Source organism: Bos mutus, chromosome 10 (genome assembly GCF_027580195.1).
Source record: "Bos mutus isolate GX-2022 chromosome 10, NWIPB_WYAK_1.1, whole genome shotgun sequence".
Lineage (NCBI taxonomy): Eukaryota > Metazoa > Chordata > Mammalia > Artiodactyla > Bovidae > Bos > Bos mutus.
The window spans coordinates 87,168,346-87,456,703 of record NC_091626.1 but is presented as its reverse complement, the minus strand read 5'-3'; positions in this window follow the sequence as shown (position 1 = coordinate 87,456,703).

Here is a 288,358-nt window from a genome sequence, read left to right as displayed (position 1 = left end):
ATTTCTAAAAGTAAAATGAGTGAATATTTAATGCCTTTAGCTAACTAAATGAAGATGTCTTCATTTTCTTTGTGAATGCATTTATTCCATTTATTTTTTTACGTTTTTAAAAGATATTGTGCTAAACATCCTTGCATGCAAATATATGTATTATTTTCCAATTGTATCTTTAAGTGAAGTTTTGGGAGATTGAATTGTGAATTTATATGAAGGGATTTGCTAATAGAGATCTGGCCTTAAGCAATTGTGGGAATTGGTTAAGCAGTTTCTATGAGGCCATTGTCTGCATGTCCGATGCTGAAGCTTGAAGTCTGAGGGCAGATAGTCAAGAAGAGAAAATGTATATAAAGAAGCTGAGGAGAGTGAGAACAAGCTGGATCCCACAAGCTCAGGGATATATTTATCCTAGTGAGTCTGTTTCTCTCATTGAATCCTAACTGATGCACAGAAAAAGACCAGTAAAAAACAGAAATACAAGTAACATGATGAAAAAGATAACATTTATAATATCCAGCCATCTTTCTAAGTGTTTAATACATAATAAAATATTCAATCCCCTTAATGCTCTATAACTACTGATATTCTCCTTGTTATCCAAAAGAATAACTGAGGGAAATTTCCTGGTGGTCCAGTGGTTAACATTCTGCACTTTTATTGCCAAGGGAGCAGGTTCAATCCCTGTTCGGGAAACTAAATGACTATAGCATAGTCAAGAGAAATTCAGTACTACTAAATGATATTTATATAAAATGCTTGTGTCCTAGAAAAATTTGAAAAAACTAAACAGCGGTACCTTTATTTTTTGCTGTTTTTGTTTTGTTATTTGTTGTTGATACTTCCTATTATCAAAACTTGACCCCAGGAGAACATCTGCTGCTAGGCAATCATGATGTAGGATCAGAAGGAGGAGTTTGGACAGGCTCACAGTCCTTTTGAATTTGCCATTTCTAGTGTGACTCGACTTTCATGAGCTACCTTCTCCTTATTGTTAAAATACTGAGTGATTTAAGATACTGGCTCCACTTGTGTTCATTGTATAATGTGATACATTTGAGTTTGACTTTAAATTCTTGAAGTTCTGCTTTATTGACTATGCCAAAGCCTATGACTGTGTGGATCACAATAAACTGTGGAAAATTCTGAAAGAGAATGGGATACCAGACCACCTGACCTGCCTCTTGAGAAACCTATATGCAGGTCAGGAAGCAATAGTTAGAACTGGACGTGGAACAACAGACTGGTTCCAAATAGGAAAAGGAGTACATCAAGGCTGTATATTGTCACCCTGCTTATTTAACTTATATGCAGGGTAAATCATGAGAAATTCTGGGCTGGATGAAGCACAATCTGGAATCAAGATTGCCGGGATAAATATCAATAACCTCAGATATACAGATGACACCGCCCTTATGGCAGAAAGGGAAGAAGAACTAAAGAGCCTCTGGATGAAAGTGCAAGAGGAGAGTGAAAAAGTTGGCTTAAAGCTCAACATTCAGAAAAGTAAGAATTCGGCCCCATTCGGCCCCATCACTTCATAGCAAATAGATGGGGAAACAGTGGAAACAGTGCCTGACTTTATTTTGGGGGGCTCCAAAATCACTGCAGATGGTGATTGCAGCCATGAAATTAAAATATGCTTATCCCTTGAAAGGAAAGTTATGACCAACCTGTAAACACAGAGACATTACTTTGCCAACAAAGGTCCGTCTAGTCAATGATATGGTTTTTCCAGTGGTCATATATGGATGTGAGAGTTGGACTATAAAGAAAGGTGAGTGCTGAAAAACTGATGCTTTTGAACTGTGGTGCTGGAGAAGACTCTTGAGAGTCTCTTGGGCTGCAAGGAGATCCAACCAGTCCATCCTAAAGGAGATCAGTCGTGGGTGTTCGTTGGAAGGACTGATGTTGAAGCTGAAACTCCAATACTTTGGCCACCTGATGCGAAGATCTGACTCATTTGAAAAGACCCTGATGCTGGGAAAGATTGAGGGCAGGAGGAGAAGGGGATGACAGAGGATGGAATGGTTGGATGGCATCACTGACTCAATGGACATGAGTTTGGATAAACTCTAGGAGTTGGTGATGGACAGGGAGGCCTGGCGTGCTGTGGTTCATGGGGTCGAAAAGAGTTGGACACGACTGAGTGACTGAACTGATAAAGCTGATATATCCATCCATATGCATGTTTTTGTGTGGACATAGTTTCTAACTCATTTGGATATATACACAGGAGTGTGATTGCTGGACCGTACAGGGGGTCCATGTTTAGTTTTATAAGAAACTGTCCTACTGTCTCCCAAAATGACTACTCGGTAACATTTTCACCAGCAATGAATGAGAATTCCTGTTGCTCTACATCCTCTTCCAGCATTTGGTGTTGTCACTATTCTGGACTTCAGTAATAGAATGGACAACACTGAGAGTAAAACCTACACCCAACTATGGACTCTGGGCGATTATGATGTATCAGAGATTATCTGCTGTAAAAATGTACACTCCGGTGGGAAATGGATGCTGACTGTGCTTGGAGGCAGAGTTTATACAAGAAATCTTTGTACTTTCTGTTTCATTTTGCTATGACCCTAAAACTAAAATAAAGTATACTAAAAATGAGAGGAAAACACAGGGACAGACTCAGAGACATAGAGCTAAGAAAAAAAGTTGCATGAAAACAGATGAGAAAGATAGCATGTATATGCATATTAGTACTGTACATGCATACACATATATGTATGTGTGTGTGTGTGTGTACTTTATTCATTTTAAAGTAGTCAGGCCACTTTATCCTTCACAGGGTTTCTGACAGTCAGCTCTGCTTTGATTTATTTTGGCCCTGGAAACTAAATTTTTATCACTGTTTATTCTTTTACTTCATTGTAGGAAATTTGTCCTAAGATAAAACCATGCAGATTAAGGAAACCCCAACCCATTTTCATTGTGTTATATCTTAGAGCTACTGTTTGTTGATCCTGGTTCAACGTTAAGAGAGAAAAATAAATTGAGAAAGGAACAATATTGAAAGAGGGGAAGGAAATGGGAAAGAGGAAAAAATTAAGGAGTAAAATGGGAGTGAGTTGGGGCAAAGAGTGACGACGAAATTTTTTTGAAAGAACCAGAAATAAGCTATTTTTTTACAGGATTGCTCTGTTCTCACACTTTTGACTATCACAACCACCTCCATTTTTTCCTCAATGTCTCCTGTAAAACTCACTGATAACTTTTTTTTCTTTAAACCTACCCCTATAAAACCTGAATCAATTTTTCCCCCTTTGATATAGCCCTTATTAATAAAACTCCTCCCTATTGCAATAATCTTCATATAACTCTTTCCTCAGTGGGGTATATTTTGTCTTCAACAAATTGGGGTAAATTTTGTGTCCACTGTGTCCATGACCCCCAGTGGCTGTAACACACACAACCGCATGGATACCCTTTCACTATATTGTAAAGTGAAAAGAAGTGCTGGGGACATTTAGTTTTGAATCACAAATGTATATTTCTCAGATAATAGTAGATAAATATTAAACTGAAAGCAATAAAAACTCAAATCATGCAAGATATGATTTATAAATATGCAAACCATAAACAACTTGTATTAGCAATATAAACATTGGAATATCCTTACTTCAGTGTTCATCATGGTCCTTGACAATGCTGACCTTATCCAAACTATGTGTTCTGGAAAGTGGGGCAGATCTAGAAATCCTCCAGCTTTTCGTGGCTAATAAACAGACTGTTTTGCAGTAGTCAAGATATGGAAGTAACCTAAGTGTCCATGGACAGTGGAATGAATAAAGAAGAGGTAGTGCATATATACAATGTAATATTAATCAGTCATTAAAAAGAATGAAATAACGTTGTTTTTTTTTTCCAGCAACATGGACTGATCTAGAGATTGTCATACTGAGTGAAATAAGTCAGATGGAGAAGGAGAAATACCATATGACACCCCGTATATGGGGAATCTAAAAAGAACTGATACAAATGGACTTACAAAATAGAAAGAGACTCATAGAGAACAAACTTACAGTCGTTGGGGGGAAGAATGAGGGGCAGGGATAGTTAGAGAGTTTGAGATGGACATGTATACGTCGTTATGTTTAAAATGAATAACCAGCAGTGACCTACTATATAGCACGTGGAACTCTGCTCAGTGTTATGTGGCAGCCTGGACAGGAGGGGAATTTAGGGGAGAATGAACGCATGTATGTATATGTATATATGGCTGAGTCCCTTTGTTCAGCTGAAACTATCACAACATTATTTATCGGTTATATCCCAATACAAAATAAAAAGCTAAAAAATACAGAACTGCTCTGTTCTCACATATGTGACTATCAGAACCACCTCCATTTTTCCCTCAATGACTCCTATAAAACTCACTGATGACTTTTTTTTTTAACCCGCCCCTATAAAACCTGAATCAATTTTATCTTCCCTTTGAGATAGCCCTTATTAATAAAACTCCTCCTTATTGCAATAATCTTCATATAATCATTTCCTCAGTTTGGGGAAAATTTTGTCAACACTCTCACAATTATCTCTTAGCTCAGTACTTTCTGGAACTCCTTACCATGACTTATTAATGTGTACCATTTATCCCCATGTACTGCTTCATACATTATTCTTTCTTTGGGGAGGGGGAGTTTCTTCCATTTATTTGGGTTTAACTTATATATTGTTGCATTATGCATTTTCTCATGCCTTGTACCTCAATAAAATCCAGCTTCCTTTTTCAGGACTAATACTACCTTAGCTGGGCATGGAAGAATTGATGCTTTTGAACTGCGGTGTTGGAGAAGACTCTTGAGAGTCCCTTGGACTGCAAGGAGATCCAACCAGTTCATCCTAAAGGAAATGAGTCCTGAATATTCATTGGAAGGGTTGATGCTGAATCTGAAGCTCCAATACTTTGGCCACCTGATGTGAAAAACTGACTCATTGGAAAAGACCCTGATGCTGGGAGGGATTGGAGGCAGGAGGAGAAGGGGACGACAGAGGATGAGATGGTTGGATGACATCACTGACTCAATGGACATGAGTTTGAGTAAACTCTGGAAGTTGTTGATGGACAGGGAGGCATGGTGTACTGCAGTCCATGGGGTCGCAAAGAGTTGGACACGACTGAGGAACTGAACTGAACTACCTTGTATAGTTTAAAACTATCATAATGCCCCAAACATAGGTACTTATTAAAGGTTTTACTAAATATAAACCCATGTGTGTATACATCTATGAATGCAATAAAGCAACCCAAGTGGTTGCCATGAAACTTTTGGTAATAAGACATGCACTGCTTACAGGAGTTTTCAAGTCTCCTTTGGGAGTGCTAGTTAACTACAGAAAAACTTATTATCCCCCCCAATTCTCTTATTGATGAATTTTAATTAAAAGTGTTTTGATGTGCTCTGTAATTCCTTTAGTAGTCATGATAGGTACATTCCCATCTCCCAACTAAATTGACAAGAAGCGACAGAATACAGTCCGAAATTATACGCCCTCCTCATGCACTGGCTATATGTTGTCACATAATGAACCAATACAAAATTAATGGCTTAAAATAATAATATTTATTCAGCTCAGGCATCTTCTTATCAGATATGAACTCAACCATTTATCTACTGTTAGCTATGAGTCATCTCAATATCTCTGCTCACTGGGCAGGCTTGGCCGGTCAGTTCTGGCCTCTGCTGGGCCTCAGTCAGATGCCCGATGATCGTCTTTTTGCCATCGTAGCACACCTGGTGACTAGGCCCACCTATCTTACATCCTTCAGGAGGCTGCTTTCGTCTTGTATTCACAGCGTGGCAGGAACACAAGAGGGAAACCGGAAGCATGTAGATTTCCTGAGACCGAGGCTTGGAAACGGCACACACCTGCATGCCATTGACCAAGTCTTGAGGCCGGCCCAAAGTCAAGGGTAGGAAAGAAGAACCATCTTTTGGTGGAAAGAGCTGCAAACTAAGCAGGGTATTCATCCAGGGAGGAGTGAAGCATCGGAACTATTTCTACAATCAGTCTGTAACACATCATTTGTATAAATTTTGCTCTCCCTTTGGAATAAGTAAATAAAATATCCGTCTTAGGGAAGTTGTTTAACCCAAAAGATATTTAAGACAACCAGGGAGACAGAGAAATGAAGAAGAAAGCGAACACTAACATTTTTGATTGCCAGTTTTGTATGAGGCACAGTGTGTGCTCAGCACATTAATTTGGCTATAAGACACTCACTATAAAGCCCCCCAAAGGAAGATATCATCCCCATTACTTTTAAATGAAGAAATTGAAGTAAGAGAGCTTTAACTAAATTCTCAATGTCATATTACACATAAGTGGCTAAACCACGATTCCAATCTCGTTCCAAAATGCATGTTCTTTAGTTAACCATAACTACCATTGAAGTGCTGCTTATCTTTCCGGCTGATTATTTAACTCTTCAACAGTACAATAAGCCTTAGAAGTTAGAGACCTTAAAAAAAAAAAAAAAAAAAAAAAAAAAGATCGTTTTGGCTAAGATCAAGTGTAGACTGTTCTTATCAGTTTAATATCTTTCAATCAACTATTAGAGACCTTGCATCCTTTCAATCAACTATTACTTCTAGTAGAATGATACTTTTGGTTTACAAGTTTCAATATGTTCAAATGTCTTATTATTAAGAGGAAAAAAAAATCTCAGTTTCTTGGACTTTATCTAAACAGAAGATCACAGTCTGTGTCAATAGTACTAAAAAAAAAAAAAAATGAAGTTTTCTTGGAATCAACAAGGACACAAAAATATTTTTTCTTGTGATTACAGTTTCAAAGCCCATTAATGCTCCTGTAAGTTCCATGAATAAAAAGCAAAGACAGTAGCCAGGAGGGATAGGGGAGGGCAGACTTTCACATTAATAACATACCGTAATAAGATAGTGGGTAAAAAATAAGTTTCCATCTAGTAATCCTATCCACAAAAGGCAGATCTTTTAAGTGTGGTCCCCAGGAGGATGTGGTAGCTATGGGGAATCTTTGCTATGCCTGCTTTTCCCCCTTTTGTTCAGGAGGCAGAAACCAATCTCCCTAACATGAACCCTTTAAATATGAAATGATCACCAGAGGCCAATTGAAACAACAGTCAATTGACTCAAATTATGTCTTCTTCCCTTAGATAAGAGACTTAAATTATAAATCCTTCCAGATTAGAAAGTGTGAAATAAATTGAAATGCAATTAAGTGTCAGAATTAATGACATTTCCAAGTTATTTCTTACAGAGTCTCTTGAAGTGCAATGGGGTCTGGGAACTTTGTAATTTATCTTAATCAAGCTTATCTCAAATTTTATTTAAAAAATAAATAAAAAGGTAGATCTTAAGATCCACTCCTCATTGTCTACCTGAAAATGCAGGCTTTCTTTTTTTTTCTTTTCTGCTTTGTTTTTTTTTTTCCACCCACTCCACAGCATTTGATTCAGCAGTAGGCAGTCTGGACAGCATGACTTGTTTCAAATCAAGTCAGCTGTATCTTTCTTGGTTATTATTATGTAAAGTTTATTGAAACATAATTATGTTGAGCTTAGTTTTATGCTGGAAATTGTACAAAGATGATAATCTTGTGAAGATAATCACCTCCAAGAGCTGAGGAACGGCTGCAGTGGGTAAATTCAATCTGAATGACTATCAGCATGGTCTGTTTGGCCAGCACATTTTTCATTAGATAAGCCTTCAAGTGGCTAAATGACCTGTTTAATCCAAAGGGTGGGACTGTGGTAGGACCTAGTGAGGCAAATTATACATTTATTCCCACTGTGAATAGGAATTTGTCAGGTTAATCATTCCTTAACATATATGGATACTGAATAAATAAACTAATTTCCCTACCACTTAAGAAAGCATCAGCGCTAATGATAGGCATAATGGGCCAACATCTTAGACAAATCATAAGCTCTATTCCTTTTATGAAATTTTGATCTTGACAGGACATACACTGAGACAAATGGAACTTCAATATGTAGATGTCAAAAGCTTTGTGGAATAGAATAAGTAATTACAAAAGGAAGAAATGCCGATGAATGTCCAACTCTAATAATCACTGTCATTACCATAATGACCAAAAAAACCCCAAAAATTGAAAAAAAAAAAAAGGCAGTAAAAAGAGAAGATACTCATATCCGCAAATTTCAATTAAATTCCAATGAAATTAAACTTTAATGAACTTATTTCTTTGAGGAGGACCTAAATGACTATGTGGTTTGAGTTTTACTTATTGCAAATTAAAGGACCTCTGATTCAAAGTCTACTTAATAGGGATCTAATTATCAAAAATACTAGAAAGAAAGGTCATAAAAAAAGGAAAGAGTTTAATTTAGGGCAGGAAGCAAAGAATGTAGACCTCAAGGTCTAAACTCGAGACAATTCTTGTATTTCCAGGCAAACATTAGGCAAGAGTTATTTTGAGATAAAAGCTATGACTTTCTATGAACTAATGTCATGTCACTCTCTGTGTAAATCCACCAAATTAATGTCATAATAAAGCTGTATAACCACAAAGGAATACATAAATAAACACTATCACTCAGAAATGCACTTCCCTACACATTAGTCAAGATCAAATCTTGTGGTTGGAAAGATCAGTTATTTTCCATGTTATAAAAACTTGGATTACATTTTTTTTTAAGCATACTATTAGGAAATGTCTGAGTGGGTCTGTCTGGCTTGTTGATCATATATTAAACCATCCTGACTGCCTTGTATGCATTGTCTAGACTACATTATAAATTCCCCAAGAGCCGGGACAGTATATCATTGCAAGCTGAAATTCTAGGGCCTCCTGCAAATATTTAAGGAAAAGAGTCTTTCTTAATTACAAACTAAGCAACTGTCCCATTGGCATATCTCATTTCATGCGTTCCCCCTCCTGAAGCCCCCGTCCCCTTTATTGCCCCTGTCATATGTTCTCATGTAGGAGATGCATAAGCAAGTTTTACGTGGCCCAAGTCTGTCTGGTGCATTAATGATCTAGTCTTGCCATTACAGAAAATCAGAAAGAAAAGAAGTGACATTGAAACCTTTATATTATGTCTTCAGCTAATATTTATTAAAACTTTATGTTGATAAAGCCTAGTGATATCCAAATAGGACATATAATTTAGTTAGTAGCTTTTAACCAATTTTCAATTGCTTTTTTTTTTTTTTTTGTATTTGGGGTTATGTAGACGAAAAGTATATTATTTCAAAACAAATATAAAAACATTAAAAATAAAGCAGCCTTGCTATGTTGCAGATGTATATTTGATAGTTGTATAATATTACCTCACTTAATTAAATTAAGGAAAAATAATATGATTATTTTCTATTCAGATGAATTCTGTATGTGTGTGTGCCTATGTGGTGGTGGTGGGTTACACTCCAGTTTCTAAATATAATAGGCCATAAATGAGGATATCTATAGATCTAAATCCATTCTAACAACAACCAGAGTTACACTCCAATATACTATCATCAGTCAATTCAAAATTAGAGGACTTACTGCCGATCAAATTCATCTTATTCTGTTCAATATAGCACAGTTCTGATCTAATCTATGATCACTGTTGATTGATTACTGTGGTCAATCAGCTGTTAAGATTTTGCAGATTCATCCATTTCCGCATCTTCTTTGTAGCCAGCTCTTAGTTTGTTGCAATCAATTTTGCCTGGCACTTACCTCTGAACATGTTTTGCCTCTACATGTTTTGTGTTTATTCTCTTATAATTGCTGTCTTCTTCAAGACAATGTTCTCTCCTTGGGGGCTTCCCTGGTGACTCAGGCAGTAAGGAATCTGCCTGTAATGCAGGAGACCCAGGTTTGATCCCTGGGTGGGAAGATCCCCTGGAGGAGGGCATGGCAACCCACTGCAGTACTCTTACCTGGAGAATTCCATGCACAGAGAAGCATAGAAGGCTCCAGTCCATAGGATCGCAAAGCTCCAACATGACTGAAGTGACAGCACTGACATACTGATTGATTATATCCTTTGCAGCCAAAGATGGAAAAGCTCTATACAGTCAGATAAGAAAAAAAAAAAAAAAAACTGGGAGCTGAATGTGGCTCAGATCATGAACTTCCCTTTGCAAAATTCAGACTTAAATTGAATAAAGTAGGGAAAACCACTAAACCATTAGTGTATGACCTAAATCAAATCCCTTACAATGTTTCAGTGGAAAGGACACATAGTTTCAAGGGATTAGATCTGATAGACTGAGTGCCTGAAGAACTACAGGCAGAGCTTCATGACTTTGTATAGGAGGCAGTGATGTGATCAAGACCATCCCCAAGAAAAAGAAATGCAAAAAGACAATAAGATTGTCTGAGGAGGCCTTACAAAGAGCTGAGAAAAGAAGAGACACTAAAGGCAAAGGAGAAAAGGAAAGATATGTCCATTTGAATGCAGACTTCCAAAGAACAGCAAGGAAACATAAGAAAGCCTTCCTCAGTGATCAATGCAAAGAAATAGAGGAAAACAATACAATGGGAAAGACTAGAGATCTCTTCAAGAAAATTAGAGATGCCAAGGGAACATTTCATGCAAAGATGGGCTCAATAAAGGACATAAATGGATAAATGGTATGGACCTGACAGAAGCAGAAGATATTAAGAACAAGTGGTTAGAATACACAGAACTGTACAAAAATGATCTTCATGATCCAGACAATCATGATGGTGTGGTCACTCCCATAGAGCCAGACATCCTGGAATGTGAAGTCAACTGGGCCTTAGGAAGCATCACTATGAACAAAGCTAGTGGAGGTGATGGAATTCCAGCTGAACTATATCAAATCCTAGAAGATGATGCTGTGGAAGTGCTGCACACAATATGCCAGCAAATTTGGAAAACTCAGCAGTGGCCACAGGACTGGAAAAGGTCAGTTTTCATTCAAATCCCAAAGAAATTTCTATTTTGGGGGGATTTCATTTCTTTTGAAATTTCATTTCTTCTGGGATTTCATTTTGTAATGAAAAGAAATTTCATTTCTTTGGGGATTTCATTTCTTTTGAAATTGCATTTGGCATTTAATTCAATGCCAAAGAATGTTCAAACTACACACAATTGCACTCATCTCACAGGCTAGCAAAGTAGTGCTCAAAATTGTCCAAGACTGGCTTCAACTGTAGGTGAACTGAGAACTTCCAGATGTTTAAGCTGGATTTAGAAAAAGCAGAGGAACCAGAGATCAAATTGCCAACATCTGCTGGATCATTGAAAAAACAAGAGAGTTCCAGGAAAACATCTACTTCTGTTATATTGTCTATGGCAAAGCCTTTGACTGTGTGGATCACAATAAACTGTGGAAAATTCTTAAAGAGATAAGAATACCAGACCACCTTACTTGCTTCCTAATAAATCTGTATGCAGGTCAATAAGCAACAGCTAGAACCAGACATGGAACAACATCGTTCCATGTTGGGAATGGTCCAGACATTTCCCAACTGGTTCCAAATTGGGAAAGGAGTACATCAAGGCTGTATATTGTCACCCTGCTTATTTAACTTATATGCAGAGTACATCATGCTAAATGGCAAGCCGGATGAAGCACAAGCTTGAATCAAGATTGCCCGGAGAAATATCAGTAACCTCAGATATGCAGATGACACCCTTATGGCAGAAAGCAAAGAAGAACTAAAGAGACTCTTGTTTAAAGTGAAAGAGGAGAGTGAAAAAGTTGGCTTAAAGCTCAACTGTCAAAAAACTAGGATCATGGTATCCAGCCCCATCACTTCATGGCAAATAGATGGAGAAACAATGGAAACAGTGACAGACTTTATAATTTTGGGCTCCAAAATCACTGCAGATTGTGACTGCAGCCATAAAATTATTTCTCTCCTTGGGAGAAAAGCTATAAATAATCTAGACAGCATATTAAAAAGCAGAAACATTACTTTTCCAACAAAGGTCTGTCTAGTCAAAGCTATGGTTTTTCCAGTAGTCATGTATCTATGTGAGAGTTGGACCTCAAATAAAGCTGAGTGCAGAAGAATTGATGCTTTTGAACTGTAGTGTATTTGGAGAAAACTTGAGAGTCCCTTGGACTATAAGGAGATACAACCAGTCAATCATAAAGGAAATCAGTCCTGAATATTCATTGGAAGGACTGATGCTGAAGCTGAAGCTCCAACACTTTGGCTAATGGATGGGAAGAAATGACTCACTGGAAAAGACCCTGATGTTGAGAAAGATTGAAGAGAGGAGAAGGGGATGACAGAGGATGAGATGGTTTGATGGCATCACTGACTTGATGGACATGAGTTTGACCAAGCTCCGGGAGTCGGTGATGGACAGCAAAGCCTGGCATGCTGCAGTCCATGGGATCTCAAAGAGTCAGACATAACTGAATGACTGAATGACTGAACTGAACCAAAATGATTGAGGACTGAGATTGAAGACTGAGACTAAGGATTTAATCCTTAAGGATTAAGGATTGACATTAAGCATTAAGGATGGATTGAGATTTGTTTTAGGTTGTGTTTCCCTGGAAACAGACCCTAAGACAGGAATTTGACTTTGAGGTGGTACGCAGAACCGCCAGTAGAGGGATGGTAAAGCGAGATTGGTATACCTGATTGACTTTGCTGTACACCTGAGAACTAGCGCAACATTGTAACTGCACGAAAAGCTTTAAACAGAAGAAACAAAATTATAAAAGGTGGAGTGAAAAGTAAGATAGGGAAAGGATGGAAACTGATAAAGGATACACCCCTGAATCTTTCTGTAGAGCGAGCAGTATAGAAAACACCTCATAGTAGCTATGGAAAGAGAAAGTAGACTATGCTTTTTTTTTTTTTTTTTATTTTATTACTTTACAATATTGTATTGGTTTTGCCATACATCAACATGAATATGCCATGGGTGTACACGTGCTCCCCATCCTGAACCCCCCTCCCTCCTCCCTCCCTGTACCATCCCTCTGGGTCACCCCAGTGCACCAGCCCCAAGCATCCTGTATCCTGCATCAAACCTGGACTGGCAATTCATTTCTTATATGATATTAAACATGTTTCAATGCCATTCTCCCAAATCATCCCCCCCTCTCCCTCTCCCACAGAGTCCAAAAGACTGTTCTATTTAGAAAGATGGTAACGGTAACCCTGTATGCGAGAGAGCAATAGAGTTTATTTTTTTAAAGTTCATCCAGCATTTTCTCAGGCCTGCTCCTAGAAAGTGGGGGGGGGGGGAACTTCTGATGCCCCTTGCCTGCTGTCTGTGGCCTGGATGGAAGAAAGCCACCACACAGCACCATGCAGAGCTGTACAAGCTCTGACAGGAGACTGCAGTGGGCAAGGTTTCCACGAATGAGAGAAAGACATGTCCACAGTAGTGTCTGCTCTGCTTTTATTTTTGCTCACAATTGTCTGTTCAATAGCATGCCTAACACAGTGCCAGGCATAGTGAGCAGGAAACGAATACCTAATTAACTCAAATTGTAATCTTTATGTAAAAGCAGCTTAGAAGACAGTAGAGCAAATAATCCTCTTGGCTTACCAGAATGAAACAGACTTATTACATGGGCTATGACCATTAGTAGACACATTTCTTGTCTTTGAAATAGTTAATGTTCATAAATTTCCCTCCTATTAAGAAGATAAGCATTTCCCAAGATGGACGGGATCAAGGTTGCTTTTTTTTTTTTCTTTCTTTCTTCAATAATTTTCTTTCTTTTTTCATTCATTTTTGTGCTGGGTCTTCATGCTTCACGGGCTGTTCTCGAGTCGTGGCGAGCAAGGGCTACACTCTAGTTGCAGTGCGTGGGCCTTTCGTTGTTGTGGCTTCTTTTCTTGTGGAGCACAGGATCTAGGGTGTGTGTACTCAGCGGTGGTGGCTCCTGGACTCTAGAGCACAGGCTCAGTAATTGTGGGTCACATGCTTAGTTGCTTTGCCACTGTGGGATCTTCCCAGACCAGGGATCGAACCCATGCCTCCTGCGCTAGCAGGAGAATCTTTACCACTGAGCCACCAGGGAAGCCCTCAAGGTTTGTTTTTAAGCATAGAGCTTGTTAATAACATAAATATTTTACTTAATATATCTCTTTCAACCTCAAGCATTATCGCTTTTAATCATCCCTGTCTTTGCCTCCAGCATGCTGCAGCCCGTGGGGCTGCCAAGGGGAGCACAACTGAATGAGTGAACAGAGTGACTTGCTGAAATGTGGTTGTTGGCAAAGAAGTATAGTGATAAAATGTCAGTTTCGCACAGGTAAAAACTGTGTCTTGTTCCTCTTACAGCTTTGATGTCTCGAACACACTAGGTGTTCAAAAATGTGCTTTAACCTAAGTTGCTAGATGTGGCTAATTCTATATTTTTGGCTTAAATTGGATCCAGTTAAGTAGAAATTATGTGTATGAGTCAAAGACTCCCAGAAAAAAAAGATATAATGGAGGTACTCATATTTCTTTTTCCACTCATCACTCTGTGATTGATTTCATCAAAGTGCCATCTACATCCTCCCACCCAAATACTCATAGAACTTTGCTTTTGGAATACATGTATCTAACTGAGCTTCTTATTTCTTAAAAAAAAAAAAAAAAAAAAAAAAAAACCCTCTGTTTCTTACCAAATAAAAGAAGGGCTTCTGGGAGAATACAAAATTAATATAAAACTTTAAAGTTCTGAGTCCTCTGTCATCTGGGCAGGGCAGCTGACCCAATCCAACCAGGGAAGTCCACTCTGCTGCCTCTGGTCCGGGACTGGCTCAAGTTGTATCCCATTAGGGTCTGCGGGGCAGGCGAGGACATGCGCTTTGTGGCATCTGGTTCTGTCTTTGACACACTCTTCACTATTTCGTGGTTGTATGATTGTCACTTAGTCTCCTGATTCCTAAGCATCACCTTCGTATCTGTAAAAGACACCTTAATATCCATCTTACAGCGCTGCTCTGAGAAAAGTGGGAAGATGCACACACATTCACAGAGCATCAGAATTGTTTCTGGTATGTAAGAGAGACCTGATACACATTAACATCTCCCTTCTTTTCGCTTCCTGAGGGTGTGACTGTATTTCCAAATAAGCTTGCCCCTATCCTAAAGCCTATTCCTGTTGACTCCAGTGCTAAAGAATCCACCTGCCAGAGCAGGAGATGCGGGTTCCATCCCTGGGTCGGGAAGATCCCCTGGAGGAGGAAATGGCAGCTCACTCCAGTATTCTTGCCTGGGAAATTCCATGGACAGAGGAGCCTGGTGGGCTACAGCCTACGGAATCCTAAAAGAGTCAGACACGGCTTTGCCACTACATCAACAACAACTATTATAAAGCCTATTCCTATTTGCTGACTCCTGCAGTTTCACCTCAAACCCTCCAATAGCGGTCCTTTCTACCATGACTCATCCACCTATACCTCATCTCAGCTTCTGTAGGACATGTCTGCAAAGCTGCTGCCTGTCTGACCTCACAGGAGCCTCCAGAGGAGGTGTCCTTCTTCCTCCTTCACTTTTCACACGAGCAGGCATCGTGAATCCACCCATTGCTTAGGAGTGGACTCACCTTGGTTTCATTGACCTTGCATATCCATGTCACCTGTAGTTCACTCATGGCCATGCTTTATTTTCTTTTTAAATGCCCGGTCCCATATCATATCATACAATCTATAGAAAAATGTTCTTTAGGATGTTTATGGCAAAGATTTCTGACTACTGGTAAGCACTTGATCTATCTTTTATCTTATACTCGATTAGCTGTTTCATCTCTCTTTATGTCCATGTAAAATCAGAAATCAACCTTCTTTCTGTGAATCTCACTGCAATAACTTCCTACTCAGTCATCTTTGGGTCTCACACACTTTACTCAAGATTTGAGATATTTGGGGGATTACCATCTGCCTTGCTCCACTTTAAGCTTCTTAATTGGCCGGGTTATCCACCTTTCTGCTTCCAGGAAAAAAAAATTCTTGAATCTTCTTATGCAGATCAGCTCAGTTCACATCATTCTTGACCTGGGGCCTTATTTGCATACGTAAGATTCAGTAAAGTCAACGTGAAGTTTGCTCGGTTTAGTCCAACTCTGTGACCCCATGGACTGTAGTCCATTGAATTCTCCAGGCCAGAATACTGGAGTGTGTCGTCTTTCCCTTCTCTAGGGGATCTTTCCAACCCAGGGATCGCACCCAGGTCTCTTGCATTGCAGACAGATTCTTTACCAGCTGAGCTAAAGGGAAGCCCATTAAATTTATTAAGGAGTTCTAAAAAACCATGGACCACTTTCTCCAACTTGAGAAGTGAATGCAGTTTTATGGATTAAAGCTTGTATATGTTACTGGTCCTTTTTAAGTAAAATGATTTAAGAAGTATTAATTTTGCAAATTTTTTTAAAACACAGGAATACAGGCACACCCTGTTACATTCCTCTTCTAAGGGCCATATGAGAGTCTCTGAAGCTTAATTTCTTTCTTTCTTTCTTTCTTTTTTTTTTCATGATAAGCCTTTTTGTTCAAGACCCACCTACTTTGAGGATCTGAAATTTCCCACTAGGCCTTAGTCTTTTCCAACAGTCTTTGAAAATAAGCATAAGTTAATAGTATATTCATTTTACCTTAATTTTTAATTGATAAACATGTGTGGAAAAAAGAGACAACTATGGTCAATATTGTTTCTAAATTATTATTATTAATATCTTGTGAAACATTGCCTTAGACCTTCATTCAATGACTTCAGCATCATCAATTATGATAAAAAGATTTAAAATGGGTTCTATCTCCTTGGCCAGCTCCTTGGAAATGTCCCTAAACTCCTAAAGTCCTTCAATGTCCTTTGAACTCCTTATTGATGTACATATTTAAAATAACAGCCTACCCACTGCTGCTCACTGTAAGAACTTTGTAAGTGCTTTCTTGTAGGAGCAAAAGCATTTAAGAATCCGTTCTTGGCATTTTAGCAGACCTGACCTTGCTCTTGCAATTTCAAGCTCCTTTACTATGAGCTCCAAAGTTTGTGGATAAAATAAAGTCTCCTGATGAACAGGATAGCATAGCTGTCCCTGAGAGTCAACTTAAAATTTTAACTGATGTATTTCAGCGGTCTTGTCCTTTTACAGAAGAGTATTAATACTCAGTCACTCAACTCCCAACTAAATGCCTCTGATTTCACATTCATGATTACTCTGCCAAACTGTTGGCTTACCTAGACTTCTAAAATCAAAACAGATACTGCTTCTTTTTAACACCTAGCATAGGGTTCACTTGGGTCTTCCTGCTGGCTCAGATATCCTGGGTTTGATTCTGGACTGGGAAGGTCCCCTGGAGAAGGGAATGGCAACCCACACCAGTGTTCTTGCCTGGAGAATCCCATGGAGAGAGGAGCCTGGCGGGCTACAGTCCACGGGGTCACAAACAGCAGGACAGGACTGAACAACTAACACACTTTCACAGGGCTCATTAGAGAGCCTGTTGTAATCAACACTACACTGGGAATCAAACATCGCTTTGTTCTACTAATTTCTCCTTGGAGAATTTAAGCTGATGCTTCCATTTTTAATTAGGTAAAATGTAAACAACAATATTAACTTTGCAAACTTAAACTAATTGCTATGAGAATCAAATTAAATAATTTATAAAGACAATTTTAAAAATCAATGATCTAATCTGGCATGGAGACTCTTTTTTCTTTTTTTCTTATTATTTTCAAATAGTTGATACCAGAGATTATTAAAAATTGAATAAAAGAAAAAGATGCATTTAAAAAAATAAGTGTCTAATTGTATTTGTTCCCTGTTCTTCAGTCACATTATTCTCCTATCCAATATGTACTGGTTGGGGTTCTCCAAAAAACAGAACCTATAGGACATATGGATAAATAAATAACAGGTAGATAGATAGAAAGGAGACACAGGAGATGCAGGTTTGATCCCTGGGTTGGGAAGATTCCCTGGAGGAGGGCATGGCAACCCATTCCAGTATTCTTGCCTGGAGAATCCCATGGACAGAGGAGCCTGGAAGGCTGCAGTCCATAGTGGGGCACATGACTGAAGTCACTTACACAGCATAGACAGATAGATAGATTGAGATAGGGAGATAGATACAGAGCACTAATGAGGAAGATTTACTTTAAAGAATTTGCCTCACATGATTATAAGGACTAGCAGGTCTGAAATCTGCCAGGCAGGCCAAAGGAGTGCTGGAAACCCCTGTAAGAGTTAGTATTGTAGTTGGAGGTGATCTGGAGGCAGGTTTTTTTCCCCCCCCTTTTAAGAGAACCTCAGTTTTTTCCTTTAAGTATTTCAACTGATTGCATAAGACCCACCCACATTATGAAGAGTAATCTGCTTTACTCCGTTTACTGAGTTAAATGTTAATCATATATAAGAAAAATATCTTCTTAGCAGCTGGTATTTGACCAAACAAATGGGTATTAGAGATTACTCAAGTTAGCATAAAATTTTCAGACCATAGGACACTTTTTAAAACAAACAAAATTTTAGAATAGTTTTAGATTTACCAAATATTGTAAAGATGGCACGGAGAATTCCTATAATTTTATATTCAGAATCTTAAATTTGTATGGTACATTCATCACAGTTTACAAACCAGTATTGACACATTATTGTTAAATAAAGGCCATACTTTATTCAGATTCCATTAGTTTGTGTATGTCCCTTTGCTCTTCTAAAATCCCACCCAGGATGACCCCTTGTATTTAGTCATCAATCTCCTTCAGCTCCTTTTGGCCGTGACAGTTTCTCAGACTTTCCTTGCTTTGCTAATATTGACAGTTTGAGAAGAACAGTTTTGGTATTGTTTTTTTTGGGGGGGGAATAAAACCAAGATATAAAGTGTTATTCGCATCATGTTATATCAAGGGTACATGTTTATCAAGTGACTTATCCCTGCTGATCTTATGTGCTATCTGACTGAGGTAATGTATGACTTTTAATTTTTTTAAAGTCCTTGGAGAGTTAGTCTATAAGTATAAATGTTAATATATGGCATATATGTGCTTTTATATATGCACTTACATATGCATTATGTGCATAATAGGTTTATATTTGTGTATATATTGTATTTTGCTTACTGTATAATGGAGACCATGCTATGAAGTCAAATAGAGAGAAGGAACTTGTCATTCTCAAAAGTTGCATAATACTCTGTTGTACAGATGGACTATTTTTTTTTTCCTTAGCTTTCCCCTATTGAAAGATATTTATCTTATTTTCACTTTTTAACTTTTACAAACTTTACTACATTGAATATCTTTGTCCTGAGCTCATGGTGGAGAAAATTCAATAGATGAATACTGAGAAATGGAATTCTACCAAAAATGTGTGTATTTTTTATATGACAGATATGGAAAAACTGAGCTCTTTAAAGGTTATAACAATTTATATTCACTGTGCCTCTTTTTCATACATTTGCCCACACAGTATATCAAACTTTGTTATATTTTCCAATGTGATAAGTAAAAATATATTTAATCATAGTTTAAAGTTGCTCTTATTACTAGCAAGCATCTTTTCATGGGTTTGAAAGACATCTGCTTTCCTCTACTAAGAGATGTCCTGGTCTTTCGGCCATTTTTCAGTTGAATTGTTGATAATCTTTTCACTAATTGAACACAGAAAATCAGCACATTATAACATAACTTGCAAACCTTCCTCAGTGTGTCGATGTCTTACTTTTTAATGTCTGTTTTTAAAGGCTATGCAGATTTTTTTAAGCATTTGAAATTTGCAAATGGTTTCTGTCTTTTGCATTACTTTGAATGATCTTTGAATGTTTTCTCTTAGAATTTTATGAATTTATTTTATGTGTTATAACCTCAGTATGACGAGAATTTATTTTGGAGTAAGGAACGGGGTTGGGGTTTGTTTTCTATCAGAGACGGTTGCAGTCCTGTTGTCCCTTTATTGACTACTCCGTCACTTCCTGCTGATGCGCGAGGTCAAGTTTATCATATTGTTTCTAATTCTTCATTCTGTTTCATAGTGTTTCTAACATCCTTTTTTTTTTTTTGGTGGGATCTTGGTCCTGACCTCAGGCTGTGAGAGCACCAGGGAATCCCCATGTACCATGCAGTTTTAATTGCTACAAGTACAGAATGTATTTCGGCACCTGGTAGAACCACTTCTGTACATTAAAAAAAAAAAAAAAATGCTTTTGGTGCTCCAGAAAACATTAATATGTTTGTTTTCATCGTCTTGAAACAATGCATGAGTATCAGATATTTATTCTTTTTGGCGTTGCTGTTTTAAAAAAATATTTATTTATTTTAATTGGAGAGTAATTACAATATTGCAATGATTTTTTTGCAAAATCATGAAAAAATAACTTCATTTCATGAGATTTGAACACTAAGTCAAAGCCAGAATTTGTTTCCACAGGGCTTTGCTTCAACTTTAGTTAAAATAATAACAGCTTTTGTTTTGGGTTGTGGGGAAAGGGGTATGGAAAAATCAAGGAATTATTTAACCATTCTATTTAATTGAACTGAGTACAGAGAATCTTTAGGTGTTTAGTATAAAAGTTAATTTGCTAATCATGGAAGCAAAGGGCTTTGATAAAAGCTAAAAAGCTTCTTAAAGAATAGAATCTTTAAGTTTTCTTTTAACTGAAATATTAATTTAAATTTATGTTGTTCAGTTGTCTATATTATATTAATTTAAATAACTTACCCCAAAACATAAAGTATCCTGGCTGTTAAAGTGTCGTCTAAAAAAAACAAATTCAGCTGTGTAATATGTAGGTATTGAAAAAATCTTGGGTTCTTTTTTTTTTTTCAGTCTTCTTCCTGAATAAGAATCATTTCTACCCTCTTTAAAACAGAGGTTTGGATGATTCATTTGAAACCTTCTTGATGAGACTCTCTGGATGAATGGCTAGAATCTATATATATTTTTAAAAAGCATCCAGCTGATTTTTGTGGTGAAAATTTAGGGAATAATGCTCTAGAGATGTCTAATCAGGAAAGCAAAAAATGTTTGGTCAATTCTTTATTCAGCATTTACGGTCACAAGGGGATTAGGGTATGGTGTTTTTTTTATCATCTTTATTTATTTTGAGGATGGTACATAGAAGCTTTATTTTGTTAAAATTATAATGAGGAGATTTGGGTATCAGACAGGCATATCAATCTCGAGGCCTAGGAATTTATATTAGCAATGAAAATAGCAAACATTTCTTGAATTTATGTGAAAAGCCAGATTTACATGTTTACATTACTGATTTTCTGTTTTATTTCAAACTTTAAGATAAAGAAAATGATGCAAGTTGACTGAGAACATATAACTGGTGTTAAAAGGTAGACTGAGGCATATCAAAAGTTTTAAGAAGTTATTTGAGCAAAAATTAATTTGAATGGGACATGAGCTGCTGCATACTAAACTGCTTCAGTCGTGTCCAACTCTCGGCGACCCTATGGACTGGAGCCCACCAGGCTCCTCTGAATGGGGCAGGAAGTGCTTAACGGTGCTCCAGTGGTGGGAACTGGGGGAGACTTTTACAGAGAAAACAAAGAAGCGGAACAAAGAAATTATTTGGTTGGCTATCACTTACGCAGTTGTCTTTTTGGGAAAGCCTTGTTATCTGTCATTGATTTTTCCTGCTAGGTTTTAATTTCTTAACCTTGAAGCATATACAAGGGCTTCCCAGCTGACACTAATGATAAAGAGCCCACCTGCCAATGCAGGAGACAGAAGAGATGCGGGTTGCCTCCCTGGATAGGGAAGATCCCCTGGAGGAGGCTTGGGCAACCCACTCCAGGACTCTTGCCTGGAGAACCCCATGGACAGAGGAGCTACAGTCCATAGGGTCACAAAGAGACTCGACTGAAGTGACTTAACCCGCATGCATATGGGTTTTGATTTGTTCACACGGCTACTGAGACATTAGAACCAGCTCCGTCTGATAATGTTTACTTAATGTAACATTAGTAAGAGACTGCACTGGCTTTTGAAACCAAAGAGTTGAACTCCAAGACTCACAGTCTTAACTATGTACAGTTATGTATTAAATCCAGCTCCAAGGAAACAATATCAGCTGGGGGCATGTGAGGAACGTATTTTTCTGTTCAGGTTGATACTGACACTCTGCTTTTCGTTGTTGCTGTCCTCAGGTGCATGTCTAAGGAAGTGATGGAGCGATGTTGATGCATACAGCTTTATTTACAGATTGTCGTCGTTTAGTCCCTCGGTTGCGTCTGACTCTTGTGATCCCATGAATTGCAGCCTGCCAGGCTCCTCTGTTCATGGGACTTGCCAGGCAAGGACACTGGAGTGGTTGCCATTTCCTTCTCTAGAGGATCTTCCTGACCCAAGGATCAAACTCATATGTCCTTGATTGCAGGCAGATTCTTTACCCTGAGCCACCAGGGAAGCCCTTGTTATATAGATACTTAAGGCAAAAACAGAAAGAATGTTATGCTAGATTATCCAGCAAATTGCATTTATATGGTTTTTATCAGAGATGGTACTAATGGAGGGAAATATATATTACATATATAAAATACATATATATATATAAAGATGGCAAAATCATTCATCTGATACAGCAATCAGAAATCTCTCCTATCATTTTTCTAGTGTTAAGCTATTTAACTCATATGTTTTTCAACTTGTGGAAAGAAATTATGTGGATAGAATTTTTGAGCTTTTCCTTCTGAGTATGCTAGATGCAATGATCTTTCGTTTCCTGGGCACTATAAATAGAAGGATGAAATGATCACACACATATGCCCAAAATTGGCCACTGATTTCACCAAAAATGCAGTGAATTTAACTTTCTTTTCATCACAGAAATACGACTATTGTAGCATTTCTCTTCCTGCTTAAAAATATATAAAATAATTTCTAAATGATGCAATTTTTTTTTTTTTTACATAAAATTGGAACTTTTCTTTGTTGCTCTGTTGGTTGACTATCCTAGGAACAAGCAGTTGCCTGTAAAGGTAAAAGCTTATCTGCAGTAGACAGAACACACAGATGCTGTGATTCTTTACAAAATGTCTCAGACTTCCTGCATCACAGTCGGAAACCATTCATGTTGGCTTTATAAAAATATTGTAAATGGCTAGAACTTGATTCTGTTTTTAGGATCCCAATTATTCTTGAATAACAGCTGGACAAGCTGTTAAATAAGTAAATTAATCCTTTGAGCTTTTGGTAAAAGTTCAAGATCCCATAGGCAGCATGGAATATCCACAGTTCTGCTCATTGCTGTAGCATCCGTGTGCTCTGGTCCATCTTAAACAATGTTGGAAATGTGGTTATGGCCCAAATTGGCTTTATGTCTTTTTCCTTTCAGCATCTATGTAAAATGAGACCCTTATTTAGCAGATATCTTCTTGTATTCTGTGTTTTAGTTCAAGAAAAATAAAGGGCTTATCTATCATTAGAACTTCAGGGTATTGAGGGCAGATGAAAGGCCAACTGGCTCCAGCTTTACCACATGCATCATTAAAACACATGCCAACTGGGGAGGTTTTTCCAGCAATTGCCTACCGCTGGTGCACATACTGATCTGATATCTTAGAGACCTTCATGGCTGAGACTGCCAAAGCCTTCCCCAGATGTATGCAACTTACACCAACAATTACATCACCCGCCACTGAAGGGCAGCCACCCCTTTGATGAGACACAGACTACCGTACTTTTAATGGGGCACAGCAAGAATAGGGAATAGGTATGGTTTTCAGTCTGAGAGTGCAGGAAATTAACTCACGTTTAGAATAAATTTAGGCAACGAAATGAAATTATTAGACTCTGGGAGAAAGATACACACACACACACACACACACACATATGGTGTTGTTTTCTAGATCTTAAAAGCATTCATTGTTTAAAAAATAATAATTATTATTAAAAATAATTTAAGAGTGAGGAAAGCATTGTAACTTTCACATAAGAATGGATTCAGAGAGTAAAGAGAATGAGAGTGGAAGGAAGGAGGCCCGGAATTTTATCTCATATATTTGTTTATTCAACAGTACTTGTTGATTACCTCCCACAAGCAGAGTAATAAACTTGTCCTGGCACCACAGGGAGGCAAAGATGAGAACTATCCAGATAATCCATCACAAAGTTGAAGATGAGTTCAGGAGGAAACACAAGAACTCTAGTTTTGTAATCACAAATAACTTCCCTGAAGCTATGTTCCACCTTATTTATAAGTGAATCACCTTAGCTTTCAAGCTAGCTGATAAGAAGTGTGCACTTTTTAAAAAAAATGTAATGCTTTTACAGAAATATACTTCTGCTTCTGAGGAGTGCCCAGTCATGTCCGACTTTGCAGCCCCATGGACTGTTGTCCGCCAGGATCCTCTGTCCATGGAATTCGTCCAGCCAAGAATACTGGACTGGGTTGCCATTTCTTACTCCATTTACAGCAGTATACAAGATTTTATTATTTTTATTGTTATTAGTATTATTACCATTAAAAAACACAGTAATTTGTGATCTTTAAGTAAATGCTATTCCCTGCCTTGAAACTGGTGAGTATAATTCTTTTCTGTTCTCATACAGTGAGAAAAAAAATTTGCATTTAGTCTTTGAGTAAGTTTTTTAACCGCTTTGCACCTTATTCTTCTCGTTTTCAAAGCAAAGAAAAAGGAAAATCTTTTTCTGTGAGTCAGGAAGTGCAACTTGACCTCCATCCATGGTCCGCATGAAGGGACATAGTCTCATCATCGTTATCAGGATTTATCCTCAGCTTTATCCTTCTGCTTGCTTTCAGCCAAGATATGATGGCTAACTTATGGAATGACTTTTTATTTGTCCCAAAACACCCTGCAGTGCATAATTCTTTAGGTAGAAGCCATCCAGTTACATGTGTCTGAGGCCGTTTCCCAGCTTTCTAAGTGGCTGGCATAATAATACGCGTTGCCGTGCTGTCGTTGTTCAGTTGCTAAGTCATGTCTGACTCTTTGCAATCCCAGACTACAGCGGGCCAGGCTCCTCTGTCCATGGGGCCGAGAAGAGTCAGACACAACTTAGCTACTGGGTGACACGGCAACCTGTGTCGTTATTATGCTGACCACTTAGAAAATCGAGAAACAAATATAACACCACTGGGGACACATATTCTATAATACAGTCAGTGGGAAGGATATATTTAGAGTTTATAGCTAAGAAATGAAAGTTGGTGTGTTTAGAGTGATTTCTCGAGATTTTACAGCTGCAGGTAAATCCTTACATTAAAAAGAAGACTGGTGTTCAATTTGTACCTCATTCCTCTGGGGTCTGTCACAGGTGCTCACCACGTTTCCTCAGAAGAAAGAAGGCTAGACCATTGTGATTTTTGGCTAAAGGGAATACATAATAATTCTGAATAACAGAATTTTGAAAAGCTCACAAGCATGATGATACATCTCACACATACAAAAGGACTTTTCATTTAATAACACTTTTCTGAAAGATACAACTTCTTTTTATGTCTCAGTTTTTGAAGAGTGTGAATTTCTAAATAATTACCATTAGAATGACTCAGAAATAAACAAAAGTCAACTTTGAAAGTTATTTTTACTTGATCTGAACAGCTTCTCTACATTTTGGATGGTCTTTCCTTGTTGAACATCATGTTTTACTACTTATGATTTTATTTTCCCATTCCTTATCAAGTAACATATGCAGCGTTCTTAGGACATCATTGTTGGGTTGTTAAAACATCATTGATTTTTAGCATTAATGAAGCTCTTCCAGCTGTGACAACTGCCTTTGAAATATTCTTTGAAATTTGTTCCTTTCATCACAAAGGACAAATTTTTCCCACAATTACTGAAATTATTTACCTTTCTCTGTTTTTCCTATTGATCTGTGAGAAGAAAATGATTCTATGCAAATTTTATTCCTTCGTATATGTTCTAATTTCTTTTAACTTTCACTTTTGAGTGTGAGTTTATTTTTAAACTAACGTAAAATAAAATAAAAATAAAGTTATCCTGGCTGTTGGGTAAGGCTAGATCCAGACGGAGGAGAATCCAAACGTGGGACATTTTCGTTCAGGAAATAGTCAATTGCCCTGTTCATCATTCCTGTCTTTACTATTCTGTGCCTCCGAGGCCTAACAATTAATTTTGAAGAGATGTTGAAATTTCACATAATTGTGGTTTCATTGTCCATCAGTCTTTCCTTTCTCTCTGTCCAGGGACCATTGCACATTCTCCCTTTCATCATCTTCTGCAGTGACCCAGGACCAAATGACTGATGATATTTTGTGAGCTGGTCCCTGCATTTCTGGAGCCACTAAATACTCCATTCAAATGGAAGACACTTGCTCCATTTTTTGTCTTCATTGTGCTGATGTGGGAGCCCTCTAAGTGTATCTTTTGAATAGTTTAGCGTCCTCAGGAGTATGCCGAATTTCTGTAATGTTTCATATGTCATCCGCTCCTTTGTCACACACATGGCTCCAATTTTAGTACTTTATTTCTAGTTGGCCCAACAATTTAGTTTATTTTTCCCTGATTGTATCAATTTATTTTAAGTCTCCTATTTCTGTGTTTGGATTACTACCCCTGTCATTCCCACACCCTTTGGTTTATAATTTTGTTTTTCTATCAAAATATTTGATCTGATTCCTCCCTGTTCTTTTTATCCTCATCTGGGTTTCATCTTAGTATTTCTTTCTTTCTTTCTTTCTTTTTTTTTTTTTTTTTTACCCTACAAAGTATTTTCAATGCTCCATAAACATCAACTGGCTCTTTTTGAACTAGCCATTTTGAAGCAGCCTTTCAGATTTTCACATTACAGTAACTCCTTGTAAAAATTCATAGTCCTTGTAACTTAGGCTTGGACTGAAAAGGACTCTGGTCAGTTTAAATTAGAGTCAGTCTCCAGTAACAACCACTCTTACATTCTGTCATACTAAAGGATAATCTTCCCTACATGGACAGAGTCTCAGGATGCTCACAAAAATTTTTTTTAAAAAAGGAGGAAAATTAGGCAAGAGGGAGAACATAGAGACCAAGAGCAGTCTGATCTCTTGTGAATAATTTTTAGACTCTCTCATTTGGAATATTGATATTCTGATTGATTGAATATAATTAATATGAATAATAATAGTCTTTCATTTCAGATCAGTTTAGTCACTCAGTCGTGTCTGACTCTTTGTGACCCCATGAACCGCAGCACAACAGGCCTCCCTGTCCAACACCAACTCCCGGAGTTTACTCAAACTCATGTCTGCTAAGTTGGTGATGCCGTCTAACCTTCTCATTCTCTGTTTTCCCCTTCTCCTCCTGCCTTCGATCTTTCCCAGCATCAGGGTCTTTTCTAAGGAGTCAGTTCTTTGCATCAGGTGGCCAAAGTACTGGAGCTTCGGTTCAGCATCACTCCTTCTGGTGAATATTCAGGACTGATTTCTTTAGGATGGACTGCAGTCCTGGCAGTCCAAGGGACTCTCAAGAGTCTTCTCCAACACCACAGTTCAAAAGCATCAATTCTTCGGTGCTCAGCTTTCTTTATAGTCCAACTCTCACATCCGTACATGACTACTGGAAAAACCATAGCTTCAACTAGACGGACCTTTGTTGGCAAAGTATGTTTCTGCTTTTTAATATGCTGTTTAGGTTGGTCATAATTTTTCTTCCAAGGAGCAAGTGTCTTTTAATTTCATGGCTTCAGCCACCATCTGCAGAGATTTTGGAGCCCAAAAAAATAAAGACTGTGATTGTTTCCATTGTTTCCCCATTTATTTGCCATGTAGTGATGGGACCAGGTGCCATGATCTTAGTTTTCTGAATGCTGAGTTTTAAGCCAACTTTTTCACAAATATTCTCTAGCTGCTGACAGTGATTTTACTTATTTATCATTTATCACGTGTAGGTGTTAGCTTGGAAACTGTCAGCATATGGACAGAAGAGGATCAAATGACAAATGAAAATTATTTACTGTGTTCCATCTTTCATTTCCATCACTGATTCTATTCACCTAGAGCCTTTATGAACATAAGCTGTTTTTATACACTTCTAAAATACTCTGATCTTAATTTTATGTCAAACCTGTTTAGCAAATGTCTTTATTCTTATATGTGTTATACCATAGGCTCTTGACATTAAATCATTCTCCCATTTTGGAACACGTATAGCAATAATATATTTAAATGCAATTCAGATTACAAAAATGCATTGTCTGGCTGTCTGTCTTTCTCTCTCTCACCCACACAGAGACATAGAGGAAAACTAGCTACTCAGTTTTAAGCAAAGTCAAAAGTTCTGATGTATAAAATTCACTCATTTAGCCTCACTATAAAAAAAAAAAAATCCAACATTCTTTCGAGGTTTAGGATCAGATTCTATGCTATATGTTAGTGATATCCCAGATAATAAAATGATTAGTTCTTGTCAATAATGGACTTTCAGTCTAACTTGGGAGACATCCTGGTACATTATCTGCTTGTGTGTCTTACAGCTAAAGTATCAGAAAAGGTCAAGTGTCCTAAGAGCAGAGAATAGAAAATGACACATTCTCTGGGGAGAATTCAAGTAAAGAATAAACAAAGATGTGCAACTTTGTGAAGAACTTGGGTATAGACTCAAATTGACGTGGGTTTCAGTACAATATTTTCAATATAACATTTGCACAACCTTAAACAAAATATCTCATTCTCTACTCTAATTTTCTCCTCTGAAAAGTGTAATAATTACCTCTAAGGAGTTGCTATGAAGTTTAACTGATATGACAGAGAGAAAATGTCTAAGAAAGTTTTGGAACCTAGTATCTTTTTCTCTCTTTCTATTTTTTTTCTACCTTTATACCATCTTCCGATTTCTCTCTTTCTCTTTTCTGTAAAATGATTAGGAGGTGAAAAAGCACACCATGATGGCATAATATTTTACTCATGGCTTGAATAGGAGAGAGGGATTCCAGTTTCATCTGCACACAAAGATAGCAGTTTGGGCAAGACCTTGTGTAAATCTCACTGATCACATTAGAAATTTGGGACTTCTGAATTGAGACTACCTATAACCACTCAGGTTATGGTCTACTACATAAGCATGCTTTTACTATTTCAGGGAAATTCTTGCCAGGGAGAAGGAGCTACAAGTAACTTTATTATTTGCTTCAGAAACCTCCTAAAAATCTATTTATTTGAACAACTTTCATCTGTCAAAGTAGATGGCACTTTCTCAAACCACTTGACTCATAGAGCTGTTTATACTTCTAAAACTCACTTTAAGACATTTGTCTCCTGTATCTTTCAGTTGTAGACTATAAGATCATGAACTTTGGTTGATGCCAATAGGATCCCTGCCCTGGATTATTCAACTAAAGCGCCCCTCAAGTTTATATACATTCTGTCTTTGACCTTCCACTTTGGAGATGCTACTAAAATTGTCAAAATCCTGACCTTTCTCACTGCAGTAAGCAAGAAATTTAGCTTGCCTTATTAAGAAATTAATTTAATGATTTTTTTCTTTCCTAGCAATTGGCAATCAGCAGATCTTAACTACTTTTAAAGTTGTTTAGTTTTATATTTGCATGGTTTCATGAAACTTGAATCATTAAGAGTGCAAATTTGAGAGCAAGAGGTTAATAAACCAAAAAAAGAGAGAAAAATTAGGACAAAGCTTATTGAAAGCATATGGGTAAAGGCCAATAAACTGAACTAACATAGTGGTAAGGTGAGTCACTGACTCAGTGGACATGAGTTTGAGTGAACTCTGGGAGTTGGTGATGGACAGGGAGGTCTGGCATGCTGCAATTCATAGGGTTGCCAAGAGTCGGGCACGACTGAGCAACTGAACTGAACTGAACTGAATGCAACTGCAAAGATGTGATCAAATTAGAGTGATATGTCTGATAGAAGGTCAGTAGGACTTTGCAAGGGATAAGACTTAAAAGTAAGGAATAAGTAGGGACTTTCCTGGTGATCCAGTGGTTAAGAATGTGCCTTCCAATGCAGGAGACAGGGATTCCATCCCTGGGCAGGGATCTAAGGTTTCACAAGGCTCCAGGCAACTATGCCTGTGTGCCACGACTAGGGAAGCCCTCGGGTCCCTACAAACACCCAGCACAGCCAAAATCAGATACATAAATGAATGGAAGGAATAAGTAGTATTACAGGACTGCAAAGTTTCGAATCTTTGAGACTTGGTGAATCAGTGAACTCACTAACTACAATAGAGAATAAAGATGTAAGATTCATTGGGTGGGGCAGAGTGGGTGATGAGATTGATATTTAATTGCCAAATCTAAAAAAAAAAAAAAATGTATAGCAGTGGATTTCAACTGAGAACACTCACCCCCACCTTCATTCCTAAAACAGGGACACTTGGTAATATTTTGGGACATTTTGGTTGTTGTAACTCAAGATGTCATGGCGTCTTGTGTGTCAAAGCCAGGAAGGTTACTCAACAGCCCATAACGCACGTGAGTGTCCCCACACAACAAACATTGTCCTATGTAAAACGTCAGTAGGTGACTTCCCCGCTGGTCCAGCAGTTGACTTCACCTTCCAATGCAGGGGGTTTAGGTTCCATTCCTGGTTGGGAAGCTAAGATCTCATATATCTCCAACACAAAAAGAACCAAAACAGAAAACAGAAACAATATTGTAACAAATTCAGTAAGACTTTAAAAGTGGTCCACATTTAAAAAAATAAAAAAGAAAGAAAGAAAACTGTCAAGAGCATCACGGTTGAGAAAACTTGATCCAGAGGCACAAATAGATAACAAAAATGATTTGTTAAAACACTGATTGAATTAATGACCTCCATACCTAAAGGTCCATCCAAAGCAATTTATTATAACCAATAGAAAAGCGGTGTCAAAAGCAAGAATGTTTCCAAGGACAACAGAGCAGGTCGTCTGCTCTATTTGAACCTCTCCTGCTCTGCTTCACTCTGGCCCTGGCCCTCAGTGCTCCTGTCACGTGGGTGACCTGCTTCTCTGAAAACATAGGCTGAAATCCAGCCCATCTTCCCAGACCCGTACACAAGGCCACGTGATTCAAGGGACTGCCCACACTCCTTGCGCCGCTGTACTCAGTTCTGTCTGACTCTTTGTGACCCCACAGACTATAGTCCGCCAGGCTCCTCTGTCTGTGGAATTTTCTAGGCAAGAATTCTGGAGCAGGTTGCCATTTCCTACTCCAGGGGGTCTTCCTGACCTAGGGATGGAACCCGAGTCTTGCGTCTCCTGCATTTGCAGGTGGGTTCTTTACCATTTGCACCACCCGGGAAACCCCTCACTGAGCTCAGGTGTGCCCAGACATGAAGCAGCAGTTCTCATAACGCTTTATTTAAGATCCCAGTTCAAGTCCTCGTTCAAGATATAACCATTAGTACTTCAATCTAGTCTATGAAGTTTTCAATTTCTTATGTAAGGCACAATTATAACTTAATTCTTTGCCCCTTCATCTTCAGAAAGTGAAAGTTGCTCAGTCATGTCCAACTCTTCAGGACCCCATGGACTATTCAGTTGAGTTCAGTTGCTCAGTTATGTCCGACTCTTTGTGAACCCATGAATCGCAGCACGCCAGGCCTCCCTGTCCATCATCAACTCTCGGAGTTTACTCAAACTCATGTCCATTGAGTCGGTGATGCCATCCAGCCATCTCATCCTCTGTCGTCCCCTTCTCCTCCTGCCTCCAATCCCTCCCAGCATCAGGGTCTTTTCCAATGAGTCAACTCTTCCTATGAGGTGGCCAAAGTATTGAAATTTCAGCATTAGCATCAGTCCTTCCATGAACACCCAGGACTGATTTCCTTTAGAATGGACTGGTTGGGTCTCCTTGCAGTCCAAGGGACTCTCAAGAGTCTTCTCCAACACCACAGTTCAAAAGCATCAATTCTTCGGTGCTCAGCTTTCTTCACAGTCCAACTCTCACATCCATATATGACCACTGGAAAAACCATAGCTTTGACTGGATGGACCTTTGTTGGCAAAGTAATGTCTCTGCTTTTCAATATGCTATCTATGTTGGTCATAACTTTTGTTCCAAAGAGTAAGCGTCTCTTAATTTCATGGCTGCAATCACCATCTGCAGTGATTTTGGAGCCAAAAAAAACACAAAGTCTGCCACTGTTTCCACTGTTTCCTCATCTGTTTGCCATGAAGTGATGGGACCAGATGCCATGATGCCAGATGCCATGATCTTCGTTTTCTGAATGTTGAGCTTTAAGCCAACTTTTTCACTCTCCACTTTCACTTTCATCAAGAGGATTTTTTAGTTCCTCCTCACTTTCTGCCATAAGGGTGGTGTCATCTGCATATCTGAGGTTATCGATATTTCTCCCGGCAGTCTTGATTCCAGCTTGTGCTTCTTCCAGCCCAGCGTTTCTCATAATGTACTCTGCATATAAGTTAAATAAGCAGGGTGACAATATACAGCCTTGACATATTCCTTTTCCTATTTGGAAAAGTGGGCTCACTTTTGCATGTCCAGTTCTAACTGTTGCTTCCTGACCTGTATATAGCTTTCTCAAGAGGCAGGTCAGGTGGTCTGGTATTCCCATCTCTTCAAGAATTTTCCACAGTTTATTGTGAGCCACACAGTCAAAGGCTTTGGCATAGTCAATAAAGCAGAAATAGATGTTTTTCTGGAACTCTCTTGCTTTCTCATGATCCAGCTGATGTTGGCAATTTGATTCCTGGTTCCTCTGCTTTATCTAAAACCATCTTGAACATCTGGAAGTTCAAGATTCACATATTTCTGAAGCCTGGCTCAGAGAATTTTGAGCATTACTTTACTAGCGTGTGAGATGAGTGCAATTGTGCAGTAGTTTGAACATTCTTTGGCATTGCCTTTCTTTGAGATTAGAATGAAAACTGACCTTTTCCAGTCCTGTGGCCACTGCTGAGGTTTCCAAATTTGCTGGCATATTGAGTGCAGCACTTTCACAGCATCATCTTCCAGGATTTGAAATAGCTCAACTGGAATTCATCACCTCCACTAGCTTTGTTCGTAGTGATGCTTTATAAGGCCCACTTGGCTTCACATTCCAGGATGTCTGGGCTCTAGGTGAGTGATCACACCATCGTGATTATCTGGGTCATGAAGATCTTTTTTGTACAGTTCTTCTGTGTATTCTTGCCACCTCTTCTTAATATCTTCTGCTTCTGTTAGGTCCATATCATTTCTGTCCTTTATTGAGCCCATCTTTGCATGAAATGTTCCTTGGTATCTCTAATTTTCTTGAAGAGATCTTTAGTCTTTCCCATTCTGTTGTTTTCCTCTATTTCTTTGCATTGATCACTGAGGAAGGCTTTCTTATCTCTCCTTGCTATTCTTTGGAACTCTGCATTCAGATGCTTATCTCTGTCCTTTTCTCCTTTGCTTTTCACTTCTCTTATTTTCACAGTTATTTGTAAGGCCTCCCCAGACAGCCATTTTGCTTTTTTACATTTCTTTTCCATGGGGATGGTCTTGATCCCTGTCTCCTGTACAATGTCATGAACCTCCGTCCATAGTTCATTAGGCACTCTATCAGATCTAGTCTTTTAAATCCATTTCTGACTTCCACTGTATAATCATAAGGGATTTGATTTAGGTCATACATGAATGGTCTAGTGGTTTTCCCTACTTTCTTCAATTTGAGTCTGAATTTGGCAATAAGGAGTTCATGATCTGAGCCACAGTCAGCTCCTAGTCTTGCTTTTGTGGACTGTATAGAGCTTCTTCATCTTTGGCTGCAAAGAATATAATCAATCTGATTTCAGTGTTGACCATCTGGTGATGTCCATGTGTAGAGTCTTTCCTTGTGTTGTTGGAAGAGGGTGTTTGCTATGACCAGTGCGTTCTCTTGGCAAAACTCTATTAGCCTTTGCCCTGCTTATTCTCCAGGCCAAAATACTGAAGTGGGTAGCCTTGCCCTTCTCAGGGGATTTTCCCAACCCATGGATACAATCCAGGTCTCCTGCAGGGCAAGCAGAGTCTTTACCAACTGAGCTATCAGGGAAGCCCTAACAGGGAGTTTGCTTCTGCACACAGATTGGATATGCAACAAATTGAAGTGGAATTGAAAGACTCTTCCCCAGATTGATAGCTGAGTAAAGCTGTATTATTCACTGCATGTCTACATAAGTTATATTAATACTAAATTTGATTTTTAAAAAACAAATAAGAACGTCACTTTACCACAGATATTAAAAAAGTTTGATGTTTTAATTAATTAGAGAACAAAGTAGATGTCATAACTGTTTCAAAGAAGTCTATATATATGTATGTATGTATATATACATTTGTATGGAGAAAAGACTGTTGAAATTAATGTAAAAATAGATGAACACTGACTTTTCCCAGGGAGAAGAGGAAGGAAAGGCAACCAGCTTCCACTGGACAGAAAACATTTGCAAGTCTATAGTCAAGGATTGCATTGCTTTGCTCTCTGTCAGCCACAACTTTCAGAGATGTAAAATAGCTCCCAAAATCTAGTCCAACTACCCTTAAGTGTTTACTCCAGACAATACACTGATGTCCCTTGAAATACATATTCCCTTGCAGTTATAATAGTCCACTCCAATTACGGTCTAAACCTTTTAGATAAAAAGGCAGTGTTTCAGAGAGAATAAAAATTAAGTCTATTCCAATCTACTGCGTGTTTTCATCTAACTTTCCCTTTTAATTCCGTGCAATCTTGTCCAGTAGAATGACTTTAAAATCCGTAAAATGCCACTTCAAGATGTGACTTTTATGTAATCGATTATGCAATCTTGTGGTATTTAAAAAATATCACTATCAAGGGATGTGATTTCTTTTTATTTGGCAAATTATGTTGCAGTACATCAAAAGTAGATTGCTGTTCATTTCTTCAGGAAGTGTTTTCTCAGAAAAAAATGCATTGAATATGAAAATATTATTAGAATATATATATATACGTTTGTACTAGTGTGACTGTCAATGCTTACCTATACTTTCCATTATATAAACAATGATTTTAAAACAAGGAAAAATATTAGTGAATTAAACTTCAAAAGTATTTACAACGAAAGCTGTTTTTTATGAAGTTTCTTAAGCAATCCTAAAGTTCTGCATTAGGCTCCATCATATTTCCCTTCTAAATGTTCCCAATTATTCTTTGGCCTGACAGTTTCATCTATAGCCGACATTAATTTCTAACGTCTCAGACTGTGTCAGACAAAGCTCAGATCCTACTGTTTATTTCAATGGTAATTTCCTCCAGATTTTGTGTTCTAAGCCAGAGACCACACAAAAACTTTACTTAAGATTTTTTTCAAAGCTTCTGGTTCTTGCAAATTTCAGTTTTAAAAATTCCTTCCCAAGGTTGGTATTATATCTTCCCACACAGTAATCCTCCTTTTACCTTCTTACATTATGTTTTCTTCTTGAGGATAAACCAAAAGCACTGGAAAGATTACATTTAGACTTTAAAAATGTCTCTCCTTTACTTCAGGAGGTGCCAAAACCTTTTAGGTGATTACACTAGTTTCTGATCAAAGATCCTACTATAAGTAAGTTTTAAGATAATGAAAATAATAAGGATTAAAAGAGACCGTGACTGCAGCAAAATTACCTAAAATTCACCAATGACAGAAAGATTTCACAAAGATAATGATAAATGGTCATGATAATAATAAAAGTTAAATTTATTAGACACTTCTTATATACCAGAAACTTCTCTAAGTGTTTCATATACATTGTCTTATTAAATCTTCATTCAACAAGAAATATTTTTAAAATATTAACCTCTGCTTCTTTTTACCCATTACTTATTCAGTTATGTAATTGTGAGGGCAACCCATACTTTCCTTCTTCTGGGTAGAAAAGTAGCAACAGACATGCAAGACAGAAAATGTAATGCTTTATCATTGTGTTTCAGACACTTAAATTCTTGATACAGATTTTGCATCAATGAAAGGATCTTTAGAGAAATGTTTCTTTCTCCTTAAAATCAAAATCCAGAGACTAAAATGACTGAAGGCATAAAATTTATGCCATAAATAATAGACATCAAAGAATGCCTAATGAGTAACAGCCAGTCTTCCTACATGCTCAGAGAGAGAGATGAAGTCTACCACACATTAATGAGATGATCTTATTCAGGCCATTGCAATAGGGAATCTTATACATGAGGAGTATCCTTAAAAAGTAGACTTCCCTTGTGGCTCAGGAGGTAAAGTATCTGCCTACAATGTGGGAGACTCGGGTTTGATCCCTGGGTTGGGAAGATTCCCCTGGAGTAGGAAATAGCAACCCATTCCAGTATTCCTGCCTAAAAGATTCCTTTTAAAAAGGAAGCTTGGAGTTTTTTAAAGGCAGGTAAATAAGGGAGTCATTGGGAAAGCTAGAGGTGATTTCTCCTGGGAAATGAGAGAATATGGGCTCCCTAGATGTAGTGGTAAAGAATACACCTCCCAAACAGGTGACATGAAAGATACAGGCTCAGTCCCTGGGTTGGGATGATGCCCTAGAGTAGGAAATAGCAAACCACTCCAGTATTCCTGCCTAGAAAAGTCCATGGACAGAAGAGACTGGGGGATGGGGGTGGGGGCTACGGTTCAGGGGTTGCAAAGACTGGGATATGAAAGAGCAAACATACACACACACACATGAGAGAGAACATAGTGGCCCTTTGCTATTATGCTTTATTCTGAAAGAGGGACTGATGGAGGGATTTTCCTAACTTAAGTGCTTCCCCACAGTACAGTTAAACATTATACCACATGAGAAAAATATCTCACGGGCTGGGATTGAGATATAGAGTCAGAGATACACGCAAAAGAATGAAAGGCTGGGTGGGCTTTGCAAAGGCACCTCTCACCTTGATCTCACACACAACCTCAGGAGCCATTAGATTGGAGTTCACATTTGAAATCTGGGCAGGATAGGAGACAGATGTTATGATGATCTGTGTGGGAGAGAGGTGGATCATTGCTGAGTGTGGTCCGGGAGAATAACAGGTTACCATTTACCCTCTTGCTTCCGCTCTTCCCTTTCCACTCAGCTCAGTTCAGTCACTCAGTCGTGTCCGACTCTTTGTGACCCCATGAATCACAGCATGCCAGGCCTCCCTGTCCATCACCAACTCCCGGAGTTCACCCAGACTCATGTCCATCAAGTCAGTGATGCCATCCAGCCATCTCATCCTCTGTCATCCCCTTTTCCTCCTGCCCCCAATCCCTCCCAGCATCAGAGTCTTTTCCAATGAGTCAACTCTTCACATGAGGTGGCCAAAGTACTAGAGTTTCAGCTTTAGCATCATTCCTTCCAAAGAATACCCAGGGCTGATCTCCTTCAGAATTGACTAGGTGGATCTCCTCGCAGTCCAAGGGACTCTCAAGAGTCTTCTCCAACACCACAGTTCAAAAGCATCAATTCTTTGGCGCTCAGCTTTCTTCACAGTCTAACTCTCACATCCATACATGACCACTGGAAAAACCATAGCCTTGACTAGACAGACCTTTGTTGGCAAGGCAATGTCTCTGCTTTTCAATATGCTATCTAGGTTGGTCATCACTTTTCTTCCAAGGAGTAAGTGTCTTTTAATTCCATGGCTTCAGTCACCATCTGCAGTGTATTTGGAGCCCCCAAAAATAAAGTCTGACACTGTTTCCCCATCTATTTCCCATGAAGTGATGGGACCAGATGCCATGATCTTAGTTTTCTGAATGTTGAGCTTTAAACCAACTTTTTCACTCTCCACTTTCACTTTCATCAAGAGGCTTTTTAGTTCCTCTTCACTTTCTTCCATAAGGGTGGTGTCATCTGCATATCTGAGGTTATTGATATTTCTCCCGGCAATCTTGACTCCAGCTTGTGCTTCTTCCAGCCCAGCATTTCTCATGATGTACTCTGCATATAAGTTAAATAAGCAGGGTGACAATATACAGCCTTGACATACTCCTTTTCCTATTTGGAACCAGTCTGTTGTTCCATGGCCAGTTTTAACTGCTGCTTCCTGACCTGAATATAGGTTTTTCAAGAGGCAGGTCAGGTGGTCTGGTATTCCCATCTCTTCAAGAATTTTCCACAGTTTATTGTGATCCACACAGGCAAAGGCTTTGGCACAGTCAATAAAGCAGAAATAAATGTTTTTCTGGAACTCTCTTGATGATCCAGCAGATGTTGGCAATTTGATCTCTTTGTTCCTCTCACCAACCTCCAATCCCTGCAGGGCTCATCATCAGAATGAATGGACAAGAGACACAGTGTGTCTGATGAGAAAGACCAGACATAAAGTCAGTAGCATTATCACTCCAAAGAGGTGTATAGGAGCATGCAATTTCCTAGCAAACATTAGCTAGGAATCTGCTCTCAGGTCAATAATTCACACTAAACAGACATTCCCCCAAAAATGACATACAGATGGCTAATAAACACATGAAAAGATGCTCAACATCACTCATTATTAGAGAAATGCAAATCAAAACCACAATGAGATATCACCTTACACTGGTCAGAAAGGTCATCATCAAAAAGTCTGCAAACAATAAATGCTGGAAAGGGTGTGGAGAAAAGGGAATTCTCTTGCACTGTTGGTGGGAATGTAAATTGATGCAGTCACTATGGAAGACTGTATGGAGATTTCTTTAAAATCTAGGAATAAAACCACCATATGACCCAGCAATCCCACTCCCAGGCATATACCCTGAGGAAACCAAAACTGAAAGAGACACATGTATCCCATTGTTCACTGCAGTGCTATTTACAATAGCTAGAACATGGAAGCAACCTAGATGCCTATCAACAGATGAATGGATAAAGGAGTTGTGGTATATATACACAATGGAATATTACTCAGCCATAAAAGGAATACAGTTGAGTCAGTTCCGATGAGGTGGATGAACTTAGAACCTATTATACAGAGTGAAATGAGTCAGAAAGACAAATATGGCATTCTAATGCATATATACAGAAGCTAAAGAAATGGTACTGAAGAGTTTACTTACAGGGCAACAATGGAGAAATGGACATAGAGACTAGACTTACGGACATGGGGAGAGGGGAAAAGAAGGTGAGATGTATGGAAATGGTAACATGGAAACTTACATTACCATATGTAATGGTAATTACGTATGGAATTTGCTCTGTGGCTCAGGAAACTCAAACATGGGCTTTGTATCAATCTAGAGGAGAAGACTCTTGAGAGTCCCTTGGACTGCAAGGAAATCCAGCCAGTCCATTCTGAAGGAGATCAGCCCTGGGTGTTCTTTGGAAGGAATGATGCTAAAGCTGAAACTCCAATACTTTGGCCGCCTCATGTGAAGAGTTGACTCATTGGAAAAGACTCTGATGCTGGGAGGGATTGGGGGCAGGAGGAAAAGGGGATGACAGAGGATGAGATGGCTGGATGGCATCACCAAATCAATGGATGTGAGTTTGAGTGAACTCCGGGAGTTGATGATGGACAGGGAGGCCTGGCGTGCTGAGATTCATGGGGTCCCAGAGTCGGACACGACTGAGTGGCTGAACTGAACTGAACTGAGAGGGGTGGGATGGGGTGGAAGATGGGAGGGAGGTTCAAAAGGGAGGGTGTATATGTGTACCCATTGTTGATTCATGTTGAGGTTTGACAGAAAACAACAAAATTCTGTAAAGCAATGATCCTTCAATAAAAAAATAATAATTCACACGGGGCATCTTGTATCTTCCTTGTTGAGGTTTATAGGGCTCTTTCAGGCTACTAGCTTTCTCTGGGCTCTTTGTCGAACTTCTCAAGGAATATAGGAATGGCATTCATCTTTATATGTCAGTATATCATTTTAATATTCAGTATATATTTTAACACAAAACTCAGAAGATTTGTGACAATGTTGATGATTCACCTATGGTTTCTCAGCCTCCAAATTACTTCAACTTTGATCAGGATAATTCTTTGTCCTTTCATTCATTGTTAAGATATTTCAAAATATCTTTGAACTTTACTGATAGATTACAGCAGTACTTCTCCCCTTCTTCTGAAGTGTAGGTTGTGACAATCAAAAATAACTTCTCCGATGGGCCACCTGGAACTGGAAAAACATCAACTATTTTGGCAGCAGCTAGGGAACTCTTCAGGCCTGAACTTTTTCGATTAAGAGTTCTTGAGTTAAATGCATCTGATGAACGTGGAATACAAGTAGTTAGAAAGTTAAGAATTTTGCCCAATGCAACAGTTAACTCAGAATTGCTAAAACTATGTTCAGTATGTATTTCATAAACAATTTATAATAAAAATAACCAAAGCACCTTAAAAAAAATAAATAAATAACTTCTCCAGCCATTGCAAAATGTCCCCTGGAAAATAAAGTCCCTCTCAATTGGGTGAAAGCCACTGGTTTAAGCTATGGATTGCTCTTGGAAGTGAATCTACTTGGCATAGAAGTAGGCATGTGATACTGTTCTAGCCAATAAGAACAAGTTTTCTGAGGGACTTCTTTTCATCTTAGTTTGCTCAGGCTGTCCTAAAATTTACCATAGTCTGGGTGGCTTAAAGAATAGAATTTTTTTTTTTAATCCATTTGGTTCCTGGTGAGAACTGTCCCTGACTCTCATATAGCTACATTCACATGTGTCTGCAGATGATGCAGACTGAATAATGAGGGAGTTAGAGAGAGAAGAAGTCTCTTTTTCTTCCTCATCTTACAAATACTATCAGATTAGGGCTCCAAACTTATTAACCATAATTCATTCCTAAAGATTCTGTCTTCAGAGGGAGTCACATTGGAGATTATGGCTACAACATATGAATTTGGGTGGAGTGCAATTCAGTCACAGCACCTTCTGAGAAGGTGTTTTTGTTTTTGTTTTTTTCCCCTACTCTTACAAAGGATCGTGAGCAATGTGTCCTGTTCCTTACTTCTACCTTTTAAAATGGTCACTTGAGGAGTAGATGCATTGATCTACCTCTTACGCCATCTTTAGGAAAACGCTAATCCACTGTACTGGAGAGTAGGAACAATTTTTTAATTTCCCCACTTCAATAGATTTGTTTCAACCCATTACCTCTTATATCCTCCTCAAGCTTCAGTTATAATCTGTTCTGGCTCTCTGATCAATAATTAAGTCCATAAACTCCCAGTGTACTTTATTGGACAAAAATTAAATCATCACAGCAGAGTCTGGGCATCCCTCAAATACTTGTTCTAGGATTATCTCCAGGAAACTCAATTTATGTCCCCCTAGCCTGCATTTGGAAATAGAAAGAACTCGTCAGTATTTATCTCATAGTAAGGAGAGGAGGAGATTTTTACTGAGAAGGAGTGAAAAGGCAAACCTGTGTATTGCACAGGCTCAAAAAGATAACCTTTTTCAAGACTCGACATGCCTTACTGTGTCATAAAAGAGGGAGAACGAAAGGGAACTTGAAGGAGGCAGTGGAGGCAATTTAGAAGCTCCAGATTTTCTATATGGAAAGAGAGTAGGGGAAAAGGTTTGCTAGGATGGATGTCAAGAAAAAGTACAGAATTCATCCTGAAACTGTACTGCTCAGCCTCATGCCTGAGGGAGGCACAGGGAAGGATAAACCTAGGCAACCCTACAAAAAGGCCCAGAAGTCAAGCTGGAGAGAAAGCCCAACTCTAGCACAGCAACTGAAGGAGAGTTTTATCAACCTAACAATTTAGCAAGGAAGTCTCACTGCCTAGGATTCAAGACCTTGCAGGCACCCTTGTCTTATTACCACCAAAGATGATCCAGAATGGCCATAGGATCAAAAGGCCTCTGTAAATCTTTATATATTTGTGTCAAGTTGGTCCAGATTTGTGAACTACTAAGTGTGGAGAATTTATGTCAAAAGATTACAAAATCCTAAAGGAAAGAATTATTTTATTTTTGTGTCCCCTATACTAAGTAGAGTAAACGAACAACTAAACCTTTCTGAAGGAAAAAAGAAGAAATTATACAAATGTATGAGTCAGTCTCAGTTGAATTATGGACAAGAGCAAAACACTCAAGGTAACGGAGTAACTAGCATGTGGACATTTGGAAGAATGAGGATTTAAGTTCCGCCAAGGACCATACTTGTCTTGACCAACACTGTATCCCATGTGGTATGAGCAGTGCCTGGCTAGAATATAGCTGTCACTTTATAGACAGTTGTTAAAAAGAATTAAAGTGACTTTTTTCCTTTAACTTGTGGTTGCTAAATGTGAGATGTTTTTATTTATTTTTAACTTTTCTCAAGTTTTCAAACTTTCTTTCATAATTTATTTAGCTAGATCTGCCCATAGACTTCTGTTTTGTCTTTTTTCTTTAACTCATTCTCCTTATTTGCCAGTCAAAAAAGTTATCTGAAAATCTTCTGTAATGAAAACTCCATGCATTCAGAAGAAATGAAGGCAAAGCCCTCAGAGGACCTGGATTCTAGATCAAAGGCAAATTTAAAAAAAAAAACAAACAAAAAACGCCTGTTCCAAAACTGAACCCTAAAGTAAAACATATAACTCTCTGCCTGCTTTAGTTGGTGAAGTGGGCAGATGATCAATATGAGGGATTGTTGAGAGCAAGACATTCATTTCAGTGCTGATCAATACCAGACCTGCCTCAAGGGAGAGAGAGCCCACTGAAGCTATGCCACCTGCTCCTAAAAGCACTTCAAAAGGAAAGGAGGAGGGAAGTACTTTTTTCACACAACATAAAGCTGATTTATGAAAAGGTAAATATATATATATGTATAAATTGATAAAAAGAGACATGACAATATTTCCCCCTAAGTATCTTGACTGATAAAACTCACGACATTTTGTCTAGAGGTTTTCTAGCAAGTTTCATACATGAAAGACAAAGTAGAAAATATTGTCTTTAATTTAATTTATAAAAGTTAAAAAAATGTTATTTAGACAGTTTAAAGCTCTGAAAAACGATCACATATAATAATACCATATGCCTGTTCAACCTTTACAGTAGTGAACAATTTGCTACATATTACCATGATTTGATTCTTGAGAACTTTTCCAGGAAAATTTGTTGAGCATGATCAGACAAGAACTGTTATTCCTATTTGACAGATAAGGGAAATGAAACTCATAGAAGTTAGGTGATTTAAAAGAAATTGCAGTGCTAAAATTTTAGAAGTTAAGACAAGAAAAGCAATGTTTTCTGACAATATTAGATAAGAGGAAAAGTTTCAACTCAGTGATGTCAATTTCAACCAAATAAGAAAACTGGAAAAACAAAGCAAGTGAAATACACAGCATGTTTAAGGAAAAAGAAATAATAAAGATAAAGCAGAAATCAATGAAATGGGATACAATAAATAAGAATAAATGTAACAAAAACTGAATCCTTGAGGAGATCACTAGAACTGATAAGCTTCTAGTCAAAATCATCAGAAAAACAGGAGAGAAGACATAAAGAGAAGACATCACTACAGACTCTACAGATAATAAAAGAATAGTGCGTAATTCTTACAAACAACATTACATCAATATATTTTACAAGTTAGATTAAATGGGAAAATTCCTCTTAACACAGAAATTACTAAAGCTTACTCAAGAACTAGATAACTTAAATCCGCTATATATGAAATGATATTTGTGGTCTAAAACTTTCCCACAAAGAAAATTCTAGGTGCAGATAGTTTCACTGTGAATTCTATGAAACATGTAGTTGATAAATAACACAAATTCTATGTAAATTTGTTCCCAAAAAATGAAGAGGGAGAAATATTTCTGAGTTTATTCTATAATACTATTATTACCAGCAACATTCATGAATACAGATTAAAAAATATTTGGATATAAAATTCAAACATGACTAAGTGGAGCTTATCCAAGAAATGCAAGATTTGATTTCCTTTTATGAAATCAATTAATATAACTCACCATATTAACAACTAAAAAAGAAAAAAAATGATAACTTCAATAGACACAATAAACGCATTTGACAAAAGTCAAAATTTATTCATCAAAAAATCTGTCAGTAAAGAGAAACAGAAGAAATCTTGAATATGACAGAAAGAATTTACTAAAATCTGCAGCAAGTATGATACTTGCTGGTGAAAGACTGAATATTTTTCCCCTATTATCAGAAACAAAAAAAGTATGTCCACTCACTACTTCTATTCAACATTGTAATGTAACTTCTTGACAGTGAAATCAGGCAAAATATAGACATAAAAATATCCAGATTTGAAAGGAAGAGATTAAAACCATTTATCTCAGATAATGTGATTATCTATTAGGTAATCTGATGGAATGCACAAAAAAGCGAGAACTAATAGAACTAATGATTGAGTTTAATAAGGTGGCATGGTGTGAAGAAATAGATTGAGGCACAGTAAGTCTATTCCAGCAGGATACTTGGCCAAGTGTTAACTCCTGCTAGGATAGTTAGCTGTCAGAGGTTCAGTTTCCCTTACTTTTGTTATGCCCAGGAAGTCACAAGCAAGTAAACACATCCTGTTTCATCTTCCACGTTTGAGTTGCTCCGAGGTGCAGCTGAACTGGAACAAGGTGATCCTTTGTCTTCTTGTTTCAGTTCTAATATTATAACCTACTCTCTTTTTCATGGTATATTTAGGGCCACATTTTTCACTCTGTGTGTGTGTGTGTTGATGGAGACTTGGCTGTTTAAAATGGCTCTCGGTAATACTGATGAGTTTTAATGTAGTGTCGCTAAGCACGGGAAAGCTGTGACATCCCCTGGGGGAGAAAGTACAGTCTGAGAGAAGCTTCACTATGATATGAGTCATTGCACTATTGGCCATGAGTTCAATGTTAATGAATCAACAATGTATTTCTAATAACATGCCTTTCATCAGAAATACACAGAAAACAAAGTTATGTACTGATTGGTTGATTAAAATGTAACTACATGCTTGTAGTAATCAAACCTTTTTTTTTCCCTAGAGTAATTGTGCGTGTGTGTGTGCTCACTTGCTAAGTCGTGTCTGACGCTTTTGCAAACCTGTGGACTGTAGCCTACCAGCCTCCTCTGTCCACAGAATTATCCGAGCAAGAACACTGAAGTGAGTTGCCATCTCCTCCTCTAGGGGATCTTCCGGATCCAGGGACTGAACTCATAGCTGTTCTGCAGGCAGATTCTTTACCACTGAGCCACTTAGGAAGCACTCACTAATTCAGTATTTGTGATGACTTTATAGAACACAGCTACCAAGCATGATTGACAATGTCTGATAAACGATTTGTATCTAGCTTACTGAAAATTAAGAAACTCAAAACTCAACAGTAAATAAAAAGCCATTAAAATGACCAAATTATTTGAGCAGATATAGGGACAAAAAAGATACATGGATAGCAAATAAGCATATGTAAACATTGTCAACACTGTTAGACATTCAGATCAAATCAGTCGCTCAGTCGTGTCCGACTCTTTGCAACCCCATGAATCGCAGCACGCCAGGCCTCCCTGTCCATCACCAACTCCCAGAGTTCACTCAGGCTCACGTCCATCGAATCAGTGATGTCATCCAGCCATCTCATCCTCTGTCGTCCCCTTCTCCTCTTGCCCCCAATCCTTCCCAGCATCAGAGTCTTTTCCAAGGAGTCAACTCTTCACATGCGGTGCCCAAAGCACTGGAGTTTCAGCTTTAGCATCATTCCTTCCAAAGACATCCCAGGGCTGATCTCCTTCAGAATGGACTGGTTGGATCTCCTTGCAGTCCAAGGGACTCTCAAGAGTCTTCTCCAACACCACAGTTCAAAAGCATCAATTCTTCGGCGCTCAGCTTTCTTCACAGTCCAACTCTCACATCCATACATGACCACAGGAAAAACCATAGCCTTGACTAGACGAACCTTTGTTGGCAAACTAATGTCTCTGCTTTTGAATATGCTATCTAGGTTGGTCATAACTTTCCTTCCAAGGAGTAAGCGTCTTTTAATTTCATGGCTGCAGTCACCATCTGCAGTGATTTTGGAGCCCAGAAAAATAAAGTCTGACACTGTTTCCACAGTTTCCCCATCTACTTCCAGGAAGTGGTGGGACCGGATGCCATGATCTTTGTTTTCTGAATGTTGAGCTTTAAGCCAACTTTTTCACTCTCCACTTTTACTTTCATCAAGAGGCTTTTCAGTTCCTCTTCACTTTCTGCCATAAGGGTGGTGTCATCTGCATATCTGAGGTTATTGATATTTCTCCTGGCAATCTTGATTCCAGTTTGTGTTTCTTCCAGTCCAGCGTTTCTCATGTTGTACTTTGCATATAAGTTAAATAAGCAGGGTGACAATATACAGCCTTGACGAACTCCTTTTCCTATTCGGAACCAGCCTGTTCTTCCATGTCCAGTTCTAACTGTTGCTTCCTGACCTGCATACAAATTTCTCCAGAGGCAGATCAGGTGGTCTGGTATTCCCATCTCTTTCAGAATTTTCCACAGTTTATTGTGATCCACACAGTCAAAGGCTTTGGCATAGTCAATAAAGCAGAAATAGATGTTTTTCTGGAACTCTCTTGATTTTTCTATGATCCAGGGGATGTTGGCAATTTGATCTCTGGTTCCTCTGCCTTTTCTAAAACCAGCTTGAACATCAGGAAGTTCACAGTTCACATATTGCTGAAGCCTGGCTTGGAGAATTTTGAGCATTACTTTACTAGCGTGTGAGATGAGTGTAATTGTGCAGTAATTTGAACATTCTTTGGCACTGCCTTTCTTTGGGGTTGGGATGAAAACGGACCTTTTCCAGTCCTGTGGCCACTGCTGAGTTTTCCAAATTTGCTGGCATATTGAGTGTAGCACTTTCACAGCATCATCTTCCAGGATTTGAAATAGCTCAACTGGAATTCCAGCACCTCCACTAGCTTTGTTCATAGTGATGCTTTCTAAGGCCCACTTGACTCCACATTCCACGATGTCTGGCTCTAGGTCAGTGATCACACCATCATGATTATCTGGGTGGTGAAGATCTTTTTTGTACAGTTCTTTTGTGTATTCTTGCCATCTCTTCTTAATACCTTCTGCTTCTGTTAGGTCCATACCATTTCTGTCCTTTATCGAGCTCATCTTTGCATGAAATGTTCCTTTGGTATCTCTGATTTTCTTGAAGAGATCTTTAGTCTTTCCCATTCTGTTGTTTTCCTCTATCTGTTTGCATTGATCACTGAAGAAGGCTTTCTTATCTCTTCTAGCTATTCTTTGGAACTCTGCATTCAGATGTTTATATCTTTCCTTTTCTCCTTTGCTTTTCACTTCTCTTCTTTTCACAGCTGTTTGTAAGGCCTCCCCAGACAGCCATTTTGCTTTTTTGCATTTCTTTTCCATGGGGATGGTCTTGATCCCTGTCTCCTGTACAATGTCAAGAACCTCCAACCATAGTTCATCAGGCACTGTATCTATCAGATCTAGGCCCTTAAATCTATTTCTCACTTCCACTGTATAATCATAAGGGATTTGATTTAGGTCATACCTGAATGGTCTAGTGGTTTTCCCTAATTTCTTCAATTTGAATCTGAATTTGGCAATAAGGAGTTCATGATCTGAGCCACAGTCAGCTCCTGGTCTTGTTTTTGCTGACTGTACAGAGCTTCTCCATCTTTGGCTGCAAAGAATATAATCAATCTGATTTCGGTGTTGACCATCTGGTGATGTCCCTTTATAGAGTCTTCTCTTGTGTTGTTGGAAGAGGGTGTTTGTTATGACCAGTGCATTTTCTTGGCAAAACTCTATCAGTCTTTGCCCTGCTTCATTCTGTATTCCAAGGCCAAATTTGCCTGTTACTCCAGGTGTTTCTTGACTTCCTACTTTTGCATTCCAGTCCCCTATAATGAAAAGGACATCTTTTTTGGGTGTTAGTTCTAAAAGGTCTTGTAGGTCTTCATAGAACCATTCAACTTCAGCTTCTTCAACGTTACTGGTTGGGGCATAGACTTGGATTACTGTGATGTTGAATGGTTTGCCTTGGAAACAAACAGAGATCATTCTGTCATTTTTTAGATTGCATCCAAGTACTGCATTTTGGACTCTTTTGTTGACCATGATGGTCACTCCATTTCTTCTGAGGGATTCCTGCCCGCAGTAATAGATATAATGGTCATCTGAGTTAAATTCCCCCATTCCAGTCCATTTCAGTTCGCTGATTCCTAGAATGTCAACATTCACTCTTGCCATCTCTTGTTTGACCACTTCCAATTTGCCTTGATTCATGGACCTGACATTCCAGGTTCCTGTGTTAGTCATTAGGGAAATGGAAATAGATCCACAATACAATACTAAAGCATTCCTATTAGGAGGGCTAAAACTATGGAGAGACGGGAATCCTCAGACACTAGTAGTGGGAATGTAAAACAGTACAAGTTGGAAAATAGTTTAACATTTTTGAAAGTTAAGCATACACCCATCATATGATCCAGGTTTTCCACTCCAATGTATTTTTCCAAATGCAAAGAAAACATATGTAATACCAAGGACTTGCACATGAATGGTTTTATTTGTATTAACCCCCAAGTAGAAATAATCTAAAAGTCCATCAACAGATGAATAAACAAAGTGTGGAATATCCCCAAATGGAATATCATTTAGTAATAAAAATGAGTGAAGTACTGATACACAGTATAGCATTAATGAAACTCATAGTAATAATGTAGAGAGAAAATAAGTCAGATTAAAAAAAGAGAGAACAGGGCTACCCAGGTGGCTCAGAGGCAAATCTGCCTGACAGTGAAGGAGACATGGGTTCGATCCCTGGTCCAGGAAGATCCCACATGCTGCAGAGAGACTAAGTCCTTGAGCCACAACTATCGAGTCTGCACTCAAGTTTCGGGGAGCTGAAACTACTGAGCATCATGCAGCAAGTCTGAAGCCCTTACATCAGAGCCGACACTCTGCAATGAGAGAAGCCACTGCAGTGATAAGCCTGAGCACTGCGGCAGAGAGCAGTCCCCGCTCACGGCAACTAAAGAAAGCCCAGGTGCAGAACGGAGACCCGGAGCAGCCACAAATGTAAACAAATAAAATCGCTAAAAACAGTGCACACTCTGTGGTCCTATTTATATAAAACTCTAAAAAACACAACTTAATCTATTGTTGTAGAGAAAGCATCAGTGGTTACCCAAGAACTGGAAAGGAGGATAAGGAAAAGGAAGAAGGGAAGGCGATAGGAAAGATTACAAAGCGGCAGTGGGAGACTTTTAGAGTGGTGGATAAGTTTATTATCTTGATTATAGTGATGGTGTGAGCAGCATATACTGCTGTCAAAAGTTATCAAAAGGTATGGCAAAACCAATACAATATTGTAAAGTAAAAAATAAATAAATAAAGTGTACCACAAAAAAAAGTTATGTGTAAATTTTAAATATTTAGTTATATTAATTATAACTTAATAAAAGTATATATTTTTTAAAAGCTAATAAACCCTGAATTGATAATTTTAATCCCTAGTTTAATGCTTTCCTACTGCATCATGTAAAGTAGCAAGATATAAATATAAAAGACATATATATATATATGATGAATAGCTATGGTCCTCCTGTGTTGCAGGCACTTTCTTTACAGTTTGAGCCACTAGGGAAGCCCCTGGTTTGGGAAGATCCCCTGGAGAAGGGAATGACAAGGCACTTCAGTATTCTTTCCTGGAGAATTCCACAGACAGAGGAGCCTGGTGGGCTACAGTCCATGCGGTCGCAGAGAATCGGACATGACTGAGTGACTAACGCTTTCACTTTCTTTTTTTCATATGCATATATTTGCTAAATAACCACACATTATAGCTTTTATTCATCACATTAAAACATATTAGCTACTGGTAACAGATGATTTATGCATCATTTGTCTGGAAGCAGAGGTAATGTTGTGTAGTGAAAATAACATTTATAGAGCAACTATTATAAGCCAGTGACAATGTTAAGTTTGTTGAGAAATGTTACTTAGTTTCATCCTTACAAAATCCTTTAAAATGTAGAAGACTTTCTCATGTCATAACATAAAATTAAGCTGGAGAAGTTAAATAGCTTTCTCAGTGTCACATTTTCAGAGGCTGACCTAAAATTCAACCCCAAGTTTTTATGCCTCCAGAGTTTCATGATACATATTATTTTGTATTGTATTTATTATATATGTTAAGATATTGTAAATGTCATGTTCTTGTGCTCATACCTCTGAAATGATAGCTGTCAGAAACCTTCAAGGTAAACTCTCCTGTGTCATGATTCTGTATGTGTCTCATTCAGCCTTCCTATAACAATTCATGTAGCTTCCCAGGTGGCGCTAGTGGTAAAGAACCCACCTTCCAGAGCAGGAGACATAAGCGAATCAGGTTTCATCCCTGAGTATGGAACATCCTCTGGAAAAGGAAATGGCAACCCACTCCAGTATTCTTGCTCGGAAAATCCCATGGACAGAGGAGACTGGCAGGCTATAGTCCATAGGGTCACAAAGAGTTGGACACGACTGAAGGGACTTATCACACACACATAACAATTAGTATTACCCCATCCTATAACAGTATAATAAGAACAATGTTTATGTAATAAATTCATAGCAACACATATTTCTGCAATACAAAATATATGTCAAAGAAAACATGCATGTTCCATAGTTACATACCAAACTCCAGCTGTCTGCATCAGTGAAGAATATGCTTGCACTCCAATTGTTAAAATTAATTATTTGTTTATGTAAGACATTCTGCCTTCATTAATGCACATGATTAAATAGAAATGCTTCATAACACAATAATTATTAACCTCACTTCACTAAAAGGAGTCTCACATTCAGTCAAGTGCTTTATAAGTACAATCACAAAAAAGGCAAAAAATCTTTCTTAAACTAATCCAAGGCTTGCTTGAAGAAAGGAAAATATAAATTCCATTGATGTGTTGGCTCATTGTTCTTAACACGGGCTTCAGTCATTGCACCATCTTCAATTATAAAAGTATATGTATATATATATACACACACACATATATATACACATATATATACATATCCACATATGTCTGCATATGCATATGAAAGCCAAACAGCATCAGATATGAATTTAAAATGGAGTAAGATTTTCACCTGTGGGGCTCAGGTCATGTGTCCAATATTGCCATTCTCTGTGGAGAAAAGGTCAACTCACTGACTAGAAATGCAAAGGTAGTCTCCTCCAACAATCCAGACTAATCCACCTTAACTGAAATGTTACAAGGTGTTAATATCTGACTGAACTAATCGATTCCGAGGAAAACGTCTCAATCTTCCCAGTAGGCTGATATACAAGTAGTTAAATTAGATTTGGCATTTCGATTGAAAAGTGTTTCTGTAAACATCGGAATGCACCACAAGGAATTATTTTATTTTTTATTTATTTTTTATTTATTACATAGCAATTATTTTATTTCCAATAGAGATAGTTTAAAACTTTGTTGTTAAAGATACCAAAAGAATTGAGGATATCATCTGGGACTAACATGTACTAACTTTGGGGGATTAATAAACCATGTCTTCATATTGTGTACCCCAAAAGCTATGCTGAGCCAATAAAAAGGTGATGTTCTTCTGTTGTACTAAAAGTGCTGTTTATACCATCATGTTCATCTGAGAACACGGTTATAGCTCAGTCACTTAGTTGTTTTTTACCACTCTTTGTGATTCCATGGACCGTAGCCCGCCAGGCTCCTTTGTCCATGGGGCTATCCTGGCAAGAATACTGGAATGAGTTACCATTTCTGACCCCAGGGGAGTTCTTGACCAAGAGACTGAACCCATATCTCTTGCATTGGCAGGCAGATTCTTCACCACTGAGGCACCTGGGAAGTCCAGCCATATGTATATGGCATATAATGAATATGAAATATATTTTCCACCAAAGAAATTCATAGGATGAAAAATGGAGAGATGTTTGCCAGTTATAAGTTAAGATAGAGTTATGATTTTTCAATGTACTCTCTTTAACCTATTGTTAGATTAGGAAAATCCTTCCAATAGACTGTGAAACTAAATAAAAAATATCAGTCCTTCATGCTGTTCTTACCAGTTTGTGACAATTCCACGGACTTTGTGTTTTTACAAATAAATAGGAACTACTTCTTGATAACCAATTAAGTAAATTATTACACATTATTAAAATTTGGAATTCATGAGTTCAGAGCTCATTGAGGACAATAAATATTTTGCTAAAAAGTCTGTGTCACACAAAGATGCAAAGTTCTGTGAGTTCTCTCCCCAGGCTTGAACACAGAGGGTTTTCCAGAAATAAAACTGTTGTCTTGAGTTGCACATTTTTAATTGCTGTTCTTCTTTTCAGTAATTACTTATTACAATTAAGTAGTTTGCTGCAGAGTCTATATTGAGTACTGCTGCACTTCTCTCGAACTAGAGTTTGTTCAGTTCAGTCACTCAGCCATGTCTGACTCTTTGCAACCCCATGGACTGCAGCACACCAGGCTTTCCTGTCCATCCCAAATCCTGGAGCTTACTCAAACTCAGGTCCATTGAGTCAGTGATGCCATCCAACCATCTCATCCTCTGCCATCCCCTTCTCTTCCTGCCTCTAATCTTTCCAGCATCAGGGTCATTTCCAATGAGTCAGTTCTTGCCATCGGGTGGCCAAAGTATTGGAGTTTCAGCTTCAGAATCAGCCCTTCCAATGAATGTTCAGAGCTGATTTCCTTTAGGATTGACTGATTGAAAGGTCCTTGCAGTCCAAGGGACTCTCAAGAGTTTTCTCCAACACCACAGTTCAAAAGCATAGAATCTTTAGCGCTCAGCTTTCTTTATAGTCCAACTTTTACCATACACGACTACTGGAAAAACCAGAGCTTTGACTAGATGGACCTTTGTCAGCAAAGTAATGTCTTTATTTTTTTAATGTGCTGTCTAGGTTGGTCACAGCTTTTCTTCCAAGGAGCAAGCATCTTTTAATTTTGTGGCTGTAGTCACCATCTGCAGTGATTTTGGAGCCCAGGAAAATAAAGTCTCTCAGTTTCCATTGTTCCCCCATTTATTTGCCATGAAGTGGTGGGACCAGATGCCATGATCTTAGTTTTTAAATGCTGAGTATTAAGCCAGTTTTTTCACTTTCCTTTTTGACTTTCATCAAGAGGCTCTTCAGTTCCTCTTTGCTTTCTACCATAAGGGTGGTGTCATCTGCATTTCTGAGGTTATTGATATTTCTCCCAGAATTCTTTATTCCAGCTTGTGCTTCATCCAGCCCAGCATTTCTCGTGATATACTCTGCACAAAGTTAAATAAGCAGGTTGACAGTATACAGCCTTGATGTATCCTTTCCCAGTTTGGAACCAGTCCACTGTTCCATGTCCAGTTCTAACTGTTGTTTCTTGACCTGCAAACAGATTTCTCAGGAGGTCTGGTGCTTTTCCAAAAAATACATATTAATATGTATTATGTAGATAAATGTGAATAAGGAAATTACAAATAATATTAACTTTATTATATGTGCTTTTTAATTCTGCCTTTTATATGAATTATAATTAAAAAGAAACATTCAATATGAATAACTTGGCCTTTGATTAAGGATGCTCAGTTTCCTATTTTGAGGATCAAAACACTGGGGACAGCAAGGAGAGGGAAAGATGTGAGTAAACACATCTCCACATCAGGGTGATTCCTGGGTGGGGTTTGACTAATGTTAATACGTGTGAGTACAGACTGAGCGTGAATGAATGAACTCCCATTACAAAATAAGGACATGGTCTATATTCTATTCTTTAACATAAAGCACAGCTGTGTTCTATGCAGATGGATTTAGATATTAACTTTTGCTGGCTCCTAAGAACTTAGGCTGGAGAAGGCAATGGCACCCCACTCCAGTACTCTTGCCTGGAAAATCCCATGGATGGAGGAGCCTGGTGGGCTGCAGTCCATGGGGTCGCTAAGAGTCGGACACGACTGAGCGACTTCACTTTCACTTTTCACTTTCATGCATTGGAGAAGGAAATGGCAACCCACTCCAGTGTTCCTGCCTGGAGAATCCCAGGGACGGGGGAGCCTGGTGGGCTGCTGTCTCTGCGGTTGCACAGAGTCGGACACGACTGAAATGACTTAGCAGCAAGAACTTAGGCAAATATTTTGAACTATCTTCATACTGGACTCTTCGTTTTTCAGGCCCTTCACTTCATCTTCTGTAATTCCCATGACATCTTGTACATACAGTAGGGTTCTTGCTTCAGTGTTCACACTGATTTTCAAAGTCTTAATTTTGACAACGCTTGCTCTTCTCATTGTTTTACTTCACAAGCCTCTCGTTAACTGCTTTCTTTTTTTTTTTTTACCTGCTTCCTAAGGAATCATTTGCTGCTCTCAAGCTCTGCAAGACTTGCCTTTAGAGGTCTATGACTTCCCTTTCTCCTTAACAGAACTCCTGGGTATTTGTTACTTTCTCAGTTGCTTCTGCCTATCATGATGACTGTTAGCACAGTGGTATACTAAGTAATGCATTTTAATCTTTTCAAAGCAGAAAGAATCACTGCCTTGCTTGGGGTCTTTGCTAAAACCAGACTGTCCATTGGGCACCCCTGTGACATTTGCCTTCTAGCACCTTCAAGTGATCTAGAACAACAAACTTTTGGGAATAGCTCAGGGAAATTAGTGTTTAACCACATCAGATATGCAGATGCCACCACCCTTATGGCAGAAAGTGAAGAGGAACTGAAAAGCCTCTTGATGAAAGTGAAAGAGGAGAGTGGAAAAGTTGGCTTAAAGCTCAACATTCAGAAAACGAAGATTATGGCATCTGGTCCCATCGCTTCATGGGAAATAGATGGGGAAACAGTGGGAACAGTGGCAGACTTTATTTTTCTGGGCTCCAAAATCACTGCAGATGGTGATTGCAGCCATGAAATTAAAAGACGCTTACTCCTTGGAAGAAAAGTTATGACCAACCTAGACAACATATTGAAAAGCAGAGACATTACTTTGCCAACAAAGGTCCATCTAGTCAAGGCTATGGTTTTTCCTGTAGTCATGTATGGATATGAGAGATGGACTGTGAAGAAAGCTGAGCACCAAAGAATTGATGATTTTGAACTGTGGTGTTGGAGAAGACTCTTGAGAGTCCCTTGGACTGCAAGGAGATCCAACCAGTCCATTCTGAAGGAGATCAGCCCTGGGATTTCTTTGGAAGGAATGATGCTAAAGCTGAAACTCCAGTACTTTGGCCACCTCATGTGAAGAGTTGACTTATTGGAAAAGACCCTGATGCTGGGAGGGATTGGGGACAGGAAGAGAAGGGGACAACAGAGGATGAGATGGCTGGATGGCATCACTGACCCAACGGACGTGAGTCTGAGTGAACTCTGGGAGTTGATGATGGACAGGGAGGCCTGGCGTGCTGCGATTCATGGGGTCGCAAAGAGTCAGACAAGACTGAGTGACTGAACTGAACTGAACCACATCAAATTCATTTTTTATATAGCTGAATGGGTTCTTGGAGTCTAAGTTTTCATATGGCTTTATAACTTTGACTGCCCCTAGTGTCTTAGTGGCTCAGATGGTAAAGAGTCTACCTGCAATACAAGAGACCTGGGTTCATTCCCTGGGTCATGAAGATTCCTGGAGAAAGGAACAGCTACCCACTCCAGTGTTCTTGCCTGAAGAATTCCCTGGACAGAGGATCCTGGTAGGCTTCAATCCATGGGTTGCAAACAGTTGGATGCCACTGAGTGACTATCACTTTCTCAGTGTGTTTGCAATTTTTAAAACATACTGTTTCACAGATGTCAGATGTTTGACTCTAGGGTAAATGCTCTAAATAAGTCCCTCTGCTGATCTCCATCTACCTTAGAAAACCCCACCTTTAAGACAGGTTGCACCATGACTAGAAACCCCAGAATAATGATATTTTAAAATTGTTAAATGCTTTTCAAATAAATGACTGTCACAGTTTTTATCTATACCACATTAATTCAAATTAAATGTATTTATAAAGTAATACTAAATACAGTCACAGAACTCTGGCAGGAAAGTTCTGGAAATTAGTCTTAAAACTGACAAAACTTAAAATCTCAGATGTCAAATTTATATAGGGAAGTTACTGCTTAAAATAAAATATGCAAAGTTCATTAGAGGAATTTGTGCCCCACACAACTTATCAAAATGTGGCCAAACGTATACAGTCATCAGGATCTGGTAATATCAGTTCCTGCTAGATTATTTTCTTTGCTAATAACCTGTCTAATAAATTAGAATGTTAATAATGGTTGCATATTTTGTACCCATTCGTTATCCTTCTCCAGCCTGGGCAGGCACTGCTCAATTAAGCATGGAGATCTCATCAACCTCCAAAGGACTCTGGGTTTGGTCAGGTCCCTGGGGTGTGCTGTGAAATGAGAAATTACGCCTCTCGACATTAAGGTCACAGGAGAGAACAAAAGTCTTTACCAAAGCAGTGGGAAAGAGTCTCCCTAGTGTCAGAAAGCGACAGAGTTAGATATATTTCTAGTTGTTTTTGAATTTCATGGGAAAAATAGGGGGCAGACTAAAATACAGTAACAAAAGTGTTTATAGTTATGAACTTTCATCCTGTCTATAAAGTTGTCTCCAGAAATATTGCATGTTGAATCACGAAGTTTTAAACTGGGACAAAATACTCAGAAGGGACTTTTAATCTTTAACTGGGGAGACACTAGAAACGGGAACAACAGTAACTTTGTTGTTCTCAAGTTGCATTAGGAGCACTAGGAAATAAATTTGGAGCTATTGTATGGATTGTCCTAATAAAATCAGCTGTCTTCTTAATCTGTGACTGTCGCCGGTATAGAGTGCAATATCTTCTCATTTATTCTCTTCATGTCTGAATCTTTTATCAGTGGGAGTGTTTCTTGAAGGCTCTTACCAGTCTAGTCCTTTTTTTATATTCCTGGTCCTTGGCATATGGAATGAAGATCAAATAAAGCCTTCCTAAATAAAACATAAACCAATGAAGCCCTCTGTTTCTCTCTCCCTTCCTGAAACCAGCCATGATTCTATCTACTTTCAATAAGCATATAAAATGCTACCAACTGGATAGGAATTGGGATGGTCAGGATCTCGGAGCCAGCGGGGGGAGCCCCACAAAGCCCAGAAGAGGCTTCTGATGAACAGGGCCAGTTTTGCATCCCTCGTCTCTGATGGGACACTCTGAGTCGCTACCTGCTCTGTGTGCTGTAACAAATGGGAGGCGGGGCTGCCCCTGGGGTCACTGTGTGTGCTCTGCTAGAACAGAAAGGCCAAGAACAGCAAGCCAGCTAGAAAAGTAAAGCTTTCTACCCCCCCACCCCATTCTACCTGCCTTCTACTCCCTCTAATAACTTCTTGGGGAAGAGCAAACCAGGAACCCAGCTGACAAAAAAGAAATTTATTTTGTAAAGTCCTACTCCCAGCATCACAAAGTAGCAATAGAAGAGTGTAGAGTTCAGAATTAATACCTTAATAACCAGTATATGATGGTATATTAGATAACAAAGTCAATTACAAACTCTTTGAAAGCTCAGGCCTTCTCCGGTGCCTATCAAAATGAGTGGAAAATTAAAAGGGCTTAAAATTCTTTGCTGCACTGAAATAATTTCATTTCAAAATTAACTCTAGAACTATTTATTGAAAATAAATATTTATTACAGGCACTATGGGATACTTCAGATAAAAGCATGAATTAAACACCATTTCTCTTCTTAGATCATTTAGAGCCTAATGAGAAAAAAAATATATAGAGAGAGAAAGAGAGATAGATAGAGAGATTGTAAACAAAAGCAGTTGTGGGTCTTCAGTGTGGTATTTGTCCCATGAGAACCAAGTTACTGGGAAGGAGGGAGAAAAGGACACAGTTACTGAAAAGATGGATATTTATTCCATTTAGTCAATGACAAACATCACTCCAGCTATGGCTCTAGGCTTTGGGAATTCAGTGGGGACCTCAATTAACATAATCTCTGCCTTTCCTCTGCCTGTAGACTAGTGAAGGCAAGAGAGAGCAAGGGACAGTTCAGCCTCATGTATCGCAGGATGGGTTTAGCAGATCCGTGTAACTGAGCAGGTAATCTTCAGTGCCTTTTTGCTCCATGTGAAAGAGAGGGCATTCCTAGGCACCATCTATGCTTCTGGCCTAACCTCAAACATAGCATAAAGATGTGCGGTCTCTGCATGTTCCCAAAGCACAGAGAAATTAGATCACTCCAAAGAAGAATACTACTCTGCGATTCAACTGATCCACCAGCGATGTCACCGCCTCCAGACCTGGCCACAAAACCAGGGAAGGGCTGCACAGGTTAAATGGCATGCACTTTTAAAACCACAGCAGCTTTCCTGCCAGCATTGTGTGTGGTGGAGTGGAGGAGTCTGAGCTCTGGATTTAGATAGACCGAGGTCTGAATTGTGAATCTCTCTTTAATAGCTAAAACACTAAAAGGAGTCGTCATTTAAGTTGTCTTAGCCTCACTTTGTGATCAGAAACATGAGAAATGCAGCCCCTACTTTCTGTGTTATTCTGAGAATAAATGAATACTTTTATATTTCCTAATACCCCACCTGGGCTATCATAGATACAAAGGTAAAAAGCTCCACCGTCCAACCCCTTGTATTCTTCAGATTGCTTCACGGTTGAGTTCCACTATCAGGAGAACTCTAAGAATTACACGTGCTTGGACTAGTTAGTGGGCTTTCCAGGTGGAGCTAGTGGTAAAGAACCCACCTGCCAACACAGGAGACATGCAAAGGGTTTGATCCCTGGATCGGGGGGATCCCCTGGAGGAGGGCAAGGCAACCCACTCCAGTGTTCTTGCCTGAAGAATCCCATGGACAGAGGAGCCTGGTGGGCTACAGTCCATGGGATCACAGAGTTAGACACGACTCAGGCGACTTACCACACACAGACTAGTTACTAATCCCGGACACACATTTGAAAATAAATATGTGAACAGAGAAATACAAAATAAAAAGACAGTTCAATAAATGGATGAGTCTATTAATAAGCTGGTGTGTATTTATGAGAAAAAGGCTTACTCACTTTGATTAATACTATGTGAAATTATAAGACCTTAAAACTAAGGCTCCTCCCTCAAAGGTCCGACACAATAGCTATTCCACAAAGTAAAAGTATTCAGACTTTAAAACAGACACTCTGACTGTTTAGAGATCTCTGTAGGGGCCAAAACAGACGCCCATACTCTCACGCAGAGGGAACAGTTCCCAACACTAAAGCAGCCATTATGCGCATTTTCTCAGAGAAGGGAAACAAAGGCCGAATCAAAAAGAAGCATGATGTTAGGGAAGGCTGCTTCTCCAACTCAGGTTGCCTACAATTATAAATAGAGAGACTGGAGCCTCCAGGGGTTACTTTGTTTAACTTTTATTTTTTGAAGAAAGGAATAAAAATGCAATAAACTCTAATAGAAACCATGTTTCTCTTCTGGTTCCAGAAGGCATTACAGTATTATTCATTTTTCTATATGCCTCACTCTATGAAAAGGGAATATGAGTAAGAGAAGGAAAAAAGAAAACAACTATAGATTTGTTTTAACATTTCAGAGCAGAAAATGGTAACAAAGAAATCCCCATTTGAAAAGTGAAATGCATTTTTCTCCCAATGGCTTAGGGAAACCAGATTATTGAACTTTATAGTCATAGAATGCAGTTGGGGAAGAATTAGTTGGTGGAAACTTTTTTTTTTGGTGGAAACTTTTTAACTTGCAAGTAGAAGAGAGTCCTGACCGATACAATATTGTAAAGTAATTAACCTACAATTAAAATAAATAAATTTATATTTAAACAAACAAACAAACAAAAAAAAAACTCCAGTGAATGAGCAGGATCCATGATGTCTTAAAAGAGAGCAACATTGGTCAGCAGTGGAGGTTGGTAGCCTCGGATGAGAACAATATCAGGACCTAAAGAGGAATATTTACATGCATGCAAAGCTTCTGAGATTTGTAAGAAATTAAAAAAAAAAAAAAAACACCTTAATTGGTGAGGCATGTCAATTTTTGGAGGGTTGTTGTTAAGCTGTGCAAGGCTACCCATTAAAATTATGAGATATAATAGTAGGTAGCTGTGTTTTTAGATGTCACCTTCATTCACTGCCCAGTTCTATTTGGCAATGTCAGAATCCACCAAGCTTAAAAGTACATAAGTTCCATTTCATCATATTCTATGTCAAAGGATTAATAGTATTAGCTTAGGTCATCGCGCGTACACGCTCAATCCGTCGTTTGTGCCTGATTCTTTGAGACACTATCAGCTGTAGCCCACCACGCTCCTCTGTCCGTGGAATTTTCCAGGCAAGAATATTGTTGCCAATAAAGTGTTGCCATTTTCTCCTCCAAGGATCCAGGGATCCAGAGACTGATCCCGGGATGGACCTGGCATCTTCTGCGTCTCTCTTGCACTGGCAGGAAAATATGTTTCTACTGAACCACCTGGGCACAATAAAGGACAGAAATAATATGGACCTAATGGAAGCAGAAGACATTAAGAAGAGGTGGCAGGAATACACAGAAGAACTATACAAAAATATCCTCATGACCCAGATAATCACAATGGTGTGATCACTCGCTTAGAGCCAGACATCCTGGAATGTGAAGTCAAGTGGGCCTTAGAAAGTATCACTACGAACAAAGCTAGTGGAGGTAATGGCATTCCAGTTGAGCTATTTCAAATCCTGGAAGATGATGCTGTGAAAGTGCTGCACTCAATGTGCCAGCAAATTTGGAAAACTCAGCAGTGGCCACAGGACTGGAAAAGGTCAGTTTTCATTCCAATCCCAAAGAAAGGCAATGCCAAAGAATGCTCAAACTACCGCACAATTGCACTCATCCCACATGCTAGCAAAGTAAAGCTCAAAGTTTCCAAGTGACACTGCAACAGTAAGTGAACTGTGAACTTCCTGATGTTCAAGCTGGTTTTAGAAAAGGCAGAGGAACCAGAGATCAAACCACCAACATCTGTTGGATCATGGAAAAAGCAAGAGAGTTCCAGAAAAACACCTACTTCTGCTTTATTGACTATGCCAAAGTGTTGGACTGCGGGGGTCACCACAAATTGGAAAATTCTGAAAGAGATGGGAATACCAGACCACCTGACCTGACTCCCAAGAAAACTGTATGCAGGTCGGGAAGCAACAGTTAGAACTGGACATAGAACACAGACTGGTTCCAAATCAGAAGAGGAATACATCAAGGCTGTATATTTTCACCCTGCTTATTTAACTTATATGCAGAGTACATTATGCGAAATGCTGGGCTGGAGGAAGCATAAGCTGGAATCAAGATTGCCAGGAGAATATCAATAACCACAGATATGCAGATGACACCACCCTTAAGGCAAAAAGTGAAGAGGAACTGAAGAGCCTCTTGATGAAAGTAAAAGAGGAGAGTGAAAATTCTGGCTTAAACCTCAACATTCAGAAAACTAACATCATGGCATCCAGTCCCATCACTTTGTGGAAAATAGATGGGGAAACTATGGAAACCATGACAGAATTTATTTTCTTGGGCTCCAAAATCACTGCAGATAGGGACTGCAGCCATGAAATTAAAGATGTTTGCCTCTTGGAAGAAAAACTATGACCAACATAGACAGCATATTAAAAAGCAGAGACATTACTTTGCTGACAAAGGTCCATATAGTCAAGGCTATGGTTTTTCCAGTAGTCATATATAGATGTGAGAGTTGGACTGTGAAGAAGGCTGAGTGCCGAAGAATTGATGCCTTTGAACTGTGGTGTTGGAGAAGACTCTTGAGAGTCTCTTGGACTGCAAGGAGATCCATCCAGTCCATCCTGAAGGAAATCAGTCCTGAATATTCATTGGGAGGACTGATGCTGAAGCTGAAACTCCAATACTTTGGCCACCTGATGTGAAGAAATGACTCATTGGAAAAGACCCTGTTGCTTTGAAAGATTGAAGGCAGGAGGAGAAGGGGACATCAGAGGATGAGGTGGTTGGATGGCATCACCGACTCAATGGACATGAGTTTGAGTAAACTCTGGAAGCTGGTGATGGACAGGGAAGTCTGGCATGCTGCAAGGCGTGCTGCCAGAGATCACAAAGAGTCAGACATGACTGAGTGACTGAAATGAACTGACACCGGGAAGCCCTTATTCTTAGGTCAGTACACCCATTTTCTTTTTCTTAAAGGATAAGTCTAAGAAATTGTTTTGGCTTACGTGGCTTTTTTTTCTGTTTCTTCAGACGTGAAGGGCTGACTGGAGTGTCTGCTGGGAGCTAGATGTCTGTTCCCATCGTATCTTGGAGCCCAAGTCACCTTTGGTGCTATTGAGATTGACTTTCTCCGTAAATAATGAGACCCGTGCATTGTTCTCCTTTTAGATAAACTTGTCTGCGTGGATATCATGCAGACATCTCAAAATCCACATGCTCAAAACTTTAGCCATTCCGTTTCTCTTTTTTCCTGCTCCTACTCTTGCTGTGCTTCCTGTATCAGTCAATATGACCAAGAACCTACAGAACTACCCAAACCGTGAATCTGGAAGTCACTATTCATTCACCTCTCTAAAATCACTCAAGTGTCTGCTTGCATTAGTTTTACCCTCTGGACATAGAACACAGACTGGTTCCAAATCAGAAAAGGAATACGTCAAGGCTGTATATTTTCACCCTGCTTATTTAACTTATATGCAGAGTACATTATGCGAAATGCTGGGCTGGAGGAAGCATAAGCTGGAATCAAGATTGCCAGGAGAATATCAATAACCACAGATACGCAGATGACACCCTCCTGTTATGAAAGGCCCACAACCATCTGAACCTAACTACGTCTCGAAGTCCCCATCCCCAGATGCCATGACATTGGGGTTAGGACTCCAATACATGAGTTGAGGGGGTGACACAGACATTTATTCCATAAAGGACACTAGCCATACGTCAAGCACGAGGCTATAATGTCACATGTATTATCTCATTTGATGTTCACAAGGCGACCACTGAGGTTAAGTATACAGAGATATCCAACAGCATCATGCAACTCTCCCAGGACCCAAGCAGGGCAACAATGGTGATAACATTTTCTCCGATTATTAAACTACTAGTAGGAATGCCCTTTTACTAAGTCCATGCCCTGCAGCCTTGGGTATGCTACAGTTCACAGCATAAATAATTCCCATTCTCTCTATGAGTACAATTGCAATCACATTTGCTCATTTGCAGTTGGCCTGTGCCTCTGTCCTTCCTGCACAGTGCTTCTTGGAGAATTGAATCCTCCAGCTCCTGGTTGTCCCCAGCCTTGCCCACATTATGCAATAGGTTTTGGACTGTCACTTGAGCACACCCGTCTTTCCATCACTATGTGAAAGTGAAAGGCTCTCAGTTGTGTCCAACTCTTTGGGATTCCATGGACTACACAGTCCATGGAATTCTCCAGGCCAGAATACTGGAGTGAGTACCCTATCCTGTCTCCAGGGGATCTTCCCAACCCAGGAATCTAATCAGGGTCTTGTGCATTGCAGGTGGGTTTTTACCAGCTGAGCTACCAGGGAAGCCCCTCCATTACTAAGGTTATTACTTTAATAACTCCATTCCTTCTTCCCTTTTCTGATATATTTAAGGAGTGCATTCTCCTTTCCATAGTCTCTTCCTTCTGCTTTATCTCTTGTTACCGGCAGCCCTACCACAAATACACTGATGGTAGACTGAATTATGGTCCTCAAAGATGTCCACATCCTGATCCTTGGAAATGGGGTATATGCAATCTTCTCTGGGGAAAGGGATTTTGCAGATGTGACCAAGGATCTTGAGAAGGGGATATTAATATGGATTATCCAGAAGGGGGTGATGTATACACAAGGGTCCTGGTTGGAGGCAGGAGCATCAGAATCAGAAGTAGGATGTATGATGCCAGAAGTAAGATGTTGGAGTGATGAGAAGAAGGAGCCACAAGCCAAGAAATTCAAGCAGCTTCTAGCACCTGGAAATAGAAGGAAATGCACTTCTCCCCTTAGAGCCTCTAAAAGGAGCCAGACCTACTGACACCGTGATGTTAGCCCTGTGAGACTGCTTTTGGACTTCTGACCCCTAGAACTACAACATAATAAATCTGTGCTCTCTTAAGCCACTAAGTTTGTGATAATTTGTTACAGCAGTGATAGGAAACTAATATACTTTTTCTCCACAGACTCTTCTGAAATATCTTCTAGTTAGTAAGTCTCAGTTCCTCCTATACAGTCCTTCTTGCATGAGTGAATCCTCTAGTCTCTGGTTGTCCCCAGTCTTGCCCAGATTGTATTACAGGTTCTGAAATATACCACTTTAGCCCCCCCTGCTTAAGTAAAGGAGAGTTTTGCTTAAGAATTCAACATGTTCTGAATGCTTAAAAATATCATTTATAAGTGAAATAGGACTAAATTAAAAAATACAGTTGGGCTGGAAAGATAAATGACTTAACCACCTTTTGTCTAAATGACTCTCATATGTTGTTTCAACTCACATTCAGCCAGTGAAATGGATCCTCAGATAAAATATATGACTATTTTTTCACCAAAGTCTCCCAAATGTCTAGCATGTGATACCAGACATGTAGCACATCAGGAATATCAATTTGTTGAATGGTTTTATGTAATATTTTGAAATAAAGATCTTATTTCCATTTAAGACTCTAAAATCTAAGTAAGGAAATGTGCCACTTGTTCTCAGTAGTCAGTTCTGTGATGCGTCTTACTTGATTTTAGAATTTCAGCCACTCTGACTACCAAATTCAGGAAGCAGTTAGCTAACTATACCAAAGTGGAGGTTATAGGTCTGTACCATGCAACTCATGTAGAACCACAGAAAAAAATCTTCTCAACACAAATTAGTTGGATTTGAAGTTTTAACGTTATTTTTATTAAAGGATTGTATCTAATGAGTTGAAGCACGACCGATGTTTTATCAATCAGAAGGGATTGCAGTTGGAAATCTAAATTAACTGGATCATGTTTCTGATTTACATCGATGATATTTTGGAGGTCCTTACAGACTAGTATCAGTGGATTATCCAGCTACTTGCCCTTAATCTGTCTCTGAATACCAAATATTTATAAAAATATAATAATAATCCTCACATATGAGCCAGGAAAAGAAAGGCTTCATCAGGAAGCACTTAGCGTTATTTCACGTGCTGAAGAAATAAAACGACTTTCTTTTTATCCATTCAAAGCTCTTTGAATTTAATTCAAAATGTCCACTTCTACACCAGCATTCTTCTACTCTTCAGGTTTGAAAATTTGTTATTACCTGAAAAGGAAAGAAAAAGGAAAAACCTTTGTTCTGAGAGCTACAAGATAGGGTTTCCAGTATTGCTTTGGTAAGTAACTTGTTCATTTGTGGCAAGATACAGAGAGAAACAGGAGATGAGTGTCAATGTGCGTGGGTGCTAGCCTAACCTTTGTCACCAAATTTCATAATCTTTAGGTCAAATCTTTATGGCTAAGAAAAGTATTCCTGGAATCCAATGGAATCATGTTCATTTCAATTTCAGGATAGCCTGCTTAATAGTTGAGTAGATTTGGATAAATCATTTAACCTGTCTAAGCCTCAAATTTTATTTATAAATCAAATTAAAGTAAAGGTAATGATGGAACGTGTTTATCCATGCATTGAAATATTGACTGAGTCCTCATTATGTCTTTTAAACACTGTGTTAGGCTCTTCAATTAGAGGAAGGACTATTATTTGGTCTCCTGGGATTAACATAGAAATTAATGAGAAAATTCTTGGGGTGTCTTAACACAATTCTTGGAATCTAGTGGGGGTATTTTAGCTGCTACATCATATTTGACTCTTGCAACTTCATGGACTGTAGCCCTCCAGGCTCCTCTGCCCATGGGATCTTTCCCAGGCAAGAATACTGGGGTGGGTTGCCATGTCCTTCTCCAGGGGACCTTCTCAGCCCAGAGACCCAACCCGGGTCTCCAGCATTGCAAGCAGATTGTTTTATCACTGAACCACAAGGGAAGCCCGCCTGGAATCTAGTAGGCCCTTAATAAGTATTAACTATTAGGAGTAGCTGACTTAGCAAGACAAAATAGGGACACTTCTAAGAATTCATCTCTTCTGTATGAGTGTCTTTCTCAGGTCTGATGAATGACGAGACGAGGATGGTTGTGAAAACATTTTAGAAGAGGAAGTGTTAGGTAAAGGCAAAAAAATCGCTCCAACTTGTCCATCACAAACAGAAAGCCCCCGGACTCAGTCTTCATATCTGGCATCCCCTTGGCAGCCAGGGAACAAGGCGCGGTTTCAGCTTATATGCAGGCTTCTGCTCTGAGCCGTACCAGCTCTAACACATTGTAAAAGCGGTAAGCTCACTCTCCCTTGAGGACGTGCATCTTGCCTCATGTGAAGATTCTGTTGGCTTTCTAAAGAAATGGCTGCAGCGTTGGACTGATGCTAGAAATGGGCCCTTGTGTCTGGCATCGCACTAAGTAATTTTGTGAGAAACTATATGGGATCCTGAACTTCTGACATTTTAGAGCCTGGAGCAGAAATGAAGCCAGCAAACCAATGTAACTGAAAATAGATGAAATGTTCTTACATATGAACAAATGACTTGAAGAGCTGGGTAATCCACTGGGGGAAAAGCTTAGTAACATGAAATTGGGTTGGGTCTTAAGTGATTGTATCTTAGGAATCTGGATCAGGGAAAGAATTCACCATCCTAATCCTTTAACTCTAGGGCATAAGCCATGATAGTGTGTTGGTTGCACAAAATTCAAACTAAGGAAAGAAGGTTTTAGAGAGTCAGAAAAAAAATAAAGAATCCGTATTCACTAGTGTGTGCGTTGATACCATGTATAAAATAGATGCTTGTGTGCTCAGTCATGCCCAGCTCTTTGTGACTCCATGGACTGCAGCCCGCCAGACTCCTCTGTCCGTGGAATTTCCCAGGCAAGAATACTGGGGCAAGTTGCCATTTCCTTCTCCATAGGATCCTTCTGACCCAGGGATCGAACCTGTGTCTCTTGCATCTCCTGCATTGGCAGGAGGACTCTTTACCAGATAAGCCACCAGGGAAGACCTTAAATAGATAATAGATAACTAATGAGAACCTAACTGAGAACTCTACTTAATGTGCTGTGGTAACCTGACTGGGAAGGAAGTCCAGCAGGAGAGGATATATGTATATGCATGCTTGATTTATTTCGCTGCACAGTACATACTAACACAGCATTGTAAAACAACTATAAAAATTAATGAAAAAAAAAAAAAAAAGAATCTGAGTTCATAGCAACATGTCCCTCTATTTTGATTTCTTTCCTGTTTCTTATCTTTCCTCCAAAGGCCAATCACCACATATATTGTTTTAGATCTTTCTCTTGTCACATTATAAACTCTTCTACATTATAAACTCAAATATGCTCCATAAAGTTTATTTTCCCCTGCTTAAGAAATCCTCTCTCTCTATTCTAAACTGTCAAGTTTAAACTCTGTTCCTTTTGTGTGAGTTGAGGTCAAGAATGCTTTTAGGAAACAGAGTGATTTGGCATCAGCTGATGTAGTTGTGTCTAGTTGCTAAATCTGTTTTTTTTTTTTTTTCTGATTTTTACTCACCCTTGGGGAGGGATTAATTGGCCTTGATAGCAGCACACATAAAGAACTACATTAAGACCAGGGACTTGGTTCTAGTCCTAAGCCTTGCCAAGCTGTCTTCTGCCCTGTAGCAGGAATTTCCTTCTATCTAATCTCCTCTACTCTGTTTCACTTTCCCTCTTCCTGTCTTTTGGCTTCCAGTTATTCACATTGAAGCCCCAAGCAATGTTACACAACAGATTCCATTTAACATTTTATAAACACTTTCCCATCAAGATTGTTTTCTCTGTGAAAGCATCCAGGAGAGAAGTGAAGCAGTCAAATGTCACATCATTTGTCCGCTGTGAAGTGACACTCAGTATTAAGTTTGACTTGAGAACACTGAAAATTGAATTTAATTTTTAAATTTTATCTAAGTAATTTTCAATCATTACTATCAATCAACCAGACTCACTCCAAATGCCGGCTTCATTCGGTTTTTCCAAGATACTCTGCTGTTGCCTTTTGTAAGGATCCAGGGACCAGTAAGAGAAGACACTGGACCGGCTGAAGACTTTTGAAGGAGGAATACAGTTACTACCGCAGAATAAATGAGATTATAATCATGATATTGAACTATAATAGAGCAGTATTCCAAATAGAAATTAGCAAACCACAAATGTGCAATTAGAGCCCAATAAATCACACTAAGAAGACTGTCAATATAGTGAGGTGTACCCAGTCATCACAATTAACGCCTGTGTCCTGTATTGGCGAAGGCAAGCTGTTTTCATGTTAAAGTCATTAGGGATGAGATCGTTTCTGCAGTTGAATTGTTACAAGCAGTTAAGTGTCTAATAGAGATGCTGCGCTTTGAACAAGAACCATTGCTTTTAAATTCCACAAACTACAGGAGTTGCTAAACCATTTTAAAGAAAGAAAAAAAAAGTAAGAGCCACTATTTTATTTAGAATACAGCATCTTTGTAAGAGCATATAAATAAAACAAAAATGTATGGTTCAGAAGAGAACAGATTTTTTTTCTTAATGCTTAATTTCCCAGAGCTAGAGATATCAAAGTCAAATATAAAAAAGAATGTATGATTTTCCAATGAATTTCAAAAAAAAAACAACCTCAAACTGAGGAGGTGGATTTTCCTTCCCAGGATTCTAGAATTATCAACTGAGAACTGAAAAATGGGTGATTTGAACTGGAAATAGTTCAGGTAGGAATTTGGAAATTTGAGCTGTAATATAGAATTTGCTAAAAATGGTCTGCTTGCTCATTGTAGCTTTCAGTTCAGTTCAGTGCTCAGTCGTGTCCGACTCTTTGCGACCCCATGGACTGCAGCACGCCAGGCCTCCCTGTCCATCATCAACTCCCGAATTTACTCACTCATGTCCATCGAGTCGGTGATGCTATGCAACCATCTCATCCTCTACTATCCCCTTCTTCTCCTGGCTTCAATCTTTCCCAGCATCAGGGTCTTTTCCAATGAGTTAGTTCTTCACATCAGGTGGCCAGAGTATTGGAGTTTCAGATTCAGCATCAGTCTTTCCAATGAATATTCAGGACTGATTTCCTTTAGGACAGACTAGTTGGATCTCCTTGCAGTCCAAGGGACTCTCAGGAGTCTTTTCCAACACCACAGTTGAAAAGCATCAGTTCTTCTGCCCTCAGCTTTTTTTTTTTTAATTTTATTTAATTTTATTTTTAAACTTTACACTATTGTATTGGTTTTGTCAAATATCAGCTTTTTTATAGTCCAACTTTCACATCCATACATGACTACTGGAAAAACCACAGCTCTAACTAGATGGACCTTTGTTGGCAAAGTAATCTCTCTGCTTTTTAATATGCTGTCTAGGTTGGTGATAGCTTTTCTTCCAAGGAGCAAGCATCTTTTAATTTCATGGCTGCAGTCACCATCTACAGTGTTTTGAAACCCAAGAAAATAAAGTCTCTCACTGTTTCCACTGTTTCCCCATCTGTTTGCCATGAAGTGATGGGACCGGATGCCATGATGTTAGTATTTTGAATGTTGAGTTTTAAGCCAACTTTTTCACTCTCCTCTTTCACTTTCATCAAGAGGCTTTTCAGTTCTTTTTTGCTTTCTGCCATAGGGGCAGTATCATCTGCATATCTGAAGTTATTGATATTTCTCCCGGCAACCTTGATTCCAGTTTGTGCTTCATCCAGCCTGGAATTTCACATTGCATATAAGTTAAATAAGCAGAGTGACACTATACAGTCTTGATGTACTCCTTTCCCAATTTGAAACCAGTCTGTTGTTCCATGTCTGTGTTTAGTATGTTTTTTAAGAGTTCAAGAGTCCCAGGGAGTTGATCTTTTTTAAATATTTAGAAGCCTCAACCTAGAATATTGCTTTAAAATTCAAGTCTTTCCATTTAGTAGGGCTTCTGATATGCAGGAAGGAATTGAAATGGATCAGAAGCATGTCAAAACTTGCCTACTATTTGGATATTACTTCTATACTCTTGTCCATCCAAAATCTTTTTAGTTTTTCTTTTACCTTCTTTTTACAAATAATCCATTCTTTTGTATATACTGTAGCCAGTCTCTGATGATAGCTTACTATGGTCATCAGCACTTCATAAACAATTCTCTTTAACGTCCAAACTGTTGGAAGTATCATGACAGTGCTCAATAGTAACACAAAGAGGAATACAGGCTACTGTTGGATAATGATGAGCGAAGTGTTTGTTGAATAGGAGTTGAGAGAAGTAAAACGAAGCCACCAAACTTCTTTAAGCAATGGAATGTGATTTTTTCCATAAATATTTAGCTTCTTGTTTTATTTGCCAGCTACTTTAAGTTAGATTTAGAGATTTTCCTGAAAAATGTTATGTAGAATTAGAATAAAATCATCCATCCTTGTAGTCCTCATAAAATGAGACATTACCCACATCATCTCAATTCTTACAAAACACCCTCAAGGTATAGACGGACTGTACAGTATCCATATAAGCTCATATATCCATATGTAAGTCAAAGTTTCAATTATTTGTTGAGCCAAAATTATCTTTGGAAATCATTCTAGTGCAAATTTGCTGTTGTCCTTAGAATAGGTGCCAAAGAGATTAAGATACCAGCTCAAATATATAGAATTTAGTAGTAAAGCTACTATAATATAATAGATTTTTGGCATCCTTCCTAAGTACCCGTGAGAATGCCTAATAAATTCAACAGAACTCTCATTTGATATTGCAACAGATGAAACTCTATTGATTGTCATTTATTTTGAAGCCATTTATGTCTGCAACTGTATATATGTAGTTTGAAGAAAAAATATCTTAAGTGCACAAAACTGAAATGGAAATGAGACCTTTGGACCAAAATCCCTCAACTTCTTGTTTATTTTGTCAGCTGAAAATTACAAATACCAAGAATATTGGGTTTTGTGCTGTTGCAATGGTAGGATTTAAAAACACCAAGTCTAATGTTTTAGATTAAATAAGACTTTTGTTAAGCACAGAATGCCAAATATCATAACTCTTAAATGTTTGTGGACTTAAATACATTTTTAAAAAGAAACATAAAATGATGACAAATAATTTGAAAATTTGAAAAATTTATTTAAACCTCTAAGCTCCCTTCCAACTCTGCTGCTGCTGCTAAGTCGCTTTAGTCGTGTCCAACTCTGTGCGACCCCATAGACGGCAGTCCACCAGGCTCCCCGATCCCTGGGATTCTCCAGGCAAGAACACCGGAGTGGGTTGCCATTTCCTTCTCCAATGCGTGAAAGTGAAAAGTGAAAGGGAAGTTGCTCAGTCATGTCCGACTCCCAGCAACCTCATGGACTGCAGCCTACCAGGCTCCCCCCGTCCATGGGATTTTCCAAGCAAGAGTACTGGAGTGGGGTGCCATTGCCTTCTCTGCCCTTCCAACTCTAGCACTTCATAATTCTATAATATTCATTGTAGTTTAATTAAACAGATTATTAAATATAAATCCTACAGAGACATGTATATGCAGACATCTAAGCAACTTCAAACATGTATGTGTGTGTGTGTGTGTGTGCGCACTCAATTGTGTCTGACTCTTTGCAACTCCAAAGACTGTAGCCCACAAGGCTGATCTGTCCACGGAATTCCCCAGGCAAGAATACTGGAGTGAGTTGCTATTTCCTTCTCCAGGGGATCTTCCCAATCTAGGTATCAAACTTACATCTCCTTCATTGGCAGGTAAATTCTTTACCACTGAGCCAGAGGGGAAGCCTAACATCAAAAAACCATAATGTCAATTAAGTCAGCATCTTAGTATCTATGTATAATATGTAAAGTATAATGCTGCTTACTATAGATTATTACAATACACATAATGTCTATGGCATATTAACCCAATCATAAAAATGTGTGTGCATGGAAGTTGAATTAAACACTGTGAGAGGGCTGCTTTGCAGATGAAAACAATCAAACATAGAGAATTTTGTATGGGCTATTCCTAGGTGGAGTTATGTTTTAATTTATTCTTCAGTTCAGTTCAGTTCAGTCACTCATTCCTGTCTGACTCTTTGTGATCTCATGAACTGCAGCACACCAGGCATCCCTGTCCATCACCAACTCCTGGAGTTCACTCAAACTCATGTCCATCGAGTCGGTGATGCCATCCAGCCATCTCATCCTCTATCATCCCCTTTTCCTCCTGCCCCAATCCCTCCCAGCATCAGAGTCTTTTCCAATGAGTCAACCCTTCACGTGAGGTGGCCAAAGTACTGGAGTTTCAGCTTTAGCATCATTCCTTCCAAAGAACACCCAGGACTGATCTCCTTTAGAATGGACTGGTTGGATCTCCTTGCAGTCCAAGGGACTCTCAAGAGTCTTCTCCAACATCACAGTTCAAAAGCATCAATTCTTCGGTGCTCAGCTTTCTTCACAGTACAACTCTTACATCCATACACGACCACTGGAAAAACCATAGCCTTGACTAGACAGACCTTTGTTGGCAAAGTAATGTCTCTGCTTTTGAATATGCTATCTAGGTTGGTAATAACTTTTCTTCCAAGGAGTAAGCGTCTTTTAATTTCATGGCTGCAGTCACCATCTGCAGTGATTTTGGAGCCCCAAAAAATAAAGTCTGACACTGTCTCCACTGTTTCCCCATCTATTTGCCATGAAGTGATGGGACCAGATGCCATGATCTTCGTTTTCTGAATGTTGAGCTTTAACCCAACTTTTTCACTCTCACTTTCACTTTCATCAAGAGGCTTTTTAGTTCCTCTTCACTTTCTGCCGTAAGGGTGGTGTCATCTGCATCTTATATTGATACTTTCCAATATTTGATAAAAGACCTTTGAGGACCATGTATTCTTTTTATTATCAGCAACAAATAAAGTAAACCTGAATTTGAGAAGACTTTGGAGAATCCCTTGGACTGCAAGGAGATCCAAGCAGTCCATCCTAAAGGAGATCAATCCTGGGTGTTCATTGGTAGGACTGATGTTGAAGCTGAAACTCCAATACTTTGGCCACCTGATGTGAAGAGCTGACTCATTTGAAAAGACCCTGAAGCTGGGAAAGATTGAGGGCAGGAGGAGAAGGGGATGACAGAGGATGAGATGGTTGAATAGCATCACCGACACAATGGACATGGATCTGGGTGGACTCTGAGAGTTGGTGATAGACAGGGAGGCCTGGCGTGCTACAGTTCATGGGGTCGCAAAGAGTTGTACATGACTGAGCGACTGAACTGAATTTGAAAAAAAAAAAAGAAAAATTCAGGGAGGTTTACTTCTAATAGGATGAGTCTCCTAGAACTACTTCAAGAAGGAAGCCTGCAGAGGATTCAGTGGATATCAAAGAAAGAATAACATTTGTAATTAGAACTTTCCTTGTTGATGTTGCAGTTTCAGAGTTGGATGATAATCAAAAATAACAAATCTTTAGGAATTTCCAGAAATCTCTCATTCAGAGCAGCAAGGCAGAGAACTTTCACCTCTTAAATATTCGCTCTGCCTTTTTTCCCCTAAAAACAGTCTTGAATAATTTATACTTGGCTACTGCTTTCCTTAAACATTTGGTTGTTCAGAAGACCAAAATAATTTGTTATCTTCACAAATGTTAGAACACTTGCTAATGGTTGCAGTAAAGATAAGAAAGGTTTCAGGTTGTAGGTACATCCACTCCTTCCTCCTCACAAGAAAGAAGCACAAACACAAGTGAGTCGACAATATACAGGTAGGTTTCTATCCACCACATCCTTTTTATTGGTTGAATAAGACTCCAATGGGTCTTACTGACTCATTGAATAAGACTTCCTGAGTTGGGAAGATCCCCTGGAGGAGGGAAAGGCTACCCACTGTATAGTCCATGGGGTCACAAAGAGTCGGACACGACAGAGCAACTTTCACTTCACTTCTTCCAATGGGTGCAAGTAGATTATCTTGCTAGAAATTCCTAGTTTCAATTTCCATGACACTACCAGCTGCCTAGCCTTCCCTGGTGGCTCAGACGGTAAAGCATCTGCCTACAATGCGGGAGACCTGGGTTTGATCCCTGGGTTGGGAAGTTCCCCTGGAGAAGGAAATGGCAACCCACTCCAGTATTCTTGCCTGGAAAATCCCATGGACGGAGGAGATTGGTTGGCTACTGTCCATGAGGTCACAAAGAGTCAGACATGACTGAGCGACTTCACTATCACTATCACCAGCTGACTACTTAAAGCTGCAATGCTCAGTGTCTAGGTACCTGGCAGTACATCCATGCAGACTCTCTGTTAGGCTCCACTCTCTTAAGCCAAGGATATATGAAGATGGTGCCAAGTCTGCTCTCTTTAACATAGGCCCTGGTGCTCAGGACGCACTCATCCTTGCCATGATCTTAGTTGCTGTTTAAAGTTGGCCCAGTGCAGGAGTCTTGATGCTCAATTAATACAAGGCCCATGCCCACAGTCTTCTGCCTTTATGATTCTCAGGCAGAGGCAGAGCCAGGTAGTCCACTGTGTGTAACAAACTTTGGGTGACTCATATCAAGTTCTCCATGTGGTCCCTGAAGCCCCACTCATAAGCAGTTAAACAAGGATGAACTCTCTTTTGCTCAAGAATGAAGAAAGGATCCAACACTCCTACAATGGGCTGCAAAGCGTGTTTCCCTTGATTTCTCATCCTCAGTCCTCTAACATTCTCTAGAGTGCTGTTGTTGTTCCGCTGCTAGAAAGTGAAAGTGAAAGTGAAGCCGCTCAGTCGTGTCTGACTCTTTGCGACCCCATGGACTATAGCCTACCAGGTTCCTCCGTCCATGGGATTTTCCAGGCAAGAATACTGAAGTGGGTTGCCATTTCCTTCTCCGGGGATCTTCCCAACCCAGGGATGGAACCCAGGTCTCCTGAATTGTTCAGTTCAGTTCAGTCCAGTCACTCAGTCATGTCTGACTCTTTGAGACCCCATGGACTGCTGCACACTAGGCCTCCCTGTCCATCACCAACTCCTGGAGTTTACCCAAACTCATGTCCATTGAGTCGGTGATGCCATCCAACCATCTCATCTTCTGTCATCCCCTTCTCCTCCCACCCTCAATCTTTCCCAGCATCAGGGTCTTTCCAAATGAGTCAACTCTTCGCATGAGGTGGCCAAAGTATTGGAGCTTAGGCTCAGCATCAGTCCTTCCAATGACTATTCAGGGTTTATTTTCTTTACTATTGGCTACACAAAGTTCAAAGAACCAGATTTTGCTCATCATCTTGGTAAACCCTCCTCAAGTAAGCTGGTGTCTCACCTAGGGAGGTAAGGTATTTAGCACAAATGTTTTACTTTTGTCCTTTGGGGCCTCAGCCAAAGAAACAAAGAATCCATTTTAGCTTCCTATTAAATGCATTACTTGAAAAAAGGAAAATAAATGCTCCTTAGACTCAGTACTCTATCTCTTATTCAGGTCAATTTGGTATGCACATTAGAGACAACTGTGGTACGATACTTGGTTACGCCCTAACTTAACACCAGAATTCTCTAAAAGGAAGGCTCTTTCCTGAAAGAATCTGGGGCCATGCAAGGCAAGGAGTTTCTATAGACCTATTTCTGAAGGTTCATTCCATGGTCTCTTTAAGTTCACAGGGACTGAATTTCCAGCCATGGATGAATCACTGTGATTTTGACACCCTGAAAAAATAGCATTGGTATTTATTTAAAGAACAGCCTATCTTTAAATGTATATAATTTTATCTTGGGCAGATGCCCATGTAAAAATCTTTTAATGGTCACTATTTTTGAGAATGTTGGTTTAGCTTGAGAAAAATATTCCTGCAAAGAAAAATATTCAACTTTGCTAATCTATAACTTCTGGGGCCTCTTATACTAGAAAAGATTAAATAGCAGTGTCACTAAACATGTTAATTCAGAACAGATTAAAAATAAAAATACAAATGGTTTAAAATAAGGGCATAATATTGGATAACTCCATGATTATAGTGATATCATTACATGTATTTATGGTCAAATAAATATGGTCTAATTATTGTGACTTCATCTTCTCTTGGCACAGGATAATTTCTGTCAACTCACTAAAAATCTGATAACTACATGAAGGAAAGTAACAGCTGAGAAGGCTAAACAGAGAAGTAATGTTAGGCAGTGATGCTTGAAGTTAAATCCTGTAATTATTTGCCCTGCAACCTCTGGCAATGCTTAGGACTCACTGATATATTCCAGTATGAGTCAATATGGTTCCTACCAACAGTTATAGATGAACTGATGGTGGATCAGCTTCAAGGCAAGGAAAAGGGAGAGGTTCCATAAGACATCACTCTAAAAGTGAGAGTCCTTGGGGACTTCCCAAGTGGTCTAGTGAGTAAGACTCTACGCTCCCAGGGCAGGGGACATGGGTTCAATTCCTGGTCAGGGAACCAAGATCCTACATACTGCACAATGCAGTCAAAAAAATAAAATAAGAAAAAAATTAGAAAAAAAAAAAGGTTCTTTACGAAGGATCAATTATGCAAACTATGGTGTCCTATGTTAGGGAGGTAGTGATAGAGGGATGATAGACAATGTATTCCCGGTATTAAGATAATATATATACCATTTATTGAGGGGATACAGAGATGCACAAGTTCAGTTCAGTTCAGTTTAGTTGCTCAGTCATGTCCGACTCTTTGTGACCCCATGAATTGCAGCACACCAGGCCTCCCTATCCATCACCAACTCCCGGAGTTCACTCAAGCAAATGTCCATCAAGTCGGTGATGCCATCCAGACATCTCATCCTCTGTCGTCCCCTTCTCCTCCTGCCCCCAATCCTTTGCAGCATCAGAGTTTTTTCCAATGAGCCAACTCTTTGCATGAGGTGGCCAAAGTTTTGGAGTTTCAGCTTTAGCATCAGTCCTTCCAATGAACACCCAGGACTGATCTCCTTTAGAATGGACTGCTTGGATCTCCTTGCAGTCCAAGGGACTCTCAAGAGTCTTCTCCAGCACCACAGTTCAAAAGCATCAATTCTTCGGTGCTCAGCTTTCTTCACAGTCCAACTTTCACATCCGTACATGACTACTGGAAAAACCATACCCTTGACTAGCCGGACCTTTGTTGGCAAAGTAGTTTCTGCTTTTCCATATGCTATCTAGGTTGGTCATAACTTTCCTTCCAAGGAGTAAGTGTCTCTTAATTTCATGGCTGCAATCACCATCTACAGTGATTTTGAAGCCCAAAAAAACAAAGTCTGACACTGTTTCCACTGTTTCCCCATCTATTTGCCATGAAGTGATGGGACCAGATGCCATGATCTTAGTTTTCTGAATGATGAGTTTTAAACCAACTTTTTCACTCTCCTCTTTCACTTTCATCAAGAGGCTTTTTAGTTCCTCTTCACTTTCTGCCATAAGGGTGGTGTCATCTGCATATCTGAGGTTATTGATATTTCTCCCAGCAATCTTGATTCCAGCTTGTGCGTCTTCCAGCCCAGCGTTTCTCATGATGTACTCCGCATTTAAATTAAATAAGCAGGGTGACAATATACAACCTTGACGTACTCCTTTTCCTATATGGAACCAGTCTGTTGTTCCATGTCCAGTTATAACTATTGCTTCCTGACCTGCATATAGGTTTCTCAAGAGGCAGGTCAGGTGGTCTGGTAGTCCCATCTTTTTCAGATTTTTCCACAGTTTATTGTGATCCACAAAGTCAAAGGCTTTGGCATAGTCAATAAAGCAGAAATAGATGTTTTCTGGAACTCTCTTGATTTTTTTTATGATCCAGCAGATATTGGCAATTTGATTTCTGGTTCCTCTGCTTTTTCTAAAACCAGCTTGAACATCTGGAAGTTCATGGTTCATGTATTGTTGAAGCCTGGCTTGGAGAATTTTGAGCATTATGTTACTAGCATGTGAGATGAGTGACATTGTGCAGTAGTTTGAGCATTCTTTGGCATTGCCTTTCTTTGGGATTGGAGTGAAAACTGACCTTTTCCAGTCCTGTGGCCACTGCTGAGTTTTCCAAATTTGCTGGCATATTGAGTGCAGCACTTTCACAGCATTAGCTTTCAGGATTTGAAATAGCTCCACTGGAATTCCATCACCTCCACTAGCTTCGTTCATAGTGATATTTTCTAAGGCCCACTTGACTTCACATTCCAGAATGTCTGGCTCTAGGTCAGTGATCACACCATCGTGATTATCTGGGTTGTGAAGATCTTTTTTGTACAGTTCTTTGTATTCTTGCCACCTCTTCTTAATATCTTCTGCTTCTGTTAGGTCCATACCATTCCTGTCATTTATTGAGCCCATCTTTGCATGAAATGTTTCCTTGGTATCTCTAATTTTCTTGAAGAGATCTCTAGTCTTTCCCATTCTGTTGTTTTCCTCTATTTCTTTGCATTGATCCCTGAGGAAGGCTTTCTTATCTCTTCTAGCTATTCTTTGGAACTCTGCATTCAGATGCTTATATCTTTCCTTTTCTCTTTTGCTTTTTGCTTCTCTTCTTTTCACAACTATTTTTAAGGCCTCCCCATACAGCCATTTTGCTTTTTTGCATTTCTTTTCCATAAGGATGGTCTTGATCCCTGTCTCCTGTACAATGCCATGAACCTCATTCCATAGTTCATCAGGCACTCTATCTATCAGATCTAGTCCCTTAAATCTATTTCTCACTTCCACTGTATAATCATAAGTAATTTGATTTAGGTCATAGCTGAATGGTCTAGTGGTTTTCCCTACTTTCTTCAATTTGAGTCTGAATTTGGCAATAAGGAGTTCATGATCTGAGCCACAGTCAGCTCCCGGTCTTGTTTTTGTTGACTGTATCTCCATCTTTGGCTGCAAATAATATAATCAATCTGATTTTGGTGTTGCCCACCTGGTGATGTCCATGTGTAGTCTCTTGTGTTGTTGGAAGAGGGTGTTTGCTATGACCAGTGTGTTCTCTTGGCAAAACTCTATTAGTCTTTGCCCTACTTCATTCCATATTCCAAGGCCAAATTTGCCTGTTACCCCAAGTGTTTCTTGACTTGCTACTTCTGCATTCCAGTCCCCTATAATGAAAAGGACATCTTTTTTGGGTGTTAGTTCTAAAAGGTCTTGCAGGTTGTCATAGAACCGTTCAACTTCAGCTTCTTCAGCATTACTTGTCAGGGCATAGACTTGGATAACAGTGATATTGAATGGTTTGCCTTGGAAACGAACAGAGATCATTGTGTCATTTTTGAGATTGCATCCAAATACTGCATTTCGGACTCTTTTGTTGACCATGATGGCTACTCCATTTCTTCTAAGAGATTCCTGCCCACAGTAGTAGATATAATGGTCATCTGAGCTAAATTCCCCCATTCCAGTCCATTTTAGTTCGCTGATTCCTAGAATGTTGACGTTCACTCTTGCCATCTCCTGTTTGACCACTTCCAATTTGCCTTGCTTCATGGACCTGACATTCCAGGTTCCTGTGCAATATTGCTCTTTACAGCATTGGACCTTGCATATCACCAATCACATCCACAGCTGGGTATTGTTTTGCTTTGGCTCCATCCCTTCATTCTTTCTTGAATTATTTCTCCACTGATCTCCAGTAGCATATTGGGCACCTACTGACCTGGGGAGTTTCTCTTTCAGTGTCCTATCATTTTGCCTTTTCATACTGTTCATGGGGTTCTCAAGGCAAGAATACTGAAGTGGTTTGCCATTCCCTTCTCCAGTGGACCACATTCTGTCAGACCTCTCCACCATGACCTGCCCATCTTGGGTGGCCCCACATGGCATGGCTTAGTTTCATTGAGTTAGACAAGGCTGTGGTCCGTGTGATTAGATTGACTAGTTTTCTGTGATTATGGTTTGTGTGTCTGCCCTCTGATGCCTCCCACAACGCCTACCGTCTTACTTGGGTTTCTCTTACCTTGGACATGGGGTATCTTTTAACGCTGCTCCAGCAAAGAGCAGGCACTGCTCCTTACCTTGGACGAGGGGTATCTCTCCACAGCCGCCCCTCTTGACCTTGAACATGGAGTAGCTCCTTTCGGCCCTCCTGCGCCCGCGCAGTCACTGCTTAAAATGCACAAAAATAACCTCAAATAATAAACAAGCTGCTAGAGGGTAACCTGTAGCCAAATCTGAGGCTGGAATTGTTAATTCTTTTAGGATTATAGACAGATTTTAAGCCCCCATTTCAGAGTCTCAGCGAAATTAGAGTACTGGCTACCGGTGAATATAGTTATGTGACAGTTCTAAGCCGATCAATGTCCATGTGATTGGGCGTATAAGGACTTCTCCTAACCAGGCAGCATTTCATAAGAGACTTCTTTACTTAGTATATCAAACTAAGATGCAAAGATTTAAAAGACTATCCATTTGATTAGTTAATTCCAGGTCAAGAAACTCTATTTCACCAAATAAGAAATGGTGTGCTTAGTACAAAAATTCATTTATTTTTCTTAAAAGAGAATTAAATGCACATAATGCACACACAGATTTGACCTTCAACCAATCTATATAATGAATTTCTAGTTTCTGGGCAGGCCACTTAACCTCTCAATCTCTATTTATTTATCACTAAAATGGGCAGTTATAAGGATTTATATGACACTTTAAAAGTACTTATTGCTTAACCAGTGGAAAACAACCTAGTATTTGTTGATCAAAGTGAAAATAGAATGGCAAATTTGTATTTTATCCCAAATTTAAAACATATACTTATTTAGTCATTCGTAAATATTCATCAAGGCTGGTTATTGCTAGATACTCTTTTAGGTTTTAGGGATTTGGAGATGATAAACTGACATAGTCCTCACGGGGCTTATATATACTAGTTGGGAAAAATATAACATCAACAAATAAGCAATAGCATGATATAGATAAGAAAACAACAAATTTACAATGGCTAAACCTGGTATAAATAATTATGAGCATATCATTCTATAACTATTCTATAGTATAATATTGATTGGAAGTTCTTCTTCATTAAAATGTTGAAAAATCCTTAGTCAAGGGTATGTTGGGAATTCTAGGTTAGGCTATGGTGTTTCAGGCCAAGATTTTCTTCTTTCACTGGACTTGCTCTCCACCCGCACGCTTCAATTTCATGCTGTGTCCTAGTCGTCATTTCCGGTTATCAGAGCTAAAAGGCTAATTACACTGGCCTTCACTTGTTTGAATGGCAACCCACTCCAGTGTTCTTGCCTGAAGAATCCCAGGGACAGAGGAGCCTGGTGGGCTACCGTCTCTGGGGTCACACAGAGTCGGACACAACTGAAGCAACTTAGCAGCAGCAGCCACTCGTTTGAAGTTCAGACTTCAGCATAAAAGACATAGTTTCCAGATATCATAGATTATGTCACTATCCTCCCACTAGCCTACCTTTTTATGTCCTCAAGTCCTCGTGGCAGAATCTGGGGTGGCCGCTGCTCCTCTCCGACAAAAGTTTCCTTTAAACGTCTTTGAAAACCACGATGAGAGGGGGCAATTTCATACTCCTCCTTGTATTCACAAAGCAAACTAATGTTTATATTTCCAGCTGAATGTTCATTACTATTTCTCCACCATAACTTGCAAGACTTTTATGCCCTGAGTTGCTTCAAATCCCACCCCAGTAATTCCTAAACTCAGCTATTGCATTTTAAAGCTGCCATTTGAAAACAAAACCTTACCTGTGTAGGCATTTTATATTTAAAAATCACATATTCATGATATGTTAATAGGCATGCATTTCTGTCACATTGAATAATACCCTAATTCTGGCTCCTGGTGTCAGAACATGATATAAATCTATGGTCCAAACAGATATAGAAATACCTGATAACTTCAGCAAAATATTTTGTTAAAACTAGCATCCAATAAAGTATGTCAAAAGAAGAGTAAGTATAACTCAAGAACACCTGTGATAGTTCTCTTTTGACAGGTATGAATCACTACGTAAGCCGAATTAAGAAATGTGGTCACAGTGCCAGTTCCCTTCCTTTGTTGTCTAGTCCATCTCCTGACTTCAGTCTTACCCATCCGTGATAGGTGCTCTATCATACACCATTATTTTTCTTTCTAACAATGTATTAGTCTAACCCTTCATAATGTTGGAGAAAGCTTCACATTGCAGCATATTTAAAATTTTAACGTCTTCGAAGACGAGTGATCCAAGTTAAGATGAAATCACTGAACTGGCTTTGTGACTGTTCCCAGTGACCCGTTCATGAGATTTATAACACGCAGTCAGTGTAATAGTACAGTCATTTGAGCTCTGTGTTTCTACACTTGGAGAACAACACACATAAAGATCAAAAGAAAAGTGTTCCCTAAATTCATGGTTGATGGCTAGAACATATTACGGAAATGCTGAAGTGGAAGGGGAATGATCAGTCTCGGCAATTGAAAGGAAGTGAAGTGATCTGTTCACAGAACTGACTAGCAGGAAAGCCACAGTCTTGCTCACCCATATTGCAGGCTCATTCTGCTCCAGAAGAATAGTTGCCCATACAGGTCACCCAGTTCGTATGAGATCTGTTGCTTGTTGAGTTTATGAAATTGGTCTTTGTGTGTTTACCGTCACTGACTTCTTTTGCTCGATTGATCAGCTCTGCTCTCAGTGAATTCTCCGAGGCCACTCTTCATTAAGAAAAGTCTCCTTGGAAGGCTAGAAATTAACTATTTCCTTCCACCTCTATTTCCACCCCCCTTTTTTTTCCTGTTAAATTAGGCTGGGGTATGTTGGTCCTTATTTGAAATCTCTGTAGCAACTCCCCAACATAAAGGTCAGAGAACATGAACTGGACATTCAAGGCTCTCTAATTTCTAGTTTCATGAAAATATCATTTTCTTCTATTGTCTAAAAAACCTCGTGTTTTCCTGAGCCTAACAGAAAATGTTCATACATTCTGTTTTGTTTCTGGCTCTCCTCTTCTTATTTCCTTCAAGGTCTAGCTCCACACCACCCTCTGGGTCAAGCCTTTCATAAATGGTTATTAGCTTTTCTGTATTTCTGTAGCCCATGCCTATATTACCCAATGTTTTTCAGTTGACTGTGGTCATTAGCCTACTGATTCCTGACCCCACCATGCTGTGAAATCTCCCAGGAGCTTACAAGTTTGTCTTCTGCTTTGATTGCCTGTATTTCATGCAGTGCCTGGTTTTTCCCTGACACTCTCCTCTTAATACTCTCTTTACAAAATTTCTATCACCCAAGAACTACATTAAGTCCTTAGGTATGCAGCCATAGTCATCTATTACACACCACACACACACACACACATGCCCACACGTGCACACAGAGTGGCAGAAAGTTAATGCAATTGGAAAAGAAACTATTTAGAATCTTGAGAAAAATGTCTGCAACTTTTGTTTGCAATACATTTAAAATAAAACCCTATTATACAGAGTGAAGTAAGCCAGAAAGAAAAACACCAATACAGTATACTAACACATATATATGGAATTTAGAAAGATGGTAATGATAACCCTGTATACAAGACAGCAAAAGAGACACAGATGTATAGAACAGTCTTTTGGACTCTGTGGGAGAGGGAGAGGGTGGGATGATTTGGGGGTATGTCATGGAAACATGTATAATATCATATAAGAAACGAACCGCCAGTGCAGGTTCGATACAGGATGCTTGGGGCTGGTGCACTGGGATGACCCAGAGGGATGGTACGGGGAGGGAGATGGGAGGGGGGTTCAGGATGGGGAACACATGTACGCCCTTGGCAGATTCATGTTGATGAATGGCAAAATGGCACACATGTTGATGTGTGGCAAAACCGATACAATATTGTAAAGTAATTAGCTTCCAATAAAATAAATAAATTTAAATTAAAAAAAAAATCATGGGTTTTTAAATCAGGAGGTTGTAAATCAGGAGAAACATTTTTAGAATGTTTTTTTTTTTTTTTACTCAGTTTTTTTTTAAACTCAGTGTGCATGTGTGTGTGTGTGCACGTGTGTGTGTGTGTTTAACAGTTTTATCTGTTTATTTAGTTAGGGCTGTGCTGGGTCTTCGCTGCTGCTTGGGTTCTTCTCCAGTTGCAGCGAGCAGGGCTACTCTTCCTTGCGGTGCTCGGGTATCTCACTGAAGCAACATCTCTTGTTGCAGAGCGCTGGCTCTAGGGCGTGTGGGCCTCAGTAATTGAAGTTCCCAGATTCTACAGTGCAGGCGCAACAGCTGTGGTCCATGGGCTTAGTTACTCCGTGGCATGTGGGATGTTCCTGGATCATGGTCAAACTGGTGTCTCCTTCTTTGGCAGGCTGATTCTTTACCACTGAGCCTCCAGAGAAGCCCCAGAATATGCATTTTCAAAACCAAGTTCAGTGACAGAGTCATAACAGCTTTGGTTTTTATAATGAATATCCCAAAGCATATAGTTAGCTGCTTTGCCCTTAGTGGAAATGCATTGTATCCTTCCATTAATACACACATTACAGCAAAAACATTTGGCAGAATATGGTCCAGCAATAATAATAATTTGCACTTATAGCTCAAAACTAATAGCTCAGAGCACTTCGCAATGTGCTGTTTAATTTCTGCTCATCACCATATGCTACTTACTTCATCTTCATTCATCCTGCAAGGTATGTGAGTATATGACTTTCATTAAAATAATAAAAATAAATGAAATGTTTAATACGAAAAAGAAAACTGAATGGGTTTCTTTATATATATATAACTGTCTAGAGTAACTGGAGAGCTTGTGGCAGGCTGGAAAGCATAAGGAATATTTGCTTGTAATTTCTCTGAGCTCTAAGATCACTTGAAGGTGAGTGGTAAAAGGTTCTTGTGGATGAAATATGAATTTGAGTAACTGACTTTTATCTGGGGTTTGAGAGTCAAGTTGTGATGAACAATTCAGGAGACTTTTATGCTTTTAGATTTTCCTTGGTAATCTTAGCAATTAGCACCCATGGAAGAGAGAAGCAGACTTACTTCTTATAACAACTAGTCTGAAGATGCCCTCTAGAGCAGGGATCCCTAACATCCGGGATCTAATGTCTGATGATCTGAGGAGGAGCTGATGCAATAATGATAGGAATAAAGTCCACGATAAATGCAATGTCCTTGAATCATCCACAAACTATTCCCTCACCCTGATTCGTGGAAAAATAGTCTTGCGTGAAACTGGTCACTGGTGCCAAAAAGTTTGGGGACTTCTGCTCTGAGGGTTAGAAGACATCACTAAATCTCAGTCTTCCTTCGGGGGATCTCTAGCGGGGCAGGTGGTGCCTCAGTCTGTACCTGAGCACTGATTATACCTTCATACAGAAATCCAGGATTTTTGCTATGCTCACCTTCTTTGGTTTTCTTCTCTCAGCATCCTACAGCAAACTTAGTGAAGACAGAGTGAAGATTTTGGTTGTTTGCTAAGATCTGAAAATGACTCATTTAAAATGATTTTGTTCAATTTTCTAGTTGTTTTATGGTGGGAAAGTATTTTAGTTCTTGCTACTCCCTGGCTATAAGTGGAAGTCAATTTCTTTTAATACACATAAATTTATTCAGATGTTCTTTCTTATGTGTTAGGTTTGTCAAACTATGTTTTGCAAGAAGTTTTTTTCATCCAAATTGTCAAGATTATTTTTGTATCATATTTCTTAGCATCCTCTTATTATCTTCTTAACGTAGCTCTTGTGAGTACCCCTTTTTCTTTCCTAATATTTGTCATTTGTACCTTCTCTCTTATTCCTTGATCAGCAGTAGGGTCAGAGTTCTATTAACTTTGGCTCTGATAATCTGGGCCTTCACAGTTATCTTTTCTGTTTCAGAAATACATGCTTTTTGGCTAAACTCAGCTCTGAGGGGCTTCCCTCATAGCTCAGCTGGTAAAGAATCACCTGCAATGCAGGAGACCCCAGTTCGATTCCTGGGTTGGGAAGATCTGCTGGAGAAGGGATAGGTTACCCACTCCAGTATTCTTGGGCTTCCCTGCTGGCTCAGCTGGTAAAGAATCTGCATGCAATGCAGGAGACCTGGGTTTAATCCCTAGTTTGGGAAGATACCCTGGAGAAGGGAACGGCTACCCACTCCAGTATTCTGGCCTGGAGAGTTCCATGGACTGTATAGTCCATGGAGTTGCAAAGAGTGTGATGTGACTGAACAACTTTTATTTTCACTTTGGCTAAATCCAAAGTCAAGGAGGAAGAAATGAAGGAGAGCAATGTGAATGATTGTCCTCTGGTGTCCTGCTTAAATCAAACTGTATTTATCATCTCCACTGGCTCGTATATGTGCACCTCTTGACCACACAGTGGGCACTGCCTTATTTCTCATTTTCCTTACTAACAATTTGAGATTATAGAGGAAAGATACAACTAAACTTGATGGAAGTTATTGTTTAAGGCCGAGAATTCTATGCTGAATCAAAACCCTCCCACACAGGCAAGCTTTCTCGGGCATAAGCACAAGACTGTCATCAATTTTGTCCCCTTCTTTTCATCCTCAACACTCTTCCGCACCCACCCCTGCCTCCCAGTTTTCAAGCCTAAACTTCCAGTGACATTCGACTAGTTTATTATTATCATTATTGTGGTAAGAACACTTAATATGAGATTTACCCTAACAAAATTTTGTGTGCCATACAGTTTCAATAATTATAAGAAAAAATTTGCCTAGCAGATCTCTTGAACTTCTTCATCTTTTGTAATTGGAAATTTTGTACCTGTTGAACAGGAATTCCCCATTTCCTTCACATCTTAGCTCCTGGATGTGGGCTAAGATTCTACAATCATTCTACTCTCTGTTTCATGAGTTTGACTATTTAGAGACCTTATATAAGTGGGATCTTGCAGTATTTGTCCTCATGTAGCTAGCTGTTTTTAGAATAATGACGCGCCCAGTCTCATCAGTGTTGTTGTGCCTGGCAGGATTTTCTTATTTTTAAAGGTTGAATAATATTTTGTTGTATTGTATTATATTCTGTCTCTATGTATGTATGTATTTCCTTATCCACTCATGGTTGGATATTTCTGTTGTATCCGTACTTGCTGCACCCAGCAGGGCTATGTAAAATTGGGAGAAGAATCCTGAGTATTCATTGGCACTTTTATGCAGGACAATCTAGTTCACTACTTCTATTGTTATTTACAGACTGTGGCTACAGAATTCTCTCAACCAAAATGTCCCATCAAGGCTCACTGAGCATTTCCTCAAATGAGGGCTATCTACCTCAGAAATATATTCTACAAATATGAATTTATGAAATTTTGTTGCAAAACATTAGTTTGTATTCTATTCTAAACAAATCGGTTCTGGTTCTGTTTCTTTCTCTCTTCAAATTTCTTGGTATCCCTTCCTCTTATTCATATATATACACACATGCACAAACACACACACAAACTCTTCACACGTGACACATGCATTGATGATATCTTGATGTACATACATTTATCTCAACATCTTTCAATAGAATACATTTGAAAAGATACGCTTTTAATTTTAACAGTGACTTCTTGGCAGAATGGATATGTGGGAGGTGATGAGGGGGAAGTAATCTTATACACTGTTATTTTCTTTAATTCTTTTTCCCCCTGAACTTATAATACTATTTTTTCCACTTAAAATAAACATATTAAAAAACCCATCCCTATTATGTGTTCTTGTTAAACTCTTTTTCTTCTTTCCCTATTGTGAAAGAACGTATTGATAGCTTAATTTTTATATGATCCTATTCCTGAGTTACAGTGCCCTTTGTTAGGAAGGGATTGTTAAGGACTGACTTAAGTTTTTGAGACTCACTGTTAACATTGTCCTTCCTGGAGGAAAAGAAAGAGTTGGTGTTCCAGGTGTTCTTGGAACCAGGGGTGAGGAAGGAAAATAACACTGCCTTGTCTCAGTGGACCTATCACTTTCTGGCCTATATATCCATTGGGAAAATCCCATAGTAATAACACCTATCGACCTGAGGTAGGGACTGTCATAATCCATCCTCATTCTGGTTGGACATTTGAAGAAAAGGTGGTTTAGGGAATAGAGGCATGGTTGTTTTCTTCAGATATTTGATAAAGGTATTAGGCTAGAGAACAAAATGAGGGCTAAGATAAATTAACAAAAAGAGTTTTTTGGGTTTTTTTTGCCCTTATTTAGTATCAAAGTGGAGAAGGCAATGGCACACCACTCCAGTACTCTTGCCTGGAAAATCCCATGGACAGAGGAGCCTGGCAGGCTGCAGTCCATGGGGTCACTAAGGGTCGGACACGACTGAGTGACATCACTTTCACTTTCTATTCCTGAAATTATTTTCCTGACTTGTGTTTTCCAATTGTCTGTACATGTGCTAAGTTGTTTTTTTTTTTTTTTTTTTTGCAATTGTGTGGACTGTAGCCCACCAGGCTGCTCTGTCCAGGCAATTCTCCAAGCAAGATTACTGGAGGGGGTTGCCATGCCCTCCTCTGGGGGGGTCTTCTTAATCCAGCGTTGAACCCACATTTCTTATGTCTTCTGCATTGGCAGGCGGATTCGTTACCACTGGCATCACCTGGACTGCCTGTTCAAGTAATAATTCATTTTGGCTTTTTCTTAATGTAATACACAGTCCTTAATCCACTGGGCTCCTAGTTTACCTCAGGATGAAGTGTTTAAAAATAACCCTATTTGCTTGCAAAAGTCCAGAAATACCAAAACAATCTGTTTCTTCCTGAGCATAAATACGAGTAATAAGTTCCTTTCAACTGGATCAGTCATTGGGTTGAAATATCTATATCTATCTATCTATCTATATATATATTTAAATTGGAGTATAATTGCTTTGCAATGTTTCATTAGCTTCTGTTGTACAACAAAATGATTATATATGTGTGTGTAGAATCATATTTTATATATATACACACATATATACCTGAAGTCCCTCCTTCTGGAGTCTCCCTTCCAGCCCCGTCTTACTCCTCTAGGTCATCACAGAGCACCCAGCTGAGCCCCCTGAGCTGTAAAGTAGCTTCCCGCTAGCTGTCTATTTTACCCATGGTCGTGCATATACGTCAATCCTAATCTCCCAGTTCGTCCCACCTCCCCTTCTCCTGCTGTGTCCATGTGTTACTTCTCCACCTTTGCATCGCTTATCCCTGCCCTGCGAATAGGTTAATCTGTACCATTTTTTTAAAATTTCACATATAGAGTGAAATAAGTCTGAATGAGTAAAACAAATATTGTATATTAATGCATATATGTGGAATATTTATATTTAGCAATCAAATTCCTAGATTTTGATGAACTGGATCAACTGTATGCTTTAAGACCATGAGAAAATAATTATTATATAAGCAATGTCACTGTTACCATAGTAATGAAATAGAAGAAGCTCACTTTATGTTCAGTGTGGAATCTTAAAAGACAATCCAAAATGTCTATACTTAGGAGAAGGGCAGCAACAGCTCCTTTTCTGGTCTTTGGATTTCAATTATTTTGACACTATTTGTTTTAAGCAAATTTCTCTAAGCTCAAAAAAAAAAGATATGCAGAAACAATACTTTGTAATAATAATTTTTAAATTTCCCATATAACTGTTATCTTTTAAGTCTATCCCACACTATGTTGGAAATCATGGATGAAAAATATAAGACATAATGCCCCAAATCAAGAAAATGGTTGTCTAACTGGTGGGATTCCTATGCAATTATATGTATGTCTGTGTGTTAGTCACTCAGATGTGTCCAACTCTTTGCAACCCCGTGGACTATGGCTCACCAGGCTCCTTTTTCTATGGTGTTATCCAGGCAAGAATACTGGAGTCTGTTGCTCTTCCCAATCCAGAGCATCTTCCCAATCCAGGAATAGAACCCAATTATATGTAGTATACATACAATTAGTTAAAAAAAAAAACTCAATATTAAGTTGAATGAAACTCTAAATTATGTGATGCATATAAATGAGCTGCAAAGAAACAGGGATTTGAGTAGTATGGAATACTTTGGAAAGCTTTAGTTGAAACTGTGAGGAGTTTTGATAAGGTGTTATGGTTATTTAATTCTTTGGAGACACAAATTCAGTTCAGTTCAGTCATTTAGTCATATCCAACTCTTTGTGACCCCCATGGACTGCAGCATGCCGGGCCTCGTTATCCATCACCAACTCCTGAAGTTTACTCAAACTCATGGCCGTTGAGTTAGAGACATGCATTAAATACTTCATTACGATCTACATATTCAGTAGGTGGGTTTCCCAGGTGGCCAAGTGGTAAAGAATCCGCTTGCAATGCAGGAGACTCAAGAGACACAGGCTTGATCCCTGGGTCAGGAAGATTCCCTTGGAGAAGAAAATGGCAACACACTCCAGTTTTCTAGTCTGGGAAATCCCATGGACAAAGGAACCTGGCAGGTTACAGTCCATGGGGTCGCAAAGAGTTGGACACAACTAGAGCATGGACAGAATTATATATTCAGTAGGTACTTTGGGGAATACAAAGATGAATAAAACAGACTTTTTCCATTTGCATGCTTTTCAGTTTAGTGGGACATGTAGATGTATAGGTAATTACAGAATGATAATGCCATGAGTAGTACAACATCAAGAGAACCAGGAGACTGGGGAAGTGAAGTATTTAATTCCCACCAGAGGATAAAAGAACATTTATTGGAGAAACATATATGAATTTGTTATTGAGATATTGATAGGAGTTCAATAGCAAGAATTAATGAAAGGTAGGAAGGAAGAATGGAGAAGAAAATTGCAACCCACTCCAGTATTCCTGCCTGGAGAATCCCATGGACAGAGGAGCCTGGTAGGTTCCCAGTCCATGGGATCGCAAGAGTCGGGCATGACTTAGCGGCTTAGGACACAACCACCACCACCACCACCAGGAAGGAAGAAGATATGATATTTTTGTTGTGTTCATAACCATAATTAAAATAGTCGATTTCCATGTCCATTGCCCTTTAACTTTGTAATTCTTTTCCACTCTGGCTCTGATATCAGCAAATGACTTTTTAAGGCTAATGAGATATTAGGAAATTTGGTGGAAGTAGAGATTTATAAAAAGCATGCCAGTCTCAAAACTACTGCATGTTCATCTTTATCCCAATACAGTCACTTAAATCAGATTGATAGAAAGCCCACAACATTTTATAATGGATCTGTCTAGAGTAAAGAGCCTAAATTAAACTCAGAGGAACAGACAGATAATTTTTTTCTCTTTTTTTTTAATTTAAATTTATGTATTTTAATTAAGGCCTCTGGGAACACAACTTTATAAAGGCAGGAAATGGGCTAAGAAAATTTCTCAGAAGGCACAGTTTCCAATTCTTTCCTGATGCTACTGCTGCTAAGTTACATCAGTCGTGTCCGACTCTGTGCCACCCCATAGATGGCAGCCCATCAGTCTCCCCCATCCCTGGGATTCTCCAGGCAAGAACACTGGAATGGGTTGCCATTTCCTTCTCCAATGCATGAAAGTGAAAAGTGAAAGTGAAATCGCTTAGTCGTGTCTGACTCCTAGCGACCCCATGGACTGCGGCCCACCAGGCTCCTCTGTCCATGGGATCTTCCAGGCAAGAGTTCTGGAGTGGGGTGCCACTGCCTTCTCCGAGTTCTTTCTTAAGTAGTTCACAGAAGCTCAGGCTAAGATGGCAGACCTCAGCCAGTGAAGGAACGGGTCTGTCCTTGGAATTGATGGACTTGGCAACTTGAGCTTCACTGTCTCCAGTTAGCTACGGACAAGTGACTGCTTCATGTTTGTTACTCTGTTTCTGTCCATGGTAGTGACTCTTACGGATGTCTTGCCTCTGTCTCACCATTATAGATGGGTAGGGAAAGCATAACTTGGTTCATACTGTGTTACATAGAGTTAGTTCATATACCAAAAGGAGCCAAATTTGAGGAGCTTTGTGTTGACCTGAACTTTGCCACTGATGCTGTGAATAGATGAGACTCTTAGGTGTCTTCGAAGTTAGTGAATATATTGTGCATGTGGTGGGCAAAGAGGGAGGGTTGTTGCAGATTGATTGCATCGATGACCCTAATTATTTTTCTCCTTGTACCTATGTCTGCTGGGGGCTTCCCCAATGGCTCAGCAGTAAAGAATCCACCTGCAGTGCAGGATCCAAAAGCGATGTGGGTTCAATCCCTGGATCAGAAAGATCCCCCAGAGGAGGGCATGACAACCCACTCAAGTATTCTTGCCTGGAGAATCCCATGGACAGAGGAGCCTGGGGGGCTACAGTCCATGAGGTGGCAAAGAGTTGGACATGACTGAAGCGACTTAGCACCCAGGCACCCACAATGCAAAAGAAAGCAAGGGAATACAGCCTGGAGAACATCAGAAATATAAGAGCGGACAAAGGTGAACACAGTAAGAGGATGAAAGAATGAAAAAAAAAGTTGATAAAAGGGAAGAAAAGCTGAAAAGAGTGACAAAGAAGGAAAGAAATGGAAGAAGGAGGAAGTGGGCAGCAGTGTTTCCTGACCCAGAGAAGCTGTTAGTAACTTAAAGACTATTAGTTCTGTTGATTTCTTCAGTTTCAATAAAATGATGGAAACCAAGCTGTAGTTGGTAGCGTTGAAAAATTCATGCTTTTGAGTATTGGAGAAGACTCTTGAGAGTCCCTTGGACTTCAGGGAGATCAAACCAGTCAATCCTACAGGAAAGAGTAGTCTGTTTTGTGTCTGGATAAAGTAGAAAAGAACCTAAAGGTGAGGGAAATTAATCAGAAACACTCACCTCTACCAATATTACTGGACTCAGGTCACACTGGATTTCTGTCTGTCCCCTGAAAGCACCAAGTACATTCCCTGTCTTAGGTCTTGTTCCAATTATCTCCTCTGCCCGGAACAGTCTTTCCCAAGAGTTTTTCTTGCTGATTCTTTCTTATTATTCAAACTTCAGCTCAAATATCACCTGCTCATGAAGACTGCCTCTGTGAATCTTAGCAGGGATGTGAGTCTCTACATGCACACATATAAGTAAGGAGTAACTTCTATTGCACTAATCTCTCAATACCCTAAGGTTTATCACTTGTCTAACTCACTAAAAGTCAGGTGATATGAAAGTGTGTATCTGGTCTCATACGTCACCATATCCTTATTCCTAGCATGGTACCAGGCCCCTTGGAATGATTCAAGGAATACTTGTTACCAGCTCATGTTTATGCTCAGAAAATAGAAGGTTACAGAAGGTCTGATAGGTGGACTAATTCTGAATGAGAAAAAAAAAAAATGCAATATGGCTAAGAGAACAGTTCCTAAAATAAAATAGATGTGAGAAAATTGTCATTGAGGAGGCCAAGAGGGAAGGTCGGGGAGAGTTTGATGGGGTCACCAAGTATTTGTCTAAATCAGCAAGATGTAGAGCCCATAGAAGGACAATAAGCAATGAGGCTGGCTCTGTAGCAACTCTGAGTTTTGAAGGAATATAAGATGTGGCAGAGAATGGCACCCACATCTCCTAGTTTTGAGGCTGCTGGAACATAACCATGCCCTGCTTGAGTCCTTAACACAGTCAAGACTAGTCCCTGGAAAAGATGAAGTAGAGAAGGTTGTGTTTAAAATGAATTAACTGAATTATTACTTCCAGATATAGTGCTGCTTTATTTGTTTATTTTTCTTGGCTTCCTTAAATCCTGGATAAACATGAATTTTTAGGACACGAGCCAGAGGTAAAATGAGCATAGAGATGGCAGTGTGGAGCTCGGCACATCTTGCAGCTCACTAAATAACTGTTCAGTTAGTAGATGGGCCATGGTAGGTCTCATCAGGATCTACCATATATGACTTTCATTGAGTTTTATTTTCTCTCTCATTGAAAATGTTGTTATACCCTTTACTGACATTGTTATCATGCCCTATAACTGTTCTATCCAGCATGATATCACCGGTCACACATGGCTATTAAGTCTCAAAGGAAATGAGTTTAAATGAAATAAAAATTTAAGTGTTCAATGGCTACATGTAGTCTAGTAGCTATAATGGTGGGCAATGTGAATATTAGAAGAGTCCAATCATCCCAGGAAGTTCTGCTAGATAGAATTGCCATAGAACAGATGCAGCCATGGTCTCTTTTCCTAATTCACTCATATTGCATGTGTTTTTGACCTTCAATCCTCCCTATACTATTCCTCTAAGACACTGGAAAATTACATGAAGATGTAATGTTACATGAAGATTACATGTTCAACGATGCTTCACTTAAGTTTCCGGCAAACACACTTGAACATCGGCCACCTTCAGCCCAGGTTTCTCTGATCAGCCTCCTGCCTATTCTGCTTTGCATCCATTTCCTATCAACACAAGTTGCATAAGTCCAGACATATCTTAAGCCTATATCTTAAAGTTATAAAAGTGAGTAGTGACTGAGGATTGCCACCAGAGAAAAATCTTTTTTCTAGTATTTCATTTTAAAGGAAGATGCAGACAAAGTTATATTCCTTAACGAAGGAAGATAAATATGAAAAACCAAGATGCTGGCTTGATTTATCATCTATTACTCTTGATTTTGTACATTTTTTTAATAATCATTTCTTGTCAAGCAAAGATGCACAGAGAGCATGTGTGATAAAGCAACCATATGGGAAAATAGAAATAAGAACAGTTTTGTTACTAAACTGTGCATTAACCTTTTCCTCAATTATCTTCCTCTTTAAAATTTGGGTATTTAGTATTTATTCCTCCTTTATCATTGCAATAACTGTCAGTGCCTATTTATGGCATTTAGGGATCATAATTCAAGCAAAGGTTCTTCTTCTCCAAAGTGCAGCCAACCTTATTTATTCATTAACTCTCTTCTGATTTATTTGTTAAGTTCATTTTTTAATTCTCTAAAATTCAAATATGCATTACACCATGCATATTGAAGGTAAATATGTCAGAGGAATGTAACCTTGCTGTGTTAGTGATGCATGCAGACTAACAATTTTTAAATAAGCAATCTGATAACAGTTTGGCAGTTCAGCAGCTTGGAAAACAAAAACAAAACAGTAAATATACATAGACTTTAAAATCTATTTCTTTTCTTATATTCAGGAGTGAAATGGTGTTAAACCAGATGGTGATAACATTGTGCTTCTCAACTTCTTAGATGACTGTTGTTAAGTTCCAGTAGAAATCAATTGGTTTAGAACTGCAATATTCCCTTTTTAGCAGATATTCAAAATAGTCATGAATGGTATACAAATTTAGAAGCTTCTTACCAAAGACGCATGAGAATAGAATTATGCCACTGCACAAAGTGTAGTGAAATAAAACGGTTTCCTCTTTGAGTCTTGAAATCTGGCAACTTGGCTGTCGTCTTTGTTGTTTGGCAAAACAAAGGTATTGCAAAGGCAGCCTTGTTGCAAAAGTTCCCTAGATAGGATTAAAAGAAATACCAGACTTCTTTGATTTGAATGACCATTAAGAATAAAACAAAAGTGAGATTACATATCTTGCCTGTATTCTATCAGTTTCACAGACATTGCAGGCTGTTTTTACTAATAATTCAGCTGTTTGCAAATATGATGTGTTTGACTTCACATGGGCCACATTTGTAAGCGAAGGAATTTTTACCTTTTTAATAAATGTTTTGGTATTGGAGAGATACAACCTCTATGTGGTTCCCATTAGCAACAAGTTAGCGAGTGGACTTCCCAGGGCCAAGCATACATTGTGGTTATGGCCGTGCTAAGCTGTCTACAACACACACTCAGAACGCCTAGGGTAATTGTGACCTGGGCTAATGAATTGTGGAAAGGTAATTTCCTCTGCCAATTTTCCCCTTTAAACAAATTGCAGCTTCATATTTCAACCAAATGACCTTTCTAAAACTCCACAGTGACTAATTATGAGAATGAGGGGGCACTGACTATTAACAGAAATGAGATTATGTTTTGCCATAACTTTGGGAGGCAATGTAGCCAATGATGTTTATAATCTGGGGTGATTAGAAGAGGGTCTCCTCCAAAGGCTACTGTAGATTGTTCCTGGCGCCATGCAGCTGAGCATAGCCTATTCAATGCCACAAAGTCAGAAGCTTAAAATCCCGTGTCTGGTTTTTATGTGACTAATAATCTTCAATTTAGTACTGTGGGATGGGAGGAGGGAAGCAAAGGGGAGCTGAGAGCACAAGTGATAAGGCAACAGCATGAGAAAATAGAAAGAAGAAAAGGTTAAGAGAGAATAACCAAGAATAACTATTTACTTACTCCCAAAATATTTATTAAGAACCCTCTATGTATGAAGTGGGCTTCCCAGGTGGCTCAGGGGTAAAGAATCTGCCTGATGATGCAAGAGACACAGGTTCAATCTTTCCGGTCAGGAAGAATCCCCTGTAGGAGGAAATGACAACCCGCTCCAGTATTCTTGTGCCCAAAATTCCAGTATTCTTGTGCCCAAAATTCCATGGACAGAAGAGCCTGGTGGGCTGCAGTCCACGGAATCACAAAAAGTCAGATATGACTGAGCAACTGAGAGCATGCACACACACACACACACACACACACACACACACACACACGTGAAGTGCAAAGTTCTGGGTACTGAGAGTATAGAGTGAAAGAGACATGAAAAGTCCCTAGCTTGGTGGTATTTGCAGTCAAGTTGGACAGAGACAGACCAAAAATAAGAAAACAAAAAACCAGTATCAATCCCAATGTGTGATGTGATCTAAAGAAAATGAATGAGGTGATATAGATACAGATGATACTAAAAAATCCTTCAAAAATAATACAATGGCTTTCATAGTGAAGTTGAAGGATGAGAAGGATCCAAGCATTCCAACAGTGTAGCGAAGAGTGAAAGGGAATGGTGTGAGTGGAAGTCTTGAAATATAAAGAAAATTAAGTATGTTACTAGTCCATGATGTGCTAATGGAGCTGAGTTAAAACAAGAGCAGAGTGGAAAGACAAGGTGCTGAAGGTATGTGTCAGATCCTATGCTTGCACTTGATTCTGAGCAATAATATGTCTTTAGGGTTTTGAGTATGTGAAGTGCTTGATTTATAATTTATGGGGACTGAATGGATTGGACCTAGACAAAATTGGAAGAGGAGGCATCAGCAAGACGCTTGCAGCAGTGCAGCGAAGGACGGTGATGGTCGTGGAGCTGCAGCATGAAAGAGACACGGAAAGGCCTGACAAATATTTACAGTCAAACTATATTGGATTTCCTGCAGGACTGGATATGGGTTTAGAGCAATTTAGGACACTTCCCAGGTTTCTGACTTGAGCAACTTGGTTGATCAATTTAAATATGTCAAGTAGGTTAACATAGGTTCTAGAGCTTTTTTCTAGGGATCAATGTTAGTATATTAGTCAGAGTTCTCCAGAGATAAAGAATTAAAAGGAGAGAGAAAAAGATGGATGAGGGAGAGAGGTATTCAGTATAGGAAATTGGCTCCTGTGGTTATGGAGGCTGACCAGTCTTAAGGCCTGCAGTCCACAGATTGGAGAACTGGGAGACTGGTGTTTGGTTTCAGTCCCAATTTAAAAGCCTGAGAACCACAAGAGTCAGGGACGTATTTCAAACCAAAAGCCAGCAAGCTCAGAACCCAAGAAGAACTGATGCTTCACTTTGAGACTGAAGGCAGGAAATAGGTGATATCCCAACTCAAAGGTAATCAGGCAGAAGGAACTGTTTTCCACTCTGCCTTTTGATCCATAGAGACCTTCAACAGATAAGATGAGACACACTGGAGGGAGCAATCTGTTTTGTTTATTCTACCAATTCCAATAATTGGGAGACTCATCCAGAAATGCCCCGATAGACACAGCTAGAGCTATATTTGATCAAATGGTTGGGCAATCAGTGGCCCAATAACACTGACACATAAAATTAACCATCACAGCTAAAAATATAAGCTTGAGGGTTAGAAGTATAGAGGCAGGATTTAAGCCATGGAATGGATGAGCTCAGTTAAGAAATGATGCGGGGGTTCAGGATGGGGGACACATATACATCCATGGCAGATTCATGTCATTGTATGGCAAAAGCCACTATAATATCGTAAAGCAATTAGCCTCCAATTAAAATACATTAATTAATTTTAAGAAAAGAAATAATACACACAGAGAGCAGAGGGCATAAGACTAGTCCCAAAGGAACTGCATATTTTAAAGTGTGTCCGAAGCAGGAGTTGGAGGAGACCAACAGGAAATGTTGTGGTTCAAGGAAAACATAAATAATGAGTACTAGGGAAGTCTATATCCTACTGAATGAAATTCAAAGTTTTGAGCTTTTCTTTTTTCAGATGATCTATGATTTGAATCTTCTCTTTCTTTTCCATTCCTCTTTTTGCTCTCCCAAGAACCTTTTTCACACTTGGGAGTACATTCTCAACCCTCATTCTACTACTCTTAAGGTCACCACTGTGAGGTTTTGTTTGTTTTAAATTATGTCCTGGCATCTTTTTTTTAATATAAATTTATTTATTTTAATTGGAGGTTAATTACTTTACAATATTGTATTGGTTTTGCCATACATCTTATCCCTACTAGAACTCCAGCTTCTTGAGTATCCATATTACTATTTTTTTTAATTCCCCTCAGGACTGTCAGAACACCTATATCCTCCATGTGCTGTCACTGTGATGGCTTCAGTCAATGGGCATCCTCTTCTAAAATGTTTCTTGTGCTAAGAGTTCAGGAAAACTGAAAGGATCCCTTCCCAGACACCCTCTAGCTGGTTCCGCACATGAGCCAGATTTGTGCCTGGTAGAAGGAGAGAGTTGGGAGGTATCAGTGGAGTTCAGGTTGTCTTCCTGTTACTTTTTCATCTGATAAGGAGAACTGTGATGTTGAAAACAATTTCAGTGTTTGGATAGGCATTCCAATGTCTAGACACTGGCTCTGTGATTATGAGTCAGGACAAGCTTCCTGACCTCCAGAGTCTGACCATGTAACTATAGTGCTGTGTCCTTCATGTGATTTCAGTGGTGTCTGTCTGCCTGCTCAGATGGACAAACCAAATCCCTATATTAAGTCAGTTTCTGCTCAAAATACTCAGAGACACTTCTGTTCCACACATTGGACTCTAAGGAATGTATTGTGAGAGAAGGGAAGCCTGGCGTGGTGCAGTCCATGGGGTCTCAAAGAGTTGGACACAGCTTGCTCACTGAACACCACCATATTGTAAGGATTCAATTATAGGATGCTCTACAATTCAAAGATAAGAAATGGAGTATAACTAATGATGCTAAGTTAAGACTGAGACAGAGGCAAAGCAGCAAAAGGGACTAGCACTTTAATAACAGCTTATCTGTGGAGTATACACTGGGTACATACTGGGAGGCACAACAGATACATCCAAAGGGAGCTAAGGTTCTAGGCAAAAGAGCAGGGAGGCTGATGGTCTCGGGAAAAGGGGACAGAAAGACTTATATCAACACACAAATACAAGGAGCTAAAATGGTTTGTATGTTTTTCTTACACAACAAAAGTCTAAAAGTCAGACATCCCAACCTTGGCTTAGTGGCCAAACTTTCCATATTTTGCTTAGCCTTTTGGAGTGATATTCATCTTCATGGTTATAAGGCAACTCCAGTAAATTCAAGCATCATACCTGCAAAGAACAAAAAAGGAAGAAAGACTGACATTTCCCCTATGATGCTGCTTTATACCAAGAATATGTATTTCCTTTCTCTTCCATAGCCCACTGCCTGCTTTCCCATGCCAAACTCAAGAAGACTGAAGATGCAAGTGTCTATTCTTACCCGGAGTGGAAATTTGGTGCTATAGATCGAATCATGTTTCCTGAAAGATTCATATGTGGAGTCCTAACTCTCAGAATGTGATTTTATTTGAAAATAGCATTGTTACAGATATAATTAGTAAGTTAGGAAGAGTCACATGCAGACAAGTTGGGCTCTTACCACAATATATCTGCTGTCCTTACTAGAAAACAAAACCAAACAAACAAGCAAACAAAAATGTGAAAATTGAGAGATGTTGCTGTAAATCAGAGCACTAATGATATCCAGGAGGCCTAGGAGAGATCCTTCCTCACTGCCCTTGGAGGGAGTATTATAGCCCTCCTAATACCTTGATTTTTAGTAAAACTTTAGTAACATCTCCTCTTAGATAATTGGGCTTCCCTGGTGGCTCACCAGTAAAGAACCTGCCTGCCAATGCAGGAGACCTAGGTTCTATCCCTGGGTCAGGAAGATCTGGAGAAGGAAATTACAACCCACTCCAGTATTCTTGCCTGGAAAATCCCATGGACAGAGGAGCCTGGCAGGTTATAGTCCATGGGGTCGCAAGAATCTGACATGACTTAGTGACTAAACCACCAACAACAACTTAGATAATAGATCCGTAATTAGCAAGACCTTTAAAGAATTTTGAAATTTAAAGCAGTGTCATTATAAACCTGGAAACATGTATTAGTAATTTTCCATGGATTTATTTTTAAAGATTTTCACTTCCAATTATTCTTACGTACAATGGTGATTGTACTTTATGTAACTGTTCTGATGCATGTTAATTACCATTGAGAATGAGGCCTAGATGATATTTTCTTCATCGCCTTTGTGCCATCAACATACATAGAGGAAGAAGACTTTATTACAGTGAAAAAGTTGGAAAGTTCAAGAAGCATTCATACAAGGCTTTTCCGAAAGGTGTAACTGTTGAAACTATAAATTCAATTATGTGATCAATCCTGATTATACTCATTTAATTTTAGGATCACCTCTTATTTTTCATTTCTGAAAGAGAAATTGGAAGAGACACATAATTGATTAAGTAAAAATTGATTAATTAGGGCCATCATATCATTGTTGAAAATTGTGTGATAAGATACATCAGGCTTCATGCCACTTTTGCGAAAATCTAGCCAATATAATTATTGGTAGTTAGTGTGAGGAAGGAAAAGACAATGGCACCCCAGTCCAGTACTCTTGCCTGGAAAATCCCATGGACGAAGGAGCCTGGTGGGCTGCAGTCCATGGGGTCGCAAAGAATTGGACACACCTGAGGGACTTCACTTTCACTTTTCACTTTCATACGTTGGAGGAGGAAATGGCAACCCACTCCAGTGTTCTTGCCCGGAGAATCCCAGGGATGGGGGAGCCTGGTGGGCTGCTGTCTATGGGGTTGCACAGAGTCGGATACGACTGAAGTGACTTAGCAGCAGCAGCAGCAGCAGTGTGAGTAAAATACTTAATTTCACCCAAGGAATTTATTATAATAGAGTTTTTATTGACTTAAAAATGAATAGCATGTTCCTAAGATCCACTCAAGAAACAAAACTTACATGAACATTTTATTCATGAAATTAAAAAAAAAAAAAAAAAACAGCAGAAATATACTATTAGAAATATGCTAATGCATCAGAATGGAAAAGTTCTAGAAGATCAATGCCAAAACCAAAACTCTGTGGCAGCACAAATGTTAAGTAAATTCAGTATAAAGTAAAAACAGCCAAAACTAGATTTAAAGTAGCTGCAGATTGCCATTAGCCTGTCTCACTTTCCTGTCCTTTAAATGAGAAGAATATTATTATAATCAGTCTTTTTGTAGCTATTGAGGTCACTTTTGCTTTTTGTTTTCTTAAGCTAAAAGTCTTGATGGGCACAATAATGAAAAAAAAAAAATAGTATGAAAGAAGACCAAACTCTCTTGAAGCTAATTTCAGCTCTATAGGTTTTTTTTAACCTTCTACAGAGACACACTGGTGACTGCAGCTGCTAATAGATGATCGAACAAGCTAGGATGGTTATTTTTATTTTTTTTAATATAAATTTATTTATTTTAATTGGAGGTTAATTACTTTACAATATTGTATTGGTTTTGCCATACATCAACATGAATCCGCCATGGGTGTACACGTGTTCCCCATCCTGAACCCCCTCCCTCCTCCCTCCTCCCTCCCTGTACCATCCCTCTGGGTCATCCCAGTGCACCAGCCCCAAGCATTCTGTATCATGCATTGAACCTGGACAGGATGTTTAATTCACACCCATGGCCCTAGCATTTCCCTGTAAGTTAGAAAGAATTGTGGCTCCCAAGTGATTCTCTTGCAAGTGACCTATGAAGGTCTTTTCTACTAGAGAAAGAAGCAAACTCATTCTTTCCAGATCAGATGTTGGATCCTGTGATATACAACACTAATTTCAAGTCAACTTCTTTAAACACCTAGCATTTAAAATAGAACCAGAAGGTGAATGAGAGGCCTTAGCCCCACTTAAAAGAGATCTCTCAGAAAATAGACACTTTTGTCCAAACCACAATAGACTTGACATCGACAGCAAACAATATAACAAAGCACAGTGTGGTTGAAATAAAACAATTTAGGAATCAATTTGCTGCATCTATCTGCTTGCATTTAACCGTTTTGTTGTTGTTGTTTTGTACAAAATGCATTTCCCCATGTATGGGTAAAAAAGACTAAGCTATAAATAGTAAAAAAGGCAGTTCAACCTTTGTAACTAAATTGCTGAATAATGAAATCTTGGAAATTTAAAGGAGCCTCACAAATCTTTGAGTGCTTGTGCATGGATTTGCTAGAACTCCTTGAAAACTCACCATTTTGAAAAGTAGCCCATTGAACTTCGGAGCAACCATTACTGCAGTTAATTTTTTTCCAATCAGTTTGGTTCAGTTCTGCTGTTTAATCTTGCCCGACTCTTTGCGACCCCACAGACTGCAGCACACCAGGCCTCCCTGTCCACCACCAACTCCCTGAGTTTACTCGAACTCATGTCCATTGAGTCACTCAAAGTGTCCACTTATATCTTCCTTCTACATATTTAATTTCAAACTGTTTGCATTTGTATGAGAAATAGAATATTTCCTACCATATCAGTAAATAAGGCTGTCGCAGACATCATTGATTGCAGCCTTCCAAAGTGAGCTGGTGACACAGAGGGGATTCAGGAAGGAAAGAATACCTACCATCTGACAGCCGTGGGCAACAGCCACTCCCTGTGGTAAAAGTGAGTGAAGTCGCTCAGTTGTGTCCGACTCTTTGGGACCCCATGGACTGTAGCCTAACAGGCTTCTCTGCCCATGGGATTTTCCAGGCAAGAGTTCCAGAGTGGGTTGCCATTTCCTTCTCAAGGGGATCTTCCTGACCCAGGGATCGAGCCCAGCTCTCCCGCATTGCCAGCAGATGCTTTACCCTCTGAGCTGCCAGGGAAGCCTGTGGTGAGCCCTCAGGAAACTGAGGATGTGAAGACAGAGGGAACCGGCTCTGATAGCTGAGGTGCATGTCAAGGGAATGATTTCAGTGAGCCCAGACTCGAGCATCTTCCCATCCATAGAAAAGTGCTAAATCATTAACTTTTGACATCAGGTTTTCCTTTAATTAACAACAATATTTTGGTGTTCAGACTACCTTCCCTTTCTGAAAAGACTCCTATATAACCTGGATTCCTTCCTTGACTTCCCAGAGCAGTTCTCTCAGAAGTACTTGAGGTGTTGCCTCCTGAGCTCTAAGTCCTGAAAATTCCCACCTAATACAACATAATTCTTGACTTTTACGTTATGAGTATTTTTTTAAGTTGACACATATAAACCTAATTCCTCATAAAGAATCTTCCAGTATATGAATCTTAAGTAACCCTTTTACAAGTGAACTATTGAATAATTCCAAGAGCCTTCTTCGTCTTTAATTTCTGACCTTTTACCATACCTCCGTTTGTCAACCTCCTTCTGGAAGCATGATCTGTCAGCTGGGCTCCAGATATGGAGTGATGTCTTCTCGGTTGTGGATAAGATGCTTTGATGAATGCATCCGAGGTTCACATCGACTTCCGTGGTGACTCCACCACCGTGCTGACTCACATTAGTCTTAGAGCTGGTGAAAATGCCTCTCACACTTTAACCCATGCTGCTGTTCAGGCTTGTGTCTCCCTTACTCTTTTGAACCATCTGCTTTCTGACCCAAGCACAGAATATCGCATTTATATTTCTTAAATGTCATCTTCCTAGACTCCATCCACTGTTTCAGCTTGTCAAGATGCTTTTGAATCCTGATTCTGTCATCCCGTGTATTAGTTATCTCTCTGAGCTTGTTGTCAGCCCCAGACTTGATAACAGGCCTTCTTTGTCCTCATCCAATTCAATGATAAACTTGCTAAGGGGACCAAGCCAAGGCAAGAGTCACGCTGGCAAGCCTCCAAGTTGCGGATGCTCTGTGGATCTGAATTCATCCAACCCTTTGAATATCCACTCAGCCACATTAAAATTCCATCCATGACTCTCTCTGATATGTGAAGATATTGTGACTCTGGCTCTGCCTTCTTCCTTGACATTATCTGATCCTTCAGTCTCGGCGCTCATTGCATTCCAGCCAGACTAGCCATCTTTCTGTCTCTTATTGGTCCTGAGCTCCCCTTCCATCTCAGAACTTCTGTAATTTTTATTCCCTTTACCTGAATTACTCTTCTCTTAGATATTTGCATGACTGGCTCCTTATTATTCAGGTCTTAGCTCAAAAACCGCCACCTGGAGCTGTGTTTCTCAACCATTGACATTTCAAGCTGAATAGTTTTTGTCAGAGGGGACCATTTCCCTCAGTAATGTTTTGTGATTTTTAGTGTACAAGTCTTGCAATTCTTCTATTAAATATATTCCTGAATATGTTACTATTTAATGATATTTTGAGGGGAATTATTTCCTTTTAAACAATCTTAAAGCATCAATGTTTTAAATAATGTTTTTTAAACATATATATTTCTTAGTGAACATTTTTAATACTGATTGCTAATTACATAAAATCAGATGTCGATCTGCTTAAAGAACTATTCTATAAAATTCAATCCATCTATTGTGTGCCTAGTGTTGGATGTAAGGCTATGTTAGGCATTTCATCTGGCTATTATGTTAAATGCAAATAAATACTCTCATTTTCCTTAAGTAAATTTAGGTATATTCTGTTTCTACAAATATAATTCCTAAAATAGAGATCCCACAAAATGACCTTTCATAATTCCATTCACTCATATCCTAATAATACACTTGAATTCAAGTTAAAATGCAGGACCTCTTACCTTTATACAGAATCAAATCTTATTCTTCACCATTTGAGCCACCAGGGAAACCCATATGTATTGTATATGTGTGCATATATATACAGATAAATAATGCAGAGTAATATAGAAGAATATACTAGAATGAAGGAGTCACACAGCAGAGGATTTAATTCTGTGATCCCTTTTTTATTTTGTAACTTCCTAGTTTACAGACTATCAATGGTTGACCATTGCTTATAAATCTATAGTCCTTATCTTGTAGTAGATGTCCTTTGCTCTCTAGAGACATAGAAGAAGGGAAACTGACATTTATCAACTCACTACTACGTGCCGGGAACTTTAATGCATTATACCACATGTAATCCTACAAATCTGACAAAACAGGTGTTTTAAACAATTTAAATAACGTGCTCAAAGTCATATAATGAATAAAAAGTGAAAGTGAAGTCACTGAGTCGTGTCCAACTCTTAGCGACCTCATGGACTGCAGCCCACCAGGCTTCTCTGTCCATGGGATTTTCCAGGCAAGAGTACTGGAGTGGGGTGCCGTCACCTTCTCCATGAATAAATGATAAAGCCAAATTTCAAAATCAGATCTCTTCCTACATATCAGCCTAGAAAAATACATGGAGAACAAGAACAGCAATAAGCTATTCAAGTTCCCATTGCTTACAAGGATTAGTAAAGTGGGCTGACCACAGAATAAACAGTCTTTTAGGAAATCTTGCCTTAGGAATCTGATATTAGCTTCCATCAGTAACACACTGCCATGGAGTAGCCAGAGTCAAGAACAGAGATCAGGGGCTACAGCCATGTCCATATCCTGCATAAAAATTAAACATTTACCGATTCAATGCATTCTTAGTTTGGTATAATTCTTAATGGCCATAAATTCCTGCCATCTTTGCACTGTGACTGTGACATTCTTAGAAACAAAACAAAAAAAACCAAAACAAAACAATACAAAAAATCAGGTGGTAATGGGAACCTCCAATTTACAGCCAGTGGGTCAGAAGAAATAATCTGGACTTGCTACTGGCCTCCGTAGTGGAGGCAGTCTTGTGGAACTGACACTTGACCCATGGGATCTGAGTCTAATTCCAGGTAGATAGTGTCAGAATTGAGTTAAATTGTAGGACACTCAGCTGGAGTCACAGAATTGCCTTATATATGGAAAAACCAACACATTTGGAATAAGTCGTGAAATATGGTCTAAGAGTACAGGAGACAAACAAGAGTATTTTTTTTTCTTGGACAGTCATTGATGAACATGATTATAAACTGTTTTAAAATGGTTCTAGCTAACTGCATATTTTGGGCTTCCTGGAGGCACTAGTGGTAAAGAATCTGCCTGCCAATACAGGAAACGCAAGAGATGTGGGTTTGATACCTGGGTTGGGAAGATCCCTTGGAGAAGGAAATGGCAACCCACTCCAGTATCCTTGCTTATAAAATTCCATGGGCAGACTAGCCTGGGGGGCTACAGTCCACGGGGCCACACTAATCTAGTATTGATATATTCTCTTAATATAGCATAAGAAAAACCCACATTATATGTATGAACCCTGTTTGTATATCCGTTGTCTGAAAATTTCCACAAGGAATGTAGCTCAGGGTACACATTCATTTCCCACAATGTGGTACTATGTCATAGGAGTTGAATCTCTTCCAAATTTCATAAATTGAGTGTGGAAAAGTCAATAACTGGACTTGGAGTGAGAAGATCTGAGTTCTGTTCCTGGGTCTATAGCACAAGAGCAATATGGTCTGGTCAAATCATTTAGTCTCCAGGTGCTACATTATGGTAGTTTAAAATGATAAAAGCCATGTGCCTTGCAGAGGACATTTTATGATCTGGTAGCATTCACAGTCAGGTATACCAAAGCCAGAGGACAGAGGCTTCAATAATATGTGATGTGGGTGCAAAGTATTATTATATCAGTTAAGGAATGAGTTATAGGTGTTTTGTAACATAAATTTCCATCCCTAATCTGCTTAGGTGAGCATTCAAATATGTGTTTGATTAGAGTACTTCCTCAATGTTGAAATTACCTGGAAAGGAACGGAGCTCTTGTTCTCAGAAGACGATGGTCTTTATAGTATCTTGCATTTGTTGTTGTTGTTCCATTGCTAAGTCGTGTCCAGCTCTTGGCGACCCCGTGGATTGCAGTCCCCCCAGGTTTCCCTGTCCTTAACTATCTCCCAGAGTTTGCTCAAGTTCATGTCCATTGAGTCAGTCCCAGCATCAGGGTAAGATTTTCCAATGAATTGGTTCTTCATATCAGGTGGCCAAAGTTTTGGAGCTTCAGCATCAGCCCTTCCACTGAATCTTCAGGGTTGATTTCCTTTAGCATTGACTGGTTTCATCTCCTTACAGTCGCATACATACTAGAACCTGGAATATCCTACTCCAGACCTGGTTTGCCACATGGAATGACTATGTGTCTAAAGTTTCTTATAATTGTTTTATTGTGTTTCATTTCTCAAGCTGAGATATGTAACTTAAATTATGTTACTTGCCTTATTCCTCATTTGAAACAATTAAACCACATCAGTCAGGCACTCAGCAGGGCTCCAGCAAAGCCAGGATAGCTACCACTCAGGGCAAGCCAGCTGAAGGCTGCAAAGAATCATGATCAAATCAGTACAGTCACATCATAGGCAAAAAGGTGATCCAATTATGAAATAATCCTCCACCCATGAGGGTGAGGGAAATAAGGTCATTTAAAAGCTGAAATAGTTAAAAATCATAGCATTCTTAATTTCTTTATTTGTGAGATGAAGGGGACAGAATCCTTGTAGGTTTGAAAACATCAAGATGATTTGAATTCTGAAAGAAGGCTGTACTTCACATCACTAGTGACAAACTGAAAATAATATTATTACCTGTAAAGCGTGCCAAAGCAGGAAATGCATAAGGATTCAAACTGAATTTAGTTAACAATCTTGATAGCAGTGTCATAAATTAACTAGGACAGCCTGGGCAAGGTAAACTTTTGAAGGTGAAGTGGATGCTATTTAATGTGACATTAAGTTGTTTAAGGGTAGGAGGAGGCACAGGGTGAATGGGTGTTGACGGTGGGTTTGGGCAGGCTGCCATGGTGGACAAGATCCAGCCCGGAGGCGACTGGGGAAAGTACAGAACTACACACGTTGTGGTTTTGTCCACAGGTGTCCCTGATCAGTGGTAACCTCAGAATTTGCATAAGGCTTTGTATTAGAATATATTACACTGAAATGTATATACTTTTTGTATTTAAATTTTAATAAGGAAATTAATCACAACTATTATAAAAAGACCTAAAGAACTAACATGTCTCTCGCTCATACACACACACACACACACACACACATGTTTGATGATTTTAGAGAGAAACTAACACACAAACATATAAGAATTTTTTTTAACATATAAGAATTAAATCAAGCCCACATTTTCTTCCAAGAAAGGGCTTCCCCCCAATAAGCCAGACTGTGCATAGTAAGTCGAATGCACTATATGATTTTTATTCAAATACTGGCACAATTCACAAATTGCACAAAACACGGTCAAATAAGCCATTTGGACATCTGTTTTGAGATTTGAATCAGTTTACTCAAGGTTTACACAAGCCATTTATTATCTGTTTTCTTAGGAGATGAGGGTTATTTAAGAGATGGAGCTCACCAGTCCAGACGAGATCCTTGCATGGCATATTTGGATTCTGTAGGGAATTATCACAATTGTATTTCAGACTTAAGAGAAGTACATCATCTAGCAGTCCACAGTCTCCTACACTTGCTCTAATATTTTAATTACCTGTATCTTAATATGCTAGACCTATGTATACAGAGGCTTTCAAAAAAGAATTCTCCTTTGACTCAAGGTGTTCATCAGCCATCTGGAACTGCCTCCCGAGCTTCATCCATTATGCAAATAAGGTTTAGTATTCGTCATGTTCCATCTACTGCCACGAGTGCATTAATGTTGGATGTTCCAGCACAAGCCCTGAGAAGACACTGCCTTTTCATCCGTCATCGGCTCGGGCTCACACCTCATTACTTTTAACGGCTCTGTGGCACTTAAGGTCACTGAGCTCCTAACTGCTGCCGCCTAGGGTGCTTACAGTAAAAGCACCTTTGTTTGTTTAAGTGAAGCAGATTCTCCGTTTCATTCTTTTCTTCCTCTTCTTTTATTTTAATTTTTTGTTGTTGTTATTGTGGGATTACCATCACTTGGGAAAAGATAAGGACTGTTTGAAGAAGCAGAGGCTGTCCTCAGAAGTTTAGGTAAACAAAACTATTTCTGGGAAGAGTTTAAGGAAAAAAAAATCCATTGAAGTGTGTGTGTGTCTCTCTCCTTTCTGTTTCTATATATGTATATATATGCATATACATATATATACACACTACATATACATATATATACATATATGCATACATATATATACACATGTGTATATGACTTTTATTGCATTCTTTCTTTAAATTCTTTTTATTTCTTTAAAATAATTATGTTAAAGATAATTATTAAACATGTATTTCTTTACAATAATTTTCCTTTTAGCATACTGTAGCATGCTTAAGCATTCTTGGGTCAAAACTCGTTTTCATTCCTGGCTCTTTCACTTGCTAGCTGTGTGAGTTTAAGCAAGTTACTTAATTTCTCTGTGCCTCAGTTGTTTTCATCTGCAAAATGGGAATACTGAGATAAATTATTTCATAAGTTCATAGTGAGAATTAAGTCAATTAATATTAAGTGCTTAGAAACTCTGGCACCTGCTATGTACCAAACAAGAGGTCATTAGGTCAAACTGCATTGACCACAATGTACAGATTTAGATATAACTTTAAGAACATGATTATGAGTAAATGTTCAAACTAAATTTTTTTTATGAGTTTCATTTTATTTATTTATTTTTAAACTTTACAATATTGTATTCGTTCTGCCACACATCAAAATGAATCCACCACAGGCACACACGTGCTCCCCATCCTGAGCCCTCTTCCCCCGCCTCCCCACACCATCCCCCCAGGTCGTCCCAGTGCACCAGCCCCAAGCATCCAGCATCGTGCATCGAACCTGGACTGGTGACCCATTTCACACATGATATTACACATGCTTCCATGCCATTCTCCCAAATCATCCCACCCTCTCCCACTCCCACAGAGTCCAAAAGACTGTTCTATACATCGATGTCTCTTTTGTTGTCTCGTAAACAGGGTTATCGTTATCATCTTTCTAAATTCCATATATATGCGTTAGTATACTGTACTGGTGTTTTTCTTTCTGGCTTACTTCACTCTGTATAATCAGCTCCAGTTTCATCCACCTCATTTGAACTGATTCAAATGTATTCTTTTTAATGGCTGAGCAATACTCCACTGTGTATATGTACCACAGCTTTCTTATCCATTCATCTGCTGATGGACATCTAGGTTGCTTCCATGTCCTGGCTATTATAAACAGTGCTGTGATGAACATTGGGGTACACGTGTCTCTTTCCCTTCTGGTTTCCTCAGTGTGTATGCCCAGCAGTGGGATTACTGGATCATAAGACAGTTCTATTTCCAGTTTTTTAAGATTTCTCCACATTGTTCTCCATAGTGGCTGTACTAGTTTGCATTCCCACCAACAGTGTAAGAGGGTTCCCTTTTCTCCACACCCTCTCCAGCATTTATTGCTTGTAGACTTGGATCGCAGCCATTCTGACTGGCGTGAAATGGTACCTCATAGTGGTTTTGATTTGCATTTCTCTGATAATGAGTGATGTTGAGCATCTTTTCATGTGTTTGTTAGCCATCTGTATGTCTTCTTTGGAGAAATGTCTATTTAGTTCTTTGGCCCATTTATTTTTCTGGAATTGAGCTGTAGGAGTTGCTTGTATATTTTTGAGATAAGTTGTTTGTCAGTTGCTTCATTTGCTATTATTTTCTCCCATTCTGAAGGCTGTCTTTTCACCTTGCTTATAGTTTCCTTTGTTGTGCAGAAGCTTTTAAGTTTAATTAGGTCCCATTTGTTTATTTTTGCTTTTATTTCCGATATTCTAGGAGGTGGGTCATAGAGGATCCTGCTGTGATGTATGTCGGAGAGTGTTTTGCCTATGTTCTCCTCTAGGAGTTTTATAGTTTCTGGTCTTACGTTTAGATCTTTAATCCATTTTGAGTTTATTTTTGTGTATGGTGTTAGAAAGTGTTCTAGTTTCATTCTTTTACAAGTGGTTGACCAGTTTTCCCAGCATCACTTGTTAAAGAGATTGTCTTTAATCCATTGTATATTCTTGCCTCTTTTGTCAAAGATAAGGTGTCCATATGTGTGTGGATTTATCTCCGGGCTTTCTATTTTGTTCCATTGATCTATATTTCTGTCTTTGTGCCAGTACCATACTGTCTTGATGACTGTGACTTTGTAGTAGAGCCTGAAGTCAGGCAGGTTGATTCCTCCAGTTCCATTTTTCTTTCTCAAGATTGCTTTGGCTATTCGAGGTTTTTTGTATTTCCATACAAATTGTGAAATTATTTGTTCTAGCTCTGTGAAGAATACCATTGGTAGCTTGATAGGGATTGCATTGAATCTATAAATTTCTTTGGGTAGTATACTCATTTTCACTATATTGATTCTTCCAATCCATGAACATGGTATATTTCTCCATCTATTAGTGTCCTCTTTGATTTCTTTCACCAGTGTTTTATAGTTTTATATACATAGGTCTTTAGTTTCTTTAGGTAGATATATTCCTAAGTATTTTATTCTTTCCATTGCAATGGTGAATGGAATTGTTTCCTTAATTTCTGTATTTTCTCATTATTAGTGTATAGGAATGCAAGGGATTTATGTGTGTTGATTTTATATCCTGCAACTTTACTATATTCATTGATTAATTCTAGTAATTTTCTGGTGGAGTCTTTAGGTAGAGGATCATGTCATCTGCAAACAGTGAGAGTTTTACTTCTTCTTTTCCAGTTTAGATTCCTTTTATTTCTTTTTCTGCTCTGATTGCTGTGGTCCAAACTCCAAAACTATGTTGAATAGTAGTGGTGAGAGTGGGCACCCTTGTCTTGTTCCTGACTTTAGGGGAAATGCTTTCAATTTTTCATCATTGAGGATAATGTTTGCTGTGAGTTTGTCATATATAGCTTTTATTATATTGAGGTATGTTCCTTCTATTCCTGCTTTCTGGAGAGTTTTTATCATAAATGGATGTTGAATTTTGTCAAAGGCTTTCTCTGCATCTATTGAGATAATCATATGGTTTTTATTTTTCAATTTGTGAATGTGGTGTATTACATTGATTGATTTGCAGATATTGAAGAATCCTTGCAAACCTGGGATAAAGCCCACTTGGTCATGGTGTATGATCTTTTTAATGTGTTGTTGGATTCTGATTGCTTGAATTTTGTTAAGGATTTTTTCATCATTGTTCATCAGTGATATTGGCCTGTAGTTTTCTTTTTTTGTGGCATCGTTGTCAGGTTTTGGTATTAGGGTGATGGTGGCCTCATAGAATGAGTTTGAAAGTTTACCTTCCTCTGCAATTTTCTGGAAGAGTTTGAGTAGGATAGGTGTTAGCTCTTCTCTAAATTTTTGGTAGAATTCACCTGTGAAGCCGTCTGGACCTGGGCTTTTGTTTGCTGGAAGATTTCTGATTACAGTTTCAGTTTCCGTGCTTGTGATGGGTCTGTTAAGATTTTCTATTTCTTCCTGGTCCAGTTTTGGAAAGTTGTACTTTTCTAAGAATTTGTCCATTTCTTCCATTTTTTCCATTTTATTGGCATGTAATTGCTGATAGTAGCCAGTATCTTCAATAAGAATCTCAGGCCATGATCATGAGAGTCTGCCCCAACACATGCCTCTCTCTGGAACTAGAAAGTAGAGTCAAAATTGCAATGAAAGGCCTTGCCTAGGATTCAAGCCAATGAAAAGAAAAATCCCCTTTCTACCAACAGAGTGTGATGGAGAAAGGGCAAGCTATGAGTACTCTGGAAGCCTTGAATCCACTGTTCTCGAAGCAAGCCTATTTTCCCTATTTTGTGACCCAACGACTTTCCTTTAGCTTAAACTTGTTTAAAAGGACATGTTGTCATTGCCACCAAAACAGTTCTTTACTAACACCACAAGTCAAAATTGTGAAAATAGACACTCTTCAGGGACCAGGGCCCACTGTTAACCTATCTTTACAAATAATTTCAGTGAGTATTTGTACATCAGAAAACATAAAAAATTTGTGTTGTTTACTTTAGGTGGAGGCATTTGAAGTGAGTTGTCATTTTGTTTGCTTGTTTATTTGAATTTTCTTTCCTTTCCTTTTGGCCTATATAAACATAGAGTATTTATATACTGGAAACACATCATCACTGAAATATATTTATTTAGCATGAGAGAAGTAAGAACTGAGCTGACATATTCAGTATTCTTATCATGAGTTTTGTATCTTGTGAGACATGTTGGGTGAAGAATCAGCCTCTAGTGAACTAATTAACCATCTTTTTGGTAAGTCTAGCTGGCCCCTGTGCCTGGTAACTCTCTTTCTCATTGCTAGAGACCAGCTGTGCTGATTTTCTGAAGTTAGAAATTCAAATAATGTCATGCTATGCTAAGTCACTTCAGTCGTGTTCGACTCTGTGCGACCCCATAGATGGCAGCCCACCAGGCTTCCCCGTCCCTGGGATTCTCCAGGCAAGAACACTGGAGTGGGTTGCCATTTCCTTCTCCAATGCATGAAAGTGAAAAGTGAAAGTGAAGTCGCTCAGTCGTCTCCGACTCTTAGCGACCCTATGGACCAGAGCCTACCAGGCTCATCCATCCATGGGATTTTCCAGGCAAGAGTACTGGAGTGGGGTGCCACATATATACACTCTAAACCTACCTCTATGCAAACATATTTGTTTTCTGAAAAACTTTATTTTTAATCAGTTTTCTCAAAGAGTGGCCTTGGACCACCTGTATCACAATTACTGCAGTATTTGTTAAAAATAGGTTACTAGATCCAACATTAGACATTGGTGAATCAGAATATTTATTGTTGGTGTACTGGGATGATTATTTCTAGGTAGCTTAGAAATAAAATAATCATTACATCTTCCACATTTTATAAACCAAAGGTCTAGTGTAACAAAAACTTACTTTCTTCATAAGGATATACCCTGAATTAAAGTTTATTTAAATTAATGCTCAAGAGTAAACATTATTAATCATTAAAAGCAAATATATTCATATTCATGTGCTACTGGTGTTTCTCAACTGAAATCAAATATCATTTCATGTCCAGACTGACAGAAAAAATTAAAAATGAAAATGTATGTCCATAAAGGGAGAACAACCATTTTTATTTTCAAAGAGTTACATCTTATAGAAAAATATACTGATAGGTTTTAGTAGTCAAGGAAAGTAATAGAGTAAAACAGTGATTTTTCTGCCTTCAAGTAGAAGAATGAAACATATCTAAAAACAGCAGGAGATTGAATTACAGGTAGAACTAAAAGAAAATGGGCCCTGGGATAAAATTCTAGTAAATTAGTGAATGTAATGCTACTGAATTTGAAAACTAACTTTCATTACAATATATGGTGATTATAATCCATGCCCTTAGTTCGTGTGTTACAAGATCCATGGTATCAATTTTCTGAGTCATTTTTATGTCATTCCCCAAAACTGCAGGCTGTGTCCAAATGCACAGAGAGGATTGGCAACACAGCTGTGTCCAAGAATGGATTCAATGATAAACCATATTGGAAAACAATTTATACAGTATAAGGTATTTTTCAAATATTATACAATATTATTTGTTATTGCATTCTCTTAATAGGCCTAAAGCAGATCTGCACCTTATGAAACACTGAAACGAACATATTTTATTTTGCTTGTTTCTTGTCTGCACTATGTAGGATATTAGTTCCCTGACCAGGGATCAAATCTGTGCCCCTGCAGTGGAAGTGTGGAGTCTTAACCACCGGACCACCATGCATTCATGCTCAGCTTGCATCAGTCATGTCCAACTCTGCACGACCCCATGGACTCTACCCACTAGGCTCCTCAGTCCATAGGATTCTCCAGGCCATCTTTCAGACCCAGGGGTCAAACCCATGAGCCCTACATCTGCATTACAAACAGATTCTTTACCGCTGAGCAAGGTGGCAACCCACTGGGCAGTCAGGGAAGTCCAACTAAGAACTTATAAAATATGTATCATTAAGATTTACTATAGGAAAATTTGAAAGTGACTGAGGCCCTGCAGGGCTCCTAGGCACAAATGCCTTTCTGTCTCCCATTTCTTCCTGGCAAGACTCCAGCCATTATGACCCTCCTTGAGTTCCAAAGGGTGGTTTCCAGAGTTGCTAATCAAGAGAGAAGCAGCCAAGATATCACCAGAGGCAAGATTAAAGGGATCAGAGAAGTTCACCAAGATTGTGCTGTGTTTAGTTGCTCAGTCTACTCTTTGCAACTTCACGGACTATAGCTGACCAGGCTCCAGGCAAGAATAGTAGAGTGGGTTGTCATGCCTTCCACCAGGGAATCTTCCTAACCCAGGGAACAAACCCAGGTGTTCTGCATTGAAGGCAGATACCTTGCCATCTGAGCCACCAGGGAAGCCCCACCAAGATTCAGTCATTCAGTCATATCCAACTCTTTGCAACCTAGTGGACTGCAGTATGCCAGGCCTCCCTATCCATCACCAAATACCAGAGCTTGCTAAAACTCAGATCCATTGAGTCAGAGATGCCATCCAACCATCTCATCGTCTGTCATCCCCTTCTCCTCCTGACTTCAATCTTTCCCAGCATCAGGGTCTTTTCCAGTGAGGCAGTTCTTCACATCAGGTGGCCAAAGTATTGGAGTTTCAGCATAAACATCAGTCCTTCCAATGAATATTCAAGACAGATTTCTTTAGGATGCACTGGTTGGATCTTCTTGCAGTCCAAAGAACTCTCAAGACTCTTCTCTAACACCACAGTTCAAAAGCATCAATTCTTCAGTGCTCAGCATTCATTAAGGTCCAATTCTCACATCAGCTTTCTTTAAGGTTCAACACTCACATCCATACATGACTACTGGAAAAACCATAGCTTTGACTAAATGGACCTTTGATGGCAAATTAATATCTCTGCTTTTTAATATTCTGTCTAGATTGGTCATAACTTTTCTTCTAAGGAGCAAGCATTTTTTTAAATTTCATGGCTGCAGTCACCTTCTGCAGTGATTATGGAACCCAGGAAAGTAAAGTCTGCCACTGTTTCCATTGTTTCCCCATCTTTGTTACATGAAGTGATGGAACCAGATACCATGATCTTAGTTTTCTGAATGTTGAGATTTAAGCTGACTTTTTCACTCTCCTCTTTCACTTTCATCAAGAGGTTCTTTAGTTCTTCTTCACTTTCTGCCATAAGGGTGGTGTCATCTGCATATCTGAGGTTATTGATATTTCTCCCAGAAATCTTGATTCCAGCTTGTGCTTCATTCAGCTCAGTGTTTCTTATGATGTACTCTGCATATGAGTTAAATAAGCAGGGTCACAATATACAGACTTGATGTACTAATTTTCCTATTTGGAACCAGTCTGTTGTTCCCTATCCAGTTTCAACTGTGGCTTCCTGACCTGCATACAAATTTCACAAGAGGCAGGTCAGGTGGTCTGGTATTCCCATCTCTTTCAGAATTTTCCATAGTTTTTTGTGATCCACACAGTCAAAGGATTTGGCATAGTCAATAAAGCAGAAATAGATGTTTTTCTGAAACTCTCTTGCTTTTTTGATGATCCAGCGGATGTTGGCAATTTGATCTCTGGTTCTTCTGCCTTTTCAAAAACCAGCTTGAACATCTGGAATTTCACATTTCACATATTGTTGAAGCCTGGCTTGGAGAATTTTGAGCATTACTTTGTTAGTGTGTGAAATGAGTGCAATTGTGCTGTAGTTTGAACATTCTTTGGCATTGCCTTTTTTGGGATTGGAATGAAAACTGACCTTTCCAGTCCCGTGGCCACTGTTGAGTATTCCAAAGTTGCTGGCATATTGAGTGCAGCACTTTCACAGCATCATCTTTTAGGTTTTGAAATAGCTCAACTGGAATTTCATCACCTCCACTACCTTTGTTTGTAGTAATGCTTACTAAGGCCCACTTGACTTCACATTCCAGGATGTCTGGCTCTAGGTGAATGATCACACCATCGTGATTATCTGGGTCATGAAGATCTTTTTTGTACAGTTCTGTTTGTTCTTGCCACCTATTCTTAATATCTTCTGCTTCTCCATACCATTTCTGTCCTTTAATGAACACATCTTTGCATGAAATGTTCTCTTGGTATCTCTAATTTTCTTGAAGAGATCTTAGTCTTTCCCATTCTATTGTTTTCCTCTATTTCTTTGCACTGATCACTGAGGAAGGCTTTCTTATCTCTCCTTGCTATTCTTTGGAACTCTGCATTCAGATGCTTGTATCCTTCCCTTTCTCCTTTGCTTTTCACTTCTCTTCTATTCACAGCTATTTGTAAGGCCTCCTCAGAGAGTCATTTGCTTTTTTGTGTTTCTTTTTTCTTGGAGATGGTCTTGATTCCTGTCTCCTGTACAATGTCATGGACCTCCTTCCATACTTCATCAGTCACTCCGTCTATCAGAGCTAGTCCCTTAAATCTACTTCTCACTTCCACTGTATAATCATAAGGGATTTGATTTAGGTCATACCTGAATGGTCTAGTTGTTTTCCCTACTTTCTTCAATTTAAGTCTGAATTTGGTAATAAGGAGTTCATGATCCGAGCCACAGTCAGCTCCCAGTCTTATTTTTGTTGGCTGTATAGAGATTCTTCATCTTTGGCTGCAAAGAATATAATCAATCTGATTTTGGTGTTGACCATCTGTTGAGGTCCATGTGTAGAGTCTTCTCTTGTGTTGTTGGAAGAGGGTGTTTGCTATGACCAGTGCATTCTTTTGGCAAGACTCTATTAGCCTTGCCCTGCTTCATGCTATACTCCAAGGCCAAATTTGCCTGTTACTCCAGGTGTTTCTTGACTTACTACTTTTGCATTCCAGTCCCCTATAATGAAAAGGACATCTTTTTTGGGTGTTAGTCCTAAAAGGTCTTGTGAGTCTTCATAGAACCATTCAACTTCAGCTTCCTCAGCATTACTGGTCAGAGCATAGACTTGGATTACAGTGATATTGAATGGTTTGCCTTGGATACGAACAGAGATCATTTTGTCATTTTTAAGATTGCATCCAAGTACTGCATTTTGGACTCTACTGTTGACTATGATGGCCACTCCATTTCTTCTAAGGGATTCTTGAACCCAGTAGTAGATATAATGGTCATCTGAGTTAAATTCACCCATTCCAGTCCATCTTAGTTCACTGATTCCTAGAATGTCGGCGTTCACTCTTGCCATCTCCTGTTTGATCACTTCCAATTTGCCTTGATTCATGGACCTGACATTCCAGGTTCCTATGCAATATTGCTCTTTACAGCATTGGACTTTGCTTCTATCACCAGTCATATACACAACTGGGTATTGTTTTTGCTTTGACTCCATCCCTTCATTCTTTCTGGAGTTACTTCTCTACTGATCTCCAGTATCATATTGGGCACCTACCGACCTTGGGAGTTCATCTTTCAGTGTCCTATCTTTTTGCCTTTTCATACTGTTCATGGGATTCTCAAGACAAGAATACTGAAGTGGTTTGCCATTCCCTTCTCCAGTGGACCACATTTTGTCAGAACCCTCCACCATGACCCATCCGTCTTAGGTGGGTGTGCAGTGCTGGAGTGGCGAGCGGCCGAGAGGAGATACCCCATGTCCAAGGTCAGGAGCAGCGGATGTGTTTTGCTGGAGCAAAGTGAAGAGATACCCCTCGTCCAAGGTAAGAGAAACCCCAGTAAGACAGTAGGCGCTGAGAGAGGGCATCAGAGGGCAGAAAGACTAAAACCACAATCACAGAAAACTAGCCAATCTGATGACATGGACCACAGCCTTGTCTAACTCAATGAAACTAAGCCATGCATGTAGGGCCACCCAAAACAGATGGGTCATGGTGGAGAGCTGCTTCCTCTACCTCTTCAAAGCCCACTTGAACATCTGAGAGTTCTCAGTTCACATATTGCTGAAGCCCAGCTTAAAGGATTTGCAACATGACCTTGCTAGCATGTGAAATTTGTGCTACCTGTCAACTGCAAATTGGAACTTACCAAGAGCTTTGCCAATGCCTGAACAACAAAGGCATTTGCCATCTGCCTCTATGGAAATTGAACCCCATGCTGCCATAGCTGTTGATGTTCAACAATGCCTCAGGGAGTTCAGGGTGGAGTGAGGCACTCTGTGCTCCAGGGAATCTGGTGGGACAGTTCTTTCAGTCCAGTTCAGTCACTCATTCATGTCCGACTCTTTGCAACCCCATGGACTGCAGCACACCAGGCCTCCCTGTCCATCACAACTCCTGGAGTTTACTCAAAATCATTTCCATTGAGTCAGTCATGCCATCCAACCATCTCATCCTCTGTCATCTCCTTCTCCTCCCATCTTCAATCATTCCCAGCATTAGGGTCTTTTTAAATAAGTCAGCTCTTCACATCAGGTGGCCAAATTATTGGAGTTTTAGCTTCAACGTCAGTCCTTCCAAAGAATATTCAGGACTAATTTCTTTTAGGATGGACTGGTTGGATCTCCCTACAGTCCAAGGGACTTGCAAGAGTCTTCTCCAACACTGAGAATTCTTTGGCACTCAGCTTTCTTTATAGTCCAAATCTCACACCCATACATGACTACTGGAAAACCTATTGCTTTGACTAGATGAATCTTTGTTGGCAAAGTAATATCTCTGCTTTTTAATAAGCTGTCTATGTTGACCATAACTTTCCTTCCAAGGAGCAAGCGTCTTTTAACTTCATGGCTGCAGTCACCATCTGCAGTGACTTTGGAGCCCAGAATGAAGTCTGCCACTCTTCCACTGTTTCCCATCTATTTCCCATGAAGTGAGGGGACCGGATGCCATCATCTTCGTTTTCTGAATGTTGAGCTTTAAGCCAACTTTTCCACTCTCCTCTTTCACCTTCATCAAGAGGCTCTTTAGTTCCTCTTCACTTTCTGCCATAAGGGTGGTGTCATCTGCATATCTGAGGTTATTGATATTTCTCCCAGCAATCTTGATTCCAGCTTGTGCTTCTTCCAGCCCAGCGTTTCTCATGATGTACTCTGCATAGAAGTTAAATAAGCAGGGTGACTATATACAGCCTTGATATACTCCTTTCCCAATTTGGAACCAGTCTGTTGTTCCATGTCCAGTTCTAACTGTTGCTTCTTGACCTGCATACACATTTCTCAAGAGGCAGGTCAGGTGGTCTGGTATTCCCATCTCTTCCAGAATTTTCCACAGTTTATTGTGATCCACACAGTCAAAGGCTTTGGCATAGTCAATAAAAACAGGTCTTTAGAGAGTTGGGTATTTTTAGGAACAGATTTTATTATCTCAATTCTTGCATCTCCTCATATCTAAAGAAGCACTACGTGTCTTCATGGTGACATCAGGCCCTCATGACTATCAAAAAACCTTTTCATAAAATGAGTGCTTCATGGTATTGGACTCCCCCCTCACCAGAACCTTATATATTGACCTCCCCCCCTGCCACTTTGGAGCAGTCTCTCAGAGCTATGTGAGATGCTGCCTCTCGGGCTGCAGTCCTCATTTTGCCCCAAATAAAACTTAACTTGCAACACTCAACTTGTACCCCTTTTTTAGTCAACAACCATACTAAACATTCTTTGGCATTGCCCTTCTTTAAGATTGTAATGAAAACTGATCTTTTCCAGTCCTCTGGCCACTGCTGAGTTTTTCAAATTTGCTGACGTATTGAGTGAAACACTTGAACAGCATCATCTTTTAGGATTTGAAATAGCTCAACTGGAATTCCATCACCTCCACTAGTTTTGTTCCTAGTAATGCTTCCTAAGGCCCACTTGACTTCACATCCAGGATGTCTGGCTCTAGATGGGTAAGCACACCATCGTGGTTATCTACATCATTAAAACCTTTACTGAATAGTTCTTTTGTGTCTTCTTGCAATCTCTTTATCTATTCTGCTTCTGTTAGGTCCATGGCATTTCTGTCCTTTGTTGTGTCCATTCTTGCATGATATGCTTCCTTGATATCTTTACTTTTCTTGAAGAGATATCTAGTCTTTCCCATTCTATTGTTTTCCTCTATTTTTGCTTTTTTTTTTTTTAATTGTTCATTTAAGAAAGCCTTCTTATTTCTCCTTGCTAGTCTTTGGAACTTTGAATTCATTTGGGTATATCTTTCCCTTTCTCTTTTTCCTTTGGCTTTTCACATATGGTACTTAGTCATTTAGCTAGTAAACAATGGTGAGCTCTTGCTATGGACCAAGCTATATTAATATTTTGAGAGGTGATTTAGTGGGGAGGCAAAGTAATATATCTATATATTGCAATGAATGTATGCTCTGATGGTGGCAAGAGTAGAAAACTCCGAGCATATGTATGAGGGGTGCAGACCTCAGATTTCCAAGGTGAAGCAAAATTGTTCATAAATGGAAGTTCTGATTATCAAGCTGTTTAAAATGAGAAGTAGTTTACCAGAGTGACTAGAGTTTATAAATCAAAGATTATTGGATGTGGTGTGGTTGGGATGTAGGGTTTGAATAAGGCAGTGTTGAGAGATAAGCCTGAAGGTTGATGTGGTATTTCTGTCCTCAGGAAATTGGAAGACCTTTGAGATCTTTTAAACTGGAGAACTAAACGAGTTAGTGCAGGAGTTCTATCAAAGGCAGACAGTAAATACTTTAGCTTCCTTGGACCATTTGCTTGACTATGTAGCATAAAGGCTACATAGATAAGAGGCCAACACAAAAGATCATAGCTGTGTTGCCATAAAATCTTACTTACCAAAACAAGTAACTGGATGGATTTGGCCCATTGGCTGATGCTCACCAACCACCCATTTTGAAGTCCACAATGGCTGAAGAATTAAAAATGAATTTAAGAGCAACAAGGATGGAAGCAGAAAAAATATAGGATATTATTGCAAAACTGCCAGTAAAAGAGTCATAATTAAGAGAATAGCAGTACATGGAGGAATTAGAGGAAAGTGAATACAGGAAACCTTAGAAATTTAAAGATGTAGCAGTCAGTGATGTGAAGGATGTGTAATGAAGTGATAAATGCAGGTCAAGGATGGCTTGCCCCTGGGAAGGTGATAGGTGCTTAGAACACATAAGAGCTGGAGTAGGGTCGGTGTTGAGTGGAAAAGAAATAATTTCTGTCGTATACAACATGAAATGTAAGAGTTGTGATATCCAAATAGAGAGCAGTAATGTCTGTTAGGCCAGAAACCAAGGACAGAGATCTTGGGAACAGACATCACTTATTGATCTGGCTCCAGAATGCTCCTATCTAGAAACATATTGAGACAAAGGCATGCCTAATGCAAATAAAAAAATTAAATAAAGAAACCACACCACCACCAAATGGTGAAGCCCGTATTCTGTGGCACGCCAATGTGAAGGAGGTATTAAGGAGGTTTCCACAAGAAAATAACTGGAACGTTGGATGACATAGTGTAAAAATACTTCTGCAGTATTGTAGAATAGAGTACTTGAGGACAGTTGTTGTTTTTTTCTTGCCTTGTAAATTTTACAATGCTAAGATGATAAACCCGACACAATACACCAGGAATGTTAAGATGTAATTATTTCCCATGGATTCAATTTGAAAATGCCAGCCTGGTGGCTCTGTAGTTAATAAAAGCAGTGCAGCTATTTCACTGACAGACAGCTTTAGATATTGAGGTAAAAGATTCCAAGCCCGTGGGGAGAATAAATGATGTTCTCTTGCTGATAATGACAATGTCTATTAAAATTGGACATCAATAAACTGAATATTGATTATGTTATTGGATATACTCTTCCTTTTTTCTCTACATGACCAAACACACACACACACACACACACACACACACACACACACATAACTTTCCTAAATAGTTCTTCTGTATGCTAGAATTGCTTGATAACATGTTTAGTGACTGCATGGATTTAGGACATAACAGTGCAAATAAAAGGCCCATTGAAACACAATTATATTAAGCAAATACCAAAAATATGAGTGTTAAATTTATTCCTGTAAAAGTATGCTGTGAAAACGTTTCACCATACAGGTTTAGATTTTATTTTACATAAGCAAAGTAATAACAATTTCCAGGATCATTTCCCCAACCTGTCTATAGTTTAAAATCGCAATTGTATTGCCATTTTATTAAAAGTGTGAATGTTGTGATCCTAAGCCTTTTTCATCTGACTAGTGATTCTTAACGTTATATATCACTTGAAGTATACTTGTTCACAACCTGTGGCAAATATTTTATTTCCTACTTAATAAATTTTCATACATTTACACGAAGTGTATATAAATATCCAAGCAGAAATGTAAAGGGTCAAGGAAATATTTCAGGGTTTATTATAGCAGAGAACAATACACTATATTTACCCTCCATGATCATGATCTCGTATTCTGAAAAGGTGGTATTTATTTTTCACCTCACAGAATACAGTCAACTGACTACTACTCTGTGTACAGTGTAAAATGGCATCTCATGACTTGAAATGAAAATATTTGCATAAATAGAAGTCAGGAATTTGATTGTCAAACGCACTGTTATTTTATTTTGGAAGTTAAGAAAATAATAGAACTGAATAATGACTATTGATGCATTTATCCGAGGATCTAACCCGGTGCGTATTCCCTGGGAATTGACTCACTGAGATGAATTTTATACAGGTCTTATAAAGGCTTGTGAAATCAACTAGGGCATTGTAGATGGGAGATTAGCGTCTCTTGGTGAAGATTTTTTGATTCTGTTAAGTGCAAAGTCAATGAACAGTACCAGAAGAAAGAACCTATCTATAAATCACAGACAATTTGCAATGAATCATAGAAATATTTTACATGATAAATGCAGCTAAAATGTGCCATCAGGGATTTAATTGCAGCAAAGGTTCATGATTGTGCATCTTTGCTTTCTCCTCTAAGCATGCTTTTCTGTGATCTACAAGACTTTATCATTATAGAGTGTATCATTCACTGAATGCTGTACTTCCTGTCATGGATTTCTTTTGTGACTATACAGCTTGGATGGACCAGTCTTCAAGAAATATTTGCAAGTCACATGTAATAATGTGGTAACTCTCATAAATCCATATTAAGAAGGACAAATTGTGTGCCACATTTTTCTATTTATATTTTCCCAGGTTAGTAATCCAATTTTCAACCCTCCTCTAAACCATTCAAGAAAAAATATAACTTAGCTGAGCATTAATAGCTTCAACAGTGTCAGACTTTATTTTTGGGGAGCTCCAAAATCACTGCAGATGGTGAATGCAGCCATGAAATTAAAAGACACTTACTCCTTGGGAGAAAAGTTATGACCAACCTAGATAGCATATTCAAAAGCAGAGACATTACTTTGCCAACTAAGGTCCATCTAGTCAAGGCTATGGTTTTTCCAGTGGTCATGTATGGATGTGAGAGTTGGACTGTGAAGAAGGCTGAGTGCCGAAGAATTGATGCTTTTGAACTGTGGTGTTGGAGAAGACTCTTGTGAGTCCCTTGGACTGCAAGGAGATCCAACCAGTCCATTCTGAAGGAGATGAGCCCTGGGATTTCTTTGGAAGGAATGATGCTAAAGCTGAAACTCCAGTACTTTGGCCACCTCATGCGAAGAGTTGGCTCATTGGAAAAGACTCTGATGCTGGGAGGGATTGGGGGCAGGAGGAGAAGGGGGCGACAGAGGATGAGATGGTTGGATGGCATCACTGACTCTATGGACATGATGAGTTTGAGTGAACTCCGGGAGTTGGTGATGGACAGGGAGGCCTAGTGTGCTGCAATTCATGGGGTTGCAAAGAGTCGAACACGACTGAGCAAATGAACTGAACTGAACTGAATAGCTTCAAATTAGTCAGATATTCAGTAAAAATCTGACCTTTGTTCAAAGATTGAAGGTTGGCCTTCACAATGTTGTCCCAGGTTAGCTAACTAAAACTTGGAAAAATTGATGTGCTCGAGATATGGCCCCTTTAAGAGTTTTATGCAAATGATTTTTCTCAATTGATCTGCTTCAAATTATTTTCTTCTTAATTCTTTCCATACTTAAATTTGACAACAATCCTCATTTAGTAAAATATTTCTCAGAGTACTGAATATGAATTCAGAATGAGAAACAAAAATCTTGAAGTTGAAATAAGTCTTTCAGTGTCATTAACTATCTTCAACAACATGAAATGAATCAAGTTTGCTGCCAAACACTAACTGGTGTCTGTACTTTTCTTTGTCTCTTAAATATAATTCATCTGGCTATTATTTGTAGAAGTGCATTTTGAAATAAGGCATAGAAAATTGAAGTCTTTTAAATTTTCTGCATTTGTTACATGATATCAGAACTAATCTAACTTTATTCATCCTACTGAAATTGAACTGGGTTTTATATTAGTGCTTAAAATGAATTCCAACTTGAAAAATCAATAGGAAACTTGTAAATACTTTTTCTTACCCCAAGTTCTAGATAGCTTTGGAATTCACAATGCATGCACAGGTTGTTTAATACCATTCAAATTTTCTAAAGGATAATTTATTTTCATCTGAACTAAGGGCAAACTGTGTACAAAAGAATTCTGAGATAATCCATGTTCCTCAAAAGAGAAATATGTGACCAAGAAGTCTGTGTTAAAAGAGAAAAGAAAGCAGACGTTAAAAATAGATAAAAATAGAGATTTGAGTTGTTTAGTGATATTATCACTCAGTCCTTCACCTGTGCAAACTTGTGCTAAAATCCTTCCTGGTATTTCTCAACCCTTGGAGCATTCTTCATCAAAATCTAGATTATTTACCCAAATCATGGAAAATACTAGTTAATGCATAACTAGGTACATTTCCTGCCCAGAAATCTTCAAGCAGCAATGGTCTCTATGATTCCAAAGGCTGAAAAAAACATGTAGGGGTGTAATGGAAATAAATATAAAACACCTAAGTATATATACATGTGCATATAGATATATAAAGCTAGATATACATTTTATATTATGTATGTATATACTTACAATGAGAGAGAGAGTGCTATAGCAGTACTTGTTTCAGAGTCCAAATTTATATGTGTCTATTTTCATCTCATATTTCCTGATGTTTTCCAAGTAAATCACTAATTTGAGCATAAATCTGACCATTTACAAATCCAAATACATAATGGTCATCTAAATATGTCCATGACATTTCAAAAATTACCTATATTTTTCACATGCATAATTATAAGCAATTGAAAATATTTTAAATAAGCTTTAAAGATACACCACAAATAAAACACAAGAGATTTAGAGAACTGGAAAGTTTCAATTACAGTGATTTGAAGGATCAGGAATATATCCCATTACTTTTGAATAACAAGATCCAACCAGTCTATTCTGAAGGAGATCAGCCCTGGGATTTCTTTGGAAGGAATGATGCTAAAGCTGAAACTCCAGTACTTTGGCCACCTCATGCGAAGAGTTGACTCATTGGAAAAGACTCTGATGCTGGGAGGGATTGGGGGCAGGAGGAGAAGGGGACGACAGAGGATGAGATGACTGGATGGCATCACTGACTCGATGGACGTGAGTCTCAGTGTGAACTCTGGGAGTTGGTGATGGATAGGGAGACCTGGCGTGCTGCGATTCATGGGGTTGCAAAGAGTCAGACACGACTGAGTGACTGATCTGATCTGATCTGATCTGAATCATGAATGTTTTACTTTATTAGTATGTGTGTGTTTATTTGGCTGCACCGTGCCTTAGCTGCAGTAAGCAGGAACTTCAATATTCATCAGGGTATGTGGGGTCTAGTTCCCAGACAGGGGATCAAGCCCGGCCCCCTGCATTATGACCAAGGAGTCTTAGTCACTAGACCACCAAGGAAGCCCTTAATCATGAATGCTTTAAAACCATTCCATGTGACTGAATAAGTCACCACTACATATGCAATAATAAAATTTTGATTTGTTTTTGCTCATAGTTAGGCCCATGTATCAGTTCTACAAGGTACTGATTTTTTATGTTTATCCTTTACTTATCGTTGGAGGAGATGACCCACTTTAACAAATTAGTTAGTGCCACCGAAGGATTAGACCAGAAGTGTCTGTTATGCTGCAGTGTTAACCAGAAGATAAAGAAAGTGAAAGTGTGGGCAGCCTGTCCCTTCTCCAGCTTATCTTCCCAACCCAGGAATCAAACCAGGGTCTCCTGCACTGCAGGCAGATTATTTGCCAACTGAGTTCTCAGGAAAGCCCAAATAAGAAGATAACTTAGGAAGATGCTGCTAAGTCACTTCGGTCGTGTCCGACTCTGTGTGACCCCATAGACAGCAGCCCACCAGGCTCTGCAGTCCCTGGGATTCTCCAGGCAAGAACACTGGAGTGGGTTGCCATTTCCTTCTACAGTACATGAAAGTGAAAAGTGAAAGTGAAGTCGCTCAGTCGTGTCCGACTCTTAGCGACCCTGTGGACTGCAGCCTACCAGGCTCCTCTGTCCATGGGATTTTCCAGGCAAGAGTACTGGAGTGGGGTGCCATTGCCTTCTCCAACTTAGGAAGATAGGTTATCATTAAACATAAATCAAGTCTTCGATTTCATCATCATCAAGCTCCTTCTTCTTTTTCTTGGTATCACCATTCTCTTTTATTTTCTGCCTTGAGGACAACCAACATTTTTCTCTTCCCTTAATATTACTTTAATATTACCATATGAATATTCCCATTACTTAACTATTCCACGTACTCTCAGGCAATTTGAAGAGTTTTCATAACTGACTCATGAGTTAGGCACTGCTGCTGCTGCTAAGTTGCTTCAGTCGTGTCTGACTCTATGCGACGCATAGACAGCAGCCCATCAGGCTCCCCGTCCCTGGGATTCTCCAGGCAAGAACATTGGAGTGGGTTGCCATTTCCTTCTCCAATGCATGAAAGTGAAAAGTGAAAGTGAAGTCGCTCAGTCGTGTCCAACTCTTTGAGACCCCATGGACTGCAGCCTACCAGGCTCCTCCATCCATGGGATTTTCCAGGCAAGAGTACTGGAGTGGGGTGCCATTGCCTTCTCTGGAGTTAGGCACATTTCCCCCCATTTCAAAGGTAAGAGAATTGAGACAATGCAGTTACTGACCTGTCCAAGGTGGCACAGTACTAAATATCAGAGACTTTGAATCAAAAACAGTTTTTTTGAATGCCTATCCTCACAGATCCAGTCTGGATATTTACTATTAAAAATATGATTTCCTTCCTTTTCCAGCTCTTTCCATGTCATAACCATTCAAAGGAGAACTAATGGGTTAATGGCTGATGATTTCTTCCATAAAAAGACTACAAATGGAATTGTTTATGCTGTGTTTCCTGGTGAATAACTCTGGGGTTATTTATTTCTATGCTTTAGTAACCATCTTCCTGACCCATTCACCCAGCTTTCAGGCTGCTTTCTTGGGAGCTCTCTGACTTTCTAGCACTGGCTTATCCCCAGAGCACAGCTGTCAGGCACAGTATTCCTCGTGGCTGAGATTGATCCCTGAGCTGGCAGAGTGTCACTAAGCAACTTGGTTCTCTTCTCATCTTGCACCAAGCACTTGCAAAGGTGTTACCTGTGTCACCACCAGCCCACGCCCACGGCTACTCCAACTGTCAGCTTCTTGATGGACAAGACTGCAAATTCTTCCCCGTGTAGTTCCCTCAAGAGTTACAGACCCTGGATTGTGATGTATCTACTGAATGGCACTAAAAGGTGCCAGAAAGACAACTATGGAACTAGATTTCCTTCTCAATTTTGTTTTGATGAAACTTTATAAAATTTATCTTGGAAACATCTTTTGTTTTTTGGCTTTTTTTTTTTCCCCACCGCTCCCACGTCAGAACCACATCAGTCTAAAAATGATTTCCATTTCTTTCAGTCTTAAGGTTGAGATTTCAATATAGCCTTCCCATTGTATTTCTTTTTCTTCCCTGCATCATAAGTTTCTTCTATTAAATACTTTCAAATTTTCTTCTATCATTTCTACTTTAAAAAAGAAGCTATTCCACAAACAAATGATGTGATCCCAGGAGCCTGGATAGGTTTGGAGTTATTTTTAATGTTATCAGAAATCTGAATGATTGTGTTGGGACATATTCCCTTTTAGGCCCAAAGCCACAAACTTGTCTTATTTTCCATGTAGAAATGGAACACTGACTCTTTATATTGTCTGTTTATCCCATTGCTGACACCTTCACGGAAATGCCATTCGGCACTTGTCAGGCCCCTGACCACAACAAACTGTGGAAAATTCTTCAAGAGATGGGAGTACCAGAACACCTTACCTGCCTCCTGAGAAACCTGTATGCAGGTCAAGAAGCAACAGTTAGAACTGGACATGGGACAACAGACTGATTCCAAACTGGGAAAGAAGTACATCAAGCCTGTATATTAATACCCTGCTTATTTAACTCATATGCAGAGTACATCATGCAAAATGCTGGGCTGGATAAAGCACAAGATGAAATCAAGATTGCCAGGAGAAATATCAATAACCTCAGATGACACCATCCCTATGGCAGAAAGGGAAGAAGAACTCAACAGCCTTTTAATGAAAGTGAAAAAGGACAGTGAAAAAGAAACTAAGAAACTGAGACAGGCTTTGTTGAGGCCTCTGCGACACAGCAGGGAGAGAAAACAAGGAACAGGTTCCCTTGCAGCTCCCCGAGGGAGATGGGTGGGCTGGCTCTTTATTTGTGGTGAGAGTGAGGGTAGGTCCAGAGGTGGGGTCAGAGGCGTATCTTTGGTGTTTTGCCCACCCTTTGCTGGTATTGAGTGCAGGGTGGATACTCAATCCCCTGGTTTTGCCCTCAACACCATGTTTTTGCTCCTGGCTCTTTGAAAGTGGCAGTTGAGGTTTTTTGTTTTTGGGGGTTTTTGGTCTTTTTGTATCTTGTGCATATGCACAACTATTTTTTTGTCCTTTGTTTCTTTGTATTTTGTTGAGATATTTGAAATGAGGAAGCATTTGTCCGGCAGCAAGCACTTCAGCAAAGGGTCCCAGGTCCCAGCCTGTCTTATATCCACACCACACTGATTCATCCTCCTGGATTTATCTTTCTAAAATAACTGATCATTTTATGACTCTGGCCCCTGTATAAGATCTAATGTTTTTCACACTCTCTAGACACAGGTTACATCGCTTCACTAGTTGGCTGCAAATGTTTTCCTGATAGAGCTAGTAAAACATTCAGTCCTTGTCTTACTACTGTCCTGTCCCCTGAAACCCAGTTAACTGCTCTTTCCAAGTCAGTTTCTCTTCTACAAACAGAGACTCTCCACCAAGCATATCTGGCTCTGACAATCTCTTACCTAAAAAGCCCCGTGATCCCCATAGACAGAAGAGCACTCCTCTAGGCGTTCAGGACGGTGCCGCGGGGATTTCACAGTCCAGCCTACTCTTCACTCCAGTCTCACTCACTGCCTCCCACTGATCCAAGCCGAACCCAGTGAAGTCCCTCAAACTCACTTTCTCTCAGCTTGGAGTCTGTGGTGTCAGGACATATGCTATGTCCACTTTCTCGCACACACACACACACCACTCTTACCTAGAAGACATCCATTCAGCTCAGGCATGGTACACTCCAGTAAGCGTGGCTGTTATTGCAGTTCCTAGAAGTATTCTCGCCTGGAGAATTTCATGGACAGAGGAGCCTGGCAGGCTACAGTCCATGGGATCGCAAAGAGTCGGACACAACTGAGTGACTGACACAACACAAAATGTCTTCAGGGGTGTGTGTGTGTGTGTGCTTCCAGCAGTCATCACACTGGATTATAACTATCTATACTTGTTTCTTCATTAGAACATAAGCTGCGTTAGGGCAGTGCTACACTGAGTTTTTCTCATTATTTACCCAGTGTCTCCAGTGACGTCTAGGATCGCACCAGTTCCCAGTAAACATTAGAGACGTGAGGTAAAAATGAAGCAATGTCTTTAAAAGAAGGAGCAATTCCGTCTGCTCTAATTTTACATCTGTCAGTTTGTTCTTTCCCCCTAAAATCTTACCTGCCAGACTCTGGAAATAAATGTGTTTCCTGCTGAAAGGTTGTTGTTGAATCACGTGAAGACATCGGGATTCTTGGCCCCTGGAGGAGAAGAATTCAGTCCGGGGCCAGAGACAAGGCTTGATCGCTCAGAGCTTTTGTGTAATTATTAAAGTATAAAGAAGATAGAGAAAGCTTCTGACATAGGCATCAGAAGGGGGCAGAAAGAGTACCCGCTTGCTAGTGTTAACAATGAAGTTATATAATCCAAAGAATGTCTGGAGGTTGTAAAAACCTCACCAGACCTACTCCCATAATTTACATTTTAAGATAACAGAACTAGCCAGAAGGTTTACTCCAGAGACTGTCCTCAGGCAGGATACATTATTGTTATATAATCCTAAGGAATGTAGAGAAGGAAAAAAAGTTTGTCCTTTCTTCCTCCTTGAGAATTCCAGACCCCTCTCTCCTTGGGGACCCCTAGACTCCCTATCAACCTGCCTAGGAAATGACTCTCTCACTATCCCCAAACACACTGCACATTTTCTGTGTTTATATGCATGCATTCCCTAGACTTGCCTCCAAAAGGAGAACTCCTGCTCATCCTTTAAGCCTCAGCATGAACATCATCTCCACCATGAAAACTATAGCAGCTCCCTCTTTTGTGCTCCCATAATATTTTGCATGTCTTATGGAGTTTGTGTTTTATTGTACAGATTTACATATGTGTCTCCCTTCTTTGTTCAGCTTTAAAGAATGATGTGTTCACCAAAGAATATTCAATTTCTAACACTGTACTGGACACATAATAAGTGTTTAATAAGTAATCTATTAATAGATTTGAGCAAATCTTAAATAATTTCTGATTTAAGATCAAGGCAGTAGGGGAGGATGGGATAATTTGGAAGATTAGAATTGACATATACTACATCATGAGAAAAGCTGGGCTGGAAGAAGCACAAGCTTGAATCAAGATTGCTGGGAGAAATATCAATAACCTCAGATATGCAGATGACACCACCCTTATGGCAGAAAGTGAAGAGGAACTAAAAAGCCTCTTGATAAAAGTGAAAGTGGAAAGTGAAAAAGTTGGCTTAAAGCTCAACATTCAGAAAACTAAGATCATGGCATCTGGTCCCATCACTTCAATGGAAATAGATGGGGAAACAGTGGAAATAGTGTCAGACTTTATTATTTTGGGCTCCAAAATCACTGCAGATGGTGACTGCAGCCATGAAATTAAAAGACGCTTACTCCTTGGAAGAAAAGTGATGACCAACCTAGATAGCATATTGAAAAGCAGAGAGATTACTTTGCCCACAAAGGTCTGTCTAGTCAAGGCTATGGTTTTTCCAGTGGTCATGTATGGATGTGAGAGTTGGACTGTGAAGAAAGTGCCGAAGAATTGATGCTTTTGAACTGTGGTGTTGGAGAAGACTCTTGAGAGTCCCTTGGACTGCAAGGAGATCCAACCAGTCCATTCTGAAGAAGATCAGCCCTAGGTGTTCTTTGGAAGGAATGATACTAAAGCTGAAACTCCAATATTTTGGCCACCTCATGCAAAGAGTTGACTCATTGGAAAAGACTCTGATGCTGGGAGGGATTGTGGGCAGGAGGAGAAGGGGACGACAGAGGATGAGATGGCTGGATGGCATCACTGACTCGATGGACGTGAGTTTGAGTAAACTCCGGGAGTTGGTGATGGACAGGGAGTCTTGGCATGCTGTGATTCATGGGGTTGCAAAGAGTTGGACATGACTGAGCAACTGAACTGTACAATGTATATAATAGACAGTAGATGGCTAGTAGGAGGCTGCTATAGAGCACAGGAAGCTCTGTGCTCTGTGATGACCTAGAGGGATGGGATGTGGGGGGTGGTCTGAGAGAGGGGATATATGTACACAGATAGCTGACTCACTATGTTGTGCAGCAGAAACTAACACAACATTGTAAAGCAACTAAATTCCAATTTAAAAAATAAAATTAAAAAAAATTAACTATACTAGCTATGTAAGATTCTGTCTGTATTTGCAACTATTCTCATACAATACAGGAGATACTGTTGATTCCTCAGTAAGAAACACCTCAACTTAGGTATTTGAAATCATGTGTTCTCATCTATAAACATTGCTTCAATTCTAAAGAAACTACATTTTTATAAGAATAAAGAATTCCTGAAAAAAGAACCAAAAACAAAACTGAAATATATTTTTGTGCATCAATTTTATAGATACGTGCTTATGTTCCTATACAATTTGATTCAATATCTATCTTTAATTCCTGATGATTTTCTTAGAATCTTGGACCACTTAAACTCTCATTTTATTTAATTATTTTGACACCCTAGAACAGTATCACCCTACCTTAACCATTAACTAATTCAATAATTATATGCAGAAAACCTACTGTGTGCCAAGTTCTATTCTAAGTTAGAGACACATTAGCAAATGTAAATAGATAAAACATCCACTTTTATGCAGCTTACATTCTATGCAGAGGAAATAAACTATAAGCAAAACAAAGAAGAGCATTACATTGCTTCTTTAGAAGGTGATACATGTTACTGAATAAATTAAATTGAGGCAGGAGTGTCAGTAAAGCAGAGATGCTGGGATGGTTGAATTTGAACTAGAATGGCAAGTGAGGGTCTTGCAGAAGATCATTTTGAGCAGTGACTTAAAAGGAGGGAGGTGAGAGCCCTGCACATTCTTTGAAAATTACAAAGTAGAGAATAATTCCTGCAAATGCACTCAAGCAGCAACACACTTGGGCTATTCTAGGAGAAGCAAGGAGGCCACGGGAAAATTACTAGGAGTAGGGACAGAAAGGAGGCAAGTAAACAAGAAGCCATCAAAGGTTTTGAACAGAAGAATTTAGCAGAGCTGTCTGGGCTACTGTGCTGACAGTAGACGCTAGGGTGGAAGGCAGGGGACCAGTCAGGGGCTGGAAGCAATACATCCAGCGCAGAGATGATGGCTGCTGGAACCGTGATCCTTGTGACGGAAGTGATGAGAAGTAGTAAACATTTGAGTATGTCTTGAAAATAGAACAGAATTTGTTATGAATTGAATGTGAATATGCCAAACAGGAGTCAAGAGTGGCTACAAGTATACACGTGCTCCCCATCCTGAACCCCCTCCCTCCTCCCTCCCTGTACCATCCCTCTGGGTCATCCCAGTGCACCAGCCCCAAGCAACCAGTATCATGCATCGAACTTGGACTGGTGATTCATTTCACATATGATGTATGGCAAAACCAATACAATATTGTAAAGTAAAAAAAAGAAAAAGAAATAGAACCAGGGACATAAAGAATAGATTGGTTGTTGCCAAGGAAGAGGGAGGTGGTGGGAGAGGGTTGGATTGTGAGTTGGGATTAGCAGGTGCAAACTGGTATATACAGACTGGATAAACAGCAAGGTCCTATGTACAGCACGGGAACTGTATTCAATATAGGGAACTATATTCCTGTGATAAACCATAATGGAGAACAATATGAAAAAGAAGGTGTGTGTGTGTGTATATATATATATATATATATATATATATATATGTATGTATATATATAGCTGAGTCACTTTGCTGTACAGCAGTAATTAACACAACATTGTAATTCAGTAACACTTCAATAAAAAATAAATTTAAATGATTAAAAAAAAAGAGAGTGGCTGCAAGTCAGGCTATCCTGAACAATTCAGAAATAAAATTGCTATTAAATGCAGGAAAAGCTGTTTTGGGAAGAAAGGACTATCATGAATTGGATTTTCAATATGGCGAGGTTGAGATGCTCATTAGACATATAAGTGGAAGTGTCAAGCAAGACCGTTTTCTCGAGTCTAAAGTTCAGAGAAAAGATACAAAATGGAGGTAAATTTAAGCTGCACAGAATTTAAAGCTCTGAGATTAAATGAGAGATCTGAGGATTGATTTCTGTCTTATTTGAAGACTAGGGTCAGTTGAACCGTCATAGGAGACCATGAAAGAGCAGCCATGAAGGAAGAAAGCCAAGAGTGTGTGGTTTACAAATAAAAAGGAGTGGGAAGCTGTGTCCCAGTGACCGCTCAATGAGATGAGGACCGGAATGTAACCATTGCAACTGACAGAGAGCAGATTGCTGGTGACCTGGGCAAACTGCTTAATGAAAAGATAGAGGCAAAGCCTGAGTGTAGCTTCTTCCTGCCATTCTTTCGTTAGTACTGTAGGAAGAGTTGACTCTTATCAGGGTTTTCCCACACCTTTGGTGGTGCTCCCCTAAAGTGCTCTGTAGTTCAGAGAGGTAACATAATTAGCTAAATTCTCTTTGATAAAAAATAATATAAACAATAAGACAAAAGGGGAACATGGCTGCATGAAAAGAGACAAATATAAACATCTGAAGAGTTACTTGCATCGTGCCTAGGGACACTGTTGTCTAGAGAAAGAAGACAATGTCCAGTTGTATAGGCCATGCAATGCGTCAGTCCTCAAACAGCTAGTCACAGCATGGTGAGCATGAATGGCAGCAGCCGGGGTTGTGCCAGTTAGATCTGGAGTGATGCACATGATGGCTCTGTTTGAGACCAGTACGAGATGGGAGACATCATCTACTGTTGTTTTAGTCTCAGTTTCTATGTTTCTCACGTTTGAACATTTCTCAGCACAAAATAGGATTCACCAGTTTAAACAAATGCATTTTTCAAATAGCATGTAAATTTAACCCAACTTCTTTTGGAATGCACAAAACCACGCAGTCTGTTTTATCACAAGCATCTCAAACTATGTGAAGAATAAGTTTGAGGAGATGCCTTATGTGTCAGCCTTAGAACTTAACCCCTTACAAGATGAACGTCTCAGTATCACCTACATCCTCACTGGTCAAACTCTAGGACTGAGATAGTTTCCATCCAGGCATTCAACAAATGTGTCATGCTTAAATGCATCTTTCCATCCTTCAAGAACCTATGTCTTTATCCCCTATATATCCACACAGTAAATAACTCTTAAACCTCAATGTATGCCAGACTCTAAACATTAGAAGCTCAAAGAAAATAAAGACATGCTATTCACTGTTCTTATTGTTAGGTTATATCCTGTTTTGCAGTAAATTCTCCCCAAATGTTTAAAGAGAAACTAGTTTTACTATGTCTTATGATTTAATGGATAAGGAAAGTGATCAGCTGAGAAATTCATTTATTGCATGTATCAGAGACTGATCACTGGTAATATTCAAATGGGGCCTCTGTTAGTCTAGAGGGTTTACCACAGCTTTACTCGTGTTCTTAAAGCATCTGGCTTGGAGGAATGGCTGGAAGACTGGGCTTAACTGGGTTTTACTCTCTCTCCATATAATCTCAGGCCTTTTGACATGCTCTCTCCGGAAGGCAGGAGAACTACTTGCCTCATAATTCAGGAGTCCAATGGTGAATGGTTCAAGAGAAAGAAGAGAAGTCTCAACGCCAGGCTAAGAAACTAGCTCATCCCTTCTGATGTGTTCTTATGGTGAAAAGAATTACATACCCTTCCTAGATTTTAGTGAATGGTTCATAGACCACAACTCTCAGATGGGTTGTGCAGTGAAAGCTTTGTGGCTGCTTTTAATCTGAGAAATCTGCTAATCTTTTCATGGAGAAGGTATATTTATTAACACAAGTGCATTACAAAGAAAAGAATTACTAGCAGTCTAGGGAGTGGTTGATAAGATCATTTTCTTCTGCCAAGTGTGTCTGGAAAGCCTATGTTAGAGCTTAAGTGACAAAATATTTGCTTTGCCAATCCAAATATGGACGAATACTTAGGAAACTGGAGACTTGAATTTTTTTTCCACTTAATTCTCTGCTCATTAAAGGAAGTGTTTTTGAGAAGACAAAGACCACCACCATAATCAACAAAAAATGGGACACTTCATTTTCAGATCTCCTCCAGTTCCAAGTGACTTAGCTCATCTTATAGTCCCTTAAAGCTGGGACCATACAGTGATGGAGAAGCAAGATAACCACCTGAAACAGGCAAGCAAAAAATATGCCCTGTGCACAATGACCCTGCCTGGAGTGTGTGTGAGATCGAGACATAAATCTATTACTCTCTTGGTTCCTCATGAAAAAAAGAAGTCAGTATGTGGCTACTGAAAACAAGATAATTGCAATATTATATTAGACTCCCATTGTTTTACACTTCTTAATGACCCAAAGTCATGTGTAGAAGAAAGATTAGTTGGACATAAATGTCAAAGGTTAATAGCAGTCTATACAAATGGTTGCTGATTCACTGTGATTCATTCTGATGACTCAATTATTCTGGTGATTCACAGAAAATTCTTAAAGAGATAAGAATACCAGACCACCTTAACTGTCTCCTGGGAAACTTGTATATAGGTCAAGATGCAACACCTACAACCAGACATGGGACAACGTACTGATTCAAACTCGAGAAAGGAGTATGTCAAAGCTGAGTGTTGGCACTCTGTTTACTTAACTTGCATGCAGACTATATCATGCAAAACGCTGGGCTGGATGAAGCACAAGCTGGAATCAAGATTCAGTTCAGTTCTGTTCAGTCGTTCAGTCGTGTCCCACTCTTTGTGAACCCATGAGCTGCAGCATTCCAGGCCTCCCTGTCCATCACCAACTCCTGTACCCTACCCAAACTCATGTCCATCAAGTCAGTGATGCCATCCAGCCATCTCATCCTCTGTCGTCCCCTTCTCCTCCTGCCCTCAATCTTTCCCAGCATCAGGGTCTTTTCAAATAAGTCAGCTCTTCGCATGAGGTTGCCAAATATTGGAGTTTCAGCCTCAACATCAGTCCTTCCAATGAACACCCAGGGCTGATCTCCTTCAGAATGAACTGGTTGGATCTCCTTGCAGTCCAAGGGACTCTCAAGAGTCTTCTCCAACACCACAGTTCAAAAGCATCAATTCTTCAGCACTCAGCTTTCTTTATAGTCCAACTCTCACATCTATCCATGACTACTGGAAAAACCATAGCCTTGACTAGATGGACATTTGTTGGCAAAGTAATGTCTCTGCTTTCAAATATGTTGTCTAAGTTGGTCATAACTTTCCTACCAAGGAGTAAGTGTCTTTTAATTTCATGGCTGCAATCACCATCTGTAGTGATTTTGGAGCCCCCAAAAATAGTCTCTCACTGTTTCCACTGTTTCCCCATCTATTTGCCATGCATGAAATGATAGGACCAGATGCCATGATATTAGTTTTCTGAATGTTGAGCTTTAAGTCAACTTTTTCACTCTCTTTCACTTTCATCAAGAGGCTCTTTAGTTTTCTTTCATATTCTGCCATAAGGGTGGTGTCATCTGCAGATCTGAGGTTATTGATATTTCTTGTAGCAATCTTGATTCCAGCTTGTGCTTCATCCAGCCCAAGAGTGCTAGGAGAAATATCAACAACCTCAGATATGCAGATTACACCACTCTAATGGCAGAAAGTGAAGAAGAACTAACAAGTCTATTGATGAGGGTAAAAGAGAAGAGTGAAAAAGCTGGCTTAAACTTCAACATTCAAAAAACTAAGTTCATGGCATCTAATCTCATCACCTCATGGCAAATAGATGGGACAAAGGTGGAAACAATGACAGATTTTATTTCTTTGGGCTCCAAAATCACTGCAGATGGTGACTGCAGCCATGAAATTAAAAGAGACTTGCTCCTTGGAAGAAAAGCTATAACAAACCTAGTCAGTGTATTAAAAACAGACTCATCACTTTGATGATGAAGGTCCATATAGTTAAACTATGTTTTTTCCAGTTTTCCAGTTTCTCATGTGTGGATGTGAGATTTGAACCATAAAGAAGACTGAGTGCTGAAGAATTAATGCTTTTGAATTGTGGTGCCTAAGGAGACTCTTGAAAGTCTCTTGGACAGCAAGGTTAAACCAGTAATCCTATAGGAAATCAACCCTGATTATTCATTGGAAGGACTGATGTTGAAGCTCAAATGCTATGGTCACCTGATACAAAAGCCAACTCATTAAAAAAGACCCCATGCTGGGAAAATTGAAGGTGAAAGAGAAGAGGGTGGCAGAGGCTGAGATGGTTGGATGGCATCACTGACTCAATGGACATGAGTTTGAGCAAACACTGGGAGATAGTGAAGGACAGGGAAGCCTGGTATGCTACAGTCCATGGTGTTGCAAAGAGTCAGACATGACTGAGAGACTGAACAACAATAAGTGAAGTATTTAAAAACCATTTAAATGTTTAAAAGAATTGCTAGAAAAACTGTTGCATATCCAATATGTAGCTGTATGTGAAGCTACCGACATTAGCAGAGAACAGACTCAAAGTAGCTTTTTATCTTAAGAACATATGACTCACTACATTTAGAATGCAAAAAATTTAGTTGTTTATACTAAAAATCACCAGAGTAAGTTTATTTTCTGTCTGAGACTTCACTGCCCATATCATCTTTTAAACACTGACTAAAGATTTTGTATTTTCATGAAAAATTAGATGTATAGTAAAATAAGATTGACTTTTAGGCATCTTGAGTTTTCAGAAGTGACCAACAAAAGAAAAAAAAAAAAAACAAAACTGCAGCAACAATTCAGGAATCCTAAATGGAATAATTTTCATCGTTGTTGTTGTTGAGGTAGTCAGATAGTTGTAACAACAGCCTTACTTTTCCTGAGTATGCTATTTAAAAAAAAGAAAGAAAGAAAAGAGATATACCAGTGGGAAATAATACATTAAAAGGAGATAGCTATATAATTTTTTTCTAATAAAATAAATTATTTTAGTGAGTTATGCATTTTTAAGGATTTATTTCCTCAACATGAATAGTCTTTAAAAATGATGCACTTTCCCACCAACATGATTATGTACAGAAAATATATGTTTGTAGCAGTGGAAAAATAAATTTTACCTAGCTTGTTTTATAAATTAAAAGTTTGATTATGAATTATTATACTTCTTTTGGCATTTTTATAATAAAATATGAATTAGAAACTGAGAATTGCCTCCTCTTCATAAAAATATATTGAATTTGAACTTAAAGGTATTTGAGATCTAAACTACAATTCTAACAGATAGCATTCCTTTTAATTTGGTCAAGAGATTATATACAATAGTGAAAGGTAAATTTAGAGAATGCTCATGGTGGTATCAAAATATAGTACTTTCTATTTACCTAGCAGTTTACTTTTTCCAAAGCTTTTGTCAACACTTCGATTCATTTGCTCCTCACAAACTTCTGTGAAACAAGTTACAATAAGTACTTTGATGTGAGTTGCTTTTTTTCAGATGAATATACTAAAACACAATGACACAGTCAAATCTGCAAAGTTAAGTGTGAACTAAGTTCCACCTCTGCTACCAAGTAAACCAAGTAACTTACTTGAGTAAACCAATGTAACATTTAATCCCTCATGCTTTTGAGTCAATTGGATGCTACACAACTTGCTAACTGGCTGTTCTATATTTCAGTGTCAGAGATTAAGAATAAGTTTAAATTCAGGCTAAATTTGTAATGTATTATACTCAACTAGAGTTTGTTACAGTTCAAATATGGTTGAGATTGGGAGAATCCTCCAATCAAGAACAAAAACCACTACACCTTTTATTTATATTCTAGCCAAAATCTGCGCATGGAATTTTACAGGCAAGAATACTGGAGTAGGTAGCCACTGTCTTCTCCAGGGGATCTTCCTGACCCAAGGATCCAACCTGGGTCTCCTGTAATGCAGGCAGATTCCCTGAGCCACCAGGGAAGACCCTGATGCTGAGAAACATTGAGGGCAGGACAAGAAGGGCGCAACAAAGGATGGGACAGTTGGATAGCATCACCGACTCAGTGGACATGAGTTTGGAGATAGTGATAGACAAGGAAGCCTGGCATGCTGCAGTCCATGGGGTCACAGAGTCAGACATGACTTGGCATGTGAACAACAAAGCCAAAATCTAGATACCTGACAGAGATATTTAATATTCATCAAATGCCCAAGGATTCTTCTCTATCTTTTGCAAACTCCTCTGAAGTAATGTAACAGTCATATGATTATTGACGGCCAGTTGAAATAGGAGTCACACAGACATGTGTTACTCCTGGATCGGTGCAGTTAAGGAGGGGATGAGCATGCCACTTCCATTATGCAAATGCATGTTCCAAACTGTAGAGTTTGAAGAGGGAAGAGGATGGCCTGACTTGCATCAGACTGAGACATGAGCAAGAATAAACCAACATGATGCTAAACCACTTCAGTTTCAAGAGTTTGCTTGCTGCAGCATCTAGCCTCAAATAGTCTAATAAATCTGTGAATAACAAGAAACAGAAAATAGTTTCTGGATTTGGTACAGTCCACATGATGTTTACCATCAATTGATTGAAGAGTAACATTTCAACTACAGAACATGTTTAAGAGTCCCTGAACCTTTGCACTGATGGGGCATTTAGAACTTAGACCCAACCTGTGTGCATACGTGTGTATATGTTAGGTATTCATTTGTGTCTGACTCTTTGCGACTCCATGGACTGTAGCCCACCAAGCCACTCTGTCCATGGAATTTTCTAGGCAAGAATATTGGAGTAGGTTGTCATTCCCTTTTCCAGGGGGTCTTCCCAACCCAGGGATTGAACCCGGGTCTCCGGCATTGCAGGCAGATTCCATACCATCTGAGCCACCGGGAAAACACTTAGACTCAACCTGGAAGCCCCTAATTCTCACCAACATCTAGAGCATAAAATAGCACCTCTCTACTGCACAACCTATAACACATCATGAAATGTTTAGATCACAGAGAAACTGAGAACCACAAATGAATGTGTCAGTGCTAAAGAAGACACGAAAGGACAGAGAAATGATCAGTCACTGAAATGTTAAATATATGTCATTAATGATACAAATAATTAGATAATTAAGCACAATATTAGAGAAGTCTCTGAAATGACAGTTTGCACTTTGATCATTTAAAGACTGGAAGATGGAGAGGGCTTCAGTCTCCGCAATTCCAAACACTAACACAAGAAAAGTTACCATTCTTCCCACTGCATACTCACTTGGGGTACTGACAACATGGGGTATGTAAAAGGAGCCCCCAAAGAAGCCCCCAAAGTTAAATGGGATGTTTTTCTTTTTCCTTTAAGGATACCTGGATAATAATTTTGCCAGGTTCTGAAAACAAGAAATAGAAGTTAGTACCCAAATACACTCGGGATAGTCTCTTTTGGTGTCAACATGTGTATAAAGCATGTAATGTGTTTTAAATAAGTTAGAACTCTGTGTGGTTTAGGTCTTAAATATCTGTTCAAATATCCCTACAGGAACCTCTTTTTAAAAATTGGCATTGAAACATGTATAATATCATGTATGAAACGAGTTGCCAGTCCAGGTTCGATGCACGATACTGGATGCTTGGGGCTGGTGCACTGGGACGACCCAGAGGGATGGTATGGGGAGGGAGGAGGGAGGAGGGTTCAGGATGGGGAACACATGTATACCTGTGGTGGATTCATTTCAATATTTGGCAAAACTAATACAATATTGTAAAGTTTAAAAATAAAATTAAAAAAAAACTGGATTGGACAAAGAATAAAATCTGAGCCCACTTCTTGATTAAAAGTCGCCTCCTGTTAGACTTAGATAAAGGTCTTTCTTATAACTAGCTCTGGTAAACTGCAGAAGCTAAATGGGTCTTGCTTTCAGGTTTTCCTTGTAGGTGTTGGAATAACTGGAATGGAAACTGTGATGCTCTTTCCCATTACTGTTGTCGTCGTTCAGTCGCTCAGTAGTGTCTGACTCTTCATGACCCTGTGGACTGCAGCACGCCAGGCCTCCCTATCCCTCACCATCTCCCAGAGTTTGCCCCATTACCAAAATACCCCTAAAAGCCAGGGTGAAGGAAGCTGAATAGCATCACCAGGAAGGACCAATCCATAGAGTCTGTTCTTGGTCACATATCAGACTATAAAGCGAAAGCCACCTGTTTAATGAGGCAGAGTTTCAGTTGGAAGCCAGAATAAAACCTAATTGATTTCAGTAACCTTCAACATTTTTAATCCTCAAGTTATCCACAAAGCAAAGGAAGCTAAGGGTACCCAAATCAAATTTACCTTTTTGTAAGCATCATTTGATGTGGCCTGAAGTATTTCTGTTCTACTTTGAGATGTTTCTACACGTATGCAAGCAGATGTGTGCACACACTCACATGTTCTGAGTTACAAGCATGCACACCCACAGCCACAGGGCTGAGAAAAGAAGGAAAGGCTTAGGAGGGCCTACAGGAGCTTCTGTGTTCATGTTCCCAGAAAAAGTGCTTAGTTAATCACTGGATTGGTTTGAGGGCTTTGGGATCTCTTTATCTCTCTGGAATGATGTTTATCTTCCTTGTCAATAAATAGGCTGTGAGTGAGTGCAGGAAATTTGGTCAGTCCTGTCTGAATCTTTGCAACCCAGGCCAGAGTACAGGAGTCGGTAGCCATTCCTTTCTCCAGAGGATCTTCCAAACCCAGGGATTGAACCCAAGTCTCCCACATCACAGGTGGATTCTTTACTGTCTGAGCCACAAGGGAAGACCAAGAATATTGGAGTGCATAGCCTCTCCCTTCTCCAGTGGATCTTCCTGACCCAGGAATCAAACTGGGTTCTCCTGCAGTACAGGTTTATTTCTTTACAGATGTAAACATTTGTCATAGACCTAGGTAACAGACCATACTCTAGGTACTAACAAAAGTGATGATAAAGGAGTGGGTTATCTATGATGGGCTGGTGGAGCGATATTGCCTACAGAGGGGGCAGAGTCTTGGTTGTAGGAGTTGAGGCAAAGTGGCTTAAGGACAAAATGACAAGAGGCAACAGACCAGATGTTTGATAAATTGAAGTGGAGATTTGATCTGGAGGTATATTCCCAGCTTTAGGAGAAGGGTGGTAAGGGCTGGGGCCCGAATGGGCTGCAGGGCTAACTCTCAAAGTGGTAAACTTGTCCCTGGAAGCCCACTTGCCTTTGAAAGGGTGTCACCAACAGACAGACTTGCAGCAGGCATTGTGTGCTGTCACCCGCCCTAGCGGAGCCACTGAAAGGTGCTATTATCGCACATGTTATAGGAAACATGGAAGACGCAGGCCTGGATCTCTAGAGGGATTGGATATTATACAGTGTTTCCCTCCAAAGGGCTATTCTCCAGTTGTCCCGCTAGAGGATTGTAGAGGTAGCATCGTGGGCCCAGATGGGGCTCACAACAAGAGCGTAAGACGGGAGGGAAGGGAGTAAGTAGGGTATGCGTGTTTTACCGTACTGTTTACATCTGTGTTGGGTTTTTGTATATCAAAGAATTTAAAAACCATGGCATAGATAACCTGAGTAGCAGTGAACAATCCTACATCTCAAATATTATAACTGATTTATCAGTAAATGATTCATCAGTGATATTAAGCCAAATGTGGGAAGCTTTTCTGGTGTGGCAAATCCATCTTCTGAACGTTCACTTTTATATTCTCTTTCTTGTTTCTATTATTGGAATTCTCGCATTATGTGTTTGTTCCAATCAGACATTATCACAATTTTCAACCTTGCACATTCCTTGACCTTGATAAATAGGAGTTCATTGATTTCTTTTCAGAAGCATCTCCAATTTAATGAATGAAACACTTACAGTGTGACCTTAGGAAGAACACTTAACCTCTCTGGGCATTTCCTTCTTCCTATGCAAATGTAAATGAAAGAGTTGGGATCACTCAGTGAGTTCTTTAAGTTCTGTTACTGGACAATGTTTTAATACTATTCTCAAAACACAACTTTATTTCTTCCAAAAAACTTATTACTGCACAGTCATCCTGGTGAATAAACGAATAGTGAAATGGATACATTTCTAACAGCCACTCATGATCCTAGATTTTTCTAAAAGATATTTTCTTAGACTCTGCTTTCTAAGCACGTACTTCATATCTTCTACTGAAGCTTCTTTTCTGTGGGAAGGGAACCAATGCTTAAAGGAAGCATTTGCATCCCAGACATTTTGGTCCCTACTGATGCCTGTCCAATTGGAGAAGGAAATGGCAACCCACTCCAGTGTTCTTGCCTGGAGAATCCCAGGGACGGGGGAGCCTGGTGGGCTGCCGTCTATGGGGTCGCACAGAGTCGGACACGACTGAAGCGACTTAGCAGCTTAGCAGCAATGCCTGTCCAAGGACATAAATACCTCAGAAAGGAAGGAGTCTTCGTCCTACTTGGAGGTTAAACACTTACCACTCCTAGAGAAAGGTTACATTTCTTTTGTGCAATGAGTCTGTGAATGTTTTATGAATCCAATTGAGCTTAAGAATCAAGTTTCTCCGACAGACACAGTTTATTCAGAGGAATAAAGATACAGCAGAAAGTTATTGATTTTTGAGGGATCCACGCCTTGTGAAAAATTAACCAGACATTCCCTCAGAATCAATACGATTACCCTTGCTGCTTCACAACTGTTACACTGAGTCTGACACAAAGAATGTCTTCATCATCACAGAGGACGATGGTTACTTTACTGGGTCTTTTGAAAACCAAGGGCAGGTGATTTTCCCCAATGAATGAATCTCTCCTTTCCTCCTTTGATTTCAAATCCTGACTCCCTTCCACAAATGCATAAATGAAAAAACACCTTCCGTTTTCTCAGGATCCATCTGCAGTTTTGCCGGCTTCTAGAGCAGTCACATGGAAAATGGGAATTACCCATTAAATCCATTTGCAGTCTGGGTAGTTAGTAAGACATTGGTATTAAGTTTTATCGTCACTTTCCCACTGAGGTTACCACTCAGCTCTCTGTCACTTATCAATTCTGATCACTTTTTTTTTTTTAATAACTGAGCATGGACTGCCCTTTCCCATAACTGCCTGGATGCAAAACTGTCTCTTCTCTCACTCATTGAATCAATATAAAGTCATACATTTTGCATTCCTATATTCCTATCTAGCTCATTGGCAAGTAAGTGAAGTCCTTGTCCAGTATGCTTTCACTGTGCTTAATGTCTCAGTTATGTCCAACTCTTTGCAACTCCATGGGTTGTATCTCACCAGGCTCCTCTGTCCAGGGGGATTCTCCAGGCAAGAATACTGGAGTGGGTTGCCATGTCCTCCTCCAGGGGATCTTCCCAACCCAGGGATTGAACCCAGGTCTCCCATATTGCAGGTGGATTCTTTACCATCTGAGCCACCAAGGAAGCCCATGCATTCACTGCAGGTCAAGCAATGATCTTGCTGCTGGAAAACACAGAGGAGCAAGAGAGAAGACCGGTAGTCGAGGAACTCCTTGATGCATAGCATTTCTCCAACAGAGTGCTCTTGGCATTTAGTACAAGGAAATCTTTTGTTGTAAAAAACTGCCCTGTGCTTTTGCTGGCCGTTTAGCATCCTTCGTTCAAATATATTGTCAGTAATGCTCCTCTGTTGGCCCCAGTGCTACTGTGGCAGCTGGAAAGACCTCCTTGTATTTGTAAAACAACATTGGGTAAATAATACTGGCCTGATTTGAGCTTTTGGTGGGCTACTTAATGTCTGTTTTGATGCCTGGTTACCAGATTTATAGCATACTTCTGAATACAGGTTCATAGACTAGGTTCTTTACTTTGATCTTTTGGTTCACAAACCTTTTGCCCAATTAAGCTCCTGGTCTCTGTGGGGATTCCAGTCCGTGACGTGTCAGGGATCTCTGAACACCAGTTCTAGCTACATATGTGCTGTGCTAAGTTACTTCATTTGTGTCCAGCTCTTTGTGACCCTATGTGTCATAGTCCATCAGGCTCCTCTCTCCATGGGATTCTCCAGGCAAGACTATGGGAGCAGGTGGCCATGTCCTTCTCCAGGGGATCTTCCTGACTCAGGGGCTGAATTTGCATCTCTTATTTCTCCAGCACTGGCACTGGGTTTTTTTATCACTAATGCCACCCGGGAGGCCTCTGTATAGACACTGCCTAACTCACCTGGTCTTCTCTTCATAGGCAGACTGTGCCTCCATGAATCTAGTCCTTCAGAGTCCCGTCTCACTTATTATGTGTTCACCGTGCTCGGTAATTTCCTTGGTAGAATATTTGAGGTATATGGGTGCTCATTCCCAAGATTTTATTAAATAATTAACAATATAATATAAGAAGATTCTCAGGATGGCTCCATATGAAAACTACGTCTGGTTTTTCATTAAATCACTCTCACTGTTCATGATTAATAGAGCTACTACTAAGTGCAGGCATTTGACGTGCCCTTAGAAATATAGATCCAGGCTTAAATATGGTCTCTTCCCTCAAAGGTTTTTGCATGGTATCATCAAGACACATGAATCAAATAATGACATAAATTAATGAAAATTATAACAGTAAGTGCAAAAGAAAGAGAGCCCTCTGCAAGGATATTTGGGAAAACCATCCTTGTCAGAGAGCGCTGTGGCAATTATCCAGAGAAACTGTCACTCGAGATCAGGTCTAAATTTTATAGTGTAAAGAAGAAAAGGTGATTGACTAAATGAAGTTGAGGAAGGCGAATACTCCAACTAGAAGACTAGCATGGGCAAAGGCCTCCCATGTCAAGATTTACACATTTTAAAAGCCATTCTTGCATGTATACATATGTGAATGGGATAAGACCTTTCAGCATTCGAAGGAAATTCCCTGAACTCTCCCCCCTACATCTGGCCTAAGTGTTCTTGTTTATATTAGGCAAGTCATTCAGCCTCTTTAGACCTCGCTTTTCTCATATGAAAAGTGGAACAATGAAATGACATATTTTAATGGCCCTTCAAGTTCAGGCCTACAGATTTGTTTAGTGAAAATAGGCAAGAAAAAGGAATTATCACTGCTCTTCAGAATATCAGCATTTGGAAATTCAGGAGAAAGAAATTTTATATGTACATAGTTTCAGAAAAGTTTGTAAAGACATTTTACATTTTAATTTACAAATATAAAAGTTATTATGTTAAGACGATCTTTCAATGAGCCTTTGGATTTTTAGAAACTAAAAAGCAATTAAACCATAGTAAAATGTAAATGTTAATGAAACTACCTTATGCTGAGTATTTCTTCTCTTAAACAATTTTTTCTAGCCTATAATTGGCCACACGTATTTTTTGATAATATCTAGGCTATTTCTGGATATGTTAATTCAATATTACTACTACTATTTTGTTTTTTTTTTTTTTTTCCTGGGCGAACAAATGACTCCCATGTCTGTCTGTTACGGGGATTGACAGGTGCAGATTTGGCCATCAGTCTAATTGCTCGCATCACTGACTCAACGGACGTGGGTTTGAGCAAAGTCTGGGGCATCACGAAGGACAAGGAAGCCTGGCATGCTGTAGTCCATGGGGTCACAAAGAGTTGGACATATCGGAGTGAGGGAACAAGAACTGATTGTTGGACTGATCACGTGTGGTGCATGCTTACTTAGTTGCTCGGTCTTGTCCGACTCTGCAACCCCATGGACTGCCCCCTGCGTCTCCTCTGACCGTGGTGATTCTCCAGCCAAGAGCACTGGAGTGGTTTCCAATGCCCTCCTCTAGGGATCTTCCCAACCCAGGGATTGAACCCAAGTCTCCTGCACTGCACGAGGATTCTTTACTGTCTGAGCTACCGGAGAAGCCCAAGGATACTGGAATGGGTAGCGTTCCCTTCTCCAGGAGATCTTCCCAACCCAGGGATGGAACCAGGGTCTCTTGCAGTGCAGGTGGATTCTTTACCCGCTGAGCCACCAGGGTAGCCCAGATCACATGTTACCTGAGTGTTAAGCTAGTTTGCACAACCATGGCTTAAATTGTAATAGTAATGTCAGTTAGGTGCTGTCCCATTAGTTTAATTAGCTCTTTTTAAGTTGACGGTTGAAATATACCTGTCTTCTACTCCTAAACCAAATCCTGACTGAAAGACTGCTCTTGAGAATTAGGACACCCAAAGTGAATTGAATTCGGAAAAGCCGATTCTAGTGCCTCTGACTCCTTGGTTTCAGCTCCTCCTCCTCCTTGTTTCTCGTTTATCAAAGCAGGGTTTGAAAAGAGATAGTGGTTATCCTGCTGCGTTTCTTGTTGCCTTCTGTTTTAAAGAAGCGCTTCTGAAAAGGCCTGTGAAAGGATAAAGAAAATATTCTGCTTACATCGCAGATATACTTTCACTGACTTATCTTCTGGTACTACATGGGAGATTTCGTGTAATAAAGAGTTCTATGGCCACACAAACAAAACACATCCTGAACTGGATTTTTTTTTCTGATATTCCTCCCATTTCTAACTTTCTGTGGGTCTTTAAATTCTATAACGAATGCATTAATTTGTTTCTAAGAAGGAACAGAGTATCTCTACAACCTTGGTGAATACCTGTCTCTAATAGAGCATTGAATTGTATAAGGGAAGACAGAAACATTTCCTAAAACATTTCCTAAAGGCAATTCAACTTCATGGGAGGAACTGATTGACTAAGTAATTCATTTGATAGCATGCTGGGGATACAGTGGTGAACAAAACACAATCTGCTGTTTTAGAGTTTATGGTATATTGGAGGATATAAATAAGAATATCACTGCTGCTGGTTAGTTGCTAGGTCACGTCCAACTGTTGGCAACCTCAACGACTGTAGCCCAACAGGCCCCCCTGTCTGTAAGAATTCCCAAGTGAGAATACTGGAGTGGGTTTCCATTTCCTTCTCCAGGAGATCTTCTTGACCCAGGGAGCAAACCCAGGTCTCCTGCTTGGCAGGTGAATTCTTTGCCAGTGAGCCACCTGGGAAGCCCAAACAATACACACACACACACACACACACACACACACCATGTTAAATACTGATACAAAGCATGAAAAAAAAAACAATCAGGGAACAGGCATAGTGAATGATGGGAGTTATCAACTTCATCACGTCTATTGCTGTGAACAAATATTCCTAAAATTTAGGGGCCGAAAACAAAATCATGTTTTAATCCCTCATAATCCAGTGATTTGAACTGGGCGCAGCTGTGCGGTTCTGTTAGCCCTGCAGGAGATGTCACACTGTATTCAGCAGGCTGGTTGGCTGAGAGCTGGGTTCAGCTGGATAACTGGGTTCTTCTCCCTTTCTGTTTGGGAGGCTTTTGAACTGTGGTGCTGAAGAAGACTCTAGAAGAGTTCCTTTGACAGCAAGAAGATCAAACTAGTCAATCCTAAAGGAAATCAATCTTGAATATTTATTGGGAGGACTGATTCTGAAGCTGAAGCTCCAATGCTTTGGTCACCTGATGAGAAAAGCCAACCCACTGGAAAAGCCCCTGATGCTGGGAAAGTTGAAGGCAGGAGGAGAAGGGGATGCCAGAGGATGAGATGGTTGTATGGCATCACTGACTTAATGGATATGAGTTTGAGTCAACTCCAGGAGTTGGTGAAAGACAAGAAAGCCTGGAGTGCTGCAGTGTATAAGATCACAAAGACTCGGACACAGCTGAGCGACTGAGCAACAGTGCAGTGTCTGTGCAGCTGACTTCGTGGGCCTACTCTGCATGTTTTGCTCTGCAGGGCAGTCAGATTTCTGGCATGGCTTGAATGAACATGGAAGTGGAAGCTCTTGGGATTACGTAAGGCTTAGGCCCAGAAACCTTGAAGTGACATTTCTATTTGTTCTATGGATTAAATTGAGCCCCAGAGATAGCCCAGCTCCAGCAGAGGTGGCTACAAAACTGTGTGAGTACCAGGGATCATGTATTATTAGGAGCCACCCTTATAACAAAACTCTCCCAGGAGGTTTTATTGCATAAAGTTTTGAGTAGCGGAGGCCTCCCTGAACAGAAACCTGAAGTGAGAATGAATGAGGAAAGTGAGTCAAGCAAAAACCTGGGGAAAAGCTTTCAAGTGGACAGAAGATCAAGCAAATGGCCCCAAGGTGGGAAAGCTCAGTTGTATGAGGACTGGATGGAAAGCAAGCAGAAGCAGAGGGGAAAGACTAAGTGGGAGAATAGCAAGAGACAGTCAGAAAGACAGGGTTCATCTCACACAGAACCTGGAAGATCATGGCCAGGGCTTGCATTGCGTTATTTTTACAGGAGAAAATTATTGGAGAGTGTCAGGCAGAGAAGTGACAGAGTTTGACTTAAAAATAAAAAAAAAAATCACTTGCCTTCTGTGTGAATTGACTTCTTTGTGCCACAGTGGAGGCAAACAAGAGAAAAGGAAGTAATTGTAGCCTTGAATGTGAGACTCTTACAAGAATTGGTCATGGTGGTGGTGGAGGGTTAAGAAGTTGATAGGTTCAGAAAATATTTTGAAGACAGACTGACAGGACTTGGTAATGGATGGGATATGAATTGGGCAAAGAGAGGCATGATTTTAGCATGAAAAGCAGAGTTGGGATGATGCCATTTACAGATGTGGAGAAGACTGGAGAGGCTGATGGGAACTTTAGAAATCAAGAGATCTCTTTTGAACCTTTTAGACTGAAGATGCTTCCTCAGCATTCAAATGAATCTGAAGACTAAATAGATATTATAACTCAGGGACAGTAGAGACCCATGTATATCTCTAAAGCCATTGGACAGCATGATATCACTTAGGAGATGAGTACATAAAAGGTAAGACAGGAGCTGAAAACTGAGATTTTGAGGCCAGGAAGAACAACTCTAGCAGAAGGAAGAGCTTGAGTATAGACCCAGGAGCACGGGGGATATTGGGAGGCTATTGCAGCAACACAGGGAGAGATGACTGTCTTAAATTTACAGAGTAGCAACTAGATGGGGAGAGTGAAGTTTAGGTTCACTTATGGAGAGAAATAATAGGATTCGGGGGTCTGCAGGATATGGTGGTGCTGGTGGCTTAGTCTCTAAGTCATGTCCTACTTTTGTGACTCCATGGACCATAGCATGCCAAGATCCTCTGTCCATATAATTTTCCAGGCAAGAATACTGGAGCAGGTTGCCATTTCCTTCTCCAGGGGATCTTTCTGAAAGTGAAAGTCATGTCCGACTCTTTGTGACCCCATGGACTATGTAGTCCATGGAATTCTCCAAGCCAGGATACTGGAGTGTGTAGCCTTGCCCTTATCCAGGGGGTCTTCCCAACCCAGGGATTGAATCCAGGTCTCCCACATTGCAGGAGGGTTCTTTACCAGCTGAGCCACAAGGGAAGCCCAAGAATATTGGATCTTCCCGACCCAGGAATCTAACCGGGTTCTCCTGCATTGAAGGTGGATTCTTTACCAACTGAGCTATGGGAGAAGCCCTAGGGGATCTTTCTGAGCAGGGACCAAACCTGTGTCTCCTGTATTGCCAGGTATGTTCTTTACCACTGAGCCACCAGGGCAGGATACAGAGAAGCTGTCAATGACTGTATTATTTTTTCTTCTTCATAGATTGGGAATTTAAGGCCTTGAGTTCAAATAGCTCTCTCCTATATAGACTGAATCATTTGCAAAATTATAAACATGGTTTGTAAAGAACTATTGAATAAATAGAGAGATGGCTGCTTCCATAACCTGTGACAAGACAAGACCCTTATAATCCATTATAATCCAGTTTCTTCATCACAGTTTGTGGAGTCTTAAAGCACTGGACAATATCCAGGTATCTCCTATCACTGTTTCTTCCTTTTGTAAAAGTCATCATTTCCTCAAATATCATGTATTCTTTCAGTAAGTCCTGTTTGGATTGCTTATAGTTTCCTAAAAGACAAATTCAGAATGGCATCCATGGGAAAATTACTACACCTCTATTGTGTTACTTTTGGTATGAGTTTTGGAACCTTAGAGAACGCTTTGGTTCTAAGCTAAATAAATAAGTTAGGCAAATGCCTGCTGCCCCCTTGTGGCAGGTTCTCGGGGAACAAACTCGGCGTCTCCTGTTTGTTGTGTGGCAGGAGTGTGCAATGGGGACACCAACCTGGTACACACGTGGGAACTCCAGAAGCAAAGGGATTTTATAGACATCAAAACCCTGACTGTGCATCCATAATTGCATAAAGTATTGATTTTTCTGTTGTGATTGCACTCAATGGAGCTCTTAATTCCTAGGATCATTCAGTGATGCCAGGACCATGTCATCTGTCAGTCGGAAGTCCGTCATTCTGCAGAGGAAGAGAGCGAACTTGTGAACACAGAGTGTGAAGAAGGTCAGGGAACAAACTGGAAGAGTAGCTGTGACATGTATACATTACCAGGGGTGACATAGGTAGCTCGTGGGGACCTGCTCTATGCACAGGGAGCTCAGCCTGGTGATGACCTAGAGGGCTGGGATGGGGGCATGGCAAGGAGGCTCAAAGGAGAGGGGACATATGTATACGGATAGGCGATTCACACTGTAGTACAGCAGAAACCAGCACAACATCACAAAGCAAGTACCCTCCAATTGAAAGAAAGGAAGTCCATCCTTTCCTGATGGGTCTAGCACTTTATTCATCTTACTTGCTGAAGTTCTGAGTCTTTGCTTTATCCACCATCATCATCATGTGGCCAGCTGGGCTTACTGAACCTTGAACAGGCATGATAGCATAAGAGTGTGTTCCCCTGGCCTTGTAGTTTAAGATTCTGCTCCTTGATTTTTATGTCTTTATTCCCTGCCCCATGTTTATTGACTACAAGAAATGCTATTTCCTCCCACTCGTAGGGTTGGGATATCACCTTCCGGCCTAAAGGACATCACTGCATCAGGTTACAATGGATTAACTTCAAGAGTCCACCCACTCTCGTTCCTCTTCATAGTCTCTTCATGGTTGAAATAGAGAATGACCTTCATCATTTTCTTAAGATCCTTCTAACGCAGCTTCTCATTCACAAACAACTGCTCAAAACAAGCTACATACAAATTCATAAGAAAAATCCACAGTTTACGAAGATAAGAATTTTGTTCTAAATCAAGCACAAGAAAGTAATATTTCTTCCCAAAGAAGCATGGGGGAAAAAAATCGCACTCATTTTCTTCTGGAAGATACATCCAATTTAATTTACCAAACAGTACAATTCATTTGTAAACCTAAGATATCTGCATATGGTATATGACATCTATTCCAGGAGCAAGATGGTGACTAACTGTTTTGCACTCACAGAATAAGAAAATTTCTTTTTGTGTCTTTTGCAAAACAAAGATACCTGGGGCTTTCCTCCAGGTAAATTTACATTCAATGAAAAAGGAACTATTTTAAGACACTTTAAACAATATTTGTGATTTAAATTATTAGATTTTCGTGTAATCGTCCCCCTTCCCCAGATTCCATACTCTTGAAAAATTAAAAACAGTGAAAAGGGAAACAAAGAAACAAAAAAAAGCTTTGACTGGTTCTCGCTTTTAAGATACAGTTATTTAGGAAGTAGACATGAGTCCATGGCCCATGTCTGCCATCCTCTTGGTCATTTGAACAGCTTAAAGGCAGAAGAAATGACAAATCCATCTTGGTAATCCAGTTGTCTAGAAATAGTCTGGCTTATAATAGATGATCAGTGAAAGTCTGTTGTAAGAAGCCCAGAGAGAGGGATATAGGTGACATTGTTAGCAAGTGATAAAGCAGTGTTCATTGAGAGACAAGATGGCATTAGGAGAAACCTATGAAATCATTTAATACTGATTGATGAGGAATTAAAATTCCTTAATTACACTTTGAATTAAAAACTCATGGCCTCTTCGTGATAAGTCTTTCAATGTGTATTTTCTATTTCAAAATACTGAATAAGCTGTGAACCTGGGCTCATGGATGTGGTTTCCAGCTAAATTTGAGACTCTGTTTAGATACAAGGGGGTAAAAAGACGAAGTTTGTTATTGGTATTGTCTATCTCTCATCACAAAATGCTTTATTTCCTTCCTATATTGGTCAGGGTATCCTGCCAAGAGGCTTCCCAGGTTGCGCCAGTGGTAAAGAACCCACCTGCCAACACAGGAGAAGCAAGAGACATGGGTTTGGCCCCTGGCTTGGGAAGATCCCCTGGAGAAGGGTATGACAACTCACTTCAGTATTCTTGCCTGGAAAGTTCTATGGATAGAAGAAACGAGTGGGGTACAGTCCAGGGTAGAAAAATGTCAGCACTGAGCAAGCACACCACTTTACCTGTCCAGAAGGTTATCTAATATACAATCACCATTGCTGGAGTATAAGCATTGTTAGAGAAGATTTTTTTAAAAAGAGAGTGATGTTTCACATACACTCATATTATGATAATGAAGTATTTTAGACATGATAGGGAGCACATTTGGAAATGGGGTTTTGGGAAATAATGCCCCTCAATTATAAGACATAAGCATCAGTTGATATCCCTTAACGAGTGTGTAGTTTAGGCTGGTCATAATTGCTACACCGTATGGACATCCCTCTGGGCTCTTTCACTCAAAGCCTTTATGGTTTCTCCAAAAGTACATTAACGGGCTAGGAACTCAGCATCACCTTTTCCAATAAGATTCTTCGTGACAGGTATAATAGAAAAAAATTAGACTATATGTGAAACAATCACCTGAGGGTAAAACTGAACTCCAATAGCAAAAAACAACAATAAGAAAAAAAGAAAAAAGCCAGGGGAGAGGCCTTAGCCAGGGAAGGGCTTAGGTGAAGGTGGGGTTTAGGTGGGGGCAAGGTCTAGGGTCAGGACCCATGCCACTGGAAAGGCCTTGGGTGAGTTGGAGGGCAAGGCCCAGGCTCAGCCCCTCCTGGCGGGGCCTCTGGAGTGCCTCTGGCCTGAGGGTGTGAGAGACCAGTCTTGGGGTCTAAGCAGGCCCCCTGGGATCAAGTGGGTGGGACAGGGAATGCCAAGCACCTTCCCCAGTCCTCCAGTCCCAAAGGTACTCTCTTGGCAAGCATGCCTTTTCTGGCTTGTAAACCTCTCCTCTTCCCTCCCCCAGCTACCCATCATGTGCACTGGTCCTGTCTGGCCTTATTTTTTCTCCCTTCCTTGATTCCTCCCACATCCTCCCCAGTCACTTGGGGGTTCCTCCTGTCTGTCTGGTTGTCAGAGGTCCCTCATCAGCACCTTGACATGGTTTTATATATAGAAAACCCTAAAGATTTCAACCAGAAAACTATAGGAAATATATGAATACAGTAAAGTTTCAGGCTATAAAATAAGCATAAAAAGATCTGTTGCATTTTTATATGCTAACAATGAGCTAGCAGAAACTGGATGCTTGGGGCTGGTGCACTGGGACGACCCAGAGGGATGGTATGGGGAGGGAGGAGGAGGGGGTTCAGGATGGGGAACACGTGTATACCTGTGGCGGATTCATGGCAAAACCAATATAATATTGCAAAGTAACTAACCTCCAATTAAAATAAATAAATTTATATTAAAAAGAAAAAAAAAAAAAAAGATTCTTCGTGAATCTTACAGTCCATTGAAATCCTATATTTATGCCAATTTGAAACATTCTTGGGGCTGTGGCACAAGTGGTAAAGGATCTGCCTGCAACACAGGAGACCCAGGTTCAATCCTGGGTTGGGAAGATGCCCTGGAGGAGGGCTAGGCAATCCACTCCAGCATTCTTGCCTGGAGAATCCCCATGGGCAGAGGAGCCTGGCAAGGTACAGTCAACAGGATCACAGAGAGTCGGACATGACGGAAGTGACTTGGCAAGCAAAACATTCTTGAAGCATATGCTAACTTTACAAATGAAGAAAAATATTTAAGATGTAATTGCTGTTATTCAAAAAGGCAGAGCCATTAGAAGATCTTTTTAATCCAGTGGTGAGAACACTGGTAGTGTATTCAATCTCAGCTCTTATTTTAGTAATAATCAGTGGTATACTTCCATTCATCCCAACAATTAAGATATAATATAGATAATAATTAGAATCAATCACTATTTTCCAACAATTTTAAACCAATTTATTTGTTTCAAACTCTAGGATTGATTTTTTTAGTCTGGAAGGAAATTAATTGCTTCAGTTTTCATTTTAATTGATTTGTTAAAGCTTTTTCAAAAGTAACACTTCACTTCTAATTTTTTTCTCCCCACAGAGATTTATCTAAATGGCATTCTTTCTTGCTATGTATAACTGTAGAGGAAATTTCTCCAGATTATATGTAACTCAAACTGCCTGTCCAAAATGGTGATTCCTGGAGAACAAGGGCAGTAGACACAGAGAGCTGTGAAGGGCACACCCTTTAAGGCAGACCAAGCTGGACCGAAAGCTCCCCTCTGAAACTTACTAGATGTAAGATTGGACAAGTTAGTTTACCTCTTTAATTGTCTTCTTCATGCATTAAATTACTGATACCTTCTTCCTGAAACTGTTTTGAAGAATAATTAAAATAACCTATTAAGACCCTGGTGCAAACAAATACTACAGAAGAAAGATTAATTCCTATGATTTCCTATCCAGATCTTCATTAGTTATTATGCCCAGGTTTTACAAAAAAAATTCTATTGTCTAAATAAAGTGAGCATTTTCAACAATAAAAAATTATTTACTTTATGAAGAGAAAGTGTAACCAGACAAGTTTTGAGAATGCCTGAGTGCACTAAAATGTGGATTCCACATTTGTGTACTTGCTCACCAATAAACCATGGTAAGAGATAAGAAAAATTTAAGAACATGGACAGAAAGCCGGACTAGAGCAGTATGCTGGACCTTGTATAATGCATTAACGGCAGTAAAGAAATGAGAATGGATGAATGTAATTAGGTGCCTCTCTGTAAATAATGTTTACTATGCAGTGCTAGCTGAGTGAGCTAATGAAAGAAAGACATTTTAATTATAAGAAAATTATACCTGTAATACCTTAGGCAGAGTGCCTTAAACACGGTCTTAAATATACTGTATATATATCAGTTAATTGCTGAAACAGTGACATTCATTTCACTGTTTTGGGGGACAAAGTTCTGCCATCTGCCAGATGAAGTTAACCAGGAGAAAGTCAGTGTAAACTAAGTGTTTAAAAGGTGGGCAGACATAAAAGAATGTGGCCACAAACTGCTGAGTTAATGCTTTAGAAATAATTTAGGCTGTGTTAACTGAATGGGATAGTATTGGAAATAAGCAAAAGGCCTCCTGAACATTTGAAGTTGTGAGGAATTTCCCTCCCTCACTGAGTTTTGACATATACACATCGTGTGTTTTGGTGAGGTCGTACCACACAGACAAAACACGCAGGCATCTCGCTTTCCTTCCAGGAATTTAAAATAATAAATAGCTTCATCAGATTCCAAACACAGCTGGATATTTTCTAATAATATTTGTAGAAGCTAACATCAGGCAATGTCATCCGCATGCTCTCCCAAATATAAACATGGCATCAATAAAGTGTAGCTTCATTTATTTGATAGAACAAGGAGCTGGAAGGATAAAGACAGATGTTTCAATCCTTTTATCATTGACTTGCATCAAAACTGTCTGTCAGTCAACAGGCTTTTGTTGTTTTCCGTGCCGAACTGGTCAATGGTAACGCGGTTATCTTGAAGTCTTCTTCGACTCATTACCAGGTGAATTAGAAAATAGCATTTACTAAACAAGTTTTGCCAAACAGTACACTCACAGCACTATCAAAAGCTAAACAAGAGAAGGCTTGAATTGCTGACCAAAACAGTTGTCAAAGTGGCTCAGTTGTGTCCAACTCTTTGTGACCCCATGGACTGTAGTCCATGGGATTCTCCCGACCAGAATACTGGAGTGGGCTGCCTTTCCCTTCTCCAGGGGATCTTCCCAACCCAGGGATTGAACCCACATCTCCTGCATTGTAGGAAGATTCTTTACCAGCTAAGCCACCAGGGAATCTCAAGGATACTGGAGTGGTAGCCTATCCTTTCTCCAGTGGATCTTCCCGTCCCAGGAGTTGAACAGGGGTCTCCTACTCTAGAAACCATCACATGTCAGACAATTACAGGGGATATTTTTTCTTTGTACATCATGAATAGCATTCATCCACTCTTCCCAATATGTGCTCGGTCGCTTCAGTCTTGCATGACTCTTTGCGACCCCATGAACTGTAGCCCGCCAGGCTCCTCTGTTCATGGGATATACCCTGCAAGAATTCTAGAGTGGGTTGCCATGCCCTGCTCCAAGGGATATTTCCAGACGCAGGGATCAAACCCGTGTCTCCTCTGTCTCCTGTATTGCAGGCGGGTACTTTACCACTGAACCAGTGGGGGAAGCCGATACTATTCCCAGAAATCATATTATTCCTTTATTCTAAATCCAGCCCTTTACTTAGTGTGTGCTGCCATGAGAAACATCCGAGTGAAACAATCCCAAGGCTAGAAATAACCTTTAAGAAAACTTATCCTATTATCTATGTGACACTCACATCACCTCTACAATCTCATGAGCAAATGGCGATCTGATGCAAGTCTGAAGATTCACTCCTTTGGAGGCCACTGATTTACCTGAGAACAACTTGAACGGAAGGACTTCATTTCCTTGTACTAATGCCCAGTTTTGCTACTATCTACTGTAACTGCGCTTTGTGAGGGAATAATAAGCCAGCTTCCCTTGCAGCGCAGTAGGTAAAGAATCTGCCTGCAGTGCAGGAGAACCCTGGGTTGGATCCCTGGCTTGGGAAGATCCCCTGGAGAAGGAAATGGCAACCCACTCCAGTATCCTTGCCTGAAAAATCTCATGGACAGAGGAGCCTGGTGAGCTGCAGTTCATGGGGACACAAAGACTCGGGCACGGCTGAGTGACTAACATTTAGTTACTTAATAAGCCAGCTTAGCGATTTTTTCTTCACAATCAGTAGTAAATCAGCATAGAAGAAGGAGTGCCTGCTAGATAAGCCAGGCATTATTTTGGATACAGGAAATAAAATAATATATAAAAGAAGGTCCCAATCACGTGGTGTTAATTGTCCTGCTGTGGGATGGCTATGGAGCAGGCACATAGATAAGGAAGTACAGCAGTGTAATATGCCCTAGGATAGATATTTACCTAGAATATAATGGAATATCCCGCAGGTAGTTGGATGACAGAGGATGGGATTCCCAGGTGGTGCAGTGGTAAAGAATCCACCTGCCATTGCAGGAGACACAGGAGATGTGGGTTTGCTCCCTGGGTTGGGAAGACCCCCTGGAAATTTCAACCCACTCCAGTATTCTTGCCTGGAAAATCCCATGGACAAAAGAGGCTGGCTGGCTACAGTGCATGGGGTTACAGAGAGCTGGACATGACTGAGCACACACACATTAAAGTGAAGAACTTAGGTATGATGTGCTACATTTTTCCAGGAAACAAATAACACTCACATTTATAGCAAGTTCACAAGTTGATAATAAGTCTTATCAGGTGACCACCCAATAATTAGTCTTATCAGTTAAGTTTTACCGGTGGCTACCATGCAGCAGCTACTTAGTCATGTACTTTTCCTGCACCATGCTACCAATACTATGGATGCCCTATGAGAGGTACGATCATTATTTAGCTTCTAAGGATGAGAGGACTGAAGTTTGGAGACATCGGGTTGTTCACCCAAAGTCACTCAACGAGCAAGTGGCTGAGTAAAAGCTCAAATCTTAATCTTTGAATAGCATCTCTCCAAAGTAGTGCTGGGAGAATGAACTTCAGAGCATAGGCTGTTTATGGATGGCGATTCTTCTTTGCCAACTTTTTCTCTTTTAGAAAACACTAGCTAATTTCTAAAATTTCAAGGGAAAGCTTTCAGTTCACAAGACAAATCCTGATACCATGGTACATTTCCCAAGTCAGCAAAACATGTTTCTGGTGTCGCCTGGATTCTTTCTAGGCTCTGAACACATTGCCTTTGAGCTTCTCACCTCAACACGCACTCCCACTAGCTCACTGGAGTGCACCCCACTGGACTTTTCTCTGTTGCTCAAGCTCTCCATGCTAGGTCTTTGTACTTGCTCTCTCCTCTTCTTAAAACTTCATTCCATCTTTTCCCCGTAGCCTTTCAGTTCCTTATTGTCTCAGATCAAACATAGGTAGCCATTGGCTGCTTTAGAACCCTCCTGCTCTCCACACCCACAACTCAAAGTTTTCTCCATCTTATTAGCCTAAATAATGTCCTTAAATGCGTAGGAAGGAAACTGACCATTAGTGTATATTTATTTGCTTAATAAATATTTTCATATTCGCCACTGGAATGAAAGCTCTGTAAGGTTAAGAGTTCTGGCCAGCATGGTCACTGTGCATCCCCAGCAACTAGAATAATGCTTGGTTTCTAGCATAACTGAAAAAGATTGGAAAAGATAAAAGAAGGATGTATTTACTCTTTCAGTGAATATTTGTCGAGTGCCTCCTATGTGTTGGACCCAAAGGCAATTAAAAAAACAACATGCCTATACCAAAATCATACCTATGTGATTCTATACAGATAAATCTCATTTTTTGCCAGTGTAAGATGAGGCTGAGACATTAAAAACTTGGGTCAGAAGCCCAGCCAGCCAGGTAGAAGATGGATGAGGGAGAATAAAATTCAAACTTCCTCCTACTCCAGAGCATTTGCTCCTGTATTTCAGAAAATATGGTGAGGGAGAAAATAAAAGTGTGATGATGAAAAGAAATCAGAGAATAAGGAGGGACTGATTCAACTCGAGAGAGTCAGAGAAGTTTCTCGGAAGTGACTATTTCCCTGGGTTTGGAAATTTGAGGAAGAATTTGACAGGAGGAGAGGAAGAGCAGGGAGATATTCCTGCCAGAAAGGAAGCTGTGTGCACGAAGCAGGGTTGTGCAAATAAGCAAAGGTCCATATAACACATGACTTTTGGAAAATAGACTCCACCGTGGCAGCAGGGTTTTCCAAGTTGCTCATAAGAATATCTACAAAACAAATTTTATCCACTAAAATTCAAACCAAGACATCAATAGCTACCCATGCAGCCCAGTGAAAGTGTAACAGAGATGGATGAGTTGAATACTGCCCCATGGATGTCACTCACTCACTTGCAGTGGCTGGGGATGGAGGCTGAGCACCAGAGGTCATGCGCCTGCCCTCGTAATATATTAGATTCTCATACGAAATGCAGATTACAGTCTGTCATTTTTATATTCATATTCATTTGAGACAAGCCATCAGAGCTACAAGGTTAACTGCCCATTGAACAGCAGCGTGAAGTCTGCAGAAGAGAAGATGAGTATTGATTGTCATGCTTCAGGAGATGAGCTGGAGTCAGAAATTCCTCCGAGAGCAGCACACCGTATTTGTATCCTGAAGTCATTGGGAAATTGTTCCATAGGCAGATTTAAGTTATAATTCGAGTAATTGTCAAGATATTCCATTATTGATGTGCATATTAAATAGAGTAGGTTCACTGATGATTCTGGGACTAGCATTAAATCCCGACTGCAGAAAAACCTATTGTCTGTGAGGAGGAAATTTCCTGACACGTTTCTGGTGGTGTGAATGTGCTAATGCGTCTAAAACCGAAGTGCATGTTACTTTCCTGCCAGAATCATTTTCCCTTAACAACTTTCCCTACACTGGGCTCAGAACAAGCCAGATTTATTTAAAGAACTGGGTTTCAAATAACATCTTTCACATGAAAGTAGGTTGTTTGGTGTGTGTTTGTGTGTCTGCACCTGTGCACCTGTGTGTTTTTCTCCGAAGAATATTTTATCTTACAGTAAAATATCAGCAGTCAAATGGTACAAAGGCCATTTTTTCTGATCAACCCTGTCAGCGGATTCTTTTCTAGAGATGTCCCCTTGAATTGCTTGCATTTTAAACATCTGTAATAAGTTATGTACCATTTCTAACTGTATTAGCACTGAATCATTTACTGTTCCAGGAAATAAAATCTTTTTCTCTGTTCCATCACTTTTTATTTCATGATCAAGCACATGTAAATGCCTTAGGTATTTTTAACCCTCAGGGGTTTTGCATACTTAACAGGAATAAAAATGAAAAGAGAGGTAACCAACCCATCAAACATTCCTCTCTCTCCAACAGCCGGTAGAAATGCATTTGTGAGCTAAAAGCATGGTATGGTTTGAACAAGAAAAGCGATTAAATATACCTTTAGAACTCTACGTAGGATATAAAATTGTGGAGATATAGCTCTGGTTCTACTTCATCTCAACCAGCTTTAATTTCTACACAAAGGGAATATTAAATCTTGAAAAAGCCTAGGAAAGGACAAAGTGTATTTCTTCGTGAGCACATTAAAGATACCAGGCTTTTACTTTGCCATAAAACTTGTATGAGCAGATATAAGAAAAGGCAAGGAATGAGTCATTTCTTTTTCCAAGCTAAATTCACCAGTTCTCGTCCTAACAAGTCACTTATAGATTCCATCAAAGTGTGAGTTAGTGAATTATAGTACTGAGTATCCACTGGGAACACAATTTTGCTATGCATTTTTTAACATCCTGTTGAAACCAACTATTTTAGATAGAAGGAGGTAAATAAATGAGTTAATTAGCACAGGCTTCTTAATATTTTCAGAATAAATTTGTGAAAAACACTTTTTATGGAAAAGGAAATATTCATAATAAATAGCATTTTATGTAGAAAACTAAAGTGTTAACTATACACAAAGATTATCTTTTATAGACATGTTTTAAAAGTTGATATTTGTAAAATTAATTTGTATTTTGAACTACTTCTCAAGTCATTTATAATAGAGATGACTTCATGACTGTACTATATTTTTTTTTCTTTTATGTAGTTTATAGTCAAATTTGGATATACTATGACTAAAACCATGACTTCTAGGTTCTGTGATTTAGCGTGGTTCTCAAAGTTTGGCCAAAGCAGAAATGTGAATAAGTTAGTTAAGGATGGGATACAGTTACAGAGTTGAAGTACACCCTTCTGTTAAGTTAAACCACCAATATGATTTCTCCATGGATCTCCTGAAAATCTAAACTCAAATCCTTCCTTAAGAAAAGGAAATCTCACATTCAAAGTATAAGTTCCCCTTCAGGCTCATAAGACCTTGAAAATGTTTGATTTCCTATTGATTCAATGGGGACACTTCGAGCTGGTTTGGGCTTCTAGTTTAAAACATGTGAGAACCCTACTTTCTCTAATGAGAGTTGGAGTTAACAGTAAGTGTGTGTTCAAAGATCTGAACCTCTACAACAGCGTCCTTAAGAGTTAACTATGCTTCGAACTGTGGAAAGTGAGCTTGAAATCTTAGCCGTGAGAAATTTGCTTTTCTTCCAGTATAGATGGTGCTTTTGACTTCCATCAAATCAGCATCATCTGAAGGATACCTTCATCACTAGAGTTCTTACATCTTCAACGAGAACCTTATGAAAACTGCCTACAGAGGCAGAACTGTATATGTGCAATCCACTGACGCGAAGGAAGACGACACTTCTTGCTGATGATTCATGTAATACAGGAACTGAGAAGAATCCTCTACCTCCTTCCCCTTCAGTTATTTATAGGACCACAAAAAAAATCTACATTACACAAAGCAAAAACCCCTTATTAAAAGCAACCAGAGTTAGAGGAATTATATCATTTTTAAAATCATACAAGCACACTTTTTTGTCATAAGGAGTGATTGCATTAAAAGGACCCTGCTGCTACTGCTAAGTCACTTCAGTCGTGTCCAACTGTGTGTGACCCCATAGATGGCAGCCCACCAGGCTCCCCCGTCCCTGGGATTCTCCAGGCAAGAACACTGGAGTGGGTTGCCATTGCCTTCTCCAATGCATGAAAGGGAAAAGTGAAAGTGAAGTCACTGAGTCTTGTCCGACTCTTAGCGACCCAATGGACTGCAGCCTACCAGGCTCCTCCATCCATGGGATTTTCCAGGCAAGAGTACTGGAGTGGGGTGCCATTGCCTAGTTCTAAGATTAAGAGGAAGACGACTTTTAAATTTTGAAAGAAAAAAAAAAATAAAGATGAGGAAACTAATACAATTTTGTAAAGTTTAAAAATAAAATAAAATTTAAAAAAAATTAATAAATTTTGAAAGACAGTAAAATGGAATTTTCTTAAAAGCTCTTTTGGTGGTGAAAATTATGAAATTAGCTGTATTTGTTTTGTATCATCATTCCTCCTTTGCCAGCTCCATGAAATAACCTTTAAAAATAGCTCTGCAGTAACAGCTAAGAATGGAAATGATCTTAGATTTTTTTGTAGTGTGCAGAGGCACCTAAAGGGATGTGTCATTTCCTGTTCTTAGGAAGCTCTTTATCCTGAAACTCTGGATGGAGGGGATGGGAAGAAAATAAAAATAAAGATTTCATCACAACACAGAACTCAATAGACTGGACATTAAAGACGTTTTCTGTATTATACCGTTGAGAACATATCTCTAAATTATATATTGACATAACCCATTTATAAAGCAGTCAATAAACATCTGTCGTCTATAGTATATTTTCATCTTTATTATCCTTGGGCTTGACTTTTTGTTTGACAGCAAATGGAATTTTAACTTGGCAGAGTGTTTGGAGTTAACAGATATACATGGTGTTCTACCAAATCTCTGCAAATCAGTTGGATTGTAGAATGCTAAGGAGAGTCTGAAAGGAATGGTGAACAGTCTGTCATTGCTGGGAACAGGTCCTGGATTCACATACATCACCAATACGCATCCACTTCTCATTTGCTGGGTGACCATCGACCTGTTAATGGTCCCAGCTCTCTCTAGGATCTTGTCTGTGAAAAAGAGTTATGTGCTTGCCTCACCACAGTGATGTGGGGCTTGAAGCTGGCACGTTTTCTGAGTCACTTACTATCCTGCAAGACACAGAGTTGAGGCTGAATAAATAACTGATTGTGTGGCTATTGCTTTGTTTTCTTTTTATCACGTGCATAGACAAAATGTGCTCTAATGTCTCCCACAGAGAAAAGTAAAACTACAACATCCTCTGACTCTACTCCTCCCCCAGGTCACCTACCAGCCACTTTCTGTTACTACGAAATAATTAAACTTGAAGGAAATATGGCAGTCTCCATATGTTCACCTATTATTCTCTCTTCAGTCGTACTCCAATCAAGGTGCTGCCTCCATCTTTCTTTCATGCTGCCAAATCCTTCAGGTATTTCCGTCTACTAAAATTATTTGTCAGCATTCAACATAATTCCCATTTCTCAAAACATTCTTATCTTGGCCTCTGACACACTCACTTTCCAGTTTTCTGTCTGCTAAACTGGCCATTCTTGCTCAGCCTTTTTTCTTTTTTTCAGAAGATTTTTACCTCTAAATAAGCATATTTCTCAATTTTAGTCACACATATTTTTTATTCATACAGTAAAGAACCTGCCTGCGATGCAGGAGACCAGAATTCGATCCCTGGGTTGGGAAGATCCCCTGGAGAAGGGAATTGCAATCCACTCCAGTATTCTTGCCTGGAGAATTCCATGGACAGAGAAGTCTGGCGGGGCACAGTTCATGGGGTTGCAAAGAATCAGACATGACTGAATGACTAACACACACACACACACACACATGATTTTTATTCCTGTGCTGTATATCTACCATGTAGTGTCACCCATTTCTATGACTTTAAATAGCACATATACATTCAGACATAAATTTAGGAATCATACGCAATCACCTGATCAGAACTCTCTTCTGCATGCCAAACCATCAAGTTGAAATTTCAGACTTTTCTCAGCTAGAATACTGCCTGTGATTCAACGTTTCACCTCCATTTTAATTCCTTGATTTCTCTACCATTCTAGATGGCTTTACCACTGCTTGGTTGCTCAAGCTATGAAACTTAGACCTCCATAAGATTCAATGACCAAGACCATGGTCTTTGTGGTTTAAATCTTGGCTCTGTCATAGTTTGATAGGTGAGTGCCTAAGCCCACTTGGGCTGCTGTAGCAAAATACAATACACTGTAGGGGGAGGTGTAATCAACAGAACTTTATTTTTCAAAGTTTGGAGTTTGAGTAGTCCAAGATCTAGGTGCCAGCAGATTTGATACCTGATGTACAGAATTCACTTGCCAATGCAGGAGACTCAGGAGACGCAGGTTCCCATCCCTGGGTCAGGAGGAAGATACTCTAGAGAAGGAAATGGCAACACACTCCAATAGTCTTGCCTGGGAAACCCCATGGATAGAGGAGTCTGGTGGTCTACAGCCCGTGGCGTGGCAGAGTTGGACATGACTCAGCGGCTGAGCACTCACATGAGGCCCATTTCATCCTTAATAGACTGTCATCTTTTTGAGGTATCCTCACACAACAGAAGGGATGATGGAGCTCTCTGGATCCTCTTTTTTACAGTCCCTAAAATCATGCATGTGGGCTCCACTGTTATGATCCAATCACCTTTCTAAGGCCAAAGTCCTAAACACCATCACATCGAGGGTTCAGTTTCAGTGTGTGGATATGAGGGGGACACAAATAGTCAGTACAGAATAGTAACTCTGTACTGCTCTCTGTCAAGCTTCCTCTTTCACGTCAGTCAGTTTGGGCTGCTTTAACAAAATATCATAGGGGCTTCCTTGGTGGCAGAGTGGTAAAGAATCCACCTGCCAGTGAATGAGTCATAGGAGACACGGGTTCAATCCCTGGGTCAGGAAGATTCCCTGGAGAAGGAAATGGCAACCTGCTCCAGTATTCTTGATGGGAAACCCTATGGACAAAGAAGCCTTATGGACTTCAATCTGTGCGGTCATGAAGAGTTGGACACAGCTTAGCAACTGAGCACAACAAAATACTATAGATGGTGTGGCTCAAACAACAAAAGTTTATTTTGTACAGTTTCCAGAGTCTGGAAAGTTCAAGATCTGGGTGCTAACACGGTCAAGTTCTGGTGTCAGCCTTCTTCCTAGTGTGTAGATGACGGTCCTCACAAGGCAAGGAGAGAGGTCACCTCTTTAGAGAGATCAACGCTTTCACAAATCTTGTTATTTATGAGCACTGATCTGATTTTTGACAGCTTCACTCTTATGACCAAATTACTCCCAAAGGCCCTACTTCTAAATATTTTCACATAGGGAATAAGAGACTCAATATATGGATTTTGGGAATACAGAAACATCAAGTCCATCAATTCAGTTCAGTTCAGTCACTCAGTCATGTCTGACTGTTTGTGACCCCACGGACTGCAGCACATCAGGCTTCCCTGTCCATCATCAACTTGTAGAGTTTCTCAAACTCATGTCCATTAGTCTGTGATGCCATCCAACCATCTCATTGCTCTGTTGTCCTCTTCTCCTCCTGCCTTCAATCTTTCCCAGAATCAGAGTCTTTTCCAATGAGTCAGTTCTTCACATTAAGTAGCCAAAGTATTGGAGTTTCAGCCTCAGCATCAGTCCTTCCAATACATACTCAGGACTGGTCTCTTTTAGGATGGACTGGTTGGATCTCCTTGCAGTCTAAAGGACTCCAAGAGTCTTCTCCAGCACCACAGTTTAAAGGCATCAATTCTTCGGTGCTCAGCTTTCTTTATAGTCCAACTCTCACATTCATACATGACTACGGGAAAAACCATAGCTTTGACTAGATGGACCTTTGTCAGCAAAGTAATGTCTCTGCTTTTTAATATGTCTAGGTTTGTCATAGGCTTTCTTCCAAGGAGCAAGTGTCTTTTAATTTCATGGCAGAGTCACCATCTGCAGTGATTTTGGAACCCAAGAAAATAAAGTCTGTCACTGTTTCCATTCTTTCCACTGGAAATGAAGCTATGAAACATTCCAAAATTGAAATAAAATCTTACAAAATGGAAATAAGTGATAGCAATCCTTTATGTTGAGCTTATTATAAGGACTAAATGAACTTATTAAAAATGTGCGTAGTGCTCTCCCTAGAGAAAATAAGTACTACCTGTCATCATCATCATCAATGTCACCTTCAGTGTTGCTGCCATTGTCATCATAGCCATCATCACCATCGTCGTCATAGCCATCATCACCATCGTCGTCATAGCCATCATCACCATCATCATCGTAGCCATCGTCACCATCGTCATAGCCATCGTCACCATCGTCATAGCCATCGTCACCATCGTCATCATAGCCATTGTCACCATCATCATCGTAGCCATCGTCACCATCGTCATCGTAGCCATTGTCACCATCGTCATCATAACCATTGTTGCCATTATCATCATCATTTTTAGTTTTTAACTAACACCCTCTACATCCAACCTACAGGACCTTAGCTAGATTTCCAAATATATTTTTAATATTTTAAATTCACCCATCCTCTCTTTCTCTGCCACCACTCTATTCAAGCCAATATCACCTGTTAACTTGGGTTATTGTTATAGCCTCTAGTCGATCTTGCCAGTTGTTTTCTTATTGTCTTCTAGGTCTCCAATGAAGAAAACAAATTTCCAACATGTCAATAGTTTGTCTTTCAATAACTTTATTGCAATTTAGAGTAACATTAAAATTCCTTCCCATGTCTTAAAAGTCTTATATGTTATGGCCATATGCCAACTCTACAACTTCATGTTATTCCACTTTCTACTTGGTTCATTTGGAGAATCATCCTTTTTTGTTGTTGTTTCTTTTTTTTTTATTTTTAAACTTTACAATATTGTATTGGTTTTTCCAAATATTGAAATGAATCCGCCACAGGTATACATGTGTTCCCCATCCTGAACCCTCCTCCCTCCTCCCTCCCCATACCATCCCTCTGGGTCATCCCAGTGCACCAGCCCCAAGCATCCAGTATCGTGCAATGAACCTGGACTGGCAACTTGTTTCATACATGATATTATACATGTTTCAATGCCATTCTCCCAAATCTTCCCACCCTCTCCCTCTCCCACAGAGTCCATAAGACTGTTCTATACATCACTGTCTCTTTTGCTGTCTCGTATACAGGGTTATTGTTACCATCTTTCTAAATTCCATATATATGTGTTAGTATACTGTATTGGTGTTTTTCTTTCTGGCTTACTTCACTCTGTATAATAGGCTCCATTTTCATCCATCTCATTAGAATGGATTCAAATGAATTCTTTTTAATGGCTGAGTAATACTCCATTGTGTATATGTACCACAGCTTTCTTATCCATTCATCTGCTGATGGACATCTAGGTTGCTTCCATGTCCTGGCTATTATAAACAGTGCTGCGATGAACATTGGGGTACACGTGTCTCTTTCCCTTCTGGTTTCCTCAGTGTGTATGCCCAGCAGTGGGATTGCTGGATCATAAGGCAGTTCTATTTCCAGTTTTTTTAAGGAATCTCCACACTGTTCTCCATAGTGGCTGTGCTAGTTTGCATTCCCACCAACATTGTAAGAGGGTTCCCTTTTCTCCACACCCTCTCCAGCATTTATTGCTTGTAGACTTTTGGATTGCAGCCATTCTAACTGGTGTGAAATGGTACCTCATAGTGGTTTTGACTTGCATTTCTCTTGTTTTGAGCATGCCTAGCCATTTCTTGCCTCAAGATTTTCTCATGTATGTTTTTCAGTCTATCTTCTGTTTATCATATTTGTCTTTTGATTAAATAGTTTTAAGTATTCCCCATGAAAATGAGAGTATAGTCATACCCAAGGCAGCAGATGATGATTGCTCATATTGCTCTGTAGTATCCACAGTTAATATTTAGTTTCCATAGAGTCAGTTTTCAAATATAAACTTTGTATGTTGCCATGCAAGTGTAGCTGTGAAATCTTCCAAAAAAAAAAAAATAATAATAAAAAAGAAGGATCAGGAGAAGAAGAAATAAAATACAGACAATGAATGAAGCAAGTCTCTACGAAGAACTGGAGAAGGAAAGGGCAACCCACTCCAGTATTCCTGCCTGGAGAATCCCATGGAGGGGGAACCTGGAGGGCTACAGTCCACAAGGTCAGAAAGAATCAGCCACGACTGAGCACAACGGCACTACCAAGAAGAATATCTGCACTGTTTAAATGTTAATGTATAACAAATTAATTTATATTAATGTTATTAACATTAATTAAATAAAATGCCTTATTCTCAATATCAAGGAGAAAATTATGAAGTCAACTTTATTCTTAATATGAAGGTGTTCTCCTTTTCTGAGTGGTATTTAAGTAACTTTTCCTATAGAAACGTTATATACTAATAATAATAAAAAAAATCACCAGAGACCAAATCCTCAAATGCAGCGACTTTTCTAACTATGATCCAATTGCCTCCAGTTATACCTATTTTAACAAGATGAAGTAGTATAGGTTGACTGAAGATTCCTGCCAAATATGAGAACGTATGTATATAAGAACTCACCATTAACTCAGTATATATTGCCTAATTTCTATTGTAGAAAACGGTTTCATTGTCTTAAAGAATTTGCTTCCAAAATTTCTATATGTCAAAAAATAATAATAATAATAAGTTGAATTCTCTGCAACAAAATATAGTAATTTTAGGAGAAACTTTTCTGAAATTCTATAGAATGGTATTTATGTAGATTGTAAAACAAAATTTTTCTCAGTAGTTGTTTAGCCTACAGTGATGTACACAGATGAATTTTGGAAGAAAACCTAGCATTTAAAACAAAGCAAATAATGCCTCATTCTGCTTCTGGGATTTGTATAGTTTTCTATTCATCACACACTTTGGCAGATCATATGTGTAGTTTAGTGAGTTTGTACTGACTCACACTGTATTTATTTTCTTTTTTTCTTTAGCAGTAGAATTTTATCATCCTTTGATTAGATGAACAAAGAAATCTAAAGCTAATTAAAAGCTACACACATTTGGTGAGGTTCTTTTGAGTTCACCGAAGCACAAGATAATGCTTCTTAAAAAGACGGTCCAGAAATCAATAGTACCAAATATGACGTCTCAGATTATCTGCACAGCCTCTACCTAATTTCAGAACCTGACAAGACACTTGTATGTATGGTAGCGTTGGCACAAAATAATGACTTACCCAAAACATTCATGCTGACTTAAGAAAAAGGAAACAGAGACACATACAATATGTAAATGAGAAATTCAAAACAAGCTTAAGCAAGACTAAAGTACACTGCATGAACAAAAGCTATGTGTTACATTAAAAGTGAGAGCACTGGCAGAAAAACTGAGACACCACGCAGAGCGCAGAAGTAACAGTTTTCTGAAATAAAGTGAAATATATTCCCTTTCGGAAGTCAGAGCCACATTCACATCGCAATCGCTGATTTAGTGCCAACAAAAGAACATCATCTGTCACATAAACGAATGATGTTAATTTGGATTTTATTATTTGTTTAGCTGTGTTAGCACTTAATTTATAAATTCTTTTGACTTTACAGCTTCCTATAAGCTGTAAGTAAATTAGTTGAGACACTTTGTTTATGCTTGTACTACTTACCTAACATTACAGTAAAAATATACAAGTCAACAATGGAGGTTAAGAAACACCATGAATTCTCAGAAAATACAAAGCTGAAGTACTTGTTACAATATCTTATTCATGCACATGAAAATCAAGCACATCTGCAAGTACACAAACATCTTCATAGTTTCCCCTTCATCTTTCTTATTTTAGTTAAACTTTTTACTTTGAGAAAATTGTAGTTTCACATGGAGTAATAAAAAATAATACATGGAGTTCTAGTTTTCCTCAATAGTAATATATTGCAAAGCTATAATACAATATCTAAGCCAGAATACAAGCATTGATAGAGCCAAGGTATAGAATAATTCCATCATGACACTCAATCATGTTTCCCTTTCTTAGCTTAACCAACTATCTTCCACCTTTATCCCATCTCCCTTAGCTCCTGGCAACCATTAAAATGGTTGACACTTTTTGAAATGAATTTGTCATTTCAGAAATGTTGCATAAATGAAATCACAGGTATGTAACCACTTAGATAGGCTATATTCAGTTCAGTTCAGTTTAGTTCAGTTGCTCAGTGTGTGTATGTGTACATATATACATATGCATATAAATATATATGTCACATATCTATCTGTTCATCTGTTAATGGATGCTTAGGTTGTTGCCGTCTATGGGGTCACACAGAGTAGGACACGACTGACGCGACTCAGCAGCAGCAGCAGCAGCAGGTTGCTTCCAAATCTTAGTTGTAAATAATGCTACTATAAACGTTGGGGTTGTATGTATCTTTTCAGATTAGTGTTTTCATTTTCTTCAGGTATCTATCAGCAGGAAATTGCTGGATTATGGGTTAGTTCTATTTTTGTTTTTTTGAGGAACCTCTGTATTGTTTTGCATATGGCTGAACCAATTTACTTTCCCATCAACAGTGTACAAGTGTTCCCTTTTTTCCACATCCGTTCAAACATTTGTTACTTGTAGACTTTTGGATGCTGGCCATTCTAACAATTGTGAGGTGATATCTCATTGTGGTTTTGATTTGCGTTTCTCTAAATAATTAACAATATTGAATATCTTTTCATGTGCCTGCTAGCCATCTGTATGTCTCCTTGGAAAAATACCAGTTCAGGTCTTTTGCCAATCTTTTAATTTTTTTTTTTTTAATATTAAGTCATATGCACTGTTTTAACATTTTAGATATTAACCTCTTATTGGTCATATCATTCACAAATCTTTTCCTGAATTCAGTAGGCTGTCTTTTCATTTTTTGTCAAAGGTTTCCTTTGCTGTGCAAAATCTTTTAAATTTAATTAGGTCCTGTTTGTTTATTTTTGCCTTTATGCCGGATTGCTGTGCCTATATTCTCTTCTAGGAGTTTTATGGCTTTGGGCTTTAAATTTAGGCCTTCAATCCATTTTGAGTTTATTTTTGTGTCTGGTGGGAGGAAAGCTTTTAGTCTCATTCTTTTACACGTAGTCGCCCAGTTTTCCCAGCAGCACTTATTAAAGAGGCTGACTTTTCTCATTGTATCTTCTTGCCGCCTTTGTCAAAGGTCAATTGCCCTTAAGTGTGTGGGTTTATTTCCAGGCTCTCTTTTCTATTTAATTGATCTATGTATCTGTGTTTGTGCCTCTATCATGCTGTTTTTGGGTAGTATGGCTATTTTAAAAATATTAATTATTCCAGTTCAAGAGCAAAAGATCTCTTTCCATGTCTTTGTATCATTTTCAAATTTCCTTCATCAATGTTTCATAGTTTTCAATATATAGGTATTTCACCTCCTTGGTTAAGTTTGTTCCTAGGCATTTTATTCTTTTTTGATGTGATTGTAAATGAAATTGTTTCCTTAATTTTTATTTCTGATTCTGTATCATTAGTGTGTAGAAGAGTAACAGAATTCTGTATATTAATCTTGTGTCCTGCAACTTTAATGAATTCAGTTGTTAGTTCTAGTGGTATTTTACTGGAGACGTTAGAGCTTTATAGAGAATCATGTCTTCTGGAAATAGTGAGTTTTACTTTTTGCCTTCCAATAGAGATGACTTTTATTTCTTTTTCTTTCTTGAACGCTATGCTTAGGACTTCCAATACTATGTTAAATAGAAGTGACAAGAGTGGGCATCCTTGTCTTATTCCTAATTTTAGAGGAAGAGCTTTTAGCTTTTCAACAGAGAGTATAAAGTTAGCTGTGGATCTGTCATAAATTGCCTTTATTATGTCGAGATGTGTTCCCTCTTTGATGAGAGTTGTTTTGTGTTTTTTTTTAATCATGAATGGATGTTGAATTTTGTTGAATGCTTTTATCATGAGTTTTTTGTTGTTGTTTTTTCAGGTAGTACTAGCATCTCTGTCATATTTTTGTTATTTCTTGATTGTCTTTTTCATTTAGTTTGAGCTTGCTATGATGTTGCATTCAGTTTGAGGCTCTTCACATAGCTAGCTTTTTTCTATCAGAATTTGGACTCTTTTGTACTATGTTTTGAGACACTGGATCTCATGTAAACTTTATGTTTTAGCTGGCTTTCCCTGACAGTGTTCCCCAGGGAGGGAGTCATTGCTAATTTTTGCGAGTTGTAGGTGGAAGTCCAGTTTCTCCACTCTCACTGTGACTGCTGAGTAGGGGTAGGAGTTCTGAGTCCCACTAGGAAGGGCTCCCATGTTAAATCTCTGGGTGGGAGGGGCCGAATGTTTCATATTCTTGCCCACATAGCTTATACTGACATCATGGGTGGGGAGCTTACTACTGCTGGCTGATGGTCAAAATCTTGACTGCTCATTAAGCCTCGTGTGACACCACCCTAATGAAGAGGATAAGGAAAAGTCTCACCACTGACAAATCAGCATAAAAATTCAGGCTCCCCATGCGTTCTCCATTGACACTGCAGAGGAGTAGAGGCTCGTTACGTTCTGGTAGAAAAGAAAGCCGTGGCTCCCTGCTTGGCCTTCTCTGATGCTACCTAGAAGAGGAAGTTGAAGGGCTATGTTACAGCTTCCTAGTGGGGCATCTGGGCTTCTCGGTCAGTCTTTGTTGACGTGGGTATTGAAGGGAAAAACAAAAACATTTTTGTGGTGTTTGGTTAGAGCAGAATGATTTTCATCTAAGATATTTATTAAGGCTACCTCTTCCCTGGTCATTTGATTAGAGAGAGCAAGCTTTGGGGAAACATTTTCACCTTCACTCAGTAGTATTTTAGGATGCCAGATACTTCAGTTCTGAGTGTGGGGAATATAACTCCCCATCATGTCCTTCCTTGGCTCCTCAAGTCTTCAGATATTCTTCTGCCTTTTCGTCTCCACCTTACAGAGTTTTTCTTTTTCTTTTTTAATGTATTTATTTTTAATTGGAGGATACTTGCTTACAGCATGGTGTTGGTTTCTGCCATACATCAACAAGAATCAGCCATAAGTATATACATCTGTCCCACCTTCTACTTCTCCCACTGTGTCCACAAGTCTGTTTCACATGTAACATCCAGAGTTTTTATTTGTAATCTTCACAGGAAAAATTGGAAATCATGTCTACTGCAACTTTTCAGAGATTGAACCTTCCCTTTCTTTTTAAAACAAAGTAATATAGTAAACTTGCACAAGTAGTCATGACAGTCCCAATAAAATGTGTTTTTCTAGCATTCCTTCTTTCAACTCCATGGTCCAATAAATCTCTTTATGTTTCTAACCTCCATTTTACATTTTTCACATACATTCAATTGCTCTCCCATCTAAAAAGGATTGGCATCTTCTACCCCAACTATGTTCTAACCATACGTAAAACCTGCTGTTATTTTGCCTAATATGACCACCAATTTTTTAACCTGGATTCCTCCCATTTAGTATTTGTTTGCTTGCTTTTGTTTACTTGTCTGATGCTTTTCTGTTGCATCTTGTCTTCCATCACTGCTTCTACATTTGAGCCAAATTTTGCCTGGTAAAACTCTAATGCTATGTGTGACATAATCTCAATTCCTTAATCAACTGTTGCTGATTTTAAGAAATGCATAGATCCACACCATCTCAAAGGATGAAGCTTTCCAGAAAGGAAGACAAAAAAGTTATCCTCTGGTATTAAACCCTGAACTAAATTTATGGGACTCGACTAATTTTTATACTTTCTGACCTCAGAGACTTAGCCCTTTCTTCTTGACTTCTGGGCCTTTAAATTTTGACTTGCTTTTGACCAAACAGGGTCACTCACTGAGTTAATTCAGCTTTTAGTAAACATTGATATGTGCACAACCTAGTCTGTATTACGTTCTTTCCAAAACACTTTTTCCCACAACTTATCTACCCTCAGCCAAGCACTGAAGTGGCTTTGTTTTGATTATTAAATCACAGCTCTGGAAACCCTATATTCTGCTAATCCTTCTTTAAACTAGTTGTTTTATGAGGTATAGTGAATGTACTTAGAAGAGTTAAAAACATTTTTACTGAAATACAGGGAATTATTATCATTAGGAGTTATTGTAATTTACTACCCAATGATGTTTATGGAATTCAGATCTAAAAAATGGCCAGTGGTTCTCATGGAAGATGGTATACACTTAGCCCTTTGGGGATGAGATGGGGATAAAATGAATATTTCTCAAGTAGTCTCATTTATTAGCATAGTATTCATGTATTACTTATGTATATATTTATATATAACTGCACATTTTCTCTATAGAATGATATAGCTTGTTACTATTTTGTGATGACATATATTTGCATCAAGTAAATCTATATTCTCATGGTTTTGGGAAAAACTAGAAAAGTCAGCCAATAAAAGCAAGAAAAAGTGAAATATTTTTGTACACTGCCTAGATTATGATAAGCGATGGTATGTAAGGTACTACTCTATTCCAAATATAAACTGTACATTTCTCATGTTTGATGAGAATTCTCTTTTTGCACTAGTACTTAAGGCTGCCACAAGGCAGAACACAACTGAAATCACCTGTATCTTCACCTTTTTATTGTGTTTCCCTTCTACAAGGAAGGAGGAAGAGCAGGAGAGAAGATACAGTAGAAAGTCTTTGTTTTTTTCCTGCTTCACATTTTTTTTTTTTAATTTAAAACACAGAGCACTTGTTTTCTTTTGGAAATCTCCCTGCTTTATTATTAATATTTTGTACCCAGGATGGCCACCCAGCCCAGTTATGGCCAATCAGCATACTCAAGCTACTGCTGCCCATTCTAACTACTCTAACCAGAGTGACTGACCATGCAACAGTCTTGTGACCCAAATCAACAAATCAGTTTCAGGTTTTTCATTGCAAATAATGAGAAAGTGACAAATAAAAATATGAAAAAGAAGAATCACAGACTAGTGACTATGAGCATAGACTCCGAACCAGATTGCCCACCTCTAAAGCTTATATCCTCATGGGCAGATTTCTTAACCTCTGTGTTCAGATTCCAAGCTACAAAATGCGGATAACAATAGTGCCTACCTCATAGATGAGTTAGTACGCCCAAAGTGCTTAGAATAGGTGTTTGTTTTATCATTTTTTACTGATATTTTGCTAGGCTGGTAGGACATAAATATGTTAACAGCCATTTTGTCATAAACACCCATTAGAGAATAAACCCAGCAGAAACATTGAGTATGGTCAGGAGAGTTCACAGTCAACATCATTTGATCGCCTGAATCCCGCTCCACCTGATTTACAAAATGTGCAACTTCTCTGTCACCTAAACCAGTGAGCGTTGTGTCCACTGCAAGGGAAGGAGTCCTGAGAAACACAGGAAGAGAAGGAAATAAACTTGTCCGAGCAGTCTGTTTAAGATCCAAAGAGGAGGAGCAAAATAAGGTTCTCTTAAAGAAGAGTTCCATGCTGTAATATATTTGGGCAACTCATTCAGAAAGTTTTTATTAAGTGCTTATTATGTGTCATGTAGAGAGTAAGCACTTAAGATGCCAAAGAAAGATTTCTCCTCACATTAGAGGAGGTTACTACCCAATGGGGAGATAAGTGTATTAGTCAGCTCAGGCTGTCATAACAGAATCTTACAGACTGGAATGGCTTAAATAAGAGAAATGTATCTTCTCACCATTCTAGAAACTGAAAATCCAAGCTCAAGGTGCCAGAAAATTCCGTTTCTTTTTTACCATTGTTTTGAGATAAAATTGAAGTGTAACACTTAACACAGTAAAAACTATGTAAGTTTCAGACATACACAACATAATGATTCAATATATGTGCAAAATAATCATCATAATATTTTGTAATATATATTACAAAATAATCACTGCAATAAGTCTAGCTAACATCTATTGGCAAACACAGTGACATTTTTTTTCCTTGTGATGAGAACATCTAAAATCTACTCTTAGCAACTTTCAAATATACAGTTCAGTATTATTAACTGTAGTCAGGATGCTGTGCATTATACCTGCATATTAAGTTCTTGGTGAAGGTCCTATTCCTGGCTTGCAGATGGCTTTTCATTGTCCTCACATGACACACACACACACAGAAATGATACCTCTGCCTCTTCTTATAAGGACATTGCTCTTATCAAATTGGGACACCACCTTTATGACCTAATTTCATCCTAATTACCTCTCCAAAGGCCCAAATCTCCAAATTTGGTCACACTGGTCATTAAGCCTTCAACATACAAATTTTGAGGTGAGGGCCCATAAATCAGTTCATAACAGTAAGTAACAAAGTCATTTGAGTTTGGAGAAATACCTGGTTGAATAATGAATCATTGTGTTTTCTAAAAGGGTCTGTTTATTCAATGAAATAGAATTCTTGATGACAGATGCACTTAGAAGCAGCTTCTCATTAGCAAATGACTAATACAAAAATATACATGGTGAAGATAATTCTTAGTGAAAGTAATTCTGCCATTCTAAAAGGCATTTTGCTGGAAAATGTTTAGTTTGAAAGATACATTGAAAAGTATATATACATATATCACATTTATAAAATGAACTATGGATACTGACATACAGTGATTAAATTATAATCTATTGGAGCATGCCTGAGCCTAGCTTGTGTTTGCTAACTTTACCAAGTCATCCTGCTGACTTGTCGATGAATGCAATAAAAAACAGAAAAATCAACCAAAACAGAAACTTGACGTGTTACAAACTTAATCTAAATAAGCAAAAGACCTATTCATTGATCTACCAACAGACTGAGTTGACAAATGATTGAATCAGTTGATTGATTTAAGCCTTAGTAATTCCAAACACTGAGGAAAGCAACACTTCCAAGGTCAAGCTGGTGATAAAAACATGTGGGCTGCAGATGAAAACTGCTGCTAGGAGAGTTTTGCCAAATGCTAACAAATACCAAGTAACTCTCTAGACACTTTTTACATAAAATTAATTTGATTTTCACTACAAATTTAAGTGGCGGGTATTATTGACTCTACTTTGTAGATGAAGAAACTGGGCAAGACTTTCCCTCTCGGGCCTTAGCCATAGATCAGCGGCATCTCAGCCGGAACACATGAAACTGAATCTTACACCTTGTTCTCTCCACTTCAACATGCACTGCGTTAGAGAGGAACAAATATGAGCTATTCATGCTTCTGCTGACGTGTGTGACTAACGACGGGGGTGCAGAGCCGCGACAGATCAAAGCACCTCATGATACTGTGCTCAGTACCCGTTGATTCGGCTTTAGTTTTCACAAAGTGAAATGCATAGTCTTTTATTTAATGGTTTATTTTCACAGTTTTTAAATGCTACCATGTGCTTGATTTTAAAAAGCAAAACAGATGTAAAAAGCCTCACTATACAGAAACAAACAACAACAACAAAAATACCAATTATCTGCTTCGCTTCTCTCCAGTCTGCAGTCCCACTCTCCAGAGGCAACAGTTCTATGCAATTTTATCTTTGTCCTTTGTTATTTAACACATTTCTGAATAATGTGTTTATGCTGCTATTTCTTGATTCAATTATTTAGACATTAGCTATCAGCTCCCTGTGCTGCTGTATGAGAATGTTAGCCCTCCGCACACCTCCCACCACTCCCACTTCCTCTACATATAATTAAAAATCTCTGTTCGATCTGATGACTGTAATTATGTCTCATTGTTAAGTCAGGTAGTGAGGAATAATTATATTTTTCTTTCTTGTACAGTTCTGGTGTTGTTTTGTTTCCCTTCATGTTAACTTCTGTATTGTTTTAACTCTGTAAAAGTTAGCAGGGTACTGGCTTTTCTGCATTTTGCTGGGGAGGAAAAGGGGATGACAGAGGATGAGATGGCTGGATGGCATCACCAACTCGATGGACGTGAATTTGAGTGAACTCCGGGAGATGGTGATGGACAGGGAGGCCTGGTGTGCTGCGATTCATGAAGTTGCAAAGAGTCAGACACGACTGAGCGACTGAACTGAACTGAACTGATCCTCCTTGGGGTCTCCACCCGCCTGCTGCGGTCAAGATCGTGTGTATTAGTCTCTCAGTCATGTCTGACTCTTTGAGACCCCATGGACTGTAGCCCACCAGGCTGCTCTGTGCATGGAATTCTCCAGGAAAGAAAATTGGAGTGGGCTGCCGTTCTCTTCTCCAGGGGATCCTCCCAATCCTGGGATTGAACCCGGGTTTCCCACAGTGCGGGACAATTTTTTTTTTTTTTTTTAACCATCTGAACCACCAAGGAAGCCCTGCAATCAAAATTTATGGATTTCTAACATGTTGTGCTGGAACTTCTCTGCCTTTTCCCTGGATCAGATGCTATCTTTCCTAGGTCCCAGGTGATCTTCATGTTGCTGAAGCACATCTATCAGTAGCTTCTTGGGGGAGGGGGAAAGGGTATGAATGCAAAAGATATATTATTTGACACCAGGCTTTCTAAATTGCTCAACAGTAAAGAATCTACCTGCAATGCAGGAGACACAGGAGTCACGGGTTCTATCCCTGGCTTGGGAAGGTCCCCTGGAGGAGGAAATGGCAACCTACTCCAGTATTCTTGCCTAGAAAATTCCATGGACAGAGGAGTATGGTGGGCTATAGTCCACAGGTCCCAACGAGTTGGACATGACAGAGTAAACTCACACACACACTGAGTCAGAAAAGCACCTCTGCTGCCTCTCACGGTGGTAATTTATCGGTCTGTATGAAATGGGCAGGGGCCCTACAGTCCCTCCTCCACACACACACACACACACACCCACACACACACACACACCCATCCTCTGCCTGCCTTTGTCTGTGGAAATGGGCAAATAATAAGTTCAATCAGAGAAGCAAAAAAATGTGAAAGCAAAGGAAAACACTCCAAGAAGACTAAATAATGATAACAAATAATAAAAGTTTAGCATAGTCAAGGACCTTTAGTTCCTCTTCACGGGCTAGAGACAGTACTCTGAGCCATATCCTGTGAGCCCTGTTATAGATGCTGGAACCCCCACCAGGTGGAAGAAGTTAACTACCTGATGGCCAGGCTGTCGCCATGCCATAAGCTGCCACAATTCCAAGGACTGACCTCAGGGAAATGGGACAAACAGTCCCTGGAACTAAAGATTAACTGTACTTAAATCAGTCATGGTGATACTGATCAGATCACCATGACCAGTTTCAAGATGATGGTCAGAGCTGACTGTGCTGTTTCTGCAGGTAGCTCTCTCCCTCCAACCATGAAAGTTCTTGCCCACTGGTTGTGAGAGGTACTTAGCTTTTGCACAGAAATTCCCCACTTCCCTGCCCACCCTGGGTTGCCAGTGATTAAAATAAAGCAAACTTTCCTTTCTACCAATCTTTCCTCTTCATTGGTTTTTGAGCAGATGGACCCCCACTTTTTGGTTGCATGTACATTTCTAGATTGATATTGTTTCCCTTTATAATTTTGGAAGCCATAGTCCACTGGATTCTTTCTTTCAGTGTCTTATTTGAGAAATTTTCTGTATTTTATTCCAGTCCCTAATAGGATATTTGGCATTTTCCCTAAACTCCAGAATAATTTAGAATTTTTACCTCTGGTCTTTTAAAGTTACATGGCTATGTCCTTATAGTTATTGTGTGTGTGTGTGTGCCTTGTGATGAGTACCTGATGGATCCTTTTAATTTAGAAATACATGTCCTTCTGTTTGTGCTTCCCTGGTGGCTCAGGTGGTAAAGAATCTGCCAACAATGCAGGAGACTCGGGTTCAAACTTTGGGTTGGGAAGATCTCGAGAAAGAAATGGCAACCCACTCCAGTATTCTTGCCTGGAGAACTCTATGGACAGAGCCTGGAGGGCCACAGTCCATGGGATCCCAAAGAGCTTGGGGAAATGTCTTTTTCTATAATACTATAACATTTCCTTGCCTCTCTTGCTATTCTTCTCTATTCCTGAAACTCTATTGGTTGGATCAGCCCTCTATTTTATCTTATCATTTTTTTACTTACATTATCTGTCTTTGGTCTCAGGAAAGCCTGCCTTTCTATTTTCCAAATTTTTATTTTTCAAAGGTCACAATGTTTTAAATTTAAAAGAACTATTTCTTATTTTTTCAATTTTATTAGCTTCTCATTCTTGTAAATGAAATATGTCTTCTTATCTCTGAGAGTATCAATGGCAGTATATTAAAATTTCCTTCTGTTCTCTTCATTATCTCTGAGATACTATTCTCTGTCTCTATGTATTGAACTCTGAATTCTTACTGGAGCCTTTCTTCAAACACCCTGCTAATTTTTTGTGTGTGCATTTGTCTTTAGAGTGTAAAACAAAAATACTAATTGGGCTGACACTTTTGACTGGTGGGGTAGTCAGGTGTTTAGCTGGATTTTCTTTAGAAAATGCAAAATACTACATTATAACTTATATATATATAAAGAAAGCTGAGCGTCAAAGAATTGATGCTTTTGAACTGTGGTGTTGGACAAGACTCTTGAGAGTCCCTTGGACTGCAAGGAGATCCAACCAGTCAGTCCTAAAGGAAATCAGTCCTGAATATGTATTGGAAGAACTGATGCTGAAGCTCCAATACTTTGGCCACCTGATGGGAAGAACTGACTCCATGGAAAAGACCCTGATGCTGTGAAAGGTTGAAGGCAGAAGAAGGGGATGACAGAGGATAAGATGGTTGGATGGTATCAATGACTCAATGGACATGAGTTTGAGTAAACTCTGGGAGTTGGTAATAGACAGGGAGGCCTGGAGTGCTGCAGTCCATGGGGTTGCAAAGAGTCAGACATGACTGAGCAACTGAACTGAACTGAATTGAACATTATCACTTTGTCTGGAACTGCTCAGTCTTTGTGGACAAAAACCTTCCACCCTCTTGCACAGGGTAAAAGTGAAAGTGAAGTCGCCCAATTGTGTCCGACTCTTTGCGACTCCATGGACTGTAGCCTATCACCCTCAGTCCGTGGAATTTTCCAGGCAAGAGTACTGGAGTGCGTTTCCATTTCCTTCTCCACACGGTAACAACCTTCTTGCACAGGGTAACAAACTTCTATACTCAGTTGGGCAGCTCAACTTCTTCATGTGCGGTGGTTCTGAGTTCAGAGAATCTGAATTGATCTAGTGCATGTATCTGGAGTGGGAGCCTAATTGCCTAACTAAATGGGTGGGGCTGGGGATAGAAGGGCCTGATTGATCTTTGTCTCAACTTTATATTATCCTGTTTTGGTCTTCTGTATCAGCCTCCCTTTCTTAGTGTCTGATGCTTCTGTTTCTGAGAGTTGAAGTTCGTCATCCTCTCTCTATGAGCACACCGACCTTAGCTATAAACAGTTCTGCCATTGGATTCAAGACTCCTCCCTGTAACGTCCATATTCTTATACTATGATATGGGGATTAGACGCTTCCTAGCCTCATCAATGATAATACTTTGGTGCCTGTCTCTTGGACTCTCATTGTTTTGGAGATTACTTTCAAGACACAAATGCTTTGAGGTCTTAGAAGGTTTATTTTAACCTCTTTCTCGAAACCAAGATTGTCACATTACCAAGGGCAATAAGATATAGTTGCTGAACAAACTTTACCTGAAGCAGGACATCAGACTGTCAGCCATTGTAGCAGGCTGAGTAACTGGATTGAATGTTTGAAGCCATTGCTTATCGGTTGTATTCATCAAGGGGCATTATTGTGGGTTTCAGAGAAATGTAATAACTTTGAGGAGGAATGTTTTCTCTGAAAAAAACTTGGCATTCTATTTAGGTGAAGTTAGGTTTTCTCTCAGAGAAGGCAATGGCACCCCATTCCAGTACTCTTGCCTGGAAAATCCCATGGATGGAGGAGCCTGTCAGGCTACAGTCCATGGGGTCGCTAAGAGTCAGACACGACCGAGCGACCTCCCTTTCACTTTTCACTTTCCTGCATCGGAGAAGGAAATGGCAACCCACTCCAGTGTTCTTGCCTGGAGAATCCCAGGGATGGGGGAGCCTGGTGGGCTGCCATCTATGGGGTCGCACAGAGTCGGACACAACTGAAGCGACTTAGCAGCAGCAGCAGCAGCAGCAGCAGGTTTTCTCTTGTTGTATAACACACAACTGTAAACTTAAGTGAAAAGTTTAGTGCAGAATGTCTCTATTCTCTGTCCAGATCAGATCAGATCAGTTGCTCAGTCATGTCCGACTCTTTGTGACCCCATGAATTGCAGCACGCCAGGCCTCCCTGTCCATCACCAACTCCCAGAGTTCACTGAGACTCAAGTCCATCGAGTCAGTGATGCCATCCAGCCATCTCATCCTCTGTCCAGCATAATGCAAAATTAAGGTGTTCCCCAAGCTGAATTCTTACCTAGAGTCTTTGGACACAAATGCATGTCCAAGCTCATTCATGCTTTGCTAGAGTTCAGTTCTCATGGTTTTAACACTGAGATCTTCAGTCCCTTGCTGGCTATTGCTTTCAGCTCCAACTTGACAGGTGGTCCCTTCTATCTTCAAGATAGCAAAAACACATAAAATCCCTCTCTTATATTTTTAATCTCTGGACTTTTTTTCACATCAGTTCAGTTCACATAAATAGCCAGGAAAAGCTCACTACTTTTCATAGGCTCATCTGATTAAGCCAGGTCCACCCAGACAATTTCTTTATGTTAAGATCAGTTCAGTTCAGTTACTCAGTTATGTCTGACCATTTGGGACCCCATGGAGTGCAGCAGGCCAGGCCTCCCTTTTCATTACCAATTCCCAGAGTTTACTCAAACTCATGTGCATTGAGTTGGTGATGCCATCCAACCATCTCATCCTCTGTCATGCCCTTCTCCTCCCGCCTTCAATCTTTCCCAGCATCAGGGTCTTTTCCATTGAGTCAGTTCTTCATATCAGGTGGCCAAAGTATTGCAGTTTCAGCTTCATCATCAGTCCTTCCAATGAATATTCAGGACTGATCTCCTTTAGGATGGACTGGTTGGATCTCCTTGCAGCCCAAGGGAGTCTCAGGAGTCTTTTCCAACACCACAGTTCAAAAGCATCCATTCTTCAGTGCTCACTTTCTTTATCGTCCAACTCCCACATCCATACATGAGCACTGGAAAAACCATAGCCTTGACTAGACAGACCTTTGATGGCAAAGTAATGTCTCTGCTTTTTAATATGCTGTCTAGGTTGGTCATAGGTTTTCTTCCAAGGAGCAATCATCTTTTAATTTCACGGCTGCAGTCAACATCTTCAGTGATTTTGGAGCCCCCCCCCAAATAAGGTCTGCCACTGTTTCCACTGTTTCTTCATCTATTTGCCACGAAGTGATGGGACCAGATGCCATGATCTTAGTTTTCTGAATGTTGAGTTTTAAGTTGATTTTTCACTCTCCTCTTCCACTTTCAAGAGGCTCTTTAGTTCTTCTTCACTTTCTGACATAAGGGTGGTATCATCTGCATATCTGAGGTTATTGATATTTCTCCTGGCAATCTTGATTCCAGCTTGTGCTTCATACAGCCCAGCATTTCTCATGATGTACTCTGCATATAAATTAAATAAGTAGGGTGACAATATACAGCCTTGATGTACTCCTTTTCCTATTTGGAACAAGTCTGTTGTTCCATATCCAGTTCTAACTGTTGCTTCCTGACCTGCATACAGATTTCTCAGGAGGCAGGTCACGTGGTCTGGTATTCCCATCTCTTTCAGAATTTTCCAGAGGTTTTTGTGGTCCCCACAAAGGCTTTGACATAGTCAGTAAAGCAGAAGTAATGTTTTTCTGGAGCTTTTGTTTTTTCAATGATTCAACGAATGTTGGCAATTTGATCTCTGGTTCCTCTGCCTTTTTTAAAACCAGCTTGAACATCTGGAACATAGATATTAAGATCAACTGTGCCAAATAACATAGTCTATCATGTGAGTTAAAGCCACCATATGTAGAGTCCCATGGATTAAACATGTCTTTTCCATGAGAGTGTGGGAAATCTTAGGGACCATTTTAGGATTCTGCCTATCATGACTAACAATACAAAGTCTTGTTTTTTTCATCCTATATTAAACATATATTTAGAGCTACATTACACTTATAGAAAAAGTCCCCCCACATTCCATATCCCATATGTCCTTCATCCAGCCTCCTCAAATGTTACCTACCATCTTAGGTAACTAGAGCAAACATTCAGAACCAGGAAACTGAGCTTAGTAAAAGAGCTGAGTTATCTCTTTGATCCACAAATATTTGGAATTATCAACTCCATGCACCACCCTTCCTTCAAAAATCCTTACTCTTCTTTCAAGTATTAGCACACAATTTCCCTTCTGGTATGGTGTTTGGGCTCATTTTCCATCCTCTGAATACTCCATACCCTTTGTGAATATCTGTATATAATACAAAACTTATCTGTATTATAGCACTTACACAAATAATTAGAGAACATTGTATCTATTTTATTGATCTACAATGTATGTTTATTCATCATATATTTATTAAGGTTCAACATGCCAGATATGGAACTACTATAAGTAGAAAGAGTTATTCACCTTCTTCCCACCCACCCCATTCTCTGAGTAAATCCTAGACTATAATGTGCTACTTGTTACTATTCAATAGAATAAATAAGGTATAAGTTCCTTTAAAATGATATCATTATATATTAACATACTGCATATATATTTAAAAACATATGTGAGGTTCATGTACTTATTTTTTGCTTCAGTTTACCACATTAGTGTACACATTTTATTTGTCTGACATGGAAATAAACGGCAAACTGTATAGTCACATGACTTTTAGTCCATGAATATTTTCTTAGACCCTTTTGTAAGAGTAACAGAGCCTTTTCCTTTTTACTTTCAGATGCTAGAATGAATTTTTGATAGTAATACTCTGAAATTCATTGACTAGGGTCTTAAAATCCAGGGTTTGGCAGATACCTCTGGAAAGTAAGAACAAATGCACAACCGCAGCAGGTAATTCCATAACATTCCACTCTTTCATGCACAAATTAAATGTTGGAATGATGCTAGTCTCTGCCAAGGAAAAGGATGCCCATCAGAGCTCCACCCTATAAAAGCAGAAGTCCTTATCAGGAAAGAACTTAGCAGAGAAGAACACATAACATATGGAGAACATCACAGAGACAGCAGGACAAATTAATGACCCCGTCATAAAATATGTTTTCACATGCTCTTAAAACTGTTGTCACACTTCATTGCATAGGCAACTGGAAGTGCATGATGATGGAAGGTGAGGTCAGCTTCCTAAGCCAGCCTGAGTTATAAGTGGGCAGCTCATTCCTGTAAAGACCCCTGGAGCTTAGGGAGCTCCCTGTATTCACTTTGGTCACTTTTGTTAAAAGGAAATAAGTATTGGCCCTTTCACACCAAGAATGGGAAATGAAGGTGCGAAATGGTCCTTGCTGGTAGGCACTGCTACCTGGGGTTGCATCCAGATGCGAAAAACAGAAAAATGAGTACATTCCCTTTAGGAAAAGCAGTTGCTTACTTATGAAGTGTCTGGATTATGGAAGATGCCTTATAACTTTTGTGAAAGAGAATGGATTGACATTTCTAAAAACTAATGTCTTCAAGCATGTATTACATTAGCCCTCTGTGCAAAAGTAATCTGCAGACATTTGCTTGGACCTGCATTTTGAACCACCAGTCCACGTCAGGAAAAAGTGCGACTTGTTCGTCTCAGTGATTATTTAGCAGCCTAGTTAAACATCAGAAAAGCATGATATTTTTCACTACTTAATAATGCCTGGTTGTAGACTTCACTTTTTTTTAAGGAAATTAGATTAAAAGAAGATAACGCCTTAGTCATTTTTTTCTGTTTGTTTTTGTACCACGTAATAGTTGCTCAGCAATAGTTATTGTTTTTAATATTTTTTAAAGTCTTTCTTGAATTTGTTTCAATATTGCTTCTGTTTTATGCTTTGGTTTTTTTGGCTGCAAGCATGTGGGAACTTAGCTCCCTGACTAAGGATCAGACTTGCACCCCTGGCATTGCAAGGGGAAGTATTAGTCACTGGACCACCAGGCAAGTGCCAATCGTTGTTAATTTAACGTATGAAGCCCAGAACCAAAGTAAATACAGTACAGTAGAAATGACACTGTGTTGGAAATCAGAAATATTTGTGTCAATAGCTGCATCTGCCTTGCTGTGCCACCCTGAACCATCATCCCATCTTTCACAATTTAAAGATTTTTATTAGGGTATAGGTGATTCACAATGTTGTGCTCGTTTCAAGGGTACAGCAGGCTGAATCAGTTATACATATACATGTCCATTTTTTTTTAGATTATTTTTCCATAAATATCATTACAGAGTATTGATCGAGTAGAGTTCCCCAGGCTACCCAGTAGGTCCTTATTAGTTATCTATTTTATATGTCGTAGTGTGTATATGTCAATCCCAGTCATGTTTACCTCATATTTCAAAGTGAGAGAATTAGGCAAGATAACTCTAGACTTCCTTCTTTCTCTAAAATTCTATGATTCTCCAAGGTCATCAGCCAATAGCAATTTCTTTAGAAGATTTGATATGCTAAAAGTGTCATAAGGAGTAAAATGGAAATTATAAATTCTGAGCATCACTGCTTCATAATATGTTCTTTATTTCAGGATTCTTTATGAACACTCTGTTTTTCATAAACTGCAGACTGGTTAATCAGAAAGCGTTCCTAGTTCAAGAGCTGAATGCTCTCCTTGTCTTACATGGATTGCAACCAATGCAGTTGGCCTGGCACATAATTGATCACTGCAGAAGGAGGTGGTGAAACCAGAGGAAAGGGATAAGCTCCCTTTATACATTCCAAGCATTAACAGCTTTTGCTTTTTGCATCTCCTCTCAGACTTTTCTCCTTTACTCATTGAAGACTCTATTTCCTGAACCTAACCTTATAGATGTCTGCATTCACCTATGACAAGACCATATAAATACTGCAAGGTCATGTTATAGACGGCCAAAGCACAAGTTGACAGGTTGAACAATCAAAAAGTGATTTCACAGACCAATGTATAGTTAACTGCACCATTACTGTGGACTTTACAAAATCTCCTGACATGAAAATATGAATAATTAAGGAACAATGGGGGAAAGTGTTTGCACTTTATTAGGCTGCTATAATGGGCTACCCTGGTAGCTCAGCTGGTAGAGAATCCACCTGCAATGCCGGAGACCCCTGTTTGATTCCTGGGTTGGGAAGATGCACTGGAGAAGGGATAGGCTACCCGCTCCAGTATTCTTGGGTTTCCCTGGTGGCTCAGACAGTAAAGAATCTGCCTGCAATGCAGGAGACCTGGATTAGATCCCTGTGTTGGGAAGATGCCCTGGAGGAAGGCATAGCAACCCACTCCAGTATTCTTACCTGGAGAATCTTCATGGACAGAGGAGCCTGGTGGGCTACAGTCCATGGGGTCACAAAGAGTATGATATGACTGAGAGACTAAGCACAGCTATACTATTTTCTTAAACTACAAATGGAATGCATTACCTGCTTCTGCACCCACAAATACCATGCGATTGAGGGCACAAGAGAGCTCTCTAGGGTTTTTCAGAATTTTATGGGTCCTCAAATAAAATGAGAAAATCTTCTAGCTAGTTTCCCTATTTCAAAAATTTTAACAGCCATGAATATAAAATATATAAAATAAAGAATACAGATGGCCAAATAAACTAATAGAATTTATTCCCACAAGCGCTTAAAATCCTGCAAATTAGAAAAGAAAACTCTGTGTTTTTTTGTTTTTTTGTTTTTGTCAAAACCAAGGGATTAAAGTATTTAATGTTGAGAATGTAGCAAAATGGTATTGTTCTTTCCCTTGCATCCTCAAAGTATTATTCCACTAAACACTAACGGATTTGGATACATACTGATTTCCTAGAACAGATTTATAAAATTACAAGCAAATGTAACCTAGAAATGGTCCCAGGAAAGTCAGTATATACAAATGTTACATAATTGATGACTTCCTAGTGAGATACAATTAATCAGATAAAAAGGATATAAAATGAAGCAGAAGTGCTCTTGAAATGTTCATAAGTTGGAAGAATCAAATCCTGAATCTAAAAAGATAAGTCAAAACCAATCCAAGAGAAAGTTAAAACAATGATCACAAGTGAAATGGTCATTTCCTCTGTGTAAACACTGTCATCTGTCCCCTTTGATTAAATTAGTGTCTCCTTTGCTGTTGTCTGTTTCTTGAACAGCTATACTACCTCCAGATGTAATTTATTAAACATATATTTGCATGTCTCACTCTCTAGACTTAGTGGGTCCTCCAAGGATGAGATCAAATCTTGTCTCTGTTTCCCAATATTTAGCTAGCTAGCTAAGTCACTTCAGTCGTGTCCGACTCTGTGCGACCCCATAGACGGCAGCCCACCAGGCTCCGCCATCCCTGGGATTCTCCAGGCAAGAACACTGGAGTGGGTTGCCATTTCCTTCTCCAATGCATGAAGTGAAAAGTGAAAGTGAAGTCACTCAGTCGTGTCCGACCCTCAGCGACCCCATGGACTGCAACCACCAGGTTCCTCCATCCATGGAATTTTCCAGGCAAGAGTACTGGAGTGGGGTGCCATTGCCTTCTCCTTGTCCAATACTTAGCAGAAGTTTATTCCAATTTATCTAGTCAAAGGAATCCTCTGAGTTGTTTCTTAAAATACATGCCCAAAGCTGTTGCTGACAGCATCTGAATCTCTGGAAAGCGGTCCAGGAATCTGTATTTTTAATAAGGTAAAACACAGGTATTTAATAACATTCTGGATAACTGTTATGTTCAGATTAATTAAGAAAACAGTGTCTTAGTGGACACGGAAGCCTGATGCACTGCAGTCCCCGGGGTTGCAAAGAGTCAGACATGACAGCGATATACAACACAGAGGGACAGACATTTATTGTAATATTATACAGTATAAGTTTGAGACAAATATGTCAATTATAGGAATTGATCTTTACATGACTTGGCATCAGCTGACATGACATTTAAATGACCAACTTTGAGGTGAATTACATGTCTCCTACCTGACTTCAGGAGAAGTCATTTTGGTGCAAGAGAACCACTCTGATGTTCTGTCTACCTGAGGTAGTGTTCTGTGTCCGCTCTCTTGGGGACTGAGCGATGAGATGCTTGGGCAGTTTTTGGTGAGCATGTATCTCTAGGTTCTATTCCTCTCCTGTTCACCAATTTTTGTCAAGTAGATGAGTACAGATGATACCACCATCTGGCTCTTAACTTTTCTGGAGAGTGTTTGATATAGGAACTTCATTTTTTAATGAAGTCTATTTATTTATTTCTTACTGTTCTTAAAGAACAATTATTGGAGTATAATTGATTTAAAAGGTTGTGCTACATGCACCTCCCAGGTCTAAGCCGCTCAGGTTCAGGCACTTGGATAATCAGTCCAGGTTTGAGGCATGATACAGGATGCGTGGGGCTGGTACACTGGGATGACCCAAAGAGATGGTATGGGGAGGGAGGTAGGAGGGGTGCTCAGGATGGAGCGGATTCATGTTTTGATGTATGGCAAAACCAATACAATATTGTAAAGTAATTAACCTCCAATTAAAATAAGTAAATTTAACAAATAAATAAAAGGTTTTGCTAGTTTGTTCCATGAATCAATTCTACGTATACATGTGTTCATTCTTTTTTAGAGCCTTTTCCCATATACGCTATTACAGATTATTGAGAAGAGTTGCCTGTGCTGTACAGAGGGTTCTTATTAGTTACCCACTTTATATACAGAAGTGTGTATATGTCAGTCCCAATCTCCAAATTTAATTTCCCCTCTGGTAACTGTAAGTTTGTTTTCTACATCTGTGACTATATTTTTGTTTTGCAAATAAGTAGTACAAATGGACATTTCATTTTGATGTAGTTTGGTACACTTCAGCAGTGGATGTAGAAGAGATATTGCGGGTGTTTTTGAGTCTCAGTGCGATTATTTAAGTTCCTCCAAGAAGTAAGCATTTCCCACACTGCTCCTTGAAAGGAGCGACTCCAATCTGACCTCATTCATTTTTTTGTTGTTGTTAAATTATTAGATTTCCTTGATATTGTACGCCTTACTTTTGTGAAAGTAAGGCACCAAAATAAAGTGTAAAGTAAACTCCATTCCAAAGTACTTTTTAGTTTACAAATTCTCCTACACTTTATAATATTTCAGACTAATGTTACTCATTATCACCTTTTAGAAACAGGTAATAAAAATAAAGCAGAAAGAAGCTAAGTGGCTTCCCTAGTCCTCATGCTTATGAAGTGTCAATGGAATGGAGGGTCAGATTTACTCCTCTCCCTGAACAGCTTCTGGCTTTTGCTGAAATGGTCTGCATGATTGGAGAAGGCCCAGAATCCTTTCTTGGTGAGTTATTCTGGGAGTCATTCCCCTGTATAATTCCCCATCTGTTATTCTGTATTAAGACTATAATAAATTTAAACTTGTAGATTTTAAAGCATTAATCTTGATTAATTTCTCAGTTGAGGGACTGGGGAAATACACTCAGGTTAAATATGAGACTATTGAGGGAAAAGAAAATTAACTGATTTGATAAAAGGTCAGGGAGATATTTAACTAAAGAATTAGTTCTTCAAATCATGATGTCTAATAACCAGTAACATGTTTTATTTGCTTATTTGCTTCTCCCTACTTCAGAATGACTTTCTATGTATAATATATATTTTTTTCTGAAGTCTCTTTCTCCTGTTAAATCTTATAAAATAATTTAAAAAATGATTTTCCCCAAAAACCTTTTTTTTTTTCTATCAGCTTAGTTAGTCAACATTGAACTTATTATTTTACCTGGATGATTAACATTCCATGTCAGAGCTCAGTCACTATGAAATTTTATGTTTTCATTGCCCATTCTTACTAAAAACTTGATATTAGGTTAGTGCATCTGTAAGCATATTTTGCTTTGGGTCCATCCCTTCATTGTTTCTGGAGTTATTTCTCCACTGATTGGGCACCTACTGACCTGGGGAGTTTCTCTTTCAGTATCCTATCATTTTGCCTTTCATACTGTTCACGGGATTCTCAAGGCAAGAATAATGAAGTGGTTTGCCATTCCCTTCTCCAGTGGACCACATTCTGTCAGATCTCTCCACCATGCTCACCCGTCCTGGGTGGCCCCAAGGGCATTGCATAGTTTCAATGAGTTTGACAAGGCTGTGGTCCTAGTGTGATTAGATTGACTAGTTTTCTGTGACTATGGTTTCAGTGTGTCTGCCCTCTGATGCCGTCTTGCAACACCTACCGTCTTACTTGGGTTTCTCTTACCTTGGACGTGGGGTATCTCTTCACGGCTGCTCCAGCAAAGCGCAGCCACTGCTCCTTACCTTGGACGAGGGGTATCTCCTCGCTGCCGCCCCTCCTGACCTTGAACATGGAATAGCTCCTCTAGGCCCTCCTGAGCCTGTGCAGCCACTGCTCCTTAGACATGGGGTAGCTCCTCTCCGCCGTTTCTGAGCTGTCACAGCCTGGCACTCTTGGCCTCTGCCCCTGACCTCGGACATGGGGTAACTCCTTTTGGTCACCACCCATCGGGCATGGGGTCCTCCCAGCTTCTGCCCCTCACCTCGGACATGGGGTAGCTTCTCTCCACAGCGCTTGTGTGCCATCGCGGCTGCCCCCACCTATAGCCAGACATCCTGGAATGTGAAGTCAAGTGGGCCTTAGAAAGCATCACTATGAACAGAGCTAGTGGAGGTGATGGAATCCCAGTTGAGCTATTTCAAATCCTGAAAGATGATGCTGTGAAAGTGCTACACTCAATATGCCAGCAAATTTGGAAAACTCAGCAGTGGCCACAGGACTGGAAAAGGTCAGTTTTCATTCCAATCCCAAAGAAAAGCAATGCCAAAGAATGCTCAAACTACCGCACAATTGCACTCATCTCACATGCTAGCAAAGTAATGCTCAAAATTCTCCAAGCCAGGCTTCAGCAATATGTGAACCATGAACTTCCAGATGTTCAAGCTGGTTTTAGAAAAGGCAGAGGAACCAGAGATCAAATTGCCAAGATCCATTGGATCATTGAAAAATCAAGAGAGTTCCAGAAAAACATCTATTTCTGCTTTATTGACTATGCCAAAGCCTTTGACTGTGTGGAAAATTCACAATCAACTGTGGAAAATTCTGAAAGAGATGGGAATACCAGACCACCTGACCTGCCTCTTGAGAAACCTATATGCAGGTCAGGAAGCAAGAGTTAGAACTGGCCATGGAACAACAGACTGGTTCCAAATAGGAAAAGGAGTACCTCAAGGCTGTATATTGTCACCCTGCTTATTTAACTTATATGCAAGTACATCATGAGAAATGCTGGGCTGGAAGAAGCACAAGCTGGAATCAAGATTGCTGGGAGAAATATCAATAACCTCAGATATGCAGATGACACCACCCTTATGGCAGAAAGTGAAGAGGAACTCAAAAGCCTCTTGATGAAAGTGAAAGTGGAGAGTGAAAAAGTTGGCTTAAAGCTCAACATTCAGAAAACAGATCATGGCATCTGGTCCCATCATTTCATGGGAAATAGATGGGGAAACAACGGAAACAGTGTCAGACTTTGTTTTTGGGGGCTCCAACATCACTGCAGATGGTGATTGCAGCCATGAAATTAAAAGATGCTTATTCCTTGGAAGAAAAGTTATGACCAACCTAGATAGCATATTGAAAAGCAGAGACATTACTTTGCCAACAAAGGTCTGTCTAGTCAAGGCTAAGGTTTTTCCGGTGGTCATATATGGATCTAAGTTGGACTGTGAAGAAAGCTGAGCACCGAAGAATTGATGCTTTTGAACTGTGGTGTTGGAGAAGACTCATGAGAGTCCCTTGGACTGCAAGGAGATCCAACCAGTCCATCCTAGTCACCCAGGACTGAAGGAGATCAGCCTTGAGATTTCTTTGGAAGGAATGATGCTAAAGCTGAAACTCCAGTACTTTGGCCACCTCATGTGAAGAGTTGAGTCATTGGAAAAGACTCTGTTACGGGGAGGGATGGGGGCAGGAGGAGAAGGGGACGACAGAGGATGAGATGGCTGGATGGCATCACTGACTTGATGGACGTGAGTCTGAGTGAACTCTGGGAGTTGGTGATGGCCAGGAAGGTGTGGTGTGCTGCAGTTCATGGGGTCGCAAAGAGTCGGACACAACTAAGCGACTGAACTGAACTGAACTGAAACATATTTTTCTCCAGTGCTTAAGATCATGATTTCCAAGGTATATTTATCACAGCAGAATTCTATATTTTTTTTAGCAAGATTACCACCAGTGCAATAGAAAAAGAATGCCTTCCCCAATTATTCCTATAATTGTTGTGACTTCTGGCACTCTGCCCCTCTCAATATTAAATCCAGTTCAGATCATGCTTCTCAATCCTCTGTGATGCCATGCATCATTCTGTAGAAAATATTTATAAGCAGAATTAAATCAAATATTTGCCCACATCCCACTCATTAGGGGTGATTAATTTTGTTTTCTAGACTCCATTAAGGGCCTCACTGATATTCTTACCAGTAGCTGAGGTCTCCCATTTACTTCTCTCCTCCATTCTTCCCAACACCCCCCTTTCGGAGGCCCAGGTCCTGCTGTGACGCTCATTACTTTCCTGCCAGCTGCTCTGCCAAGCATCCTCAGAGGCCTCAGTGTCACCTCAGAAATCATTAATATAACTGGCGTTGCAATCCCCACCTGCCAAGTGTAGAATAATCATTCAGAGACTGAAACCTGTTCCTCCATAAATGAGCATTCTGGTGGCGAGAGGAGAGAGAGAAAGCTCATATGCAGCAGTCATTTTCTCCAAACAATTGAAATCTCAATAACGGAGATGAGAAGCCAGGTGTCTGCCAGCATCCTGGGCATGTTGGGGGAACAGAGTGGTTTGCTGGAGAGGCAGGTGTGATTTAGTTGTTGGTGTTTAGTTGCGAAGTGGTGTCCGACCCTTTTGCAGCTCCCTCGACTATAGCTTGCCAGTCTCCTCTGCCCGTGGGATTTCACAAGCAAGAATACTGGAGTGGGTCACCACTCCTTCTCCAGGAGATATTCCCCACCCAGGGATGGAACCTGCATCTCCTGCTTTGGCAAGCGAGCTGTTTACCACTAAGCCACAGGGGAAGCCCAGGTTTGCACTTACAAAACACCAATCCAAAGATAATATTGTCAAATATTTCAAGACATCAGTCACAGAATGTTAAACCACACGTGCAGTCCTGAGAAAATGGTCCTGTACACGTGTGAGTCATCCATGAGGCTGAGTCTAACTGCTCTGACCATCACTCCTACCACGAGCTTCTGATGTGACTTTACTGATAAGGAACCAGATGACTTTCGGTAAGGAATTTACCTGTACTGGTGAATGGAGACCTATCAGAAAAATAAAGCTTTCTGTGGTCTCTCAGTTCTCATTTTTCCTAAGCTTTCCTTATAAAAAAATGTTTTTCCAGATTTGAAAAGTGAAAGTGAAGTCGCTCAGTCATGTCTGACTCTTTGTGACCCCATGGACTGTATAGCCCGCCAGGCTCCTCTGTCCGTGGGATTCTCCAGGCAAGAATACTGGAGTGGTTGCCATTTCCTTCTCCAGGGGATCTTCCTGACCCAGGGATCGAACCCGGGGCCTCCCACATTGCAGGCAGACGCTTTACCCTATGAGCCACCAGGGAATCCCAATTTCCAGATTTATGAATATATAATTGACAAATAATATTGTGTAAAAATTTTTTTAGAATGGCACTGAAACGTGTATAATATCATATGTGAAACGAATATAGTGTAAATTTATGATGCACAACATGATGATAAACACGTTGTGAAACGATTACCTTGATAAAGCTAGTTACGTTCATCACCTCACAGATTTATTGCTTTTCATGTACGTGGTGAGAACATTTAAGCAAATGTTCTCTTGTTGTTGTTCAGGCACTCAATTGTGTCCTCCTCTGCAACGCTTGGCTTTCCTGTCCTTCACCATCTCCCGGAGCTTGCTCAAACTCATGTCCATTGAGTCGGTGATGCCATCCAACTATCTCATCCTCTGTTGTCCCCTTCTTCTCCTGCCTTCAATCTTTCACAGCTTCAGGGTCTTTTCTAATGAACTGACTCTACACATCAGGTGGCCAAAGTACTGGAGCTTCAGCTATAGAATCAGCCCTTCCAATGAATATTCAAGGCTGATTTCCTTTAGGATGGACTGGTTGGATCTCCTTGCAGTCCAAGGGACTCTCAAGAGTCTTCTCCAGCACCACACTTCAAAAGCATCAATGCTTCGGTGCTCAGCCTTCTTTATGGTCCAACTCTCACATGTATACATGACCACTGGAAAACTATAATTTGATTATTTGGACCTTTGTCAGCAAAATAATGTCTCTGCTTTTTAATATGCTGTCCAGGTTTGTCATAGATTTCCTTCCAAGAAGCAAGAGTCTTTTAATTTCAAGACTGCAGTCACCATTTGCAGAGACTAAGAAAACAAAGTCTGTCACTGTTTTTATTGTTTCCCCATCTATTTGTCATGAAGTGATGGGACTGGATGCCATAATCTTAGTTCTCTGAATGTTGAGCTTTAAGCCAACTTTTTCACTCTCCTCTTTCAGTTTCATCAAGAGACTCTTTAGTTCTTCACTTTCTGCCATAAGGGTGGTGTCATCTGCATATCAGAGGTTATTGATATTTCTCCCAGCAATCTTGATTCCAGCTTGAGCTTCATCCAGCCCAGCATTTCACATGATGTGCTCTGCATATAAGTTAAATTAGCAGGGTGACAGTATACAGCCTTGATGTACTCCTTTCCCGATTTGGAACCAATCCATTGTCCCATGTACATTTCTAACTGTTGCTTCTTGACTTGCATACAGGTTTCACAGAAGGCAGATAAGGTGGTCTGGCATTCCCATCTCTTGAAGAATTTTCCACAGTTTGTTGTGATCCACACAGTCAAAGTATTTGGCATAGTCAATGAAGCAGAATTAGATGTTTTTTTCTGGAACGCTCTTGCTTTTTCTATGATCCAACGGATGTTGGCAATTTAATCTCTGGTTACACTGCCTTTTCCATATCCAGCTTGAAAATCTGGAAGCTCATGGTTCATGTACTGTTTAAGCATGCTTGGGAAATTTTGAGCATTACTTTACTAGCATGTGAAATGTCTCTTAGCAAATTTCAGCTTCATCCTTTAGTACATGCTGCACATTAGATTCCCAGAATGTATTCAATTTATAATTGAGAGTTTGTACCCTTTGGCCAATCTCTTCTCACTTCTCCATCCCATATCACCCAGACCCTGAAAACAACCAATCTGAGTTCAACTTTTGTAGATTCCAGATATAAACGAGATCACAGAGTATTTGTCTTTCTGTATCTGTCATTCCACGAAACACACTCAAGGTTCATCCACACTGATAAACATGGCAGTATTGCCTTCTTTTTTTATTGAATAATTAAATAATACATATTATTGATTGAATAATACATATACGTGAAAGTGTAAGTCATTTCAGTTGTGTCCTACTCTTTGCAACCCTGTGGACTATAGTCCACCAGGCTCCTCCATCCATGGTATTCTTCAAGCAAGAATACTGGAGTGGGTAGTCAATCTCTTCTCCATAGGATCTTCCCAACCCAGGGATCAGACCAGGATTTCCTACATTGCAGACAGATTTTTTACAAGATTTTTTCCTGAGGCACCAGGGAAGACCTATATATATATGTATATATATATATATATATATATATATCAGAGAAGGCAATGGCACCCACTCCAATACTCTTGCCTGGAAAATCCCATGGACGGAGGGCCTGGTGGGCTGTAGTCCATGGGGTCACTAAGAGTCAGACACAACTGAGTGACTTCACTTTCACTTTTCACTTTCATGCATTGGAGAAGGAAATGGCAACCCACTCCAGTGTTCTTGCCTGGAGAATCCCAGGGACGGGGGAGCCTGGTGGGCTGCCGTCTATGGGGTCGCACAGAGTCAGACACGACTGAAGCGACTTAGCAGCATATATATATATATATATATATATATATAGTCATAAACACACAGTCATATACATTTTATTATATTTGCACACACCTATACATAGACAGCAGCCCACCAGGCTCTGCCATCCCTGGGATTCTCCAGGCAGGAACACTGGAGTGGGTTGCCATTTCCTTCTCCAATACATATATACATAGGTATATATTATATATGCGCACACATATATATTATATGTGCACATGCCTGTATAACATACTGGGTTTCCCTGGTGGCTCAGACAGTGAAGAATCCATCCACAATACAATGAACCTGGGTTCTATCCCTAGGTCAGGAAGAATCCCTAGGAGCAGGGAATGGCTATCCATGCCAGTATTCTTGCCTGGAGAATCCCATGCACAGAGAACCTTGGCAGGCTCCCGTCCATGGGGTCTTAGAGTTGGACAAGACTGAGCAACTAAGCAAGCACACAACATATTAAATATATATATTTATATGTATATATATATGATTATATATAATCACACTTTCATTATCTATTTGTTGTCCCTTTGTTGTCTATTGATGAACATATAAGATGTTGCCAAATCCTGGCCTCTATGAATAGTGTCACAGTAAATGTGGGGGATGTAGATATTGTTTCAATTTAAGAATTTTGTTTTCTTCACATACATACCCAGAAGTAGGATTGATGAATCATACATTAGCTCTATTTTTATTGTTTTTAAGGAATCTCCAAATCATTTTCTTTAGTGGCTGTACCAATTTACATTCCCACCAACAGAGTACAGTTCAGTTCAGTTCAGTCACTCATCGTGTCTGACTCTTTGCGACCCCATGGACTGCAGCACGCCAGGCCACCCTGTCCATCACCAACTCCCAGAGTTTACTCAAACTCATGTCCATTGAGTAGATGATGCCATTCAACCATCTCATCCTCTGTCATCCCCTTCTCCTCCTGCCTTCAATCTTTCCCAGCATCAGGGTCTTTTCAAGTGAGTCAGTTCTTTGCATCAGGTGGCCAAAGTATTGGAGTTTCAGCTTCAGCATCTGTCCTTCCAATGAATATTTAGGACTAATTTCCTTAAGGATGGACTGGTTGGATCTCCTTTTAGTCCAAGGGACTCTCAAGAATCTTCTCCAACACCACAGTTCAAAAGCATCCATTCTTCAGTGCTCAACTTTCTTTATAGTCCAATTCTCACATCCACACATGACTACTGGAAAAACCATAGCGTTGACTAGATGGACCTTTGTCAGCAAAGTAATGTCTTTGCTTTTTAATATGCTGTCTAGGTTGGTCATAACTTTTCTTTCAAGGAGCAAGCATCTTTTAATTTCATGGCTGCAGTCATCATCTGCAGTGATTTTGGAGCCCCCCAAAATAGAGTTTGTCACTGTTTCCACTGATTCCCCATATATTTGCCATGAAGTGTAAAAGGGCTCCATTTCTTTTCACATTTTCACCATTTATTGTTACTTATCCTTTTGGCTGATGTATCACAACAAACTGGAAAATTCTTAAATAGGTGGGAATACCAGACCACCTTACCTGTCTCCTGAGAAACCTATATGCCGAACAAGAAACAATGGTTAGAAATGGATATGGAACAACAGAGTGCTTCAAAATTGGAAAAGAAGTACATCAACTCTGTATATTGTCACCCTGCTTATTTAACTTACATACAGAGTACATCATGTGAAATGTTGGACTTGATGAAGCATAAGCTGAAATCAAGATTGCTGGGAGAAACATCTACAGTCTCTTATATGCAGATGATAACACTTTAATGACAGAAAGTGCAGAGGAAATAAAGAACCTTTGATGAGGGTGAAAGAGGAGAGTGAAAAGCTGGCTTTAAACTCAATATTAAAAAACTAAGATCATGGCATCCAGTCCCATCACTTCATGGTGAATAGATGGGGAAAGAATAGAAACAGTTGGCAGACTTTATTTTCTTGGGCTTGAAAGTCACTGCAGTCACTGCAACCATGAAATTTTAAAAAATGCTTGGTCATTGGAAGAAAATCTATGACAAAGTGAGACAGCAAGTTTAAAAGTAAAAAAAAAAAAAAAATAGGAAAAAAATAAAAGAGGGTCAGAAAAAAAAAAGCAGAGACATTATTTTTCCAAAAAAGGTCTGTCTAGTCAAAGCTATGTATGGATAGTCATGTCTGGATGTGAAAGTGGACCACAAAGAAGACTGAGCACCAAAGAGTGGATGCTTTCAAACTGTGGTCTTGGAGAAGGCTCTTGAGAGTCCCTTGGATGGTAGGAAGATCAAACCAGTAATCCTAAAGGAAATTAACTCTGAGTATTCATTGGAAAGACTGATGCTGAAGCTCCAATACTTTGGTTACCTGATGTGAAGAGCTGACTCATTGGAAAAAACCCTGTTCCTGGGAAAGACTGAATGCAAGAGGAGAAGAGGGTATCAGAGGATAAGATGGTTGGATGGCATCACTGACTCAATGGATATGAGTTTGAGTAAACCCCAGGATATGGTGATGGACAAGGAAGCCAGGCATGCTGCAGTTCTTGGAGTTGCAGAGTTGAACATGACTTAGCAAATGAATGACAGGGATAAGGTGATAGCTCATTGTGGCTTTGATGTTTAAGAAGCTGTCCTTAAGTGCAGGGACTGTCCTGTAATTATTTTTATAAACTCCGTAGTATGCTATCCACAGAGGTATTCGGTAAATGCAAGCTGATTTACATTCACTTACAGGTCCTATTTCTATTGTTAGATCATAACTTCCTTGATGAAAAAAATATATATATCTCAAATACCTCTTCAAGGAGGCAGCTTTGTGTAGTAATAAGAAAATGGACCTTGTAATTACCAGTATGAATTTACACCTAAAGACCATTAGCTGCCAGCTGCATTCCTCATAGGCAAATCTCTCTGAGCTTCTAGTCTCCATACCTGTAAAACAGGGATAAAATATCTATTGTAAAGAGTGTTTTAGGAATTTAGTAAGATAATGCATATTAGATACTTTCTATTATCAGGGAAAAGTTTCACAAGTGACAATTCTCTTATTAAAACTTTATTACTACATGCAAATAGACTTCATCTGAATTAACCAACAACATAACCCCTAACTTTATTATCTAAGCCTTTTTTTCTTTATATATAAATATATAGTCTAGATATTGTGTTCTTGGACAAATGGCTTGGGTGAGGCCTGATTAAAGAGGTCCTGTTACCAAATTCGCTATAATGTCCTTAGAAACCATTGAAGTCTAGTTCAGTGTCAAGTTCTAAAGCTGTGAAAAGTCTTGTTCAAGTCGAGTGGCAGGTAAGATAGAGTCTTTGTGACAGGTAGGATTGAAAATGATATGGCATGTGATCAGACAGCTGTTTCTGCATGATCAATTATCTGGCCTTCCCACATTTCTTAACCAGAGATTCTTTAAGAAATTCTTCTCCTAAGGCTCAGAGACAGCCATTATCCTAGTACTCCAGGGGATTCTTTGGGTCAAGGAAGAACCATACCAATAAGTGATAAACTGATTTTTCCAACTTATTCTCTTTCATCTCTGATCAGATGCTGCATACTTAGTAAAACGCTTATCCCCACAGTGACATACATGACAGCAGCAAGATGAACTTGGGCTGTGATGATGGATAATGAAGCTCGATTATGATTCCCAGTTCTGCAGTCCATATTTCTATGAAGCTATTTTCTGACTCTTCAGGTGTGAAAGCATTCATGCACCAGAGCAGCATGAAGTATGTCTAAGCTTTCTCTCTTGTCTTACCGTACCTGTTCTTTATTCTCTGACTTTGTTGAGAGTTAGCTTGATAGTACATTCCTCTGCAATTCTTTATTTCCTTCTTTTACTAAACAGTTAACTACATGGAAACCAAGTCCTATCCAAATAGGTCATTATTATATTATCATTGAGTAGCTCAGTCCCCAGTAGAGAACATTTAGGAAGAGATGGAAGGAGGGAGATCTTAAGTTTTTTTCACTAATCTTTAAAAAGACTCAATTGTCACTGGCATCAAACTGTTAGACTTTGTCTAAACTTTGTGTTTTGTATAGTAAATGTGAGTTGATGCATATGAAAAAAAAACTGTATGAAAAGTGGCTTCAGATATCTTTTACAAACTAATTGTAACACAGAAATATGTACAGATAAAATGTATCATTTCAAACATATGCCAGGTTGAAACATTTTGTTGATGAAAATTAACTATAGTGTGGCTCTGTTGTGTTTTCGTCCTCTCCAAGTGGGTTGGTAGTTAGGCAGCAAATACTGAGTTGGGAGAGGTACGAGGAACAGGACCCAGCATAAAGGAAAGATACAAAGAAATAAAAAGAAAGAAATTTAACTGTAAGGAACTTTATAGACTATGAGTAAATTATATTCAATGGCATTATAAGCATTTCATTATTGAATAAGAGAACTACCTGGATTCTTATCTCTCAGGCTTCAGTATGTTCCCTTTGGCCATGTATACAGGATAATGAAGCATGTGTGTGACTATATGCGACTCTGTCTTGCGTGGTGTGCAATATAAACTAAACAACCCGACTGATAAGCTTTAAAATTCCTGGGGTTTGGCAATCTCTAAATCCCACTGTTATACTGTATGTAAAACAGATGACCAGTGCAAGTCTGACGCGTGAAGCAGGGCACTCAAAGCCGGTGCTCTGGGACAACCCAGAGGGTTGGGGTGAGGAGGGGGTTGGGAGGGGGGATTCAGGATCCGGGGACACACGTGTGTCTGTGGCTGATTCATGTCGGTGTGTGGCATAAACCACCACTATGTGGTAAAGCAATTAGCCTCCAGTTAAAGTAAATCATTTTTTAAATAAATAAATAACCAACAAGGACTTACTCCATAGCCCAGGAAACTCTTCTCGATACTCTGTAATAACCTAAATGGGGAAAGAATTTGAACAATAGACATATGTATTTTATATATATATATATAAAACTGAATCACCGTGCTGGACACCTGAAAATACCACAACATTGTTAATCAACTCTACACCAGTATAAAATCAAAATCAAAATAAAATAAAATGACTCGGTCTTGTATGGGCGAGTCTTAGGTGACAAGAATCACTCTGAGGGATACTATGCAACAGGAAGAAGATGATGAATTAAATGATGGAATAATTGCTTTCTCAAGAGCATTACGTATGCTGCCAGCGTCTGAGGCAGGACCCACTGATGGCTTTCACGTTCTGCCGAGTCTGCAGACAGCTTGCGGCGTGTGCTTTTGCTGAGGTTATTCAGTGGGCAATGACATTCCAGGCGCCAGAGATGCAAATACAGGGAATTAGATCAAAATATTGAGACCACAAATTAAGTGCCTCATATACACATTTGTGAAGACTATGAAAAGAGTGGAAATCCTTATCTGCTTTCTGTTTTTCTTAGGAGGTGTCTGCTGATTTTTATACTTTTAATTATTTTTCTCCAGGAAATAATATAGATAGAGTTTCAATACCTTACCTTTATTTTCTCCCTAGAGTAAGATAGTAAAGATAGTCGATATTCTGCTGTGTGCACGCTCAGTCACTCAGTCATGTTCAACTCTTCACGACCCCGTGGACTGCAGCCCTCCAGGCTCCTCTGTCCATTGGATTTTCCAGGCAAGAATACTGGAGTGGGTTGCCATGCCCTCCTCCAGGGTATCTTTTGGACCCAGGGATCGAACCACATCTCCTGCATCTCTCTACAGGCAGGCAGATTATTTAGCTCTGAGCCACCTGGGAAGCCCTAATATTCTGTTACTATTAAGCAGTTCCCAGTATGGTGAGGTGCAAGTCATTCAGTCATGTCTGACTCTTTGCGACCTCATGGACTATACAGTCCATGGAATTCTCCAGGCCAGAATACTGGAGTGGGTAGCCTTTCCCTTCTCCAGGGGATCTTCCCAACCCAGGGATCGAACCCAGGTCTCCTGCCTTGCAGGCGGATTCTTTATCAACTGAGCATATGGTGAAAGACATTCCAAATTAGTAAATGTTAAAATAGGAAATGCTGTGAAACTGAATGCACAAAGTAGATTTGAAATGCTTTTAGTAGTACTGAGTCTAGACGAGAATATGATTTCGAAATATAAGGAAGTGTTAGTACCTATATGGCAAAGTGTGTATTTGAAAATGCTAAGGAATACTAAAAAATTCTAAAATAAATGGGAAATTAACTGTCCCCTTTATTTGGGATATGATAAGAAACAAACTTTTAAACCACAGATTTTGGTAATTCCTTCTTTTCTTTCTCCTTTCCTTCCTTTTTTCCCTTCTTTACATCAGGCAATCCATCATCAACTATTTATCACCTCTTTTTTATATATCATTCACTTTGTTATTACATCTTTAACATAGGACACAAATATTAATAAGTCAATAATCCTGACACTTGAGGATCTCAGAGTCTCTGTGCTTAATACTATGAAAAAAACTGTTATTTTGTTCTCCAACATTCTTAGACTTATGACTGAATTATTCAAGAGCAAAGTCTTTCTTATAATTTTGCTGCTTGTTAATATAATAACCATTGACTTTGAGGAAGGATCTGGGAAAGCTCAATTAGTTTAGCCTGAGCAGGAGAGAAGGGTATGTTTATCTGAGAAACCTTCTCCTGGAAGATGTGTTTGTGCCTAGCATAAAAGCAGGAAGTGTCCTCAGTTCTTGGCCATCTATTCTGATCACTGACCCATTTCCAAGATAAGAGGAATATGCAACTGGACAGGCCTTCTAGAGAGACAACCCAGCACCCACCAAAGGAAGCGCATGGGTATCTGTCTTAGAGACAGCAGAGCATCCTGAATTTGCCACTTACAGCTATTTAATTCACCTCGTACGGGCCTCAGTTTCTTCATGTGCCAAATTGTTATGGCAATATTAATATCTATCCTGCAGATTTATTTTGAAGGTTATGTGATCAAGGATTTGTAAAATCACTGAGTAAAGGTTTATAAAAACATTAGAATGGTGTCTGGCACATGACAAGCGTTGAATAAGCATTTGTGCTAAATAGCATCCACCACTTCAGACAATGTTCACCTGAATGTCTTTCAAGAGCATTTTATTCTTCTCTGTTTGGCTGTATTTATTCATTAATGATGGAATCAGTTACTGAATCCAGAGGGCAAATAGCCGTGAACTATTACAGAAAAATATCTCTGATGAATCTGTGTCATGTTTAGGAATATACTCCAGAGAGATACGAGATACCATCAACAAAACCAACAGTATCAGCATCTTAGTAGAACTGACTGTGTTTCATGAAAAGCATCTCAGTGTTTTTCTCAGGGAAAACTCTGAAGTTCAGTTGAAGAGACTATGGCATAAAGAGAATGCTTATAAGTGCTTTCACACATGAAATGAGGCCCATTTACCTCTTTTAAGATATAGTTGAAGAAGGAAAAAAAAGTGGGGGGGGGAGGTGAGGAGAAGAGGAGAAAGAAGAGGAGAAGGAAAAAGAAATGTTACATATGTAATATTAACACTATTTAATTTAAAACTATATTTTGCTTAATTTACTTGGTTAGTTACCTAAAGTCTAGTCTTCTAGATTAATCTGAAGAAAACATACTTAAATAGCTAGAATTAGAGGTAATCAGATAAACACAAATCACAATTTAACCTGAAGATAAGTAATAGATATTGTAAATATCTTATGACACTTTTTAAAACCCGCTTTATGTAGGAAAAGTGTAGATTAATAGTGTGATTGTAGAACAATGAGCCTATAATAATCCCTTGAAGAATTTACTTCAATGAGTGATCCTGTAGACTTGCAGTGAAGTAAATCTAATTATTTAAATTGAAATGATAGAAAAATAACAAATAAAGTTGTAATTCAGAGGGAAGATAATGGAATCAAAGGAAACAAGCAGAGGGGACTACAGCTCACAAATCATTTTATGCCATCATTATACTACTACCAAAATTAATAAGATAATAAATACAAAAAGAACAGTGTTAATATTGAATATGATTTTTGCATTTCAAAAAGGTATTTGAGTTGCTCAAGTGTATTCTAATTTTAACAAATTATTTGGAGCTAGTGGTTAATTTCTATGTTATTGCTGACTGGTTTATGTGATATACACACAAATGGAATTAAAGAGCAAATACAGAAGTGGATGAAAATTGTCACATTCATCAATTCACAAATTAACGCAGAACCAGAATATACATCATGGGGCTTCATGTTGTCCATACACTCAAGAGATGTCTCATCATGATTATATCAAAGGCCTTTTTTGTATGTAGTAAAGTTCCATCCATCTCTTAATTTCTAGCATCTAGATCCACTCTTTCACTATCAATTTATTTATACTCTATGGTGAATACACACCGGATAAATGTCCTTGCATAATGTAAGGTCTGAGTCTTCTAAGAACATTCCTGTGCCTTTAATTCAAATCACCAATCATCCATAATTCCTTGCTTGTACTCAGGATTCTTTCTTCTTCAAATCCCTCACTGCCCCCTTTCTTCCTCTCTCTCTGTGTCTCTTCTGTTTCATGATGTCTTGGCATTGATTTTTTTTTCCATTCTAATAAGATTAATCTAATTTATAAACTATTTTATCACATCAACTTTATTGTGCTATAATTTACATACCATGAAATTCACTCCTTAAAGCCTGCACTTTACACCCCAGTGTTTTTTTCTATATTCACAGATTTGTGCAGCCATCATTGCTACCTAATTTTAAAACATCTTCACTACCACACAAGAAAACTACACTCATTAGCATTCACTCCCCATTATCCTCTGCTCCAAGTTTCTGAAAAGCACAATTCTATCCTCTTTTCTCAAAGGAATTTTCTATTACAGATATTTTATATAACAGAATCACACAATTGTGAGCTTTTCTGCATAGCTCCTTTCATTCAACAATAATGTTTTCATGGTTTATTCATATTGTAGCATGCATCCTTTATTTCTTCTCATTGCCAAATAATATTCCATTGAATGGATATATCGTATTTGATTTACCCATTCGTTAAGTTGATGTTCATTTGAGTTGTTTCCACACTTTTGCTACTAAGGATAATTTTTCTATGTACATTACCTTACATTTTTTCTTTTTAATTTAAATTTATTTATTTTAATTAGAGGCTAATTACTTTACAATATTGTATTGGTTTTGCCATACAGCAACATGAATCCGCCACGGGTGTACACGTGTTCCCAATCCTGAACCCCCCTCCCACCTCCCTACCCATACCATCCCTTTGGGTCATCCCAGTGCACCAGCCCCAAGCATCCTGTATCCTGCATCAAACCTGGACTGGCAATTCATTTCTTATATGATATTATACATGTTTCAATGCCATTCTCCCAAATCATCCCCCTGCCTTCTCCCACAGAGACACTTTTTTAATATATAAGTCTTCATTATTTTGGGTGTGTACCTCGAAGTGGTAAATCTATATTTAACAGTTTTAGGAACTGTCTAGCTGGTTTCCATAGTTGCTGCAACATTTTACAGTCTCACCCACAATAATGTATGAGTGTTCTAATTGCTCCCCATTCTCCACATCACTTGTTATCATCAAACCATATGTGATTATGATAAGGTATCTCACCATGGTTTTGATTCGCATTCCCTAGGGCTTCCCAGGTGGGTAAAGAAACTGCCTGCAATGCAGGAGATGCAAGAGTTGTGTGTTCTCTCCCTGGGTCAGGACGATTATCTGGAGAAGGGCATGGCAACCCACTCCAGTATTCTTGCCTGGAGAATCCCATGGACAGAAGACTCTGGTGGGCTATAGTCCATGGGGTCAAAAAGAGTCATACACAACTGAAGCGACTGAGCACTCAGCATGCAGTGACTAATCCCTTTGAGTACCTTTTCATGTGATTTGTAGCCATTTGAATATCTTTTTTGGTGCAATATCTATTCAGGTCCTTTGTCTATCTTTAAATTAAGTTGTCTTCTTATCATTGACTCGTAAGTGTCATCTATATATTCTAGAAGTATTTTTCCGATAAAATATGATATGCAAAATTTTCCTTCATTGTTATGGCTTGTCATTTTATTTTCTTGATGGTATCTTTAGCAGCACAAATTTTTGAAATGCTTCTGGATTCTGATTTATCTTATTTATCTCATTTTTTGTTGTTGTTGTTTGCACTTGTAGTGTCATAAAAAATATTTCCTGAATGAATGCCACAAAGATTTCCTCCTATGCTTCTAAGAATCTCATAGTTTACCTTTTATGCTTAATTTACTGTCTATTTTGAGTTCATATTTATATGAGATATATATAAAATTAGGTAAGGGCTCCACTTCACTCTTTCACATGTCAATGTCTTAGTTGTCCTAGCAACATTTGTTGAAAATATTATTCTTTCCCTCATTGAATTGTCTCAGCACGCTGGTCAAAAACCAATTGACACTAAACATAGGATTTATAGGTATGTTGCCTGTTCTAGTTCAGTTATCTTTTTAGCTTGTTCTTCTTCAAGTATCACACTCTCTTGATTGCTGTATATCTACAGTTAGCTTTGAAATTGTAAGTCTGAGTCCTCCAACTTTGTTCTTTTCTTTTTAACATTATTTTTGCAATTCTAGACCACTTTCATTTGTTTGAATTTTACTACTGGTTAGTAAGTTTATGAAAAAAAAAGAAACAAATTTTGATAGGTATTGTTGAGCAATTTGGAAAGTTTTTCCATCTTAGCCATGTTGTATCTTCCAATCTATGGGCATGGATATTGTTTCCATTTGTTTAATTACTTAATTTCTTTCAGCAATGTTTTCTGCTTTTTGGTGTACAAGTTCTATGCTTCCATTGTTTAATTTTTTGTAAATATTTTAATACTCTGATGCTATTATAAATACAATTATCTTCTTGATTTCATTCTCAGATTGTAAAATTAATTTGAGCACTGTCCTCAGTCTTGAAAATTGTAAACATGTAGTTCACACTTTTCCTTTCAAAATAATAGATAGCATTTATGTTGCATTTTTATGTGCCTGGCATTATTCTAGTATACACTCATTAATCAGCTTCATTAATCAGGAGGTGCTAGTGGTAAAGAACCTGCGTGCCAGTGCAGGAAACACAGGAGATGTGGGTTCTAACCTCGGGTTGGGAAGATCCCCCAAAGGAGGTCACGGCACCCACTCCAGTATTCTTGCCTGGAGAATCTCATGGACTGAGGAGCCTGGCAGGCTACAGTCCACAGCGTCACGAAGAGCTGGACATGACTGAAGCTACTTGGCATGTGTGCAAGCCCCACGCTCATTACTGTAACCTTCATAGGTGCACTAAGAGATCATTTCACAAGCTAGACATAAAGACACTAAGTGAGCCTTCCCTGACGGTCCAGTGATGAAGACTCTACGGTTCCAATGCCGGAAGTGTGGGTTCAATCATTGGCTGGGGAAATAAGACCCCACACGCTTTGCACACAAGCATGGCCAAAAATAAAAATAAAAGAAAGCAACACTCTATTCTCTTATACCTCTCAGGATACCCCTTATAGTTGAATCGAACTGTTCTTCTACTCCCTGGCTTGTGTTTCCTGTGAGGTTGCTTTATCATGTCAATTAATGTTGGATTTTGTCTTTCATGTCTTAGGAGGCTTGACTGTTTTTAGAACTCTTTGTCCGAGTGTAAAGCATATTTGGATTTCCCTGGTGGCTCAAACGATAAAGTGTTTGCCTGCAATGCGAGAGACCTGGGTTTGATTCCTGGGTTGGGAAGATCCCCTGGAGGGGGAAATGGCAATCCACTCCAGTACTCTTGCCTGAAAAATCCCATGGATGGAGGAGCCCGGCAGGCTACAGTCCATGGGGTCGCAAAGAGTCAGACACGACTGAACGACTTCACTGAGGCATATTAACTGGTGGCCCTCATTGCAGGAAGATCCTGAATTTTCCTACTTTTCATATGGAATCCCCCATACTCAAGACAAAATTACCTGTGATTTTTCTTCCTTGGTTCTTCAGCCTCTCCAAGAATGAATCTGCTACTCTACTGTTGAAGAAAAGGTGAACTTGCTGCAGGAATTTTGAGAACACATTAAGATAAAAAGGTCTGAGTTGTCATTGTCTGGTGGTTTGCGGGTTTTCACTGAATCCTCGTTTTCTGTATGAAATCTCCTTCATGCCTGTTTTCCTTGTGTCCTTGAATTTGAAAGATCTTCCATTCTGTGTGTGTGTGTGTGTGTGTGTATAAACGTATTCCCAGAGCTGGATACCTGAATTGGGGGGAAAGGCACAAAATGAGGGTTACCTTTGGGAGGGTATATTTCTTGTAAATATTTACATTGTCCCCTGCTGTTATTGTGAGGCTTTTTCCTCATCTTCTAAAATGATTGTACTTTCAAGTTCTACACTTTCAAAATCTGTATGACTTAGAGTCCCACTCTACGCAGTGACTTATGTTTGTCTTCTGAGGTGCATTGTCAGTTACCACGTCTCTACATGTTTTTCACTCTTTCAAAAGAATTCAGTTACCTCCCTCCATTCTTTATATCTTAGTATATATAGTTTAGTCTTAATCACTCTCATTTTAGTGGTATTTGAAGTGATCATAGAGATCAATGCATATATATTCCACCACAACTGCAAAAATCCCAGGTATTTTTACACATTTCTTCTTCTCTTGAAACCATCACAATACTTGGAACATAGTAGGTGATCAATAAAATATTGGTAAAGCCAATTGAGTCAAATAAATTGAATGGGACATGGTTGGGAAAATGACATATAACCAATGTATATAGATATTATAATTCAGCAAAATTACCACAGTATAACTAGTGAAAAAATATTTTTATTGAATTATGTAAATTAATTGCCGATATAGTCAAAAGTATAGGGTAAGAATGCCAGTGAAAGTAAATCTGTAGTCAATATAATCTAAGACTGTGTGTCAGTGATGGCAAAATATTCACCAACAATTCATGTTGCCTCACTTTTATGTAAGCTTATTGCTTTAAAGCCACAGTCCAATCATTGTATATATCTTAATATCCTTCTTATATCCCAGTTGAGATATTGTTCAGATCAGATCAGTTGCTCAGTTGTGTCCAACTCTTTGCAACCCCATGAATCGCAGCACGGCAGGCCTCCCTGTCCATCACCAACTCCTGAAGTTCACTCAGACTCACGTCCATCGGGTCAGTGATGCCATCCAGCCATCTCATCCTCTGTCGTCCCCTTCTCCTCTTGCCCCCAATCCCTCCCAGCATCAGAGTCTTTTCCAAAGAGTCAACTCTTCACATGAGGTGGCCAAAGTACTGGAGTTGCAGCTTTAGCATCATTCCTTCCAAAGAAATCCCAGGGCTGATCTCCTTCAGAATGGACTGGTTGGATCTCCTTTGCAGTCCAAGGGACTCTCAAGAGTCTTCTCCAACACCACAGTTCAAAAGTGTCAATTCTTCAGCACTCAGCCTTCTTCACAGTCCAACTCTCACATCCATACATGACCACAGGAAAAACCATAGCCTTGACTAGATGGACCTTTGTTGGCAAAATAATGTCTCTGCTTTTGAATATGCTATCTAGGTTGGTCATAACTTTCCTTTCAAGGAGTAAGCATCTTTTAATTTCATGGCTGCAGTCACCATCTGTAGTGATTTTGGAGACCAGAAAAATAAAGTCTGACAGTGTTTCCACTGTTTCCCCATCTATTTCCCATGAAATGATGGGACTGGATGCCATGATCTTCGTTTTCTGAATGTTGAGCTTTAAGCCAACTTTTTCACTCTCCACTTTCACTTTCATCAAGAGGCTTTTGAGTTCCTCTTCACTTTCTGCCATAAGGGTGGTGGCATCTGCATATCTGAGCTTATTGAGATTTCTCTCGGCAATCTTGATTCCAGCTTGTGTTTCTTCCAGCCCAGCATTTCTCATGATGTACTCTGCATATAAGTTAAATAAACAGGGTGACAATATACAGCCTTGACGGACTCCTTTTCCTATTTGGAACCAGTCTGTTGTTCCATGGCCAGTTCTAACTGTTGCTTCCTGATCTGCATACAAATTTCTCCAGAGGCAGATCAGGTGGTCTGGTATTCCCATCTCTTTCAGAATTTTCCACAGTTTATTGTGATCCACACAGTCAAAGGCTTTGGCATAGTCAATAAAGCAGAAATAGATGCTTTTCTGGAACTCTCTTGCTTTTTCCATGATCCAGCAGATGTTGGCAATTTGATCTCTGGTTCCTCTATCTTTTCTAAAACCAGCTTGAACATCAGGAAGTTCATGGTTCACATATTGCTGAAGCCTGACTTGGGGAATTTTGAGCATTACTTTATTAGCATGTGAGATGAGTGCAATTGTGCGGTAGTTTGAGCATTCTTTGGCATTGCCTTTCTTTGGGATTGGAATGAAAACTGACCTTTTCCAGTCCTGTGGCCACTGCTGAGTTTTCCTGAGAGATATTGTTATTCAATTCTAAATAAGAAAGCATAGAGTGAATGAATGAGAGTACAATCAATCTTGGACCAAAAAGCATTCATTGCTCCTTTTGAGTAAATAAAAATTTCCAGGTAAGTCACATGTTGAAAATTGTGGAGACTTTGTTAGACTTGATCCTGGATGAAAATATAAATGAAATACTCATCCCCGATTTTCAGTCAAGTAGATATAACAGAAATACAAAAATAATTTATGTTATTAGGACTTGGAGTTTGTTACTGACACTACTCTAATAATAAAAATAATGAGAAAATATAATATCATTAGTACTTTATTAGTTGGAAGTAAATAAAAAGTTGTTTTGAAAATGTGTTGTTTATACATAATATACCAATTAATATACTACTAATAGCAAAGCTAGCCTGCTTTCCTTAGTAATTACTTCTTCCAGGAAATTCCTGAAGGCAAAACATTTTTATTAAATATTTTAAAATATTTACTTATGTTTATTATCCTCTGTGTGTATATGCTGTTTTAAATACTATTTTCCCTAGCTTTAAAAGACAAGGACCCTACTCAGGGTCTTCCCATGAGGTCAAGTCACAAGTTATTGACCCAAAATCACATAAAGATTTTGATAAAATGGTAAAGTTTAATTGAATAAAATTGAAAAACATTAAACACTGACCTAGGAATCTGGAGTGTTCAGCTTCTGTGGACAATTAGAAGAGCTGACTGGTGCATTGCATTCGTGCATGGGCTCCTGGGCTGGAGCTGATGGACTTCTTCTCTGGTGGAGCTTCTGCTTTTGATTCCCTTTAGGTACAGCCACTGTCTCAATGTACACACGCATCCTTTTACCTGGCCTCATCTCTGTTACCTATCTACTTCCAGAAGTAATTTCGACTGCAACTGGTTTGGCAATGGTGTCAAAAATTTAGCATGTAAATATATTAAGCTTGCCTTGTGGCACTTGAACTTTGTAATTTTTACACAGATTTATTATTGTCACGTAAAGTCTTGAATTGTGATTATCTTAGCTGTGTGTCAGAGAGGTAGATTGCTATGATCATCTGTTAGATATTACCTTATGTTAAAAGATCTGTTAGTTACATTTAATCTTATCTACTTGCTGGGGGAAAACATGAAGCACTGCTTGTGTTTGATCATGAAATAAAAAGTAAATTTAAAAAATATACACAATTATCCATATGAGCCTATATGAGTTTAAAAGGAAAAGTATGTATGTTATGGATTAGATTTCTAAAGGTATTTGGAAAAAGTTGTCATCAACTAACACGCTATTGACCCAAATTTGTAAATATTCCTAATAACAATTTCAGATGTAAACTTGGGTAAGTCAGTACCCATTTAACGATATTCAGTGTTTGAAATAAAAATGACATTTATTTATTTTTGGTGGTTTAGGATCTGGGGAATTCTCCACTGTACTTGTTAAAATGTGTTCAGCTTCGAGTAATATGAAACCTGAGTTCAAAGAACTAAGCAAATAGGGTTTATTTTTCTTACATTGCAAGAAGTCTATACTTTGTTTTTCCTGGCATTGAGTCACTGGTTCAAAATTATCAGTGTTTGCATCTTTGTAATTTTTCTATTCTTGTGACAGTCCAAAATGATTGCTACAACTGCAGGCCCTATTCCTACATTCAAAGCAAGGCAGGGACCTCACTTGGAACCATCATTATTATCAGGAAAAGCAGAAACATCCCCAGAAATCCATCAGCATAATTCAATATATGTCTCATTGGCTGAAAAGATTTCAGATGACAACTTCTAATTCAAAAAGAAGCCAGGACTGAAAATACTTAGAGGAAATGATCAAGTAAAAGGAGACAGGAATGAGTGCTCTGTTAGCCAATCTGTTTTATATGTCCATAAAACAAATGCAGAAAGTGAAGAAGGACTAAAAAATGCCTCCTGATGAGGGTGAGAGAGGGCATTGAAAAAGTTGACTTGAAACTCAGCATTAAAAATACTAAGATCATGGCATCTGGCCCCATAATTTCTTGGCAAATAAAAGGGAAAAAAGTAGAAGCAGTGACAGATTTTCTTTTCTTGGGCTCCAAAATCACTGTGGACAGAAACTGCAGCTACAAATTAAAAGACACTTGCTCCTTGGAAGGAAAGCTATGACAAATCTAGACAGTATATTAATATATAGGTACATCATTTTGCCAACAAAAGTTCACATAATCAAAGCTATGGTTTTTCCATTAGTCACATACAGATGCAAGATATGGACCAAAAAGAAGGATGAGCACCAAAGAATTGATGTTTTTGAATTGTGGTGCTGGAGAAGATTCTTGAGAGTCCCTTGGACAGAAAGGAGATTAAACCAGTCAATCCTAAAGGAAACCAACCTTAAATATTCATTGCAGGGACTGATGTTGAAGCTGAAGCTCCAACACTTTGGCCACCTGATATGAAGAACTGACTCATTGGAAAAGACCCTGATGCTGGGAAAGATTGAGGGTAAAAGGAGACGGGATGAGATGGTTAGAGAGCCTCACTGGCTCAATGGACATGAATTTGACCGAACTCAGGGAGATGGTGAAGGACAGAGGAGCCTGGCGTGTTGTAGTTCATCGGGTTGCTAAGAGTCAAACATGACTTAGTTATACGGGTGACGTGAGAAGTAAACCATGGGTTAATGATAGGGAAACACATACTGCCTGTTGCAGCTGACAGTGTCTTCCCAGTCCCTCTTGCTAAGCAGGTAATCCCTTTGCAGGTTTTCCACTAGATATTTGCTTAAAAACAGAAATGATGCAGCAGTTACATTGGCATTCTAGGACCAGAGTGTCAAAAATGAGAACAAATTTCTAGAGACAGTGTGGTGATGGAAGCAATGCAAATTTGGTGGCTCGTAGTCGGCATTATCAGCACCAGGCCAGTTGGCAGCGTGGTTCTACCGTGACCCTGGCTACGACCTAACTCACCCCATCCCTGCTTATTTCCCTTATCTGATTCTGTAGCCTTCCTAAATGTTCTTTTAATGCCCTGTGTTCTTTAATTAAGGTCTTCATCTGTTTAATGCATCCAATAAGGTAACCACAGGGCTTGGCAGCAGGAAATATTGTGAGTGAAAGATATTCAGAAAAATAAGGAGAATCCAGGGTATGTTTTTTAGAGTCAGTTGAGACTAAGTTCAGTTCATTTCAGTCATTCAGTCGTGTCCAACTCTTTGCCACGCCATGGACTGCAGCACACCAGGCCTCCCTGTCCATCACCAACACCCAGAGTTTACTCAAACTCATGTCCATTGACTCGGTGATGCCATCCAGCCATCTCATCCTCTGTTGTCTGCTTCTCCTCCTGCCCTCAATCTTTCCCAGCATCAGAGTCTTTTCCAGTGAGTCAGCTCTTCCCATCAGGTGGACAAAATACTGGAGTTTAGCTTCAACATCAGTCCTTCCAGTGAACACCCAGGACTGATCTCCTTTAGGATGGACTAGTTGGATCTCTTTGCAGTCCAGGGGATGCTCAAGTATCTTCTCCAGCACCACATTTCAAAACCATCAATTCTTCGGTGCTCAGCTTTCTTTATAGTCCAACTCTCACATCCACACATGACTACTGGAAAAACCATAGCTTTGACTAGATGGACCTTTGTTGGCAAAGTAATGTCTCTGCTATTTAATATGCTGTCTAGGTTGGTCATAACTTTTCTTCCAAGGAGCAAGCATCTTTTAATTTCATGGCTGCAATCACCATCTGCAGTGATTTTGGAGCCCAAGAAAATAAAGTCTGTCACTATTTCCGTTGTTTCCCCGTCTATTGGCCATGAAGTGATGGGACTGGATGCCATGATCTTCGTTTTCTGAATGTTGTGTTTTAAGCCAACTTTTTCACTCTCCTCTTTCACTTTCATTAAAAGGCTCTTTAGTTCTTCACTTTCTGCCATAGTGTGATGTCATCTTCATATCTGAGTTTATTGATATTTAGTTGAGACTAAAGGCAATGACAAAATAAATTCTACTGAGCATTAATGGATGGGTATCTGGTAGGCCTTGATATGCAATGCTGCTGCTAAGTCATGTTAGTCATGTCCAACTCAGTGCGACCCCATAGATGGCAGCCTACCAGGCTCCTCCATCCCTGGGATTCTCCAGGCAAGAACACTGGAGTGGGTTGCCATTTCCTTCTCCGATGCATGAAAGTGAAAAGTGAAAGTGAAGTTGCTCAGTCATGTCCGATGCCTTGCGACCCCATGGACTGCAGCCCACCAGGCTCCTCCATCCATGGGATTTTCCAGGCAAGAGTACTGGAGTGGGGTGCAATAGGGAATGACAAATCGATTATGTTATTATTAGTGCTCCCTTGAAAGAAGCACCCAGTGAAAAGAATGTTTAAAGAGCCAAACATCAGAAATAAAATTCAAGACTGCAGAGTAGAGTGAGTTTCTCTAGTGGGATTGGAAACATTAGCAAAATAATTTGATAAGTTTAAATCCCCTTGTTGTTCTTGTTGATGTTGTTATGGTTGTTCAAATTCAAACAGCAAAGCAGAAGTTGCCTATGCTTTCTCTGAAAGATTTCCTTATCTCTTAGAGCCACTGGACTAAGAGCCAAATCCAAGACACAGAGTTTACTTCTGTGGGTTGCCAAATTATGATGATAATTGAATTCACAGCCTCTCAAAGGACATTTAGGGATATGGAAAAACTGAACCTATAAGCTTCATAAAATTGGCTTATATGTGGAATCAGAGGACTGTGAATACCAAAACTCAATCCACTCTTAGAGTTCTTTGGCAGCAGCAGTGACACTCTTGCCAGTTCACTAAAGCAAGTCCCAGCCTTGCTTGAAAATATTTAAAGTTTAAAAATAAAATAAAATTAGAAAAAAATAAAAATAAAATAATCATGACAAATAATAAAAAGAAAAAAGTTTTGAGATATGGATATTTTTGATTCATGGTTTCAATAAAGTAGTCAGAGGCTTAGAAGAAACCTGACTAGATGGTTGCTAATATGAGAGATCTCTTCAAGAAAATCAGAGATACCAAAGGAACATTTCATGCAAAGATGGGCTCGATAAAGGACAGAAATGGTATGGACCTAACAGAAGCAGAAGATATTAAGAAGAGATGGCAAGAATACACAGAAAAACTGTACAAAAAAGATCTTCACAACCCAGATAATCACGATGGTGTGATCACTGACCTAGAGCCAGACATCCTGGAATGTGAAGCCAAGTGGGCCTTAGAAAGCATCACTACGAACAAAGCTAGTGGAGGTGATGGAATTCCAGTGGAGCTATTCTAAATCCTGAAAGATGATGCTGTGAAAGTGCAGCACTCAATATGCCAGCAAATTTGGAAAACTCAGCAGTGGCCATAGGACTGGAAAAGGTCAGTTTTCATTCCAATCCCAAAGAAAGGCAATGCCAAAGAATGCTCAAACTACTGCACAATTGCACTCATCTCACACACTAGTAAAGTAATGCTCAAAATTCTCCAAACCAGGCTTCAGCAATATGTGAACCATGAACTTCCTGAGGTTCAAGCTCGTTTCAGAAAAGACAGTGGAACCAGAGATCAAATTGCCAACATCCCCTGGATCATGGAAAAAGCAAGAGAGTTCCAGAAAAGCATCTATTTCTGCTTTATTGACTATGCCAAAGCCTTTGACTGTGTGGATCACAATAAACTGTGGAAAATTCTGAAAGAGATGGGAATACCAGACCACTTGACCTGCCTCTTGAGAAATTTGTATGCAGATCAGGAAGCAACAGTTAGAACTGGACATGGACCAACAGACTGGTTCCAAATAGGAAAAGGAATACGTCAAGGCTGTATATTGTCACCCTGCTTATTTAACCTATATGCAGAGTACATCATGAGAAACACTGGACTGGAAGAAACACAAGCTGGAATCAAGATTGCCGGGAGAAATATCAATCACCTCAGATATGCAGATGACACCATCCTTATGGCAGAAAGTGAAGAGGACCTCAAAAGCCTCTTGATGAAAGTGAAAGTGGAGAGTGAAAAAGTTGGCTTAAAGCTCAATATTCAGAAAACGAAGATCATGGCATCTGGTCCCATCACTTCATGGGAAATAGATGGGGAAGCAGTGAAAACAGTGTCAGACTTTATTTTTGGGGGCTCCAAAATCACTGCAGATGGTGACTGCAGCCATGAAATTAAAAGACGCTTACTCCTTGGAAGGAAAGTTATGACCAACCTAGATAGCATATTCAAAAGCAGAGACATTACTTTGCCAACAAAGGTCCATCTAGGCAAGGCTATGGTTTTTCCTGTGGTCATGTATGGATGTGAGAGTTGGACTGTGAAGAAGGCTGAGCGCCAAAGAATTGATGCTTTTGAACTGTGGTGTTGGAGAAGACTCTTGAGAGTCCCTTGGACTGCAAAGAGATCCAACGAGTCCATTCTGAAGGAGATCAGCCCTGGGATTTCTTTGGAAGGAATGATGCTAAAGCTGCAACTCCAGTACTTTGGCCACCTCATGCGAAGAGTTGACTCATTGGAAAAGACTCTGATGCTGGGAGGGATTGGGGGCAAGAGGAGAAGGGGACGACAGAGGTTAAGGCCTCAGCATAATTTTGAGGGGACACCATTTAGTTATAGTACCACTCAACTTTGTTGTTGACCTAGGAATTCCCTTTACCATTTAACAAAGAAGCATGCAAACACATAAATAAAGGAAGGAATAAATAAAGGTAATGTATTCATGCACATTATTTTTGTTGGTCATTTATTAATAACTCAGAAGCACCTGACCATACAGAATGCTTAATGTTTGTGTTATGGTACAATTGTCAGATGTCACCTCGAGATGACAATTGTCAGATGTTACTTTGAGATGTCTGACTACGTTACAATTGTCAGGTATTACCTCGAGATGGCTTCCTGGGTGGCACTAGTGGTAAATAAACCACGTGCCATTGCAGGAGATATAAGAGACACAGGTTTTGATCCCTGGGTTGGGAAAATCCCGTGGAGGAGGGCATGACAGCCCACTCTAGTATTCTTGCCTGGAGAACCCCATGGAGAGAGGGGCCTGGTGTGCTACAGTCCATGGGGTCTCACAGTCAGAAACGACTGAAGAGACTTAGCATATACGCACCTCAAGATAAAGATAATATGCTTTGAACCACAACTGATTTATGGTATGGTTTCTCCTGTAGACAGAATTCATAAATCCAGGAGCTGAGTGATAGAAGCAGGGGTATAACCTCTTCCTATTACAAAGTCATCTACTCAAAATATCTGCTTCCTTTCCCCATGACTCTGGACTTTCGGTTCAGACGTTTCATTACACAGGGAGAAAACCATCCCAGTGGACATAGCAGTGCCTAGTTCTAGAAAATTGGAAGCTAAATTACCGCTGGGCAATTTGGGATTTCATGCCAGCAGCTGAACTGAGCAAAAAGGGTTTAACAGTGATGCCTGGTATGATTGATCCCAACCATCAGAGTGAGATAGGATTGCTTCCATTTAGTGGGGACAGGAGGAACACAGGTACAACCCAGGGTTTATAACGTTCCAGAACTATCTCGTTCAGTGCTAAAAGTGAGTGAAATTCTATAGCAACTCTCCACAGATGGGCCAACAAGAAATCTAAAACAAAGATTTGGATCACCTCACTCAACAGAGAGTAGCAACAAGCTGAGATTCTGATTGAAAATAAATGAAAATTAAAACAGGCTGGCTAGTTGAGGAGGAAGTTGTAAATTCTAAATACAGGCTTATGAAAAGCTCTGGAATGAGGGCAGTATATAACCCATATCTTCCTCAGTAGAGTGTGTGTGTGTGTGTGTGTGTGCGTGTATGTGTTGGATGGTTTGATTTAAATCTGCCTGAAATCAAAATCACAATTGTAAACTATAAGCCTAGTCAATCTAGACTCTGTCCAATGCTAGGACTTAGCACTGCATTCCAAAAGATGCTGAGGTTTACAGAAAAGCTGATGCTGTTGAAAAGCTATCAATGGGGCATATACCCTGAGTTGTTTCAAGTAGGTAAAAATGTTTGTACTGAATGTTCAGCATTTTCTTACCTGATTCCAGCAGATGACAACAGCATAAACATAGAAGTTGAGCAGAGATTCAGAGAAATTTACTAGGTTGCTCATGAACAAACCATTTCTCTAGGAAAAGGAACCTAATTTGTTAATTTCAGGAATATTCGGCTCTAACCAGTTGGAATAACTGTTTTTTTTAGATAATTAAAGCAGTAAAGGGGCTTCCCTGGTGGCTCAGTTGGTAAAGAAACCTCCTGCAATGCAGGAGACCCAGGTTCAATCCTTGTGGTGGGAAAATCTCCTGGAGAAGAGAATGGCAACACACTCCGGTATTCTTGCCTGGAGAATTCCAGGGGCAGAGGAGCTTGGTGAGTTACAGTCCATGGGGTCACAAAGAGTCAGGCACAACTGAGCAACTAACACTTACTTACCTTGAAGCCTCTTACAGTGTGGTCACTCAGTTGTGTCCGACTCTTTGTGACCCCATGAACTGCAGCACACCACACCTTCCTGGCCATCACCAACTCCCGGAGTTCACTCAGACTCAGGTCCATTGAGTCTGTGATGCCATCCAGCCATCTCATCCTCTGTCGTCCCCTTCTCCTCCTGCCCCCAATCCCTCCCAGCATCAGAGTCTTTTCCAATGAGTCAACTCTTCGAATGAAGTGGCCAAAGTACCAGAGTTTCAGCTTTAGCATCATGCCTCTTCAGTTCAGTTCAGTTCAGTCACTCAGTCGTGTCCAACTCTTTGTGACCCCATGAATCACAGCACGCCAGGCCTCCCTGTCCATCACCATCTCCCAGCGTTCACTCAAACTCATGTCCATTGAGTTGGTGATGCCATCCAGTCATCTCATCCTTTGTTGTCCCCTTCTCCTCCTGCCCCCAGTCCCTCCAAGCATCAGAGTCTTTTCCAGTGAGTCAACTCTTCACATGAGGTGGCCAAAGGACTGGAGTTCAGCTTTAGCATCATTCCTTCCAAAGAACATCCAGGGCTGATCTCCTTTAGAATGGAATGGTTGGATCTACTTGCAGTCCAAGGGACTCTCAAGAGTCTTCTCCAACACCACAGTTCAAAAGCATCAATTCTTCACATGTGTAAAACCTTAAATAACTTTCAAGGTTCTGATTCATGGATTAATTTATTGGTTCTCCCAAAAAGTAGGCACACATTTAAGTGATTTTATTTGTAATATTGATGATGAAGATCAGACAGATTGCAATCATGATCACAAAGTTTATACACAGAGAAACTTGAACTAGAATATGTGGTTCAAGGCCTATATCATTGATGGAATTATAGACATACTGAAAAACATTGTAATTGATCCTTATAAATAAAATCATGCAACTCTGATAGCTTTGTTTCACAAGTTTTCCAAAGGTATCCTTCAAGCGAAGCATGAGGATATTCATAATTTATGGAACAATAATGAAAAAACAAAACTGTTGGTAACTTGTTAGATTGGATGATGAAGGAAACCGTAATGAGATTATACTTTAAAAAATAACTTTTTATCTTATACTGTAGTGTCGCTGATTAACAATGTTGTGATAGTTTCAGGTGGACAGCAAAGGGCATCAGTCGTATATATACATGTATCCATTCTCCCACAAGCTCCCCTCCCCTCCAGGCTGCCACACAACATTGAGCAAAGTTCCATGTGCTATACAGAAGGTCCTTGTTGGTTATCTATTTTAAATATAGCAGTGTGCACATGTCCATCCCAAGCAGGATTATCAGTTCAGTTCAGTTGCTCAGTCGTGTCCGACTCTTTGTGACCCCATGAACCGCAGCACACCAGGCCTCCCTGTCCATCATCGACTCCCAGAGTCCACCCAAACCCACATCCATTGAGTCAGTGATGCCATCCAACCATCTCTTCCTCTGTCATCCCCTTCTCCTCCTGCCCTCAATCTTTCCCAGCATCAGGGTCTTTTCAAATGAGTCATCTCTTCGCATCAGGTGGTCAAAGTATTGGAGTTTCAGCTTCATCATCAGTCCTTCCAGTGAACACCCAGGACTGATTTCCTTTAGGATGGACTGGTTGGATCTCCTTACAGTCCAAGGGACTCTCAAGAGTCTTCTCCAACACCACAGTTCAAAAGCATCAATTCTTCAGCCCTCAGCTTTCTTCACAGTCCAATTCTCACATCCATACATGACCACTGGAAAAACCATAGCCTTGACTAGACTGACCTTTGTTGGCAAAGTAATGTCTCTGCTTTTTAATATGCTGTCTAGGTTGATCATAACTTTCATTCCAAGGAGTAACCATCTTTTAATTTCATGGCTCCAATCACCATCTGCAGTGATTTTGGAGCCCAGAAAAATAAAGTCAGCCACTGTTTCCCCATTTGCCATGAAGTGATGGGACCAGATGCCATGATCTTAGTTTTCTGAATGTTGAGCTTTAAGCCAACTTTTTAACTCTCCTCTTTCACCTTCATCAAGAGACTCTTTAGTTCTTCTTCACTTTCTGCCATAAGGCTGGTGTCATCTGCATATATGAGGTTATTGATATTTCTCCTGGCAATCTTGATTCCAGCTTGTGCTTCCTCCAGCCCAGCGTTTTTCATGATGTACTCTGCATATAAGTTAAATAAGCAGGGTTATACTTTGGGCATTAAAAAAAGATGTTGCTTTAACTTCACTTCTCCATAATGACACCATTAAACTTTAATTTTTCTCTAATTAAAAATAAATTATTCCATCATGTTTTGAAAGTTATATTTGAAAAACAACCTAGCAACTAATATCTTTGAGGGACTCTCTCTAGAGTTGTCACTTTTAGAGTCACTTCATGGACCAATTGTAATATTTCTTCAGAAAAACATTTAATGGTTATTAGGTACCCACTCTAGTTTAAATTCGAGGATACAAAAAGCTGTTTCCGATATCCTTTTTTTTTCCTGTATGAAAATTCTGGAAACAGAAGAAACCCTATCCTTACCTTCAAATTCTAGAGCAGACATTATACTGAACTCTGAGATCAGACAAATATTAATAAAATAGTAAGATGAAAAATAAATATTTGCACTGTAATATCCTGTAATTCTCAAACTGAACAAGCTAAAAGCATATTACTAAAGAATAAGGAAAATAAAAATTCATAAGCAGTAATGCTTCATCTTTCTTTGTGGCAATAGTTCCTTTGCCATTTCAACTGACTCAAATATAAAATGCTTTTCTTTAACTGTGCATCCATATTGATTTTGCTTTATGATCCATGCATCTTCTCTGTGACTTCATTCCCCTCACTAAGTCCATAGATAAGTTAAAACCCATCCATTCTCTAAAGTAGTTTCAATTTTCATGATGGATCAGCACAGCTTTTGACCAGAATACCAACAGTAATTCTCTTCTTTGTCTCTTTGGACAAGTAATTGTATTAGTGTTATAAAAAAAAAAACTGTTGCTAATCCACATTGTTCTTTTCAAAACCAGAGGTTTAAGATTTTATGTTAAATGTTGACTGACCATGCATCTCAAATACCCTTTTATTACAGTAAAAAAGTTCATAGGGTGGACTCATAAATGCACTCCACACCTTGGAAAACAATGTAGCTGAAAAGATAATATAGAGGCCTGGGTGAGACCTGAATTAACTAGGCATTCTGAGGCTGCCGAACGTTTACATTTTCAGCACATCTAATTAACCTTGTAGGTATTGCATTCCAGTCAGTTCAGGGAAACTCATACACATGCACGAAAAAATCATCGCCACTGTGGAATGGTGAGTGTTTCACACTTACACCCTGAGAGGCTGTTTTCTTTTTTCAGAATTAAATATGCATCAAGCTTCATTTGAGAATCCACCTGAAACTTTTCCAATACTTCCTTTTCCTTCATGCTTGTTCACTTTTAATTCCTAGTGAGAATAGGGAATGGAGAATGTGGAGAATAACGGAAGGAAAATTCTGACCATATTTTCAACCACAAACATAAAAAAAATCATAGTTTTTACACTTCATGGGACTTGATTTTAATCAAATTCAGTACCTTGTAAACTCATTCCTCCACTTCTAGTCCAGGAAGCAATATCCAGTGTTCACTTTAATGCGTAAAATTTTCAAAGTAAAATATGTATTCAATATATTATCTTACATCATGGAGTACAAATAATATTGTATGCTTCTAGGAAAACCTTTTTCATAATCTAGTACTTCCCTAAAGTGACTCTCAAAAAATGTAAATGAGCTTTTGGAAAACTCCTCTCCTGTGTGCTGAAAACTTTTCACGTCAACCTGGGATTCAAAATTAGACTTAATAAATGATGATCTTGTTTTTTTGTGAATTTCAGCAAGAAGAAACAATGCTGTCTAAAACTATACATAGAATTGATTATAGCATGCTAATAATTCAAAATAAACCCATTCCAAATAAAAATTACTTAATTTCTTTAAACAAAAACAATAGCTCAAAAAGTCACTCTGGTGCTTTCAACACTTTCAAATAACCAGCTACGACCAAGTGCATGACTAATTAATTTGGCTATGCAAAAAAATTATATTTCAGATGGTCAAAACTTAGTCACAAAATACACTAATGGGGATAAACAGCCTCTGTATACATCAACTAAATAGAATATACAGCGATTTTCCATGAATACAATGCAAAATGTGCACATAAAATCAAGCAGGGAATAATAAAGTGATCGGAGCTTTGTGTCGCTCTTTTATGTTGGCTTTTGTTCGGGTGGTTTGTCTTTATTTAACTCTCGGTTGGGAATTTTAACCTCTCTGGTTACCCACATTTTAGTCTAGAAGCTAACATCATTTTTTTTTCCTCCGGTTGCCTTTAAAGATATCAAGATTAAACGGATGATGTTAATATTTCCCAGAAACAGTGAGTAACACCAATACTTTTAAACAAATACATTAACACAGAGGGAACAAAAGAGAGAAGGGGCTATATAAAACTGAAAGCAGACAAGAAATTGTTTCCCAATCATAATGTGAAAAAGTACTCTCTCTCTTCAAATTTTAGAGAAAAAAAAAAATTCTAAGAGGTTGCCCATGTCTGTTTCCTTTCTTTGGCAACAGATTTCTTTTTCTCCTTCCTTCACTGTTTTTCTAAGATAGATCCAGTGAGCACACCAGAGAAGTAAACCCTACATTCTGCAGATACCATATTATACACATAGCAATTTGTATGATAATTTTTTTCATGATTGCAATTTACTTTTTAAAAATGCAAATTGTATAATTACTGCCAAAAAATGTTCTTCATGTGTAACAGCAAAATATTCACAAAAGTGCTATAAATTTTGCAGAATAGTGGGCTTACAGATTTAAAAAAAAGAGTATATTCTGTTATACAAATCCTTTCTATGGAAGGAAAACACATTGGGTTGAACAGCCTTGGAGTTAGAAATTTCTAGGTTGTAATTACTGCCCAGAGTACCACCCCCACTCATCAAAAACTGTTGTAGAGGGTAAAAAATTGTTCCCTCTTTGATAGATTACCAATTATATCAATTAGATCAATAATGTTAGAAAATCTAAAATTAAGCATTCAAATCTGCAACTACTGAAATATAGTCAATAAAGCATCAGAAAAATCGCATCTATGCTCATAATCAATTTTAAAAATCATTGGAAATATAGCCTTTGTAAATACATACATACAAAAACCACATACACTATATACCCTTTTTCTTGACAAATTTATGTGATTAGATAGAAATAGAAAAATGAATTTTTCCAAAGCAGTGTTGTCATAAGCATTAAAATCAGCAAAGTAAAAGCTCAATGTCTCTAAATACTTGCTGTGTGCCAGTCTCTGTGTTTAGCATGTGATGAAGATCAGATCATTCATAATCCTCAGTTGAAAGGCATGAATAGCGTCTCTACAGAGAAGAGGAACTTCTCAGCTCCTAGCTGAGCTACTTCAAATCCTAAAGGATGATGCTGTTAAAATGCTGCACTCAATTTGCCAGCAAATTAGGAAAACAGCAGTGACCACAGGACCAGAAAAGGTCTGCTTTCATTCCTGTCCCAAAGAAAGCGAAAAGTGAAAGTCACTCAGTCGTGTCTGACTCTTTGCAGCCCTGTGGACTATATAATGGCCTTCCCAAACTAGAGATTGAACCCAGGTTTCCCACATTGCAGGTGGATTCTTTACCAGCCGAGCTACAGGGGAAGCCCAATAATACTGGAACGGATAGTCTATCCTTCCTTAAGTGGATCTTCCCCACCCAGGAATTGAACCAGGGTCTCCTGCATTGCAGGGGGATACTTTACCAACTGAGCTATGAGGGAAGCCCATAGAAAGACAATACCAAAGAATGTTCACTCTACCACACAATTGTGCTCATCTCATGCGCTAGCAAAGTAATGCTTAAAATTCTCCAAGCCTAGCTTGGCTTCACCAGTATGTGAACTGAGAACTTCCAGATGTTCAAGCTGGATATAAAAAAGGCAGAGGAATCAGAGATCAAATTGCCAACATCTGCTGGATCATCAAAAAAGCAAGAGAGTTTCAGAAAACCATCTATTTCTGCTTTATTGACTATGCTAAAGCCTTTGACTGTGTGGATCACAGCAAACTGCGGAAAATTCTTCAAGAGATGGGAATACCAGACCACCTGACCTGCCTCCCGAGAAATCGGTTTGTAAGTCAAGAAGGAACAGTTAGAACTGGACATGGAACAACAGGCTGTTTCCAAATAAGGAAAGGAGTACATCAAGGCTGTATATTGTCACTCTGCTTATTTAACTTATATGTAGAGTAAATCATGTGAAATGCTGGGTTGGATGAAACACAAGCTTGAATCAAGTTTGCCAGGAGAAATATAAATAACCTCAGATATGCAAATGGCACCACCCTTATGGCAGTAAGTGGAGAAGAACTAAAGAGCCTCTTGATGAAAGTGAAAGAGGAGAGTGAAAACATTGGCTTAAAACTCAGCATTCAGAAAACTAAGATCATGGCATCTGGTCCCATCACTTCATGGGAAAGAGATGGGGAAACAACAGAAACAGTGAGAGACTTTATTTTGGGGGCTCCAAAATCACTGCAGATGGTGACTGCAGCCATGATATTAAAAGATACTTGCTCCTTGGAAGAAAAATTATGACTAACTTAGCATATTAAAAAGCAGAGACATTACTTTGCCAAAAAAGGTCCATCTAGTCAAAGCTATTGCTTTTCCATTAGTCATGTATGGATGTGAGATTTGTACTATAAAGAAAGTTGAGGGCCAAAGAATTGATGCTTTTGAACTGTGGTGTTGGAGCAGACTCTTGAGAGACACTTGGACATCATCGAGCTCCAGTCAGTCAATCCTAAAGGACATCAGTCCTGAGTATTCTTTGGAAGGACTGATGTTGAAGCTGAAACTCCAGTACTTTGGCCACCTAATGAGAAGAACTTACTCATTGGAAAATGCCCTGATGCTGGGAAAGACTGAAGGCCGGAGGAGAAGGGGATGACAGAGGATAAAATGGTTGGATGGCATCACTAACTCAATGGGCAAGAGTTTGGGCAAGAGTTTGAACAAGCTCCAGGAGATAGTGAGGGACAGGGAAGCCTGACATGTTGCAGTCCATGGGTCACAATGAGTCAGACATGACTGAGTAACTGAACGACCACAAATTTCATCACTTGTTACAAAGGCACCAGTCTTGTGGAGGTTGTTACTAATGGAGAATGATGCTCATGTTTTGGGACAGATGGTATTTGGGAAATTTCTGTGGCTTCTCAGTTTTATTGTGAACTTAAAGCTGCTCTAAAAATAAAGGTTTAAACAGGGTTGTTTTTCTCTTTCTTTCTTCGTTCCTTCATTCCTTTCTTTCTTTCTGATCTTTTGCCCATGCCATAAAGCATGTGGCATCTTAGTTCCCAACCAGGGACCGAACCTTTATCCCATGCATTGGAAGTGTGGAGTCTTAACTTCTGGACTGTTGGGGAAGTCTCTTGCTTACAAAAATGTTGCTTACAAATATCAAACATCATTACATAAGGAATTATACAATGATGAGTTATATAATTTTTGTTTAATTTGTACTGAACTCTAAGTCTGTGGAATGCATTGTGAACTGTAAAAGCAAAGTATCAGTAAAGCTTCTAGATTAAAAAAAAAAAGAATGGTTTTAATTTTTAAAAATGAAAAAAAAAACAATCAGTTGAGCTGACATTCATATATGACAGCAGTTGCTAGACAATGGGAAGCAGTAGCCACCTTGCATGGGTCATGCACTCTCTTATTTGCCATTATTCTCAACATTTCCTATCAGCTTCAGTTACCAAAACCTTACCAGTTATCATTTACCATCACTATAGACTGAATGAATGCTTGTGCTCCTTTGAATTCCATATGTTTCTATCTCAGTCCCCCAAAGTAATAGTAATTGAAGGTAGGATCTTTGGGAGGTGATTAGGAGATCCCATAAAGTGACCAATAGCTTTAACAGAAGATTAAGAGACCAGAGAGCTTCCCTGGTGGCTCAGTGGTAAAGAGTCTGCCTGCAATGCAGGAGATGCAGGAGATGCAGGTCTGATCCCTGGGTTGGGAAGATCTCCTGGAGGAGGAAATGGCAGCCCACTCCAGTATTCTTGCCTGGAGACTCCCATGGACAGAGGAGCCTGGCACACTACAGTCTATAGGGTCACAAGAGTTGGACGCAACTGAAACGACTTAACACCCATGTCCAAGAGAGCAAAGCTGTCTATCTGTCACTTGAAGATACAGTGAGGAGGCTATCCACAAGCCAGGTAGAAGGATCTGACGAGAACCCATCCATGCTGGCTCTTGATCTTGAACTTCTAGCCTCCAGAACTGTAGGAAATAAACTTATATTGTGTAAGCCACCAAGTTTATGGTATTTATTTGCTATGGCAACCCAAGCTAACTAAGATACTGTTCATCTCTCAGTCATGTTCAACTCTTTGCTACACTCTGGCATGTAGCCCACCAGGCTCCTCTGTCCATGGAATTCTCCAGTCAAGAATACTAGAGTTGGTAGCCATTCCCTTCTCCAGGGGTTCTTCCTGACCCAGGGGTTGAACCCAGGTCTCCTGCATTGTGGGAAGATTCTTTACTGCCTGAACCACCAAGGAAACCCATCTAAGATAACCATCCTGCTTTTCTTTTCCTTTTACTCATTGGGCATGGATTCTGAAGAGTTTTGCATTTGGGACCCCATATTTTGAAGGAGGCTTTGGCTTAAGTGTCTGAGAAGGGATTGTGTTTGATGTGCAAAGTGATAGATATATCACTAAAAATGATTACAAGAAATATTTTTTACACTCACAAGCAGTCTTAGGCTTGATGAAGATTTAAGTGTGAAGCAGAGTTTGGTGAGATATAGAAGTTAGAATGTGACTTGGAGACAGAGGGTAAAGGGTCTGGAATGCCAATTTTATTTAATAGACATGGGGAAGCAATCGAAGCAATTTAAAGAGGTGAGGGAAATGACCGCAACTATGGTATGGGAAAATCAATCTAGAAGTTGTATAACAGTGAATTAGGTGGGGACAGAGGCAGAGATGGAAAGCATCTTTGTGATGCAGCCATTTTTACCTTATTATCAGTCTTTGCCCAAAGACCAATCTGATTATTTTTATGGCTGTTGGGCCATTGTCTTTGTCCTGTTTAAATATGTCACAGAATTTGAAGCTCTAGAGTTATTTATCACTGTGGTTGAAGGATAGAACTCCAAGTTTTCATTTGTTTAAGGGAAACACAGTCAAGCTGGTATTCAAGTTCATATCCAAGTTCCCCAGGCAGTTTGGTTGCCAAGACTGTTCTGGAAATCTTGCAAGCTATGTTCTGTGGCATTTAGACTGCTGCTTTCAATCTTGGCTGGAAACCATAAAAATAATATTTCATTCATTATGCTGTAGAAGAGGCCTTTAGAACTTCATACTTGAAAGAAGGGATATTATGCAGATAGCATCACTCCTATGCACAGCAAGACACCAGGTTGACAAACAGTTAAATTATGACTTAGGGGATATTTTAAAATGGTAGCATTCCTTTATCACCAAAGAATTATGGAGGTCTTAGTTACATCCTCTAAGTGACTGACTGAGAAGGAAATTATTCACACTAGTAAGAGTGGGAAGACACTTCAGTTCATTCCTGAACAAACTTTGTACTTACTCTGAATAATAAACTGAGTTGGTGTCTTTCACTAGAAACCCCCAAATCACAACAAACCAAGGGAACATTACTGATTACCTTTCAGAAAACAGAGTTAGAACTGGAGAACTCAAAAGCAGCACTGGTGAACACTCCCCAATGTCAAATGCATTCAAAATACCCAACTGCTTCAATAGAAATGAAAAAGCAAATAAACAGTAATACTTTACTTACACACTGCACATTGGTATAGACATCATGCTTCCCCTCTACTTCACACTATCTAGCTCGATTCCACTGAGAGAAATTTAGCAGTGATAGTGCTACAGCTAAAAGGATGGTGTTGTTGTTGTTTAGTTGATAAGTCGTGTCTGATTCTTTTCTGACCCTGTGGACTGCAGCCTCTCAGGCTCCTCTGTCCGTGGGATTTACCAGGCAAGAATACTGGAGTGGGTTGCCATTTCCTTCTCCAGAAGATCTTCCCAGTCCAGTGATCGAACCTTCATCTCCTGCATTCCAGGCGGATTCTTTACTTCTGAGCTACCAGAGAAACCCAAAAGAAAGTTAATAATGTATTTAATACTGGCACTCTATCTATTTATTATTTTATTTTCATCCTATTACCTGCTGCTTTCACCAGACGTCTAGATCAAAGGTTCTCTGCTGACGACATCAAGAAAAATGGCATTAGTTGTTCTACAGATGCTTTTCAGCAATTTTTAAAATAATGCTTTATTTGTGAAGAAACTCAGTTCAGCATATGAACATTAAACAGCATATTTCCAAGAGTTGCTGTACACTGTATCTTGCTGATTCTTTCACCTTTCCCACTGAGACTCTAGTGATGCCTGGTATAGCAATTACTTTCTGATTTCAGCACGGATGGTCTTATCTAACCCTCACAGCAACCCTGTGGGGGTACCTAAGCCAGAGAGAGAGTTGACCTGCCGCATGTCACCCAGCTGGAGTGCATTAGAACCTGAATCTGGACTCAGGCAGTCTCTCTTCTGCTCCTGCACTTAATCACTGAGCAGTATCAGCTTAGATGGAGGGAGAAGAGAACTCATGAAACCAGGATCCCTGGATTTATCCACAGCCTTGCCTGTCTCTCCTTGGGATGTCACTCCACCTATCACATGTTTTTCAGTCCCTGAAGAACGAATGGCCAATGCAACTGTTTTATATTCTTGCTGGACAGGAGACCACATCTGCTAGGAAAGGGCTCTGAGAACAGTGGCCATCAGTTAGGTTTCTGCTCCATGGATTAAATCTGACCAAAAGAAGGAGACAATGGAATCCTCTCCCCAAATCCTGCCCTGTCGTGTTATTTAAGATACAACTTGTTTTGAGGTATAAAGTCCTAAAAAAAGATGCCTGGAGGCCGAAAATATTCAGAAAAGAGCTTATGTCTGCACGGCGACTTTAAACGTATGTGATATAAACAAAATGCAAAATTAGCCTATTCTATTTGCATTCTGGCTTAATGTACATGAGTTTGAGCAAACTCCAGGAGATAGTGGAAGACAGAGGAGCCTGGCATGCTGCAGTCCATTGGGTCACAAAGAGATGGACATGACTTAGTGACTGAACAAAACAACACATTTTCATTCACACAGGAAAAGAAGAAACTTTCTCAGATCTTGGACAGATTGGCCACTCAAAAGGTCTTAGACCCACCAGTGATTTGGCTAATCAGGTTGGGAATGAAACCCTAGCATGCTCAGTATAAGAGGTAAATGCTGCATTTTAGAAACACAGGAAAATCTGGAAAAGAGACATGAGGCACAAATGGTGTCTTGATTCAGCTTTAACAGTCTATCTTTTTTCACACAGTCTTCCTCAGAGATTTGATATTTGCCTTCTTATTGAAAGAAATGCATGCAGTAGTATTAATAAAAGGAAAAGACAGCCTTTAAATATTTTTTTAGGGAAAAACACAGCAAGGAGATATGAAGTCAGCTTTAGTAATCTTGCAGATGTTTTAAGTCATTAATATAATGTGAATACCCACTGCTATATAAAAAGCAAGAAAAGGCAGTATAGTGAAAAACATGTGGGTGTTGGAATCATGCTATCTTAGCCAAACACTAAGTTCCCTAAATGTTCTTATTTCTAAAATAGGTGTTCATCTTACAGCGTTTCTATGAAAAGCAATGAAATATCCACAAATCATTATGCTTTGGAAGAGGTAACACAGTCATATTAAGAGCAGGGCCCTGGGAGACGCACTGTGTTCAAATCTGACTTTGTTCTCTCATCAACTGTATAAGTTGAGAGAAGTTATTTCACAAGCCTGGACCTACAAAATCATGTTGATGATCATACTTGTTGTTCGGTCACTCAGCTGTGTTTAACTCTTCACAGCCCCATGCACTACAGCATGCCAGGCTTCCCTGTCCTTCACCATCTCACAGATCTTGCTCAAACTCATGTCCATCAGGTCAGTGATGCCATCCAACCATCTCATCCTCTGTCATCCCTTCTCCTCCTACCTTCAATCTTTCCCAGCATCAGGGTCTTTTCCAGTGAGTCAGTTCTTCACATCAGGTGGCCAAAGTATTGGAATTTCAGCTTCAGAATCAGTCCTTCCAATGAATATTCAGGACTTATTTCTTTTAGGATGGACTGGTTGGATCTCCTTGCAGTCCAAGGGACTCTCAAGAGTGTTCTCCAACACCACAGTTCAAAAGCATCAATTCTTCAGTGTTCAGTGTTCTTTATGGTCCAACTCTCACATGCATACTTGACTACTGGAAAAACCATAGCTTTGACTATACTAACCTTTGTAGGCAAAGTAATGTCTCTGCTTTTTAACATACTGTCTAGGTTTGTCATAGCTTTTCTTCCAAGGAGCAAGCGTCTTTACTTTCATAACAATAGTCACTCTCTGCAGTGATTTTGGAGCTCAAGGAAATAAAATCTGTCACTGTTTCCATTGTTTCCCCATCAATTTGCCATGAATTAAAGCTGATCACAAGGCTCTCCTGATAGCTCAGTTGGTAAAGAATCCACCTGCAATGCAGAAGACCCCAGTTCAATTTCTTGTCAGGAAGATCCATTGGAGAAGAGTTAGGCTACCCACTCCAGTATTCTTGGGCTTCTTTTGTGGCTCAGATGGTAAGGAATCTGCCTGCAATGCAGTAGTCCTGTGTTCTATCCCTGGGTTGGGAAGATCCCCTGGAGAAGGGAAAGGCTACCCACTCCAGTATTCTGGCCTGGAGAATTATCACATGGATCACAGCCTTGTCTAACTCAATGAAACTATGAGCCATGCCATGTAGGGTGACACAAGATGTCATGGTGGAGAGTTCTGATAAAATGCAATTTCCTGGAGATGTGGCAAACCACTTATAGTATTCTTAAGTTGAGAACCCCATGAATAGTTTGGTGATCATAGTATCTTCCATTTAAGATTATTATGAGGCTTTAATGAGTAATTAGTTTGTAAAGTGATTGGAACAGTACCCAGATCAGAGTAAATAATATTTAAAAATTGACAAAACAAACAGTGTGTTGGTTATTAACTGTGATATTCATTTCCTCTAATTCCAGTTACAAAATTTCATTTTTGCTTTCAATAATGCCATCGTCTGTCTTTGAATATAGTCTTCGAAGTAGTCGATCCAAGTGCTTCATCCAGCTCTAACTGAGAGTTGGGAAAATGACCCAAGCTAGGCTAATCAGGTACTCTATCCCTGGAATTTGATGCATTAGCAGGTACTACACAGACTGTTGTGAAATTTATTCATCCTGATGACTGTATCCTAAAGGTACCCTGCATTAATTTCTCACTTCAGGATATCCAAGGTTGCCCTTGCGTCTGCCCACTCCAAGATGTGTTTTGTTACTTTATCCATCAATTCTACTAGTCAATCTCTATCTTTTTGATAAATCATTCCCCATTTTGCTTCAATTAGTTTCTATTATTTTTCATCAAATAACCCCTACCTGTGCTTGTGCATACAACAGTGGGCACACAATAAAATTTTATTCATTATTAGCGTCAAAGTAATCATTCTAAGGGCTTCCCAGATGGCGCTAGTTGTAAAAAAAAGTCTGTCTGCTGAAGCAGGAGACTTACAAGAGGCGAGTTTGACCCCTGGGTCAGGAAGATCCCCTGGAGGAGGGCATGGTAACCCACTCCAGTATTCTTGCCTGGAGAATTCCATGGACAGAGGAGCCTGGATGGCTACAGTCCATAGGGTTTCAGAGTCAGACATGACTGAAATGATTGAGTATGCATGCATGCAATCATTCTAAACTGTTCTTGTACTCAAGTCATGAGCTGTGATCATTTAAACTGTTGATATAGTTCTATGTCACTGCCATTCCCACCTGTGGCAAGCAAAAGGATAAATATGTAATTATAGTCTGCAAGGTCGGAAATGTGTATGACTAGAGAAGGATATCTCCTTAGTGACCAATTTTAGTCATGGAATATAAAAGATGAACCTTGCCCATTAAAACCCAAGGTTGACAGGTCCTTTGTCAAGTGTAATGTTGAAGAAAAAATAGACAACTTGTAGAAGAGTACATATATGCAGTATGATTCAATTTATATGATGCTCAAAAGCATTCAAAACTTAACATTTTACTTACATAAAAGGGAAAGGGTGATTTAGGAACCAGGACGTGCACATAGGAGATGTCCACATTTTAGGTAATGTGCTGTTTTCTTAAAGTTGATGATAGCTCTCTGGTTGATCATAGCTACCTATTCATTTTATAATTATTTTTATATTTTATGCTATTTTACCTATACACATTCTTTCAAATAAATAAAACAGTTTTTAAATAAGAGGGAAAAAAAAAAAAGAACAAGATTGGCTCTTCATTTCCTTTCAGTCTCAGAGGTGCATCAGATTAAAAAAAAATACTTTCAGAGGTTTGAGGAAGCGAAGTCATCAATATTTCATGGGCTCTTGATTCTGCTAATGTGTCCCTCCCCTTCTTGATAAAAGATAGAAGGAAATTCATCAGAGAGCAAAACGCAGCGTGTCTATATAATTTGAGAATGACTAATTGGACTTTGAGAAATGTATAGCAAAATAAATGTCTAGTTGTTAACATTTCAAACCCTAGTGCAAAGTAAATAACTTCAGACGGAGAAGTTAGAGATCATGTGCCTAGGGATTTGCAGAGAAAAAAGAAGCTTTTTCTGGAGTAGTTAAATCATTATTTGAAGATTATCAGGAAATCTATAGAGACAGCAGGTACATTGTGGTCGTCTAGCGTGCCTTCTGTACACAAGGTGCGTTAGGTCTGTGAGAAGGTGGTGCGGGAGGTGACTGCTAACAGGCATGAGGCTGCTTGGGGGAAATGATGAAAATGTTCTAAACTATATGATGATTGCACAACTCTGTACATATACTGGGCTATCACCTAATTATGCACTGTAATCAGGTAAACTTTAGTATAGTATGAGAGTTATTCCTCAGTATGCTAAGAATTGTCTGAATACCAATATTTTGAGTGGTTGGAAATCTGTTGCTAGTCTGAATGAAAGTTAGCTTGGTTTGGTTAGGGATGCCCAGAACAAGATGGAAAACATAAAGATTAGTAATACAAATCAGACTGTGTTCAGAGCCCTTAGGTCCTATTAGAGAGCTAACGGAAACCAGAGGCTGGATTACAAACTAGAAGTGGGCCTGGGTTGGAAAGAAATGAACCCTGGATGAAGCAGGAGCAAGCTCAATTCAACTTATCACCGTTATCATGTCATGGTCTAGGGAACATTTCTTGATGAGACATAGTGCATCTATGCAATCTACCTGTCTGGTATAGTCTAAGAGCTCACTTAAGCCAAACTGGATTCGTAAGAACACCATCCATAATGTCTCATTTCCTTATCTCAGTTTTAGATTTCTGCCGGCACCAACACATCCTCTGTGCCTACACAGACCACACACCTGGCTGTGATGTTTGTGTTTGGAAATGTGTGTCAATGGAAATATGAGGTGAGTTGATAAATGCCTTGTTTCCTTTATGCCACTACATACACATGGCTGGCAGTTCTCATTGTGAAGGACGACGCCCTGTTGATAATTATAAAACATCAATTCATTGCAAACTTAAAGGAACCTAGGATAGAAAAAGAATGAGAACTTAAGAAAATGATATCCAAGAAGAAAACAGTTGAAATTAGAATGTTCAGTTATCCTAGAATGTTGTAAGTTCTGCTGCTACTCAGTAGATTTTTTTTTTTTCCCCAAAGCTTAGGATAATTCAAACACAGCCCACTTCAAAGCTCTCAGGCATTTTTATTTTTTTCCTTTTCCTGCTATCATACTTGTGATCAATGGCACTTCACACAACTCACATTTTATGGAACATGTATATATAAGCTGTCGGTAAAGGCAATTTCCACCTCTTCTCCTTTCAGAGGAAGCATGGCAAGAGAATTGACTAATACTGTAGAAATGTTCTAAATACGTTTATAGTGACACATGAATTATTCAGTTCAGTTCCGTTCAGTCGCTCAGTCATGTCCAACTCTTTGCAATCCCATGAATCACAGCACGCCAGGCCTCCCTGTCCATCATCAACTCCCAGAGTTTACCCAAACTCATGTCCATCAAGTCGGTGACACCATCAAGCCAAAGAAGTTAATTCCTATCAGTAAAAACTAATTTGAAATGTCCCTCATGATTGTTGTACACACAAATCACACACACACACACACACTTCAGGGAACCTTCAAAATGGTTTCCTCTCACAGATTTATAGATGAGAAGAGAGAACAATCAGAGATTTTAGGCATTTTGCTCAAGCATTATCAGTCTAAATTAAAGTTGACTGTTCCCAAGATTAAGGGTGTCTCCCACTGCAGTCCCGCCTTCTTTGGACCAGTGCATGTCCAAATTGAATGTGCACAGGAATTTCAAGTCAACTTGGGAATCTTGTCAAAATCCAGAATCTCACTTTGTGTTATCAGCTTCCACCTGTATTTGAAAGCACCCGCTAAAAATGTCAAAGCATTTGGATAGACTAATAGCCTTTTGTTACCATGACACCTATGAAAACAATATATTGTAAATACAATTTTATAAGCAAGAGTGTAATATGTCTTATGTTATGCAGTAAATGATAGATCAAGAATTCACACTGGGGATCTCTGGCCCTAAACCTCATGTCCTCGACCCTGAGCATTTTCTCCTTGGTAGAAACATGTTCTGTGAATGATTTCTTCTGAAACCTAAGAGGAGATTGCAACTGTAATTTTTCCAAATGTCCTCTTATTTCACTTCCTTTTCATCCTCTGTCAGAGATTTTTCTTGACGTGTTTTCTGTTTTCCAGTATGACCCTATGGTGACTTTTACACTCAAGCTCCACCAGGGACCCTTTCAAGGTGAAGTTGTATTTTCTCCTCTAGGTTATTTACACCTCTCCATTGGCTTCAACTCTCTTCAGTAGTCAGTCCTTTAGTCACGGCACATTAAACACATTATATTCCCATAGTTTACTTCTAACTATTAATTTCTCTTTCAATCATACTTACTGTTTCCCTAGAACATATCTGAACTTCTTAGCCTCGTATTTGTATCAGAGTTATTCATGGGACCTCTAGTGCTCACAGGCGCAAGATTCCTACATCTGACTTTATACAGCAAATACCTCTTTGCTCTTTTCAAGTTCCTTTAAACATAATAGATGTTAAAGCCCTCCAAACTAAATATATTTATTAATTTTTTTATAATATGTCTTTTTAGAAATTTTGCCTATTTTTCTTGTCTTTGTAGGAAATCTTTATGTATTTTAAATAACAGTCCTTTGTTTATATGCATGAAAAATATAGTCTGTGTCTTGTTTTTATGGCCTCTTTTAAGGATCCTTATTTTTATTTATTTATTTATTAATTAATAAATTAATTAATTTATTATTATTTATTATTTATTTTTATTTATTATTTATAATTTATTATTTTTATTATTAATTTAATTAAATTAATAAATTAATTAATAAATTAATTAATAAATAAATATAATTGTTTATATTTATTAATATAAATAAAATTATATTAATTTTAATATATTGGTACTTGTCGTTATAGTTAATATATTTTTGTTTTATTTAAGAAATCAATTTATACCCAAATTTATAAAGATATTCTTCTCTATTGACAAGAAGTTATACTGCTTTTCCTTTTCCATTTATTTAGGTTTATGGTCTACCTGAAGTTAATATCTTCTATATGGTATGAAGTAGATTCTAATTTTATTTTGTTTTCCTTATAGATTATTCAATTATCTCAGAAACACTTATTTTTTTTTTTTCGTTTCTATGCAAATTTTGATTTCTTTTTTGATTTCTTCTGTGATTTGTTGGTTATTCAGCAGCGTGTTGTTCAGCCTCCATATGTTGGAATTTTTAATAGTTTTTCTCCTGTAATTGAGATCTAATCTTACTGCATTGGGGTCAGAAAAGATGCTTGGAATGATTTCTATTTTTTTGAATTTACCAAGGCTAGCTTTATGGCCCAGGATGTGATCTATCCTGGAGAAGGTTCCATGTGCGCTTGAGAAAAAGGTGAAATTCATTGTTTTGGGATGAAATGTCGTATAGCTATCAATTAGGTCTAACTGGTCTATTGTATCGTTTAAAGTTTGTGTTTCCTTATTAATTTTCTGTTTAGTTGATCTATCCATAGGTGTGAGTGGGGTATTAAAGTCTCCCACTATTATTGTGTTATTGTTAATTTCTCCTTTCATACTTGTTAGCATTTGTCTTATATACTGCGGTGCTCCCATGTTGGGTGCATATATATTTATAATTGTTATATCTTCTTCTTGGATTGATCCTTTGATCATTATGTAGTGACCTTCTTTGTCTCTTTTCACAGCCTTTGTTTTAAAGTCTAATTTATCTGATACGAGTATTGTGACTCCTGCTTTCTTTTGGTCCCTATTTGCATGGAAAATCTTTTTCCAGCCCTTCACTTTCAGTCTGTATGTGTCCCCTGTTTTGAGGTGGGTCTCTTGTAGACAACATATGTAGGGGTCTTGTTTTTGTATCCATTCAGCCAGTCTTTGTCTTTTTGGTTGGGGCATTCAACCCATTTACATTTAAGGTAATTACTGATAAGTATGATCCGTTGCCATTTACTTTATTGTTTTGGGTTCGAGTTTATACACCATTTTTGTGTTTCCTGTCTAGAGAATATCCTTTAGTATTTGTTGGAGAGCTGGTTTGGTGGTGCAGAATTCTCTCAGCTTTTGCTTGTCTGAAAAGCTTTTGATTTCTCCTTCATACTTGAATGAAATCCTTGCTGGGTACAATAATCTGGGCTGTAGGTTATTTTCTTTCATCATTTTAAGTATGTCTTGCCATTCCCTCCTGGCTTGAAGAGTTTCTATTGAAAGATCAGCTGTTATCCTTATGGGAATTCCCTTGTGTGTTATTTGTTGTTTTTCCCTTGCTGCTTTTAATATTTGTTCTTTGTGTTTGATCTTTGTTAATTTGATTAATATGTGTCTTGGGGTGTTTCTCCTTGGGTTTATCCTGTTTGGGACTCTCTGGGTTTCTTGGACTTGGGTGATTATTTCCTTCCCCATTTTAGGGAAGTTTTCAACTATTATCTCCTCAAGTATTTTCTCATGGTCTTTCTTTTTGTCTTCTTCTTCTGGAACCCCTATGATTCGAATGTTGTAGTGTTTAATATTGTCCTGGAGGTCTCTGAGATTATCCTCATTTCTTTTAATTCGTTTTTCTTTTATCCTCTCTGATTCATTTATTTCTACCATTCTAATTCACTAATCCTATCTTCTGCCTCTGTTATTCTACTATTTGTGGCCTCCAGAGTGTTTTTAATTTCATTTATTGCATTATTCATTATATATTGACTCTTTTTTATTTCTTCTAGGTCCTTGTTAAACCTTTCTTGCATCTTCTCAATCCTTGTCTCCAGGCTATTTATCTGTGATTCCATTTTAATTTCAAGATTTTGGATCAATTTCACTATCATTATTTGGAATTCTTTATCAGGTAGATTCCCTATCTCTTCCTCTTTTGTTTGGTTTGGTGGGCATTTATCCTGTTCCTTTATCTGCTGGGTATTCCTCTGTCTCTTCATCTTGTTTAAATTGCTGAGTTTGGGGTATCCTTTCTGTATTCTGGCAGTTTGTGGAGTTCTCTTTATTGTGGTGTTTCCTCGCTGTGTGTGGGTTTGTACAGGTGGCTTGTCAAGGTTTCCTGGTTAGGGAAGCTTGTGTCGGTGTTCTGGTGTGTGGAGCTGTATTTCTTCTCTTTGTTCAGTCGCTACTGTGGGGAGGGGAGGGAGGGATGCTGCAAACAAATGACACTGGCGTGCGCTCCGCAGTGCCTCAGCCACACTGGGTCTGCCCCGCTCACGGCGCGTGCCTCCTCCCTGCCCACACTGCTCGGGCTCTAGGTTGTTCCGCCGGGAACAATCCAAGGCTGGCCCTGGGTTGCATGCACCTCCCAGGTCCAAGCCGCTCAGGTTCAGGCACTCAGGTAGTCCTCAGAGGCGCAGACTCAGTTGGGCCTGCGTTTTGTGCTCTTCCCAGGTCCGAGCAGCTCAGGTGATGAGGTGTTTGGCGAGTGCCAATGCTGCGACTTATCGCCTCCCCGCCACTCGGTTATCTGGGTGTAAAACCGGCGCACCTTCTCAGGCAGATGTTGACCGTCCAGACCTCCAATAAGTTTTAGTTAGCAAAGAAGCCAGTTTTATAGATAATGTCTCTCTGGGGCTGCGATTGCCCCCTTCCGGCTCTGGCTGCCTGTCATCGGAGGGGGAAGGTCTGCAGCCGGCTATCTCTGTTTAGTCCTTTGTCTATTTATTAATTTTAAAAAAATTTTTAAGATAAAGAAATAATATGGGGAAAAGAGGGAACCCATTTTGAAGAATTACTTACTAGAACTACAAAATGTAATATTTAGCTGGTCTTCCCCAGTGGCTCAGCATTAAAGAATTTGCATGCAATACAATGGGTTCAGTTGTATTGATGGGAAACATGGGTTCAATCCCTGGGTTGGGAAGATCCCCTGGAGAAGGAAATGGCAACTCACTCAGTATTCTTGCCTGGAGAATCCCAAGGACAGAGGAAGGAACCTGGTGGGCTACAGTCCACGGGGTCGAAAAGTGTTGGACACAACTTAGCAACTAGACAACAACATTTAGTTGCATATAATTTTATTGGGATCTTAGAAAAATTTAAAAAAATACACTATTCCTAATTTTTCTATGTATTGTTCCTGAAAATTTTAGCATTAGTATTACTTTAAAAAGACTTTCCTATTATTTGTAGTAAAAAAAAAATAGCCATCTTACTAATAATAAAACATGACTTTCTATCATGAAGAATACAGTCTTTTTCTACTATTAGAGTGAAAGAGCATTGAGAGAAATAATAGCCATTGAAGAAAACCCAAGGATGTGTAACAATATTTCTAGATTCAGGAATCATGTTTTCTTTCTGCTTAAATGTTCTGAAATGATATAAAACAATATCTGCACCATCTGTGTCAATCTTGCCTGGCTAACTGATTCAGAACTCAGTCATTTATTTCTCCATGTATAGTGAGAAGGAAGAACATCTGAAAGAGAACTATAGAGACCCCCAGAGAGATTATCCACTCTGTAGGTGTTTACTAGTTTAACCTACAACATTATTGTTTTTAAATAGTTGCCATGTCAAATCTTGAACTGTACCACTATATGAGATTAATAGTCTCAAGGCAAATAAGCCTCTGGTTTTCAGAAAGTTTGTACCAAATGCTGATGAGAGATGAAGTAAGGGTACTGTAATTTTAGAGCAAATATGTCTTCATTTCACATGTCCCTCATTAGAATCAGCATACGAGGTTAAAGTTATTTATTACTTCTGAGGACTTCCCTGGAGACCTGTGTGTGTGTCTACAAGAGAATTCACTCTCCTTCCAGTCCTGACTAATTTCTATACTTTACTGCAAATATAAGAAAGTCCCACAAATTGGCAACACAAGAACAAAGCCCTTTAAGAATGGAGAGTTTAGGTCCTAGGTCAGTGATTCTAAACCTAGGGCTACATATTAGATAAAGAAATATTTTAAAACTGAAAATGCTTAGGTCCCAATTCTGGATCAGCTAAACAGGATCAGCTGGGGAAGGAATTCCAAAGCTCTAAAGCTTCTCAAATGATTTTGAAGTTCATCGATTTTGGGGGCTGCTTTGTAGAAGATCTAGGTGTATATACAGTTAAAATAAAAAACCAAAATAAACTGGCAACAGAGTTAAGATGCCTCCTTTCTAATCAAGGACTCTTTTTGCTCTAATGATAATTATTGCAAATAAATTTTAAAGAGGGTACACATTAAATGACTATTTGGCAGATGGCAACTGAAGAAGCCATGACTATAGGTTTCAGCAAAGGAGGGCAATAGAAATCAAATTTAAAACCCCAAGGGAAGGAAATCACCAGGGTCAGTGAAAGTTTGTAGCCAGGGGAGATTATGTCACATATTTACATTATTATTTAATTATATGTTAAACAGGATTTGTAAAATGAACTACAAATCCAAATACCCCCACAGAGGCAGAGTGCTAAAAACTTTCATCTTGGGTTGACGCGGATTAGAGAATTGAAAGCCCACTTCTCCTTTTACCATGTCAAATTATAAAAGGAAAAATAAAATGCTGATTTGAGTCTCTAATGAAAGGTAACTGCACCGTTATTGGAAACATACTTTCATTGCAAACGTGGATCTTATTTCAGCACAGAGCAGGCCCTGCGTCTTTCTACCTTTAGGTTTTGATGGTGAGATCGCTGTTTACATTCATCTGGTTTTCATTTGAAAAATCCCATCTGTGCTGAGCCTGAAAGAATTGTAAAAATACTAAAGTTACAAGCATTTAAGTAAGGTGAACAGAATTTCCTGGGTTTACTTTGCTGAAATGATGTTTAAAGAAGATTTGGGTGATGTGGGCTGTGAGACCACTATAATATACCTGCTACAACTAATTATGTGTCTGAGATGAGATGCAAAACAGAACTGCAACCCCAGAGGGGAGGGGAAAAAATATCCTGGCAGCATGATGCACTTATACTAAGTATGGACATTTTCAAAAGTGAATGTATTATACTTAAACTAATTATGCAAAACTTGTATAATAGCATATTTATCTGCCATTTTCTATTATAATCTGAACACTTATGGCTACACACATAAAAGATGGAAGTAACAGAGTGGAGAAGAGAATCTTTCCATATTTCAAAAGAACTAAAAATCAAATGAAATCAAACAAACCAGAAAGTTCTTCTTTTATATATTGCTCATAAAGGATCAGACTTGCTATGAGAAAGTTCAGTTTCCCTGGCATCAGCAAATGACGTATGTCTCAGAGAAAAGAGAAGATTTGAGAGAAATGGAAATGTCAGTGGTCAGTTCAGTTTAGTTCAGTCGCTCAGTCGTGTCCAACACTTTTCAACCTCATGGACCGCAGCATGCCAGGCTTCCCTGTCCATCACCAAATCAAACTCATGTCCATGGAGTCGGTGATGCCATCCAACCATCTCATCGTCTGTCATTCCCTTCTCCTCCTGCCCTCAATCTTTCCCAGCATCAGGGTCTTTTCAAATAAGTCAGCTCTTCGCATCAGGTGGCCAAAGTATTGGAGTTTCAGCTTCAGCATCAGTCATTCCAATGAATATTCAGGATTGATCCATGTTCAGTTCAGCTCAGTTCAGTCACTGAGTTGTGTCTGACTCTTTGCAACTCCATGAACCACAGCACGCCAGGCCTCCCTGTCCATCACCAACTGCTGGAGTTCAGTCAAACTCATGTCCATTGAGTCGGTGATGCCATCCAACCATCTCATCCTCTGTTGTCCCTTTCTCCTCCTGCCCTAAATCTTTCCCAGCATTAAGGTCTCTTCAAATGAGTCAGCTCTTTGCATAAGGTGGCCAAAGTATTGGAGTTTTAGCTTCAACATCAGTCCTACCAATGAACACACAGGAGTGATCTCCTTTAGGATGGACTGGTTGGATCTCCTTGCAGTCCAAGGAACTCCCAAGAGTCTTCTCCAACACCACAGTTCAAAAGCATCAATTCTTCGGTGCTCAGCTTTCTTTATAGTCCAACCCTCACATCCATACATGACCACTAGAAAAACTATAGCCTTGACTAGACAGACCTTTGCTGACAAAGTAATGTCTCTGCTTTTCAATATGCTGTCTACGTTGGTCATAACTTTCCTTCCAAGGAGTAAGCATCTTTTAATTTCATGGCTGCAATCACTATCTGCAGTGATTTTGGAGCCCAGAAAAATAAAATCAGCCACTGTTTCCACTGTTTCCCCATCTATTTGCCATGAAGTGATGGGACCAGATGCCATGGTCTTAGTTTTCTGAATGTTGAGCTTTAAGCCAACTTTTCACTGTCCTATTTCAATTTCATCAAGAGGCTCTTCAGTTCTTCTTCACTTTCTGCCATAGGGTGGTGTCATCTGCATATCTGAGGTTATTGATATTAGGTGTGAATATTTTAAAGGACATCTTGGGTCTAGATATTACAGAAGTGAAAGAGAGTATTTGGGTCAAGCATGACATCTGGGCAAGTAGAACACAATGCTATTCCCCAATCCCTCCTTAGCCACGTCACTCATAGTAATGTAAGTAACCCAATACAGATGTTGGAAAAGATGACTTGGATATTTCTAAGGCACCCCTTCCAGAGCTCAAAAGAAGCTCTAAGCCACCATCTGGACCTTCCCCACTTGGAGGATCATTCATTGAGTGTTTCGATGAAGTTCAGACTAGACATTGGTCCAAGAAGCAGTATCTGTGTTTAGGTGATTTTAATACAATTATTCTAAATGCTTTGCAAGCTCTGTGTCTATGAATGGTTGCCTCCGTATGCTTCTGTAAAAAGCCTAAGTCCAATTAAAACTACTGCTGCTGCTGCTAAGTTGATTCAGTTGTGTCTGACTCTGTGCAACCCTATAGACGGCAGCCCACCAGGCTCCCCCATCCCTGGGATTCTCCAGACAAGAACACTGGAGTGGGTTGCCATTTCCTTCTCCAATGCATGAAAGTGAAAATTCAAAGTGAAGTCATTCAGTCGTGCCAGACTCTTCTCAACCCCATGGACTGCAGCCTACCAGCCTGCTCCATCCATGGGATTTTCCAGGCAAGAGTACTGGAGTGGGATGCCATTGCCTTTTCTGAATTAAAACTACTAAAAGAGACCAAGTCACTTAATCTCTCTTTTCTGGTTGTGCAGTAGAGAATTTACAAAAGTTTTTCACTTCATTTCTCATCTCTGGCTTCATCACTGCTTCTGTGAAGGATTATTCTAGAAATGAAACACACACACACACACACAATAAAACTGCACTAAAAAATACAGAACCAAATCAAGGGCTTTTGTTACCTGAGAGTCACTCCATCAGAAGTAAGATCGTCATGGCCATATCTTTTCAATGGCTGTTGCATCTTATGAGTCACAATTCACCTGTGTCACAGCCTCCAGATAAAATTCCTTGACTTCTCAATTATGGAAGATGTGCATATTTCTCCATTATGCTTTCATAATGATATATGCATTTAAAATCAATCTTGTGACACTCCTTTATGATTATTTAATGGTATGTTTCTCCCCCAGCACTGTCAGTTAGGGCAGATGCAATCTCTTGATTCATCACAGACAGGCATCAATAAATATTTGGTGAATAAATCAGGATGTGAATGAATATTTAAATTGCATTGATTAAGCAGACTTAAAGATTATTATAAATATTTGCAAGAGCTTTGAGAGCCTCAAACATGTAGTGAAATGTTCAGAATTTTCTCTATATCTTCTATAAATTATTTTAGAATGAGCCTCAATAATTTTCTCAGGTAGACTATTTTTAGAACAGTTCTAGGTTCACAAAGAAAAGTGTGGAAGGTGCAGAGATTTTCCATATGCTTCCTACTCCCACACAATCACAGCCTCTCCTGGTATCAACATCTCTCACCAGAGCGGTACACTGTTGTAATAGAGGAACCTTCCAGTGACACGTCATAATCACCTGAACTCCGTCGTTTACATTAGGCTTCATTCTTGGTGCTGTATATGTTATGGATTTTGAAAGCTATTTAATTACACATATCCATCACTGTAGCATCATACAAAGCAGTTTCATTGGCCCCCAAACTCTGCATGCTCCACCTGTTCATCCTGCCCTCATTGCCAACCCCTCGCAACCACTGATCTCTTCACTGTCTCCGTAGTTTTGCCTTTTCCAATACAGCTTATGCTTGAATTTATACAGTGCACAGCCTTTTCAGACTGGCTTCTTTCACTTTGTAATATGCATTTAAATACCCTCCATGTCTTTCCGGGGCTTGATAACTCATTTATTTTTTAGTGCTAATCAATATAGCACTAATTGCTTGGATGTACCATTGTTAATTTATCCCTCATCTGCTAAAGGGCATCTTAGCTGTTTTCAAGTTTGGACAGTTATGAATAAAGAGGACATAAACATTCATTTATATCAGGTTTGTGTGTGGACATAAGTTTTCAGCTCCTTTAGATAAATGCTAAGGAGGCTTATTGCAGGATCATATGGTAAGAGTATGTTTGGTTTCCTAAGAAGTCACTAAAATGTCTTCCAAAGCGGCTATACCATTTTGAATTGCTTCCAGCAATGACTGATCATTTCTGTTGCTCTGCACCCTCACCAGCACTTGGTATTGGCAATGTTCCGAATTCCAGCTGTTCTAATTGGTGTGTAGTGGTATCTTATTGTTTTTTTTTCTTTTGATTTGCATGTCCTTGATGCAAATTCCCATATGATGTTGTGCATACTTTCATAAGCTTGCTTGACAATCTGTACATCTTTGCCTAAGTCTCTGTTCAGGCCTTTTGCTCAATTTTTTTTTTTTTTTTCATCAAGCTCTTTTTTTTCTTGTTGTTAAATTAATGTTTCTAATTTGTAAGATTTATCTGAAAATGTCTTTCTTCAAAATTTCTACCAAAATTTTTATCAATAAACTTCTCAGATACAGTTCCCAGAGATACCGATCAGTGGTTCTGAAGTCTGATTTTCAGTTTAAATATTTACAGTCTGTACCAATTATCATTTTTCTCTAAACTCACATTTTATTGCCTAACATTGCTTAAATAGCAGTCAAACCGAATAGAGCTTCTAATGATGGGCAGGCTGCACTCTGATATGCTGAAGAAAGCAAGACATTAAAAAAATGAGTAAATAGACCAATACAATGTACTATGAAGCATTGTTTAGTTTGCTTTTCTAAAATTAAATAAATAATAATATGGATTTAATTCTAAGAGTGAGATCCAATAAGAGATAAGATGGAGTATCACAGAAGCCCACATTTCCCAGCTTTATTCCCAGCATTATAATCTCCCAAGAAATAACCAGAAAGAGAAAACTATGGTAATATGTGATACCTGTATTTAGTTACACTCCTGTGTTTAGTCACAATCAAAGATTTATAAATGTTACTTTGCATAATTTTAACAAAGTGAAAAATGTATAAATAAAAGAACTTTTTTTTCACAATTGGCCGTTTCATATCCTCGGTCTAAGCCTTTTAGATTTCTAAATAATGTTCCTTCAGGGTAAGCCAGGCCTTCTTACCGTGACTCACTCTCTGGTACAACAGCTTGTTCGAGAATAAAAATGGAAACATATACATGATGTTCAAGTTATGTCCAGCTCTGCAAATGGATAGGGCAGAAAATAGCAGATATATTCCCTTTACATAAAACAAACAGCTTTTCCTCTATAGGAGGCATCTATTAAAGAAGGACTCTGCTCAACCACATTGAGCTTCATGCAACTCCAAATAAACCAAGTATAGAGATTTCTAAAACAGTCCTGACTTCCATGATATAAAATTTAAGAGAAGAGAAAAATCAAATTATACAATTAAAAAATTGTTTGTACTAACTGAAGTTCAGGAAATGCCTCAAATATTAAAACAGATTTTATTAGTTAACACATTCCAGGAAGAGTTTTCAAGATCCTGTCATCTATCATGATTTGTATACTGTTACAGACTGATATCCATCATTTTTTGTCTTTCTTTCCAGGTCACCTCGAATTAATACTGAAATGTTGATCAAAATGAAGGCAAATCTCTCTATCCAGTGAATAACACTGAAGCTCAGCAGGTCTAGACTTCAGTGGTAATACTGCTCAAGCTAGCTCAGTGTTTCATTAACTACCTATACATCGAGTTGATTTATTCTGTAATCTTTTTGGAAGCAGATGTTTGCCCTGCCTGCCAATCAATGGTTATTTTATTGGGTACTCAGTGTGCTTGGTGGGGTATGTGGTACTTGTCCTCAGAGGGCTTATAACATGTGATTGGCTGTCTTGATTAATTTAACAGCTATCTGAAACAAAAATGCTCCTTGACTACATGCCAGTCCCTACACCAAGCAGTTCTTAATCCCCTTAATATTCCTACATGGTGGATGTTTTCATTGCCATTTTACAGATGGGGAAATAAAAGAACAGAGCCCAAGTTCTCATAGTTCATAACACTGGAATCCAAGTCCAAAATGCCATGCTCCAAAAGCCAATGTGATTAGTTTCACATACTTTCCTATATTGGCTTCCCTTAAATTTCCAAAAGAGGCTTCCTCTTCACCATTCCTTTTGTTATGACATAAAATAGCTTTATTTGCATTTAAAGTTCTTTACATCAATGACAGTGGGCTTAGTATATTTCTAGGCCACAATACCTTTAGAGGAAACCAGGGAAAAAATGAAGATAATTATTAGCTAGTTAAAAATGCTCACTTAATATGTAGAAGAGAGAAAATTTTGTGTGGTGACTATTTTGAGAACCTTATTTTTTTAACAATGAAAGTACACTCTAGAGTGAATAAATGCCCATAACAATAACAGCAGTGATAACATAAGTCGTTTACTCTACAAACAGTATTCCCAATGAAGAAATGTATTTGGATGATGTTCTGGTCTCAGAGAATGTATTTATGCAATTTATGCAAATAGAAATATTATACTTCGGTGTTGTAGTTTTAACCATATCTGTATGAAGGTTAAGAGGCTGAGAAGTGTGTCACAGAAATAAGCATTTTGTGGTAGTGCTCATTGTCTTTTGAGAGCCCTCTAGGCACCCCACTCCAGTACTCTTGCCTGGAAAACCCCATGGACGGAGGAGCCTGGTAGGCTGCAGTCCATGGGGTCGCTAGGAGTCGGACACGACTGAGACTTCACTTTCACTTTTCACTTTCATGCATTGGAGGAGGAAATGGCAACCCACTCCAGTGTTCTTGCCTGGAGAACCCCAGGGATGGGGGAGCCTGGTGGGCTGCCATCTATGGGGTCGCACACAGTTGGAAAAGACTGAAGCGACTTAGCAGCAGCAGACCAAACATGACTCAGAGGAGCTTGTGCCTATATATGTGGCTGAAAGAGTTAGGTTATATCAGAGAAAATCATGCTTTATCAAAGTGTACTGACTGAATTCTACAATTTATTTCCTCCTTTTAAGAGTACTTAATTTAAAAAGTAACCAATTTAGCTATTCAATAAGTATTTACTAAATGCATTATTTAATGGTTTGGCAAACACTTTTGTAGCTCTTACTATGTGCCAAGTATAGTTATAAATTCTTTACAAATACTAATCATTTATTCCTCTTAACAGCCTTTTAGTCCTATTTATCCCTCTTCTTTCATGCTCATTGTTGTTCGGTAGCTCGGTCGTGTCTGACTCTTTGTGACCCCACGGACTAGAGCACACCAGGCTTCCTTGCCCTTCACCAATTCCCAGAGTTTGCTAAAACTCATGTCCATTGAGTCCATGATGCCATCCAACCGTCTTATCTTCTGTTGCCCTCTTCTCCTGTTCTCAATGTTTCTCAGCATCAGAGTCTTTTCCAGTGAGTTGGGTCTTCATATCAGGTAACCAAAGTATTGAAGCTTCAGCTTCAGCATCAGTCCTTCCAGTGAATATTCAGGGTTGATTTACTTATGATTGATTGGTTTAGGTATAATTATCATCCATTACATAATTAAGCAAACTAAGGCATAACAAAGCTAAAAAAGCTTAGCCATGGTCCACTAACAAGTAGCAGAAATCTGGCCCTAAAATATTTATATGCTTCTCACTGTTTTATTATGTATCTTTCACCTTCTAAGTAAATTGTCTACATTATTTAGCTTTGAAGAAGTAGTATGGTAGAGAGCCAATTTCTGGTTATGGTATAATAAAAGAAAATTTTTTCTAGAAATATTTTTTTCTAAATCACACAAAAAATAATATATCAAGTTATATATAAAATAAGTGTATCCTTAGAAATGTATCAACCTAAAGGTCAGACCTAATTGGAATGTGAGAAAATCTACATGGCCTTTCACCCCAGAAATGCTAACATCTAGTCGTGCTGGGAGAAAGATAATTTGAAGGTGAATTTTATTTTATTTTTTTATTTTGAACTTCAAATGTGTGCATTTTGCAAAACTCAGTATCTACATGACTCCTACATCTATACAATATTTATCACTGCAGATTTCTGAAGATGGAAGTATTAGTTGGTTAAACTGTTTGCAGAATTCTGTCTGTTCATCATTTTCCTGGTAGCAATGTGGACTGGAAACTATAATGAAGCCTTACAGAAGACTTTCTAGCCAACACTGCTTGCCTTTTCTCACCTACCTTCTTATTGAATGCAGAGGTATAGTTAGTGGAAATTACAAACCCAGAGGAAGAAAGCATGGCTCAGGAGAATGGAGCGTGGTTTCCAAATTGTATGAGAAAACCATAAAAATAAAGTTACAAGTTGGATGGGCCTCGAGAAAAATTTGGTCATGCTTGACTAAAACTCTGTGTTTAAGAGTCTTGTATTTGAAAATATGTATTTATTTGAGTTATCAATTTAGCTAAGATTCTTGACTTTCACAGTATCTTTTCAGTTGTATCTGCCTACACAGATCACATGTAATTTGCACACAAATCTGATTGGTTATCATTAGCCCATTCTTTGCGGAACTCCAAAATCTGTGGTTCATTTCCTCAGCCCTAAAGAAGAGTCGGTTTCCGAGAATGGCATCTTGTTTTATTTAGAGAAATAGGCATGTTCCTTATAAGAATTTCCACAACATTTGAAATGGGAAATGACTACCTTCTCACCCAATATTACTGTCAAAAATTATATTCTGAGGGCTAGGTTTCTAAGATAAGGGTTTTAAATAATGTATAGCATATGTGCATACCATAAACAAAAATAAATTTAAAGTATATGAATAGCATGTTAGTTTTTTTGTTTTATTTTGTTTTGTTTCTTTTTGAAGAGATAACAAGTAAAGTAAGCCATGTTTCAGGCTGAGAGAATGACATGTCTCTTATTTGCCGAAAACAAGCAGTCTGAGTGATCATGTTTAACCAAATTATTTGTCTGTGAGGGCTGGCGTATTTTCTATGTGGGAGTAGCAAGCTGGGTAAAAATGTGCCGTCATCATGAAGACTGGAGGTGGACCTCTGCGTGGCCATCTTCTCGTCCACTGCTTGCTGACTGGGGAAGACAGTCAGACGCCTTTAAAGTACATGTCACCTATTTTCAGAACTTTCCTTGCTCTTTTCCTTTCCTCCCCTTGTTTAAGAGTGGCAGGGGACAGGCCACATTTTGACATACATGTGAAGCAAAAATGCGTTCTTAAATACCCCCTTTAAAGACATTCCAGTGGTAAGTGCAATCACTTTGCAGGAAAAATCTCCTTTCTCAACAATTTCTAATTTATTTAACAGCAATTCTCTGTCTTCCACCTCTCCACCTCACCCCGGGAGTCCCGATTCTTTTCAAACTGGTTTGCCAGAGAGAGAGAGAGAGAGAGGGAGATACAAAAATGCTGGGCTCAAGGAAGAACTGAGGAAAATGGTGGGGAATACTCAGCTGTGAAATCTCTGAAAGTTGTAATAGGAATCACATGAGCAAGTGACATCACTATGGCTCAGTCACTCACTGCCTTGGCAAAAATCTGTTCTCAATTTACGAGTTGCCTAGAAGCAAAAATAATATTTAAGCAAAATAGGTTATAAAATCAGTATGCTGGTTGGTATCATGTAAGCCAGTCACTTTATCATTGCAAATATCTAAAAACACTCATGTACATTAACAAGACATTGACATTTAGAGCAGGGAACAGGACATTGGGATATCAAAATAAATGAAGAGTCAGTGTCCCCATTACTCATGTGCTTTTAAGGATCATGGCCATGGGTAACTCCTCATACAGTAGTTCGTTACATGCCTTGTACATGGTGGGAATAGGGGGTGGGAGGAAAGCTTGAAATACTTAAAAAAAAATTTTTTTTTACCACTGTCTACAATGAGTCACAAGGGATCTCCCCTTCTTCTTCTTCTTCCTTTTTTTTTTTTTTTTTTGGATTGTTATTGATTTCTTGGGCCAGTCTCATAGTTTCCCTATAGTGTAGAGCTACTAAGAATGGAGACTAGTTGAATTCAATACTCACATCTCAGGATTCCCTAGTGGCTCAGTGGTAAAGAATCCACCTGCCAATACAGGAGACACAACTTCGATCCCTGGTCTAGGAAGAGCCCCCAGGCCTCAGGGCAACTAATCCTGTGTGCCAATAAATACTGAAGCCCGCACACCCTAGAGCCCATGCTGCATGACGAGCTGCTCCACAGCTGCAATGAGAAGCCCGTGGTACTGCAGCCAGAGAAAGCCCGTGTGCAGCATGAAGACCCAGCACAGGCAACAAAGAAGCACATCTCCACCTTGCTGCTTGTATCTCATGTCAGCTCCATCTTGGACCCTAAGAACGAATGTTTTTAAGCAAGCTCTTGGGTGGCACTCTATATGGCAGAGTTCCCCTTCACCCCACCTATCCCTAGCTTCCTGTTTTTCAGTGGGATCACTCGTAGCATTTTGGTGATGCCAAAATGCTGAGTTACCATATGGGTGGGTTAGTGGCTAAACTATCTCCTACTGTATCTGTTGGGTCACACAGAATACACAGACAATTTTGACAGAACAAAATGTGAAAATACTGGAATTTTCACTGTGGCCCCCTCTCTATGATCAGGCATTTCCTCCTCAGATCTCTTTTCCCTAGATCACTTCGCTGCAGGAAAAAAAAAAAAAAAAAGTTTACTACCAAAAGTGATACCCACTATGGGAAGGAGATAACACTTGCAAGCACCCTCCATGTCTGTAAAGTGGCTCTTGTGGTGTTGTCCTCCGTAGCTATCCTGTGGGCTTCCCTGGTGGCTCATGCTGTGAAGAATCTACCCGTAGTACAGGAGACTTGGGTTCAGCCCCTGGGCTGGGAAGATTCCCCTGGAGGAGAGCATGGCCACCCTCTCCACCCTGGAGAATCCTCATGGACAGAGGAACTGGGCGGGCTGCAGTCCTTGGAGTCGCAAAGAGTTGTATGTGACTGAGCGACTAAGAACACATACAAGCCGCCCTCACTAGATACGGCAATCTTCAGCTGTTTCCTGTCGGGGTCAGAGGGGAGGCCCTAGTATTCCTCAGCTCAATGCCTCTCCAATCTGAAACCCCCCCCTATTATTTTCTCAATCTTAAAAAAGAAATATTGAGGTATAGTTGATTTATAAGAGATTCCCTCTATTCTCAGCCTTATCAGGTCTGGGAGGGCAAAGGATGAGCGAAGGTTAGGGCACAGAGGCTTTTCTTACTAACCCCGAGGGAGATACCAGACCCTCACTTTGGGCATCTCCCTCTTTAGGACATGGACTGATAAATGTCCTGGGCTTCCAGGGTTAGTCACCAGTTCCAGGACACGTAGACAGGTATTTCCACAAATGATGTTACGCTAGCTCAGCACCACCTGCTATGACTGCTCCTATAAGGGGTGTACTTTTCAATAATGGGAGTAACTAAAAGTCTTGTCGGGCATTGTAAGCAAATCGTAAGCACTGGTTTCATTTTAAGTTGTTCTATAAATAGAAGATGAACAAATATGAGCTTTTTTCTCCCTCTATCTTTTCTGTCACCCTCCTTAGTTCCTGGCTTTCCCAGATATACTCCAAGTCAAAAAGAAGAATAATCCACTTTGTCATATATTTAGAGTATTTTCTATCCACCCTGAGTCCCTAGAACAGTTCAAACTTGAGTAAAGTTCACTTTATCCACATGACACACAGTTTTCCATAAACACAAGAGGTGTTCATCAAATCCCCTGCTGTATAAATAATCAGAAGACTGGAGAATCTGGGCTTATCCACTCACTTCTGTGAAAATGATAAAAATAAAGCAGTGAAAAGTAACAGTATACAAAGAAGGAAAATAGAAATGTCCTTTCCTCCAAAGAGTTAAAAGCTTTGTAAACTGATGATGCTTATATGAATTTTTTAAGATAAATACTATTCATTTTCATATTTCATGGATTTGAAATTTGACAAATTGATGCACACAGTGGCTGATTTCATTGCTCATAATCTCAGTGGTTAAGGAAGCTGAATCCAAGATGTGGGCTTTTGGAATTTCAGGCAAAGGAGGCTAGGCTACATGAGCTCTGGTTAAAATGCAGACTCGATATCCTGTGGTGTCCATTCCTGTTTCAGATCAGATTCCTCTATCCTAGAGAGACCTGGAATATTCAGGAACCTCAAATTGCACAGAAACAACTGAGAATGGCTTATTGTGATCATTCATGTCATATTCAAACCTTATGAGGTCGGTGAGCTATGTTAAATAGCACTGCTGTGCCCTAGCCACTGAAATTATCTATATGAATGGTTAGTTGGCTGTGTCACTCCAAACCTCAAATATGTATAGTTCTACTTTCATTCAAGTCATATGTGTTCAGAGCCTTTCAGCATTGCATAAAGTAACTGTGAGCGTGGAAGCTAGGCAGAAGTTTCATAGTCCGCCCATGAGAGACCACGTTCAGGAATTCCTAACCTGTTCATGCAGATTTTTCCAAAGACAGCATCTTGGGCTTCCCCTGTCTTATTTGAGAGAAGTGATATTGGAATGAACCACATCTCAAAACATGAAGAAGTAAATTCTGACAGGACACATATTTATCTTCTGCTAGGAGGCCTTACAAATAGCTTTGAAAAGAAGAGAAGCGAAAAGAAATGGAGAAAAGGAAAGATAAACATCTGAATGCAGAGTTCCAAAGAATAGCAAGAAGAGATAAGAAAGACTTCTTCAGCGATCAATGCAAAGAAATAGAGGAAAACAACAGAATGGGAAAGACTACAGATCTCTTCAAGAAAATCAGAGATACCAAAGGAACATTTCATGCAAAGATTGGCTCGATAAAGGACAGAAATGGTATGGACCTAACAGAAGCAGAAGATATTAAAAACAGATGGCAAGAATACACAGAAGAACTGTACAAAAAAGATCTTCACGACCCAGATAATCACAATGGTGTGATCACTGACATAGAGCCAGACATCCTGGAACGTGAAGTCAAGTGGGCTTTAGAAAGCATCACTATGAACAAAGCTAGTGGAGGTGATAAAATTCCAGTTGAGCTATTTCAAATACTGAAAGATGATGCTGTGAAAGTGCAGCACTCAATATACCAGCAAATTTGGAAAACTCAGCAGTGGCCACAGGACTGGAAAAGGTCAGTTTTCATTCCAATCCCAAAGAAAGGCAATGCCAAAGAATGCTCAAACTACCGCACAATTGCACTCATCTCACATGCTAGTAAAGTAATGCTCAAAGTTCCCCAAGCCAGGCTTCAGCAATATGTGAACCGTGAACTTCCTGATGTTCAAGCTGGTTTTAGAAAAGGCAGAGGAACCAGAGATCAAATTGCCAACATCCGCTGGATCATGGAAAAAGCAAGAGAGTTCCAGAAAAACATCTATTTCTGCTTTATTGACTATGCCAAAGCCTTTGACTGTGTGGATCACAATAAACTGTGGAAAATTCTGAAAGAGATGGGAATACCAGACCACCTGACCTGCCTCTTGAGAAATTTGCATGCAGGTCAGGAAGCAACAGTTAGAACTGGACATGGAACAACAGACTGGTTCCAAATAGGAAAAGGAGTATGTCAAGGCTGTATATTGTCACCCTGCTTATTTAACTTAAATGCAGAGTACATCATGAGAAATGCTGGACTGGAAGAAGCACAAGCTGGAATCAAGATTGCTGGGAGAAATATCAATAACCTCAGATATGCACATGACATCACCCTTATGGCAGAAAGTGAAGAGGAACTCAAAAGCCTCTTGATGAAAGTGAAGGTGGAGAGTGAAAAAGTTGGCTTAAAGCTCAACATTCAGAAAATGAAGATCATGGCATCCAGTCCCATTACTTCATGGGAAATAGATGGGGAAACAGTGGAAACAGTGTCAGACTTTATTTTTCTGGACTCCAAAATCACTGCAGATGGTGACTGCAGCCATGAAATTAAAAGACGCTTACTCCTTAGAAGGAAAGTTATGACCAACCTAGACAGCATATTAACAAGCAGAGACATTACTTTGCCAACAAAGGTCCGTATATTCAAGGCTATGGTTTTTCCTGTGGTCATGTATGGATGTGAGAGTTGGACTGTGAAGAAGGCTGAGTGCCAAAGAATTGATGCTTTTGAACTGTGGTGTTGGAGAAGACTCTTGAGAGTCCCTTGGACTGCAAGGAGATCCAACCAGTCCATTCTGAAAGAGATCAGCCCTGGGATTTCTTTGGAAGGAATGATGCTAAAGCTGAAACTCCAGTACTTTGGGCACCTCATGTGAAGAGTTAACTCATTGGAAAAGACTCTGATGCTGGGAGGGATTGGGGGCAGGAGGAGAAGGGGACGACAGAGGATGAGATGGCTGGATGGCATCACTGACTCGATGGATGTGGGTCTCAGTCAACTCTGGGAGTTGGTGATGGACAGGGAGGCTTGGCATGGTGTGATTCATGGGGTCACAAAGAGTCGGACACTTCTGAGCCACTGATCTGATCTGAGGACTGTTTAGAGGCTTTTCAAAAGTTGACTTCCGTAAAGGAGCGGCAGAATGTGCCACATGTAATAGAGTTGTAATGATCTCTGAACAAGGGAACAAATCACCCGTAAAGGCTTAGAACCACGTACGTACACAATCATGTTTATACAGGCACATCCCTGCATATGCAGAGACATGATTTTTCTTCCTTTCTTTTCAGAACTGCGATATAGTTTGGCCAATACTTTAAAAATGCTGTTTTCTTTGTATTTAAACTTTTCATTTCAAGACAAGAAAAGCATAGTGCTATTGAAGGGGAATAAAATATACCACCCCTAATATGCCTTTATGGCATTTTGATTATCTTAAGCTGGTTATTAAAAAAAAAATCAGCAGACACGGGAGAAGCTCTGAAAACTGAGTAGACATTACGCTTTTAAAAGAAATGTCTATAAGGAGAAATTGAAATATTGTTGCTTTTTTTCTCCCTGTATCTCATGTCTCTAAATTCCTTGCCTTCCAGCTCCATCTTAGTAAAAATAAACAAGTCCTACATTTGTGCAGTGACATAAGATGTCACACTGTGACAGGCAACTGGCTGCCACCTGATCAACAGAGCTGTATCCGTTTTTCGCTATTAGTTCCAGGGCTCCTGGTAGACTGAAATCCTGGGGAAGAACCTGCTCTGCATTGATAAAGCCAGTGTTCCATCCAGGGCTGAACAAATTGTCTTTCATGCTGGTGCTGATGCCTTCAACTATCTCTGGAACTTGTCAAGGACGAGGAGGGTCAAGAATAGCTTTCTCATTTTAAGGGACGTGACAAAACAGCAGAGAGTGTCCCATTTCAGCAAGTGTGCATGGAGTTTATTCCTGTCATTGGTGCAATCGAATCAAATCTGTTCCCCAGTAGCCAAATGTGTTAGCTTTATTCTCCTTTGTAACTCAGGAATTAGAGAGCCATCTACTGGTCTCATCTTCCCAGTGATTTTCCAGATGAGATTATCATGAAGGATTGGCTCAGAGGCCATCATTTTAAGCCAAGCAGAAAGTATTCACCTTTCTCATTATATTTGGGGAAATATTTGTATGCTTTCCTCTTCTGAGACTGAAGAATAGAAACAAAACTTACATTGGGGAAATGAGATGAAGTAGACTCTGCATCATATAAGTAAGATGAAATGATAATCTATAGTAAGTGATAGTCTTTCAGTCATGTCTGACTCTTTGCGACTCCATGCACTGTAATGCACCAGGCTCCTCTGTCCATAGAACTCTCCAGGCAAGAATAATGGAGTGGGCTGCCATTCCATTCAATTAGACAGTTCATAAGAAAGTAGTGGGAAATGTGCTGTATATTTAGTATTCCTTTTCTAGAATACATGTAAGACATGATAACTTCTGCTAGATAAATTTTATTCTAATTTGAAATTAATAAAAATGAAAATAAGACCCTGAATGGATGATATTTATACAATATTTTGGCATCAAACTAAATGTTTAGGGCTTGAAGTTAGAACACCTGGATCCAAATGTTGCCTATTCCATCTTTAGCCTAAAAATTGGGATCAGCTCATCTAGCCTCAGTTTTTCTGTCTGATAATTGGGGAAGATAGTACCTGCCACACAAATTTATGTAAGAAAATGATTTAAATGATAAAAAGTTATATACATACAGGGTACAAAACACCAAAATTATGGAGTTCAGTAAAATACAAGAGCTGTTGGAATTGAAACACTGCAGGAGGAGCACTGGTCAGAGTACTTTGGGGCAGGTGTTATGCAGAAGACATGAATAACGGAAAACGTGTCCAGAAGGGAAAATGAGTTAGGTGGGCACTGCAGACGGGGCTCAAGTCATGGGCTTCCCCGGTGGTGCAGTTGACATGGAACCTGCCTGCCGATACAGGAGACACAGGGACGAGGGTTCAGTCCCTGGGTCTGGAAGATCCCCTGGAGAGGAAAATGGCAATCCACTCCAGCATTCTTCCCTGGGAAGACCCATGGACGGAGGAGCCTGCAGGACCACAGTCCACGGGGTTGGACACAACTGAGCACACACAATGGAAACACGGGACATGTCAACCTGAGGAGGAAAAATAGGTTGACATGATTTCCCCACGGCTTGTAGCGATTCCATTTATACTGAAGTTCTAGAAAGATGGGAAGGAGGATGGACTAAGTTTAAATTTAATCTCTGGCTCATCAAGCAGAGGTTTAAAAAAAATCAGCAAGGGAGAGAATAGAAAATTAAGTATTAAATAAAATAAAGAAGAAAGAGATGATGGAGGTAAAAGTTTCCAGAGAACATGAGGCAAAGAAGGGAGACTTAATAAAGTATGAGGGATAACTTTGAAAGACTGCAATTAGTTTGGAGAGTAGAAATAGAATGATAGCTAAAATCTTAGGGGTTTCTAGAGGTTTTGTATAAGCATTAGAACTGTATGGTGAGGGTATTCATGACAGACATAGGATGCTCTTCTGTAGCTCCTGAGTAACGAAATGGACTCCTGGGAGAATACAGACCCTTCATCCAATGTTCAGTTTTGTACGTCAGAAATTTATTACCCTTTTAGACAAAAGGTCCAAGATTTCTGGGCAGCTTCTTTGCAGAGGGAATTCTAAAGTCTGCTTTTGTTTTAAACATTAAACCAAGATATGAATGAGCTTTCTTTGCATATCTTCATTCAGGAAAACTTACCATGTTTCTTCAAAATGTAATCTAAACAGTGCAAGAGGAGCAACGAAGGTCGGAGTATTTCTGGGCACGTGTTATAAAGAGGACCTGAAAAATGGAAAATGCGTCCAAAGGTGAAAGCGAGTTAGGTGGGTATTTTATAAAGTATTTAGATGCTGGAAAACATTGAGGGCAAGAGGAAAAGAGGGCGACAGGATGAGGTGGCTGGATGGCATCACTGACTCAGTAGACTTAAGTCTGGGCAAACTCTGGGAGCTAGTGAAGGACTGGGAAGCCTGGTGCGCTGCAGCTCACGGGGTCCCGAAGACTCGGACACGACTTAGTGACTGAACAGCAACAAGTACTGGAAACATGAAAGCCTTGTGTCATATTGTTTTTAAGAATTGCACAATGAGAGTAACAACGATATTGTTAATTTTTGGACAATGAAAGTAAATTAATACTGTACAGTCTGTGTATTTCCCAAAGCCTTCCTTTTTGCACTACCAATAGAAGAACGTATTTCCCCTTCAATATTTCTAATTTTAAAACTCATTAAGAGCAATTTATATTAACAGTGGTAGAATTAATGGGAAATGCTTGGGAAGCTTAAATTCTTGAATTCTATTTTGTGGATAAGATATTTGACCATCTGCAGTCTCTATATTTGTAGTACAGAATGTAAACTCCACTCTGCTCACATATGCCATCTTTAAAGGCTGAACTCACAGGATACCTCCTTCCTGAAGTAAGTTAATTCCCAGTTCTGTTAACTGTCTAAAGGTGAAATTCATTACAAGTTCTGAAAGCACACCCTGCTTACTTAAAGGATCATCGCCTCCCACAATGAACTAAGCTCATGAGTATGTATCTGTCTCACGCTGCTTCCATTCCTCTCTCAGTTGTATTGCAAAATATCTCTCCTGCACATGAACATTTATTTCCTCTCACGAGTGAAAGTCACTTCTTCCCTCTGAAGCCTCGGTGGTCTTAATGGGTTCCTCAGTTACAGCATCTATATTTCCCTTGTATTTTGATTACTGTTGTCATTGTTAATCAATCCTAGTATAAAGGGTTGTTCAAAACAGAAGTCCTCCTCTGGGAGGAGTCAGTGGATTGACAGATGACCTTTCCTTCAGGGCAAACCACAGACACACACCCGCATTTCTCAGTTCATATCAGGGATACATATGTTACATGGACAGTAACAACACACCATTCACTAGGAGTCCTGCTATGTGGATTAGGCCATTTATGTTAGAAATAGAATCACAAAAAAAAAAAAAAAGAAAAGAAATAGAATCACTGTACTCGATTAAAGGGTCTATGCAATGGTTGCCAAAATTAGTTAGAAATCAAAATTACCAGGGAGCTAAGAAAAGCGGAGACTTACATAGGCTCTATATTAGGCATTCTGGATTATATTTCCCTAGAATTCAGTCCTATATGTTGTATCTTTAATGTTCTTTAATTTGAAACCACAGGCTAGTCCAAAAACACTCAGCAAATTAACTATATCCTGAGATATATGCATAAATGAATTTGAAGTATTTATAGTTCTACTATCCAATCGAGGCAACCAAAACTCCTTACAAGGAATTAAGGCTTGAAACTAATTTTTTTTTGCCTTCCTTTGCCTTATTTTGTATGTTTCCACCTCAAAGACCATTCAGAGTGGGATGTATTTTTGCAAGCCGAATTCTGGATACTCTGTTAGTATTCAGGGCATTCTGGCATAATCTGAATCTGCCAGTCTTACCCCAGTTGAGTTCAGTTCAGTCACTCAGTCTTGTCTGACTCTTTGTGAACCCATGGATTGCAGCATGCAAGGCTTCCCTAGCCATTACCATCTCCCTGCTGCTGCTGCTAAGTCGCTTCAGTCGTGTCTGACTCTGTGTGACCCCAGAGGCGGCAGCCCACTAGGCTCCTCTGTCCCTGGGATTCTCCAGGCAAGAATACTGGAGTGGGGTGCCATTTCCTTCTCCATACCATCTCCCTAAACATGCTTAAATTCATATCCATAGAGTTGGTGATGCCATCCAACTGTCTCATCCTCTGTCATCCCCTTCTTTTCCCGCCTTCAATCTTTCCCAGCATCAGGGTCTTTTCAATGAGTCAGTTCTTCGCATCAGGTGGCCAAAGTATTGAAACTTCAGCTTCAGCATCAGTCCTTCCAAAGAACACCCAGGACTGGTTTCCTTTAGGATGGACTGGTTTGATCTCCTTGCAGTCCAAGGGACTCTCGAGAGTCTTCTCCAACACCACGGTTCAAAAGCATCAATTCTTCTGCACTCAGCTTTCTTTGTAGACCAACTCTCACATCCATACATGACTACTGGAAAAACCATAACTTTGACTAGATGGACCTTTGTTGGTAAAGTATTGTCTCTGTTTTTCATATGCTGTCTAGGTTGGTCATAGCTTTTCTTCCAAGGAGAAAGTGTCTTAATTTAATTGCTGCAGTGATTTTTAGCCCAAGAAAGTAAAGTCTGTCACTATTTCAATTGTTTCCCCTTCTGTTTGTCATGAAGTAATGGTACTGGATACCTTTAACTAATTAGCTAACTAATGATCTTAGTTAACTACCAGCTAATTAACACTATTTTTTACTATGATTATGCTTCTCATCCTTTTGCAAATTTAATGATAGTTACCTTTAACAGTTGGAAAAGTCAAGTTGGTTTCCTTCTCTTTGTCCATCCTTTCCTGGTATCCTTGGCAAGCTATTCCACAGTACTGTTAACTCCCCCACAAGTAGATGCACTTACTAATTGTGTCTCTCTTCTATTTGTTTCTCAACTGCCCTGGAAAATGTCTCTTACATATAAAATTCACAGATACAAAATTACTATGAGAAGCCTGAACATTTTGATTGCCATTACAGACACTTGTCTTGAGATCATGGGAAAGTTGTTTAATGTCCATTATCCTTATTCCAGGATTCCTAGGTGGCTCAGTGGTAAAGAATCCACCTGCAACATAGGACAGACACATAGGTTCGATCCCGGGGTGGGGAAGATACCATGAAGAAGGAAAGCCACTCCCGTATTCTTGCCTGGAAAATCCCATGGACAGAGGAGCCTGGTGGGCTACAGTCCTTGGGATTGCAAAAGAGTTGGATATGACTTAGCAACTAAATAACAGTCCTTATTAAAGCAGAAAACATAATTTGTTCAAAACTTGGTATTCCTATAAGGAAAGATATCTGTGCAGAATCAGGTAATTACAAATATTGAATGAGATGCCGCTTTGAGATAAATTGATCAAAGCAGAACCCTCAAGGAAAAAGAATTAAGTATATGTGTAATGACTCAGACTTTTACCTCTGCCATTTGGCTAGTTTTAACTCTCACTTCTTCACTGTTGATTGCATGAATTGATCTCTTAACAGTAAGAACTGTATTCTGAACATCTCAGACAGTACCTGGTTTCTGTCTGTTCCATAGCCACGGCACCATGCTGTGGGGATTTTTCTCACCACATGTATGCCTCTAAAAATAATCTCAGTATGTGTCATTAAATGCTATTGGATTTGGTCAATATTACACATGAGTGGTAAGTATGGCTCAGCTGAGTCATTTGATGAGTCTCTGAAGTTAAGGGTTCAGTTTATAACACCTCCTAGAACAAAGGAATAAAAATAAAGCACCACTTACATCTAGATTACATAATAAGTGTATGTATCTCAGGTCCTCTAGTGACTGAAGCTGTTGGGCCACCTGCACAATAGACAGAGTGTTACATTTTCATATACAAGGTATCCTAAAAACGCCCTTCCTCCCAAGGTGGCATGAAGCGAAGAGAGTCTCATTCCCATTTAACCCAAGGTTTAAACATATTTATCCATTTGCCATTGTCATGAAATGTTAACTGTACATTCCTCTTTCAGTATAAAAATATTTTTAAACATAAAGTAAATCTCTCAGGATTAAAGGGTAAACACTTTTGGGGATGTGACAATTTATATAAGTGATGTTCAGTGGTCTGGCAGGGCAATTGGCAGGATATAAGTAAAGTAGAAGCTCAGATTCTGGAAGTTGTTGTTTTAATAATTGATGGCTTTTGGATGTGACTGAAGGAGTTTCTGTGGAAAATATAAAATACAGGTCAAGGAGATTGGAGTGAAGAACACAGGGTGATTCGCAGAGTCTGTTACTTCCCTCTGGATCACTTAGGTGATCTTTATGGTGATCTTAAGTTTAATATGAAAGGTATAAAGGAAAGATCCTCTGAGAAAATAGTAATAGCATGATATTGATGATAATACCAATAGCATTTATTGATTGATAATTATATGCAAGCACTGTTGTATTACTCAATTGTCTTTACGATGTTTAAACAAACAAACAAACAAACGTAATGTTTAAAACAATAAAAAATCACACTAAGAATCTCAGAAATAAGGCAAAGGGACTTTAATCACTTTAGATCAAAGTATCTAAAATGAAGAGAAGCAATAACTTCTGTCTATTTATCTCACCAAATAAAGTCTTGACACTCAGTACGGCATATAAGACCCTTGGCATTACCTGGTTGTCTCCTTTCTGTACCTTCTTAATTTCTCTAATCTCTATAACACAGTTTTACTATTACAGATTTTGATAGTAGTTCTTAGACTCACAGTGTGCAGCCTGTTCCCAGTGTCCAGTGGACTTTCCATTCCCCTTTTATTAACCTGCCAAGAACTACTTTGTCCTTACTTTAAATACTGCGATGGGTTATTGTTTCTTCTGTGAAACCTTTTCTGCAGAACAGTCAGGACAGCAAGGGCAGCAAGTCCTAACACTAGAAAAACTTAGGATTAAACCATATCTTTTTTGTTCCCATCCTGATATCTTTTTTTATTATTATTATTTTAAATATAAATTTATTTATTTTAATTGGAGGCTAATTATGTTACAATACTGTATTGGTATTATTATTCATATCAGTCAGTTCAGTTGCTCAGTCGTGTCCAACTCTTTGTGACCCCATGAATCGCAGCACACAAGGCCTCCCTGTCCATCACCAACTCCCAGAGTTCACTCAGACTCACATCCAATGAGTCAGTGATGCCATCCAGACATCTCATCCTCTGTCATCCCCTTCTCCTGCCCCCAATCCCTCCCAGGATCACAGTCTTTTCCAATGAGTCATCTCTTCCCATGACGTGGCCAAAGTACTGGAGTTTCAGCTTTAGCATCATTCCTTCCAAGAAATCCCAGGGCTGATCTCCTTTAGAATGGACTGGTTGAATCGCCTTGCAGTCCAAGGGACTCTCAAGAGTCTTCTCCAACATCACAGTTCAAAAGCATCAATTCTTCGGCCCTCAGCCTTCTTCACAGTCCAACTCTCACATCCATAGACGATCACAGGAAAAACCATTGCCTTGACTAGACGAACCTTTGTTGGCAAAGTAATGTCTCTGCTTTTCAATATGCTATCTAGGTTGGTCATAACCTTCCTTCCAAGGAGTAAGCGACTTTTAATATCATGGCTGCAGTCACCATCTGCAGTGATTTTGGAGTCCAGAAAAATAGTCTGACACTGTTTCCACTGTTTCCCCATCTATTTCCCGTGAAGTGATGGGACTGGATGCCATGATCTTCGTTTTCTGAATATTGAGCTTTAAGCCAACATTTTCACTCTCCACTTTCACTTTCATCAAGAGGCTTTTGAGCTCCTCTTCACTTTCTGCCATAAGGGTGGTGTCAACTGCATATCTGAGGTTATTGATATTTCCCCTGGTAACCTTGATTCCAGCTTGTGATTCTTCCAGTCCAGTGTTTCTCATATGTACTCTGCATATAAGTTGAATAAGCAGGGTGACAATATACAGCCTTGATGTACTCCTTTTCCTATTTGGAACCAGTCTGTTGTTCTATGTCCAGTTCTAACTGTTGCTTCCTGACCTGCATACAAATTTCTCAAGAGGCAGATCAGGTGGTCTGGTATTCCCATCACTTTCAGAATTTTCCACAGTTTATTGGGCTCCACACAGTCAAAGTCTTTGGCATAGTCAATAAAGCAGAAATAGATGCTTTTCTGGAACTCTCTTGCTTTTTCCATGATCCAGTGGATGTTGGCAATTTGATCTCTGGTTCCTCTGCATTTTCTGAAATGAACTTGAACATCAAGAAGTTCATGGTTCATGTATTGCTGAAGCCTGGCTTGGAGAATTTTGAGCATTACTTTACTAGCCTGTGAGATGAGTGCAATTGTGCGGTAGTGTGAGCATTCTTTGGCATTGCCTTGCTTTGGGATTGGAATGAAAACAGACCTTTCCAGTCCTGTGGCCACTGCTGAGTTTTCCAAATTTGCTAGCATATTGAGTGTAGCACTTTCACAGCATCATCTTTCAGAATTTGAAATAGCTGAACTGGAATTCCATCACTTCCATTAGCTTTGTTCGTAGTGATGCTTTCTAAGGCCCACTTGACTTCACATTCCAGGATGTCTGGCTCTAGGTCAGTGATCACGCCATCGTGATTATCTGGGTTGTGAAGATCTTTTTTGTACAGTTCTTCTGTGTATTCTTGCCACATCTTCTTAATATCTTTGGCTTCTGTTAGGTCCATACCTTTTCTGTCCTTTATCGAGCCCATCTTTGCATGAAATGTTTCCTTGGTATGTCTAATTTTCTTGAAGAGATCTCTAGTCTTTCCCATTCTGTTGTTTTCCTCTATTTCTTTGCATTGATTGCTGAAGAAGGCTTTCTTATCTCTTCTTGCTATTCTTTGGAACTCTGCATTCAGATGCTTATATCTTTCTTTTTATCCTTTGCTTTTTGCTTCTCTTATTTTCACAGCTATTTGTAAGGCCTCCCCAGACAGCCATTTTGCTTTTTTGCATTTCTTTTCCATGGGGATGGTCTTGATCCCTGTCTCCTGTACAATGTCACGAACCTCAGTCCATAGTTCATCAGGCACTCTATCTATCAGATCTAGGCCCTTAAATCTATTTCTCACTTCCACTGTATAATCATAAGGGATTTGATTTAGGTCATACCTGAATGGTCTAGTGGTTTTCCCTACTTTCTTCAATTTCAGTCTGAATTTGGTAATAAGGAGTTCATGATCTGAGCCACAGTCAGCTCCCGGTCTTGTTTTTGTTGACTGTATAGCACTTCTCCATCTTTGGCTGCAAAGAATATAATCAGTCTGATTTTGGTATTGACCATCTGGTTAGGTCCATGTGTAGAGTCTTCTCTTGTGTTGTTGGAAGAGACTGTTTGTTATGACCAGTGCATTTTCTTGGCAAAACTCTATTAGTCTTTGCCCTGCTTCATTCTGTATTCCAAGGCCAAATTTTCCTGTTACTCCAGGTGTTTCTTGACTTGCTACTTTTGCATTCCAGTCCCCTATAATGAAAAGAACATCTTTTTTGGGTGTTAGTTCTAAAAGGTCTTGTAGGTCTTCATAGACCATTCAACTTCAGCTTCTTCAGCGTTACTGGTTGGGGCATAGACTTGGATTACTGTGATATTGAATGGTTTGCCTTGGAAACGAACAGAGATCATTCTGTTGTTTTTGAGATTGCATCCAAGTACTGCATTTCAGACTCTTTTGTTGACCATGATGGCTACTCCATTTCTTCTAAGGGATTCCTGCCTGCAGTAGTAGATATAGTCGTCATCTGAGTTAAATTCACCCATTCCAGTCCATTTTAGTTTGCTGATTCCTAGAATGTCGACATTCATTCTTGCCATCTCTTGTTTGACCACTTGCAATTTGCCTTGATTCATGGACCTGACATTCCAGGTTCCTATGCAATATTGCTCTTTACAGCATTGGACCTTGCTTCTATCACCAATCACATCCACAGCTGGGTATTGTTTTGCTTTGGCTCCATCCCTTCATTATTTCTGGAGTTATTTCTCCACTGATCTCCAGTAGCATATTGGGCACCTACTGACCTGGGGAGTTCCTCTTTCACTATCCTATCATTTTGCCTTTTCATACTGTTCATTCCAATCCAAAGAAAGCCAATGCCAAAGAATGCTCAAACTACAATTGCACTCATCTCACATGCTAGTAAAGAAATGCTCAAAATTCTCCAAGCCAGGCTTAGGCAATATGTGAACCGTGAACTTCCTGATGTTCAAGCTGGTTTTAGAAAAGGCAGAGGAACCAGAGATCAAATTGCCAACATCCGCTGGATCATGGAAAAAGCAAGAGAGTTCCATAAAAACACCAATTTCTGCTTTATTGACTATGCCAAAGCCTTTGACTGTGTGGATCACAATAAACTGTGGAAAATTCTGAAAGAGATGGGAATACCAGACCACCTGATCTGCCTCTTGAGAAATTTGTATGCAGGTCAGGAAGCAACAATTAGAACTGGACATGGAAAAACAGACTGGTTCCAAATAGGAAAAGGAGTTATTTAACTTATATGCAGAGTACATAATAAGAAATGCTGGACTGGAAGAATCACAAGCTGGAATCAAAATTGCCGGGAGAAATATCAATAACCTCAGATATGCAGATGACACCACCCTTATGGCAGAAAGTGAAGAGGAACTCAAAAGCCTCTTGATGAAAGTGAAAGTGGAGAGTGAAAAAGTTCGCTTAAAGCTCAATATTCAGAAAACGAAGATCATGGCATCCAGTCCCATCACTTCATGGGAAATAGATGGGGAAACAGTGGAAACAGTGTCAGACTTTATTTTGGGGGGCTCCAACATCACTGCATTGGTGACTGCAGCCATGAAATTAAAAGACACTTACTCCTTGGAAGGAAAGTTATGACCAACCTAGAAAGCATATTCAAAAGCAGAGACATTACTTTGCCAACAAAGGTTTGTCTAGTCAAGGCTGTGGTTTTTCCTGTGGTCATGTATGGATGTGAGAGTTGGACTGTGAAGAAGGCTGAGGGCCGAAGAATTGATGCTTTTGAACTGTGGTGTTGGAGAAGACTCTTGAGAGTCCCTTGGACTGCATGGAGATTCAACCAGTCCATTCTAAAGGAGATCGGCCCTGGGATTTCTTTGGAAGGAATGATGCTAAAGCTGAAAGTCTAGTACTTTGGCCACCTCATGGGAAGAGATGACACATTGGAAAAGACTCTGATGCTGGAAGGGATTGGGGGCAGGAGGAGAAGGGGACGACAGAGGATGAGATGTCTGGATGGCATCACTGACTCGATGGATGTGAGTCTGAGTGACCTCCGGGAGTTGGTGATGGACAGGGAGGCCTTGTGTGCTGTGATTCATGGGGTCACAAAGAGTCGGACACGACTGAGGAACTGAACTGAACTGAACTGTACTCTTCATGGGGTTCTCAAGGCAAGAATACTGAAGTGGTTTGCCATTCCCTTCTCCAGTGGACCACATTCTATCAGATATCTCCACCATGACCAGCCCATCTTGGGTTGCCCCACAGGCATGACTTAGTTTCATTGAGTTAGACAAGGCTGTGGTCTTAGTGTGATTAGATTGACTAGTTTTCTGTGAGTATGGTTTCAGTGTGTCTGCCCTCTGATGCCGTCTTGCAACACTTATCATCTTACCTGCATTTGTCTTACCTTGGGCATGGGGGATCTCTTCACGACTGCTCCAGCAATGTGCAGCCGTTGTTCCTTACCTTGGACACGGGGTATCTGAATTCATTCATTATATGAATAATAATGATATTATTCATATAATGTGTGTAAAATTGAGGTACCCAATGTATTGATTTGATGCATTTATATGTTGTCATATGATCACCATGGTAGCATTAGCTAACACCTCCATCATGTCATGTAATTATCATTTTTTGGTGGTAAGGTCAATTAAGATCTAAACATCTTTCCAAAAAAGACATGCCGATGGCCAAAAGACACATGAAAAGATGCTCAGCGTCATTAATTATTAGAGAAATGTACATCAAAACTACAATGAGGTATTAGCTCATGCTGGTCAGACTAGCCATCATTAAAAATTCTACAAACATTTAATGCTGAAGATGATATGGAGAAAAGGGAACCCTCCTACATTGCTGGTAGGAATGTAAATTGGTACAGCTACTATGGAGAGAAGTACAGAGGTTCTTTAGAAAACTAAAAATAGAACTACCCTATTACCCAGTAATCCTACTACTAGGAATATACCTAGAGAAAAGCATAATTAAAAAAGACACATGCACCCCAATGTTCATTGCAGCTTTTGTTTGTAGAAAGATGCTGAATTTCAGATGTTAAAGGAAGGAAAATTTGATGTATATCTTATGACAACATCATGTGGATATCACTCTATAATATATCCTTATTAAACATTTTTATATTTTGTTTATTGTAGATATTATATTAATTTTTAGTTTTATAAAATATTGCATTGAAATATTATCTTGGTTACTGAGTTTTCTAATATTCTTTTAAGTGGTATGCTTTAGAGAAGTGCCTTACCCTCCTCACCCCAGTCATGCAAGTTAAAAAGTAGTCACCCTCTCCCTTTTCTTTTGTACAAAATTATAACATTACACATAGTGCACGATGATGTTTACATATCATTAAGCATTGTTTCTACTAATTTAATCTCCAGAAAATGAAAACGACATCATATACGCAAGCCTAAGACAGAGAATATTGTTTTCCCCATTGCACAGATGTGAACACTGATGTTTGAGGGTGATACGTAATTATCCAACACTGTGCACTCGTGAGTCTTGGACCAGGGATGTGAAACCTAATCTCTCTAACCACAAATCCTCACTTTAAACAGAATGGGCTTCCCAGGTGGCGCTAGTAATGAAGAATCGCCTGCCAACACAAGAGACCCAAAAGATGAGGGTTCAATCCCGGTGTCAGGAGATCCCCTGGAGAAGGAAATGGCAACCTGCTCCACAGACTACTACAGTGAACATATTTTTAGCCTCTGGAAATCCCTGAAGAAAGGACATGATCATGGTTGACTGTTTCTGCAGTTGAAAAAGGTTGCGGACTCTTTTCCCAAATAAGAAAGTTGAACTGATTTGCTGCTGGTGGTGCTGCTGCTGCTAAGTCTCTTCAGTCGTGTCCGACTCTGTGCGACCCCATAGACGGCAGCCCACCAGGCTCCCCCGTCCCTGGGATTCTCCAGGCAAGAACACTGGAGTGGGTTGCCACTTCCTTCTCCAATGCATGAAAATGAAAAGTGAAAGTGAAGTCGCTCAGTCGTGTCCGACTCCTAGCGACCCCATGGACTGTAGCCCACCAGTCCCCTCCATCCATGGGATTTTCCAGGCAAGAGTACTGGAGTGGGGTGCCATTGCCTTCTCTGAACTGATTTGAAGAACTGTGAAATTAGTTCTTACAGAGAAACTTAAAGGTCAGCTTCCCAAAAAGATTTTCCTTCTTCAAAGTTATGACCATAGTTTTGAGCTCTTACATTCCATGTTCCCTAGAATGGCTGCTGCCTCTTAGGTACTGAAGAGACATTTAACAGAAATCAATATGCACTTGTAACTGTCACTGAAAAGGGAAGGCAGATTCTAGTTTCCCAATATTTCAGAGTAACTTTCTCCTGCAAAATGATTAGGTCTGTGTGACTTTCTGGTCAACCTGACTTCAAATAAAGTTATTTCAATAGACAGTGAAAGTCCTCCTAGCTCACAGACAAGAAAGACCTTAATTAAAATCAATAAAGAAAAAAAAAATCTGTAAAAACAATTAAGCGCTGAGGTTGACTCCTTTTAATTTGGGGTCTGAAGGTCTTCTTGGGAAATTACTGAATCATTGGGATGATTTAATTTGGCTGCCTTGAATTAACTTGTGGTGTACTAGATAGAAAGGGTCTTTCAGATATCATGTAGACACATTGCAGGAATGGTATAAACCCTAAAAGAAAACAAAACATTTAAAAAGTCAGCTGAGCAGAGGAGCCAGCTGTCTTCTGGAATAGATTCTTTCAGTTGGCATATTTTATGAGCTGTTTGTTCCACAAAATGTTTAGAAATTCAAGTGTTAATAGAAATTTTATTATAAGAAGGGTCTATGAAGTGAGTGAAGTCACTCAGTCGTGTTTGATTCTTTTAGACCCCATGGACTGTAGTCCACCAGGCTCCTCTGTCCATGGGATTTTCCAGGTGAGAGTACTGTAGTGGGTTGCCATTTCCTTCTCTAGGGGATCTTCCCAACCCAGGGGTCGAACCCAGGTCTCCTGCATTGCAAGCAGACGCTTTATCATCTGAGCCACCAGGGAAGTCTAAGGTCTATGCTTCACACTTTTTCTAGAATTCAGAAATCTTATTTTTTTTTTTAGATAGAAAAAAAAAGGGTCTATACTTCACACTTTTTCTAGAATTCGGAAAAAGTTTATTTCTGAAAAAAAAGGTCTTATTTCTTTATTTAATGAAATAAGTCAGTGAGCAAAATAGATTAGGGGTGGCTATGTGACTCAACTCAGTCCAAAACTTAACGATAAACAAAAATCAGACCTAAAGCTTTATGTTTAAATGATTAGAGAAATATAAGTTCTCTCTCTCTCTCTCTTTTAATGAACTGGAACCAAAAGAATGTGAGCCTGAATTCATCATGTGAAGAGAGGGGGGAAAAAAAATGGAGAGATGCCAAAACTTGATATTATTCGGACTCCTGGATCAAATTCATTATGGAGCCTATACCTAAGTTTTTTTTTAATTGTTTTTTAATGTGGACCATTTTTTAAAGTCTTTATTGAACTTGTTACAATATCACTTCTGTTTCATGTTTCGGTTTCTTGGCCGAGAGGCATGTCGGATCTTAACTCCCAGATCAGGGGTCAAACCCTCAGCCCGGCACTGGAAGGTGGAGTCTTAACCACTGGAGGGACATCTCCTACAGTTAAGCTTTTTAGCATTGCCGCTCTTCTACATGGTGCAGTTGGGACTGGTTTCCTCCTGTTTGTAAGCAGTAAAGTAAATATTTGTGAGGAACCTCATTTTCTCTCACATGACTTTCAGGTAAGTGATACCATTTCATGAAAGAAATGTAACCCTTCACTCAGGTTATATTAATAGAAAGCAGTTAATTCTCATTTTTTTTTTTTTTTAGAAAGCTTTCTTTGTGAGCAATATTTTTCTGGCTCCTAAAGATATTTGATCTATTTGGAGAGTTTTCTGATTTACCTCAAATTTACATATGAAGAAACACTGGATATTTTTTTTTCAAAAATCCAGCCTTTAAATTTTATCAGACTTTCCCTCCTCTGAATGTGTGATTTAAGCAAATAGGGTGTAATCTGTGATTTCATGATCTGTTAGATAGGACTGCTCTTCCTGTGGTCAACGGATGGCAGTTACAGACAGATGAAGAGTAAATAATGAAAACCACCATTATAAAATGATTTCAGGATAGCCATGGTTGACTAGTGGATGAAGAACAGAACACTGAAAAAATTAGTTCAGATAATCTAAAATATCATTATCGAATCAATATGACCTGATTTCTGTAATTAATTTCTTAAACCTGTGAACTGCTGTCGAGTGAGTCACTGCTGTACTACCAGTAACATGGATTGTTTCTGCTAATTAAATCCATCCTCAAAATGTTTATTTAGAGAGTAAAAAATGAGAGACAGAGAAACAGACAAACTAATGATATCCAGTTGTGTGAATTTTCACTTCTCTGGTTGAGTCGGTCTCATGCAGACGTAAGTATTTACGAAACCCATGTCCAGATACTTGGTTAATGATGAACTTGCTCTGCAATTCTTTAACTCCCTTTGGCTTTTCTTTCCCCATCTGTAATGGGTGACACCTCCCCCACTGAGTCACTTTTGACTTTAAATTATGAAACCATGCCAAAACTCTTTGCAAAAATAAAGTGTTCTATATGTGATTCATAATCAAAATAATGATGTTAACCTCTACAGGGTCTCCTAAAAATAATTATGCTTATAGAGTCCAAATCAGTACAGCTGGCTTGGATTCCATATTTAAACCCACATTAAGTTATATGCATTTGATCAAGTAAACCCAGCTTAAAGGCAATAGACAAGCTATAGGAGAGATGGGGTATATAGTTATGAAGAGAACAAGTAGAAAGAGTCAGAATGTGTTTTTTTTTTTTTTTGTAATTTGTATACATGAACACAGGTAATTTCCCAAAGCAGGGAAGCAATTCCTTGTTAAAGAGAGAGAGAAAGAGTTGGTAAAACCAGGTGGGTTAATGTCCTTTGGAAAAACAATGGTAATAATTTCCATTTGAGGGTATTGTCTGCACCAGAAACTAGCTAAGCTATGCACATGCATTTTCCCAATTATTTCATATAACAACTTAGGAGTTGTGTTTTATTATTAAATTCCACATTTTACCAAAACAGAAATGGAACCATTAAGATGTTAACTAGTTTTACCAGGATTACAAATTTGTGACAAAATAGGTATTTATACCAAGTTGGCAAGTTTCTACAGGGTACAACATATAAAAGGAAGCACCATATCCCCCATTTATGAGGCCATGTTTACCTAAAAGGAGCATTCTGATCATGCTGGAGATGAGCAACATAATGTATCGACCTTATTTGTAAATTTAAAGTAGTTCATAGACTAAAGTTTTACTTTTATTTTCTTCTTTTCTTCTTTATCCTATCAATCCTTACTATGATCAAGGGAAGAAATGACCATCAGAATCAGGTAAAAGATCCCCGCCCCCCAAAACCTAATTACATGAAGGTGTGGCTGAAGATTGCAACAGGGTTCCAAGAAAGCCCCAGGATCGTTCATGGGTACTGATTGTATCAGTCAGAACTTCCAATTGTCACTGACAATTGGAATATAATAAGATAAAGCAATGTGAAAGTTTGGACACTTATTTGATGACATAACTGATAATTCCAAGACTAGATATAGTTGCAGGCACAGCTAGAATCCAAAATTGAAATGACCACAAAGTCTTTCACCATCTTCCCGAGCACACATCCACCCATTTTCAGTTTGGCTTACTTTGTGTAGGTCTCTTTCTTTTGAGGAGACAACCAGCACCCTCAGGATCTGAGCTCTAACAGGTGCAGCAGACCAAAGTTCATTTTTCTTGCCTGTGGTTGTGGGTCAATTTCAGGTAAGGAGTATAAGTGACTTGCTTGAAGCACACGTCCAAACTATGGACCAATCAATTCCACCATCAGATGCAGTCTGGGGATGTACATACCCACAAACATCTGTTCCCCATTCTAACCTCCTAATCTTAAATGGGGGGAAAGGATACAGAGAAGTTCAGTTCAGTTCTGTTGCTCAGTCATGTCCAACTCTTTGCGACCCCATGAACTGCAGCACGCCAGGCCTCCCTGTCCATCACCAACTCCCAGAGTTTACCCAAACCCATGTCCATTTAGTCTGTGATGCCATCCAACCATCTAACCCTCTGTTGTCCCCTTCTCCTCCTGCCCTCAATCTTTCCCAGCATCAGGGTCTTTTCAAATGAGTCAGATCTGGGTGGCAAATATTCAGTAGAGAAACTGTTGTTTACCTATGTGCCATATATAATATCTGAAGAAGGAAATGGCAACCCACTCCAGTACTCTTGCCCGGAGAATCCCAGGGATGGGGGAGCCTGGTGGGCTGCCGTCAATGGGGTTGCACAGAGTTGGACACGACTGAAGCAACTTAACAGCAGCAGCAGCATGTATAACATCTTATTTTGCCCCACAAACTTCTAGTGAAGTAGTGATTTTATCCTTATTTTAGAAAAATTGAGGTTCAGGGATTATAAACATTTGGCCCATTTTTACACGTGTCATCTCCAACACGTGTACATGCTCTGAGCCACAATATATTAAGCCTCTAGGAAAGACTGATGTTGCTTACCTATCAAAGATGCAAGTATTTTTATTCCTCTATGCCAAAGATGTGAAAATATAATAAGCCATTCTGAATACCTAGAAATTTGGAAAATCCCCCTTTTCTTTTAAATATGACCCAGGTTTTCCAAAACTTTCTGAAGAGCCAGACTTACCCGTAAGGAGATGGAAACTGGATCTACCTAGGGCTTCCCAAACTGATGGAAATCTATGTGCTGCTTCATTATCACATAGGGGAAGCTTATACTGTTCATCATCCCTGTTTCTATTTCTATCACCAACATAATTGAGGCTGATTAAGTTAGACATATTGGCTTGCAAACTTTTTAAAAAAGGAGCTCTACTATAGAGGGCAGAGGTTAAGCTAAAGGATGCACTGTAGGCTTTTCTTTATACCTTTTCTACCCATCTTTGACCCAGCAATAGAAACTTCTCTCTACTACAGGTTTACAGGAATATGGAATCCTCTGAAGCAGAAGTAGTGAATGTGATGGAATGAGTCCCACCACCCACTCTCTGGCTATGAATGGTTCTGTTTATCTTTATCCCCCCACCCACCCCTGGCTATAAATGGTTCTGTTTATCTGTTTATCCCACTGTTTATCTTAGGAAAGCAGAGAATAAAAGGGACAAAGTTTCACCCCTTCAGTTCAGTTCAGTTCAGTTCAGTTGTTCAGTCATGTCCGACTCTTTGCGACCCCATGAATCGCAACACGCCATGCCTCCCTGTCCATCACCAACTCCCGGAGTTCACTCAGACTCACGTCCATCAAGCCAGTGATGCCATCCAGCCATCTCATCCTCTGTCGTCCCCTTCTCCTCTTGCCCCCAATCCCTCCCAGCATCAGAGTCTTTTCCAACGAATCAACTCTTCACATGAGGTGGCCAAAGTACTGGAGTTTCAGCATTAGCATCATTCCTTCCAAAGAAATCCCAGGGCTGACCTCCTTCAGAATGGACTGGTTGGATCTCCTTGCAGTCCAAGGGACTCTCAAGAGTCTTCTCCAACACCACAGTTCAAAAGCATCAATTCTTCGGTGCTCAGCTTTCTTGACAATCCAACTCTCACATCCATACATGACCACTGGAAAAACAATAGCCTTGACTAGACTGACCTTTGTTGGCAAAGTAATGTCTCTGCTTTTGAATATGCTATCTAGGTTGGTCATAACTTTCCTTCCAAGGAGTAAGCGTCTTTTAATTTCATGGCTGCATTCACCATCTGCAGTGATTTTGGAGCCCAGAAAAATAAAGCCTGACACTATTTCCACTGTGATGAGACCAGATGCCATGATCTTCGTTTTCTGAATGTTGAGCTTTAAGCCAACTTTTTTACTCTCCTCTTTCACTTTCAACAAGAGGCTTTTTAGTTCCTCTTCACTATCTGCCATAAGGGTGGTGTCATCTGCATTTCTGAGGTTATTGATATTTCTCCCGGCAATCTTGATTCCAGCTTGTGCTTCTTCCAGTCCAGAGTTTCTCATGATGTACTCTGCATAGAAGTTAAATAAGCAGGGTGACAATATACAGCCTTGACGTACTCCTTTTCCTATTTGGAACCAGTCTGTTGTTCCATGTCCAGTTCTAACTGTTGCTTCCTGACCTGCATACATATTTCTCAAGAGGCAGGTCAGGTGGTTGGTATTCCCATCTCTTTCAGAATTTTCCAGTTTATTGTGATCTGCACAGTCAAAGGATTTGGCAGTCAATAAAGCAGAAATAGATGTTTTTCTGGAACTCTCTTGCTTTTTCCATGATCCAGGGGATGTTGGCAATTTGATCTCTGGTTCCTCTGCCTTTTCTAAAACCAGCTTGAACACCAGGAAGTTCACGGTTCACATATTGCTGAAGCCTGGCTTGGAGAATTTTGAGCATTACTTTACTAGCATGTGAGATGAGTGCAACTGTGCAGTAGTTTGAGCATTCTTTGGCATTGCCTTTCTTTGGGATTGGAATGAAAACTGACCTTTTCCAGTCCTGTGGCCACTGCTGAATTTTCCAAATTTGCTGGCATATTGAGTGTAGCACTTTCACAGCATCATCTTTCAGGATTTGGAATGGCTCAACTGGAATTCTATCACCTCCACTAGCTTTGTTCATAGTGATGCTTTCTAAGGCCCACTTGACTTCACATTCCAGGATGTCTGGCTCTAGGTCAGTGATCATACCATCATGATTATCTGGGTCATGAAGATCTTTTTTGTACAGTTCTTCTGTGTATTCTTGCCACATCTTCTTAATATCTTCTGCTTCTGTTAGATCCATACCATTTCTGTTTTTTTTTTTTGCCCCTTCAGAAGATCGCATTTGTCTACCCCAGGCTGTTTGACCTAGGGCAGTATTTGGTGGCATTTCTCTTAGTTTATGTTATATCTACTTCACTTACTAATGCTTTGTTATGTTTTCAATGACTTCCTTTTAAATACTTTTGTTCTGTTCTAAGTTTTCTTTAAAAATTTTCCTCTAGACTCTAATATTCACCCTCTTTGGCTTATATGTAAAGGGTGGATACATTTATTTACACAAGATATTGTAGGGCATGTATTATTGTAGTTTAAAAAACAATACCCAAGAGAAGCTTATACATGAGTCATTTTATAAGCTCACATAACCAAAAGAACAGTGTAGTGAAAAAAAATAATACCACTGTGAGGTTGTATCATGGGTAGAGGCAACAGGTGATGACCCTGAGATATTTAGGAGCACCTTGACATCTTAATTTTGCAAACATATCATTTTAAAAGGGGGCTTACCCAGTGGCTCAGTAGGTAAAAGAATCTGCCTACAATGAGGAGATCCAGGAGACGTGGCTTCGATCCCTGGGCCAGAAGATTCTCCAAGACAAGGAAATGGCAACCCACTCCAGTGTTCTTGCCTGAAAAATCCATGGACAGAGGAGTCTGCTGGGCTACAGTCCAAAGGGTCTCAAAGAGTCGGATATGACTGAGCAACTGAGCATGTGAGCACATGACATCATTTTTCACAGAAACTCAGTACAGAGATTCTAGAAGAGACCTCATAGGATAGGGTGAATATCTACAAGTTTCAGTGTATTAACAGAACGATGTGGGAGGTGATAATATCCGAATATCAAGCTAAATCCTAATCATGGCATTAAATGACTGAATCCGTCCTTGTCTGATACTGGAGTTAGTTTCCAGCACTTCTGAGAGCTATGAACCCTTAAAGTGTTATAGTCGGTAAATGCTGTACTTCTCGAGATGAGACCAAGGACCATTGGGTGGGCAATGAAGATGCCAGGAAATCCTTTTTATTAGTCCCCAGGCATTAGGTATTAATTATACTAGGATGATGCCATCTTGATCTCAGCATGAAGGGCACTGTATAAAACAAAGATTAAATTATCTATATGAGGATTACACAAGGATTAGATAAGTATTAATAGTTTCAGCTCCTTTTCTCACCAAAATCTTAGTAAGACTTTTACTACTCATCCTTACAGGGTTTTTTGCACTCAAATAAATTGTTGATTTTGACAAGCACAATAGCTTAGTCAAAGATTATTTACACTCAGTAACTTTATGCCAACAGAAAAATTAAACATCCAAAAACCCACATAAAAAAATAAGGAATCAAAAGTTTGCTTCAGAGGTCACAACATCACTTTCTTGTTGGAACCAACTTAGATTACTTAGAGAACATAAAATCTCCTTGAAAAGTAGTTTCTTCTTATTTTGCTTGTAAGATACTATTTATTTTTAAGTGCATTTTAATTTTATTATTACATATTTTTGTTTGAAGTTTGCTAGATTGAAGTTTGAGTAAGATATTGAAGCAGGTGAGCATGAGTTGGTCTTCAGTTAAGGAAAGAATGAGGATACTATTTAGGAAATTTTTAATATCTATATAATTTTCTGCTGAATTAACTTGCAAACTATCTTTAAAAGTCCAGAATGGTTTTTTTTATTAATTAATTTATTTTAATTGGAGGCTAATTACTTTACAATATTGTAGTGGGTTTTGCCATACATTGACATGAACCCACCACGGGTGTACATGTGTTCCCCATCCTGAACCCCCCTCCCACCTCCCTCCCATCCCATCCCTCTGGGTCATCCCAGTGCACCATCCCTGAGTGCCTTGTCTCATGCATTGAACCTGGACTGGCGATCTATTTCACATATGATAATATACATGTTTTAATGCTATTCTCTCAAATCATCGCACCCTCGCCCTCTCCCACAGAGTCCAAAAGTCTGTTCTTTACATCTATGTCTCTTTTGCTGTCTCACATATAAGGTCATCCTTACCATCTTTCTAAATTCCATATATATGCATTAGTATACTGTATTGGTGTTTTCCTTTCTGACTTACTTCACCCTGTATAATAGGCTCCAGTTTCATCCACCTCATTACAACTGATTCAAATGTATTCTCTTTAATAGCTGAGTAATATTCCATTATGTATATATATACCATGGCTTTCTTATCCATTCATCTGCCAATGGATATCTAGGGTGCTTCCATGTCCTAGCTATTGTAAACAATGCTATGATGAACATTGGGGTACACGTGTCTCTTTCAGTTCTGGTTTCCTCAGTGTGTATGCCCAACAGTGGGATTGCTGGGTCATATGCCAGTTCTATTTCTGATTTTTTAAGGAATCTCCACACTGTTCTCCATAGTGGCTATACTAGTTTGCATTCCCACCAACAGTGTAAGAGGGTTCCCTTTTCTTCACACCCTCTCCAGCATTTATTGTTTGTAGACTTTTTGATAGCAGCCATTCTGATTGACATGAAATGGTACCTCATTGTGGTTTTCATTTGCATTTCTCTGGTAATGAGTGATGTTGATCATCTTTTCATGTGTTTGTTAGCCATTTGTATGTCTTCTTTGGAGAAATGTCTGTTTAGTTTCTTTGGCCCGTTTTTTCATAGGGTTATTTATTTTTCTGGAATTGAGCTGCAGGAGCTGCTTATATATTTTTGAGATTAATTCTTTGTCCATTGGTTCGTTTGCTATTATTTTCTTCCATTCTGAAGGCTGTCTTTTCACCTTGCTTATAGTTTCCTTCATTGTGCAAAAGCTTTTAAGTAGGTCCCATTTGTTTATTTTTGCTTTTATTTCCATTTCTCTGGGAGGTGGGTCATAGAAGATCCTGCTGTAATTTATGTTAGATAGTGTTTTGCCTATGTTTTCCTCTAGGAGTTTTATAGTTTCTGGTCTTACGTTTAGATCTTTAATTCATTTTGACTTTATTTTTGATATTGATGACAATATCTATCTATCTATCCATCTGTCTAACTGTTAGGAACATTTAAGTTTACTCTGGTTTCCATTGCTAGTTTGAGACATTGTTGATTCTCTTTCTGAATAATAGTAGAGATATTGAAATGGGAAGGCAACAAGAGAAATGTGAATAATTTTTTCTGAGACTTTGTTAGCAGTATAAAATCTACCACTAATATCTTGCATGGAGATGCTTCCAGTCACCATACTTCAGGAAGTATATAACTGCTGTCAAAGAAATTTAGGCTACCTCATCCAAAAACAAAGTAAGGCTTCCAAGTCATATTATGGAAAAAAGACTGAGAAAAGTTACCTTATTCTCACTGGGTAAATGATGTGTCCATAACGATCTAACCTCAGTTCAAAACACTGCACTTGAGTTGATGAACATTCACTTAAGCAACATCTCGCAGATAAAACAGATCCACACAAGAAACCATAACCTTGAAATGAGGACTTTAGTCAACTTAAAAAAAATAAATAGTAAATGCTACACTCCAAACCCTTCTGAATGAGCAGGGGAGATATCGAGATGAGAGCTGTTAAATGAGGATTTACAGTGCAAAGAGGGAGATTAAGGGAAAAAACAACTTTAGAAAGTTATAGCAATATAGCAATATAGCAGTATTGGGGATAGCTTTTTAGTTAATCATTAGAGATTAGAACCTGGGTGCATCAGTCCACAACACCTGTCTAACTGGTCAGTTACCTTTATTGAGGAAAGTCTCTTTTATATGACTGTGGACCTCCAAGCCTCCCATGTCATCTTTTGCATCCAAAAGATGCTCACTAGTGCATACTTATTGATGGATGGATTTAGCTTTAAATGTATCAGAAGACAATATTTAGCACTCAAGATTGTGTGGAATTTCTAATAATGCCTACATTAAGATGCTTCATGAATAATATTCTTGTAAAATATTTGATTAACAGTGTGCAAGTGTCATAGACTTTCTCCTATGTTGCTTCACTTGAACGCCCTGCTGCCTTGTAAAGGCAAGGTAGATCTCTCCCATTGTGCTATACAGAGGGGAAAGAAACGAGATTCTAGGTATAAATAAGTACCCCAAAATGCATAGCTGGTAAAGGACTAATGAGTAGCGTTTTAATGAAAGAGGAAGTAGACCTGTGCACTTCGGTTATCAGTCTCATAAGTAGGGGGTTTAGTCCTGGAAATCCACTGCACAATTTGTCCTCCCAAAACTGATGAAGAAAGTCCAGAGAAGGCCAATTTTTGTACACAGATAAAATAGATAACTTTAGAGGTTTATCTTTGTTCATTCAGTCGGCCCTTCATTTATTTTCAATAATACAGCAAATCACAAGGAAACTATCGTACAAGTCTAAAACTAGAATGTTCTCAATCACTTAATGTGCTCGTCCCCCATCTCACATCCTCATGCTCTCATCTCCCCTAGAAGTCACTATGATGTTGAATTTTGTGATACAGAAATATATATCACATGTTTAAACCAGCTTTTTCCCTTTTCTCTTTCACTTTCATCAAGAGGCTCTCTAGTTCCTCTTCACTTTCTGCCATAAGGGTGGTGTCATCTGCATATCTGAGGTTATTGATATTTCTCCCGGCAATCTTGATTCCAGCTTGTGCTTGTTCCAGCCCAGCATTTCTCATGATGTACTCTGCATAGAAGTTAAATAAGCAGCGTGACAATATACAGCCTTGATGTACTCCTTTCCCTATTTGGAACCAGTCTGTTGTTCCATGTCCAGTTCTAACTGTTGCTTCTTGACCTGCATGCAGGTTTCTCAGGAGGTGGGTAAGATGGTCTGGTGCTCCCATCTCTTTAAGCATTTTCCGTATACACATATCTATTTACCATATACACATGCATACACACACATAGATCAAACTGAGTACAATTTATAAAAATAAAATAAGATTCATTTCTTTTTCTTCAAGTTTTTAAAATTTTAAATTGTTCCAAATTTTGTTACTACAATCTTTCCCTTTTTGTTAGTCACAGTTTATTTATTTTCACTGCTCTATAATATTCCATTGCAGGGATGTTTCAAAATTTTTAAAATCTGTTTCCCATTAAAAGTCATGTAGTTATTCATTATCTATGATGAATAGAAACACTACAAAGTTTTCTTAAAATACATTTATGTGTATAAGCTAAAATTCATCTTGAGTGTATACTTAGACCTGAACTTGGCAAGTCAGAGGTTATGTGAATGTTCAAATCTATAAGAAAATGCTAAATTTCTGAAGCTGTTATACTGATTAACACTTTGACCAACAATGGTGTGGCATAGCTTTTTGACACTGCTTCTTAACTTTTTCCAATCAAATAATTGTCGAATGGTTTATCATTATGACCTTAATGTTCGTTTTCCTGGATAGTAGTGAGACTGATATTTATTCTTACGGTTATTAAATTCACATTCAAGTCTACTACTGTTAACCTCTTCTGTATTGATACGTGGTAATCCTTTGTTGATTAAATTTGCTGCAATTATTTTCTTCTGGTTTTTAGGTTATCTTTTCACAATTGTAATGGTATCTTTTGATGAACTGTTCTACTTAATTTTAATATAGTCTTTGTAGGTATGGCCCAGACTTCATGTTTAAGAGATTTTTACTTATCTGGAGATGAGAAAGATATTCATCTATTATTTTTATAAGTTTCATAATTTTCTTTAGGTATTTGAATGCTTAATACATCTGTAATTGGTTTTGTGCCTAATGTTAGCTAGAGATTTGATTTTCAATATAAGCATAATAAATGTTTTATCTAGATTTGTTGAACAAAACATTTTTCCTCAGTAATTTGCTATGCTATTTCTTTACATATATAATTCTTATTATGAGTCTGCTTCTGAGTTCTCTATTTTATTCAGTTCATCAGTTTTTTTTTTATCTTCATAAATACCACTTCATTTCAATTACTGGTACTTTGTCATAAGTTTTTGCAGCTGCCCCTCCTAAATCAGCTTTTTCAAAAATATTTTGGATCTTCTTCCCAATTTGCAAGTCTGTACACATTTTCTAAAACAGCATTTCACTGTGAAATATAGCACACTTACAGAAGAGTGCATAAAATATAAATGAGCAGTTGAATAAAATATTATCATTGTAAAGCTAAGAAAAGGAACATGGCCTTCTCCCCAGAGGTCTCCCAACTGCCTCTTCTCAATCACTATCTCCTATTCCCTGAATGTAAACAATTCTACTTTCATTGATAATCACTCACCTGTTATGCTTTCATATTTTATCATTTCAGGATGCACATCTTAACAATACAGTTTAATTTTTGATTGCTTTTAAATATTGTATTAGTGGAGATAGATATCATTTTCTGTCTTGCTTCTTTTGAGTAACATTATGTTTTGAAAAATTAATCCATGTTGTTACATGCCGGTATTGTTCATTTTTATTTCTATGTAATATTCCATTGCATGAATATATGCCACACAACTAATTTGTCTTACAGAAATGTGAGTTGTTTCCAGTTTGAAACAATTAAGAATAACATCTCAATGGATTATTGCACATTATTGCACACACACATTTCTCTAGAGTATAGGACTGAAATTTATGGATCATAAAGAATCCAGTTCAGTTCAGTTCAGTCGCTCAGTCATGTCCGACTCTTTGCGACCCCGTTAATCGCAGCACGCCAGGCCTCCCTGTCCAACACCAACTCCCAGAGTTCACCCAGACTCACGTCCATTGAGTCAGTGATGCCATCCAGCCATCTCATTCTCTGTCGTCCCCTTCTCCTCCTGCCCCCAATCCTTCCCAGCATCAGAGTCTTTTCCAATGAGCCAACTCTTCACATGAGGTGGCCAAAGTACTGGAGTTTCAGCTTTAGCATCATTCCTTCCAAAGAAATCCCAGGGCCGATCTCCTTCAGAATGGACTGGTTGGATCTCCTTGCAGTCCAAGGGACTCTCAAGAGTCTTCTCCAACACCACAGTTCAAAAGCATCAATTCTTTGGCACTCAGCCTTCTTCACAGTCCAACTCTCACATCCATACATGACCACTGGAAAAACCATAGCCTTGACTAGACGAAACTTTGTTGGCGAAGTAATGTCTCTGCTTGTTAATATGCTGTCTAGGTTGGTCATAACTTTCCTTCCAAGGAGTAAGCATCTTTTAATTTCATGGCTGCAGTCACCATCTGCAGTGATTATCATAAGGAATACATAACTTAAAATTTAATAGATAATTGCTGAACTGAATAGGTCAATTTGAATATCCATAAGAGGTGTATCAAAGTTCTTGCTACTGCATATTTTTACCAATATCTGATAGTCAACTTTTTGTTTTGTTTTGTTAATATTTTGCTATTCTAGTAGATGAGTAGTGGTAGATCATGATGATTACTAGTAATGCTGAATTAATTTCCATATGATTATATGATTATTGGTCATATATCATTTCCATAGTTAACTCCCATTTTCCCCTACTTGCTCTTTATGTTATTAGTGAGAATTATTTTGTTTTAAATTTCTGTCTCTTGGTTAAATTTATAGGAAATCCCTCCTTCCATTGTAAATCTTCTCTTTTTTTAACTCTTCTAATGGTGGTCACTTTCTCTCATCTTTGTCCACTGACCTTCCTTTTTGTTTTTCATGCAAACGGGAACTCTTAATACATAGTCAAATGCATTAAATTTTTTCTCTTGTGATTGGTAGATTTCTGTACTGTTTCATAATCTTTCTATATCTCAAAACATGAGATCATTTTGTATTACAATCTAAAGTTATATATAGTTTTTATACTATACATTTGATGCTCTTTTTTGTAATTGCATCTGTAATCCATATGAAACTGTCGTGGGTGACAAGGTGGTTGTCAATATTTTTTACCCTCCCTGACCCTGGATGTCAGTTTTTTCCCCAAATGTTGACTAAAAAAAGTGCTTTCTCACTTACTCAGAAATACCATCTTTCCCTCAAATTAAGTGTCAAGTTGATGTGGTTCTGTTTGTATTTCATGTCTTTTGTTTATGTGTATGTGTTTACCCTTGCTCCAATAATCTACTAGTTGAATTATAATAACAATACAGATTTCATAAATCCTCTTACCATATTCTTCATCTTCTAGAGAATTTCATCTATTGGTTGTCTGCATCTCCTATAATATTTAAAATCACTTATCAGTTTTACACATGCACACATACTTCTGCATGTGTGTGAGTGTGAAGTCACTTCAGCTGTGTCCAACACTTTGAGACCTTATGGACTGTAGCTTGCCACGCTCCTCTGCCTTGGGATTCTCCAGGCAAGAATACTGGATTGGGTTACCATTTCCTCCTCCAGAGGATCTTCCCAACCTAAGGATCGAACCCACGTGTCTTACATCTCTTGCATTGCCAAACAGGTTCTTTTACCATTAGTGCCACCTGGGAAGCCCAAGTTTGTTTTGATTACAACAGTAATAGAACTAAGAACAATCTGGGGGAATATGACACTCTACTTTGTTTATTCTTCTTGCTCATGAATATGGTGCTTATGCTTTATTATTCCCAGGATTTTTAAGAGTCTCCTAGGTAGTGATCTTAGAATCTTTTATAATGATTTAATTTTACATAGAAATAGCTCAAAGATTTATCTCTAGACTTTCTTTCTATTTGGAAAGTCATTGTAAATGATACTTCTTCAAATTTTATGTTTGGTTACTGTAAAGAATTGATAAATATACTTTTTAGAATAACAAATTTGTATTCGTAGTTTGAATGGCCTTGTTGCATGGACCATTCATAGTTGGACATGAACTTGGGAGGTAGTGGGGAACAAGGAAGGCTGGCACGCTGCAGTCCATGGGGCTGCAAAGAGTCGGACATGACCTAGCAGCTGAACTACAACAACAGCATTCAGTAAATTCTTTGTTGATTTTGATTAATGTTATATTAAATCATTATAGCAAAGGGGTGTGAATAGGTATCTTTGATGTCTAGACTTTCTATGAACATGAGTTATGCTCTTTCTTCATTAGTTCATTCAAATGAGTTTGGATATAATTTTATAATTTTTACATGCAACTGACATAGTTCATACAGCTTTTGTCTAAAAATTTTATACTTTTGTGTGTGTGTATATATATATCCCTGTGTACATATATATGTAAATATATTTGTAAATGCTGAAATTGATCTCTCTTTACAAATTGAATTCTCCATTTTTTTGGACAGAGTGTCGATATATAATTGACTTCCATATGTTAAACTCGTACCCATACACATTTATAGATTTATAGTATAGATGAAGAGATAGATATAGATATGTATACAAAATATCCTTGCATTTCTAAGATAGATCAAATGTGTTTTTTTTTTTTCTTCTATTGAGTTTGGACTGCCTGTATTTTTTGACTTTGTGCCTCAATCTTAAATGTGAACAAATAAAATCTTAAAATTACCCTTCTTATATTATTCCTCATTGGATTGGGCATTAAGATATGCTACTCACATGTAATGAACAGGAGAATTTTCTCTTCTCAAAGAATTTTTGTGTTTATTTCTTTCAAATTCATTTATTAATTCATCTATGCTGCATGGGATAATTTTTGAAATAACTACGCAAATTTCTGTGCTTACTTGTGATTTCCATTTCTTCTTCAATTTGTCTTACTAGGATATAAGTATTCCAAATTGTATTTCAGAAAACTTGGGAGAATTCTCTCTTGTTTCTAAAAAATTTGCTTTATCTCTATGATAACCTCTTTTTATTCATA